This window comes from Lepidochelys kempii, chromosome 3 (genome assembly GCF_965140265.1).
Source record: "Lepidochelys kempii isolate rLepKem1 chromosome 3, rLepKem1.hap2, whole genome shotgun sequence".
NCBI lineage: Eukaryota > Metazoa > Chordata > Testudines > Cheloniidae > Lepidochelys > Lepidochelys kempii.
The window spans coordinates 104,209,851-104,498,208 of NC_133258.1; the positions used below are offsets into that span (position 1 = coordinate 104,209,851).

At 42.0% G+C, this 288,358-nt stretch overlaps 3 protein-coding genes and 1 long non-coding RNA gene across 9 annotated transcripts; 3 read left to right on the forward strand and 1 right to left on the reverse strand.

Moving 5' to 3' along the window:
* Positions 1 to 702: 702 nt before the first annotated feature.
* Positions 703 to 157,229, reverse strand: MAP3K5 (mitogen-activated protein kinase kinase kinase 5). Of its 4 annotated transcripts, XM_073337410.1 has the most exons (30): positions 156,085 to 157,229; positions 106,942 to 107,081; positions 98,330 to 98,353; positions 81,485 to 81,678; positions 80,911 to 81,079; positions 79,944 to 80,050; positions 74,487 to 74,657; positions 69,897 to 70,009; positions 61,733 to 61,892; positions 59,768 to 59,921; positions 55,081 to 55,188; positions 47,587 to 47,636; positions 36,316 to 36,411; positions 34,921 to 35,002; positions 32,998 to 33,131; positions 29,300 to 29,427; positions 25,479 to 25,615; positions 24,433 to 24,538; positions 23,338 to 23,495; positions 22,663 to 22,840; positions 21,730 to 21,750; positions 19,358 to 19,535; positions 19,098 to 19,266; positions 16,770 to 16,955; positions 13,067 to 13,172; positions 9,217 to 9,460; positions 6,385 to 6,497; positions 4,291 to 4,403; positions 2,667 to 2,743; positions 703 to 1,434 (listed from the first exon to the last, which is right to left on the reverse strand). In XM_073337410.1, exons 1-30 carry the CDS (start codon positions 156,500 to 156,502, stop codon positions 1,374 to 1,376), a joined length of 4,095 nt encoding a protein of 1,364 aa, XP_073193511.1. In that variant the 5' UTR covers positions 156,503 to 157,229; the 3' UTR covers positions 703 to 1,373. The 4 variants fall into 4 exon arrangements, with proteins under 4 accessions (XP_073193511.1, XP_073193512.1, XP_073193514.1 ...); XM_073337411.1 differs by lacking the exon at positions 98,330 to 98,353; XM_073337413.1 differs by lacking the exon at positions 74,487 to 74,657.
* LOC140909050 (uncharacterized) lies at positions 41,022 to 59,917 on the forward strand. The gene is made up of 3 exons (XR_012158060.1): positions 41,022 to 42,080; positions 43,388 to 43,577; positions 58,190 to 59,917. It is a non-coding gene; the product is annotated as an uncharacterized lncRNA (long non-coding RNA).
* A 27,001-nt stretch (positions 157,230 to 184,230) lies between the features above and the next one.
* On the forward strand, positions 184,231 to 266,493 carry PEX7 (peroxisomal biogenesis factor 7). 3 transcript variants are annotated; one of them, XM_073337425.1, is made up of 10 exons: positions 184,231 to 184,474; positions 189,826 to 189,883; positions 191,613 to 191,763; positions 199,414 to 199,491; positions 200,223 to 200,331; positions 211,717 to 211,823; positions 212,198 to 212,311; positions 214,921 to 214,976; positions 244,298 to 244,397; positions 250,151 to 251,430. In XM_073337425.1, exons 1-10 carry the CDS (start codon positions 184,339 to 184,341, stop codon positions 250,187 to 250,189), a joined length of 948 nt encoding a protein of 315 aa, XP_073193526.1. In that variant the 5' UTR covers positions 184,231 to 184,338; the 3' UTR covers positions 250,190 to 251,430. The 3 variants fall into 3 exon arrangements, with proteins under 3 accessions (XP_073193526.1, XP_073193527.1, XP_073193525.1); XM_073337424.1 differs by lacking the exon at positions 250,151 to 251,430 and adding an exon at positions 264,193 to 266,493 and having other exon boundaries at positions 184,232 to 184,474; XM_073337426.1 differs by lacking the exons at positions 199,414 to 199,491; positions 250,151 to 251,430 and adding an exon at positions 264,193 to 266,493.
* A 16,672-nt stretch (positions 266,494 to 283,165) lies between these two features.
* SLC35D3 (solute carrier family 35 member D3) lies at positions 283,166 to 286,422 on the forward strand. Its single transcript, XM_073336671.1, has 2 exons — positions 283,166 to 283,601; positions 285,596 to 286,422. Exons 1-2 carry the CDS (start codon positions 283,166 to 283,168, stop codon positions 286,420 to 286,422), a joined length of 1,263 nt encoding a protein of 420 aa, XP_073192772.1.
* The last annotated feature ends 1,936 nt before the right edge of the window (positions 286,423 to 288,358 follow it).

Genomic DNA, 288,358 nt, shown 5'->3' on the forward strand with positions numbered 1-288,358 from the left:
TTTATGTTTAGAATAAGTAGAGAAATTATTCCATTTCCTTTGAAAAAAAATCTGTGATCCATCACTAAGCCTTCAAATGTCAAGGCATAAGCCATGCATTAACTACTTAGGGTTTGGTGAAGTTCCCTTCTATTCAGCTTATTCCACAATTGTGCACTGTAAGGTTTCTAGCAACAGCCTCAAAAGCATCTAGTATTGGGAGTAGTGGGACCACTGGTCAGGTCCACTATAGCAATTCCTATGTTCCAAAACGTCAGTGGAGAAATATTGTCCATTTTCATGATTTATGGGAAAGATACATAATCAAAAGGCTTTCAGAACAGAATAAATGCCCTCAAATGATTTTACAACTAACAGTTTGTGACCAGGAAGCTGAAAGTCCACTTCTTACAGACTATAGCTAGTCAAGCTGTTTATTAAACCAGCTGGAGCACTAGGTGAAGAGTTTTTTCTGTCCTGGAAAAATGTGGATGCTGAAATTAGACTTAGTATGTGGGAAAACTGAATGAGTTTGTAATACATGGTTTACCAAGACCGAAGCACAGTAACTCTAAACTTCAAGTCACTTTAATATGAGAAGGTTTTCTTAATATTCAGCCTAAATTTTCCATGTAGTTTTCTCCCATTACTCCTCGCTATACCGCATGGATCACATTTTGAACTATTATTTTTAGAAGCTCTTAAATAAGGAAAGTATCAAAATTATATTCTTAGATTCTTTATTTTTAAGAATGTATGTTTGTATGTCACAATAGATAGCTTTAGAACAAGCTAACATTACTATGGTTCAGGCATATACAACTGGTACAGTTCAGTAGTACATAAACAAGTCGAAAACAGATGTGCTGTAGACCAGGGAACTTAAGTTACCAAAAATAAACAATATTAAAATTTATATAGGGCAGTAAGTAAAAACAATTACTTTTAGGTTCTGCACACTAAAAGAAAAAAAATGTAATCTTTACATGATAATTGAAATTATGAAGTTCTACTACCGATTATTATGGTATATAACAAAGAAGAATAAACTTGAAAGGTTGTCACATTTTGGTTTTGTTCCAGTGATGCACAATCACATGAAATCTTACATAGGTTTTGTGTAAAATTACCACCTGGTTACTTTATCTACAACAGATTTTAAGATTAAAAAAAAAGCTTCCAAGTAAAATCATTTAAAACTAAAATAATGTAAAAGGGTGTTTACAGACTCCTTAGGGATTGTTGGTGTAAATGCAGTCAAGAGCTGCAGTGTTTTTAACATTGGTAAACAAATACTGGATTAAAGTGCAACACTCTCTCTGACAGCAAACCTGCTCTATGCTGTAGAAAATCTCTAAATCTCTGCAGAGAAGTAGAAACTGATTTAGCCAGCATCAAGCATGTTTCTCTCGAAAGTCACTGATGGCCTTCCAGAGCGTACATAGCATCCCTCCTCTGTAAAAGAAAAATCATTAAGATGCTTAGCTTAAAAAAACTAGTCTCCACTTCCATAGTATCCTGATTCAGGTACACTTCAATTCAAGCCATCATGCAGTGGTCGTAATACATTGATTGCACTTATTAAACATGGTAAAAATTCAGAGAAATCAAATGTGAAATACTAAAACACAAAATTAAAACAAATGTGAGTAGCATTTTTGGTTGTAATACAAACTAAAAGAACTTCTCTAAAGCTCACAGAAGTCAATACAAAGACTCCCAGTTGACTTCAATGGACTTTAAATAAGACCATAAGCATGGTCTACAAATATGTATTTCAACTGAATTGAATGGGAGTTTTGGCTGAATTAGTAACTGGATCCAATATACTTAAAAGTTAACACCCAAAAATTATCCATAAGTGGCAGCTTTAATTTAAATCCACTTTTTCTATATGATCCAAATAGTCAAGGATTGAGTCTGATCACAGGCCAGCGCTAAACTGGTGAATCTCTGTTGATGTCAGTGGAATTACTCCTTATTGACATTGGTAGAAAGGCATGACTGTCCTCCCATTGAAATCAATGATAAAATTAATGTAGGATTAATCACTAAATGAAGAGAATCAGGCCCTCCTTGTTCAAAGTAGACTAAGCTAATTTGAACATAACTAGCAAATGTTACATACTGTCCTAATTAATATAATGAAACACTAGAGTATGAAATCTTACTATTTGTCCATATTTTAATTTCTAGCTAAGATGATTGAGGGCAAGGGAGGCCTGGTATAACTCTATGCATTGCTTCTATTCAAATCCAGTTCAGTGGCTATGGGCAAACTTGCTATGATTATGTAACAGTTTAGTGGCAGTTGCATAATTTTCAGACATATTTTGTAGTTTATTGTTCTCAAAATGTTAAATTATCTGTGTCTAAAATTGTTTATATAACGCAACACTCCAAAGGGACCTCTCTCCAAGCAAGTCTTTTGCTTTAGCTAACTTGAAGAATAAATTATTTCAAACAACAAAATCAAACTAAAACATTTTTTAAATGTTTAATCAGTACATATTCAGTGTGTCTCTGTGTGTAGAAACCCTGAAAACTAGATTTCGTAGTGTTCATTTCACATAAGTAAAATTCACACCTTAAGAATGCCATTCACAATTTTCCATTTCTATAGTTTCAGTACACAGAATACCTCTATATTTCAGCTATGTGAGATTAAATAGAAGGTGAAGTGTTACCTTAGTCTCAGGCATTTCAGATCATCTCGTGTAACGTAGCAGAGAACATCCATTAAGGTGTAGTCTTCTGCCAAAAACTTTGGGGGAGGGAAAAAAGTCCGAATTGAAAGTCCGGCTACTTTTGTCAGATATATCCATTGATTCTAAGATTTATATATAATACAGGGACATGATCCTGCATTCCTTGTGTACCCAGAACTCCTTTAAATCAAATTCTGAGTGCAGAAGGAATACAGGACTGGTCCAAAATATGGTAACTTTATTGCCAATAAAGACTTTAATGCTACTGTTTTGTTTATATGTAGATTTTGTCGAGCTTATGTTTTGTAAATACAGTGAAAATACCCCACCTTTATATGGGATGTTGTATGTTTGCATGTCAAAGAGTATATATATTTGAATAGGTCCTAATTCTGCAGTTCAGATATTTTTATTTTGTTTTGTTAATAGGCGATTCTATAGAGCTCGCTATGATAGCTGAGTACCTCAGACTTTAATTAATTAATCCTAAACACTCCTGGGGATAGGGGAGTTCGGAGGTAGGTTGGTATAATAAATACCCCATTTCACCGAGGGGGAAAGAAAGACACAGAGAAGTTAAGGCCTGTGTTTTCAGAAGTGACCTCTACACTTCAGTTGCTTCAATTTGTGTATGATGAACTTTAGAAAACCATGGGCCTGCTCCTCAAAAGATGCTAACCAGCCATGGGTCTTAACTGAAGTCAGCTGAAGTTCTAGAATGCTCAATATCTCTAAGGCTCTGTCTTCACTACAAAATAGGTGTATATGTTTTCATATCAAGATAGCTAGTTCAATGTAAAATCCTAGTGGAGACAAGGCACAGGTAATTTTTATCTTGATGTATCTAGTCAAAGTCAACCCCCATTCCTCCTGAAGTTTACCAGAAGGCTTCACTGCAATCAACAGGAGTTGCTGGAAGAGGTGCAAAGATGCTTAGGAATTAGGAAGCCAATCAAAATATTTTTAGTTAACTGGAAAATGTGTTTTATTGTATCTAGCCTGAGGTAAGCACCGCCCAGAGCCTGCACCCTGAGCCTCTCCCCGCGCCCCAACCCCCTGCCCCAGCCCTGATCCCCCTCCCTTCCTCCCTCCAAACCCCTCAATCCCAGCCCAAAGCTCCCTCCTGCACCCCAAACTCCTCATCTCCAGTCCCACCCCAGAGCCCACACCCCCAGTTGGAGCCCTCACCTCCCCCTGCACCCTATTCCCCAGCCCGGAGCTCCCTCCTGCATCCTGGACTCCTCATTTCTGGCCCCACCCTGGAGCTCGCACCAACCTCCCAATTTTCTGAGCATTCATGGCCCACCATACAATTTCAATTCCCAGATGTGGCCCTCGGGCCAAAAAGTTTGCCCACCCCTGAGCTAGCTACATGAATTAAAAGCAGTAGACGACTTTTTATAATGGTCTTTCTATTCTTCACCCCTCCTTTGCCCCTCAAGCCCAATCTCATCTCCTCCAAAAGGTATACAAATCATTCCAAGGTTTTTGCTGGTATAGAAATAATTCCAAGGTTTTTGCTGTTTTTTTTTCCCCACTAAGCCCAAGAAAAATGCACTGCTACTGTATTACAAACATACCTAAGAAAATATATCTTTCCTACCCTATTTATAGTATCTTCATCAGCTCCATTAGTTCTCAGCCAGTTTATGAGATCAGAGTCTTCAACCCCTGTGCCAGAAGGATTAAGGTAACAGACAGACAGTCCAGGGATATCTAGATCAAATATTTTGAAAAAAGTTAGGTCTTTTCAAAGTGTCCTCTTCACAATTTTAAACAGAGAAGCACTGTCTTCAGTGACCTTTCCTACTCTTTCCACAAAAATGTGACATGCAAGTGCCGCTACAGCGAAGGATATAGAGATCAGATCAAATCCTGCAGTATTTACTCAGGTAATATTCCCTAGTGCGCTTAAATGTGTACTGTTTCAAAACAGCACTACGTTAAAGCACACCAGGGAACCTCTAACGCGCACCACCAGGGTCTACACAGACCAATTAGCGAACAACGCATTAGTGCTCTTTAGAAATCACTTCCCCATAGTCCATACTATTGCTATGTGTAGTCAAGCCCTTCTTAGATACATGCAACCATTTCTGGTGTCTCTTGGAGAAACATGGATTTCCTTTTTTATTTTTTTTTAATTGGGGGTGTTTTATCAGTGATTATTAGTTAAAACTGAAAATCAGAAGCCCAAGGTATAAGACACTCTTATACCAATACATCGCATCTATACTTGGGTTGTAATAACTATCCTTGTATAATTTAAATTGGTAAAGTGGTACAATCGGTGTGTGTAGTCAAGGTCTTAGACAAGACTCATATTGCCCTCTATGTGATTTTACCTGAGCAAGGCTTCAGGACCAGGACCTGTGCTATTTTTATAATCCCTGTTTTTCCAGGGTTTTCACTCTGCTATAGAAATGTATTCATGCTAAAATATGCAAGGGTTTCCACCCCTGCTACAAATACGATTTCTATTGTTTAATTGCTTTTTAAAGCTTTTGCAGTAGTCACTCTCTCTCTCTCTCAAGTATGGCTCTTTTCCCTTGAAAGTGGGATATGAGCCTCTAAGGCCCTCACAGGGCTCTACTGAGCCCTCCTCTACTTTTTCCATTTATTGTTCTCTTCCTCAGTGCCCATGTGAGGAACATATAGTTTTTTGACAACAAATATCTGGACTCTTCACTTTTGTGTCAATGTATACTGCTTCTGAATCAACCAGTAAGGTTGCTGCACCTCTTCAAGGGAGTGAACATGATAACAATGAATCCGTATGCTGCAGTCAAGAAACAAAAGGTGAAATCCTGGCCTCATGGAAGCCAATGGCAAAATTCCCACTGATTTCAACGTGAGCAGGATTTCACTCACAATTACTAGATAAATCACGCACAGTGCTATTCTAGAACTCTGGCCCTTCAGCTCCAAAAACACCCAGGTTCTTCAGCTAAATAATTCTCTAATACCTGGTGCTGATAATAGGTTCCTTGTGTGTCTAAGGGCAAATCACTGAAAGCAATCTCTCTCTCTCTTTCTCTCACACACACACATACACACACACTTAAGCCCACACAGCAGTCTTTCTTTAAAGCAGGTTTATAAATCTTGTGGATTAATCGCTCTTGACTTTTTAAAACTCAGTAAACACACATGCACAGTACAAATAAGTTGGTCTTGTTTAGAAAAAAACACTTAAAATTAAAGAAACCAAGTGTGACAGAATAGCCCTGTCTACTCCAGTAATGTATAAACACAGATCAACAGCAAGTTTTGAGTTATACAACACTTGCTTTTACTGTGAATATAGAAACAAATGAAGTAACTTATTTCCACAGTATACTTGCTTGCTTCTACACAGTCCTGGCTAGGAGAAATATGGTTAAAGACCTTTACTGATACTAGACCAATGAAATAAAAAAGTTTGTCTGCCATAGCATTCTTTTGTAGCTGCTGTGTGGAACAGTTTCGTTTGAAATCTCTACTCACTTTAAGGTGACCAGACGTCCCGATAAAATTGGTACTGTCCCGATTTTTAGTTCTTTGTCCCACATCCCGACTGATGCACAGTCAGGACGCCATTTGTCCTGATATTATAGCTTTGGCTGCTCTGGCCTTTTTTTTTTTTTTTTTTTTTTTGCGGTTCCCCCATGTGTCCCGATATTTTGCCCGTTCCATCTGGTCACCCTTACTCACTTACCTACTTGCTGTGACCTAAGCTTCAGGTTTTTGATTTCTTGATCCTTTTCTTCTATAGCTTGTTGCAAAAGGGTGTGAAATTCTCTCTCCTTCTGCACTAACTCTTCTAGTAGCCTGCAGGGGGAAAAGAAGCATGGATTTTTAAAATTTAATTTTATGTTTTCAGGAAAGTATCTGAAGAGTTTACTAATAGCAGTGAAAACTAGGATCCACCATACTGATGCTAGTAACATTCATAACTAATTTGGGAATCTTAAATGAAAAGGTAGACTGTTCTAGCTTTCACTAGTGCATATAATTAAGACTTAATACACATGTAAAAATGTAAACATCCAGTGTTCTAGTTCCTAGAGTTGGGACCTTTCAACAAAACTAGTTTTAAGTATTCATAGCAAATGGGAGCTGCACAGAAACTTTCAATGAAGCTTCAGCAACTCAGCATTCCTACTTAACTGAGTTTGGTTCTTAAAGAAAAAAATTAAACAAAACAATTGGGTAGTGTGTTCAGCTGTGGAGGAAGGAGTGTCATTGAGGATCAAAGGTCAAAACCGTTAATGGACATAGGGCTAAGTTGCGTCTTTAGCACATTACCCTCCATAAAGCGCAGGGCAGCTATATCTATCCCAGCAGGAGCTCCTGAAAGCACTGCATTAGAGGTAGATGCAGCTGGAGGGTGGCCACAGCTATACTTCTTGAAAGGGTGTAGCACACGTTCCCTTCCAATGGGAGCAGTCCCCCCCGCCCTCTTTGAAGAGTACAACATTGCTGTAGATTTTAGCCTAAATCAGTGCTTGCACTCAAAGACCACAGACTGGCTTTGTGCCCAGCCCTCAGTAGGTATAAGGGGCTGGTGGTAACTTCCCTGTTTCCTCTCCTAAATCTTAACTGTTTAGGATACAGTCTGTTTATTTCAGAGAGGATTGACTAGGTGGTGTCATGATGAATTATGTAAAATTAATATATACAGTAGGTCAAGTAATGCTTCTATTTAACCTCTCTCATAATACAAACATAAAGGGACATCCAAAGGAAGTCAAAGGCAACAAAGTTAAAACTGATAAAAGGAAATTAACACCAGGCACAGTTAATCTGTGGAACTCATTGGGGCAATATATTGTTACAGCAAAGAGCTTAGTAACATTTTAAAAATAAGACATCTGAACACTACACAGTTACAATAGATAGGATGCAAAGGATATACATTATATTTTAGAGCATAAACCTACTCCACTAACTCCCTGAGGTTAGGAAGACACTTTCCCCAAACTTTCCCCTTGGAAATGTTAGAGTATAATTGTCTGTTATAGGGGTATTACATCTTCTTCCAAAGCATTCGGTGCAGGCCCCTGTCAGATACAGGATAGTGGATTAGATGGACCATTGTTTTGTTCCTAACAGTACATATAGTTTATTCCTCACCCAGTCATCTGGGCTGATAAATGTGTCCATGGTCATCTAAATAGTTTACAATTTTTTGCCTTGCAAATGACAGCCATATGCTGCTTATGCTAACAAAGCTTAAAGTAGTATAATTATCCTGGTTATTTAGGGAAAGTTTTCCATATAACTTATGGAAAGTAGTATTTTTGTATCTAATTATCATGACAAAGTTTTTGGTTTTGCATATAGGAGTAGCAGATTGCTCACAACTTACTTTTTAAACAAAAAACAAAGAACTTTAACAGTATATCTTTCGTCCATTCTTAGAGTGAAAGGAATGAAGCTTTATTCTGAATAGTAACATGTTGTTAGGATGCCACTCCCCATCAGAAACTTGGGCAATAAAATGTGACCAGCCTAACTAGTTTCTTTTTAATTCCTTTGCTTAATGGAGATTCCGGAGGTTTTTGTATGAGGACTTTTCACGTATATTGTCATTGTATTATATATGGCAATCAGAATATGTCTTAACTATCTATTTATGTCAAGCTGAATATATTACATTGTAATATGAGAACTCACAAACTACGTTCACCCTAACAAGAAAATGCAGTGCACTTTAATGCTAACAGGTAATTCAAGTGATGCTGAATTACTAAAAAGCTTCTCTTGTCTAAAGACCTCAAATCAAGCCAAATCACATTCAGTTTTCTAATGTGCTTGGAAATGAAGTGTCATTGCCAAACACTTGTAATTTAATCATCAGTATAAAGGATTATAAAGAATATTTCAGCACCACAAGATTTGTCCTATCAAGATACAATGTATATACACATTTTAAAATGTACAGACATATTTTTCAATTAGTTCGGAAATCTGTATTTTCAGGCCTGTTTTTTTCAGAAGGCTTTGCTATTCTCCACCTTCAACTATCGGAGAGAAAAGTTTGTTTTTTTCAAACAATTCAGCCTCCTGGTGATCGATCCTGCTGTAGTGAATTCCGCATGCAAAACAAGACAAATGACAAGACTGGGCCCTGTTTAATTGTGCAATGCCCCTGTTCAGCAGCTTGGATTTGTTCCCTGGAAATAACTATAGAAAGGAATAATGAGTTCTGCTTTTATGAAAATGAAATGTGTCATTTAACCATGAAACATGAAAGGCAAGAATAGCAGAACCTTGGCAACAAGTTTAATAGTCAGTTAAAAACAGAGCTCGCCTGAAAGCAAGCTTTACACTCATTTTTGTCAGCAGTGTACTGAAGTGAATAAGCCTGAAATAAATTATGTGGATTTTTTCCAAACTCAGAGTTACAAATTAATGTTTATCATCAATTAAATGAGAAATGCACTGTATTATGGATTATCACAGCTGTCAGATTTGGAGAAACTTTTTAAGAGTGAAAGAAAATGCAATCAATCATAAGAAATACACTTGAATCCTTTAGACTTACCTATTTGTCTCTAATTTTAGCCTCCCTAGTTGCACATTCAGTGATCTATGAGCAGCCTGGGAATCGTGGGACACTGTAGAACTGAGTGTGCTCACACCTGAGGTAGCTACAGCATCTTCTATGACAATGCAAGGCCGTTGAATATTTTGATTCTGAGGCTGTTCATCATGATCTTCTTCAACTTCTATGTCATCCTGATCTGCTGTATCACTTTCAGATGCAAGACTAAAGTGTGGCCTCAGTTCTATTAGAAATAATGTTTATTATTAATAATCCCAACAATAAAGTCATATTTAAATTAATACTCATAGCTCATCCTAGAGCTTTCATTCAACCATGCCTGAAAAATTTGCAGCAAAAGGTTGTAATTGCGTTTCCAAAGGGTTTAAAAACAGCTTAAAAATGCCACAATGGCTTAGTACATTTTGAACATTATTTGGCTTCTGATGATCATTTACAATCTCCAAGCAGTAACAATCTGTACTTACTCATAGGATTCCAGACTTCGCTAGTATTTTTGTCATAAACCATGCAGAAATCCCAGAATTCACTGTGTGTGCCACATAAAGCAAACAAGGTGCAATACCTGCTCAAAGTTTGCGACATAACATGCTTGCATTCCTCTCACACAAGGCCTCATTCAAAACATACTGAAGTCAATGGGAGTCTCTCTTTTGTTAATTTCAATAGTCTTTCGATCAGACCCTTAAAACTAAAAAACTCCTCAAAACACACTATGTAATGGATTTTAATGTGACTAAAACAAAATTCTGTAGGCAAGTAATTTGGCTAAAGTGTTGGCTTCAAAGATATGGCTCAAATCTTTTTTATTTTGCTTTTCAGATTTACAGTGGAGTATTTGTTTTAAAGCCAATGGACCTGGTTAAATACAGGACAGAATAAAAGTCAGACATTAATTCCAAAGGTTGTCACCATTTGTATGAAGCATATTTTGCCACTTTTTCCCCTTCTCTTTTATACTGTTTATGTTTTGAAACAGAGCAATAGCTGTTTGAGATTTATTTTTAATGACCACTATCGCACACAGTATTTTAGGTTAAAGCAACAGTACCTATTAATACCACTACCACCACCTTGGATTTACATTATATCCATCATATAATGGATGCAGTCTTACACCTTGTAAATGCTCACTGCAGCTGCACATGAGAATGAAGGCGTTAGTGATTCTTCTAAAATTATCCCCAAATCTCTTTCCTGGTCACTAAACTGGGGCACTTTCTATACAGCAAACGTTTCCCTTCTTTATTTTTTCTCCACAGCTTATAATTTTTCATATATCTAACCTGAATTGCATTTTTCAAACTCTTAAATTAACATAAATTCTATATCTGGGCAGGGTTCCCATTCTTCCAAATTTAGCATTATCTGTGATTAGGGTTATTTTACTTACCAAGATCATTACCCCCTAATGATAGAATACTACTAAAAAAGTGGAGTAGCACTGTTCATTTTCACTTGTCAGAAGTCAGTTGTATAAAGAGGGAATGTACTCTGCCTCCTTTTCCTTCTGTTACACTAACTACCAATTCTTATCAGTTATGTAAAACATGTACTCCATTAGGTCTGTGATATTCTTCTACAGTATATTAACAAAGTAACATCAATTTGCAAATTGCATCAACTTAGTGATACACATTCTTCCTTTCCTTCTTCAGCTGAGACTGGTTACCTCTAAGCCTATTTCCCCCGAATATTCTCCCATTTGATTCTTAATTTGTTCAGGTTTCAGAGTAGCAGCCATGTTAGTCTATTCGCAAAAAGAAAAGGAGTACTTGCAGCACCTTAGACACTCATAAATTTATTTGAGCATAAGCTTTCGTGAGCTACAGCTCACTTCATCGGCATTCCCCCTAATTGCTGGCAAACTCAGAAGCAGAGGGGAGTTTGCCCAGGATCCCCTCCATTTTCTCGCTCTTCACTTCCACACATTGCAGTATGCTCTTCCACAGCTGAGCTAGGTAGATTTCAACATTCTAAGTTTCCAAAGGCAATGAAACTATATTTGCCCCAAAGTGAGGAAAGCAGACTAAACCTCCACCAATAATCCAAACTGATTTTTTTTTCCCCTGTGAAAATGTTTGGATTCCAGTTAAACTATTATGCCACACTAAATGACAACAATTTATTCGTTTTGTAAACAAGATCCAATAACAACTCCTCCTCGAATAGCTCCCTGTATGTAGTTTTTGGTTACAAATAAAGAATAAGCAGTAATAAAAACTCCTGTGGAATTTTCAGCACTCTAGTAAAACTAAAATTAGACATACAATGTAACTTGGAAGTATCAAATAAACAATTTATTGACAAGGTATTAGAAAATAGATTTTAACTGGCAAATGTCGATAAATATCCATTTCACCAACACACAAAATGATGAGAAAATATTTCTATAGATAATAATTGAAATTGATAGGCAAAGAAAGAAAAATGCTGCTTGCGAATTTAAGTTAAGAATATTTACTTTGTATATTTTCACATGTGATAGTGATGATTTCTGTTTTAATAGCTTAACTTTTAAAATCTCAATGTCTCCTGTCATTAAATAATTATTATCTGACGTCTGATTGTCTGCCCCCCCATAATTTCCCAAAAAATCTGAAAATGTAAAAAAAAAAAAAAAAAAGCTTAAAAATAAACATTGATATATCTGTCAAAATTATTTTAAAAAAATCAAATTCTTCACTGCCTACTTATCATACACACTGAAGATAGTTATGCAAAACAGGAAGGACCTTAAATGCTTAGGACTTTAGGATGGGAGTTTTCAAAAGCAGTGAGTGGTGGCCCGACTCTTCTCCCATTGAAGTGAACTGGAATTGAATTCAGTGGGAGCAGAATTTAGGTCAACACAAAGCACTTTTTGAAAACCCCACCATTAATACCAAGAAAAATGCACCATGCATGGCAGTTAAGCTTGCAAAAAAACATTTCAAAGAAACAATCACACTTCTCTAGTCACTTTGTCATTACTACAGACCTTTGTTTCTCCCCAAAACCATATCTGTTTTGTGTGAAATTTACCTCTGTAAAAATGGCCTACACCATAGGTCTCAAGTAGAATTTAAGTAGTCCACAGGCCTTGTAGACTAGCTCTAGAGAAGGGCAATTTATACCCTATACAATTGCAAGGAAAAATTGCTAGTCTGTATTAACCACTTGAATGCTGCAAATTTAGTACGCCCAAGAAGAATGCACCTGCCGTACTGCTGAATGCGGCAGGTTCATTCTAAAGTTCCATTGTTTTCAATGGAGGAAAGCAGCATAGTGGGTGTGGCAGACTGGAAACAAATGGGTTAGCGTTTCTTTAACATGGAATCCTTCTCCTTGACAACTCACACACAACAGAAGCCTCTTAGCTGTAGCAGGGAAGAATATCTGGCTACTACCCCAGAGAGAGTTTTTGGCCCCTGGAGCCACACAAGTTACTGTTACACTTCTTGGGTGGCCAACAGTCTGTACCTCAGAGCACATATTCAAAAGAGCTAAGTATGCTGGGTGATGAGCTATTTTGAGCTCTGTTTCATATCCCATGTGTGGATGCGGAGTACCTGAAAAATCTGGCCCTCGAAATGCACCGGTAAGTCTACTACTGGTTACCCATTCGTCACTTATTATATTATGCATCCTGGAAAGGTTCACTCCAAAATACCTGTGACAACTCACCTGTGAATACTTGGCTTGTGAAACAGCTAATGCATGTCAACAAAGACAAAACGAAGTCATTGCAAGTTTTAAAAGTTTCTGTGAAGCATCATGATCACAGCACGATTAAAAACATTTTAAGCAATCAGAGATTAAATGTTTGCTGTGTAACACAGTGACTCACCTGGGATCAGAATAGTAATAGCAGTCTGCACAGCTTTTCGAATTATGCTGTCCAAGGCAAACATCCAGTGCGGCTTGATGTTGTGATTTCGTAAAACTTTATTGACCTGATGACAGAGAATGCAGTTCAGAAATCATTTTATCCCCAAAATTGCACACAGCTGATAATAGGATATTAAGCTCAGCTACACTGCATTAAAAACAGTTTTCTTTAAGTAACTTCATGGTGTCATTAGAAAAGAAAATAGAATAGCAGTGTTTCCAACGTTTGCAATATTGTCACAAGTCTTGTGACATTTGTATTTTTCATACACTCTTAGTTCCTAGAGTCAAATGGTGGCATGAGAATCTTAGCCTTCATTTTTGAAAAGGTCAGATTTTAGCCCTCAGGGTTGTGGAGAAAAGCTTAAAAATGTGAACCCTGAATGCTTCAGCACCACAGGGCAAATAAAAATAACCCTTTTTTTAAAAAAAATCTCATGACTTTTAAGCCAATCTATGATTTTTTTTGTGGGGGAGGGATGACATGATTTTTGACTGCTTTGGTTAGGAAGGCTGTAATACAGTTGTCTATTTTAAAATAAAGATGGGTGCACCCTCTTCAAAAAACAGTGTGAGGCTCTTCCCACTTGAATAAGAAAGGAGCAATTTAATACTAGTTTACTTAAATGGAATTTTGCTAATTCTTTCATTGCTTCTAGTCTGGTTTGGGAAGGAAAAAGGGATGTGGGTTTTCTCTGAAATTTAAAAATATCTGTAACAAGTTAAAGATTATTTTAGATTCCTTTCCATTGCCCCCTTCCTCCTATTTTTTGGCCCAGTATATCCCTGCTGATTTAGAGGTGGTAGCTAATGAAATTATAGCCTCTTCCATATCTACTGGCCTGGTCCTGTCCTGTCTGTGTATTCTTCCAAAACTTCACTCTCAACTACACTCTTAGTTCTCTGTAACTTATCAAAATATATTTTTCTGAGGCTGTTCCTTTCAAACTCACACAGGGCTGGAAGTGAGCCGAGAAAGGAGACAGCGAGGGTATGATGGGATGGTGGATTATTCAAAACTGTACAAGGACACCTAGCCAAAGTTGGCAGGAACAGCAGCCACTAGGTTTCACAAGCTGGCTCTCAAACTAGGCCACCAGGGCTATACAGGAAAAGCTGACAGGTGAAACCAACAGCAGTAGGACATATAAAGGAGCAGGAGGACTCAAAACTTTTCAGAAAGACAAATTAAATTACATTTAGAAGTTCATTCTAATAATGATCCATAAATGCCTCATAGAAAAATTTCCTTTGGAGAGACTAATAGGATATTTTCTATGTCTTTTTCCTCAGATTTTATTTTGAAGGCACTTCATGAAAACAGGATCAGCTTATTTCTGTCTTCTGAAGGTTGTCATAATCTTCTTGTAGGAAATGACAGTGATGTCACAAAGATGATGATGTCTTTTGGGGATGGATAGAAGTTCAAATGAAGATGTGTTCTATTATTGCCCAAAGACAACTGTAAAATCTATTCTCATTTCTTTATTACAACAGCCACTAGATGGCATTCTGTCATGTTGTAAGAGAACTGCTACCAAGCTGAAGAATGCTATACTGCTCAAAAAGACCAACCACAGGGTTCAGAGACCAGTCAGGCAAGGTATTGAGCACCTCCTGAGAGGTATACTGACATTATGAAAGTTGAGGCTGCTCAACACCTGCCTGGAAGTATTCAGCACCTTGCAGGATTGAGCCTTTAATGAGCACAAAGTTCAAGCTGTTTTCCGCACTGAAGAGGCATGATGTGACTTTGTCAAGGAACACAAACATCCACAGTAGTATGACTGAGCACTTTAGAATACAAAACAAAACTTTTTTTCCAAGTGCTTTGATCAGAATATCCTGACTATCAGCCCTTATTATTATCCATGAGTCCTGAGAATAAAGGAGATAATTTTCCCCATTTTTCGTAATATCCTGATATCAGAGAAGAGTCTGGTATCTCGATTTAAGCTGTTTTTCTGTGATAGAGGTCTGAGTCTATACAGCTCCCTTTGACTTCAATGCTTTATCTACATCCCCTACAACACTGGGAGCTGGATTCAAAGAGTTCCTGTTTTAACTATTTCCTGTTCTCAGGAAATGGAGGAGGCCTGTCCTAAAATAAGCATTGCAATTGGAAGAGGAGAAAGTGACAGATGACAGGCCTGTGTCTGGGATGCTGAAATATCGTCACTGGGAGGACTGCCTTGCAACTGAATGATATATAATGGGACAAAAAACTCCTACCAAAACAGTCTCTGTGTGGAAACAAACACTGACAATTACCGTACAAACATTAAGTGCCACCCATTCCGATATCTCTAGAATGGTCCCTGTTCTCACACACATGTCCTGTTTTCTGTAATGTCAGTTTTCAGGATACTAAAATTGCAGAACTCTTTCTGATTGGGATAGCATAGCCAGCCAGATTCTTCTCCCAAAACATCCCAATTGCTTTAAATAGTCATTCTCGGCCATTTGCCTTCACCAATAAATTGCATGGTGATACAAAGCTGCTTCTATTTGAACTTCTACCACAACCTCTGAGAGTTGCAGTGGAGAATGTGTATCTACTGCTTTGTTACTCTCCACCAGGAAAGAGAAATTCCCAATAAGCCCCTGCTTCTTCACTGGGATTCTTCTTGGTAGGATCCCAGGACTATTTTGTTTAAAGCCTTCTGTTTACTTTCTTTGTATGGCCTCTTCAGCAGGCCAGCTCATCATCTTTTACCCAATGACAGATTTTAAAGAACTTCCTCAGGTCAGTGGGCTTTCAATTCAAGATGTGGGTAATCTGGTAAATTTACTATGGGACTGAGTACAAGGTGGAACAGAGGATTGTATGAGCAAGGTGGTGTTCAAATTGGAAATAAGATAATGTACATACAAATGCTCCCAGTATCAGTTATCCCTGTACAATACAAGATAACTTTTGCCTCTTTAAAACAAGTGTTAGCAGAGAACTTGTAATAACACTTAAAGCAGGCTCTGGGAGAGCAACCTTGCTTTTTAATAAGATGGCTATTTAAAGGGATTCCATTTCTGTGTCCTATTTATCATTTTGGGGATTGCCAGTATTACATTAGTGACTGACGTGTAAAAAAATAGCCATTTCTTCATAGTTTGGGGTGAAGGTTTACAACTCAGATTTGCCAAAATTTTTGCTACTGGATCACTTGCATCAGGATAGGAATACAATGGCAACATTATAAACTAGGTATGGTTTAATTTGTTGAGATTTCTTAAATGCATTAATTTCTTAGCAGAGTCAAGTGCAAGAGATCTGTATACATGCAGCACAATTTTGTATTTATTAAAAAAAAACCCCAATATTACATTTTTGAGGCTTTCCTACTTGAGGAATATGGTGTAATATTTTCAGAAGCATGCTGGACCCTCCTGCTGTTTATCTGTGAGGACGCATAAATCTGGGGGGCAGGAAATCACTATTGCGGTCAGGACATACTTGCTGCCCAAAGGATCACATGGAAGCCAAGCCAAAAGCTGACTGTGGGTGGAAGGTTCCAATTGTTGTTATTAGAATTGGAGCCCTCAAGTGTTCTCATCTGGGTAACTCTGGACTGAGGTCAATGAATTTTCATCAGCTTTTGCCAGTCTTTAATTTGGCCCTTTAACTGAGACTTCATACAGCAAAACTTCTGGAAGTGTCTACTTACAGCATCTTGAAAACCAAATAGCACCAACTGGACTTGACTAATACCATGACTGTCAAAGTCCAACTCCAGTTTCAGTTTTGAAAGAGTGGTCGCAATGATTTTGCGATCAGTTGACCTTACAAATTCTCTGAGGCTGGCAACGAGAGTTGTGATGTGCTCCCATTTTAGTTTGGGTTCTTCAGCTCCCTGTTAGAGGAACAAAAAGGAAGAAATTCAGCCTAAAGCACATATCTTAAATTTTACATCTAATGGTTTTAACCAATATGAGTTGATGCACAATAAATTACCTTTGCCTCCTCTACATTCCAGAAAATTTACCTCTAAAACAGACATTTCTTTAATTACCAAAAAGTATATGCTGCACAGTGCCACTCATTTATTTTGTGCAAGTAAATATATTATAGAAAGATGTATGGAGAAAATGCATATTTCACTGTTATTAAAACTTTTAGGTCCAGAGAGTGAAATTCATCCTCTGCTGAGGGCCACTACAAGGTGAAGTCCTAATTTAGTCCTTAAAGGAGGGGTTAAAGTCCTTAAAGGAGGTGGTACTTCCTTGGTGCAGAGGGCTTTGTAAGGGGAGAATTTCATCCTGAGTGCTTAACTCCAAGCAGAAGATTCACCCCAATAGGGCATTTTCACACTATAGCTACATTTACATCTGGCCTGAATTTTTCACAGACTATTATCAACATACTGTGGATGCAATCAATGATCTGTCTCATTCACATATGTGCTCACATTTCTGAAATCTCTGTTTTATGTTTAGATCAGCTAAGAATATACCAAAATGCTTGAAAGGTCATTTTTGGAGAATACTACAGAAAGCAATTAGGTATAGGGTCAGAGGGTTTTTTCTTTTAGCTTTCAGTTATACCAGCTGAAATTAAATCTGAATTTCAATTGTGGGGAAAGAAATATGAAAATATCACAAGTCATTATAATAAACTCCAGGGGAAAAACTGTTATCACAGAACAATCTTACAGAGAGTTATTCTGATTAAAGTCAGATAAATATTTGCAAAGATACCCAACACAGGTTTCCAAAGCAGAAGAGCACGTTGCTTTTTGCTTCCTGCTATTTTTTCCACTCTACTGTCATGACTATGTCATGCCTCAGGAATTCCTCTGTATATAAATAATTCAGTTTCATCCTCTTCCATTATTTACATTGTTCCATTGACACATGCACTGATAGTTATATCTGTTATAGTAGCACTTAAACAAATAGAAGTTCTTGGGCACATCTGTTTTACTTCCTCCAGTTTTTAACCCTTCTCTACCACTATTTCAATGACTGATTCTACCAAGAACTAGAAAACCTCTTTCTATTGTTATGGCAACAGTTTCTATCCACAGCAATAGTGCTGGGTACCTTTAGAAAGGTTTACCAGGCAAATCAGACATTTAAATTTGAACCATAATTTCTTGAACGTATCTTTTTTTAAAACCTAAATACCATGGACCATATTTTACATACAAAGCATGATTTAGAGCAAAGATATTCAGGTTGAGAATGAAATGCAGTTACAGACTGCAAAAACAACAACAAAAAGCACATCATCTGACTACAGTGTCGCAACATTTGCAGTGTGATGAAGAATTGTTTATTATTTCACATCCTCCTGCACTGATATCAGAATGAATCACCCAGAGTAGTGTCAGGAGGTAATGCGTTATTATTTTGTGGCTTTCTACAGCTCCACCTGACACTCTCTTCTCCCTCCCTCCACCTCCACTCCTAACTGCTGTGAGGGATGGGGCTGTTTGTTCTCTCAATTGCTCCTTTTCACAGCAGCTTGAAAGGCCTGGGATGTGTCTAGTCTATTTTACTTGGCACACCTGCTGTAGTCTGAAACGAGACCAACTTGGGCAAAGGAACCATGTAACTCTAAAGCCACAGCTTGAATATCCCTGGCTTACATTTTTGGAGTTGATTAGACTGATAATTACACATATTAAACCATCATCCTTTATTAGTCCTGTTAGAAAAAAAAGTGTTGGCAAAAATGAAATTTCATTAAAATGTTCATATTTTTTCTTCCGTTGTTCAACCAGTTGATATCTGTGCGCACGCAGAGGCAGTAGTTATGAATAATGTAAAATACAAATGTACCGCAACACAAATATAATTTTGGTGCATGGTTTTATCGTCAATACAACTGCACTCTCTCAAGTCCTACATTATATCAGCCACCTATAGTTTGTCAAACCTTATTTTGTGTCTGACACCTGATTTAATATAAATATTTACCCATATGCATGCACACACTTACTGGAAACCTGCAAAATTACATGCTATTTTTGTCTGCCTGCAAGTTATTTTACCTGAGCTAAGGCTTCCATTAAGTTCCTCACCACCTTCTCTTGGTCCTCTGTTAATATTCTGTAGAGAGTGGCTCTTCGCTCACTGTCTTTTTTTAGCATGAAGAACCCAGAATCTTTCTCTTCAGGTGAAGGAGGAGCACTATGATCCTCAAAATTCTCATCTGGGATGCTGAAAGTTTACATGATGAAAGTTAACATTTAAAAAAAAACCCCTACATTCCTAATCCGTGAAGCAACACAAAGACAACATAGCTCTTTACCTCAGAAAAAGGGACTGGATTCCTTTTGCATCTTTTTCTCCACATGATTTGGCTCTTGATTTGAAAGAGAATGGATCAATTTTTAAGTCCGTGTCAGGTGAAACAGAGCCATATTCACTGCTACTGCTCGTATCTTCTACCAGAACAGGAACAGGCAAAGATATGCTCCGAAGGTATTCTACTCATGAAGGAACAATCAGAAAATTAGTGTTTCAAAACCATCCCAAATGGTCTAAGCTACAATGGCTATACCTTAATTCTGGAAAGAAAGTTATTCTTTTAAGATGAGGCAGAAAAGGTAAACTCCAACCTCCCATCTCAGTTACACATATCTTAAAATGCTCTTTTTTCCCCCCATATGTTACTTGAAAAGAGCTCTCAGCTACTGGAAGGAGTCACAACATATTTTAGATGAACAGTTCTTAGAGACCTGGGACCATCTCAACTTACTGGGCATTATGGTCTTTACAAAGTTAAGATATAATAAACTCCCAGAGCTACAGTGCTTATGTATACATTCATTCCAGAGCGCCTCTAAGCATTCTCTCAGAGTATTATATCTCAGCACAGAGGGTCTGCCCCAAACCCTTGCAACAATTTAAGCCTTACATTAGGGGCCCAATCATTCTCTCTTTGAAGTCAATGGCAAAAGTCCCATTGACTTCAATGGGAACAATTTCAAGCTTAAGTGGTACTAGGCCCTTCACACAAGCCCTCTATACCAAGCTAAATTTCACCCTAGGTGAATCTGGAAGATAACCTGGGGCTGATTCTTTTGGACAAATGTGCGATACATGCAAGTTAACTCTGAGTTAGCTTCTTCTATAAACAGCACACTTGCTGTTGCAGCAAGAAGGTTCTGAATTCTCATTCAAACTTAGGCTGACCAGACAGCAAGTGTGAAAAATCGGAACAGGGGTTGGGAGGGAATAGGTGCCTATATCAGACAAAGCCCCAAAAATCGGGACCATCCCTATAAAATCGTGGCATCAGGTCACCCTATTCAAACTCTTATAGGGCATCTCAAAATTTAGGTAATTGAAAAAATTAATAAAAATGGAGACAAAGACTACTATTCCAAGCAAATGTCCCTCTGACATCTTGCTGTTTCAGGTGCCATGCACCATTTTGAATGGAACTGTTACTATAAACAACAAGGCCCATGATAAGCAAGATTTTAGCCACCTGCCCTGTCAAACCGTAACCTAACCTGATTATATACAGCAGTTCTCAACTGGGAGTCTACAGCCCCCTGGGGGTCTGCGAGACCTTTCAAGAGGGCTGCAGGGCTGAAGCCCCAATCCCCAGCGCCCCCCTTGGGGCTGAAGCCCCGATCCTCACTGCCCTCCCCTGCTCCCTAGCATGGGACATGGGGCTGAAGCTCAGAGCCCCGAGCCCTGGTGCTCCCCGTGGGGCAGAAGCCCTGAGCCCCTGGTCAGAGTTGGGGGCATGTAGGGCATTGCCTCCTCTCCCCCACCCAAATGCAGCACAAGAGCACGGCAGTCCTGGGGGCAGCTCCACACCTCCCCCCCATCTCCTCTCCCCACCCGTTGGCCAGGGAAGTGGGAGCCAGGCAGTGCAGGGCAGCTGGTACCATGGAACAGGCAGCAGCAGCGTTCCCTCCTCTCCTGCTGGTAACGCACATTGAAACTGCTCCTCAGCTCCCAACCCCCTTCACTCACGCAGCTGGTAAGAGTCGCCTGGGTGGGGAGACCTGGCTCCATGGCTGGCAGAGCCCTTGGGGAACAGGGACTGCAGGGGAGTCCTCCCGGCATACAGCCTCTAATAGCCCTCTCCCTACACCCTGAGCTACCCCAGTCCATACACAGCCCCTAGTATCCCCCTCCCTGCACCCTAAGCTGTTTTCAAACTTTTTGAGCTAAGCCCCACGCCTTTGAGTTGTAATTTTGGTTGCGTGCCCGCCCCACCTGAACCCAGACAGGCCGGGTGGCCTGCTGAGATGAGTCAAAGGGTGGAGGTAGCGCTCCCTCCCTGGACTCTGCCATGCGGAGGTGGCTCGAGCCGCACTGGCCCCTGCCCACCCTAAACAGAAGTCAAACTATGCTTAGGCCCCAAGCCCTGGCCCCGAGACTCACACCCATTCGCCCCTGCTGGGCCCTGGAATTTTTATAGCATGTCGAGGGGGGGCCTCAGAGAGAAAAAGGTTAAGAACCCCTGATATACAGTATTTTAAACCTATGTGGTCAGGTTATGGCTTCCTAAGAATGACAGACTGTTCGGTTTGATAACTGTGTCCAATTATCTCATCTGTGCAGTTTTTAGATGTGATAATTTATCGCAGAGTAAATGATTTTTGTTCTATCAGCATAGTTACATGTTTTGAGGAAAAAAGTTAGAATATTAAAACTCACCATTTGAGCTAGCTGAAAGAGCTGTGGGAGGAAAAGCAAACAAAAATACTCATCATATGGTAAATTTAACTGAGTAAATATAGTGTAGGTAATAAATTCTTTCCTCTCAGTTGTACTGTGCATGCTAACCCTATCTAGGCTGTCATTTATCCAATCAGTCTCTGATTTCAATTGAAAAGAGAAATTGGAATTTAATCTATTTTTATTTGTTTTTTTTCTCCAAACAAGTTAACATGGTGATCTAAATATTTCTTCTTTATTTTAGGTATCTTGATAAAAAATGTTTTCTTAAATGCAACAGGCATTTTTTCCACATTTAAATAAATACATCACTTATGCTGTCAAAGAAACCACTTGTGCTCCACAATTTAAAACAAAAAACAAAACCAGTGGTATAATCTGTGTAATAACTTTGTATACAATAGCTAAAGTAAGAAGAGTCTTCTATTCAGTTTAAATTTAAAGTAAATTTCAAACATCTTAATATTTCTAGCAATGGTAAAACCCTTAGAAAAAATGAATCTCAGTTTGTTTTAATGCCTGTCATAGAAATCAAAGCTTTCAACAAATTTTGCAGTCTTTTATATTGAACTATTTTTGCTATGTAATCAACAAATGTTGCTGATTAATCGGTTGTGCAAGTATGCTTTAAATTAGAATATTTCTAAGGAGTTTCAGAAACTATAAAAGACTTTATCTGGAACAGTCCCATACAAGTGGTGATAACAGAATTATGCTCTTACAGAATCATAGGACTGGAAGGGACCTCGAGAGGCCATCTAGTCCAGTCCCCTGTTATAGACCTATTCTGCTGAATATTCATCAAGACAGAGGATACACTGCTTTAGTCTCAGAGGTTATGACCAATGGTTATAGGAAACAGTCTCTTTAATGAGGTAAAATCTAACAGATACATCTCAGTGATAAAATTACCTAAGAGTTTTGTCTGGGATTTTCTCTTCTTGCTTGAAATCTTTAAAAACTCATCTACAAGTAGTTCATTAGCAAAAGTTCGCTTGTCAGGGTCTGGTTCAAAGCAACGCAGTATGAAGGCTTTGGCCTCTGCTGACATGGATTTAGGGATCTCTGGGTGTATTTTAAACATTCCCACCTGAGAGAGATGAAAGAGTAAACAAAGAGAAACCAGAAGTCTTTTCTCATACACTTTGCTATCTGCTTTTGATAGAGACTTACTAAAAACCCTTCCTTAAAACCTACTGAAATCCATGAAACAAAAGCATCATTAATGACCTGCATTTTAGTAGAATATCTGAAAAATTCTCTCGCTCCCAAGGAAGGTCTCATAGAAAGAGGATGCACTGATCACTGGCTCACCATGTTAAAATGGAACAGACATAAAATTTTTTTTTACAGATTTGTGAACAGCATTTTATTGCTTCATTTTTGTCTTCTTCGAAACAATACAGCATTCCCCCTCAATTGAATCACATCAGATAACACATTTGTTCTAATATGCTCATTAAAGAGGCATTTCCTTTATCTTATCCTTGCTGTTCTCCCACTCTCTGTCTTTTAATAGTCATAAGATTTCCTTTGTTTACAAAAAACAATGGACCTGAACAGAACGGTCTAAGAAAGAGGTCTTACCTTAAACATAGCTGCCTGTGGCTCTCCCAGTTCATAAAATGGAGGCTTCCCTGTGGCCATTTCAATGATAGTGCACCCCAAAGACCAGATGTCAGCAGCTTTCCCATAGCCTCGTGGCCCTTTGTCTATTATTTCTGGTGCCATATACTGAAGGGTACCTGATTAAAACCACACTTTTTTAAATTTAAAACTCGGATGATGAAGTAGGCAGCTAAGAAGGACGGGGGAACAATGCGGATGGGCAGGGAGTAATGTTAATAGTTTAAAGAAATTATCCTCACAGATTTCAAAAGAATACTTTTAGTTAAGGCCACAAGTGAATGATGTTTGCTACAGATCTGATCTGAAGTCCACTGAAGTCAGTGTTGAAACTCAGTGGACTTCAGTGGGCTTTGGATCAGGTCCAGTTTTCACATAGTCACATTATACACCAACAGAAAAATTAGGAGGGCAATTCTGAATTGGATTCAGAGATGGAAAGGAACTGATTAGTGAGGTAACAGGATTCTACTTCTTGGAGTGAAAGAGCCATTTAACCATAGCATTCTGCATTCTCAAATTCAGAGGGCAAGAATTTAGCAAACACTGAAAGAGGGAATTGAAATATACACGTTCAAAAGTGATTATTAATTATATATATAATGCCCAGAGTGCAATAAGTTTGAATTAGGTTTTCAAGCAGGAGGAAGATCAAATTAAGGACAAATTCTTGAGGTGGAGTTAGGCAGACTAAGCAAACAAAGGAAAAAGTTACTTTTGGGTCAGTGAGGCAGCAAGATTAAAAACTGTGTACACAAGAAGGAGAGTCAGGAACCTGGGGAAAAGCGGCCTATCTTGCCTAGGAGGATTTGAATCTCTCAAGAAATGTCAGCAATGGCATTCCTCTCTACCAGTGCATACAATTAAACTTACTAAAATAAAGTTTATAATTTAAGATTAAGCAAGTAATATAAGCCCATTCCTCCAGCTACTATATGCATTGATTTGAAGTCCATGGAAGTTCTGCATGTGAAGCTGCTGCAGGATCTGACCCTGCATTCATAACTATTCTTCCTTTGCTTTCAAATTGGAAGACACTGTAAGCTAGAAACATACCAGTGAAAGTTTCAGTACACGGATTGATCCCCGCAAGTCTCTTTGATGTTCCAAAGTCTGAAATCTTTAGAACTCCACTGTATGTGTTGATAAGCACATTATCACCCTGAAGGACAGAACATTTAGACCACTTATTTTTCTCTAGTGACTGTTAATGTAAGACAACTTGCAGCACACATTTTCAAAGCGCATTCTTTTATACATAATAATTACTCTAAAGGGATATTTAAGGGGGTGACGGTGTGGGGGGAAATCATCATTGCTACCTTCTACAGTAACAGTTTAAAGGTGCTCCCTCTCTAAAGTGAAACATCAGCACTTGTGTATGCTTCCCCATCTACAGAAATTCCATAAAGAATACTGATAGAGGAAAGAAACACCAAAGATTCTTCCAACTTTAAAAAAAAAAAATGATTTCCCATTGTCAGGTCTGTATTAAGAATCTCATTATGGAAGCTCCTTCTTTCCTCCCAACCCCCTATAACACTTTCCCAACTTTCCAAAGTGTATTTTTGATTAAGATATTACCCTGAAACTCCAAATATATTGTCCACAAAGTTGGGCCATATTACAGAAAATATTACTTTAATCTTATCTTCACTTTTAAAACAGGTTTTTATGGACTATGATCACAAGTAACTTTATGATTACTAAAAAGAAATATAAAATGAATTCCAACAGTAGGAAAACTCCAAGTTAATACAGGTAACCTAAACCACTAGAAAACACATTTGGGGGCAGAGGGATAGCTGGGAAAAAAGGAGACACTGAATTACTGGTAGAAATAGATTTTTAAATATACTGAATGGGAGCATAGTTACACAACTTCCATCAACATATGGGAGTTCTGCAGCTAAAACTCTGCATGCCTCTTTAGATGGCAGAAGCTCATCTCAGTCTCTATGTAAAATTGTAATAATAGAATATAGAGCCCTTCTTTCCTATCTCTCATGAGTGTGTTGCGAAACCACATAATTGTCCGTTTTACAAACATGACTTTTCCCTGTTAAATAAACCCATGCCTGTGATTCATAGCACCTTCTCACCTTTATGTCTCGATGTACTATCTGATTATCATGGAGGTATTTTAATCCTTCAAGAATCTGCTTGGTGTAAAAACCAATTGTCTGTTCATTATCTTTTAGTGGTCCCCATTTTGAACGCAGAAGAGCAGAAAGGCTGCCTATAAATTTTTTTTGGGGAAAAAAACAGATTAAACTTAGCTCAGAGATTGTTCTTTCTGGCCTTAGCTTGTGTCAAGTAGTAAATGTAACCACACTAATAGGAACAGAATACACCTTTACTAAAAAGCAGACATCCTCCATAACACAGAACATTCTTAGATTTATCTATAATCAAACTTTTAAAAAAAAATGTATTTCTTTTCATTCATGATGGTCATTGGCTAAACAATACTCTGTGTTGTTGCTTTTAAGTAATGCCAAACAAACTCAAAACCAGCACTGAACTCTCAGGAAAAAAACCCGAGCAAGTCTCAACCCCTGACACAGCACAGTTGGTGAACTTTCCCCACCAAAACTCTGTCTCCACTCCCCCCGCCCCCCGCTAAACCATCATCCCATAAAACTCTACACCCTTCAGATGCCTGGGCGAAAGGAAAGGCCTTGCAGTATGCACTTCCAGGTCAACATTCCCAGACCGAGTGTGTGGAAGCTTGTTCCATAACTATAGGCCCCTCATGTAGAATGCTTTACAATCAATCTCCCACTTCTTTGTTAAATCAGGAGGAATCCAATTTGAACAGCTCCGCCAACCATAGCTGGAGCAATATGGCCTAGGGAAAGATGTGATCTTTCAAGTAACACATTGTTTAGTATACTGCTAATCAAAGTCACACTCCTTTCTCTCCCTGAAGAGAGGCAGACTGAAAAGAAGCATTAAGGAAGTGTCTCTAAGTATGTGTGGAGAGATTTTGTAGAAAAGCTAAATTCAAGGGATAGATTTTGTATTTAGTTCTGACTGTTCATTTCATGTAGGAGTGAATTCCATAGTCCAGGTTGGGCTTCCATGAAGATTCTATCTCCTCCATCCGTTTACCACCTGTCAAGGTTCCTTCCCCACTCTGAACTCTAGGGTACAGATGTGGGGACCTGCATGAAAGACCCCCTAAGCTTATTCTTACCAGCTTAGGTTAAAACTTCCCCAAGGTACAAACTTTTACCTTTTGTCCTTGGACCTTATGCTGCCACCACCAAACGTGTTAAACAAAAAACAAGGAAAAAGCCCACTTGGAGACGTCTTCCCCCAAAAATATCCCCCCAAGCCCTACACCCCCTTTCCTGGGAAGGGCTTGATAAAAATCCTCACCAATTTGCATAGGTGAACACAGACCCAAACCCTTGGATCTTAAGAACAATGAAAACAATCAGGTTCTTAAAAGAGAATTTTAATTAAAGAAAAGGTAAAAGAAAAACCTCTGTAAAATCAGGAAGGGAAATACCTTACAGAGTAGTCAGATTCAAAACATAGAGAATCCCTCTAGGCAAAACCTTAAGTTACAAAAAGACACAAAAACAGGAATATACATCCCATTCAGCACAACTTATTTTATCAGCCATTTAAACAAAACAGAATCTAACGCATATCTAACTAGATTGCTTACTAACTCTTTACAGGAGTTCTGACCTGCATTCCTACTCTGGTCCCAGCAAAAGCATCACACAGCCAGACAGACTCTTTGTGTCCCTCCCCCCCACTCCAGATTTTAAAGTATCTTGTCTCCTCATTGGTCATTTTGGTCAGGTGCCAGCAAGGTTACCTTAGCTTCTTAAGCCTTTACAGGTGAAAGGGTTTTGCCTCTGGCCAGGAGGGATTTTATAGCACTGTATACAGAAAGGTGGTTACCCTTCCTTTTATATTTATGACACCACCTTTTCCCAAAAGTTTCATATTTCCAGTGGAACGTAACTGCTAATGGAAGTCATGGTCATAGAAGGAGAGGTGCTCTCTCAGATAGCTAGGGCCAATATTATGCAGAGCTTGTATTAAAACAGAGACCTTGACCTGGACTTTGTATTCAATCAGGAGCCTGTGTAGGGAGCAGAGCACTGGGGCAGTTTGTTCACAGTGATCTGTACTGCTCAGCAGACAAGCGTCTACAATCTCTACCAGATGAAGCTTTTGAAAGATGTAAGGTATCATTCGTAGATATAAGTTGCAATTAATTGAGCCTACAGTTCATGAATATGTGGATTACTACAGCCACCTCTGTGCCTAATACGATGGAGTGCAGTCTTGTAGCTAACCACAGATAGAAATGTGTATTTTTTGCAGCCGTGACAGTTAGGATCTCCACATACATTGAGAATTAAGAGATCCTTGACTTTAAAAAATGAGCAATGCCTTCAATCAAAGATGATATTATGGAGGAGGAAAGGTCTTCAAACCACTTCCTTTTTCCTACCAGCATCACTTTTGTCTTGCCTCTATTCAGTTTCAGGCAGCTGCTCTGCATCTACATTCTTCATCTCCCCTTGGCATTTGAAAAACTCTGAGTTGGTGGTGGCTACATCTCATGCAATGGTGGCATACAACTGGGTATCGTCTGCACATTGTTGACATTTCAGACAACAAACCAGCTAACCACATCGTTTTACACAGATGACTGAGATGGTAGCATAACTGATCTGTGGGATTTCTCAAGTGATGATTCAAAGAAAGAATAATTGCCCATCACAACCTGCTGGGTGAGGCCTAACAGGAAGGACTCAAAATATACTAGGTAATTTCAGTGCATCCCTACAGCCTCTTTGGCAATCAAGTATGCTGAATGCTTCAAGAAGTCTATCAGGACTTGTTTCCCCAGTCTGTATACTGGAGGAAGTCATCTGTCACAGCAACAAGTGCTGTTTCCAAACCATACCCTACTCTGAACCCTGACCAAGTTGGATCCAGGCACCTTGGCAACAATTGCCCATCTATACTGGAAGAAGCACAGGAGACACTGGATGTGGTTTAATTAGGCCACAACTTTATTCTTAAATGTCTGGGAGTACCCAGCAGATAAAATTGTATAGTGTAGGTAATTCCATAATCATTTCAATATATACCCGGGGACTTCCATCAGCACTCCCTCTTACCCAGCCAACCCACTGCTGAGAGATCACCATCCCCCTCCTCGAACAAGGGTGGAGGGGAGCCTACAAAGGAGGAGGGAGCTGGCTCCCTAAGATACCGGTTATAGGAGCTCTGAATCTCTGTTTCCTCTCCTTTAAAAAATACCACCTTTAAATCCTTTACAATCCATTTTATCTGATCACTGTATCCCTTCCCTATGGAGTACCTGCACTGGACACGTGCCATAAGCAGGCGCCAGCAATTAGCTTGGCTGCCTCCCCACCATACCTAGCAGGGTTCCCAGACATATCCTAACACCTCCTTTAAAATCGGCCAAAAACATGTTAGCTCCCAAGTCTGAGACGTGGGCCCCATACATCCTGGCTTTTCCTGCACGGACATGGACCTATATAATCCCTCCTCTCTGCCGGTCACCTGGTGGGGATGGGTCAGAGTGCCCATCCTGACCTGGTCTGCAGCTGCCTCAAAGTCACTTCCTGACTCTCTAGCCCATAAAGGGGCAGACACCTTTTTCCAACAAGCCAGACAACAGCCCGCACTGCTTAATGTGCAGTGAGGTCATTCTAGCCTTTCCTATTAGCTATACAAATCAACTCTCTAGTCTGTTCAAACCATCAACTTTACCAGACTTAGCCTTGGTGCAATTTCCATACAGAAGTGGCTTATAGCCATGGACATTTTTTAAAATATTATTCACACACATTTACTCTACTGTTGCAGTATTCTAAAATTTTATATTTTAAAAATGTAAAAAAAAAAAAGCACTTACCCCCTGGCACCTGTTCCATGAATATCTTAATAAAACTATTCTCACTAAGGGAACCTAAGTACTGCACAATGTTCTTGTGCTTGAGGTGCTTATGCAGAGCGATTTCTTCATGTAAAGGCTGGGAATACCTGGAAGTAAAGGAAATGTTCATTTTATAAAAAGCTGGATATTGTACCACAATGTCCATCAAAATTCACGAGACCTCGTGAAACATGTACATTGAAATGTTGTACACAATGCTACAATACACGTTACTAAGAACACTTATGATTGTATATACTGAAAAATAAATTGGCACAATAAAGGCAGTCACCCAGAGTTTGTGGAGAAAGAAAGTATACTCCAAACTAAGTCAGCCAGAATGAGCAGGTGGGCAAAAAGCTCAATGCCCAGATATATCAACTAGTCCATCTGCAATAAAAATTCAAGCATATGTTCTTAGATTGATAGTTTAATTTAGATGAGAACCTTGCTAAGTAGGAGGCTTATTTGAAATGTCAGCTCTGGATATTTATCACAGCCAGGGAACAGCATATTCTCTTCATAGAGAGGTGCGCACTAGAGCTGGTCGGGACATGCTCACCAAAATGTAATTTTGTCAAAGCCAAAATGTTTCACAGAATGATATCAGTTTTAATGATATTTTCATTGGGAAGATTTCTGAGGTCCAGGATTCACTGGTCACTTCTCATCCAAGGGAAACAGAGACCTGAACTGAAAATTTGAACTTTTCCCTCCAAAAACAGCTTGTGTGACAAAATTCTGCTTCACAAAAACATTCCAACCGATTTGTTTTCATTCCAATGCAAAACAAAAACAAATTTCAAAACCTTGAAAGTTGCTGTGAAACAGAATTGTCATCCTTCAGGCAGGGCTAGTGCTCACTTTCCAATCCTATCAGATTGTCTGCCTGATTTCCTGTTTTCTCTGGTGGAGCTGAGAAAGTATGTAAGAGTGCCAACTTCCATTAGGCATTAAAATATATGTCCAGATTTTCAAAAGAGCTCAACAAGTCAGACACTGACCTCTTTTGAAATATTGAGAATTTTTGGTAATCTAGAGTTTACTCAGGTGCCTAATGGATGTTAAGGCTTTCTGAAAATCTGACCCCAAATTCTGGGTACTGAGCACTTAAAAATCTTCTCCCAAACGTGAGTTGTGGACATTGTGAATACTGAATTGGTATTTTGTCTGTTACAACACCTAGCTTTATAGAGATGGACAGATTTTCAAGATCAGAAGGATTTTTTAAAATCATTGCTATAGGTAGGATTAATTTTGTTCCTATCAACCTTGGCAATCTCCTTTAAGATAGAGTGATTTGCCATTTTCATTAAGTTTTTGAAAAATCAATTTTAGTTACAGCTTTTGGTAATTTTTTTAACATAACTATGAGGTGTGTCTGGGTGTTACTTCTTATATCGATTCCTTCTGGTCACATGGGAAAATGCTGTTTTTTAAAGAAGACAAATTTGCAATACATGGCTTATTTCTTGAGCACAACAGCACATCAGAACCCGGGGATTAATATAACTTTTAAGAGTCTAAATAATTCAACAATTTAATATAGTGGGCTCCATTAAAAATTTGACTTTTATTGCATGGCAGCATTTAGGCTTGCTCTGATCTTTACCACATTATTTGTGGAATTTCCCATACTTAGAATAGAAAATATTGCAAACACCACGATGAACGTAATTATTCTTGATAGTAAGTATCCAGTTTTTAAATGGCACCCATTGCATGTAATTTACAATTTAAATACAGAAGAAATTTCACAGCACAAACTGAATCTGAATGAAAGAGGGTATGTAATAATTGTATTTTTCAAACCGTTTATTCCAGTTTTTACGTAGGCTTCACTACAAATTATGTGTAAACAAAAACTGAAATGCATCTCAGGCTCAACATCTTAAAGAACTCTACAAGTAACTAATATCAGAGTGTTCTGTTGTGGTTAATTATAGTTGTTGGCTTCATTCAGTATGCCAGGATGTACTTAAGAAGGTGGAGCTGATCAGGAAATGTTAGGAGGAGTCCAGCACAAATGAGATGCTGAATATCAGCAACATCTTTATCAGGAATATAAGAAACATATATATGACTAGTTCCAAAAAATGAAGAGTAACAACATAATGTAGAACAGCACCCCATGAGATAGGGAAGAACTATTATCTCCATTTTACAGATGGGGAACTGAGGCACACAGAGGCTAAGTGATTTGTCAACAGTCAGACAGGAAATCTGTAGTGGAGTGGGGACTTGAACTCAGGTCACTGAAGTCCTGAGCTAGTGAGTACCCTTACCACTTGACCATCCTTCTGCTCTAACAGGGGAATTTATTGAGTTTGAGATTATGAGGGGGCTGGCAATACTGAAAAGTATAGATATAGAGGCAGGTTGCATGGCCTTGATGGAAAAGGCTTCAGAAAGTTTAAATAGATTTTAAACCCAGAAGGGACCATTAGATTATCTAGTCTGACCTCATGAATACCACAGGCCATGAATTTCCTGCAGTTACCTCTCAAGTGAGCCCAATCACTTGTGTTTTGCTAAAGCGTAGCCTCTAGAAAGGCATCCAGTCTTGCTGAGAAGGTATCAAGAGACGGAGAATCCATAACTTCCCCTATTTGGTAGTTTGTTCCAATGGTTAATCACCCTCACTGTTATTTCTGTATTTCTCATTTTAATTTGTTTGATTTAAATTTCCAGACACTGCTTCTTGCTATGCTCTTCTCTGGTACATGAAAGAGCCCTTTAATACTTGTTTTTTTCTCCCTGAAAAGAGATTGTATACCGTCATGAAGTTACCTCTCAAAGTCTGAGAGGTGCAGTTAATGTGACACTATTATTAGTCCAAACCAGGGCCCCAGAGATCAACAGGTGTCTTCCATGCTGAAGTGTAGTCAGGTCCTTCCATAGCATCCTCTTCCCCCTACCTGGTCCCTACAGAGCCCTCTAAGCACAGTCTAGAGTTCATGCGGTGGGGAGGTACTTGGGTCAGGATAAGAAGGAATACACAAGGAATACTCCCTTCAACTCCCCAGATCTTACACAGGAGAGTTAATACATCCACAGTCCTTATTCACTTTCTTTCCATTTACTCTCAGGAACTTCAATGGGCAGGTGACAGATTCCTGATCGCACAGCTCCAAAAGAGTGGTGGGGTAAGGGCAGAGCTGGTGCAGTGGTGGGGTAAGAAGTGGTGGGTAAGGGCAGTGGGGTAAGTGGTGTGGTGCGGTAAGGGCAGAGCTGGTGGTGTGGGACTGGTGGGGTAAGGGCAGAGCTGGTGCAGCAGGGTACAGGACCTCCCTAGCCTCCCAGAGATCCCAAAAATTTGCCATGGAGGAAACCTTCTGATCTTTTTGTGCAGCAGGAGACAATCTAGGCCCTTGTTAGCCTCATATTAAACTAGGCCAATAATACATAGTTCTGATTGGAGCTGCAAGCGGTGCCTTTCCTCCCCACAACTCTTATTCTGAGATGGCCACATGCCCAACTGCTATTACCACTCATTGTTTTTCACAGCTTTGGAGACTGTTTCTTACAGAGCTGGAAAATGTACAGGAAAACCAGAGAGATGGATAATTTATCAGCAGCTTTTCAGGAAAGGGCTTCATTAACCAGCAAAGTGGCCAATCGTACTTCAGGACAGAAGTATATAAACACAGCATTTGGATTAGACAAAATTACTGTACCTGCTATCTCTTTCTGGAATTTCTTTAATGGCAATCCTAACTTGATTGCTCAGATCTCGTCCTGCATAAACTATGCCGTAAGTTCCTTTCCCCAAAATGACTCTCTCACCGTTTTCATCATATTCGTAGTCATACTGCAAAACAAACAACATGAAATGAAAGGATATGAACCAGGCTTTTTACCTGCATAACATAACGATGTAAATATTTCTTCCTATAATAAATGTACTTCTGTTGTTGGGTATCATAAAAAAAAAACCTAACTACAGACAGAGGGCACTGCACACCAAAATAAAAAATGGAGCTTACCTGTAAAAGGGGGTTCTTCAAGATGTGTGGTCCCTATCTGTATTCCACACTTGGGTATGCATACGCACCATGCACCTGAGATCAGAGACTTGTTGCAAGTAGCGGCTGTTGAGGTCTGCAACTGTGGAGTTGCTTCCCTCATGCTCTGATCTGAGGGTATAAGAGGCAGCAAGGACCAATGCCTCTCCACTTCCTCTTTTTACCATGAATCAGAGAGGATCTGAAGCAGAGGGGAAGGAGAGTAGGTAGTGTAATACAGAGAGGGACCATACATCTTGAAGAACCTCCAGTTACAGGTAAATAATCTCAATTTCTTTGAGCGCTGGTCCCTCTGCATGTTCCACATGTGGGTGATTGACAAGCAGTATTTAAACAGGAGGAGGATGCGAGGATGCAGTTTGTACAGATGCCTTAATACTGCTGTCCCAACAGCTACATCTACAGAAGAAGCCTGACTAAGGCTTAATGCTTCATAAAGGTGTGGGTAGAGCTCCAGGCAGCAGCCTTACAAATGTCCAGTATACATACTTGTCAAAGAGACGCTGTTGAGGTTGCTTGTGCTCTGGTGGAATGGGCCCTCACTCCATCCAGGGGAAGTATGCTTGCCAACTTATAACAGAGAATGCTAAAAACTATGTACACACACGCGCGCTCTCTCTCTCTCTCTCATATTTTTACAGGTTTTTTTTACAAGAACATCACTTTGGATACAGAGAATATTGACTCAGACCATGCAGTGGTCAGAAGGAACTGGAGAAACATCTGTCTGCACAACCTCTTATATGCGCATGAGGGAATCAGAGCATGAGGGAATCAACTTTGCAGGCATGGACCAACAGACATTACTTGCTACAAATGTCAAGCACATATGTACCCACTTGTGGAATACACATGGGGACCAGCACTCAAAGACCAACTTTAGCTTCTGCATGGAACACAGACACTGCTGCCACAAACTCATGTTGTACCAGTTGCTCTCCTGATCTAACCACGTTTTCCAAATACAGCGGAATCTCTATTTTAGACTCTCCATATTAGCCAGAACTGTGCATTAACAGAGGTCAGGTGAGATTGTGCTGACCAAAGTTCCACTTTTTCTGAGTTTAGATTAATAGATGCATAGATTTTTAAGGCCAGGTGGGACTATTAGATCATCTAATCAGACCTCCTGCATAACAGAGGCCATATACTTTAACCCAATTACCCCTGTATTGAGCCCTATAACTTTGCTTGGATAAAGTATATTTTCCAGAAAGGCATCGAGCCTTGATCTGAAGATATCAAGAGATGAAGAATCTACCACTTCCCTTGGTAGTTTCTTACAATGATTTCCCACTTTCCCTGCTATTAAATTGTGCCTTATTTCTAATTTGAATTTGTCTGGCTTTAACGTCCAGCCACTGGGTCCTGCGGTGCTATATCTCAGATGAGAAAAAATTTGAAGAATATTTTGTTTCTAAACGTTAGGGGAAAGATTTGAAGAAGCACTCAGTGTCGGCCTAATTAATCCCACTGCAGTCAATGGTAAAACTCCTCCTAAATTAAAAATCCTACCCTAGAGGCCTAAAGTTCTCAATAAATTGAAAAATATCAAGTGAGACATGTTGTCCTTACCTCTACAGAATCTCCATCACAGTCCCCTTCCTCTGTGTTTTTCCCTATATCTTCAGTGATACTATTCACCATATCAAAAAACCTGTAAAACACATCCAGGTAAAGACTAGATAGTTACATGAGAATGAATCCTAAAGTGAAAAAAATGATCAAACAGAACCTTTAAGTGTAAAGAATATTAAACCAGAACAGCTCAGTTAGGGAGATCAGGTGGAGGGAGAGAAAAATCACTGCTCTTCTTGAAGTGGAAAGTTAATGTCTAAAGATAGGTAGGTAGGGGTGTGTGTGTGAGAAATATACATGTAAAGTGTCTAGAAGATAACATTATATCTAAAAGTCAGGGGTGAGGGTCTCAAGGCATTTATTGTTTAACAGCAATGCTACACAGCAGTTTAGAGTGTAAAATACAGAAGAAGAATACTGCATTCATTTGAAACCGCAGGGAAACTGTACCTTTTTTATGCCAGGAAAGCAACTGAAGCATCAAGCATAATGGAAAGGTTCTAAAAGCCCTGGACCCAGGAGGAGGAGAATTCTCCTGCTGAGGGAAGGGTGCAGCAGACTGTCTTTTGAGGACCCTTTGCATGCAAAGGTAGTGTACAGGGCATGTTAGGGGCAGGTTTGTGAGGTGTCTGGAGCCATAATGTGTAATCTGCAGAGATTCTGGACAGTGCTGCTGTCCATAGGCAGCCAGATACAGTAACTCAGGCAGCCCCCACACAGCTGTCTAAATTACTCCTGGTCCACTCCAGCCCCTGGAGCAGCCCAGAATCGAGAGGGTGGAAAGGTGCCTTAAAACCACCTTAGCCTCCTTGCTCCTCAGCAATGAGCACAGCGCCGTGCCTCTCAGAAGTACACACACAATCCAACTCCATGTATTCTAAACACAAGAAGGATTAGCAGTAATGTAAAGAACTCATAATGTGCTTCTCTGTAATCAGAAATGGAACTATAGCTACAGGGAAAGCAACCGTAGACCCTGATCTTGCAAAGCACATAAGCACGTGTAAGTTTAAGCACAAGTGTCTCCATTGATTTCAATAGGCTTACTTATATGCTTATGTACTTTGCTGGACTGGGGCTTGGCTAACTCATGAATTAAGCTTTAAATATTTACATCAGGAATAACAGATCCCATAGGACTGGACCATAGTATACACACGTAAAGTTTGTTTAAAACATTAACGTAAGTGTGGGCCCAACCCTTTAAAGTACTGAGCACCTCCCGGGAGATGCTCAAATGCCCATAATTTACGTTTAGGTATTGAGAGTTGAGGATGCTCAGCAGCTCACTGGCACCATCCCAAAGTAGGCAACACTAGTCTAGTACAGGTCTGCATTCAGAAATCATCATCTAAGTTAAGATTGTTTGGCAAAATAGTGACCAATACATACCTCTTGCAATGCAATTCTGTGCAGAAATAGATTTGAAAGTCATCTGAGTTATGCAGTACATAAAGAAAACAGCATCGCTCCTCAAACTTTGAAATACTGAAAGAACAGCCAAAGTAAATGCAGGTTACTGAACTGGTGGCCCCAAGCTTCAGGGCACTGTAGGAAAGTACTAGATTAAATCTTGTTATATACCATTATAGATCATTTTATTATGAAGTTATAGTCTAACATGCTCGCCCACCATCTCAAATGCGATCTCTGCTGCTTGGAGCCCTGCACTGCCCCCCACCATTGCATACGCTCCTCAGGAGGGCATCAGAAGAGTGATGGGAGTAAGGACCTAATCCAAAATCCATTTATATCAATAGAAAAAAATCCCATTGAGTTTAATGGTCTTTCAATGACTCCCTTAAGCTGATTCACCCTCTAGCCACCTCTGCCGCTGTCCAGGTGGATCACCCTTCCAGTATCAGAGAGTCGAGAAGATTTAAACTTGCCTGCCCTTGAAGCCACTGCTGCGACTCGTTACCATCCATGCATCCATCCACACTCTCCTTGGGCTACATCAGTGGCAACAGAATTTTTAAAAACCTCCCCTCCTTGAACCTTTATTTTTGGAACACAGTAGTGGCTTTTCCTTTTATAACCAGCCACAGTTCAGCCCACCATGGGCAAGATTCCTGTGGTGGTTACTGTAATTGATATTTCTGTGTTGTACAACACAGTATTCCGTAAATAGTGTCTTCCTGTGCAATAATGAGCATCCCTTTCCCACCCACCCCCATTTCTTTATCACCTAATCTAGTTTTGTTTTTATTTTCTATGTCAGCAGAACAAAGAGAGGGCAGGAATAGAGAAGGACTGGATGGATTCATACTACAGAAATTTCTAAAGTGGTAGGAGGGGGGCCTCTTGTCCAGTAATCCTTTCTCAATCCCAGTTAACTGAGCTCTTGTAAAGCTGTTCACTCATCTGAAAATATTTTCCCCTTCTCTGAGCTCCTTGAAGAGCATCCTACTTGAAGCAGTTCATTCTGTAATTTGTGCCCTTGAGTTGCACTCTGACATTCAAGTGTAAATTTGATTCAGTGGAATTTTGTAGAATTAATATATTAGAAAAGGAGGATGGATGAAGATTTTATGAGAAAAACTGGATAATAAAGATACAAGATTTGCAAGACCAAGGCACATGTAACAAGTCCCCTCATTGGTTCATTCTTAAAAGATACTGGGTGAAATCCTGCTTCCACTTAAGTCAATGTGGATTTTGCCAGTGACTTCAATGGGGCGGTCAAGATTTCACTTATAGTCTTACTCCACTGCAAACAGAAACAAAACGAGAATAGTATTTATTCTTGCAATGTGAGAATTTAGGGCCACCAAAAGATATGAGGAAAGGACTCAAATACTGTGATGATGGGGGTTATGGAAGTATCTGAGTACATACAGACTTGACTCATATTTTTCTTTAGTTTTAGGAAAAATACTGAGACAGAAGTTTGAAACATCACTAAATGTTTTGAAGTTAACAATTCTTTGTAAATCTCTGATTCATACAACTTCTCCTAATATAGTAGAAGCCGTCATTGTCACTTTTAGATCTGAGGGTACCTTGGGATCTTAAATATTCTCTTTGAATAATGTGCATTTTACAAAAGCTACTTAGTAGGAGGAAAGATGATTTTATAAATCAGAATGTTTGTCTGTGGGTATTGTTATTAGTACTGCAGTAGAGCCCAAAAAGTGCTAGGTAATGTACAAATCTAGGAAGAGACAGTCCCTGCCCCAAGTAGTTTATAATTTTGACACCAATTTAGCAGGGCATTTGAGCACATGGGTAAACTTAAGCATCTGAGAAATCCCACTGATATTAATGGAATGACTCATGAGCTTAAGGTTCCACATGTTAAGTATTTTCCTGAACTGGGACCCTAATTAGTGTGTATATTCTTTTGGATGATGTTAAGGCTGTTTTAACTGCCCCACTGGAGGGATAAAGATGATCTGCTTAGGGATATACAGATATTTTCGAAGGTTCTCTTTCAAGATTTCTTCCTGAACTGCACTTAACTTCTATGGATTTTAACTGCTTTAGACCATAAGCTACATTTCCTTAGAGCACAGTAACTAAGATAATTTAGAAATTTTGGGGGAATCTTTCCCCTGTAGAGATCAAAAATGAAACATCAATAGTTATAGACTCAGATGTTTTTCCTTTGTACTAAGAATGAAATGATAGTAACACATTTTTTAATCTGATGAACTGTTTCCATATGTTCACTTAATATAAGAGATGCTTCATAAACCACAAAATCTAACAAGTCAAATATCCGAGTCAGCCTGTTAGTGCGAAACATGAAAGAAGTGTCTGATTAAAGGGTTCAATAACCTTCTATTCATTCAGCCTTGATTTCTTGAAGATGTGTAGAGAAACTGTTACTCTGAGTAAATCTGATTATACATGAGATCTACTTAGTAAGCACAAGAGTCTTGTGGCATCTTATAGACTAACAGACATATTGGAGCATAAGCTTCATGGGTGAATACCCGCTTCGTCAGATGCATGTAGTGGAAATTTCCAGAGGCAGGTATAAATATGCAAGCAAGAATCAGGCTAGGGATAATGAGGTTAGTTCAATCAAGGAGGACGAGGCCCTCTTCTAGCAGTTGAAGTGTGAACACCAAGGGAGGAGAAACTGCATTTGTAGTTGGCTAGCCATCCACAGTCTTTGTTTAATCCTGAGCTGATGGTGTCAAATTTGCAAATGAACTGAAGCGCAGCAGTTTCTCTTTGAAGTCTGGTCCTGAAGTTTTTTTGCTGCAGGATGGGTACCTTTAAATCTGCTATTGTGTGTCCAGGGAGATTGAAGTGTTCTCCTACAGGTTTTTGTATATTGCCATTCCTAATATCTGATTTGTGTCCCTTTATCCTTCTATGTAGGGACTGTCCAGTTTGGCCAATGTACATAGCAGAGGGGCATTGCTGGCACATGATGGCGTATATTACATTGGTGGACATGCAGGTGAATGAACCGGTGATGGTATGGCTGACCTGGTTAGGTCCTGTGATGGTGTCGCTGGTTTAGATATGAGGGCAGAGTTGGCATCAAGGTTTGTTGCATGGATTGGTTCCTGAGTTAGAGTTACTATGGTGTGGTGTGTTGTTGCTAGTGAGAATATGCTTCAGGTTGGTGGGTTGTCTGTGGGCGAGGACTGGCCTGCTTCCCAAGGCCTGTGAAAGTGCGGGATCATTGTCCAGGATGGGTTGTAGATCACTGATGATGCGTTGGAGAAGTTTTAGCTGAGGACTGTATGTGATGGCCAGTGGAGTTCTGTTGGTTTCTTTCTTGGGTTTATCTCGCAGCAGGAGGCTTCTGGTACATGTCTGGCTCTGTTGATCCATTTCCTTATTTCCTCGTGCGGGTATCGTAGTTTTGAGAATGCCTGAAGATCTTGTAGGTGTTGGTCTCTGTCTGAGGGGTTGGAGCAAATGCGGTTGTACCTCAGCGCTAGGCTGTAGACAATGGATCGTGTGCTGTGTCCGGGATGGAAGCTGGACACATCCATGGTGGCTAGGATGGTGTTTTCCAGAGGCTCTCTAAATAAACATTCCACACACAGATGGAATACAAGCTGTCAGGAACAGTATCCCTGATGATGCCACAGCACAACTGGCTGCTGAGCTCTGTAACTTTATCCTCACGCACAATTATTTCAAATTTGGTGACAATATATACCTCCAGACTAGTGGTACCACTGTGGGCACCCGCATGGCCCCACAATATGCCAACATTTTTATGGCTGATCTAGACTAACACGGCTACCCCTCTGATACTTAGAAAGCACAGAAAATCCTGGACTAAGGCTTTCACAGACATTCGCTCAGGTACACATGACCAGTGCAATACTTTCCCCCCACTCCACAGTAAGCCCCCATTTGGAACTCTATAGCTGCAGAGGACAGTTGAGCAGCGGGTCCTCTGCAACGCTTGTGAATGGCAGTAGCTGTTCATAGGTTGCCACAGAGAGCTGCAGTGGGGTGGAGCAATTGGGATCCCCAACAATGCAGAGGAGCTAGAGCCTCAACTGCTCTACATGCTGAAGTAGCACCACAGGGAGAAGGCTGCACTGTAGCATCTCGTCAAACCCTTAGGTTGGTGTGTGGGTTTCATCATCCCAACACCTGTCCATTCAACTGTATAACACCATTTTACTTGGCCTTTACCCAGGTGAAATGAATTTCTTGCAGACTACAGAGAAGCCAGTGTGTAGGTCACTAGTTAACCTTCTCTTCCCATTTGTGTATGGATAGATAGGAGGGTTAGAGTGAGGTGGTGCACCTACAAGGGTGGCATACTTAGAAATATTAATGTCTTTGTAAATGAGTACAGGGTGTTTTGAAATTATTTGTGTGCTTAGTTCCAAAACTGACAAAACATTCAAGTTTGCAGTGTTGCTGTAGCCACGCTGGCCCCACGATAAGAGAGAGACTAGGTAGGGGAGGTGAGGTCCAATAAAAGATATTACCTCACAAAACATGCAAGCACATTTACTATAGCCCTGTAGCTAAATCCTGTATGCACCCAACACTCCCACTGAAGTCAATGCACAGGGGATGCACGATCAGGCACCATGACAGTTGCTTATTAATAGTTCTTTATGAGATAGCATATAGAGCAGTTAATCAGTAGATTATGCAGAAACTGTGGAGAAGAAATTTCAAGTGAATAGATTTTACTTATTTGCTAAGAGTGAAAACTTCCAATACTATAATTTTTTAAAAATTCTATTGATAGGATGCCAAGTACAAAGCAACTTAATCAGTAAAAACAAGAGCTGGGTCTGAACCAGAACAAGAAAATTTAAAAATTCTTTAAAAATAAGTAAGGGCCTTCGTTTTCAGTTTTTACCCATTTTACCTCCAAAATTCCCAAGTTTTAAAAAAGCCATTATTCTGATTTTACTGATTTCACTGGAATTTTGGAAATGCCGGAATTCCCCAGACGGAGAGGTGGTGGCTTGGTAACCTGGTCCGTCAGCTGCCGCTATCCCTAGATACAAGGGAAAGTCATTGATGAGACTTAAGATGACTGAAGTCCAGTTCATGCTCTACAGGTATTTTCACATGTGACAGGTGGTTGCCTGGAGAGAGCACAACTGCGGATGGGGATGTTCTACCTTTCCTTCCCCCTCTGCCATTTCTCAGACTCTTGAGCAAGGCAATTCTCTTCAAAATGGACTGAGGCTTGATGTATGATGGATGCCATTGCAGTCTATTGCCAGACAGCTCTTCCCAATTTGTGGGGTCAATGCCTCCCTTCTTAAGATATACTTTCAGCATTGTAGCATTTCCTCTGTCCCCTGCAGGTCCTACCATCATGACTAAGTTGAGAAAAGAGGAGTTGCTTCAGAAGAGGAGTACCAGCCATCCACACACAATGACTAGCCCAGCAAAGTTGATGTTTCATAATCTTCACCTCAACACTGGTGATGTGAGCTTCAGAGAGACCGCTGGCATTGGCATGACAGTCTTCCCATCCGATATGGAGAATATTTCTAAGGTAGCACAGTTTGAACCACTTCAGACACTTAAGATGGCTGCGGTAGGTCACCCATATCTCGCACTCATAAAGAAGAGTCGGGATGACTACTACACTGTGGACAAGAATCTTAGTTTCCATCCGCAGATCTCTGTCAATAAAGACATGATGGAGCTACTTTCCAAAGGATACTCTGGCACAATGGATCCTATATTCAATCTCCAAGGTAAAGGTACTGGCTCAACAATTTGTGGGAGAAGGGGGCCAACTTGTGCTGGGACAGACCGTTAGAGCACCCTTATTCTTCCCAATGTTGAGGGAAAGTCCCAGCTTTGATAGGCGCCTGAGAAGAGATCTAGGGTGGATTGCAAGTCAGCCTCAGTGTGCGTGAGGATATCATGGTCATCAGCATACTGAACGTTGGTAATAACAGTCCTGGTGACTTTAGTTGTAGAATGAAGACACTACAGGTTGAAGAGCTAGCCATCCATGTGATACTCAATCCCAATTCCAGAAGAAAAGCAGTCACAAATAAGAATCAAAATTAATGCAAGACAGATGGAAAGAAGGGTTAAGGCAATAACACAGCCCTACTTAACACCAGTACAGAGAGTGAATGGGTCCATCTCCAAGCCATTACAGAAGACAGTGGCGGTCATTCCATCATGAGGCAGCCCGAGAACACGCTTCATCAGGGTGCTGGAACAATTTGTATAGGGAGGGTGCTGATAACACAGGTTCTCATGCCATGCTCATCAGATACCTAACATCTGTCCTATGGGCCTGCATCTATATTAGGAGGACCCAGAATAGAAATCCAAACACCCTTACAATTTGGGAGTTTTCAGACTCAGATATATGTCCAAACTTTGAGTCAGGTTAAGGCAGCAGCAAATTATCCCCCTCTCCTACCTGGAGCCAGGGGGAAATAGGGAAGGAATTGTGCCTCAGTGCGGTCACTCAAAGGCACACTGCCTCCTGGGCCTACTCCTAGGTGCTCAGGACTGTGCCCCAGACACAATTGAGCACTCAGTGACTTGGGCTCATCTTTACTGTATAAAATAGAGGCTGTTATTCTTTTTTTTATTGTAAATGTTAACCATTTATTGTATTGCATTTGTTCTTACAGCTTATATTGACCTCAGCTATTTAAAATGCAGCTGTGTGCCACATGCAGAATAGCGCTTCTTTGGGTAACTGGTATAACTGACACAACATGCATAGAGAGACAAGCTGGGTGAGGTAATGTCTTTTATTGGACCAACCAAAGTGCATAGAGGGGCTAGCCACATTTTAAAGGATTTTGATGACTGAATGTAATTTCTGGCCCAATTCAGTAATCAATGTGTGTGTGTGTGGGGGTGGGTGGTGTAAAAAAGGATATATGATACAGGCTGAGTAATTTATTAGTGCACAACCCACTAATTGAGTTTATGCTCAAGCAAAACCAATTACCAAAAGGTACAGTGTGTGATTCAGCACCATGTTTACAAAGTTACATACATTTTTTTTTATTCCTTCTCAATTTTTAAGGGATGAACTCTATTACTCGTAAGAAGAAGAGGCTGATTATGTTGGCTGCTACGAAACACATAAAGCAAGCGTCTCCTCAGTCATTTCCCTACATGCTTACTGGAAACATCAGTCATGCTTCAGTACGAGGTACCTCCCCAGCACTCCTGCTAAAGCGCTGGTTATGTACCACCAATAAATAGTTACTGAGGTATGGACAGAAAAATGATGTGACCGTTTAAGTCTGGGATCTCTGGGCCTTTGACTACTACAGAGAGCCCTGGCCTTCCCTGCTAGAGCTGTTAATCTCCGTTTCCTAGAGAGCTGTAAGGGATTCTATTTCCAGGGTAGAATTTTCAAAGGAGACAAAAGAAGTTGGGATCAGGAGAAGAGCCCCTTTGCGCTAGCTGTACCACAAATATGGCCCCTGACTCAAAGAGCTTCTAATCTAACAAGATTAGCAACAACTGAAAGGAGAAGGTAATGATCATCATAGGTGCTGGAACAATTTGTATAGTGGGGGTGCTGAAAGCCACACAACCAAACTGTTAACCCTGTATATAATGGAAACCATTTCAAGCCAGGGGGTGCTGCCACACCGCCAACACCCGTAGTTCCAGCACCTATGCCGATTATATACAGATACTTTTATACAAGATGTGCATACAGATTTATTTAGCTTTGTAATTAAACAAACGTCGACTTTGCCCAACTGCCCCTCAGCCAAGCTACCGAAGATTGTCTGAGTTCTGCCAGGGCCGTGGCAGAAACGGACCTTAGCTCTAGTTGAGGCAGTTTAAAATTTTCCAGACTTTCTTGGACATCTGACAAAATAAACAGACTGGGCTTAAATGATAACAACATTACTGGAGGCATATAAATAACATTAGCAAACACTAATACATATTTTAGCAGTGCCAAAAAAACCTGCCACCACCATTTGGCAAGAAGTTTACAAATGTTCGAAAATGTATTGTAACAAAAACTGAAACCAGACTGCAGTTTTTTCCCTAAAATAAACTGATCCGCTGTGTCTGTTAGGGTGACCAGATGTCCCGATAAAATCAGGACAGTCCCAATATTTAGTTGTTTGTCCCGCATCCTGACCGATGTACGGTTGGGACGCCATTTGTCCTGATATTTTGCTTCGGCGGCACTCCGGCTTTTTTTTTTTTTTTGCTTGGGGTGGCAAAAAATCTAGAGCCGGCCCTGGTGGGGAGGGGGTGAGCCTGTTACTGTCCCCCCAGGTGTCCCGATATTTTGTTCTTGTCATCTGGTCACTCTAGTGTCTGTTGATAGCTGAAAGAGTTATTAGGTGCTGGAAGGGCAAAAAGGTCCATCTGTTTAAGAATTTATTAGAGACATCAGACAATTTTTGTGTCATTTTTAGAAGAGAGGACTGGTTGGATAATTTTATTTTCTTTTTTAAAAAATACACTTAAAAATATGAAAATGGGATGTGACAGATTGCCATGGTACATGTATGCACAGGAAGAAAGTAAGACAAAAATAAGGAAGTGATCTAAAGCAGTTCAGTGGTACTTTCCTAGATATTAACATGCGCAAATTAAAACCTGGATCCTTCAAATAGTTCTGCACGTGTTTAACTTCATGCACACGAGTACACTCTATGGCCAAATTCTGCAGCAGTTCAGTGATGCTGAGGGGGCAGAATCTGGACATGAATGACCACCGGAGAATCCCACATGCAGAAGGGAGCTTTTTGCTGAAGTAAAGCCAACAAAACTGGCAGAGCTGGTTTCTGTGCCAGCCATTTCCTGCTCCCTATTTAAGGAACCATGCTGAAGAAAAATGTGGGCATGCCAGGGGGAAGCAAAGATCCAAAGTTGAATAAAGAGTCCTTAGTGCACATGAGAACGAGGCTCTTTACATTTCCAGGGCAACAGAGTTTACCTGATTTCTTGTTATGAGTCAGAGTCATGGACTTTAAGGTCAGAAGGCACCATTATGATCGTCTAGTCTGACCTCCTGCACAATGCAGGCCACAGAATCTCACCCACCCACTCCTGTAATAAACCCCTAACCTATGTCTGAGCTATTGAAGTCCTCAAATCATGGTTTAAAGACTTCAAGGTGCAGAGAATCCTCCAGCAAGTGACCTGTGCCCACGCTGCCGAGGAAGGCGAAAAACCCCCAGGGCCTCTGTCAATCTGCCCTGCAGGAAAATTCCTTCCCGACCCCAAATATGGCCATCAGCTAAACCCTGAGCATGTGGGCAAGACTCACCAGCCAGACACCCAGGAAAGAATTCTCTGTAGTAACTCAGATCCCACCCCATCTAACATCCCATCACAGGCCATTGGGCATATTTACGGCTAATACTCAAAGATCAATTAATTGTCAAAATTAGGCTATCCCACCATACCATCCCCCCCATAAACTTATCAAGCTTAGTCTTGAAGCCAGATGTGTCTTTTGCCCCCACTGCTCCCCTTGGAAGGCTATTCCAGAACTTCACTCCTTTGATGGTTAGAAACCTTTGCCTAATTTCAAGTCTAAACTCCCTGATGGCCAGTTTATATCCATTTGTTCTTGTGTCCACATTAGTACTGAGCTTAAATAATTTCTCCCCCTCCCTGGTATTTATCCCTCTGATATAGGTAGAGAGAGCAATCATACCTACCCTCAGCCTTCTTTTGGTTAGGCTAAACAAGCCAAGCTCTGAAACCTTTCATAAGACAGGTTTTCCATTCCTCGGATCATATACATTTAATTTTTTTAAGTTGTAAACATCAGTAAAACAATCTTTTAAAAATAATATAGGTGAACAATTAATTTTCAAAATCACAACATAAAGAAATTATACATTTTAATGATCTAAGTTTTCAATGTAACTAGTTATTTTTGGATGCCCTGAAAGGGGCTTGATACCTATAACCTGGGCATCATCTTTGACTCAGCCCTCTCTTTAACTCCTCACATCCAGGCTGTCTAAATCTTTCTGATTCTTTCTGCCTCACATCTCTAAGATATGACCTTTCCTTTCCATCCATCCAGCTAAAACTCTCATCCAGTCTCATTATCTTACATTTTGATTACTATCCTTTCTCTGGCCTTAACATATGCAATCTTGCCCCACAGATATCACTCAAAGTGCAAAGATCACTATCCTAGCCTGTTGCTTTGACCTTGGCACCCCTCTTTTTGCATCCCTCCACTGTTTCACCTTCTCTTTTGCATGAAATATAAGCTGCTTGTCTTCACTTGCAAGGCCTTTCATAGTCTATCCCCGTACTGCCTATGATCTCTCATTCGTTACGGAGATGTTGATTCCTGCGTCCTATCAGCTAAAGATACCAGCCTCCACTGCCCATTTGTTAAATTTTCAAAGAAGCGTCTTTGTGCTTTCTCCCATGCTGCCCCTCACGCTTGGGAGGAGCTCCCCATAAACGTTCACAAAGCTACTGCATTGTCCTCCTTCAAACCTTCTTCAAAACTCTACTATGCCATGATGCCTACAAAAGAACTTAACAGACAGGCAGCTGGTGTGTGGAGACTACAGCCTATCACAGTTTCATTGTTTCCTTCTGCTCTCCCTGTCTGCATCCACCTGTTATCCCTTGTCTTATACTTTGACTATAAGGTCAGGGACCATCTTTTTTGTTACGTGTTTATAGAAAGCCTAACACAATGCGGTCCTGGTGCATGACAGGAACTCCTAGGTGTTATGGTAATGCAAATAATAAATAAATACATAAATAAATATTAATTTTATTAATTTATTTATTATTAATAATACATTAAAAGTAACCCATTATTTTAATTCTACTTATAACTGCACTTAAATGTGAATTATGGCACTATTTTAGTCAGCAAAATAATATTTTTTTAAATTAGCAATTTTAATTTTTTTTATTTTGTTTTTGTAGGATAGCCATTGCAGGTAGGGTGGCCAGACAGCAAGTGTGAAAAATCGGGACAGCGGGGGGATAACCACCTATATAAGACAAAGCCCCAAATATTGGGATTGTCCCTATAAAACTGGGACATCTGGTTACCCTAATTGTAGGTGGTCATTTTAGAATCACAAGAAGACATTTCAGGGCTTGTGTTATGTTGGAAATCCCCATGTCTCAGGCAGATGCAAAACTCTCTTAAGTTTTGTCCGCAATGCTCCATCCAAGTCATTGCACTATCCCAACAGACCACTCATCCAGTTACCTTTGTTTGTTTAAGATAATGAAATAAAGGAAGCTTACCTTACTCCCCTGATAGAAGCAGCACTGAAGTTCCATTCATAAATACCTTTCTGTAACATACAGAAAACATGTAAAGATAAAACATAATAATAAAGTTCCCCTTAATATAAAAGATCCAACATGTATTATCTTTTACCCTGTAAATGAAGAGGCTGAAAGATTTAGGAATGTTACTCAAAATATTAGCATTTTACACTGTAGCAATTATTCTTCGTGGCATCTTAGCATAATGCCAATAGCATCTTTAAACAATCTTTGCCGAATAGAAATACTGCTCTGGAGCACATTTTAGTAACTAGAACAATAAAGCCAAGAAACATTTCTTGCTGAGAGACAAGATTTAGAATGAAGCCTTGGTGCCAACCATAGTCACAACCAAATGAATTCCCAAAGACAAAAGAGACATGAAGTTGAACAGCTTATGACACCTGTCAAGAATAGCAAGAAATAAAGAAGGGAGACACATTACCAGAGTTGCTGCATTTTGTACAGTGAATTGTAAAGGAGGCTGAGCCAACAGCACTTGATAATCTATAACACCATTTCCCAGATCAATTTCCCCCTCCTCCGTATCATCTTAATCCATCTTTCTTTTCTGTTCACATTTTATTACAGGTGGCTATGTTAATATAAAATACCATAATATAATGTACCAAATACACACAACTGTATTTTCTTTAGACCTACATCAAACCTCAAATAATTTAAAAAATTCATTTAAAAGTAACCTGCAGTTGTAAAGTAGCAAATTTGAACTAGCTATGAATGATGTGAGAATGTCCTCATATTAAATGAGTTATTGGGTAAACTGTATCACAGGGACTCATTTATTCCTTAGCACATTGCCACACAATGGGACTAAAGCTGCCAGGTGTTACCTCTACATAAATGTTCATAAAAACTTTCGATAATAGATTATTTTGCCAGTTTATGAAATGCATCTAAATCGCCAAAACTTTTCTGCTCAGACCTAGTTTAATAGCTAAAAATGAATGCTCAATGTAGAAGGAGTAGAAATGTCTCAGTATCATGGAAAGGTACTGAGTGATTTGACAAACCTTGAGAAGGCAATGTTTGATTGGAATAACGGGGAAGGAGGATATTCAAATATGGTCAGCCTTGCTTGATACAATGCCAATTGTGCTACAAATTGCTCCTAAACACAGGCTCAGCTCACACTGTGGAATGGAGCATTTAAAGTACCGTATATACTTGTTCGTAATCCGAATTTTTTTAGTAAAAGAGGGAAGCATCAGAGAAGGGGGTCGGCTTATGAATGGGTATAGAGAGAGGGAGAGGTGGGACACAGCTTCCCGCACCACCCCCAACAGAGGGGTCAAGGAGAGGCAGCACAGCCAAAGCCAGAAGGGAAGAGGCGGGGCCAGAGTCTCTCTGCTTCTGGACACGCTGCTCTCCCCACAGCCTCCGAAGCAGCTGCAGCTCTGGGGCTGACAGGCTGGGGCCGTGCCACTCAGCCTGCTGGAGCAGCTCCAGCCAGGCCAGAGACATCCTCCTCTGGCGCACACCAAGTAAGGTGGGAAGGGAAGAGATGGGAAGGGGAGAGTGTGGGGGTCCCGGGCTAGAGGTGGGGAGGGGTTACACATGGAGGCGTCATGTGGGGAGGTCCTGGGTTGGGGGGGGTCATGTGGGGGGTGGTCACAGAGGTTACTCCCCTGACCCCCAGCTTCTCCCCGCCAAAAAAATTCCCCACCAGTTGCTCTCCTGGCCCGTCAGGGTAAGCCGCTGGCAGGCTAGGACATTTTGTTTACTTAGGTTTACTTCCGTGCCTGCGGACGCTTGAGGTAAACCAACCGTCCTGGCCCCACAGCGGCTTATCCTGATGGGCTAGGAGCCGAAATTTGCCAATCCCTGAATGATAGGGTCGGCTTATGAATGGGTCATAAAAATTTGCCATTTTTACTTATCCATCTTGGGGGGGTCAGCTTATAAACGAACCGGTTTATGATCTAATATATACAGTAATTTAGAGATTCTTAGCTGAATTCTAAGGCTTTAAACTTTTAAGAGATACCTGAAATACTTTGTTTTGACTGACCTTCTGCTCAAGATCTCCTGCCTTCTGGCTGGCTACCTGTTCATAGGTTCCCAGGCCAGAAGGGACCATCTGTCTGACCTCCTGTATAACACAGGTCATAAAATTTCCCCAAAATAATTCCTAGAGCATACCTTTTAGAAAAAAGATCTGATCTAGATTTAAAAATTGTCAGTGATGGGAGAGTCCACCATGACCCTTGGTAAATCCTTCCAATGGTTAGTTATTCTCACTGTTAAAAATATCACCTTATTTCCTGTCTGAATTTGTCTGTCTTCAACTTCCAGCTATTGGATCGTGTTATATGCTAGACTGAAGAACCCATTATTAAATATTTGTACTCAGACAGTGATCAAGTCACCTCTTAACCTTCTCTTTGTTAAGCTAAATATATTGAGTTTCTTGAATCTATCAGTACAAGGCATGTTTTTTTAATCCGTTAATCATTCTCCTGGCTCTTCTCTGAGCTTTCTTCAATTTATCAACATCCTTCTTGAATTGTGGACACCAAAACTAGACACACTATTCCAGCAATGGTCATACCAGTGCCAAATACAGAGGTAAAATAACATTTCTACTCCTACATGAGATTTCCCTGCTTATGCATCCACAGATTGCATTAGCCCTTTTGACCATAGTGTTACACTGGGAGGTCATATGCAACTGATTATCCACTACAAAAGCCAAATCTTTTTCAGAGGCACTGCTTCCCAGGATAAGAGTCCCCCCTCACATTAGTATAGCCTACATTCTTTGTTCCTAGATGTATACATTTACATTAGGCCTTATTAAAACACATATTGTTTGCTGGAGCTCAGCTTACCAAGTGATCCAGATCACTCTGTATCAGTGACCTCTCCTTTTCATTATTTGCCACTCCCCCAGTCTGTGTCATCTGAAAAGTTTATCAGTGATGATTTTATGTTTTCTTCCAAGTCATTAATAAAAAGGTTAAATAGCTTAGGGCCAACAACTGATTCCTGAGGGACCCTACCAGAAACACACCCATTCAATGATGAGTCCTCATTTACCATTACGTTTTGAGACCTAGCAGATGGCCAGATTTAATCTACGGAATGTGCGCCCTACTAATTTTAGATCATTCTAGTTTTCTAAACTAGCCTTTGCTGTCTAATATTGCACCTTCCCCCCCCCATGCTAGTTGACGAAGAGCCAACATGGGCATTTTCTTTACCTACAGGAGGGAACAGAGCAAAGGGATGGGGATTCTTGCCACATTAGGTCTCCTGGCCCCCCTATATGAGGAAAAAGTACCACCTGAACCTCTGCTTCCCCTATCCCCCAGCAATAGCGGGGAGTATCCCAGCAACCTCAGCTGCCCCTCTCCCCATATCCACCTCCCAATTGCCCCTGAATGCCTTCCAGCTATGGGTCCTCACCCCATTTTTTACCCATGAATACTCCAAAATAAACATTCAGGAAGGGTGAAAGGATTAAAAAAGCATGAGAAGCCCAAGTCATATGTTATAGCTTTGCAGTTTATGAAAGAGTAATCTCTCACAGATTCATACAACCTCTTTCATTTACCACATCATTTTCTCAGGCTGCTGAATTACAGAAAAGCTGTGTTGCTCATGATTCTGCCAACTTCTAAACAACCTGAGTAAACATATCAGGGTGGTATCCAACTCCAGCATCTGTTCTTTGGTTAGTAAAAAAAATCACAAATTGGATTCAGAAGCCAACATGAAATCGAGGCAGCTTGGCTACTGCCTTTCCTACTGACAAATAGGACTGTGGCACTTCTTTAAAACCTATCAGAAAACAAATTGGTACATTCAGGGGAATGGTACATGTGTTTATAGCAGAAACAAAGCATATCTACCACCTGACTTTTATAAGAACTTTCCCATTCATTTCTTTAAGTTTTGCAAGTTTCATCATTTAATTAAAACTGAGTTAAGCAGAAAATACTCACTGGAAAATGGCTGTGGAAAAGGAAGAGGGCAATTTATTTATACTGGGCCAGATTGTGAGACTCTTTCTTGCCATGTAGTTACCAGTTGCAAATTGAGAAGTTGAGTTCCATTCACATTTAAAGCAAATATTAAACCTCTTATGTCTGAAAAATAAACCATACACTCCTTAAACTTACACACTTATTCTTTGAGTACAGAATGAATTTTCTGAGAATTTACCAGTAAATCTATTAACTCGTGAGTTAAAAATTAATTAAATCCTTTAAATCCTGGGTCCTTTAAGAAATTGAGCATGTGTTAGTCTTTTGTCCCAAATAATCTCAATAATGGAATCACACAGACTCTTCAAATTTCTCATATAGAGGGAAAAAATCTTTAAAAATCAGTTTCATTTTATCTGTGGCCGAAACACTAAGCACTGTTTCTTAATCATAATCTAATGGTTATTGCATGATGTCACTACAGGGCAGAGTTAAGGTTGTTTGTGCACCCTAATTGTACATTTCCATTCCTAACATGACTAAATTTCTTTTAAGTACAGCCTTCATTCTGAATTTCCTGGGTTTGTAATGCCTAGTCATTGGACAATTACAACATACTTGCAATGTTATTTATCTTTAACTTACTGATACTCCCAGTCTTCCCTTATCCTAGATTTTTGTCTTGAAATATTTATAGGCAGCTCCACTGACTGAAGTGAATCTAATTAATTGCTCACTGATGGGAGTAAGGAGCTCATATTTTGACCTACAATTACATGAATTAATCTTCTGACAGATTTCAGAGGGGTAGCCGTGTTACTCTGTATCAGCAAAAACTATGGGGAATCCTTTTGGCACCTTAGAGACTAACAAACGTATTTGGGCATAAGCTTTCATGGGCTATAACCCACTTCATCAGATGCATGGAGTGGAAAATACAGTAGGCAGGTATAAATACACAGAACATGAAAAGATGGTAGTTGCTTTACCAAGTGGGGGGTCAGTGCTAATGAGGCCAACTCAGTTAGGGTGGATGTGGCCCACTTCCAACAGTTGACAAGAAGGGGTGAATATCAACAGAGGGAAAATTATTTTTTGTAGTGACCCAGCCACGCTCAGTCTTTATTCATGCCTAATTTGATGGTGTCACGTTTGCAAATTAATTCCAGTTCTGCAGTTTCTCATTGAAGTCTGTTTTTGAAGTTTTTTTGTTGAAAAATGGTGACTTTTAAGTCGGTTATTGAGTGTCCAGGGAGATTGAAGTGCTCTTCTACCTGTTTTTGAATGTTACAATTCTTGATGTCTGATTTGTGTCCATTTGTTCATTTGCATAGAGACTGTCCAGTTTGTCCAATGTACATGGCAGAGGGGCATTGCTGGCACATGATGGCATATAGCACATCGGTAGACGTGCAAGTGAACAAGCCCCTGATGGTGTGGCTGATGTGGTTAGGTCCTATGATGGTGTCCTTTGAACAGATATGCAGACAGAATTGGCAATGCGGTTTGTTGCAGGGATTGGTTCCTGGGTTAGTGTTTCTGTTGTGTGGTGTGTAGTTGCTGGTGAGTATTTGCTTCAGGTTGACACAAAAGCTTATGCCCAAATACATTTGTGAGTCTCTAAGGTGCCACAAGGACTCCTCATTGTTTTTATTCCGAGTACGGGAGGAAAGAGAGAGACTGAGGTTCATGAAAGTTTAAAAAGATATCTAGAGAAATTAAGAAATGTTGACCACATGGCTATGAAGAAATTTTATCCAGTAATGAATGATGCACATTCAGTTAGTATTACACTACAGAATCTTTGAGCAAGGACGAGAGGATTTGGGGAGTTCAGAGTAATAATCATGCTTCATATTTATGGTATGAGAGATAAGCCACCAAACAGAGAGAAGTGGATTGTTTGGGAGTGAATTATTAAGCATCATGCATTTATGGGTAGTGAGATAATTCCAAATATGAAATAGCCTCTAGCAATCTTCCAGAGCAAATGTTTTATGGTATCAGGGTTTCTTCTGCAGCACTAACATGACAACATTTGCGATGTGTGGCAAATATATTTTGGTTTGTGTCCAACAGCTAAGGCAATGTATGTATGTGTTTGATAGTCTGAGGCTATCATGAATGATGCTGATCAAAGCTGAACACATATAAACAGGAATTCATTGATCTGGACACAGTTTAGCCTGCATTTCAATTTGTCTTCTGAATGTCCTATTACTGCCATTACCTACACGCTTTTCCCCACAGTCCATTTTCCCCAGAAAAAGCCCAAGTGCTGTTGCTCATTGTGTTCCACGTACATTGTTCAAAGAAGGTGGAGTAGAAATAGAAAATAGCGAGAAAGGAGCATGTCAAATATTTCTATTGTAAGTGTAAAAGGCACAAGACAGACTGATTCCAGGAAACAATTCCCCTCTATCGTACCCTGCAACTGAAGAAAAGTCATTAGAAAAGAAATAATGACGACTGTGCTGGTTCTTGGGAGCTGAGAAACCATATGTAACATTTTTATGGTTCCACAACTCCCTGAACCTACTCATTCCCTATGCCTCCTTCTTCTCCTCTCCCTTTTCCACTTCTCCCAGGCTCCTGTCTTTCTTGCTGCTTCCAAAACTTCCTGGCTGCTCCAACCCCCATCACTCTACTGTTTCCTTCCTGGACGCAGTAATTCCTCCATCTATGCCACACTTCACTCCATGTCTCCAAAGCTCCCTTCAGACTCACTCTCCTTCCAAATATCTTTGCCTTAACCACACCTCCGCTTCCAAGTTTCCATCTTTAACCACGTTTTCTCAGCTTCTCAGTCTCCTAAACATCTATTTTCTTTGATCAATTTCCTCTTTAAGTTCCTGACTTCCTGCACAACTACTCAAAACAATGATCTTTATTTCCTCTGCCATCTTATTTATAGTGTCTCCACCAGGCTACAATATAAACCAGTGAGTGCTAGCTAGGGGCATTTTTTATACTCTCAGTGCATTACTGAGGGTCCAGTACTCAAAGATGACACAGGTAAGCCATTCTGGTGAAACTGTCTAATTTGAAAGAACCACATCTTTCAAAAGTTCAAATTCTTTTAAGCGCATTTCAAAACTACAACATGGATTTGGGTAACACCAGAGGAAAAAACCAGAGGAAAGTTCCATTTGTACAAATACATTTATATTACAATGTTACTGGTGTGTCATACACACATTTTAAAAGCCAAGCTTTCAGTAATGTGCTTCTGAATCTTTGTGCACTATATACTTAAATGAAGCCTTCTGAAATAAGATTATAAATTTAACATTTTTTTAAATCATAAAAGAGATCATGGAAAACTGAAACACTGTCTGCAAAATAAGCAATTCCCAACAATATATGTAAATGAAGATATTTCTTATATGCCACAAATTTTGTGTAGTCAACTGTAAGAAGTCTTTAGTTACAGGATTTATGTCACATACACGATTCAGAGACCAATAAGATATGATTCATTATTTACATTTCTCATCCTAAAACAAGTGCAGTGGTTTACCTTGTCATCAGGTAGGACATGCCAGATAGATATGGTCTTCTCCTCCGCCTCGCTATTGATGGACAGATATGAAGGCTGGTAAATTTTTGTTGGTTCTAATATTAAAACCTGGGGGGGGAGGGCGATTAAAAGTCATTAAAAGGTTTATGAAATTTTAAAAGCACTGTGATCAATTGAAAACATGCCTGAAGTCCTAGTACATTAGGAATCACAAGGGGAAAAGATAAAACTGTGTAAAATGATCACACTAGCCTAAGGTCTGAAATTCTAGTTTAAATTTAGTTTTTCTATAATTTGCCGTTCTCCACTACACACATAATCACATGGTACTCCTGATTCAACAAGGTTCTGAGTACCTTCATTTCCTACTGCCAGGTGTTGAGCAACCTCTGTAATATGTTAGGTTTTTGGACCCATTGGAGGCAATTTGAGAATGTTTACTTTCTAGAGGGAGAAGGTCAGCTTGTGCCTTTGTTTGCAGTTTGGGCTGGGAAAGGAGCAGTTGGGAAGCTCATCAGAGAGAAAGCAGAAAGTTCTTCACTCTGGAGCTAGACTGAATTGCTTTTAAGTCAGACCATTGTGAGCAGTAACTATAGAACTGAACAGAAGGGAATGGTTCCATTGGAGCTAAAAGCATCCAAGAGGCCACAAGCTAACAGCAACAGACTGTGAAACAATTCTTGGGATATGTGAGAGCAAAATTTGGAAGATTAATCCAGAAGAGACAGAATTCAGTGCAGCAAGATTTGATCTAACCTAGTATACTGTTATGCCATGCTACATCAAAAATGCTTAGCCAAAAGTAGCTGATGGTTCATCTTTAGGACCCTAGCAAATTCACAGCCATGAAAAATGCATCACAGACCATGAAATCTGGTCTCCCCCCATGAAACCTCCTTAGAGGTTTTTAAGGCCTGGCTTGACAAAGCCACGGCTGGGATAATTTAGTTGGGGTTGGTCCTGCTTTGAGCAGGAGGCTGGACTAGATTATTTTTTGCAGTGACCCAGCCACTCCCAGTCTTTATTCAGGCCCAATTTGATGGTGTCAAGTTTACAAATTAATTCCTGAGGTCTCTTCGAACCCTAATCTTCTATGATTCTATGAAATCTGGGGTTTTTTTGTGTACTTTTACCCTATAAAGATTTCATGGAGACCAGCGTTTCTCAAAATGGGGATTCCGACTCAAAAGAGGGTTGTTGGGGTGTCGCAAGGTTATTGTGGGGGAGAGGAGGTCACAGTATTGCAACCCTTACTTCTGCGCTGCCTTCAGAGCCGGGTGGCTGGAAGAGCGGCAGTTGCTGGCCAGGTGGCCAGCTCTGAAGGTAGCGCCCCACCAGCAGCAACGCAGAAGTAAGGGTGGCAATATCATACCATGCCACCCTTACTTCTGCTGCTGCTGCCTTCAGAGTTGGGTCAGGACCCCTACAGTTACAACACTGTGAAATTTCAGATTTAAATATCTGAAATCATGAAATTTACGATTTTTTAAAATCCTGTGACCATGAAATTGACCCAAATAGATTGTGAATTTGGTAGGGCCCTACCCATCTTACTTCAGGCCCTTAAAGGAAAAAGTCAGCACAGTTTAGCATTTGTAGACATTTGGTAAAGACTGGTATTATTGTCTTTTTATAGTATTCTATATTTAAATCTGATTTCCAGGAAAAAAAACTCCTCCAAAAGTCTTTAAGCCTATATTTACTGCATGTAAGGTTTTCTGTTTCAGTCTGTAAATTTAATTGGGGAAAAAGGTTACTGCATTTCCATTTATTCTGAATTGATATTATAAAATTATTCCCCCCCAGACTGTTGAAATTTATTTAAAATAGAAAGGAAATCAAGTTAGAGAACAGCATAAATTAATTCTTGTACCTAAAACACCTGCCTCCAAACCCACTTCCCACATACTTTAAGATCAGCATTTGTCAATGTTGTGTGTTTTTTTGCAAGTGATTTCTATACTTCACTTTTAAAGAAGAATTTTTAAACTACTTTTGTAAATAAATATTAAACTTACTGATTTACAGAATTTGTAAGCTGTGTCTGCAATAAAGTGATATCACAGGGCTGTGTGTGACTAGACTGGAGAAGCAAAGATAAAAGCCACAACCTTCAGCTCAGAATTCACAAACTCTGGGGCAGAGCTAGAAGAGGTCAGGGTCGGATTACCCTCTCATGTCCAGGTCTTGGAGACCATCAAGAATTCTCTTAGTTGCTTAAAAAAAATTAAAACCACCCAAATAGAAATTATTAGAAATTCCCAATGGTTCAAATTCTACACTCCATATACTTCTATAGGTGTCAATAGCAGTTGCTGGCACTCCATAGCTCTCAGCTGATTGGCAGGGTCCAGACCAGCTAGGACCAGCTCCTGGCCTGCTCCCAGACTAACTGCTACTAGGCAACCAATGAGCCCAGATGGAGCTGGCAGAGTGGCCACAACCCCTGACTGGCTGATGGTTTAGCAGCTCTTCTTATAAGCCTGGCCCCCATGGTACATCAGTGGCTGCTCAACCCCTCCACCTGCAGCTGCCCTTGTTCCAGTCCCTGTTTGCTCCCGCCCTTGTTCCCCTCCAGCTTCTGATTTCGGGCTTCGATTCCCTGGCTCTGCCTCTGGCCTATGACTCTGGTTGACCCTCCAACTCTCACATTTGGCTTCTGTCTCTCCAGTTCTGATCCTCAGTTTCGCCTCTGGCCTATGACTCATTTACCCTCCAGCTTTGGCATTCAGCTTCTGTCCCTCCAGCACTGACCCTCAGCTCATTCTTGGACTCTGCCCACCCAGTACCCAGTTATAACCAATAGGGTAAACTCTCATTTCAACCACTAGGCCTGACCGCCCACAGATCAGCTGGCTATAGTGACAAGTGTAGCTCAGGGCCAGATTTTAAAGTATGTCAACGCCTACAGATGGAAGTTAGGTGCTTTTGAAAATCCCACTAGGCACCTATCTGCGTCTTTAGGCGCCTGAATACCTATAAAAGTCTGGCCTTCAGCATCTCAGAATTGGGCCTTAAGTTTGAAAAGAAATGCATGCAGCAGAATTTTAGTATCTGTATTTTTCTACATATGTAACATCCTTGTAAAGTGTGTCATGTCTTCTTTCAGTGTCAAGTCAGAGGATAACAGATTTCTTCAGCTGCCAGTTGTGAAGTTACTTTGTATGTTCAATTGGTAGAAGCTGGTGCGTTGGTACTGAAGTCCCTAGATCCAGACCGTATTGGCAATCTGTGCTGAAGACTGTTACATAGAAGCAGCATTACAGATGCGTTTCTTCTTCTTTTCTTTTTTTTTTATAAATACCATTTATTTGTAAAGCTTTGACAAAAAATTCCATAGTGTCTTTCCATTTCTCCTCTTTTGTTGCCCTTTCTCTACTGTATGCAATGCACAATCTGTTTTGCTTGTACATGTACATTTTTCAGACTGTGAGGGAGAAGAGGCCTGTTACTGGGTGACAGTAGTATAGTCACATGAACAAGTATGGGTACAACATGTCACCTTTAAGCTGTACTGTGTTATTGACCAGATCTTCCCAATTTTAATTTTAAAGAAAATAAGAGAGTTTGGCTGAGACAGTTCTGGAAGGCAGATCCTGTTTTCAATGTTTCATTATGTCATGTGATAAGTACGAAGAAGAAAGGGATGTGGTTTCCCCTGGGTGTCTGTTACGAAGCCCAGAGTAATCTGCATATTTTCTTGCTTTAACTCCCTCCAAACCTCCCCATGTCACAACCCTTCCTTGCAGAAAAAAGACCAAATAGGATTCCCTCCAGAGCCTCGCATTGTCACTACTTACTGTCTGGAGCAGTTGCTCTTGAGCATTACACAGTGCAGTTTTCCCTGGGATTGATTGTACCACCTACACATTGTGTCCAATCCCCAGCAGCCTGCAGAGCTGTACAAAACAGCCAATTTCCACTTCTCAGGAATTTGGGTGACAACATTGGTTGCCATTTAAAAATAATAATAAAGCAGTATTTGTCAAAAGCGACCACATCAAAGTGTCTAAAATACAACTTTTCCCTGACACATAGCATACAGGAAACAGTAGTAGTGAGCATTTTTTATTGCATATATCCTGCACCCTCTAGCTGGGCATAAAGTAGCCATTCAGCATAAAGCAATTGAGCAATATATTATAGCAGGGTTCATAATTATTTTTCTAGGAAATATTTGAATGCAAGTAATGTAGCATGGTTGTGGATTACTGTCTAATACTATAAACAGTATGGTACTAGCTGTCTAGGCTCACTTATGGTCCCTAAAACAGTGCACAAGCGGACATCATTAAGTGAAATAAATTGTGAGTCAGATATGCTAAGCCTAACAATGTGTAGCTAACAACTGATAAGACAGAGAAAGAAAAACTCCTTTCCTCAATGTGTAATTTAATTGATCTGTTGCCGTTTGGCACAGACTGGAACATTATAGATAGCCTGAATTATAAAATTCTATCTTGGCTTTTCCCTTGTCATTTTCCTATAAAACAGACCAAGCACTGTCACAGAATTTAGTCAACTAAAACCACTGCACTACGCAGATCAAATATATTTCTTCTGGGAGCATGGTTTGTTGCCTGAAAAGTTCTGAACAAGTGATATTTTTATTAACCATGCTATATGACAAAAAGGAAATTAATACAATTAGAAGTTAAGTGAGAGAGTTAATAAAAAGCACACTTACTGGAAATCTAACTACAGACACATCTGTCTTTGTGGCTTCAACTAGGAAGTCCATCCAAAAGTCTACAAGTTCCTGTTTGGCAACATGTTGTTCTGGATTCAATTTCTTAAAATGCTGATATATCAAAATAGTTTCTACAATAGACTTGAGGTACCTACAAACAGCAAAGCACATACAGGCAGTAAATTTAATACAGTTTGCAATTAATCATTTTTGTATCTTTAATCTTTAAAAATTCAACATCACAATGCCAAGACAGCCAGTCAGATTCTGATGATCTAGGATTGCTTTTAATTAATAGTTTCCTTGTTTTAGAACCAGATATCTGTGGCAGTGACATAATTAATCTGAAACATTCCTGAATTCTGAGCAATGTCCTGAGTATGTCAGTTATCCTGAACTGTGATAGTTTTGTGATGTAGCTAAATCTCCTGCCCTGGGACTAAGATGAATCCACATCAAACTCATGTCAACTGTGACTAACTTCAAATTGAAACCCCGGTGCAAATTCATTGCATTAACCTTCCGTGTCATTATGTCCTCTACACTGATTGATTATTTAGTGTAGGTGTTTAAAATGCGATGCTTCTGGATTCAGGGCCTTCCCATTAACAATGACACTGCCAGGCAGCCGTTCAAGAACATTGTGGAAAAGACAACAGCCTCGCCCGAATAGAGAATGTCTCTTCTAACTGCAGACTATGGCTCTCTCTTTTGTGTTTTGCTTCCTAAGGCATACTTACAGAGCCTTACATAATACTGGTCTCTTTCACCATTAAATAGAAAACATACAAATATGATTTTATGATTACATCATTACTGATTAATGAATTGGTTCCATATCCACAAATGACCTGAATATACCATTTTGACCCTTCTCTCAAAACTCCCACTCAAAGCTGTGTTACAAGCACTAAAGCAATAGAATATGCACAGCCAAGGAAGATGGGCCCCCATCGCATAACCTTAAAGAAAAAGTCACCACCGTTGAGCTATTATAGAACTTTGGTTTTCTTTTAAGGGCAGTTTTTATGCTTGTGATGATGATACATATGGCGCAATACAAGGGCCCTTTGAGGGACAGTCCACGTTGGGGTGATAAGGAGGTGTATCAACAAGCCTACTTTATCACCTTTGAGAAGGGTGCAGCACCTGCTTCTGCCTGCACCTGGGCAGCTATGCTGGGTGGTGCGGTGGGGAATAGAAAGTGTTGCATAGCTCCACCCCTTCCCCACTCCTGGCACAGGCTTGCACTAGCAGTGTGCTAGCCCTACGTAGTCACTGTGATCTCTGAGCTAAAGGGCCATAAGGCGTCTGGGCCCTGAACAAGGACATAAAGGGAAGGATGATGAAAAGGTGAATCTTACCTCCCTCTGTCCACCTGTACAGGGGCAAGACACAGCCTAACTAAATGTGTTCGTAATCACAGAGAGGATTTCTCTGAGATAAATTTGAGTACAATCTTACTGTTCTGACACCTTGATAATTCCAGAAATTAGTCATTAAGGGAGTTGGGAGTGGGGGGGAAATCAGCTGAAGGAAGAAGTCTCTCCAGGGAATTGGAAGCATTGTTAGATCTTGCAGCTGTCTCAACTCTTGAAATTCCTTGATTTAATTTGCATTGCATATGTATTTATGCCAAGTGGTTTTAAATATGTGAAGGAAAACAAAACACAACACATTACACACTGACCTGATCTTACACTCAGAAAGGCACGTTCATCAGTTTTTAAAATGCTATATTCCCTTCTTGATGCATGCACACAGCTTTCACAAGAGGAAAAGATACCCCCAAGTACCTTTTGAGTCTTTTTTTTAATTATTAAGAGAAGTAAGTATGAAGTTTGCTTAAAGATCACAACCACTGAAATACAATGCTATGTGTGACAAGTTCAAATAGCTAAATTAACATCTTTTTTAACATACCGAGGTGTTCAAAACATCATATCTTGTACATCCCCTTACCATGCCGGTGCCTTTAGCTTAAATAGTTTTTCTGAAGCCTGGATCACTCTTAGGTGGTCATTGGCCAGGACACTGGCCCCCAAGAAAAATCCGACTTCCCAATAACTCTGCAGCTTCTCCAAATTCCCTTTTTTACCAAGCAGGCTACTGATCTTTACCCCTGTAGTGAATAAAATTTAATGGTAAGGTGGTTTTGCAGGCCAGTATAGAGGTTAACAATTATCTGATTTGTAACTTTTTCACTGCTCAAGTTACTGTATGTCAAGAAATACAAATACATAAAATGAAGCTCTAAACATTATGTAGGTTTCCATTTTGGGATAGCAAATTGATAATGAAGGGCATTAACAGAAAAACAATTAAACAAACTACTGTCTCCCCCCTCCCCCAGCCTGAACACACACACAGAGACCAAGCTCCTTCGAACACTAAAGGAAAATTACTAAACATTAAGGCTACACTCTGATTAAAAAAAATCTGTAAAACAAAGGAATCATTAAAAGGAGCTTTATTAAAAGCAATTTAGACTTTCCACTGCGAGTATTCAGATGGAAATTACATGCACCATATTGTTTTTAAACCCTTCAAAGCTTCATGAGAACTAAAGGTACCTCTTTTCCCCTTCCTATAGGCCCTTCAGGAAAGGATCAGGACAACACTGTAGGGACAAAGCTGCAGCTGGATCATCTATGTCCCTGCATGGACCTCATCTGTAAAGGTAAATTTGGGGCCTTAAAATACATAATGTAACTTTAAAAACTTAACAGATGCTAAAAACTGCACCTATTATGTTTTTTTGAGTTACAAGCCCCAAGTTTAAAGCCCCAAACTTACCTTTATAGACAAGGTCCCATGCAGTGTGAAGAGGTGATCCAGTGGGGTTCTTCCTGCAGTGAGCATCTTTTGTTTGGCAGGGAGTCCTACCCCAAGAAAAGACATCCATTAGTATTTATGTGCCCCCCTTCTGCAAACACTAGAGATTGTGGGAGAGCCTTGGGTTTACTTTGACCTGTTAATTCATGTCAAAACTACAAACTGCCTTGTTGTCACTTGGATTTTACCTCCTGTTAGTTACTAGGTATTAGGAAAACACATGGTGAGGACACACCTTTTTCCCTAGTGAAGACAAAGCTTCTAACTCCATTGTCTGTGTTAAGACCACCTTTCCCCCCTACAAGTGCTCCCTCCCTTTTCCAGCACTCGAGCCATTATATCACTCCTCCAACCCTTGCTCTCCCACCCATATCTTCTTTCTCTGTCCTTGCTCCAAAGACTCAATGTTTCTGGTGGAAATCCTGCAATGATACTGAAATTTGTCCTCTCTTCAACTCCACTACACAAGCTTTCCAAATAACTTTGTTTCTGCTTCCTGCGATACACCTGTCAAGACTTATATTATTAAACTGCAAATATTACGGTCCATCTAATTTACATTTCTTATGCTGTTTACTTTTTGCATATCGCTGATCCTAGACAATATAAATATTTTTACATTTTAAAAATATACACTCAATTTTCACTCACAGTGTCTGTCTGTCTTTAGGATTTTGTACTCTCTTACTAACAAGATGTTGCCATGTTTGAGTAGTGCACAGTGCAGGATAATGTTTAAATCGAAACCAAAAACATTTTTTTCCCTAAAATGAAAATATTTCTATTAACAATAGATTTTGTAAAGCCCTTTCTTTGTAATACAACTTGGGGCCTCCATTACTTCAGAGGAGCATGATATTTTTATGTCAGTATAGTGGTCTGGTATACTGTTTGCCACTATAATTTATTTCTATTACAGTAGCACCTCAAGGCCCTAATAAGGAATCCACGCCCCATTGTGACAGGTACTATGCACACACACACACTGCCCCATCCCAAAGAGCTTACAATACGACAAATTCTTGATTTCATCCTGTGGGCCTAATTCAGTATTCATTGTGCAAGAAAACTAATTAAAAATGGGACATTTTCTTGTATGGAGTATCTAAACAGGCCCTATATTAGTTCCACATGGGTTCCAGGCCCCAAACTATGGACTGTCTCCATAGCACTGAAAAGGGAAAAAATGATCTCCTTCAAGGTCCTCCAGTTTGTTTATCTTAAGACACGCTGAAAGCTTATGAATTTACTCACACTTTTGCCTCAGTCAAACTAGAATAATGTGCTCTCTTTTATAGAGCATGGGTTTTAGTGATGTTCTTAAATATGGCAGTGTGATATTGATATGTATTTTCTGTAAACAAAAAATTAATAATGAAGGATAATTGCATTCCTGTGAATTTCAGTCTCAGGGCCATTATCTATTTCCATCATTTCTCTTATCTGCACAGCAGGGATTATTTTGATTTCATCATCTTTACTCAAGTGCATGTTCTTTTACACTTACTAAACTTTCAAACTCAAGACAATGTTTTCTTTATGTGAAAGGGAAGCTTACCAACGTGTGTACAAAAGGCAGATTTTCCACAGTTCATTGTTAAAAAGATATTAGCTTTAAAAATTAATCAGCAAAAATGTAGAGCCTATTAATGCCATGTCAGAAATTATGTTTATAATATCAGGAATTTGTTTGCAGATTGTATGGAAAATAAGATATTTATCATACTCAGTTTTTGTCTGTGATTCTATATCCATAAGAAAAAGAATGCAGTCTTCTCATTAATAAAATGAATTGCTTTGCACGATCAAAGGTGGCTAAACAAGTTGCAACAGCTGCATCATCTGAGCATGCAAATCACATAACTTGCAGAGAATCATTATCAGCATCCTTGCAAAGCACCACGTTTGTGTTTTAGTCTCAAAAGTCTTTAAATTTCGTGATTCAAAGCAGTTAAATAACTACAAATCAAAATATAGCAAGCATGAAAGAGACTCACAAAAATTCTCCACAAGATCATTTCATCATTAACTCTTATTCTTCCACAATTATAGACTGAAAACTTCAGAAAGCAACTGTCTGATCAAATACAGATTGGGAAAAAAGCAGTTCTGCTCACTGCAGCTTTTTGAGTGACTAAAACTAACTGGCAATGTAATCAGATCCCCAAGTTGTGAATTCTGGTAATAGGTATCAGAAGACACACCATCAAAATAGCTGATATAATTTTGCTATATCCTCCACTTTCTTTCCCCAGCCTACCATCATCATCTCAGTCTCATCTGAACTGATTCTCAATCAACTTGTTCCCATGTATGCCCCAATCTCCCCCAGACACTGAAACAGACATTCTTTGGGCTATACAGCCTGCAGACAAAAATTTGGGTGTCATCAGCAGACTGAAAGCACTTCAACACATCTTGTGACTAACTCTCCCAATAGTCTCATATATGCATAAAAAGGTTGACAACAAAGACCATCCACATGAAAGAGCTCTTGGGGCAGAACAATTTCCCAGCATCATTCCTGTGGGTTCACTCCAAAAGAAAAGAATAAAACAATCTGAAGCCAATCCAGTCCTGCTAGGGTCTGAGGACAAATTAACACTTCTTTGGCACTGAAGGCAGCTGAGAGCTCTGATAATATCAGCAAGGACACCTGATCTTATTGGTCTCCAGTAGATTACTGACCAATGCAACAAGTGGACTGTGTGCTGTACCCAGCCTGGCTGACAAGTGTCAAGGAAGTCAGATGCTTCAAGTGGAAATCATATTTCTTGAACTTTGTCTTCTCTAACATACATACATAGCAACAGGTACATTTTAAAACAAAACACTATAATCCTATCAAAACAAGATACTCCACGGCCCACACCTCTCCCACTGGGGAGAGGATGAGAGAACAAAAATACATGACAGATGTTAGTCACATTGCTTAATGTGCTACTGGAAGGTGCCCAGATACTACAGTGATGAGGACAGCATCTGAACCTATATAGAACAGAATAAAAGAGAAGATGTGATCTGTGGAAGATGATGTGTCAAAACATTTTCAATCATCTGAATGACACACGGAAGAATACACACAGGTGGGCAACAGGAAATACCGTCGGAACCAAAGTTTTTGAGCAGAGGCTGAACAAGTGCTTTCTTAAGAGTGATGAACACCTTGCCCTCTTCAAAGAAGATGGTGACAAACTTCACCAGCAGATAGTGTAGTTCTTCAGCACCCATGAGCATCAAGGATCCAAAGTCAGGCTGTCCTATGAAGTTCTCCAAACACAGTCAGGGAGCAACACTGGCCAAAACTCAAGAAGATAGGGCCTAGCATTTGTGCCTTTGAGATATTGCCCTAACTCCCTGGAATGCAGGCAGTTTGATCCAAAACCAATTGGTTAGAGCGGAAATGTCTATGCATCAAGAAATGGCCTTATAATAGGAGAGACTCAAATAAAGCACTGAGTAAATGTAGCTCATATTAACCAGGCTGTCCACAACCCAAAACAGAGTTGCTGAGTGAAAATCTGCAGAGGCAAAATATTTTTTCTTTGCCTCCCACGCAGTCATGGACATAAGAACTCAGACTTCAGAGTAGGAGGCGATGGCATTGTATCCAGGCTTTGGATTAAAAAAATCCAACCCAAAATCTAAACCAGAGTATGGAAAGCCATGAGTTGAGACAACCACATGTGATAATCTAATAGTGGCTCTCACTGTCACAGGAGGGCAAAATGCCCGAAGAAACTAAACAGCTGAGGTATCCCTAAACAGTTCACCACACCAAACCAATACCTCAAACTTCCACATGCCACAAAACAATCCAACCTCCACATCATCATTCCTACAGCAACAGCCATCACCATCTATTCTCCACCCTCCAAAATGTCATTATCTTTAAAAATAAATCAGCATAATATCTCTATATTGTATGCAGTGTTATTCTAGCCATCTTAGTCCCAGGATATTAGAGAGACAAGATGGGTGAGGTAATAGCTTTTTAAAATATCTTTAAAATATAGAAGATAAAAGATATTACCTCACCCACCTTGTCTCTATAATATCCCTGTCCCCACTCTCCCCTTCTCTAACATACTACTGTTGCCGATACAGAGCTGGAGGGAGGTTGTCTCTCTTAAAAAGGGTACTCTTCTACCTGTACAAGTTAGTCTTTATGTGAGGAACAGCAGAGTATGTCTGACCAAGGCCACCTAGAGGTGGCTGAAAAATGGAATTTCCCTCTAATGGAAAGTTCCAAAATTTTTCAAAAAACAATTTCCCACTCAAATTGAGATGAAAAATCAAAATATCTTGGAATTTTTTTGTTAAATGAAATATTCTAAAATATTTATTTTCAGTAAGGACAAAACATTTCATTTTTCTTTTTTTTGACTTTTACATTATAATTTTAAACAGAAAAGTCCAATGCACTCAAAACCAAAAAGAATTTGATCTTGTTGAAATGAAATATTTCAACAATGTCCCATCAACATTTGTGCAATATATTCAAAATGTTTCAATTTGGTCAAATCAGCATTTTTTCTGACAGAAAACTATTCCACTGGCAGATTTTTGAACAGCTCTCATTAAGAGTAACCTCCACTTGAAACTAATGAAGGCTTTTTAGATAGGCAAATAGCAATTATGCAAAAAGAAAAGGAGTACTTGTGGCACCTTAGAGACTTACCAATTTATTTGAGCATGAGCTTTCGTGAGCTACAGCTCACTTCATCGGATGCATACCGTGGAAACTGCAGCAGACTTTATATATACACAGAGAATATGAAACAATACCCCCTCTCTCACAAATCTTGGGAGACAGGCCAGTCCTTGCCTACAGACAGCCCCGCAACCTGAAGCAAATACTCACCAACAACCACATACCACACAACAGAACCACTAACCCAGGAACTTATCCTTGCAACAAAGCCCGTTGCCAACTGTGTCCACATATCTATTCAGGGGACACCATCACAGGGCCTAATAACATCAGCCACACTATCAGAGGCTCGTTCACCTGCACATCCACCAATGTGATATATGCCATCATGTGCCAGCAATGCCCCTCTGCCATGTACATTGGTCAAACTGGACAGTCTCTACGTAAAAGAATAAATGGACACAAATCAGATGTCAAGAATTATAACATTCATAAACCAGTCGGAGAACACTTCAATCTCTCTGGTCACGCAATCACAGACATGAAGGTCGCTATCTTAAAACAAAAAAACTTCAAATCCAGACTCCAGCGAGAAACTGCTGAATTGGAATTCATTTGCAAATTGGATACTATTAATTTAGGCTTAAATAGAGACTGGGAGTGGCTAAGTCATTATGCAAGGTAGCCTGTTTCCTCTTGTTTTTTCTCCCCCCCCGCCAGATGTTCTGGTTTAACTTGGATTTAAACTTGGAGAGTGGTCAGTTTGGATGAGCTATTACCAGCAGGAGAGTGAGTTTGTGTGTGTATGGGGGTGGGGGGATGTGAGAAAACCTGGATTTGTGCAGGAAATAGCCCAACTTGATTATCATGCACATTGTGTAAAGAGTTGTCACTTTGGATGGGCTATCACCAGCAGGAGAGTGAATTTGTGTGGGGGGGTGGAGGGTGAGAAAACCTGGATTTGTGCTGGAAATGGCCCACCTGATGATCACTTTAGATAAGCTATTACCAGCAGGACAGTGGGGTGGGAGGGGGTATTGTTTCATATTCTCTGTGTATATATAAAGTCTGCTGCAGTTTCCACAGTATGCATCCGATGAAGTGAGCTGTAGCTCACGAAAGCTCATGCTCAAATAAATTGGTTAGTCTCTAAGGTGCCACAAGTACTCCTTTTCTTTTTGCGAATACAGACTAACACGGCTGTTACTCTGAAACCAGCAATTATGCAGGTTGGCACTTTCTTGTGACAGTGGAATTAACTCAGAAAATGTAATTACTCAGAGATGTAATGACCAAAAGTGGGTAGGTTCATGGGTTTATGTTGTATCTATAAGAAATCCCTGCCATCTGATGCCTAGCTGGAATACTGATTCACTACAGCAATATTCAGCAACATGCTGTGGAGAAAGAAATAGCTCTAGTAACAAAAATGGCATTTTTGCATGTGTTTGCATGTGTCTTGGGAAGTACAAATGGAAAAAAAAGTTTTACAATAGATTGAATAATAGATGTATAAACATCCTTTTCTCTGTGCATAAATTTCACTGGTACTTTAAATGCATGTATAAAATAGAATGCCATGTTATGTGAAACAATTTTATATGTATATATGTTTTAGAAGTAATATAGAACAATTTAACTGTCTCCCTCATATCTGTTTAATCTGTTTAATGTCACTTTCTACCAACCTTATTATCTAGAATGATGTGTCAAGGGTGTTCCATTAATATGGATTTGAAAGTGAGTCCCTGGCCACATGTCCCAATAGGATGTTTCTATTATCCAGATCCTGATAAAGTAGCTCTGATTAAACAGATTGACAGGGAAGACTGCCACCTACAGAAACTATATTGTAATAGGTTTCAGAGTAACAGCCATGTTAGTCTGTATCCACAAAAAGAACCGGAGTACTTGTGGCACCTTAGAGACTAACAAATTTATTTGAGCATAAGCGTTCCATTCTATGCATCCGATGAAGAGGGCTGTAACCCATGAAAGCTTATGCTCAAATAAATGTGTTAGTCTCTAAGGTGCCACAAGTCCTCCTGTTCCTTTTATATTGTAATATATATGCAAGTACTATTGGCTAGCCTTGACTTTGCATATCTCCTTAGATCTTACAAGATCATAGCATAAGGCAACAAAGTGATATATACAACTAAATCAAAGCACAAAAGGCAAATAGAAATTTAATTTCTTCTCTCCCATCCTACCCCACTGGAAGTCAAAGGTATATTTTCCCCATTGCTAGGATGACTTTCAGTTCATTGTCCCCCACTGTCCTGTATCACAGTGATTTACCTCCAACACTGGTAGTAACATGCCCCTTCAGGGACTAGCAAATTCTTTCCTAGGTCAACTGCAAAGTGAGCAGGTGATGAGGCCACTATACCCTCTGCTGGCCAGGCAGCAAGAGATAGGGCCCAGAGAACTGAACCAGGTCTCCACCAGAGCGCTAAACTCAGGATCACCAGGCAGGCTCGATGCCAAACCTTTTTAATAAGAAAGGCAGTTGAAGTGTTCAATTACTCAGTATCAAAGTACTCTGAACACATCCATTAGATTGTTTCCCCTATAATAGGGGGGGGGGGGAATCATGGATTTGATTTGCCTGTGAATCAGCAAACTATTAATTACCAACTTTCCGTAGCTCAAAAGAAGTGTCAAACTGGTGTCCAGCTGCCAGTAGGAGTACTGCATAATTAATTCCCGATTGCAATGTTGGCTCTGACTCAAATGCCTTCTTGAACCTAGAAAAAACAAACACACAAGTTTACTTTCTAAATAATGCAATCTAACAAGGAGTTCATTATACTTTTAGGTACTGTAAGTGCTTAGCTTCTGTTTGCACAATTAGAACCATCCATGCAAGTAAAAATATTATACTGTTCTCCACTCATGCGCCCTGCTTATTTTTAGGAGTCCAACATTTATATAATCTTCTCCCATTTCTCTCTCTCTCTCTCTCTCTCAGACACACACACACACACTCCCCCCACCCGCCAAAAAAATTTAAGACTGGTATTTAAAATGTAAAAGCTGTTGAATTTTGCCTGTTGAACTCGCTGCTTGATTTATAGAAAGCAGCCTAGAACTCTAATGAGATCAGCAAACAGACCCTGAAAGTCAAGATGAGTGATGAAGACTTAATTTGCTCTGTACTTTGACCTGTCTTTACTTTTTGCACTGTGAGGCTGAATGAAATGAGGAAGGAAATATATGCCAGCAAATTTATTTCTAGTAAAATACAAACAAAAAAATCCTCCCACCAGCCCCAAACTCATATTAACTAGAATGAATAGCTTGGCTTGCATAAAGCATTTCACACTCAGGCCTTTCTATTACTTTGCTTAGTGCTACAGCTGCTTTGAGGTTTGGAATCCTTATTTCTCCACCGATCTTTTGTGCTATCTTCATCATGCAATGGACAGGAAAAGAGAAAAAAATACTGATGAAATAATTAGGAGAAATGGGGAACAACATTTTTTGTTGTTGTTGTTGTTCCAAATATATAGAAACCTGTTTGTAACTTCAACTCTGGACTTCTAAACAGTATTTCATTTCTTCTACACAACACTGTCTAAATATGCCCAAGTTTGACCTGTATACCCTTAGTTCTTAAAAATGAAGATAGCTACTATGCATCTGTTTAAAATGTAGAGCCATCCACACAGTTAACAGGATAGAAGCACACAGACAAAGGAAATGTAAATTAATCTAAGCAGAGTATCTGTCTATACAGGTGCACCCACCATCCACAACCGAAAGATTGGAAAGGGATAAGACAAGGGAAGCAAGGGAAGATCCTTGTTCGGACCAAATCAGCATAGCCGCTCCTTTTTTTAAAAAAATGCAGTTAGTACTTATGGTAGGAGCTGGTGTAAAAGTCCTGAAAACTGAAGTCTTCTATTTATATACAGGAAAGACATACCACAGACAGCGAAAATATCACTACACTGCTTTGTTAATATGTTTTAGCCTCAGCTGAGAGATCAATTCTGAGGATGACTGAGTTCACTTCTGTAACTGTACTGTCATTCTTTGTCCTTCCTCTGTTATGTGTGCCAATTAGTGTCAGCTGTGGTGGCGGCTTTTGGAATGTGCATAAGGAAAGTGGATCAGGCAACCAGACACTAGCTCCTTTCACAAAGTCCTCACCCAGTCTCTCTTTTAGTTCTGTCAATTCTGTGGGCATCAATGGTGTCATATGCACCAACGTTTCTGCCTGTTGGACCTCCAAGCCCTGGTCTACCCCCAGAGTTGTATCAATACAACTAAAGGTAACTTTTTATACTGTTTAGTTATAATCTGTATAATATTTGTGTGGGGACACACTTACATCGGTTTAAACCTGGCTTATAGCAATGGAGCTTGCACTGGTAAATTTACAGATGCAAGCTAAACTGAAATAACTGCTTTTTTAACAGATATGGCTCAAACACAAAAGTTGCACCAGTTTAACTTAGCTGATTTAAGTTAAATGTGTACAACTGCTATGTGTATGTAAGCTTTAAATATCACTGGTTGTGCCTACACAGAATTGTGAGCACAAAGTTGCACCTCCACTTATTTTCATCTGCAAACTTTAGGTGCAAAGCAGGAGGTCAGGTTTTAAAAATCTGTATCTAAAGTTATGACACCACGTCAAGTGAGGCAATTACAAATGCCACCAAGATAATGAAAGCTAACTTTTAGGAAAATGTTACAGCACTCACATTGAATTAGGGAGGTAAAAGAGCAAAGAGTTGGATTGAAAAGACTGATTTATTGGTGGATCTGATTTACAATATCAGTAATGCAACAGTTCAACAAAAAAAAAAAAGTCAGTTAATTAACCTGCTATCTCTATTCTCATATTTATAGGAAAGATTTATGTCCTTCCATCTTTTATGTTAAGAAAGGGTACTTCCTTCCCTCTTTATTTCTCTGGAATAGGCCAAACATTTTTCACACTACTAGCTGGTTGTAAAAATGATTCTTTGGCTTTTAACTAGAGGAAATGTGATTATCAACACAAACACACACACACACAGAGCTTTTCACACAAGCATCCTGCACAGTATGATTTCATTTTTTCCTCCCACAGAGAGAACAACAAAATTCTGTTTATAAGTCATAATATACATAATGTTATAGCTACAGTAACAGTGGTATCCCTAATGAAATCACTAATGTACAAGTCTGCCTATTCTTTCCTGGACACATCATAAGCATTTCTACTACTGTGCATTAGAGAACAGACCCTCCTGGGCTACTGAACCAAAGAGTCAGACAGTGTTTAATATTCTTTTATGCACAGGCAGGTAATCCGCTTTGCCACTGACTTGCTTTGTGATCTTGGGGAAACCACTTGACTTCTGTGTCCCAGTTCCCCATCTGTAAAATGGGGATAATAATGCTTACTTCAACATAATTAAGCACTTTAAGATATCTGGAATTAAAAAGCTCCTTAAGCATTAAATATTATTATTAATTAAAAACAGTTTGAACCTATTAGGTTAGTTATGTTTGAGCCTCTCACTGCTTCTCTCTTCATAGCTATGAATGACGAGGAAAAAGCAAATAATTTAACAATGAACTCAACATTATTTATGCTACTTCACCCATCATTTTGCCCAGTTTTATATTCAAGTCTATCATTTTATCGACCTTAAAACATCAGCTCACACACAAAAAAAGGGGCATTTAAATGACAATCTTGAAAAATCTCACAATGGCCATGGCTCAGAGGAATTAGTGAATGACACTTTTTTTAAAATCAAAAGTTATGAGCTGGACAAAACGTGCTGTATTCTTACTTTCCAATGTCATTTAAAGATTCAGTAGTGGTCACATATCTGTGATGTATTACAGGCGTTTAAAAACTGAGCTTGTTTAAACATACTGCTATCATGAACTGCCCCCTGCACTAAAAGTATACAGAAAATATAGAAAAAAGAAATTTGCTGTTAAATTCTCAACTTCACTTAAATACACACACACACACACACACACACGTGCGAAGACTGGAAGCTGGTGATTTTTGGACCAGAACTAAAATCTGACATAAAGAACATGCCCAAGCTAAGCACACATTGTATACATTTACGAAGTAATTGAAAGGAAAGAAGCCCATGATGGCAATAATCTACAATTGAGGCTGATACCTCAGTGTGCTCCTCTCAGCAACTAAAAGCTCAACAGACAAAATAAGGGAGACAGAGCAATAATCTATTCTCATTTAGTGAGAGCTCTCAGTATGTTCAGTATGGTATTAAACTACAAAACCAGAGAAAAAATCAGTGCCTGTCCCCAAATTAGTCAGACAGTACAGTCCAGGCACACAACACACAGGACAATCAGTAGTATTTCTTTTTATGTAGTGTAGTGTATGCATACTACACAGATGGTGTAAAGGTTTTGTCGTCTTGAACATAGGACAGCTATGCTAGTCACAAGCAGGGAAGTCACAAATGAGTTGAGTGGTTCACCCCAGTCAAGTGCCAATACTATGTTACACCACACCAACACACATTCTATCACTTATGTATCATAAAAAACACTCTTGAATTTAGAGTTTTTAATTATTTTGAGACCATTTTTGCTCTCTTTCCACTGGAACAACTAGATTCCCTTAGTATCATGAGTCCCACTTTACAGGCCTCTGAAGAAGAAGAATATTATAACTAATACTTTCAATACACCTTTAAAAGTGACCTAAGGTAGCTTGTCTATACAAAAAATCATCACAGTCTGGTATTTTAGGACATTCCTGGGGTAGATTCAAACAGAGTTCATCCCATTGGAAAGCAAAGAAAATCCCCTTTTCCAGTGGTATAAAGCTCCCACTTTTAAACCAACACAGAGCCACTGATTATCAGCTCTCAAGCCTGTCACTGGTACAGGACTATTACCCATCCTGGGCTTCAGATTACAGCAATTTACGGGGGAAATTCCACATCATGGGGGAAGGAAGGAAGGAAAATTCCTAAGGTGAGGGCTATTTGAAGCTACTCAGGGGTAAAGAGTGTTATAAGAAGTTCCTGGAGATGGATTTATGGACAGAGGACTCACTCAGCCCCAATGAATAAACTATGCTCATGTGATAGAATAAGAGCTTTAATATGGTCATTTTAGAATTGTAAATGATTGGGGTTAGTGCTGTAATACCTTCTTTGTGAAAAATTAAGCCTTAAGTAAGATTTGTTTTTTTTAATCCCAAGAGGCACAAAGAGCAAGAATACTTACCAGGATGTCCCATTGTCTCTGCTTTCTATGTCTGTAAACCCAGAGTCCAAAAACATATCTTTGTAGATTCGTCCCACCAGGCAGTACATATCTGAAGCTACCTGAGTTTCATGTTGTACCAGGGGTATCATAATTTCTAAAGCTTTCTGTCTATCTCCAGGTAGATTTCGCCTATTAAAAAAATACATAGATGAATATTTTCACTTAAAACCACTAGAGTAGAAGGTAAGAACTTCCCAAGATTTTCTTACACTGCATTAATACGCACATACACTTTTGGCTGGTGAAACATCTCTCAGAACCAGGCCATGGACCTTTTCCCCTTTAGGGAGGGCCACTTTTTTGTACCATTTTATAAACCCTCTCCAACAACATACCACTTGAGACAGCTATTATTTTATGAGAAAAAACAAAACAAATAAAACCCCAGCAGCAGTTCTCAGGTTGCATGATAAGAAACACTAAGCACGTGCATGCTCTTTAATATATTAGGAGGGAAACAATGATTTTTAATTTGGATTGTAAGGTCTCTTCCCCTCTATCTTTTGAGCATAAAATGAATTCCCAAAACACATCAAATTCCCAGGAAAATAAAAATAAAAGGCCTAAGGGAGTAATATAACCCACAAGAAAAATATTTCCTATGAGAACACAACATACTGTGAGCATTAGATACTTCCTGATGACTCATGATTTGGATACTAATCTTCACTATCAAAGTTTTATAATTTGTTTAAATGAGACTTAATTCTGCAATGAAATAGCAAAATGGTTCATTTCTCAGCACAGAATATTCTCAGTCTTCTTTGGTTTTGCCCATTTGTTTGTTTTTTGGAGAACTGTGTAGATGACTAGGTTTACAGGGTCCAGCTTCAGTACAGGGGGCTGGACATGACGACCTCTTGAGGTCCCCTCCAGCCCTACATTTCTATGATTCTATGATGCTTCCATTAAAGTCAACTGGCAAAAATCCCATAGGCTTCAATATGAGCAGGACTGGGACCAACATAAAACAAACGTTACTTAAATGGAGATATAATAAGGGAATATTCTTGCATTTGTGAATTGTATCCTGACTTTGAATCTGCATGGTTGGGATTTGCATCAAACATAAGAGATCAATACAGGGAAGCAGATCATACTTTCAGTTACATCACAGGTTAACTTTTAACTACAAATGCAATTGAGTCTGAAGAAAAGCAGGTGCAGATCAGAACAGTTAGACTGCTTCAGCAGTCTGTTAACTAAAGAATCATGCAATTTTTTTTTTAAAGACTTTCACCACAAGGATGGGAATTTTGCTCAAGTAAGAAATTAGGCCCACAAAGAACACCAAGGAAAAAAAAAGCATTGTGGACTTTCAAGTACAACAGGTCACATTCATGCAAGCTGCATCGCTCCCAAGTTTTGCCTGGATTTCTAGATAAGAACTTATTGCAAGTGACCTTCAAAATACTGTTCTCACATCGGAGAGATATTTCTTAAAAGCCACATATATCACAGAGCTCTGTTTTCTCAATGTTAGAAGTTTAGGGGCTAAGGACTTTGGGCTTGTGAACAGAATTTAAAAATGGATTGGATTAGTTCAAAACTAACAAGTTTCTCTCTCTTTAAGCTAATTACTTGGACTATTATTTTTTAAGGCCAAAGCAGGTGTTGAATGGCTTCTCAAAACTGCATCAGCTAAAGCTGCAAAAACAAAACAAATATAAAAATACATCAATCATTTTTCACACAAGCTCCCTTTCTATAGCAGCTGTGCAAACTCCCGATAAGGTGAGCTAGCCAAAAAGCACATTGTCCCTGCAATGCAAACCACTGACTTGAAGCAACTGTCAAGCTACTTAGTATAGCACTGGACACCAAATCTGCTTCCTCCATGGTACTCAAAAGAGCTCATGAAATGTGGCTGAAAAAGAAAGCTACACAGCAGGATATGTTTAAATTAAACAGAACAAAGCGATCTCTAAGTGATCAAAGAGGAAAAAATACCTGCAAAACAATGAACTGCATTTCAGCAGATTTCTGGAGCACACAAGAACAATAGGCTATACCCCACTCTGCACTCAGCCAACCTATACAATTGTATCAGCCTGGTAAGAAAGCAAATAAAAAAACTCTGTTCTGGGCACCGGAACTACAGAGATGCTCCACCTCCTAAGCACCCCATTCCAAATTTCAGCCGACCTGTCTCCCCCTTCATTTGGGTCAGCCAGACTGGGTACACTGTCATAGCTCTATGGCTGTTGTAAACTCCATAAGCGGTTCCAGGATGGAACAGCAATTGGTTTCCCTTTTTTGTGTTGTGCAGACTCTCCCATCCCTGCTTACTGCTGATGAGCAGCTGGAGGCTCCTGTCTCTGACTGATGGTTGTAGGCCCTCTATGTCTCCATTGCTGTTTTGACCAGACAGCAGTAGGACTTGACCAATTGTTGAGAGTCTTCCTCATCCCATCTTCTCTTGATCACCACTGGTGTGAAGAGAAAAGGGGGATGTGTTTGGCTGAGCTCTGTTTTATAACTGTTTACTCTCAGAGTGGGAACTGGGCTGGATAACCCCACCCCCATGCCAGATTGGGCTACAACAGGCCAGAGCGGCTGCACAAGGCAGCAGCCAATCAGGGAGGGCCTGTTAAGAGAGCCAATCAGGGTCAGTATTACAGCCAGCCAATCAGGGCTAGGCTAGACCCTATATAAAGGCTGCCCAGGAAGCGTGCAGGCAGTCTCTTCTAGGCCTTCAGAGGGTGAAGGTCTGTTTTGTGTATGAGGAGACTAGCGCCAGGGACAGTGCAGCACATGTGGGGGGAGCAAAAGGGAACTCCTGCCTGGTACCTGCTGGCCCGGAGAAAAAGGGCCTAGCTGGTGCAAAGGGGCTGAAGGGGAAATGGCCCAGGGAGAGAGATGGACAAAGGGAGAGAAGGAGGGCAGGAAGGCTGCTGCCAAAGGGTCCCTGGGTTGGGTCCCCCTCATTTCACTTCCATCTGGTAGTTAGGAGTGGCCATCAAGGACTGCACCAGACCCCTGCCAAAAGGGGTTAGACTTTAGGGTGTGGTTGGCCATTGTGGCTGGGGTAAAGAGAAGGACTGCTGATAACATCAAACCCCTGGAAGCGGGTGAGACCGGCGCAGTGGGCACTGCTGGCGGGCAGTGTCCTGAAGAGGATGCTGGGAGCAATGTGGGTTGAGACGCCAATCTAGGGGGAGAGAAGGATTGGACACCACTGGCAGAGGGTGCTCTGCATGAACTGAGCTGATTCCCAGAGTGAACAGCAGGAGGTGCTGCAGTGGTGAATCCCAACCCTGTCACAATAACCCCTCTAAATTTCAGTGGCTGGCTATTAGTCTTACCTGGTTGACTGTCCTATAACTTGGACTTCATAGCACAATGAGCAAAACCAACCATAAGAATATTTTGTGATGAGAAATGAATCATTTTATGCTTTCATTGCTCTCCTCAGATAGAGGTCTCAGTGTGTTTTTCCTTTCGTTCTTTCTTCCGCAATCCGCGCCCTCCTAAAAACCTGGTTTGTGTCTGACTAATTCTGACAAAGAGCTGCTCTACTCCTTCTTAATAGCAACCAACACTTAACACCTCATTTCTAGACTAGACATGAAGGATGCTGTTTCTTCTACAGTCAACACCATTGCCACTTGCACAAATATTAAGTAACACATCCAGAAATCTCTCTCAATCACCACTCAGACTAGGCTTACAAGAAACACCTCATAACATGAATCTCCCAAAAGGGAGAATGTTAACACTGTGCATGAACAGAACCACCCTCACTGACTTAAGCACACACACTAAAGTGAGATATAGTCATGGCTACCGCTGATTTTGAATTTACAGTTGAATTTACAATCTGGAGAAAGAAAAGAGGTGAAATTAGATCTGAACACCTTTCTAGCTACTGTGCAAAAAGCCTATATGTCAGATACCTTCTAAGGCCCTATCCTGCAATCAGAACTGCAAAGGTAGATCCTAACATTCTGTGTGGAGTCCCATTACAGTCAATGGAGTGTGCATGGCCATAAGGGTCTGCCTGAGAGGATTGTATTCAAAATGTAGAACAAAATTTCCAAAAGCACCTAAGTGACTTAGGAGCATAAGTACCATATTCAAAAGTGTCTTAGATGCTTCTGAAAATGTTACCTGTGGGGTCAAAATTACTATTTATTTATAAAGCACCATGGGCATGACACTCCAGGCATCTGAAGAAGTGGGATTTTTACCCACGAAAGCTTATGCCCAAATAAATCTGTTAGCCTTTAAGGTGCCACCGGATTTCTGGTTGTTATTCTGTATCCACATCCAGGCTCTTTCTAGCTATCATACAAAAGCGCTATGCACACCCATTATCAGAGGGGTAGCGCATAGCGCTTTTGTATGATAGCTAGAAAGAGCCTGGATCTTTTCCTTAGGCTGAACAATGTGAGATAACAATTCATTTTGTAGGAAATGAATGTTACTAATTTTTCAGCTTGTCACCTGTAATATCTTCTCACAATAATTTTAATAGATGGACAGTTCTGAATCTCTTTACATGGTGTTCAAAGCTCCTTTATCTCTGATAATAAAGGCTGATCTTAGCCTTTATTGTTATGAGAGTTTCTATATTTCGTGTGAGATAGGCCAACTATGAATGCTTTTTGACTAACTCCGTTCTCATGGAAGTCAATGGTACAACTCCCACTGACCTGAATGACAGCAGAGCAAGGGTGCAGAGTTCCTTGCTGAGCTCTTTTGAAAATCCTATTTTAATGTCTTGTTCAGTGGCCAGTATTTTTCTGGATTGTCATGCAAAAAATCAGAGTTTCCTGCTTAACTTGTAAAAGCCATATATAGCCCAGCATATGTATGTGCTAGCAAACCATGGGAGGGAGATGAAAAGACATTTTTTAAAATGAACTAAATCTTCTGTCCTTTTGCTTTGCTTAAGGTGACAGGAGGGTTTACTTTTTGCACCACATTAGCATCACTTATCCTTCTGTCCCCTGACATCGGAATAGATAATATTGAGACACAAGGCTGTCTAAACCAGTGGGATTGCTGCCATATTGTACCTCCAGCACCCTGACAAAATTAGGCTGGTTATTAATTTGAATGCATTTTATGGAACATTTATTTGGCCTTTGTCCCACCTCATATTTTCTGTTTGCACAAAATCGGGGTGGAAAGCAAAGTTAAATACTGATTTACACACATGGTAAGATAAACTGAACTTCCACACTGAAGAAGGAAGGGTGAAATGGAATTTGAGGGCACAGAAGGGGAAGGAAACTTAGTTGGGGATGAAATTCAGAGTCCTGAAAATGCTTCAGTGCAATACATGGGACTAAAACCTGTGTGAGAAGATTCCAGAAGGGGATCTTACAATGGGATCACCATGCTCTGTGGAGAGTTTGAAGTAACACAATAAATCAGATTATTATTTCAGAGGAGAGAAATTATTCTTACCTGTTTAGTGCAAATGCATAATGAAACTTCACATGGTGATGGGAGGCCAAGTCAAAGGTAGGCAGCTTTTCTAAAGTTTCCACCAATTTCACAATGGAATCATAATCCTTCCAAGAGAAGGGGAGAATAATGAAGTTGTAAGTGCTTGCTCCCAGAAATGTCTATATAAACTCTGCTTGTAAGTTATGGATTTGGAATTTCATGCAGAGAGATCTATTATGAATTGATAATAGGCTTTATGGATTTCAATTTCTTCAATCTCATGTTATGATTGGCATCATACTCCACCTCTTATTATAAAGGAATATGAAACTAAATGTGAAAATCAGTGCAGTCATTTCTGCTGCACTACATAAATATAGATTCATATATTCTTCCCTGGAACTAGAACTTTTAGCATTTATGTCCCACTGCTGTGAAATTGGCTTTAAAGGGTGAATCTGTATTACCTTTCACATTAAGACAGACATATTATGCAGTTAATTATTTGAATTATTAAGTACCCTGGGGCTCTTAGTGCAGGTTACTGTATAATTGAATTTAATTATTATTCATCCCTCAATCTTTTAAAGTCTTAATACACCAGCTTTTACAGAGGCTCGTGAACTTAAGAGATAGTATCACTTCATCTACAGATATAAATTTTAAAACCATCCTTAACCTATGATCAAACAAATTAATTGTAAAGAAGCAACATATATAATACAACATGCAGTCTGTTATTAACCTTTGCCAAGTGAGTTGATGCACACACTAACTTCAAAATAAAGCTACAAAGCATCAGTCAAAATCAGTTTTGTTTCATTAATTTCAATAGTGTCTATAATGCATGTAACAAGCACTATAATGCATGTAACAAGCACTTATTAATGAACCAGTTGCTTACCACACTCTGTAAAAACACCATGCCTTTTACAACGCAGAAGAAAAATAATTGAAAACGTATTTCTGAACAGCAAGGTCATACCTGAATGTCTCTGTAGGACAGCAGCAAATTTATTACGATGTCCGCAGACAAGAGTTCAATATTATCCACTCGCTGTCGTATCCTTGCCAGTTCTGCAGCTAGCTCTTTGCCTGTGTACAGGTTGCGGGCCTTCCTGATATCATTAAGAATGGACTCCCGGAAATACTGGCTACAATTAAACACCTTGTTTTAGACATTTGGGGCAAGGACCGTCTTATGTTATGCGTTTGTGCAGTATCTTAGTACAGTGGGGCCCTAACTTATAATGCAATACAAATAAATAAAATATTTTAAATAGTTAAAACGATAGTTTTAAAAAATAGTTACTTTCATTCAATTCAAATTATTCCATGGAAAATGCTATAGGATTTTAAAGAGGGAGTAGGATGTCACATCTCCCTGAAAGAAAATTTGTTAGTCTCTAAGGTGCCACAAATACTCCTTTTCTTTTTGCGGATACAGACTAACACGGCTGTTTCTCTGAAACCTCTCCCTGAGGAAATCTACCACCAATATCGAAATCATCCATAAAAACGTGTATTTTTTTATTGGAGGATATAAGAGGAGATCTTACCTTGAACTGGCCTGTGCCACCTTCAAGAGTTGAATGAAGCGATCCACCAAAGGTAAACATATTGGCCCAAGGAGCAATTCAAAACTGGGCTGCATTAGCTCTGTTAATCCCTTCATAAAACTGCTATCACAGCAGTACACTTTATTATGTGGGGTTATCATATATGGAACAAATATGTAGTTACCAGTGCACATCTGTGAAAACAAGATGCAATAGTTAAGACAGTTGTTTCATTTATAGGTCTTAAGTTAGAAATTGTTAATTGCAAAGAGTGAAATTCTGGCCCTACTGAAGTCAATGGGAATTCTGCCATTGACTTCAGCAGGGTCAGGATTTCTCCTAAATGGTTTAGGATTATGCGGTTTAATTTTTAGCTGGAATATGAGGACCACCTGAATTATATTTTTTCATTTCTGAATTGTTTTCATAAAACGGGTCATTTTAAGGGCTTTGCTCTCATCCTACAATAGTCAGCATATTAGCTTAAAAGAAAGATGCTTCTAACTATTTTAGTAGCCTGACAGCCTGTCCCATGCATCCCAGACTGTCAGCTTAATTCTAAAGTGGAGAGCGAGATGGATTGTTTTCAAAAAGATGTATATTGAAAGGGTAGCAATATAATCCTCTGAGGATTTGGTACACAGTTTAAGTCAGCCCCATAGATGTTACAAGCCATGAACATTGTAAGTCATTTGCATTATCTTGAGATAATTATGTGAAGATAACCCCCCTGTGGACTGAAAAATTACTAAAATAGTTAAGCACATTAAGCTTTTAACATCAAGAATTAAAATTTCCTTCAGCATTGCAAACCCCATTTGCCAGCAGTGCCTATAAGCATATGTATGTTGTCAGAAAAAGTATCTATACCATGTTTAAGAAAGAGTTATTGCATTCTAGAAACAGCAGCTCTATATGGGCATCCACATACTGTATCTAAATATATCTATGGATGAAAGCTACTTTTCATCAGGCTTGTCTAAATTTGCCTTCCAAGTTGAGAAGGAGGCTCCTTATAGTAATACCAGTATGCAGAGTGTGTACTGTATCCCAGGGGTTCTCAACTTTTTTCTTTCTAGGTCCCCCTCAACATGCTATAAAACCTCCAGGACCCAGCAGGAGCCATTAGGGGGTGGGACTCAGGGTCCGGGCCGGGGGGGACACCCTTGGGCATAGGCATAATTTGACTTCTATTTTGGGGGGGCAAGGGCTGGCAGGGCTCTGGCCAGATTCCACATGGTGGGGCCCAGGGAGGGCATGCCATCTCCACCACCTGACTCATCTCAGCATGCCACCCAGCCTGTCTGGGTTGTGGGAAGGGGGCGCAACCAAAAATTATAACTCAAAGGTGGGGGGCTCAGTTCAAAAAGTTTGAAAACCACTCAGGGTGCAGGGGGGCTATCTAGGGGCTATGTATGAGCAGGGGGGTAGCTCAGGGCGCAAGGAGCGGTTGGTAGGGGCTGGGTACAGGCAGGAGGTAGCTCAGGGTGCAGGGAGGGGATAGCTAGAGGCTGTGTGCTGGGAGGCCTCCCTCTGTGGTGGCTGCTCCCCAAGAGCTCTGCCGGCCCAGGAGCCAGGTCCCCCCGCCCAGGCAGCTCTTAACGGCTGCATGAGCAGTCAAGGGGGGCTGTAAGCTGAGGAGTAGCCGCAACCCCAGGCACCGGCAGCAGATGGCAGGGGGTGGGGGTTAATGCCACAGCTGTCTGCTCCATGGCACCCCAGCCAGAGGAGCAGCTGCCGCGCACTACCAGGCTCTGGCTTCCCACCTATGACCTGGCCAGAGCCTAAGGGGGGCTGGAGGAGAGGAGGTGGGGAGTGGAGTGGAGCTGCCCCACTCTGGGTAAGGCACTGCAGTTTGCATGGAGCAACACACTTGTGCCCACCTCCCAAGTTTGCCATGGGCTCAGAGCTTCTGCCAGCAGGATTGCTGGGGCTCAGGGCTTCAGCCCCACACCGCTCCAGCTTCAGAGTGCGGGGGAGGGGGTACACCGGGGCTCCTGGTTTCAGACATGTGTCACTCCCAGCTTCAGACCCAGGAGAGAGGGGTGCCAGGGCTCAGGGTACCTGAGGGGTTTCAGCCATGGGGCCTATGGCCCCCCTGAAAGGGCTCATGCACAGACCCCCAGGGAGCCATGGACCCCCAGTTGAGAACTACTGCTGTATGCCACATGCACCAAAGGAACATGTGTGCATAGATAAACATGTTGAATGTCTGCATTTCTGAAAGAACACGTAGGGACTCCAATGGGACCAGGATTTCACTCCAAGTTTGTATTCCTTTAACTAGTGAATTGGAAATCAAAGCAGCAGGGCCACCTTTAGGAAGTAAACTGCATGGGTTCCTGCAATTTTGTGCCTCAAATTCTTTCCAAGGTTTAGTGGCTCACAGGCCAGCCCACTCTCCTTCAACAGTGGAAGGAAAGGAGATGTCAGCTCACATATACCCTCTCTGGCAAAACGGGCCCCATGCTGTAAAACAATGATGAAAGCTCAATTTTCATGGGTTCATAGATTCCAAACCCAGAAGAGACCATTGTGATCATCTAGTCTGACCTCCTGTAGAACACAGGCCATGGAACTTCCTCAAAATCATGCCTAGAGCAGATCTTTTAGAAAATATTCAATCTTGATTTTAAAATTGTCAGTGATAGAGAATCCACTATGACCGACCCTTGGTACGTTCTTCCAATGGTAAATTACTCTGTTAAAAATGTACTCTTTATTTCCAGTCTCAATTTGTCTAGCTTCAACTTCCAGCCACTGGATCGTGTCATGCCTTTCTTTGCTAGATTGAAGACCTTGTTATCAAATATTTGTTTCCCATGTAGGTACTTACAGACTGCAATCAAGTCACCCCTTAAGCTTCTCTTTGTTGAGCTAAAAGGATTGAGCTCCTTGAGTAACAGTATAAGGCATGTTTTCTAATACTTAAATGTTTCTAGTGGCTCTTCTCTGAACCTATCCAATTTATCAACATCCTTCTTGAACTGTGACACCAGAACTGGACACTATTCCAGCAATGATCACATGAGTGACCAATACAGAGGTGAAAACCGCTCTACTCCTACTCAAGATTTCCCTGTTTATGCATCCAAGGATTGCATTAGCACTTTTGGCCACAGTGTCGCACTGGGAGCAGATGTTCAGCAGATTATCCTGGGAAGCAGTGACTGAAAAAGATTTGGGGTCATGGTGGATCAAGCTCCCCATCCTGGCCTATATTGTTTGTTCCTAGATGTATACATTTAGTCTTACGAAAAAGCATATTATCTCGTCATAAAAGCTGGGCACAAGCAGACAACTGGCTCTGTGGATGAGGGGAAAGCAGTGGATGTGGTGTTCCTTGACTTTAGCAAAGCTTTTGACACTGTCTCCCACAGTATTCTTGCCAGCAAATTAAACAAGTATGGGCTGGATGAATGGACTATAAGGTGGATAGAAAGCTGGCTAGATTGTCGGGCTCAACGGGTAGTGATCAATGGCTCCATGTCTAGTTGGCAGCCGGTATCAAGTGGAGTGCCCCAAGGGTCAGTCCTCGGGCCTGTTTTGTTCAATATCTTCATAAATGATCTGGAGGATGGTGTGGATTGCACCCTCAGCAAGTTTGCAGATGACCCTAAACTGGGAGGAGAGGTAGATACGCTGGAGGGTAGGGATAGGATACAGAGGGTCCTAGACAAATCAGAGGATTGGGCCAAAAGAAATCTGATGTGGTTCAACAAGGACAAGTGCAGAGTCCTGCACCTAGGACGGAAGAATCCAATGCACCACTACAGACTAGGGACCGAATGGCTCGGCAGCAGTTCTGCAGAAAAGGACCCCGGGTTACAATGGACGAGAAGCTGGATATGAGTCAGTGTGCCCTTGTTGCCAAGAAGGCCAATGGCATTTTGGGATGTATATGTAGGGGCATAGCGAGCAGATCGAGGGACATGATCGTTCCCCTCTATTCGACATTGGTGAGGCCTCACCTGGAGTACTGTGTCCAGTTTTGGGCCCCACACTACAAGAAGGATGTGGAAAAATTGGAAAGAGTCCAGCAGAGGGCAACAAAAATGATTAGGGGACTGGAACACATGACTTATGAGGAGAGGCTGAGGGAACTGAGATTGTTTAGTCTGCGGAAGAGAAGAATGAGAGGGGATTTGATAGCTGCTTTCAACTACCTGAAAGGGGGTTCCAAAGAGGATGGATCTAGATTGTTCTCAGTGGTAGCTGATGACAGAACAAGGAGTGATGGTCTCAAATTGCAGTGGGGGAGGTTTAGGTTGGATATTAGGAAAAACTTTTTCACTAGGAGGGTGGTGAAACACTGAAATGCATTGCCTAGGGAGATGGTGGAATCTCCTTCCTTAGATATTTTTAAGGTCCAGCTTGACAAAGCCCTGGCTGGGATGATTTAGTTGGGGACTGGTCCTGCTTTGAGCAGGGTGTTGGACTAGATGACCTCCTGAGTTCCCTTCCAACCCTGATATTCTATGATTCTGATTCCCAAAACTTTCAAACTCAGGAGCCTAAGTTACACCCACCAACCAAATGTGCACACATGCAATATGAATTGTACACAACATGTATTTCTGCATGCAAAACTGGTTTCTGAACATTAAATTGTTGGTGTTACCTGTATAAATCTGTTTTGTGTACACAAACTCTCTGGTTTGTAAATGCAGTTTAGGAAATTATTTTTGAAAATTTAGCCCATTATATTGAGAAATAGCATGAGGCAGATGGTACGATGGTGGTGGACTCTAGAAAACCGTGAGAGAGGCTGACCGTCTAGGCTGAGCTGCTGAAAAAGTATCCAATGCCTTAGTAGACATTATTATTAGTACTAAGTATTTTCCAGTTGGGGTCATACTGTGCAAGGCACTGCACAAACACAGTCCGAGATAGGCCTTAGCCCAAGCAGTTTACAATCTAAATAGACCAGAGAGACAAAAGAGGGGAGGGGGAAACAGACATACACAGGTGAGTTCAGTGCTGAACCAGGAGTCCTCCCAGACCAATAGGCTAACAACCAGACCACACTGCTTTCTAGGATTATTATCTCTATTCAACAAAGAATGAAGGTACAGAGCGATAAAGTGATTTGCCCAAGGTCACACAAGAAGTCAGTGGCAGAAGCTCTCCTGAATTATGATCCAATATCTGAACCACATGATTATTCTTACTCTCAACATCCAGCTCTGTTCCTTCTGTAAAACAAAATTTAGCAAATAGATTTTTTTTTCCCTACTTTTTTGCCCTTTATTTACAATCTTAAACTAAGTGACCTTCTAGGCAGTCTGGAAATATTTAACTTTTAGTCTCAGACTTGCTAAGTACAAAGTTTAAATTCACTTAGTGAAAGTTGCACCCAATTCAGATGGCTTGTGCAAGGCCCCAAGCTCCACTTCTGAGCCTAACTCAGAGCCTGAGAGGGGTTATGTGATGTGTAGGGGTTTACATGAGATGAATCTACAAATCTCCATACAACTACAAACCCCCTAGCTGAACGCTTAGGTCATGATCCTGCATTTCACTGTGCATAGGCACAGCAGGTCAGTGGCACACCCGTGAACAGTGAATTGCAGGACCAGGGCCTTACAATATTTAATCAGCAGCAGTGGTGAGCAAAGTTTTGCAACCTAAGGGTGATGGGTCTTTATTGGGGTACCTGCATTCTGCTGCTGCTGCCTCCTCCTTGCCCCACCGAGAGGACACCGACCACCTGCAGCAGCACCTTCTGCCCTGGAACCACAACCCTAATCCCAGACCAGTGCAGAAGGGAGGCTCAGGGGTAGAGGGAGAAGGGGAGGAGTGTGCCAGACAGTAAGCCTGCCCTGCACTCACCCAGCAGCAATAGTTCCTGTCCCATGGGCTAGCTCCCCACTCTAGCCATTGTTACTTGGCACACAGGGTCACAGCGCCACTCAGGTTGGCCTGGCTGCCCCTCTGTCATGACGGAATGGCGGCCAGGCCAAATTTGAGCGAGTGGCATTGTGCATGGGGCTACAGTGCCATGTGATCCCTTGTGCCATGCTGAAATGCCTTGAGCAGGGAGTCACACCCAGCCCTGTGTGACAGGAGCCCCTGTTGTCAGGTGATAAGACATCACATATACACCTAAAGGTCACGGGAGGGGGGTATCACTGTCTTATTCCCCCTATTACCTCCACCACTGAGGAGCATCCAAGGAGTACAACGAGCAGAAGCCAAAATGGCTTTTATTCACCAGCGAGAAACAATGTAAGACACTGCACTGCAGTCATGGGTTGTGACTACACCTTGTGCTGACGTACCCGACCCATTGTTGATCTAGCTAGACTCAGGTACCGGGGAGCAGTGGAGCTTCACTGGAATCCTGGATAATTACTCAGGTGGCTGAAGCCTGAGCTGCCGCAGCTTCACTGCTACCAGTACAAGAGCTACAGTCGCACCCAGCGACTGCAGTGCAAACATACCCATAATGCTAATGGATGTACCCTCTTGGAAAGGTGGGGTGCTTTAGCCCAACCGCCATATGCACAAATGAAGAGAGGAAAAGAGGTTAGCCAGGTATAATGGTTAATCTTCCCTCCCTCGGCTCCAATTATGGGATAAGGAAAGGCAGCAACTGGCCTACAGCCAACACAGGAAGTGAAGGTACATCCTACTTCTAATTAACTGTCTTTTCTTAGGAGGAGTGTTAGGGAGACAGAACTAGCAGAAAGGCTTATGTGGCTGGCGATTTATTCTTAGGGTATTTTACTTCCTGATGCTTATTCAGAAAATTAAAAAAAAAACAAAACTGTGACTAGCTTGTGGGGAAGATTTTGAGAGCTCTGGGACATTGTCAAGAGGAGTTCTTAAATAAAAAACAACATTGGAAAAGGATGTTTTTCAGCTTTTGAAACCCACAAGACTCAAAAGCTCATTCTGGTATGATTCTTGGATCACCTCCAGAAACAGAATACTAACCCCTTCATAACCTTACAAACAGGAAAGCTGCTCTTTCTTTAGTGTATCTGAGTGCTTTTCATTCATTTTTGATCAACAGTTCTTGAGAACCCAATCCTGAATTTACTTTTTTGCACGAATATAATTTTGAATGGAATAATAAAGCAAGCAAACTTACAGTCTCACACATTTTTTCCTGTTAAAACACAAACAAAAAAAAAGCAACTGCTCAACTTGCACTGCCTGAAATGAAATATAAATTTACTTTCTGGCCCTCAAGAAAGAAGCAAGCAAAGAACACAGAAAATTGTTAGACCTGAAGAAGAGCTCTGTGTAAGCTTGAAAGCTTCTCTCTATCACCAACAGAAGTTGGTCCAATAAAAGATATTGCCTTGTCACCCGCCTTGTCACTACTGACATGAATACGACAAAAAGCCCAGTTCTCAATTACACAAGTGCCCCTTCTTTGCCACTCTGGCATTGTAAAGGAGCCTTTAAAGTGGGTAGAAGTGGCACCCCGACAATACAATTGGACAAAAACTCCATTTTCCAATCAGAGAGACAAGGTGGGTGAGGTAAAATCTTTTATTAGACCAGCTTCTGTTGGTGAGAGAGACAAGCTTGTGAGCATACACAGAGCTCTTCTTCTGGGAAGCTTTCCAATCAGCTCTTTTTAGAATCCCATCATTAGTGTAGTCAGTGGGACTACACACATACAAAGATATGCACATGCATAAATGCTTTGCTGGACTCGGGCCAAAATTTTCAGCACCTTGCAGAATCAGGCCTCTTATTTAGAGATTATCCATATTGCAGTAAAACAGGGTGTATTTCATCAAACCAGTCAGATTAATTAGAAAATGGAATCTCTAAGAGGAGTCAGTAATATGTGAGCAAATGTTTATTGCCTAGTGACTAAACAAGTGATTCATTTTTACAAGTGTTTTAAGTGATATATTTTTATAATATCCTTTCACTCACTGAAATAGCTCACTGCCTATTACTAAACTACCTTCAAGGCTTATTCTCTGAGCATTTTTCAGATTAAACCTAGTACCTAGAACTATGAAAACTATCAGAAGACTTTGTGTTGCTCACAGCTAGAAGTGTCTGTATCCAACACTCCTTTTTGTCTTGCTTTTTCATCCCTTTAAAAAAAATTTAAAAAAAGCCCCTACTCTGTTTCTTTTAAGATACAATAAAAGTTCTTAGTATTTACTTTAATTACATTCTGAACATTAGAAGTAGGAAAGCAAATCTACATTCCTTTAGTTATTCACATCATTTATAAAGCCCCTTTATCCTCCACACAGGTTATTCCTGAACAGAGGGAATGGAAGCTCGGTACAATCTGATTCAGAGATGATCATGTCGTCTGATGTGATTGAAAGCACCTCATGCAATGTGGGCACTACCATGCTCTAAATAAATAAATAAATAAATGGTTTATTCAGCATGCTGTGTGTCAGTGTAGGAATTGACATTCTAGGGAAGGGGTTAGAGGTTCCTCCCAACAAACCCACAAATTTAGGAGGATTCACTCCAGGCAAGAGGCAACTGTGCAGTTGCCTCAACCAGTGTCTCCCAACCTCTCTAGGTCCCTGATCCTCTTGACAGCATAACTTCTATAGGGATCCCCTAACTATCACTATCTCCAGGATCCCACCTGAGGAAAGGGGGAATCTGCACAGGAGGAGGAGTCTTCATTAAATTGCAATCCTTTGCCTTATGGGCTGAGAGAATCTGCTAGTGCACAGCCAACCAGCACAGCCAGAACCCCTCAAATCTAGCTTTTTATTTTCATTATCTGAGGGAAAAGTTGCCAACAGTCTTGATGCTAGGAAATACTCTTCCTATGGGTTCTCACATTATGATTCACGTCAGCTTTCTGCAATTCTCCTGCTGGCTCTCTTGAGGCATAGTTATGATTATTTTAGCATTTTTGATGTAAATTTGTCAAAGACGGCAGCTCTCTGACTACACATGGTGCTGTCTGTAACAGATGGCATAACCCTAAAACAAGTTATTAAACCTGTTTTCCCAGAGAATTTTCAGTAATCAAATCAACTTTCCATGTGTTGATGTTACAATGAATACAAATACACAGTATGGGCGTTTCTACTCCCACTGAAGCGAATGGGAGCTTCGCTATTGACTTGAAAGGGGACAGAATTGGACCCAAGACTTAAAGAGCAGGGCACATTAAAGATATCAGGAATGACCTATAAATCATGTCCCACTTTCATTCGGTGTCCAGATTTAAAGGTACATTCTCACCTTGCATCACATGTGAAATGATCACTGTGCATTTCATATGTGGACTAAGGGAAGAATAAGACCCTTAGTCTTTTTCAGCCTTTGTGTGCCACAAGTCCGTATAGAAGGACTCGGTCTCTGATTTTGATGGTCTCCATTACAGATTTCCTCATAAAAGTGTCCTAGATTCTTCCAAGGAGAACCCAGGTAACAGATAAATCGGTCATGAACTCAAAATATGAAAGAGTCAGCAAGGTTTACTGATCTAAATTCACTTTACGGAACAAATCAAAAATATCCTACTGTATTTACCTAAGATTACACCTTTCCCTTCCTTCCCTTACACTCCCTTACACACGCCCTGTCTCTCTTTATATATATATAATAGGTAGTGCGACCCACTCTGTTTGTTTATTTTTGAATTATATATATAAAATTAAACAAACAAACAGAGCGGGTCGCACTACCTATTATTTAGGTTACCAACCCTTCCTGTCACAATATCCTATTTTCAGGTGTTTATAACGTTGCCCATCTTTAGCCATTTGTGATGAAATTGGGCAGCCTGGGTGGGATCTAGCCCCAGCTGTTTGAGATAGAGAGAGAGAGATATATTTTGAAAACCGCAGCTAACAGTTGAGTTGTCCCCAAGGATAAGGCAAAGCTGTTGTTTTGAAGTGTTAATGTTCTGGTGCCCCCAAACCTTGGAGCAGGGGCTTGAAATTTGGTAGGGAGTGGGCCCTTTCATTGGGGATGTGTCTGTTGCTGCTCCAGTGGGGGAAAAAACACCCACATTTGGCCAAATTATAAGCCTTTGAAAAAAAATCGCAATTCACTCATGCTCAGGAGAGACTTCTTAGAAGATTCCATCCCCACTGAGCAGGGTTGAGCCTCTCACAGCTACGAGCACTGAGCAGACTGCATGCACCATCCCCACAGAGCAACTGAGCATGCTCCCTCCAAGTTCAGTTACTTGCACAGTGTGGACCTGCTCTGGGGAGAAATCAGGGTTATGTAGTGAAGGAGACTGTTGTCTTTAGGACTCCTGCCTCATTTGTTGCAGAAGACGGAAGGTGTTTAGTGAATGAGATGAGGATTGCAGGAAGAGAAAGGGCAGTCTTATGAGTAAGGCAGCTGAATGCCACCCGGGCGCAGAACTGGATTCTACCCCTGCCTCTGCCATAGAGTTCCAATGTGATGCTAAGCAAGGCACTTAAACCAACCTTTCCACAGATGGTCACTAATTGTGTGTTCCTCAGTTTCTGGATGCCTGATTTGAGACCCTGGGGTTTGATGTGCAGAGAGCTGAACACTCTCAGCTCCAACTGAAATCAACGGGAGCTGTGCTCTGAACATGTAAAGTGCTAAGTACTCTGAAGAATCAGGTCCTACATGTCTCAGACTGGGCACCCGAAATCAGCAGATACTTTTGACCTTAATCTTTGTGGCTCAGCTCCCTATCTGTAACACGGGATGACAGCACTCCCACATCTCACAGGTTTCTGAATCACTTACATGCTAAAGTTATAAGCACCACAGAAAAGCCCACGAGGAAATTCATGACTCTGTTGTAAGAGCAGAGTTAGAGTGGTGTGCAGTAAATAATTCATTGAACAATGAGGAGAAAAAATATTTAACAGTTGCTCATTAAGTGAGCACTGAGGCTATAGTATTTTATATACCACCGGACTTGCTACCACTGACCACCTGCTCGCCTCACCTAGCACAATGGGGCCTCAATATATTGATCATGGCCTATGGCACGACAGTAGCACGTCTATTATAAATAAGATAATCATAATAATACGGTGTGTTGTCATTAAAAATGCAATAAATTATCCACAGTTAGCACCGTGTGGTATCTGCACTACCACATGAACACTCCTTTACTTCAGTGGTTCTCAACTGTGATCCACTGTTTGTTCAAGGAAAGCCCCTGGCGCGCTGGGCCAGTTTGTTTACCTGCCGCGTCTGCAGGTTCAGGCCAATGGGAGCTGCTGGAAGTGGCGCAGGCCGAGGGATGTGCTGGCCGCCCTTCCCGCAGGCCCCATTCGCCTGGAGCAGCGAACCGCTGCCAGTGGGAGCCACGATCGGCCGAACCTGCGGACGCGGCAGGTAAAACAAATCAGACCGGCGCGCCAGGGGCTTTCCCTGAACAAACAGTGGACCACAGTTGAGAACCACTGCTTTACTTAGATACCTCAGCATCAAACCACCCGCCTCACAGGAAAACCTGCAGCAAGGAACTGTAATGGAGGCTGACTTTGTGAGCTAACTCTCATAGGCTTCCCTCCAAGATCATTCGGTCAGACATAAGTTGCAGAACTGGTGGGGGCTGCCCATGCCTTGGCCAACCACTTTTTGGCCTGCCACAGCCCAGACCAGCTCAGAGATGGCAATACAGTGGCATCAGTGTCAAGAAGGGGGCAGGGTAGGATGTTGCAAGGGGAGAGCCCTGCCTGCATGCTATACTGAGAGCCAACAGGCTGGAGCAGGCAGCCAGGTCAGCCCCACAGGACTGGAGCTGCTGTGAATGAGAGTGGGGCAGGCTCAACAACTTTAAATGGTGCACCGTCGCCCCTGGTTTCAGGGGATAGGTGTAGATTACAGAAGTTTTTCCTTGCCACCGTGTGGAAGACACCATGGGGGCAGCCCCCAAACCCATTCTACAGTCAGGTTCACCAACCTGAGGCCCCAAACCTCCTCAGCCACAATGGGTCTCTGGCATGCCCCACGCCAGATCCCTCACGCCAGGGCTCCATTGGAGCAGCACTGCCAGGGCTTCCTAAGAAATGCCTCAGGACAAGCCTTAAATGGAGACTCTGCCGTCAGAGAGGAGCTGTGGAAAAATATTACAGTCACAAACTATATAACACTTCCACTCATAGCTCCCAGGAGCCAGAGGGGAAAAATATACATCCCTCTAGCCGACCCTGGCCTTCCTATTCCCTAACCCTCCCCCATGTGGATACCCTGAACCTGCCTTTTACGGGGTCCAGTAGAAGGGAGTAACACTGCCGCAGAGGTGGTTACCCTCCTTTTGTGTTAGACGCTATTCTCCTCTCCATCCTGCACTGATCTTAGAGGTGATCAGTCTACCAATTATTTTCCATTTTCATATACCTATGGAAACTGCTGAGATTATTTATTGCTCCAATATAGTGTAAGGAGGAGGCTTAAAATGTATGGGATGCTCAATGATTCTTTTCTTTATCAAGGAGCTATTTCATGAGTTTTGGTAATACTGGTAATATTGGAAATACTGGTAATATTTTTAGAAATACTGTACCACTAAGTAAACATTTACATAGCTTAAGCTTTGTTTGACTCAAAACATCCACATCACATCCCCATTAACTTTTATTTCAGTTCTAATTGGAATATGTGAAAAGTCACTTGTATTGCCATTAACCTGAACTGCAGCTATTTGTCCCAATAAGTAACATGTAAGCCACAGAGGATTGAATTAAATAGAAATTGACCGGCTAGCATAAGCAAAGTGCATCCATACAACACAGCTGTTATGCCAATATTTTTTTAAAAATAACATTCCTTTTCACAAGAACTTTTAGAATGGCTCCGCTGGCTACCTTTTTGACCTCAAAAACTATGCTTAAACGCATAAACATCAAACCACCTATGTTTCTAAGGTTATTGCAATACACAGAATAAATACTTTTGTTGTTTTCAGACTTTATCCACTGGATTACTATAAAATCACATTGTAACAGGAAATGATCGTTTGCTGTTATCTTCCCCTACTCTGCCCACAAAAATTTTGCTGTAGTTTAACCTACCGGTATAATATTAGCTATTACTCTGAAGGAGAATATCATGTTGCAACAAAAACCAAAACAGCTGGCAATGAATTTTTGTAGGAAGACAAAGTTCAAAAGAAACAAACACCAATTACTTATGACACACACACATACACACACCCCTATTTTGCAACTCATTTAACCCCTTGGTGACAAGGGATCCTGATTGTTGGAAATATATGTATGTTATATAAACACCGCTCACTAGCGTTTCAGGGAATGGAAACATTTTTTCAGATAACTATTCATATGTTTCAATTCAATGCCTAATAGAAGATCTTTTATAGAACTACAACTTACAAGATCATGTGACATAATAGTGTTCCCTGAAGGACATACTACTTTTCACTATATAGCCAGCAGGTTTAAAACAAACAAAAGGAAGTACTTCATCACACAATGCACAGTCAATCTGTGGAATTCAATGCCAGGGGATGGTGTGAAGGCCAAAACTATAACTGGGTTCAAAAAAGAATTAGATAACTTCATGGAGGATAGGTGCATCAATGGCTAACAGCCAGTATGGTCAGGCATGCAAACTCATGCTCTGGGTGGCCCTAGCCTCTGAAAATGGGAGTAGCAACAGGGGATGGATCACTCAATAATTGTCTTGCTCCATTCATTACCTGTGAAGCATCTGGCATTGTATGACTGTTCTTATGTTCACTGATTTTCCTTTCTCTAATTTATTTTTTAGTTCAGTCTCAAAACACTGTACAAACACTGAATTAAACAGACCTCACAGACCCTATCAGACAAGAATTATACCCACTTTATAGCCAGGGAAACGGAGGCACAAATAAATTAAGGGAAAGATTTTCAAAGACACAAATGGGAGTTAGGTGTTTAACTCCCACTGACAGTAAACAGAAGCTGGGCACCTAATTGCCCTTTGGAAATCCCTCTCCAAGTGACTTGTCAAGGTCACATAATAAATCATTGGAGGAGTTGTGAAGAAAACCCAGATCTGCTGACACTCTCCTCTGTTCTAAGCACTAGGGTTTGCTTCCTCACAAAAAAGAGGTTTCTAAGCACACCCAGATAACATCAATAATCCTCTAAGGACACATTTTATATAGAATTTATAGAAACTGGGGTTTTTTAAAGCCAGATGATAAGTCCACCATTCTCCCTTCCAATTTAGATGTAAAATAGAAAATCTCTTAATCAGAGTAGTAATGTCAAGTTAACAACCCTCTTACTGAGTCTCAGCAACTGTTGTATAAACATATTAACAGGCAATGTTTCCACATTAATCTACTCTATGTGATACTGCCTGCTCATTTCCTGATAGCAGGGTTTCCTCCATTTGCCTTTTCATATCAAGGACAATCAGCCCTTTACCAAAATGTTTGCCTTTAAAAACATTCTTGCAAAAAGTAAGTACTGCAAGCTAATTCACAGCAGAAGTAGCATTGCTCTCAAGCCTTTCCTTATTTTTAAAGGCCTAAATGATCATTTAGTCTGTTTTTACCTCTGGAAGATGTGGGAGGATCTTTTTGTTGCAGTTATGTCATCAATTCTCAGAATGTCTGCACAAGCACTTTTACAAGAAGTTAAAAGAAAGAATTTTTACCTGTCATTCTTTTCAATTTCTTAGCAGAAAATGATCAGAAAGTCTACCACTACTTTAAGTTCAGTTTTAGGGCCAAATTCTGCACTGATTTCTCCAAGTCCTCTTAGAAACCATGCCATTTGTCTTAGATAAATTTATTTAGCTATCTAAAAAGTTATCTCAGTGTTTGCAGTTGTCAGCAACTGATATAAATAAAAGTATTTCTATGGTAAATACAGGAAAATATGAGGGAAGATTGCAACTACTGAGTTTATCCATCATCTGAGGTAAAATTGGCAAATTCCTAAGAAAGCCTGCTCAAGTAAACATGATGGAATGGGTATAAACGAAGAGAGTTTTGGACAATATTTTTATGCCAACACTGTTATAAAAATTAATGGCCTAAAACCTGGCTATCCCCTCAGGCTCCCAGGGCAGTCTGTCTATAACATAAGGAAAGGAAGATTTACAGGGCAATTTAGTTGGTGTTGGTCCTGCTTTGAACAGGGGATTGGACTAGATGACCTCCTGAGGTCTCTTCCAACCCTAATCTTCTATGAATTCCAAAAAATGAATGGATACTGAACTGCAGAAGTGTATAGAGCTTCAATGGCTGGCAGCCACAGAGCCAGAATATCAGATGAACAGCACATCTCCAGCACTCTCAATTCCCAGTCATTTCAATGGAAGTCACAGGAGATCCATACCACAGGCCCTCATTTTGTAAAACCTTCTGCAGCCTCCTCACCTTGTTTCTAGAACAATCTCACCAGATTTCCCTTCCCCATTCAGGGAACTAATACTGCACCCAAATACCCAGAGAAAAACACAGTTCATTAACCAAAATTTCCTGTCTGATTTACCCCTTTCACTGACAGTTCTCCACCGTTACTTATCATCCATTTACATTCCAGTGATGACAATGGAATGCAAGGATCCACTGGAAACATTCAGCAGCAAATCAAACTGTTAATTAATTTTAAACATATAAAGAATTTCGTATTGTAAAATTAGCATATGATCATTCTGTCTTGTTGCCCATACTAACTGTTGTCCACCTACTACACGCATTATTCACCTGCCAATGGCACCTGGCAAGTAAGTCTGCTCACTGATTTGTACTGAGTAATATTAGTTTGATCAGACCTGGTCCACCCATGCCTGTTAGGTCTGTGCTGATGTATGCACAGCAGCAGAGGACAATTTTTTACTCTGCAGCAGCAGACCCAGACAGTGTCAATGCTGTTGCAGGGAGCCAGCAGGAGCCAACAGTCAGTGCAAAGTGCTCTGTAATTGTATCCAGTGGCGTATTAACGCCTAGGCCAACAAGACCTAGGCCTAGGGCAGCAAATTTATAATAGCAGCCAGAGGCTGCTTCCCCCGGTGCCAGTTTGTGCCCTCCGCCCCTGGCCCCACCCCAACTCCACCCCTTCCCCGCCCCCTCCCTGTCCCTATTGGTCCCCTTCCCCAAATCCCCGCCCTGGCCCCACCTCCTCGCCTGAGCGCGCCGTGTTCGCCCCCTTCCCCGCTCCTTCACGAAGCTGTTTCGCGCACAAGCACTGGCAGGGAGCAGGGAGAAGCAGGACCCGGTGGCGCGCTCAGGGGAGGAGGCAGAGCAGAGGTGAGCTGGAGCAGGGAGCTGCTGGGAGGGGGCGGCAATTATTTCTGGGCCTAGGAGCGGCAAAATCATTAATCTGCCACTGATTGTATCGTATCTTTCCTGTGAAAAGAGGGAGTGGAAGTCCCAGCCTCTGCACAGGAATATGCATAGCAAGTGGATGGGAGCTGGGTGAGTTTGAGTATGCATGTATGCCAGAGAGACAGACAGACACACAATGCTTGCGGTACCATATACATACTGCATACAGTTTTTACAAGCAGGAGGACAACACTGCATGTGTTTAAAACAGTTCTGGGGAAGAAAGCTAGAAGATAGGAAGAAGAAATTAGAGGGAAGAGACAGAGAAGAGAGAACAAAACCATAGTGTCAAAGAAAAGGGGGGGAGGGGGTGTAAAAGAAAAATAGGAGAGACTGAAAGGAAAACACTATTGAAGGGTAGAGAAAAGGTAATGGGGTGAGCATGCTACCTAGCAACAGGTTTATGAAATGATGTGTACAGTTTGCTGCTAAGAGTGCAAACATTCAGAACTGTAGTTCAACAGCGATGTGAAATAACTATAATGGGAAACACAGGAGGATAATATTAAGTGATCCATGCAGGAAACAGGACAGTATAAGTAATGTTAAGTGGGACAGAAATCCAAATTTAATTTAAAATTAAAAATACTCCTACTTACATTATTCTTCTGGCAAATAATTTCCTGTAAAAATAAAAATGAATATTAAAAACAGAACTTGAACAACGTTTAGAAGATGTGTGTATTTAATACTGTTGGGCACCAATAAACATTTACAGAAGACCTGGGGGGTAGATGTGAATATTTTCATTCTGTCAAATTGCTGTAAATAATAAGCATTGGCTCTGCAGAGACATTAAGTATTTAGATATTAACAGATCACCGGAACTGTGAATTTCTCTTACATTTTCTTCATCAAAGTGCACACCAGTCGTCCTTGTCCCTGCCCTAAGGATGAATGCCATGCTAATTTGTGAGACATTTATACTCAACAGGTATCATTTCTACACCGTCTGTAAGAGAGACTGTAAAACTAGCGTAAATGGTATTTTAAATATTTTTACAATATTCCCGAACTGCACTATTAGCGTGAATAACTGAGAGCCAGTTTGGCCACTTACTGCTTGAGTGGCTTGAAATTTAATTTGTACTAATATATCTCAGGCAAGGGGTGTGTGAAAAATTCCTGGAGCAGACATGGTTTTGACACGGTAACCCACTATGGTTATATTCAGCGCTTCTTCCTGCACACCCCATTGATAGTCTGCTTGCAAAACCACTTTTGAAGCCTGATCCTGCTTCTATAGGAATTTTGGTATCCATTCCAGAGGAAGCAGAATTAGCAAATGGCCATCCAGCGTAGCAGTCTACACATGCTTCACTGGGTAGCACTGAGCTTATTCATCTCCACACTAAAAATAGAGCAGGTGTCAAACCAATGGTCTTTACATCTCAGGCCTGCACATATAAAACAACTACACAGCAGCCATGTTTAGTGTTGTAAGGATTCGTCTCAGGCAGTTATTTACAATGGGGTCTGAAGTCAGGAATGGACTACCTGCACGTATATCCCACTACTTTACAGCTGCCAACTTGTCAGTTTATCCCCACCTGCCCTACGGCAGGATTTTATTTACTGTGTTTTGTTGATACTTGTTTGAGCTGCAAGTTGCAGGAGGCTTTCCCAAAATCTGGGTAATTATTTTTAAAATGTTACTGAATTCCTACCCCCATACTCAAAATTTAAATTTAAAAAATACCAAATTTAAAAATATGGGGAAAAGGAGGGAAGGAAACCATAATTATACAAAACCAAGTGCTCATACATCACCCCTCTTTTAACAGCTGACTGATGAAAATACAAGGGGGGCGCCTCTCACTGCATAGGAATCCCTCCTGAGCCACATACGCACTTCCATAGGTGTTTACCAAACCAGGAACCAAAGTAGCTAGGGAGTGGGGCTTTGCATTGTGAACAGGATTTCTCCTGCACACTACAGGAAACCCTGCTTTTTGTTTTTAAAAATAAATAAATAAAAAGCAGTAACAAGTCCTATCTAGCCAACTTAAGAAACATAAGGGCTTGTCTACAGAATGTATTAGTCCACACCAGAGGGATGTAAATTCTAGTGCGTCGCAGGCTAACTGACCCATGTGGACGCTGCTGGCATTCACTGAAAGCTCACTAGTGCGTATTAACACAGTACTGTTTGAAACTGCGCTATATTAACACGCACTAGGTAGATTTAGTGCATTCCAGCAGGGATGACATGGGCCATTTAGTGTGCAACACACGAGTGCACAGTAGAATTTACACCCCACTGGTGTGGGCTAATACACCATGTAGAGAAGTCCTAGCAGTACAAATAAACCTAGAGTAAATCATTAATCATTAAGTATTGTTATAAAACTTCAATAGGTTACCCAGTAGTGGAGCTAGGTTTTGAGCAGTGGTGGAGCTGCGGGGAGGGCAATGGGTCATTGGTGGTGACACCTTCATTTATACCTATTGGCTTGAAATGCACCACACATACACCTAAAGACTCCCACCACCATTAGTCGAGCCACTGAGGTTATCAATTATCAGGAGGTTTTGTAACTGCGTAGAGGCCTAAACCAGAGCCTACTGAAGTCAATGCAAAGATTCTGAGAGAGGAACCAAACCAGAACCTGATCTAAAATAGCTAAGAGATTTGTTGTACTCTTGCTAATTCCTATTAACATTATTGGGCCTGATTCAAAACCCACTGAAGTTAAGGGGAATCTTTCCATTGATTACCATGGGCTTTGGATCAGGCCCATTGAGGGGAATTTGGACACCCGTGGTCTAGTCTTATAAGCCTTATGCATGCTGAGCTCCCGCTGATTTCAATAAGAGTCCTGCACACGGAAGACTTGTGGGATCAGGCCCTTAAAACTATGAAGGGTGGAGTTTTCAAAAGTGCCTACTGGAGTTAGGTGTCCAATTCCCATGGAGAGTCAACAGCTTGGCATCTGACACCTTACAGTGCTTTTGAAATTTCCATCCTTACTGATTACTTATGCAGTACAGTGGACAATGAGGCCACAGTAAAAGGAGTAATAAAATTGAATTCAAATAGGTATTTTGTCATTAGATTTTTATTTTGAGGGCACAGACCAATACAGTCTTGTGTTGAAAAGAGAAAGAAAGAAATATGGGTAAACCACAGAAACTCACATGAAAGAGGCTGCTCCTAAGCAGAGCCTTCCTCAGCAGCGTACTCTGAAACTTGCATAGACGACAAATATTTCTCACTATCTATAAACTGAGAATTATATTTTAATTTAAATAAAACTTGTAATTAAAATGAGCATTTATGAAACTTTCTGGTAGCCACAAATTTGTTAGTACGTGACAGGTTATAAACATTGACTTCTCAGTGACTAAGTCATTTTCTGGGTAGTTTTAATAGTGATTTTGACAATCAGAAGAACACTATGCTCAAACAGAAAGTATAACAATAAGGTAGCTGTTATGTTTAATAATAAAGCAGGCTAGAAATTAGCTTAAAGAAGGCTGTGTTGTCCAGTGGGTTAACACAAGCAGAAAGTTCAAAATGCTAGTTTTATTCACAAATCCAATTCACAAATTCTGTCCCGCAGTTCAAACAATGGTGGTGTAAACAGCAGTGTGCACCAGAATGCTGTGCTGTATCTCCCCCCATAAGGGCACTGTGGGGATAAACATCAAGGTTCCTAGTTTGTGTTAACACAGTCCTCTTTAATGAGAGCTAGGAACCTTTTAGTTCATGCCTGCAGTGTCCAGACAGGGAAGTTACAGCAGAGCACTTGGATGTGTACTTCTATTCACACTCCTGTAGTCAGACATGACCTGTGTGAGAGGTTTGGGTAGCCTTGTCCAAGTTTACAGTGGCGTTCTGCACTGGTTGGATATGAAATATTGGTGTAGTTCCAAAACTCTGGTGGCAGTGAAGATTCAATAGAGGCAGTATTATTCCAACTATATCTTCTATACATATGCAGAAGTCCACGGTGGGTAAGGAGCCAACATAAATATATATTTTAAAAAATTCTAATGTAAGATCATTTCTGCAGAAGTTTTAATCGCATGGGTGTTCAAGCAGTATTTGTAGTACAGAAGTAATGCAGTGTGTTGAAGGGAAGAATATGGTAGTTTAGCATCACTACTTTCACCATGAAAGGAGTCATGCAAATCATTGTATGGTTCTATTTCTAGAGAAATTACTAGCACTACCTATGGTTTCATAATGTATAATATGTAAAATGAGACCTATTGAAACTCAAGAGCAATAAGGTGTTATACATACATTCACAAGTACTACAGTGACGATCCAAAGAGCTGAAAACGTGTTTTGGAGGGTGGAGCAGCAGAGTTTTCATTCTCTTTTATGTTAACTGGAGGAGAATATTTTCAGCTAAAACTTTGTTCCCCTTGTTCCTGCACACACAAATTGCATTCATGCAAAAATCCTTTTTGTTACTATTTTTTAACCTTTCCATACTTTATTATTGTAAAAAAAAAAAATCCATTTCTTTGGCATACATATGAAGTGGCTCCAGTATAACACTATGCAAATTTTGGAAGCAGACTGTAGTATTTTGAGTGGGTAGTGCTTATGAACTTACTAACAGGGGTACAGAAATTACTACAAAACACATCTGCTCTGTAACCATGATTGGGTCAACCAATATGGATTCTAAAGAGAAGAAAAAGCTACCAGTCTTGTCCAAAAAATCTTAGCAAAAATTGGAACCAATGGTATGTTTTCTTTTTGTGTGCATGTCACGCAGAGTGCGTGTAAGAGCTTCCAGAAATCTGTTTGATGGTACAGTTCCTTAGGGAGAAAATGACAAGCAAAACCCTCTGAGCTCTCCAACTGCATTCCCTAGTCTTCCTTTATTCCATCCAACCTTTTGAGCACAAGCTGAAACTAAAATAATTGTTGTCCAGATGTCCCTTCCTCTTCTTTTTAGCACTGTCAAAGAGAGAGAGACTGCATGAGAGCAGCAGGAGCAGACAGAGGTGTACAAACTGACAAAACCCTGAGACTGCTAAACAGTCCAACGGGCTAAGGTAGTGGGAGAAGGGGGAAGAGACTGAGTCATATGAAACTTAACTCATGAAGTAGGGCCTAACTGCAAATAACTTGACAAAAATAGAACCAAATACTACTCCAGCTAAAAGCAAGGAAAACTGAGCCTGCATGGTAATCAAAAGTATACACCCGAGCAGAAGGCAGCCCCACTCCCCATGCTGCTTCCCACAGCTGCCTCACATGCTTCTCTTCAGTAATTTTACTGTACTTACTTCTTTACATTCTGCGCCAAAAAATTCAAAATTCTGTGCACAATATCTTAAAATTCTGCAAATTTTATTTGTCAAATAAATGTGGAGGCTCCAGCATGGCATTGGGGAGAACAGGTCACTGGCTGCACAGAGGTGGGAGATCACTGTGCAGCTCCCACCCAGGACATGGACTCAGCGGTGAGGCTGCACCCAACCTTGACATAGCACAAGAACTAGGCCTGCCCCAGAAACACCCCAGGGCCCTGCCCCTCCATGGCAGGTGCACCAGGTGTGGGCAGGCAGGCTCAGCAAGGCAGGATTCAAGTGTGGAGGTGCTTAGTGGGGGGGATCCAGCTGTGGGTTGAAAGGGTTCTGCGTGAGGCAATCTGGATGCACAGGAGCTTGTTGGGGGGGTTCTGGGTGCAACAGTAATGGGACTCTGCAGCAGGATCCAGGTGAAGGTGGTTGGGGCTTAGCAGGGGGGTCTGGGTATGAGGGGGATAGAGCTCGTCAGGGGGCTCTGGGTGGCTCAGTGGGGAGGTCTAGATGTTGGGGGAGTGGGACTCAGTGGGGTGGGGATCCAGGTGCAGCTGGTTTTGGCTTGGTAGGGTGGGGATCCAGGTGTGGATGGCTTGTTGGGGTGGGTCCTGGGTGGGAGGAGGGGGGAGGCTCAGGGGAGAGTCTGGGCATGAAGGGGTCTGGATGCACGGGGCTTGGGCAGATGGAGGCGCAGCTCCCTGTACAGTGCTCTCTCCTCTTGATGCTGAGGAGTGATGAGAGCAGGAAGTGCGGTGGGGGTGGGGTGGAGGTTGCAGAGCTTCTTACAGCTGAAGGTGGGTCTGACATGGCCCCATAAGCCATGCAGGGGAAGAGGAAATCCCATCCTCCCCAGCCCAGCCAGAACTAGCAGCTGAGCCCAGCGCAGGGTAGGAGCCACCAACTGGGTCTTCCCCAATCCTGGCCCCTGCCCCACAGTGATTTACCTCTCTGCTGGCTGCCCTGGGCACCCGAAACCTACTGCTGGGGAGGGTCACATGACCGCTCTTGTGGCTTCCCTTTGCTTCCCTGTCAGAAAGTCATTTTTCTGCAGGAAAGTGAAGAACTCTGCAGGGAACATAAATTCTGTGCATGCACAGTGGTGCAGAATTCCCCCAGGAGTGTAATTTCTACAACTGGACAGGAGCAACTGTTTTCCCCCCCATCAGGACTGAGCGGAAGAATGCTCTTCCAGAGCCAGTCTCACTCTCCAACCACACCACACCCCTCCTCTCTTGCTTATGTATCAGGATACAAAGCTGGAGCATAGGGCAGCCATCAGAAACATGCATATGCTGTAGAAATGTGTACAAGATTCATACATATAAGTCAGCTCTATCATGGACCGTTAAGAACTATCCACTAGCAAAACTGTCCACTAACAACAGTGTAACCCAGCGTGCCCTGTTTACATAGAATGGGAGTCTGTTAGGGCTCTCAGCTCAAACACTTGGTTTTTAGCTGAAACCATACAGACTCATGACTTCAGCTCTAGAAGTTCTTCGGGTCAATCTCCAGTGCTGGCCAACAGCACTATTCTTCAACGAAAAAACTTTGAAAACAGACTCCAATTTGCAAATTGGATACAATTAACTTAGGCTTGAATAGAGACTGGGAGTAGTTGAGTCATTATACAAAGTAAATGTATTTCCCCTTGTTTATTCCTCCCCACACTGTTCCTCAGACATTCTTGTTAACTCCTGGAAATGTGCTGGAAATGGCCCACCTTGATTATCACTTCAAAAGGTTTGCACTCCCCCCACCCCACTCTCCTGCTGTTAATAGCTCATCTTAAGTGATCACTCTCCTTACAATGTGTATGATAAACACCCATTTTTTCATGGTCTCTGTGTATATAAATCTCCTCACTGTATTTTCCACTTTATGCACCGATGAAGTGAGCTGTAGCTCACGAAAGCTTATGCTCAAATAAATTGGTTAGTCTCTAAGGTGCCACAAGTACTCCTTTTCTTTTTACAAATAAAGTGTTAGGTTTGTTTCTGATTTAACTGGATTTCCCTCAAGCTTTTACTTATTACTTATATGCCTTGCAAAGTTGCTACACAAAAACACTGTGGTTGGTTTTGTTGGTTTGTTTTTGACAAAAAGTAGGAAAACAATTCCTGTATTATATGGAGCATTTTCCTCTGACATCCTCTGTTGGCATTTTTGCCTTAGAGGGTGTGACAGAATGCTGAGAATCAGCAGCTGAACTAACACTCTCCGGTCACTGTTTAACCAATCAGGTCCCCAGCAGGACCTGATTAAGGAGAGGAGTTCCTGATTACATATCAGATTGGAGCTGAGCAGCTAATGAGCCCATTAACAAGGAGACTGGAGAAAAGAGCACAGGAAGGAAGTGAAAGTGGGGAGAAGCAGAAGAGAGAGAAAGGCTAATAGGGCCTGACAAAAGGGAAGTTCTCTGGAAGGAGACATCTTTTCTCCCCCGACCTTTGGAGACGGGGTAGTAAAACTAGAGGACATGGTAAATACTGTGACTACACTAGCAGGTAAAAGGTGATGGAGTGAAATACTGTAAATAATGCACAGTATCTACATGAGAGACGATCTCTGAGCTGTTTGTGCAAAGCATAGAGGATGGGAACAGTGGGTGTCCCATCACATAGAGGAAATGATTAGTCCCTGACATGAAAGAGTAACAAATAGCAAGCAATAATGTCCAGTGCTACAAGCTTCAGACGTTATATCCAACAAGACTTCACTATGTCAGTCCACCACACGATGGTTTTCCACTACAAGTCTCAATTCTAGTTAATATGACATGCACTAAGAGGTCTCCAATGACTGTGTGCATGGCCTGGAAGTTTCCATTCTTAACAAGGGCCATTGGAAGGAATCTTCCTTTGGTCACTGGGACCAAGTCCAGAGGTAAATCTGTACTATTGTGATTTGCTTTTTCATCTGGCTCAGCAGCAGGCAAATTGCCCCATCTTAGACTTTCATAGGCCTGCTTACCAATGTTTAATTTACACCCACTTCCTTATGATCTCTGACTTGGGTCCAAGGCTTCTGCAAGCCTGCAAAGACAGGTACTAATCTCAATTTCCATTTTTAAATTAGCCTTTGGGAAATTTTTGGAGCTTCACTCTCTGCCCAAACAGCTCTGCATCAGGCTTATCGGTGATGTCTCATGTGAAGTAATGGAAGTAATGCCTTTATTTTCTGTACATTGCATCTTTAAATTTATAAGAACTTGTGTGGAGGCAGCTGTCATGTTGTTTCCAGACTTCCTAATACAGAGTGGACATACCCACTGCACTCTCAAAGATATTTTACTTTTTTAATTGGCTGTTTTCCTTAATCTACAAGGAAAGTGCACACGGTTGCACTCTGTGTTTGGCAAGATAGAATATGGAAATCAGGATGTGCTTCATAGGTTCACAGACTTTAAGACCAGAAGGGACCACTGTGATCATCCAGTCTGACTTCCTCCAAAATGCAGGCCATAGAACCTCACCCAGTAATCCCTGCATCAAACCGATAATTTGTGATAATCTAAATTGGACATCCCAAATTGATTTAATGACTCCAAGTGATGGAGAATCTACCACATTACTAGATAAAATTGCTCCATTGGTTAATTACCCTTACTGTTAAAAATCTGCTCTTTATTTTTCGTCTAAATTCGTCTAGCTTTAGCTTCCAATCTTTGGATACTGTTATGCATTTTTCTACTACATTAAAGAGTAACTGACTATTAGAAATCTCTTCCCCATGTAGGTACTTGTTGACCATGATAAAGTCACCTCCTAATCTTTTCTTGGATAAACTAAACAGACTGAGCTTCTTCAGCCTGACACTGTTTTCCAAACTTCTAATCATTTGCGTAGCTCTTTTCAGAACTCTTAAATGGTCTCTGCATTATCATCAGTAATCTGAGTCTATGTTTAGAGATATGCAAGTGTTAAACGTTTTCTTGAGTTACCTTCAACGACTGCAGGGAGTCTGCATTTGTATCACAGTAGAGGATAATGTTGTTGGCCATACTGAAGCTCTCTCTGACTCCCAAATGGTAGAACAAGGAAGGCTGACGGAAAGCATCACTCATCTCCACCACTGCAATATCTGCAAAAAACCAGTAAAAGAATAACTGTAAGTCATGCAGTTCCGAAAGGGGAGTACCTAAGCTCTTCTCCTCCACCAGTTGTTGTTTGACAGAGTCTGCATTTTAAAGACGGAAATAAAGAACAGGAGGGTTTCCCCCTTTTTAGATATCACAGCTGAATTTTCAGTGCATAACCAGCAGGAAGTGGTTTCTCTTTACAGCATTTTTTTTTTTAAAGAAAGCAGAACTTCATTTCACTAACTAGAAAAGGATAGAATGTCACTGAACAGGAGATAACGGAAAAGCTCATTTTGAGTCTTGCACGAGCACATGATCTATTTGCCTATCCTATACATGATGATTTAGGATTGTGGAAAAAACTAATGATATTTTAACTTGTACATAAAAATACACAAAATGTATTTACTCTGGGAAAGATGTACAAAAAAATTGCACTGTATCAGTCTCGTTGCATGATAAAAGGTAAACCCACAAGCTCTACATTTGAAATTCTACAGACCAATCTACCTTTAAAATTCAGTGCAGAAGGAAGTAAAAGACAAGAGACACAAAGTGATACATATTTATTTTGATTTATGGAAGAAGAGGGAGGAATCCCAAATCCCTACGTACCCCAACACAAATTACAATGTAAACATAGACCTTGACCCAGCCAACAGGTCTGTGCATGCAGAACTCTGCTCACATGAACAAAGTAAAACACATGGGTAAGTGCTTGTAGAATGCGGGCCGCAGTCCTTCCAGGCACTTGTGACCCAAATCAAGCGCACAAAAATAAATGAAGTGCCTAAGCTGATGCATCCCCAGCTTCACTTTTCCGAACTTTTCGCAATGCCATGACCAAACAAAAATCAACCACACAAATCATTAATTGCAGCTCACATTTATGAGGATGTTTATTAAACCAAGAACTGTAGCTCTCTTTTCCTGCAATACCCTTGTGGAGTCAAAAATCCACTATGTTAAGAGAACTGACTCATCTCTGCTTCTCACGCACAAACCATCTGCCTCTTGCATCAACCTCACTTCCTCCTCGAGTCAGCCAAAATATATGTATTTTAAAGAAAAAAAAGGAGTCAGATGGGTTATGTAAACTATTGGCTGTTATCAAGAATCTGCTTTCCTTTCAACCTCAACGATTACCTGGGAGAGGTTTTCTTTTAGAAGCTTCAAATGTTTTGTTTTCTTTGAGTGAATGGGATTGAAAGCAATTCTCTATTTACATTTTCTTTCAATTATATTCTATTACAGCAAAGAAGAACAGAAATGTAATACCCAAATATTACCTCTCGCTTTCTCCCTCTCTCGCACACACAAATATATACCGTAACATTAAATGGGAAGGGCGGGAGGGGGAGAAGAGAGTAGAAGAGAGAGAGGGGAAAGTGTAACAAGAGCCAAATAAGTATTATGATAATACCACTGTACTTTATCTCTGTGTGATTATGCTTTGTTTTTTTTAAATCAAGTTACACTGCAGCAAGTTCTCCTTTTAAAGTATTTTTTTTAACTATTGTTACTCACGTGACACATATGGCAATTTCTTGCAATACCCTTGAAAAACCTTATTGCACTATGTTAAGGATCTTTGGAATCGATTTTATTCAAAGAAAAGGTTACGTATTATTGTGGGCCAGGATGATCAAAGGACTATACTGAACAATATTTTAGACAAGAATGATCTTTTGGGACAAAACATGTCAAATGGAATTCCTGGGAAATATCTAGGGGAAGGTGAATACAAAGGCCCTACACTTGTTATTCAAAAAAACAACCTTTTGAAGCTATGCCCTGAGGAGAGAACCACTGGCATTTTGGGGCTGGGATCATTGAATTGATATTCTATGATTCTATGAAAAAAGAAAAGGAGTACTAGTGGCACCTTAGAGACTAACCAATTTATTTGAGCATAAGCTTACGTGAGCTGCAGCTCACTTCATCGGATGCATTCAGGTATTTTCCACTAAATGCATCCGATGAATCATAGAATCATAGAATATCAGGGTTGGAAGGGACCCCAGAAGGTCATCTAGTCCAACCCCCTGCTCGAAGCAGGACCAATTCCCAGTTAAATCATCCCAGCCAGGGCTTTGTCAAGCCTGACCTTAAAAACCTCTAAGGAAGGAGATTCTACCACCTCCCTAGGCAACGCATTCCAGTGTTTCACCACCCTCTTAGTGAAAAAGTTTTTCCTAATATCCAATCTAAACCTCCCCCCCTGCAACTTGAGACCATTACTCCTCGTTCTGTCATCTGCTACCATTGAGAACAGTCTAGAGCCATCCTCTTTGGAACCCCCTTTCAGGTAGTTGAAAGCAGCTATCAAATCCCCCCTCATTCTTCTCTTCTGAAGGCTAAACAATCCCAGCTCCCTCAGCCTCTCCTCATAAGTCATGTGTTCCAGACCCCTAATCATTTTTGTTGCCCTTCGCTGGACTCTCTCCAATTTATCCACATCCTTCTTGAAGTGTGGGGCCCAAAACTGGACACAGTACTCCAGATGAGGCCTCACCAATGTCGAATAGAGGGGAACGATCACGTCCCTCGATCTGCTCGCTATGCCCCTACTTATACATCCCAAAATGCCATTGGCCTTCTTGGCAACAAGGGCACACTGCTGACTCATATCCAGCTTCTCGTCCACTGTCACCCCTAGGTCCTTTTCCGCAGAACTGCTGCCTAGCCATTCGGTCCCTAGTCTGTAGCTGTGCATTGGGTTCTTCCGTCCTAAGTGCAGGACCCTGCACTTATCCTTATTGAACCTCATCAGATTTCTTTTGGCCCAATCCTCCAATTTGTCTAGGTCCTTCTGTATCCTATCCCTCCCCTCCAGCGTATCTACCACTCCTCCCAGTTTAGTATCATCCGCAAATTTGCTGAGAGTGCAATCCACACCATCCTCCAGATCATTTATGAAGATATTGAACAAAACCGGCCCCAGGACCGACCCTTGGGGCACTCCACTTGATACCGGCTGCCAACTAGACATGGAGCCATTGATCACTACCTGTTGAGCCCGACAATCTAGCCAGCTTTCTACCCACCTTATAGTGCATTCATCCAGCCCATACTTCTTTAACTTGCTGGCAAGAATACTGTGGGAGACCGTGTCAAAAGCTTTGCTAAAGTCAAGAAACAATACATCCACTGCTTTCCCTTCATCCACAGAACCAGTAATCTCATCATAAAAGGCGATTAGGTTAGTCAGGCATGACCTTCCCTTGGTGAATCCATGCTGGCTGTTCCTGATCACTTTCCTCTCATGTAAGTGCTTCAGGATTGATTCTTTGAGGACCTGCTCCATGATTTTTCCAGGGACTGAGGTGAGGCTGACTGGCCTGTAGTTCCCAGGATCCTCCTTCTTCCCTTTTTTAAAGATTGGCACTACATTAGCCTTTTTCCAGTCATCCGGGACCTCCCCGGTTCGCCACGAGTTTTCAAAGATAATGGCCAATGGCTCTGCAATCACAGCCGCCAATTCCTTCAGCACTCTCGAATGCAACTCGTCCGGCCCCATGGACTTGTGCACGTCCAGCTTTTCTAAATAGTCCCTAACCACCTCTATCTCCACAGAGGGCTGGCCATCTCTTCCCCATTTTGTGATGCCCAGCGCAGCAGTCTGGGAGCTGACCTTGTTCGTGAAAACAGAGGCAAAAGAAGCATTGAGTACATTAGCTTTTTCCACATCCTCTGTCACTAGGTTGCCTCCCTCATTCAGTAAGGGGCCCACACTTTCCTTGGCTTTCTTCTTGTTGCCAACATACCTGAAGAAACCCTTCTTGTTACTCTTGACATCTCTTGCTAGCTGCAGCTCCAGGTGCGATTTGGCCCTCCTGATATCATTCCTACATGCCCGAGCAATATTTTTATACTCTTCCCTGGTCATATGTCCAACCTTCCACTTCTTGTAAGCTTCTTTTTTATGTTTAAGATCCGCTAGGATTTCACCATTAAGCCAAGCTGGTCGCCTGCCATATTTACTATTCTTTCGACTCATCGGGATGGTTTGTCCCTGTAACCTCAACAGGGATTCCTTGAAATACAGCCAGCTCTCCTGGACTCCTTTCCCCTTCAAGTTAGTCCCCCAGGGGATCCTGGCCATCCGTTCCCTGAGGGAGTCGAAGTCTGCTTTCCTGAAGTCCAGGGTCCGTATCCTGCTGCTTACCTTTCTTTCCTGCGTCAGGATCCTGAACTCAACCAACTCATGGTCACTGCCTCCCAGATTCCCATCCACTTTTGCTTCCCCTACTAATTCTACCCGGTTTGTGAGCAGCAGGTCAAGAAAAGCGCCCCACCCCTAGTTGGCTCCTCTAGCACTTGCGCCAGGAAATTGTCCCCTACGCTTTCCAAAAACTTCCTGGATTGTCTATGCACCGCTGTATTGCTCTCCCAGCAGATACCAGGAAAATTAAAGTGATGATTAAAGATGAAGTGAGCTGTAGCTCACGAAAGCTTATGCTCAAACAAATTGGTTAGTCTCTAAGGTGCCACTAGTATTCCTTTTCTTTTTGCAAATACAGACTACCACGGCTGCTACTCTGAAAACTGTCTGATGATTAGATGTTCCTGAAGGGGGGAGGAAATCAAAGGCTTATAAAAAAAATAGGCTGATCTGTGCAGTCTGTGTGCTAGTTCTGAGCTGAGGCCGTTATGAACTTGTCATCACAGAAAAGCCCCTTGATGGGTCTGCAGGACTAACTCCTATCAGAGCCCCTGCAGGAGTTGGAGGTGAAATCTGGTAAGCTTTTCAGCATGCATGTAGTTTCTTTTATTGTTTTTAATATGTTTTCTCTGTGACACTTTCACCTAAAGAATACAAGAGGTTGCTTACAAAGAGCTGTGTGTACCTTATAACTGTGGGCAATTACGCTGCTTATAGCCTCTGGAGAGAGCAAAGCGCAGCTGCTGACTGCTCTGCGCTGTCTGACTTGCAGTGGAACCATGTAGCATGGAAAAAACACCCAGTAAGGAGGGTGAGACGTACATCTCCACGCAAGAGAGGTGATGGGTTGGAGCCAGAAGCCTAAAAGGTGGGTGTCCTCGATGGACCAGGGAGCGGAAATACAGGAGCAGTTGCCCTGAACTGTGACAACATGAGTTTATCTTGAGCAATTTTAAGCTATGGTATACTTTTCTTGTCATGATGCTCAGAGGGGAATTTGAGCAACTTTCCATTATGTTTAACTCTTGAATTTTACAAGATGGTTTTGAAACTCTTATGGGAGTAACAGAAATAATATAAGATAAGAAGAAACAAATAATTTAAAAGCATGCAGGCCAAAACCAGACAAAAAATATGAAAGATATTTGAGATCATCCTTTGCGAGCACTGCTGAAATCTCATGTTCTCACCATCTTGGGAAAACACATAGTATAAGAACGCAGCCCATTAGAGATTAAACTCATCTTGCTTATCATTTTTCACAGCAGCAATTTATAAGCAAAAGAGATATCATTTTATGAGCATGCTATCTCTGCCATGTGAGAGTATCAATATTATCTTGTAACAGCAACAAACCTCCCTCCGGAGAGAATCCATTCCCTGCATCCCCTCAAGCAAGGAACACAGAAAAGCCATAACCTTTGGCATTGATTTGCTGCAGGGGATCTAAAGCTTTTTCCTTGCACTGCCCCCACTCTGCCACCTTACTCTTGGTGTCACATGGCCACCCCATCAGTGTCTTCTTCCTGACACTCTCAAATTAGTGTAATACATAAACACAGAGAAAGCTAGGCCATTAGGAGGAGGTGCAGGTATAGGTGTGGATGGGAGTGTAAATTTCACAAAATATATGGCAGCATCCTCTCTTATCTATACCTATGGACTTATATAGCTCTCATCACCACAGTATAGGAGTGGCTCCCAAGTATTTCAAAACAGAAACAACCATCTCACTCTCTTTCTTCCTGATTAACCTGTAGGAGAAATAGCTTGATTAGTTTATGGGTATAGGTTTGGATTAGGTTATAGGTTTATAGACTTGGATTATGTTTGTGTGTATGAGAGAGAGAACATGTGTGTTGTGTGTAAAAAGAAAAGGAGTACTAGTGGCACCTTAGAGACTAAACAATTTATCTGAGCATAAGCTTTCATGAGCTACAGCTCACTTCATCAGATGCATTCAGTGGAAAATACAGTGAGGAGATTTATATACACACAGTGCATGAAAAAATGGGTGTTATCATACACACTGTAAGGAGAGTGATCACTGAAGATGAGCTATTACCATCAGGAGAGCAGGGGGATGGGTGGGGGAGAAACCTTTTGTAGTGATAATCAAGGTGGGCCATTTCCAGCAGTTAACAGGAACGTCTGAGGAACCGTGGGGGGTGGGGTGGGGGAAATAAACATGGGGAAATAGTTTTACTTTGTGTAATGACCCATCCACTCCCAGTCTCTATTCAAGCCTAAGTTAATTGTATCCAGTTTGCAAATTAATTCCAATTCAGCAGTCTCTCGGAGTCTGTTTTTGAAGTCTTTTTGTTGTAATATTGCAACCTTTAGGTCTGTAATCGAGTGACCGGAGAGATTGAAGTGTTCTCTGACTGGTTTATGAATGTTATAATTCTTGACATCTGATTTGTGTCCATTTATTCTTTTACGTAGAGACTGTCCAGTTTGACCAATGTACATGGCAGAAGGGCATCGCTGGCACATGACGGCATATATCACATTGGTGGATGTGCAGGTGAACGAGCCTCTGATAGTGTGGCTGATGTTATTAGGCCCTGTGATGGTGTCCCCTGAATAGATATGTGGACACAATTGGCAACGGGCTTTGTTGCAAGGATAGGTTCCTGGGTTAGTGGATATTATATTAGTTACTATTTCCCCATGTTTATTTCCCCCCCCCTCACCCCCCATGGTTCCTCAGACGTTCCTGTTAACTGCTGGAAATGGCCCACCTTGATTATCACTACAAAAGGTTTCTCACCCCCCACCCCCCTGCTCTCCTGCTGGTAATAGCTCATCTTCAGTGATAACACCCATTTTTTCATGTACTGTGTGCATATAAATCTCCTCACTGTATTTTCCACTGAATGCATCCGATGAAGTGAGCTGTAGCTCATGAAAGCTTATGCTCAAATAAATTGGTTAGTCTCTAAGATGCCACTAGTACTCCTTTTCTTTTTGCGAATACAGACTAACACGGCTGCTACTCTGAAACCTGTGTTGTGTGTGTGTGTGTGTGTGTGTGTGTGTGTGCGCGCGCAGAAATTATTGGGAGAAAGCTAGGCCAAATAAATGACCTATGTATTTAGTTAGGAATAATGCGAGGCCTATGGTCAATCCTGTCTCTTGCAGGAGTACTGTATGTCCGTATTCTAAATCCAGCTTCCGGGAATTTCTTTCTCCCATTTTACAGGCTCCTGCAGTGTAGCTGTCACAAGAGGTCTTGGTTAAGGAGGGAATGGAGGTCTCTCTAGTAGATGGAGCTAGTCCAGTAGTTGGAACTCCTGAATATCAGGATAGAAACCTTGAACTTTCCTTTGAATTCAATAAGGAGTCAGCACATGGAGTGCAGAACAAGGGGATGCATTCACAGCAGTTTGTGTTGCTAAGCAGACAGACTGCTGTATTTCGTAGTGGATTTTTCAGGCTTCATTCCTAGATATAAACTGCAATAATCTTGCCAAGAACTCACAAATAGGTGGATCGCTGGGCCTAGATCTGCATCCAACAGGATAAGGAACATTCATCTAATAGCTGGGACATACCCTGTCCTATCTTCTTCCACAGACATCAACAGATCAAATTCCTCAAACCGGGAAGGGATTGGGCGTGAATCTAATGATCCATTTCTAAATTCGTTATAAAGACCTTCTCACTTCCGTAGTGTGCGAACAGGGATTTAAAAAAGCAAGACTAATACTTGAAGGGCCAAATCTGATTCCACTGAACTTATGACAAAAATTCAGTGGGACCAGGATTTGATCGAGCCTACAGATCATATTGATCATGAGTATATAAAATGCCAGAACCCCATTTGCCATAGCTCTGTAACCATGGTATTCTATCACTGCCATCAAAAGAAGAAATTAATCCCTTTAATGTACTGTTGCAGGAGGAAACCTGTTTATCTGTCTTCCATTGACTGGAAAGCATTACTTTACAAGTTATAAAGCAGCATTTCAGCAAAGGTTACTGTAATATTTACAGATTTGCAGTGAAGTAAAACAGCCTTTCAGTCCATTTATCAAAATATTCACATTTCCCCTTTAAGGGGAGAGAAACCATAATAGACAGGTGAAATTCACCTGTGGTATGAATGGAAGACAAAGCCTTCTCAATATCTAAGCCCTATAGAATCATAGAAGATTAGGGTTGGAAGAGACCTGAGGAGGTCATCTAGTCTAATCCCCTGCTCAAAGCAGGACCAACCACAACTAAATCATCCCAGCTAGGGCTTTGTCAAGCTGGGCCCTAAAAACTTCTAAGGATAGAGATTCCATCACCTACCTAGATAACCCATTCCAGTGCTTCACCACCCTCTCAGTGAAATAGTTTTTCCTAATATCCATTCTAGACCTCCCCCATTGCAACTTGAGACCATTGTTCCTTGTTCTGTCATCTGCCACCACTGTGAATAGCCTAGCTCCATCCTCTTTAGAACCCACCTTCAGGTAGTTGAAGGCTGCTATCAAATCCCCCCTCACTCTTCTCTTCTGCAGACTAAATAACCCCAGTTCCTTCAGTCTCTCCTCGTAAGTCATGTGCCTCAGCCCCCTAATCATTTTTGTTACCCTCTGCTGGACTCTCTCCAATTTGTCCACATCCCTTCTGTAGTGGGGGGCCCAAAACTGGACACAATACTCCAGGTATGGCCTCACCAGTTCCGAAGAGAGGGGAATAATCACTCTTGTGCTCTTTTTTATCCTCCCTGGATAAAAAAAAAATTGATCTGGCTACAGGTCATTGATAAAGGGTAGCCCTTCTTTAAAAAGTGGGAATGATACTACCTTCCTTTGTAAAGTATTTTCAGATCAACAGGTAAAAGTGCCATGCAAAAGCTAAATATTATTGTTTGCTAGTTAGCAAAGTAAAAACAGGCACCAGTCAAAAGAGATGAAGGGGGTATGGGGGCGCAAGACTATCAGTGTTACGGGGCAAAAAACTGCCCCACTATAAATAGTATCAACTGAATAAATGTCTCTTCTCAAGAGAAAGTTATTTACCTAATAGTAACTGGAGGTTCTTCAGGATGTGCGGCCTCTATCTGTATTCCATTGCAGGTGCACTTGCGCTCCATGAGCCTGGAATTGGAGAATTCTTGCAAGCAGTGTCTGCCAGTCTGTATATGTGCCCTTGCTCTCCTTGTGCTTCTAAGAGAGGGTGTAAAGGGCGGAGCAGACTGACCACCTCTCCAATTCATTCTCTACTGCAAATCCAGGTAAGATCTGAAGCAGAGGGGAAGGAGGGCAGTTAGTACAATACAGATATGGACCACGCATCTCAAAGAACCTCGAGTTACTATAAAGGTAAGTAACTTTCTCCTCTTCTTTGAGTGCTGGTCCCTATGTACATTCTACTGTGGATGACTAACACACAATACTCAAGCAGGAGGAGGGAATGAGGATACAGACGGCAAAGCTGTACCTCTGTCCCAAAGGATGCATCAGAAGAGGAGTCTCCGACCAGAGCATAATGTCTTGAATACATGTGGCTCAAACTCCACGTAGCTGCCCTGCAAAATGTCAAGCAGGGGCACTTCTTGAAGCAATGCCACTGAGACCACTTGTGCCACTGTAGAGTGCGCCCTTACCCAAAGAGGGGAAGGAAGTTGTGACAACTGGTAGCCACGTAGGATACAGCCCAAGATCCATTTAAAAATCTTCTAGGAAGATACAGATCAGCCTCAAACTTGTTCTGCTTCGGCAAGAAACAGTCTAGGTGATTTTCTGATTGGCTAAGAGAATGAAGTCTCCTCTCCTCCTCAGATGCATGGAGTTTCAGAAAAACACACATGGAAGTCAATTGCCTGGTTTATGTGAAATTCTGAAACTACCTTAGGGGTGAATTTTGGATAGAGACATAACAAGACTTTGTCCTTATGGACTATGGTGTATGGCATACCTGCTACCAGGGCTCCAAGTTCACCTACCCTTCTGGCTGAGGTGATGACTCAAAGAAATTCAACTTTCATTAACAGGTGAGACACAGAACATGTAGCTACTGGTTTGAAGGGGGCTTAGTGAGTGCCAAAAGTACAAAGTTCAAGTCCCCATGAGAAGTTGGTCTCCTTACTGGCAAAAAGGTTCTGATTAGGCCTTTCAAGAATCTGCAAGTCAGCAGGGGAATGAAAACTGAATAACCATCTGATTGCAGAGGACACACACACAGATTACTTCCAGGTGGACTCATACAGAACTGAGGGAGACACCAGTTGTTTTGAGAGAGAGAGAGAGAGAGAGAGAAAATATTCCAAAATGAAGGGGATATTTGTTGACTCTGGAAATACATGTTTCTGCTGTGCCCAAATGAAAAAACACTTAAACTTGGCAAAGTCACATTTCCTGGTAGAATCCTTTTCCAATATTAAGAATGATTTGTAAGGCTTCAAAGCAGGAACACTCTAGGCTTGACACCCTTCCAAAAACCAAGTCCTGAGATGAAGTGCTTTAGGGTTGAGAGGCTTGATCCTGCCGTTCTCCAGGGTCAAGAGATCGAGAAAAGACTGTATACTGATTGGTGAATGAGATGACATTTGTAGCAGATATGGGAACCAAAATTAATTGGGCCAATTGGGGGTGATGAGGATGACTTTTGCCTTGCCCTCTTGAATTTCCCATAAGATCCAAGGTAGGAAAGGCATAGCTAAGATAACCTGACCAAAGAAGGACAGCATTGCCTAGGGCTCCTCTGGAACAGTATATATTGCATTTCCTGTTTGTTTGGGAGGCAAACAGATCCCAGGTGATGGTTCCTCATTGAGCAAAAATACTGTTCACTACTGAATTGTGCAACTCCCACTCGTGATCGATAGCAAAGTGCCTGTTGAGGGTGTCTGCCATCACAATATGAGTTCCTGGAAGGTACGCTGCTGACAGGGCAATTAGATTCCTGATATACCAATTCCATAGGGTTTCGGCTTCTACCCACAGGGGATGGATCTCTTCCCTCCCTGTTTGTTGATGTAAAAGACAGTTGTCATGTAGTTTGACATTATGAGGACATGGTGAAACTGGATGAATGACAGAAAGGCTCTGCAAGCCTCTCGGACTGCCCAAAGTTCCAGAAGATTCATGCGCATCCTGGTCTCTCAAGGCATTCAAGTGCTCTGTGCCATATGGCTGTCCATGTGGGCCCACAGCCTAAGAAGAAGGCATCTGTAATCATCATCTTGTCTGCTGAGGATAGGAAGGGAACACCCTCACATAGTCAATGGGGATCTTTCTACCACATTAGTGATGACAATACCCTGGCGGGATTCAAGCTGTGTTTGTTTGGTGAATGCACTATTTGGAGCCACGACCGGAGGCAATGAAGGTGGCATCTGGCGAAGGGGATTACATAAGGGCATGAAGTCATGAACCCCTGGAGAAAAACACAAGTCATGACTGGTGCAGCAGAGTTGCACATAACCTGGTCTATCAGGTTGTTTTTGGAGCGAAACCTGTCCCCTGATAGATAAGCTCTTGCTGTGACTGAGGCCAAGGTCGCTCCTGTGAAGACTATAGTTTGTGTCTGACTGAGGGTAGACTTCCAAGTTCACACTGACTCCTGGAGAGGATAGGAGCTGAAGCATTAATGAGGGCAACACGTAGACTTGTTGATGTGTCCTGGCAATGAGAAGTTGAGATAAGTGAAGTCATTGAGATAAGTGAAAATGGTGAAGCTGCTTCATCTGAAATGAGCTGCTACTATCTGGATGACTTTGGTAAAGAACCTGAGGTCAGTGGTAAGGTCAAATGGGAGCACCCTGTATTGAAAGTGGTAGGGGCCCACTATGAATCTGAGAAGCCACCTGACGGCACAGTGAATGTCCAAATGAAAATACCCATTCTGGATATCAAGAGCTGTAAACCAAACGTCCTTTTCCAGGGATGGTTGAGATTGCAGAGCTTGAGAATGGGTCTCCAAACACCTTTCTTTTTGGGTATTGAGTAAAAGCCTCTGGTGTTGAAGAGGTACCAGTTCTATTGCTCCCTGCTGCAGGAGGGATTCCACTTCCTGTCAGAGAATCCCCTCATGAAAAGGTCCTGAAGAGGGACAGAGATTGTGGTTTTGGAGACGGTAGGGAAGTAAACTCAACTGCAGAGCCGAAATGGAGAATGTCAAATACCTACTTGTCCTTTGTTATTACACTCCAGTTGCCAAAAAAGACTGCTAGATGACCCTCAAAGAATATGTGGGAATCAAACAGTGGTGACATCATTGGTGGTTTTCAGCTCTTGAACTCCTGTCAAAAATATCTTTTAGCTAGGGAATGCAGTTGAGATGCTCTTGTTGACACAGGAGTTGAAGGGAAATGAGAATTTTGCATCCTTTGTTTCTTATGAGGTGGACCATAAGTCTGCTGATGATAAAACTATGAGTCACCAGACTAGGTTTGTAGGGCTGCCTGTGAGATTTCCTCTTCAGAGCAGGTATATATAGTCCCAAGGAGTGTGGGGTGGCCCTAGAGTCCTTTAGAGTATGTAAGGACTCATCTGTCTTTTCATTGAAAAGATGAGTTTCATCGAAGGGCAAGTCCTCCACGGTGTTCTGGACCTCCCTGGGAAATCCTGAAGCATGTATCCATGACTCACAGTGTATCACAATGGCTATTGCCATTGATCTTGATGATGTGTCCACCACATCAACCGCTGATTGAAGTTTGGTTCTGGCCACCAGCTTACCTTTTTCAATAAGAGCCTGGGATTGTGCTCTGTCTTGCTGTGGTAGTTTGTCTATAAAGTTTGTGAACTTGGAATAGTTCAGGTAGTCATACTTAGCTAACAGCACTTGACAGTTCTAAACTGAAGACTAGTAGTTGGGAAGAAAGGTCTTCACATCAAGTTTAGATGTCTAGCCTCCTTGGCAGAATGAGTGGATTTGGGATCTAGCCTTCTTGGCAGAATGAGTGGATTTGGGATGTTGCTGTCTAGAACGCTCTGCGTCAGCTTGAACAACTAGTAAGATCGGAACTGAGGGTGGGGTGCATGTGGCTGGGTGTATGCCAGACTGCTCTAGTAGGTTCCACAATAGTAAAAGTGCTATTCAACTGGATCTGGTAGGTTGCAGGATATTCAAGAGTTTGTGTTTTGGGTCCTGGATCCTAGATCTCCTCTAGGGAGATCCCAACAGAGGGTCAGTGGATATGGATTCCCTTGTATCAGAGTAAAACCTAATGGTGGGAGGTGCACTCCATGTCAATTCAAACCAGTGTATAGGGGGGGTCCCTTAGCGTGGATCTAACTGCGGCCTCATGACCTTCTCCATGAGGTGCTCTTTGATCCGGAGCTCCAGCAGCGTGAAAGCGGCAGATATTGCACCCAGCCACAAGATGCACTTCCGTGAGACAGTACAGGCAGCACTGATGGTCGTCACTGACTGAGGAGCATGGAGAGGAAACAGTTTTTGAAGCCCAGTTCTGGGCATAGTCCAATATCTGTCACTGAGCACTGGGGTGAGGCAGTTCCCTTGGAGCAGGGAATCTATTTAACCACAAAAACTTTACTAAAAAAAAAAAAAAAAAACTTACTAAAAGCCATTAAAACTATTTACAAGATACACTACAGGCAATCTTTGAAACATTTACATATAAAAAAATAATGAAGCAGTAGCAGCTCTCAGTAGCAGCTCCGGACATTGGAAGTTCTAACCCAGGCCATGCAGCTTTAAAAACTAGAAAGGCAGTCAGTCCACTCTGCCCTTTATGCCTTCGGTTGGAAGCACAAAGAGAGCAAGGGTGCATGTGTGAACCAATGGCCATTGCTTGTAAGAATTCTCTGACTCCGGGCACATGGAGCACATGCACACCCACAGTGGAATACACATAGGGACCAGCACTCAAAGAGCAAGTACAGAATGTTGCTATTTATGCAGTCAGTGCAGGGCACCTGGCTCCAGTTGCCCTGGGAAACTAGCATCAATGTGCTGGAATTACAGGCAATCTGCTTGGCCCTTCTTGCCTAGGAAATGCTGCAAGATCAGTGTACTGTGTCAGATCAGTGAGACAAACGGGATGCAGTGGTATACCATGAGCAGGGGCACTGGCAGCCCTGAGCTCCTGCAGAAGCCCTCTGCCCAATTCTTAGTCAGAGTCTCACCTTGCCTGCCTCAGAATGGCCTACCTTAGGATCAGGAGAAAATCATGGCATATTGGCTCAGTGGGACTCCCCTACTTCCAGGGAAGTGGAGCCTACAACCCCAGGTATTCTAGGAGATTAGCCAAGGACTGTGACATCTGGTCTTCAACTGGCTCAAATCCAAGAAGTCAGTAAAGTTTTGCAGACTGTTCTCTGCTATCTTTGAACAGAGCCTGAGGAAGGGACCCATTCACTTGGGATTAGAGGATGGAAAAAGGGCTATTGCCTCCCGTATTCTGCTGATTCCTAAATGTTATAGAAGGTCAATCAGAACAAGGAGCGCTACTTAGAGGAGACTGCAGAGTGCCTGTTACAGAGCATGAAGCAGTCAGCTTCATTCCCACTCCAGTAACTTCTTTCACTGAGGACAAGAGAAAGGCAATTATGTTTATTCCTGCTCCCTTTAACATACCCTTAAGATTTACTGGCACGGTTCAAGGGAGGCCTTTAGCTGTATTCTCTGCAAATGCACATTTCAGCAATTTCTGAAGGGTGAGGATATTTGATCCCATAATATTAAAGGGTTTAGGTACTAATCCCGCATAGCCTTTTTGGGTAAAAGTCCTATTAAAATCAGTGAAGTTCTGTCTATAAAAGTGTACAAAGGTTGGGACCCTAATGAGGTGTACAACTGAATTACATATCTAAACTTTTAGAGCTTTGCAAATTTTTTATATATGATAAAATAGTTCACTAGGAAGGGTGTGTGTAGAGCTGTTTGCTTTTGGCTATAATCAGTGCCTTTAAATGCTGAGAAAGTGATTAATGAGATGTAAAGTGACCAAAGTTCATCTCCCACTCCTTCTTTTAAATACAGTAGTACAAGGAAGAACCCGTCCAAGTTACTAAACAAATGCTGCATGGTAACATGTTATATTCTATTATACATACACACATCTTTTGGCTATGATCAGTGTACTTCAGAAGTGCAATTAAAAATAAATCTGCAATGAACACATCTGAATATATCTTGTGCTAAACATATGACTGTTGTCTTTCATTCACCACGCTCTAATTTCTCAGCTAGGACAAGATAAACGTCAGCAGTGGAAACTAATGGAAAACCAGAACAATAATTTGCTTTTATACAGAGTAAGGGTGGGTTTTTTTCTTTTTTGCTTATGTAGCCGTTTTTGTTCAGGGATTAAATAGGATGACATCAAGCTCATTAGATATAAAGAGATCTACATATAAAGAAGAGCAACATGTGACAATATTTGCTTGGGTGCCCAAATTTGCCATGGTAGCGCTTTAAAGTCAGCTGTACGGGCTGGTACTGGCAGCCATTTTTTAGCAGTACACCATACCGGCCCGTACTGCCTTACTTTCACCCCAGGCAATAATCAACCTATACAAAAATGCCCTGAAGATTATAGTTGAAGAAACTCAATGAGCTATAAATATAATGAAAATTGGCAAGCACAAAGTGGAGAGAGCAACAAATTAGTTTACAGTATCCAGAAGATATGCAACATGGAAACTTGAAAAGTTGCTTGCAAAATATTTATTATACCTACCAGTATCGTTTTACATCTGCATCCCTGCCTTTAACCCCAAAGGCTTTCCAAATGCTTTACAAAACCATGAGCAATATTTCTTTCAGACTCGTGCATGTGCACAGTAGTGGGAGAGAAGTTGCAAGGAATCTTCTACACAAATGCAGAGTGTAAGCATAATAGCTGTCCATGAGCTCAGTCAGGGACTGATTCTGAACAGCACCACTTCTCCAGGAGCTCGAGTCGTGTGACTCTGCTTGCTTCTAACTCTGGTAGTGGCTGAAGACCACATGTTGACCCAATATCAGAGGTGAAAGTAAGCTGGTACGGTCTGGTACGGCATACCGGCAAGAGCCAGTACGCCGTGCTGGACCGGACCAGCTTCCCCAGCCTGGCGCTTTAAAGGGCCCTGGGCTCCAGCCACTGCGGGGAGCCCCGGGCCCTGTAAAGCACCACCCAAGCCCCGCTGCCGGAGCCCCTGGGGTAGCAGCAGCAGGGCTCCAGTGGTGATTTAAAGGACCAGGGGATCCATCTGGTGCGGGGAGCCCCGGGCCCTTTAAAGCACCCCCGGGGCTCCCCGCAGCAGCCAGAGCCCCCGGTAGCTCCAGGGGTGATTTAAAGGCCCGGAGGCTCCCAGCCACAGCCAGAGCGCTGGGGCCTTTAAAACTTGATTTAAAGGGCCTGGGTATTTAAAGGCCCCGCCTCTTCCGGTTGAGGCCACGCCTCTCCTGGTCGAGGCCACGCCCCCGCTCAGGACTCCGGAGTACCGGTAGGTCCTTTAAGTTACTTTCGCCCCTGCCCAATATATAAATAAATCATTTCACCCAGCACAGAAATGCATTCATCTCTGGATATAAACTCTCCTCCTAACCTGCCAGTGCTTGTTCATATCCTGTGGATGTCAGATCTTAGTTTAGTGGATGAGCTCTTTAGGGCAAGGGAATAGGCCAAGATTTAAAAAAACAAAACCAAACCCCCCCTCCCCAAAATCAGGTGTCTAAAGTTAAGTGCTTAAATCCATATTTAGGTACCTAAATAAGTTACTTGATTTTGACTCCACCTGAGCTGTTCAGTGCTCAGCACATTGAAAATCAGACCACTTATGTAGGTGCCTGAATATAGACTTAAGCTTTGAATTTTAAAAATTTTGGCCATAGTCTTCTATTTGTGTGAAAAATACAAATTTATGGTGCGACAAAAGAAAAAAAAAATCAAACTTCCAATGTTTCTGATTATTTTAGCCACCATAGTGGGCATTACATTGTTAAAACATCCTAAAAAACAAACATACCCCCTACTTCCTTGATATGCACAATTACTTGAAAAAGTCCGGTTTCATGTTTCCAAGCATATTGAGATACATTGGTATTACAGACAAAAAAGTGTAGCCAGTCGTTAGACTGCACTTGCAGTTTGTTCTTTAAAACGTACAAGAGACCAAATAACTGAATGTAGCCAAATTTATTGTTCAAAGACAAAGCAGTACAATACAAAAAGGAGACACACATACCCTCCTTCTGGGAAGCAACTCTTATCAGCATATCTCTTACACAGAATGTATGCTTTGCAAATATGCATTTAAACCATCTATATTTCTAGTATGGTTTTACATGTTACAAAACTCTCTCTCTGTCACTAAAATCCAACCTGCCAGCTCACAACAGTTCCTTAGTCGTTATTTTGTTCTGTACTTTTCTTATCTCTCTTTTGGATAGAACATTCTAAAACAGTTGCCCATGAAGGCACCTGTACTGCTACTAGGACATAGAACGAATGTATCTTGCCTTTGACAAGTTCTCCATTAGCTAGTGCCAAAGCTGACTTCAGTTTTGCAGTACACATAGTATGACTGAACAGAATTGTGGGGAAAGCACAGTACATTGTTAAACTTATATGTATTAGCTAACAGTATGTTGATGATCATAGCAAGAGTTGGCACAAACATTCCATAACCTATTGTTATTTACATTCTGATATTGCACAGGGTCCCCAATTGGGATCAGGGCTTCACTGTCCTAGGCACTGTACAAACATAGAATAAGACACAGTCCCTCACCTGAAGAGTTTACAGTCATTTTAAGAAGATGCAACAAGTAAGTGTGACCAAAAATAACTCTAAATCCTCCCATACTGACTCTTCCCAAAGGAAGATGACTTGCAAGGGGCCATTCAAGATGGAAGCCCATTCTACACACTACCACGGCTATATCATAGTCAGGTGAATCTGCTGCTTAGTCTAATATGCTCCACACTATCTTTTTTTCTTTAATATGTTAAAAAAACAAACAAACAAACCTGGCAGTGGTTTATCAATTCCAGTGCTGACTACAGTTTAAACAGCCACACCTGAAGCGGAAATCAATAACAGTGATTAAACACTCAGTATATCCTGTATGGTGCCTGCAGTGCTGTCTCAACACAAGATCATATGCAAACAATTAACAGACTTGCATGCCAGTCTTTCCCAGCAGGTATCAGGATGCTCCTTAGAAACATCTGTGCAGATCAGTTCCTTGCAGGTTAGCCAGTTAAGTGGCCTGGAGCAATGTGATTCCTGCTGTGTTCAGGGAAACAGGACTTCCTACATTCTTTGTAAACAAACAGAACTGTGCTAAAGAAATACTTGACTCCATCATCAACTCCTCCTCCAGGCTGGAATAACCTGAGAAAGAGAAACATAGGTTTTCCATTCCTCGGATCATCTAGTAGCCCTTCTCTGTACCTGTTCCAGTTTGAATTCATCCTTCTTAAACATGGGAGACCAGAACTGCATACAATATTCCAGATGAGGTCTCACCAGTGCCTTGTATAATGGTACTAACACCTCCTTATCTCTACTGGAAATACCTCACCTGATGCATCCCAAGACCACATTAGCTTTTTTCACAGCCATATCACATTGGCGGCTCATAGTCATCCTGTGATCAACCAATACCCCGAGGTCCTTCTCCTCCTCTGTTACTTCCAAGTGATGCGCCCCCAGTTTATAACAAAAATTCTTGTTATTAATCCCTAAATGCATAACCTTGCACTTTTCATTATTACATTTCATCCTATTACTATTACTCCAGTTTACAAAGTCATCCAGATCTTCCTGTATGATATCCCGGTCCCTCTCTGTATTGGCAATACCTCCCAGCTTCGTGTCATCTGCAAACTTTATTAGCACACTCCCACTTTTTGTGCCAAGGTCAGTAATAAAAAGATTAAATAACACTGGTCCCAAAACCCATCCCTGAGGAACTCCACTAGTAACCTCCTTCCAGCCTGACAGTTCAGCTTTCAGTATGACCCGTTCTAGTCTCCCCTTTAACCAGTTCCTTATCTGCCTTTCAATTTTCATATCGATCCCCATCTTTTCCAATTTAGCTAATAATTCCCCATGTGGAACCATATCAAATGCCTTACTGAAACCAAGGTAAATTAGGATCCACTACATTTCCTTTGTCTAAAAAATCTGTTATTTTCTCAAAGAAGGAGATCAGATTGGTTTGGCATGATCTACCTTTTGTAAAATCATGTTCTATTTTGTCCCAATTACCATCAACCTCAATGTCCTTAACTACTTACTCCTTCAAAAATTTTCCAAGACCTTGCATACTACAGATGTCAAACTAACAGGCCTGTAGTTACCCGGATCACATTTTTTTCCTTTCTTAAAAATAGGAACTATGTTAGCAATTCTCCAGTCATACGGTACAACCCCTGAGTTTACAGATTCATTAAAAATTCTTGCTAACGGACTTGCAATTTCATGTGCCAGTTCCTTTAATATTCTTGGATGAAGATTATCTGGGCCCCCTGATTTAGTCCCATTTAGTCCCATTAAGCTGTTTGAGTTTGGCTTCTACCTCGGATGTGGTACTATCTACCTCCATATCCTCATTCCCATTTGTCATCCTACCGTTATCCCCAAGCTCCTCATTAGCCTCATTAAAGACTGAGGCAAAATATTTGTTTAGATATTGGGACATGCCTAAATTATCCTTAACCTCCACTCCCTCCATCCTCAGTGTTTAGCGGTCCCACTTCTTCTTTCTTTGTTTTCTTCTTATTTATATGGCTATAGAACCTTTTACTATTGGTTTTAATTCCCTTTGCAAGGTCCAACTCTACATGGCTTTTGGTCTTTTTCACTTTATCCCTACATGTCCTGACCTCAAAAAGGTAGCTTTCCCTGCTGATCCCTCCCATCTTCCACCCCTTGTAGGCTTTCTGCTTTTTCTTAAAACACCTCTCTGAGATGCTTGTTCATCTAGTTTGGTATACAACTCCTGCCTATGAGTTTTTTCCCCTTTCTAGGGATGCAGGCTTCTGATAGTTTCTGCAACCTTGACTTGAAGTAATTCCAGGTCTCCTCCACCTTTAGATCCACAAGTTCTTCAGTCCAATCCACTTCCCTAACTAATTTCCTTAATTTTTTAAAGTTAGCCCTTTTGAAATCAAAAACCCTAGTCACCGATCTATTTTTGTTTATCCTTCAATTTAGTTTGAACTGAATTAGCTCATGATCGCTCGAACCAAGGTTGTCCCCTACAACCATTTCTTCTATGAGGTCCTCACTACTCACCAAAACCAAATCTAACTCCTTAGTGGTAAACTTCAGTAACTTCACAATCCATACTCTAGTCCAATCTCCCAGAGCTAGCATGGGGTCAAGGGCCCAGTGTACCTGTTCTATATCAAAACAAAAATCTATTGGCATATGCAACAACTTTGTTCTCAGTTTAGGGACAAATTTAGAGGATTTACCTTTCTCTGTTCCCTCAGGGACACCCACAGTTCTGATGTTACATTGTCTTGAGTGGCTTTCTAGATCAATTAGCTTGGACTTAATAGTCTTGATATCATTACAGTTCTTCTTAACCTGTAATTTGTTCTCTTTGAAATCATCTTTCACTTCAGAAATTCTGTGTTCTGCTTCACTCCTCTGGCTGGGTAGAGCTTGTAGCGTGTTCTGAATCTCAGTCATGGTGGTCTTTAGGATGGAAACTGCAGATTTAATTTCAAAAGTATTTGCAGCAACCTGTTGTAGCAGAGCCATCTGCTGCATTCCATCAGGCTTAGGAACCATTTTGTTTCTAAAAGGTGTGGAGGCAGATCTCAGATTTTTCAGGGCTTTCAGATTCAGAGAGGAAGACACAAAGCTAGAGAGCATCTTGGGGATTTCAGTAGTCAGGTGCAATGTTTCTAGAAGTTGGATGGTGAATTTTAGGGGACAATGTTTAGGGATTCCCTGTGGGTTGCTTCAGAGCTCAAGTAACTTTCATCTGCCTCAGTCCCAGTGCCCTCTGGTATTCAAAAAAGTAACTTATTTATAAGCAGTCTATGTGCATTAAGGCCCACTGCGCCTGGACTTATCCTAGTGAAACAGGCTTCCTGTTCCCAAGAGTATCAAAAATATATATATATTAAAGTATAATGACAGGTTTCAGAGTAGCAGCCGTGTTAGTCTGTGTCCGCAAAAAGAAAGGAGGACTTGTGGCACCTTAGAGACAAACAAATTTATTTGAGCATAAGCTTTCGTGAACTACGGCTCACTTCATCAGATGCATGATGAAGTGAGCTGTAGCTCACGAAAGCTTATACTCAAATAAATTTGTTAGTCTCTAAGGTGCCACAAGTCCTCCTTTTCTTTTTATATTAACGTCATCATCCTAGAACCCAGAGTTGCTGTATGTCACAAGCCAGCAGCTTTCATCCAGGCTTTTGTGCGTGGCAGGTGACCATTTTGGATTTTGTTTCAAATGCAACTTTAAATAATCCAGATAAAATGTCTGCCCGACTACTAAGAACATACATACTATTAAGGCCAAATAGATAGACCTTAGCACATGGAGTGCAGACAGAGGCATGGAAGAAAACGTACTATCCACTCCAAAACCCATCCTGGACAATGAAATGTTGAATTACTGTACGGACCATTAGACCATCAGGCCTTCTTAAAGAAGGATGTCAGGAGAAAGTCCACCCCTAATTTTGTTTTTCCTATTGGGCAGTCGTGCCCAAACTTTTCCTGCCGCGCCCCCCACTTACTAGTAATGGAATCTGTCTGTGACTGCACTCCATTACTGCACACTTGGCTCAGCAGAGGAGCTTGGTATGGGGAAGGGGTTGGGGCTAGAGGGGGAGATGGCCTGCAGGTGGAGCGGGAATGAGGGCAGAACTGAACTGGAGGTGGTGCAGGGGGCAGAGTGGAGCTGAAACTGGGGCCAGAGCTGGGCTGGGTGGTGCTCTCTCCCTGCCCCCTATGGCCTTGTTGCATGCTCCCACCCACCCATTCCTCCAAATCCCCCTGCCCATCCTGGCTAACAGCCATCGATGGACCTATCCTGCACAAATATATCTAGTTCTTTTTTGAACTCTGTTATAGTCTTGGTATTCACAACATCCTCTGGCAAAGATTTCCACAAGTTGAATGTGTGTTGTGTGAAGAAGAGTTTCCTTTTGTTTGCTTTAAACCTGCTGCCTATTAATTTCATTTGGTGACCCCTAGTTCTTGTGTTATGAGGAGTAAATAACACTTTCCTGTTTACTTTCTCCACACCAGCCATGATTTATAGACCTCAATCATATCCCCTCTTAGTCATCTCTTTTCCAATCTGAAAAGTCCCAGTCTTATTAATCTCTCCTCATATGGAAGTTGTTCGATATCCCTAATAATTTTTGTTGCCCTTTTCTGAACCTTTTCCAATTTCAATACATCTTTTTTGAGATGGGGCGACCACATCTGCACGCAGTATTCAAGATGTGGGCATACCACGGATTTATAGAGGCAATATGATATTTTCTGTCTTATTATCTATCCCTTTCTTAATGATTCCCAACCTTCTGTTAGCGTTTTTGACTGCCGCTGCACATTGGGTGGATGTTTTCAGAGAACTATCAAGATCTCTTTCTTGAGTGGTACCGGGTAATTTAGACCCCATCATTTTATATGTATATGTATTTTATATGTATAGTTGGGATTATGTTTTGCAATGTGCATTACTTTGCATTTATCAACATTGAAATTGAATTGAGCTTTTAAGTAATATAATATCTGATATTGTCCTTTTAATATTTCTATTTTGTATGTAAAGTGTTTTGAGAGTTTGAATCAAGCTACTTCAACAAATTTAAATAAACAACATATTGTGGATTTTTGGACTTCACAGTATTAAGATGCAATCTATGCCAACATCTGATATTTTTCCCCAGGTACAAAAACTTTGAAAACAATGTTATTTTTAACCAAGAACAGCAGGAACCTATTTATGATTACAGCTGGGAACAGGATCCCTATTGCAGGATATTCACAGGCTATTAACTTACATCAGCTACACTGTATCTTGAAAATCAATGTGTTTCTATCATGCAACTGGTACACTGTCATTACTACACACATATTAAAGCTAATTTCTCCCATCACATTTTTTTATACAGAACAGGAAGAAAATCTGCCAGGAGAAAATTTCAGTTTTGTTCAAATTATTCAATTTTCTATCAGGAAAAAAATATTTTATTTCGAGTCAAGTGGAACTGCACCACCATAGTATCATGCCTTCATTCCCCTCTATGGGTTGTGCTGTGTAGAAGGACTACATCTCCTATGATGCACTATGGTCTTCCTTCTGAGCTGCTGCAGTGTATCATGGGAGAAGTAGTCCAGCCACAGAGCCCAACAAAGAGGAAAATGGTTGCATAAGGTACATCCATAGGCGACGACTCTGTGGGAGCACCCACAGGGAAAAATTAGTGGGTGCTCTGCACCCACCAGCAGCCAAGCTCCCCGCTCCACCACCTCCTCCGCCTCCTCCCAGCACACCACATCTCCACTCCTCCCTCCCAGCGCTTACCACTGCCAAACAGCTGTAGCAAGCTTTGGGAAGGAGCGGGGAGGAGAGAGAACATGGCATGCTCAGGGGAGGAGGCGGGGAAGAGGCGGGGCCGGGGCAGGGATTTGGGGAAGGCGTCGAATAGGGGCAGGGAGGGGACAGAGACTTTGGGGAAGGGGTTGGAAGGGCAGCGGGAGGGGTCGAGCACTCACCGGCACCAGAAGAAGTCAGCGCCTATGGGCACAACAGTTGGTCCGGAAGCAAAAATCGGAGAGGATGACCTAGCCCTAGCCAGAAGACAATTAATTGTTTTAAACGTTGAAAGACCCAGAAGATTTTAAATGATTTTGAAAGAAGAGTGACAGAGTCTGAACCTGCAGTTCTTCTTAATCATATAAACCTCCCACTGAAGTTCATGGAGGCTTTGTCAGAAAAAGGATTGCAATATAAGACCCAGAAGGACTAAAAGAAGATGCTAGAGGTATTCTTGTCCAGGTGTGAGACAACCACCTGCAGAACTTCCCTAACGTACATAACAAGGTATAACGGCAGACTTCAAGATACCAGTAGGACTTGCATAGTTCAAGGGTGTGATTTTCAAAAGCATTCACTATTGGCCTAACACTGCTCCCACTGAAGTCAATGATAAAACTCCCATTTTATTCAGAGAAAGACCAGTTAGGCCAATGCAGAGCACCTTTGAAAGTCCCACCCTGAACGTGTTTATAACTAGAGAGAAAAGTATACATAAGGAGTTGAAACAAAATCTTGAAAGAAACAATGGATGGGGAAGCACTCCTTCATCTTAACCATTTGTCAAGAATTAGTTTCCTTTCCACTTCTGCCCTTTGTGTAAGTAAATATCCTCTATTAGAATAGAATCAATTTCACTAGACCAAAAACTCTTATCTGTGCTGGGGATAAGAGAATGTGTATACATCAGAAGAACTTTCATGAATTAGAGTAATTCATTTCACGACACTGCTTTTAAGTAAAGCAAACAAGCTTTTCACACTCAAGACCTTTTTTATTTAAAATGCCAAGAAAACAGAGCATTTAGTTGGAAAGCTAACCTTAAAACATGTAAACAGACTTTTTTATTATTATTCGGAAACACAAATCAATATACAAAACCTGCTTGGAGCATGTTCCAGTGAAACATTATCTCCAGGGCAGGAGGCAAATCACTCAAAACAAATCGTCTCATAAAGAGATTTATTTTGCTCTGTGTTGGAAAAATCTAGGCTTCAATCAGTCCACTTATTTGAGGTGTTCTCACACAGAATCATGCACGTTTTTCCTAGCCTTAGCTGTCAAATTATAATTTTCTAGTGAGAAATGCCACAATATTTAGAAAGGTGTCAAAGGGAACTGAGTTACACATGTCACCTGCCATATAAAAAATGAATTCAGGACAATGCCTTCTATAAATAGGCAGAATATATTTTTTTGTTACTTGGAAGATTAAGAGGAGCTAGAAGGCTATGAGTAGAGGTAATATATTATTAGGTTAGCTATACTGCTAGATATAAAATTTCTTAGGGAGTTATAACCACTCAGTGTATGTTCTTTGACGGCAATAGCTGCATCAACAGGATTTGTACCATCTTCAACCCACGCACAGACAGCTCTACTCAACAAGCATGCTGCAGTTGACGGAAACCTAAGTGAAACTTCCAGGAGCTTGGGGAACAGCATTCCTAGTGGGGTATTTAGGATTATGGAACTAAATAACCCCTAGAGGTCAGGATGAGCTTGTTTTCACTGGACTTCAGGTTGCCATGTCATCTCAGCAAGTTCTTTCCTAAAGCTCTTGGCTCTGGTTGGTTATTTAGGATTTATGGACTGCGGAGTCTTCAGTCTTCCTTCTCCTCTACAGATCACGAGCTCCCAAACAGCAGGACTTAAACGCAACTCTAGCTACTTCAAAATCTTCAGATGAGCTCAAATACAACATTCCTCGGTTGAGTCTTAAAGATGACCTGCAAATGAAAATAAACGGGGCTTCTGCCAATGGATGACCACCTTGACAGCATGGTTCCTGAAGCTTTACTGTCAAAGAAATGAAGGGGCAGACCAGGTGGCAGGGCAGAGGCACAGAGAAAACTTCTATCAAGGACAACTTGGCCTTATATTTATTATCTGATTGTAAGATATGGACAGCATTTCCGCCCTCTAGGCAGCGTGCCAGATCTTCAGCCCATGTGTAGCTCTACTGAAATAAATTTATACCAGCTGAGGATCTGCTGCCTGCATCTACAACAATTGGCATTGCATAGAAATCCTTTGTTGAAAGTCTGGCCTGAGACCCATGCACATTTGTATAAAATTCTTCACTATAAGACTTTTCATCTTGCTTCTCTGGCAAATTGATGAGACGAATTGATATGCTTTCTCACTGATCTTCCTCAGTTTCTTCCTGCAGCATTTGTTCCCACTGTATTTTAAGTTTGGCCAGAGTAGCTTTTGGATAGATATTTACTAAATCAGCCCGTAAGGAAAAAACAAAGTCTTTTGATTCTCTCAGGTTTCCAAGTAATAATGCATGAATTTTCCCTATCACTACAGCAATAAATCCACCGTCTCTAGAATGTGGATTCCTTATTATAAATGAGTATCTATATGTAATGCCAGAGGTGCACATTGCTCTTTACTCACTTTACCTTTTACTCAGGCTACATTGCATGAAGTATAAATGGAGTACCAGAGATATATAGTACTAATCTAAATAAAGGTACATATGTACTAACATATACCAGGAGAATACACAAATATTTTTACAATATTAAAAATTCAGAATTGTGATCAAGGTGATTTCACAGTTTATTTGCTGAAAAGGTCTTACTTTATATTCAAAATCTCATTTCCCATTGTTAGTCCCAGATGTACTTTGTTCCTTTAGAAAAGAAAAAGCCAAACTATGATTAATTGCCTGCAAACCCTGAAACAGAAAACAATCCACAGCAGTAATCTCCTCTCACTTATTCATTTCCTTATTTCAAAGGGAAAAAACAGCAATAATAAAGAGAAGACAGAAGAATACAGCAAGTTGTTCCTATCACTTAGCACCAGTATTAAGCCAAACACATGATGTGAGGGAGAGAGTGGGGAAAGAATCCTTGGGTCTATTTGTGTCTTAATATTTATTTCTGTTGTGGTAATGCCCAAAGGATCTAGTCAGCCTCAGGACCCCATGCTACAAGACACCAGACTGTACAGACAAGAGTAACATTGCCTAATGACATACAAGTTAAAAGACAAAAGCTCTTTCAAATTCAAATGGCCAAAACTAAATTACTGTAAAAAGAAGGAACTTAACAAAAAGAGGTAAACCCTCACTGTGGTCAGAGTGGTGCATGAAGTTTTACACAAAACTCAGATTTCAGTGTTGCCAGCTCTCGTGATGTTTGGTATTTTTCTTAAATCCCCAATTCCTGGATATTACATGAGAATCTCAGCTTCTATTTAAAAGAAGTATATCTTTAACCTCATTTGTAGAAAAGCTTGAAAACATGAACTCATGGCAATGTAATGCCTAAAGGCTCAAAGAAAAGGGAAGGGGAAAAAAAACCCAGAAGGCAAATAAGAACGCAAAATTTATAATTTTGTTTAAATCTCATCATTGTTGCAGTCTGACTAATGGTTTTTGAAAGCTGGCAACACTGCAGCTTTAATGGAAGTAGCACAGCTAAATCTTTCCCGGCTCCTATCATCTTAAAAAATGGCTAGTGCATCTTTGTTGCTTTTTTGTTTTTCCTTTACACAGCAAATGCAATTTTCATCAAATTTCTCTACATCAATGATTATGGGCTATCTACAAGTCTTGACACACACACAGATTTCAGAAAAAAGAAAAGGAGTACAAGTGGCACCTTAGAGACTAACAAATTTATATGAGCATAAGCTTTCGTGAGCTACAGCTCACTTCATAAATTTGTTAGTCTCTAAGTTGCCACAAGTACTCCTTTTCTTTTTGCGAATACAGACTAACATGGCTGCTACTCTGAAACCATAGATTTCAGAGGCCATTAACCTGACACATATCTCCTCACTTTGCTTAAGTGGAGCACAGCTGACAAGACAGCACCTTTTACTGACAGCTTTGTCTGTCATACAAAGGGCCTACGGAACAGCCAGAAAAGGGGGGGGGGGGATTTTTGCCTCTTTCTTATTAATATGAACAATTTGGTAACAGGTTTCAGAGTAGCAGCCGTGTTAGTCTGTATTTGCAAAAAGAAAAGGAGGACTTGTGGCACCATAGAGACTAACACATTTATTTGAGCATAAGCATCTGATGAAATGAGCTGTAGCTCACGAAAACTTATGCTCAAATAAATTTCAGAGTAACAGCCGTGTTAGTCTGTATTCGCAAAAAGAAAAGGAGTACTTGTGGCACCTTAGAGACTAACCAATTTATTTGCGCATGAGCTTTCGTGAGCTACAGCTCATTTAATCAGATGCTTATGCTCAAATAAATGTGTTAGTCTCTAAGGTGCCACAAGTCCTCCTTTTCTTTTTGCTCAAATAAATTTGTTAGTCAATTTGGTAACAGTTTGCTTGCTCTAGGTTTTCTACAAAATAGATCTGGATATTCAGTTGCCACATCAGCTTTCTGGATTTTGTTTATTATTTTTTTAAACATTAGCTTTCTGAGAAATGTTTGTCAATTAGTGAAGCAAGGTTAAATCTCACACCAGATCAACACATGCTTGAAATTGCTACTGCTGTCAGTATCCTGCAATGTGTCACTAAGCTAACATTGACTGCCGAGCCTTAGAGGTAATTGCACTAGTGCATCCCAAAACAGAAAGCGGATATGACTCATTTGAACTAAATTGTTAACACTTGGCGTAAAGGCTGTTAATCTCGGCAAGACTAGCTTAAGCAGGCCTGATAAACAGGTATGTATTTGCTTTTCCCGTGGTATTGCCAAGTAGTCATTGACAGCGAAGGTTTAGTTTTCATTAATGTCAGTTGTATGGCCAAAAGCTATAGGAAAAAAAAATAGGAAAGTATTTACTCGTTATTTACATAGCAATCAACACAAACATTCATATCAAATCTTCAGAGACGAGTGGCAGTATAGTATGCAGAAATGACAACCAAAATCTATCATATTAATTAATTTAGAATAATTTTAGTAGTGTTTACAATAGTCTAATGCCTAACCATTCTATAGGATATTATTGCTTTTGTGCATTGTTTCTGTACCTGTTTAACAGTAAGGACCATGTCCATTCACATTTACCTTAATAGTGCAGATGATAAACCATATCCTACCCACATCCATGATCAAGTGTGACCCAGTGGACAGATCACTGGACTGAGATTCAGGAGACATGGGTTCTATTCCCAGCTATACTATTAGCTAACATGAGAGAATCACTTTAAACCTTTGTGCCTCAGTTTCCCTATCTAGGGATCCTGATACTTGCCTAATTTACAAATGGCTCTGAAATCTATTGATGAAAAGTGTCAGAGCTAGTTTATCCCCAGAATTTGACAGTACTGCAGTCAGCCATTTTGTGTGTCCAGCCACTGCTAGCTGAAAACCAAATACCATATAGCTTGGAATAATCTTAGGCTCTGAGAGACAAGGCCAAATAGCTGCAGGACTGCAGTTTTGCTAATCAGAATGGGAGGATGGGACAGAGAGTTAATGTACCATGAGAATGGAAGGAAAGTTTGGACAGCCGACCTTGGTTCAGTGCCCGACATATAAGTTTTATTGTTGTTATGACAAGAAATACTAGAAATGCTTTGATGATAAGAAATAATGAGTAATTTGCTGAAATTAGGAGAATGGTGACCCATTGGGGTTACTATGGTGACCCACCAGGAGTCACTATGAGTTATGTGCGTTGTTTTAGGGCTTGTCTACATTACCCACTGGATTGACGGGCAGCGATCAATTCAGCGGGGGTCGATTTATCATGTCTAGTCTAGACCCCATAAATCGACCGCCGAGCGCTCTCCCGTCGACTCCGGTACACCACCAGGGCAAGAGGCGCAGGCAGAATCGACAGGAGAGTGTCGGCCGTCGACTTACCACAGTGAAGACACCATAGTAAGTAGATCTAAGTACGTCGACTTCAGGTATGTTATTCACGTAGCTGAAGTTGCATAACTTAGATCGATTCCCCCCTCCCCGCCAAGTGTAGACCAGGCCTAAGTTAGCTATAAAAAATTAAGCAAAAGTATACACTTTGGAGCAGTCTGAGGAAGGAGCTGACAAGGAGCTGTCCTTTGGGCAAGGAGATGACAGCTGCACTCCCCAGCAGCTGGATGGAAGGAGGGCCCCCAGAAGCCTGGTTGTTGATTACTTGAAACCATCTCAGACTTTGGGTAACTATAATGTTTGGGGTGCTCTGAATCTACTGCTACAGTATGTGTGCGTGTGCACACTTGAGACCTAATAAAAGAGAGTAATTTTAGGTAAAAGAACTGTTGTTTGTACCAATCATTTATTTAGCTGTGTCCCCATTGATTTATTCCTGACACCCCCTGGAAAGAAAGAGTTAAGTTAGCACTGCTTTGGGTTCTGAAAAACCTGGGTGACACTAGGCATTATTATAGGTTATTTCACCTCTACATTTGGAACTGATGCAACCACTGCTGGAATACCATGTTCAGTTCTGGGGCTTGCAGTTCAAGAAAGATATTGATAAATTGGAGAGGGTTTAGAGAAGAGCCAAGGAAATGATTAAAGGATTAGAAAACATACCTTATGGGAACAGACTCAAAGAGCACAATCTATTTCATTTAACAAAGAGAAGGTTATGGGTGACTTGATTACAGTCTGTAAGTATCTATATGGGGAACAAAATATATAACAATGGGCTCTTCTATCTAACAGGGAAAAGTATAATGTGATCCAATGGTTGGAAGTTGAAGCTAGACAAATTGAGACTGCAAATAAGGTGTAAAATTTTTAACAGTGAGAGTACTTAACAATTGGAACAATGTACCAAAGAGTTGTGGCGGTGTCTCCATCACTGACCATTTTTAATCAAGACTGGATGTTTTTCTAAAAGGTATTCTCAAGGAATTACTTCGGGGAAGTTCTATGGTCTGTGTTCTACAAAAGATCAGACTAGATGATCACAGTGGTCCCTTCTGGCCTTGGAATCTATGAATTATCCCTCATTTGTGCATCTTCCTCTTAAGTAAAATAGAGCCAAATTCAGTGTCAGTGGAATCAAGGGCAACTCCTTTGTCTTGAAGGAGAGTTGCAACCAATTGTATCAATGCTGAATATTGCTCTGTAGCTTTAATCCACAGACAATTTATTCCCCAATCTGGCAAACTAAGCTTTCAGAATAATTTAACTGTCCAGGTAAAAATCTCTGCTACAGGGGTAACAGTCAGAGTAACATTGCCTATGAATTAGGTTGTGCTATTTTATCCTCCTTGTATGACTTCGTATTTGTTCAATAAGACTCAAGCCCAAATGGGTAGTTTAGGTAAGCACTTCATTAGAGCTAGAACAACGGTAGATTTTACATTATTATAGTCTGTTAGGGTCTAGACTGCAAGCTGATTCTTTAGCTGTAGTGCAGTGGTTTAACAGTCTCACATTTTCATTCCTCCCTATTATATGTGCACATTAAAAACATTTTTACATTCAAAACAGTTTCAGTGAGCTAGTTCATATGGTACATTGGCTGCAATTTATTAACTAGAATTTGTGTGAGAGAAGGATCTGGCTCTAAGACCTTCTAGGCTTTAGGGTTGATCAAAGCAAGAGAGATAAACGAACATGACTGTCCTAAGAAAAAGACATTCTCTACATGTTATTTTACTAGAACAATTAATACCTGGTTTCTGGTGTTAATAGCAAAGAACAGACATAAGTCTGTATCTTTTTCAGTAATTACATTATGAAATATAACCTTGGCTTGACACAAGTCAGACAACTGAGCATAATATATATTCATTTTGATGTGCAAAACAATTCATGCATAAACCACTGTGCTTCAAGATTATGCGCCAGTCTCCATTCAGAACTGTAAATGTGAAAGTGTAGGAAAGAGGGGGGGAACAGTTTAGGGTTATGAGATATCACACAAAGACTATGCAGAGACACTTCACCACCACCTGCCCACAGTGTCTCCCATTCTGGGCAGCTTTTCATTTTTATAAGCAATGAGATTTGTCCAAAATAAACATATATAAACCCACACTTGAAACCACAGAACCCAGGTTCTTTTTCTGCTATTTAACGTTTTATTGACAATAACTTGAGCCCAAATTAAGCCTCTAAAATGTTGTTCAGTTCTTTTAGAACACACCCACTTCCTTCCTTCATATTCCACATTATGGTCTAAGACTGAAATTAAATAGCTGCTAAAAAATACTAAATCCTTTCTGACTATTGGAATGGACAGATGTATACTTAAGTTGTGTCTAGTGGAGTGCAAGTCAAGGATGATTTGTTTTTAAGATCATTTTTGCAAGATACTGAAAACTTAAACTAATAATAATTCTACATTTAGGGAGTCAGCATTTCCCCACGCAAAGTGAAGACTCAAGGAGAATGTACAGTCTATAACAGACATTACAAATTAATGGACAAATCCTGTACATTGCCATGCAGTCCAACTAACTGAACTCTGCAATGGGGAGATTATGGGGGAAAGATTCCTCCTGCAAAGCAGCAGCAGATCGTTTTGTGGCGACCACCAAGGCCTTAGATCTGCAGTTGCCTCTACTAACACTGTGTTCACTATGCTCAGACATAACAGTGATGGGTGCCAAAATAACCACCTAGACAGACATACACGACCATCTGAGCCATGTATTCACAGATTCACTATCTGTAACCCCAAGTTCCACATCCATGGCAGCCAACAAGTAACCCCTATTGAACTGTGCTATGTGGCCCTCCTTCATCCCTGCATCCAAGCTCCCTGAATTCTACCTCCAATACTAATGCAACACACACTAGTTTCAATGCATTATAATTAGGGCCCTATCAAATTCAGAGTCCATTTTGGTCAATTTCACGGTCATAGAATTTTAAAAATCGCAAATTTCACGATTTCAGGTATTAAAATGGGGGGGGGGTCACAATTATTGTAGGGGAGGTGGCAGTACTGCTACCCTTACTTCTGCACTGCTGCTGGTGGTGAAGGTGCCTTCAAAGCTGGACGGCCGGAAAGCGGCAACTGCTGACTGGGAGCCCAGCTCTGAAGGCAGAGCCACTGCCAGCAGCAGCACAGAAGTAAGGATGGCATGGTATGGTGTTGCCACTCCTACTTCTGCGCTGCTGCACTGCTGCCCTCAGTCAGCAGCTGCCACTCTGCGGCCGCCCAGCTCTGAAGGCAGCACAGAAGGGTGGCAATACCATAACCCCCCCTAAAATAACCTCCTCTGCAACTCCCTTTTGGGTCGGGACCCGCAATTTGAGAAACCTGTATAGTATATGTAAGCGGGGGAATAGTCCCGCTATTGTGGGGAACTTCCCTGGCTTCTGCACTACCCCGGTGAAGTGGGCTAGCGAAAGGATCCGAGTCCTCGCTCCCACTTCCTTTACCCAGTGGCCCCCCTGCCCTTGAGGACTCCCCTTCCACACTCCTGTCTGGCAGAGTCCTCGTAACCCCAACAAGGCTGGGCCCAGGATTCCTGGGGGGCTCGACCCCCAACCCTGCTGTGGTCACCTAGGACAGGGGCTAGGGTGTCCCCACTCCGGGGTACTCTCTGTGCACTGGGCACTCCTCTGACCCACTGACCCATTACATACAAGTTAAAGCAAATACAAGTTATTTAATCAACAATTAATTTTAAAAAGAATAAGGAAAAATGGAAAAGGTTAAAGGAAACACATCAACCCGCTATGTGGCAGGGAACATCACAAACAGTGTCTCTGGAATGTCAGGGCAATTCACAGTCTGTTCCTTGTAAGTCCCAGGCCTTCTTCTCAGGCCCTGGCTGTGCTGTAGGGATGCTGTGGGCTGGACACTTGCTCTGGTGGTGGCCCCACACTCTCAGACTCTAAGTGGTAGGACCCTTCTTCCCAGTGTCACCCCCACCCTGTCGGGGTTACGATCCAAGCCTGGCCTGCAGAGCCTCTTGGCTGAGGCGTCTCCCTGTGCTGGGCCTGCTGCCCAGGGTCCCCCTCGCTCTCCCCAGCTGCTCACCACACCCAGCTCCGGACTGCTCCAGCCCCAGCTGTACCACTCTGTGTCTGCACTGCTGCTGCTGCTCTGCCTCCAGCTCCCTGGGCTGCTTCTTTGGCCCCTCTGGCTCTGGTTGCTGCAGCTCTGCTCCCAGGACAGGTCTGCTCTCTCTGTGCTGTGCCCCTGGCTTTGGGGCTGCAGCTCTGCTCCCAGGACAGGGGCTGCTCTCTCTGGATCTGGCACAGCTCTGCTCCCCAGCTCAGCTTAGGCCCCTGCTTTCTCCTTAGCTCGGCCCCACTCTGTCTGACCCAGGCAATTCCAACTCGGCCTCCTGACTCCCTGATTAGCCTGCCCGCCCTGTCATTCAGGCTGACCTGGAGCATTGGCCTCTCCCCATTGTTCCCGGGGGCTGTCAGTCTCAGGGTCCTGATTCCCCATTGACCCTTCCCCCTTTTCGGTACTGGGAGCTAGCAACTAAAACACCCCCACTGAACGTTAGTAAGGGGGCAACAGTCCCTTACATTTAGGCACATAAAAGACCAGATTTCATGGAGGGAGACCAGATTTCACAGCTCGTGACACGTTTTTCATGGACATGAATTTTGTAGGTCCCTAATTATAATCATCTACCATTTGTTTGTGATGGTTCCCAGATGCATAAGAAGGAGCAGTCCCTGTGCCAGAAAGCCCACACTCTAAGGATCCAGGGCTCTCAACTCTTGGAAGGGGAAAGAAGAACAAAATTTACCTCTAAGGAGCAGACCTAGCCTTTGCGCTGCGTAAGGGTCTGGTGCAACCTCACCACCAAGTCCATGTCCCAGGGGAGGGCTGCAGGGTGATCTCCCACCTCCATGCAGCCAGTGGCCTGTGTTCTCCCTGCCATTCTGGAACCTCCACATTTATTTATTGACAAATAAAATATGCAGAACTTTAAATATTGTGTGCATAGAATTTTATACTTTTTGGCACAGAATTCCCTCAGGAGTAATATTTATAGTGTATATATGTCCATCTCCCCTCTCTGATTTGTGATCAGAAATTCTTCAACTTTAATGCTGCCTTTTTCAAAGTGAAAACAAGTTCAGACAGCAATGATGAAATGGAAGCAACCAAACCACTCACCTTTCAGGCTACCTCGTCTTAAAAAAAAACAAAAAACACCACCACCACTTTCTGTTCCTGCATTCCTGAAAGTATTCTTGTGACAGGCAGCTGTTGAAGTGAAAGCCTTTTACAATCATGTCAACCCCTTACAGAGATGTTGTCCTCCCATTGCAAAACATTAATGCAGCCTTGTAATAGTCTACTCATCACACAAGTACTTTAAAAAAAAAACCAAAAAAACACACAGGTCTGGTTTGCCTTTAGTACTTTCTTCATCATCATCCCAGGCTAGAAAAGTAGGTTTTGTTCTGGGAGTAGTAATTTTCATTATGATTTTTGCAAGGCTACTGTAAAGGCTTTAAATAAGATGGATGTTACAGGATTAGCTATCCAAATACCAAATTAAATAGTAGTAGTACTGAAGCACCAAAGCGTTTGATTCTGAAGCAAAAAATACAATGGATCTCATGAACACAGATATGTAAACTTTAAAGAAGTTACATTTATCTGGATTATTTACAATGATAGCCATTTATTTTTACCCAGTGTGATCAATAAAACCTCATTAATTCTTTTGACTGCACTTCACAAAGGGATTCAAAGGTCTTTCTTATGATGCTTGAACCTGACCAAAGGCTATTCCTAGGGAGGCCTGGAAAGTTTCCCAGCCCTTCGTTCCAGGTATCTGGCAAACACTTACTAGTTCCAACTGTGGATTGGCTAGCAAAGAAGTGTCCATGCAACAAGCAGCTTCTGGTCTTCTCCCTGGATGCCAAGCATGTCAAGCACGCCACCTCCACAAACTGCATGAGCTCCAAGGAGCAAGAGACCAAAGGCTGCTGTTGGTAATGGAGATCCAGGTTTCAACACATAAAATGCCAAGTCATTGGGCCCACTCCTGAATGCCGTTTACTATCAGTCTACATGTGTCTTGGTTAAAACTAATCCAACATTAAATACATTTGCACAGTTCCTGCAGGAAGTTTGGAGAACTCAGATACCACTCTAGTGAGCATTATAGAAAACCCAAGAGATGCACAAAATAGCGCAGCACAAAAATCCAGAAGATTGTTTGCTCTCTGCTCTTCCAAAGGAAGAGCATGACTGTGGGTAGGATTTTTTACTTGTTCATAAAAATCAATTCAAGGAGGTGAGAATTTGGGAGAGAAAGAGAGTTGTAAGCAAAAGGTCTGTCTTCACTGCAGACTAAATGTCAGTGATCAGCGCCTGGGTTAGCCTCACTCAAGTATGAGAAGCCATACTTTAAAGCCACACTCGAGTTACTGGGTCTTCACTGGTGCTGCCCTCACCTCTATGTGTTGCTAGGACTTTTGGGGGCATAGCCCATAGCTCTGCATGCTGAAGTAAGCTGAGCTGCTGCATGATTCCATTCCAGTGAATTGTGGGGGATTTGTCTGTCCTTCTGGGCACACAAGGGGAATTATCAATGCTCATATAATTTATCCTGAGCCTTCACTGCAAAATGGGCAGATTACCAGCCCAAGTGAACATCTCACTCAGGCTTTAGCCTAAGCCCGAGACAAGCCAGAAAGCCAATGATGAAAGCACCGCTAAACTTGTGTGAATGAGCTTTGTGTGTGTGGCTAGGATCCAGGTTATGGGCAATGCCCCAATAAGCATCCTGGTTAACTCTGCGGTGAAGAAATATCCAACTGCTCACTCAGCCAGAACACATCATCTTCAAGAGCCATCAGCTAATTCAGTCCTAATAAGGTTCCAGGGTGACTCCCAGAATGGGTTTGGGACCAGATTTTTTTAAAAAGATATTTAGGCACCAAAAGATACTTATAAAATCTCACTAAGTGCCTAGCCATATATTTTGGTGCCTAAATATCTTTTAAAAATTTGGCCATTGCTTTTTAAAGGGATGATTTGAAGGGTGGGGAGGGCAGGAATACAACCCTGGCATATAGCTCTGCATCTGCTAATAATAATCAGCTCTTACTGACTTAAACAAGAGCTACACTTGCTTGTATCAAGGGATAAACTTGTTTTTAGAAGTACCTGTTCTTTATGCCCTTAATGTCTACAGAAGAACGAATGAAGATACTGTGATGTAAAATGACCAATGTTTATCTCTAGTCAAACTTGGTCTGCAGTTCAACACAAATTATTTTGGACTTGTGACAGGTGCTTACTGATCTGTTGGCTCACGGAAGCATTCCCAGCCATGTAACTGAACTCCTTTATTGTCATCTGAAAAAACACCTGGATGGTCCTCTGATTCTTTACAGTAAGAGGACACTTCACACTGTTGTTTCAATGGTGTAGATAAAAAGAACAAGAAGAAAAGGAGTACTTGTGGCACCTTAGAGACTAACCAATTTATTTGAGCATGAGCTTTCACGAAAGCAGATGCTCAAATAAATTGGTTAGTCTCTAAGGTGCCACAAGTACTCCTTTTCTTTTTGTGAATACAGACTAACACGGCTGTTACTCTGAAACCTGTCAAAAAGAACAAGTACTTCTAAAAACAAAGGAATTGTTCAGAGTGGTTGAAGAAGGTAGCACCAAGAGAAATTAAACGAAACTAAGCACATAAAATGTTAACAATGCCAAGACATGTTCTCTTAACAGTGAGCTCACACTGTAGGATAATATTCCATGAAAGTATGCCATAGCTTTACTCTTTGAAACAGAACAGTGCACTGGAGAACTCATTGCAGAGAACAGTCATGCATTGGCTGTGATAAGGATTCTAAAAGATCTATTAGGTCTTTTCAGTCTCTTATTTGCTCCTTTTAGATCTATATAGGAATACACTGCCCTCCTCTTATAATAGAATTTTTTTTATTCTGTTGTCTTATTATCATTTGTTACAGTTATTCAGGCTCCTTTTGTATTGTGCTTTTATATTTCATAAGCATATTTAAACTTAAAATTAAAAAATGAAGTAAACGTCTCAGTATGACTGTAGTAAGGTCAGGAGTCATTTCCCTCTGCCACACACCCTTGCCAGTCACATCTAGAGAAGTGGCAACAGTAGAATGTCAAAATCGTTGGGGGCGGGGTGGGTGAAGGGAGTGTGTTCATTTTATGTTACTCTTGAAAATAAAAATTACTGTTGCATCTAGCTTTGCCCAGTTTTCTGGGAAGTACACTTTAGAGACTCATGCTGATAATTTTATGGCTATACTGTACTTTAAGAGGCAGCAATAGTTCCATGGAGCAGCACTTCTCCTGGCATTTTAGTATGTAACAATGTATTAATAAAGGGGAGGGAAATATTTCATACACCATGCTCAAATGTCAACTCTATTATGCTATTGCACTTTACACACTCGCCGAGATTTGGCCTTTTCTATCTCCAACTTCTATGGTCCAATTAGAGTCTGAATCTATACACTTTACTCAAGGATCTCAGTTGTATCCACAGGAGATTTGATTGACTAAGGATTGCATGAACAGGCTTTTACTGACTCATCTTTATGATTATTAGAGCAGTGCTTGGAGACCCCAACCAAGATCAAGGTCCCTTTGTGCTAAAAGTTTACAATCTAAACAAAGGGATGGGGTGAGGGAAACAGAGGCATAAAGGAGGCAAGCGACTTGCCCAAGATCACACAACAGGCTAGTGGCAAAGTAGGAATAGAACCTAGGTCTCCACTGCACATTATACTGTCCTCATACTTCCATCATCTTCCCAGCTCATGCAGAGAGCAGTGGCAGAAGTAGATGGGTATATTCTCTTCAGAACACATACCGGCAAGTCCCAGTAGCCTTAATGTAAGTTATGCATATATAGCAAAAGGACACTTGGAACCTGGGGGACATTCTTCATCTGATTATAACAATTAGAGCTGGTCAAACAATGGCAGATTTATCTGTGAATAACTAGTTAATTTCTGAAAATCCCACATTTTGTAATATTCTTCACAAGTTACCTGACCAGCTCTCTCAGTGAGCAGGCAAATTAAACTGTGGGCCTACAGTATTTTTAGATCCATCTTTGAAACACACTGAGCTAAACCCAGACAAGTACCCCTTTTTCAGAAGTATGGGGCATTCTGTTCTGAAGCACTTGGACAATATCTATATTTTATGCTTTAGGATGTATCCTAAACTGTCCACAGATTGCAAATCCCAGCCTAAATCTTAAAACTAAAGGGGCCTAATGGAGTCTGGAGTTGGGCACCCAATTGCCTTAACCCTCTCTGGAAATCCCAGTCTAAAACGTTGTCCGTCTTCATCTCTCAGACTCACATTTCAACACATAGAGGTTCAGAGGCTTTTACAACTGGGAGCTGATCTCTCCCAGAAGTGATTCTTCAGACCTCCATTTCTCTTCTCTGGGCTCCATCCCACCTTCACCAGCCCACTTAGTTAGGCAAGTAATTGGCCTGTACCCATGACACCTAGCAGCAGCAACAGTAATGTTTTGTGGGGATATGACCCAAGTCATCAGCTCTACTCTCCAGAGCAACAGTGTTATTAGTTCTTTCAGTCACTCAGCATCTCTTGGTCCTAACCCCCTATAGAAGCACAGGTTTCAGAGTAGCAGCCGTGTTAGTCTGTATCTGCAAAAAGAACAGGAGTACTTGTGGCACCTTAGAGACTAACAAATTTATTTGAGCATAACCTGTCTCAACATGAGTCCCATTGATACTGAGGAGTGGGAAAGGGTTGGGGGCAGGGTTGCCAACCCTCCAGGATTGGCCTGAAGTCTCCAGGAATTAAAGATTATGTGATCAAATCTCCAGGAATACATCCAACCAAAATTAGCAACCCTAGATGGGGGTGGTTTATGGTAGCCCTTCTCAGTCCTGAAAATGAGCAAAAATAATAATACTTCAGGATAGCTCTTTCTACCACAGACCCTGTAACTAGATCTGTTATTTTATCATAGCCTGTCTTGGCATGACTCCACAGAGCATTGGTAGTGATTCAGCCCCTGCCCCCTTTTTCCATCTGCTGCAGAAAAGACCATGTTCAAATACTAAAATATAGCAATGTCAACAAATGCTACATAATCACAGGTGGAGAGTGCGGCATTTCAAATGTCTGAAACTTTGCATCAGTAAAATAAAATCATGAAGTAGAGAGAATTAAACGGTGAGCAGGGTATTGTTCACTTCCATGCCATGCTGCCTCACTTTGAGAACTGGTAGTAATTACAACTCAGCTGTTTTACTGCTACTATAAATAGCCAATATTGTGGGAAGCATGTATTTTTATTCTGAGAAAAACATTAAGTCAACTGCTAGGAATTAAGAATATTAGATTTAGCTCTTAAGAACATCAGTTCTTTGGATTTCAAGGACAGAAAGCAAGAGCTCATGTGTCATTAAGTGTCAGAATTCCAGGAAAGCTTAAACTCAGATATAAATCACTTTATTGGCCAACTTTCTGGATAAGCTCTAGTGTCGGTAGTATGCCAAAGAAGGAATCACTGGAATTCAGCGTCTCCTAAGGTAAACAAAATACTACCAGAAAAGCGGCCCAGGAATTTAGATCAGCGCTGATTTTCTTCACTCTGATGTCCTTGTAAAGACTTGCACTGTGCAATCATAGAAAGCTATGCAAGGTATAGAGGAAATGTTGCACAGATGTTATATATCTTCTAAGCAAATTCAGCTTTACCACATGACTATACTGAGTTTCTGAAGATTTGCTCCTTTATGCCAAATTTCCCCAAGTAAAGTATATTCCAGTACTGCTTTTAAGCCACAGAGTTGACACCAAGTTTCCAGCCAAAATCTGTAAAAGCTACAAGACCACTGCTACTAGACCAACTCAGTTTTACTTTTCTAGCTGCTAGTGAACTCAAATTGCTTTATTCATTAGTTGCCATTATGGGAAATTCCTTCCCTGACCCTCACTCAGCATTGGTATGTCTGATTAGATTAGCTTGCACTGGAAGTATCATTATTTAATTAACATGTTAAACTCACTATTGCAGAATATTATTGAGCCATACAATCTACTCGGGTTAAAAGGAGGACTAGAGACCCAAGAACAAGAATAGTATTTGCAATTACATTAAAAGTTTCAAAAATAAGCAGCTGAAGCCAGGAAAAAATTCCAGAGCAATACACTCACAAGGTTACAATGAGATACTTGCATGGTGCAAAATACACATCAGTCACATTGTTTAGTCTGGGGACTTTTTTTAAAGTAAATGACGGTGTACAGATTGAATCCCCGCGCTAGTCACTGTATAATTTATCTCCACATTTTCCATCAATTTTTCTGCAACATTGGGTATAAAGAAGATGTCTAGATATTACATTTCCTATGTAAATAACATTACCATCCACCAAAAAAAGTTAATATAAGTTAAACGTAGTCAGAAAACCTTGCAAGGCAGAGAAGAAATAGGAACACAGGCATTTGCCTTACTGCATTAGGCCAGTGGTCCAGGTAGCCTGACTCTGAAAGCAGCCAGTACCAATTCTTTCAGAGGAAGGTACAAGAAACCCCATCTCTAAGTGTATGTGCAGTGTGCCCAGCCATATGATAGCATCATCATCAGCCAGGTGAAGAGCCAGTAGCCCACTGTTGAAGTAAGTCAGCGGGCACTTGTCAAGAATATGTAACATAGTCTAAAGTGGACCACATCTACATTGCAGGTCATTAGAGAAACCCCATTTGAAGAAACCCCCATCATGGACCATAATGGGAAAACCTGTCCCTCAGGGAAGTTGCTTCCTAACCCCCTTCAGTTTGTTTTTGGCTTGTGCCCTGAAGCGTAAGGGCCTCTAAGATTTCTCATCATCTCAGTCCAAGGACAGTACATAGTACTTTTCTTTAGAGTATAAAGTATTTTTATAAAAGCATTTTTGAAAGACCTTCCTCTGCCCCAGTAATAACAAAACAGAATTGCTTTTAGCACATCTACCCAACTTATTTTGCTAATCAAGTAAACATTTAGCCCTACTCTGCAGTGATTTTAAAACACAAATATAGGGAATTGTCCCATCAATGTAAAGGAAACTGCATTAGGCAACGCACATTTCCTCACCTGGGCTACTAATAATGGGCCTGATTGTGCAAGCACTCTGCACTCAGAACTCACCTCAACTTTGAGGAACTTTCATGAATGGAGGGCATACAGGAGCAGGCCTGATACCTTAGATTATTGAATTTTATCTGTTTTTCTTTGTATGCTCTTTGTTTACATTTTGCTCTTCATTCGGCTAGACTGTGAGGCATTTGTTCTTATGCAGTGTGTGTAATAATAAGCGACTGTATGAAGAAAACACACAAACAATCCACAGCAAACAATCTATCCTAACTTTTAGTCTTCTAAAATAAATAGGAAAGCAAAACTAAATGAGTCATTTACATGAGCTTCTGCTAGATATACGCCGAGGCTAGTCTACTTGCTTATGGCCTGATTTTCAGACATGTGCTGAGCACTCATATATCCCATTAAAGTCAACAGGATCTCCAGGTGCTGAGATCTAGCCATTATAATATAATGCACAAATTATTTCATTTTCTACAAATTTCCTTTTTAGTTTAAAAAGGAACATTTGGAATACCTTATGCTGGTATACTGCATTTTTGGTTTATATATTGATATTTCTCCATCTTATTGTTTGTTGATTTTACTCCTATTTGTATATGCCTTCATCTTTTAATTCATGAAGTACTTCTGCACTGCTTGGCAATTAAGCTGCATGAAGAGAACTTGCTGTAACTCAACTACAGTAATGCAACACCGCTTTAATCTAGTTTGACTGTGGTTTTTCTTGACAAACTGAATCCATAATTTCAACTACTCACTCCCAGGTATTAGTTCAAATACACATCACAGTATGTCTGTGTTTTGCAGGAGGTCAGACTAGATTATAATAATGTCCCTTCTGACTTTAAAATCTGATGGGGGGGGGGGAATATGAGGAAAATGGTAACCTCAATACTACTTACTGTTCCCAAATACTCATTTTACAGGCTGATTTGGCACTCATTACTCAGCTTCTGTTAAAATAAAAAGGAACTTAGCCTGAGTAGGGAGGAATGCTGAAGCAGACCAGTTAACTACTGCTTGAGTGCTCCAGGTATATGCAATTAAAACTCACTTGTTGGGTGTAGACAATGCTAGCGTCCCAGCACTTACCAACTTCAGCGGAATGCTAGGCAAAGATGGCAGAACAAGACTGAGTAAAAGGGCTATTGTACATGTAGTGCTGATGACTGGTGTTTACTTCTGACACTGGATGCTACTTAACATTCCTCCAGGTTCTCAAAGGGGGGGGTGATAAGCGAAAGTGCAGAAGTGAAACTACATCAGAGATCACTTAAAATTCAAACTATTCTAAAAGGCCGAGATAAAGCATTAAGAAAAAGAAACAGTGTTACCCTAAATAAAATCTCCTGCTTGAAATTACAGTTGATTTTTATGTAGCACATTATCTGTGAGGAGTATTACTCCCCAAAACGAATAGAGGCCTTATCTTCCAAATCTCTACTCAGACAATCAGGCAAAAATCCTCAAAGGTATTCAGTTATTAACTTTCATTGGGAGTTAGGAACCTAAATACCTTTGAGGATCTGGCTCTTAGTCCTTACTGACACAGGTGACTTCTTCCTTATTCACATAACTGGCCCGTTGACTCCAATAGGTTGTTTTCTGTGCAGTCCTCTCTGTCAGATTGCACCATTTTCATACGTTATATATTTTAAAGGGACTCTCTCAAAATTAAAAACCATGATGTAAGCAAGTTTCTTTACATATATTACATACAAGTTTCTTAACCTACATTATATAACCAAACTAAGGAAACACAACCTAGATGGAGCTACTATAAGGTGGGTGCATAAATGGTTGGAAAACACTTCCCTGGGAGCACTTATATCAGTGGTTCACAGTCAAGCTGGATGGGCATATCAAATGGGGTTCTGCAGGGATCAGTAGCGAGCCTGGTTCTGTTCAATATCTTCATCAATGATTTAGATAATGGCATAGAGAGTACACTCAAAGTTTGCAGACGATACCAAAGTGGGAGGGGATGCAAGTGCTTTGGATGATAGGATTAAAATTCAAAACTATCTGCACAAACTGGAGAAATGGTCTGAAGTAAACAGAGTGAAATTCAATAAGGACAAATGCAAAGTACTCCACTTAGGAAGGAACAATCAGTTGCACACATACAAAATGGAAAATGACTGCCTAGGAAGGAGTACTACGGAAAGGGATCTGGGGTCATAGTGGATCCCAAGCTAAATCTGAGTCACCAGTGTAACACCGTTGCAAGAAAAGCAAACATCATTCTGGGATGTATCAGCAGAAGTATATAAGCAAGAAGTGAGAAGTAATTCTTCCCTCTACTCCACACTGATTAGGCTTCAACAGGAGTATTGTGTCCAGTTCTGGGAACCACATTTCAGGAAAGATGTGGACAAATTGGAGGAAGTCCAGAGAAGAGCAACAAAAATGATTAAAGGTCCAGAAAAAATGACCTCTGAGGGAAGATTGAAAATATTGGGTTTGTTTAGTCTGGAGAAGAGAAGACTGAGAGGGGACATGATAACAGTTTTCAAGTATATATAAAATTGTTACAAGGAGGAGGGAGAAAAATTGTTCTCCTTAACCTCTAAGGATAGGACAAGAAGCAATGGCCTTAAATTGCAGCAAGGGTGGTTTAGGTTGGACATTAGGAAAAATTTTCTAACTATCAGGGTGGTTAAGCACTGGAATAAATTGCCTAGGAAGGTTGTGGAATCTCCATCATTGGAGATTTTTAAGAGCAGGTTAGACAAACCCCTATCAGGGATGGTCTAGATAATACTTAGTCCTGCCATGAGTACAGGGGATTGGACTAGACGACCTCTCGAGGTCCCTTCCAGTCTTACAATTCTATGATTACAATAGCACCTTAGATTATGAAAAAGTGTGGGAGGGGGTGAATTGAAAACATCTTACTTGTCACTATGTGGGTATGCTCTTTGCCCCTTTCTCAGCTTGAACAATGAAAAAAATCAATTAAAACGGTTTCATTTTCAAATTCATAGTGGTGCAAGGTGTAGGTTTCAAGCACTACTATATTTTAGGCCAAATTGAAGTTGATAGTATCCCTTTAAATACAAAGAACACAGTCCCATACGAACATCACATAATTTTAAGTCTAATTCATTTTTGTCCTGAGTCCTCCTGCCTTTCATTCCCCTTATTTACATTGCTTCCTTCCATGTTTATTCCCTTCTTTCAGACAATGAAGATAGTCTGATTATGTTCTCATGCACACCAGCTCAATGCTGCTGTCACTAGGTTTAACACAGTGAAATGTTTAATTCTCCAAAATATATAATTTAAATTGGAAGCTGGAGAAAAATGAAGAAAACATTTGTATTTGTATAGGGCCAAATCCTAGCCCCACTGAAGTCAATAACAAAACTCCTGTTGACTTCAGTGAAATCAGGATTTGACCAACTAGAATTAATAAAAAATCTTTTACACTAAACCTAAATTTCATGCCTGAATTATTCAACAGCTTCCTTTTGTTACTTTTTCATTTTAATTCTGACAGAATTTTAGGCCTATTCAGTAATTGCAATGAATTAAGCTTCATTAATTGTTGACTAGTTAGATAATGTCAACGGTGTACAAGGCAAACACATTGCTACCCGTTATCGTTGCAAAGGTAATCTTTCAAGTCAAATAGTTGACATCTTCTCTTCCTGTCCCCAGACAGAATGCTCCTGTGCCCTTGCTGGTTTTGCCAAAGGGTAGCAGAGTGAAATTAATAAAGCCAGTCAGTTTCCTGGCTGCTATTCTATACCATGCAAAAGTCAATGAAATTGTCAATAATCATGTCAATTTCATGCTAATTGGAAAAGCTATAAGAGCAGCAAGCTGCAGCTGGAATTCTTCAGGAAGAAAGGAAGTCTCATAGTAATAGGGCTAGATAAGGTCAAGAAAGGTAAAGACACCTCCCTTGGCAGTAACCCAGAGGCCCTGAAGGAGGCATACAATGACAGAAATATTTCCTTCCCTTGGCAGAAGCTAGGAGATTTTCAGTGAGAAAAGTAAAAGCCCCAAGAGCCTTCCCAAAAGCTAGTGATTGTTGCAGCTTCAAATTATCAGACACCTTGCATCCCGAGGCTGATACATAAGATGGTGTACTCCAGAAAAGTTCAGACACATCATTCCATGGGGTTGGGAGGATGGGCATCTGAGCAGAGCATTACCTAGGGCCTCACTTATGGGGTTTCCCATTCCTATCTTTCATAACTATGTCTAGATAGCAGACATCTACTAACTGAATTAGTTAGCAAACCTAAGATTTTTTTTAAGCTATATTCTAAAAATAAATTAGGTGAGAGATGCATGCACTATGGACAATACAGTATTTGGCTTTTGCTGCCATACAGAGGCAGAATGACATGGTACATTTCACAGTACTTTGATTAATATAAAGTATGGCAATGAAAGAAAAGCAAGGTTTTTACATTTACACAGCTTTGTTCAAAAGCCATTGAAATAAGTAAGCAAAAAATGCATTACCTAAGTGTGCAATTATGCTATTATATGCCAGAGTTCCAACTGCCAGAACTAAAGGAGCTCACTTTCAAGTCTGATCTCCCATCACAAGAGTTTCTATCCTGAAATTCTGATGCCAAACCTAATACAATCTGAATTTGAAAACCTGATGCAGGCACATGAGGCTGAAGGGAAAGTGAATTTATCATTCTATAATCATAAATATGGGAATCTATTGATAGTCCTACAAGGGAATATGCTGAGAAACTGAGTGGCAGCTCCAAGGTTTTACCCACTCCAGTGTAGCAGGGTGTTTTGGTCTCCACATAGACTATGGCACTACAGGTTTTGGGACCTTTTTGCCTCCCAGCTGCCATTTGACACCACAACTCCTCTGGCAGCCAACTGCCACGGTCTCGGAGCTCCCATCAAGACCAGGTTCCACAGGATGGAGTGGAGGCCACACGAGTTACTGCAGGCCCTGCCTCAACCCACCAAAACCTGTGTGGCGGGGCTTGCAAAGAACCGATGTATGTGCATGTGCATATATGTGTAAGGAGCATGCAGTGGAAGTGGCACACCATCCAGCCAGGATATGCAGGTATCATCTTACCTCTACTTGCAGAAGCAGAGGGGATTACTGATACCTGCTGTTACTGCATTGGTTAAAAAAAAAAAAAAAAAAACAGAAGAAGAAAAAAAAAGTTATTGTAAACGTTTTAGCTAATGTGTTCCAAACACATACAGACGTTGTCATAACTTAGTTCCAAATTCTCTCGCAGTCAGACTGCTCCCTCCTTTTGTAAAATAAGAGGAAAAGAATATTTAATATGATCATTCTGGTTCTATAAAGTCTTTAGGACTCTGATAGCCATTGCTATTCCCCCCTTATTTACCTTACCTATTTGACCACAAGAAGCTCTTGATGGCCTTGTATATGCAAATCTTTTTTGCCAGTGGAGCCGGACTGACTGTAGCAGATAGTTTACTGTACACATTGCCAGCAAGTCAAATAGTTTCAAATTTGCTACTGTGACTATATGTAAATCATGGTAGAGCACAGAGTTCACAGACTTTCTTGGCAACTGTTTTACTCTACATACGTAGTTCTGTTTAATCCCATCTGTCATGAATATTTTATGCAATTGATAAATAATGTATACACTTCCAAGCATACAAATATAAAGACTATCCCAAATTTTGGGTCAACACAAAGGAATTGTTGAAATATTCACACTGGACCTAATTTTCAAAAGTTCTGAGCTCCAGCTTTAGAAAATGGGAACTGCAAGAGCTCACATCTTTGAAAATCAGGCCCAGTATGACCTGGTACAGTAGCGGGGAAAACAGTCAGAACACACTATATGGACATTTTAAATTGGTGGTTCCCAAAATGTGCTCTGTAAACAACCAGTGCTGCAAAGAGCACTACTTGGTGGTTTGTGGAGAGTTTAATATTATTAGTTCCTCCTTCTTTTCCCCCAAATCACATTAAAGGAAACTATTGTATTTTAGCTAATTTTTTTTCCATGTAAACAATGTAGTTGCCTGTGGGATATTATTTAAGCACCAATGGAAGAGATGGTGGTCCAAGAGATAATCTCTCTGTCAAGACATGGAACAAACCACAAACGTGTCCAGGAATCTGTTTTAAACTACACTGCCACATGATAGCTCAAAAAAAGAATAAAAACACCAAGAAAGAAAAGCTTTGTAAAATTTAAAAAACTACTTAAGGCCCTGATCATATAGTTACATCAAGTGGACCCTTATTCCCATCCAGAGCCCTATTGACTTCACCCCAGCGGAGTATGCAAAACTCAGGCAGGCTCTCACCTAATACAGAATCAATTACTAAAGGAGAAAATTGGGGGTCACTGACTGAAAGGAGAGGAGCCACTAACCAGCTAATGTGGCAGAGAGTGAGACAGTGACACACTTTCCACTCCAGTGTCCCAACGACCAGGAAGTGTGAGAAAGGTATTTCCTCAAACTGTCAAGAATCACAGAAAACATCTGATAGGAAAAACTGGGCCTGATCCTGTGAGGAAGGGGAAGAGATGGCATTGTGCTACATAGCAACCTGCCACCAGATCAGCAGTGGCCAGGGATGAGGGATGGTCCAGGAAATAGAACCTCAAACACAGTGTGTAACCCCAATCTGAAGGGGCTGCATCTACCCCTATCAATCACATGTGGGGAGTCTGTCTTTTGCCTACTCTGTGGTAAGGTTTGTATAGCAGGTCATCCCAATCAAATGCCATTGAAGTGAGTTGACTCCACTGAAGAAAACGTGAAATGAGTGCTAGAGGTAGTAAGTGACACATTACACCAGTTGGATCAAACTATGGACCGCACGTGGTGTGTTAGCTAATAACTCCGGTCAGACCCAGCGCAGGGGTGACACAGCCCCTCGCTGGTCTGGATTGCACCCCACAACGTCACACCCAGGAACACAGGGAATCAGGTAGGTGACAAAAACACCCCACCACTGCCTAGCTCTTTGAAAGAGCGGTGGCTCCCCTGAGGAGCTGTACGCTGTGGCTGGGCTCCCACAGGAGGCAGAGAACTAGGGCCACGCTCTGGCTGAGGGGCGAGAGCTGCGGCTCCCCGAGCGGGCTGCTGCCCAGGGGAACAACAGAGAGAGAAGGGGGAAGCGAGCGAGCGAGGCAGGGGCAGGAAGAAGAGCGAGAGGCGATGGGGCAGAGGCCGGCGCTGCCGCCGCTCACCTGCGTTGTAGAAGCGGTCCAGCACCGTGGTCTCCCCGAAGTCCAGCTTGGCGAAGTGCAAGGTCTCCAGGGAGGCCCCGACCGCCTCGCACGCCTCCCGCAGGCTCTGCAGGGCCCCGCTCTCCGCCGCCACCAGGAGCCCCTGGCTCTCCTCGTTGATCACGTAGGTCACCGTGGTCCTCCTGGTGCCGCCGCCCTTAGCCCGGGCTCCAGTCCCCGCCGCGGGGCAGGCAGCGCTGCTGTCCTCGTTCCAGTAGGTGCCGGCTGGCGGCGAGGCCGGGGCGGGGAGGAGGCTCCGGGCGCCCCCGTCGGCCCCCGGCGCTCTCCGGCTGACCCCGCCGAGCCCTTCCTGGTGCAGGCAGCCGCCGCTCGGCGGGCTGGGCACCGAGAAGCTGATCCCCTCGCTGCTGTCGCTCATCCCTGCGGAGCCCCGCGCCGCGTCCCCGGCTCTGCTGGTGCCGCTCGCCGGAGCTAAGCAGATGCCATGCTTCGCCGCCCGCCGGGCTCGCCCTGCCCCTCGCCGCCAGAGGCTCCTGCAGCCCGCCGCTGGGCGGGGAAAGCAGAGACGGTCCCCGCTTAGCAGCTGCCGAGGTCTCGCTGAGCGGGGAGGGCAGCGCAGTCCCGCCCGGTGCCTGCCAAGGGCACCATTGCGCGCCCCTTCCCCCGCGCGCTGGGCTGGGCTGGCTTCACCTGCAGGGAAGCGACCACCTGGCGAGCGGCTCTGCTGGCAGCCGGGCACGGGGCACAGCCTCTCCCCGCAGTCACTGCACTTCTTCGCCCACTCCTCCCCGGGCAGACGCTCCTCCTTCGCCTTGCACCGCCGGCGCGGCTCCCTCCGGCGGACTGGCTGCCCTGCCGCTGGGCCGGGCGCTCCGATCAGCTCGTCCTGCAGCGGCAGCGCACAAGCCACTTCTGGTATCGCTGCTTGACCCAGCTATGGCTGGAACCGTAAAGCCAGCAGCAACCGCACCGGAGCCAGCCCAGAGCTGCCCGGCTCCTCCCTTATTCCCTCCCCTTGCCCAGGACTATAAAGAGCCGCATTCCTGCGCTGAGCGCTCAGAGCCGCGCCAAACTTTAGGCAGGGTTCGCTGCGTAACGTCGCAGGCTCCTTCTTGGGCTCGTACCAGCGCTCGATTCGCTTTCTTCTCTGCACAGCGCCCTCTGCTGCTCCATGCTGTGCTTGGTCGTTTGGCGGTGTCGGTGGGCAGTGCTCCTCAACAGATCTTGGCTGGGCTGCCTTTGAGGTTTTTTTTTTTTTTAATACTTTCAGTGGATACTAGCTATGTGTATTTTATATGTATCAATGTAAGTTGTAGGTGTCAGCCAATAATTATTCAACAATAGTATATGGTGAAATTCAAAAAGTAAAAGGTTGTAACTCGGGACCTACCAACTTCACAGCCAAGAAAAACGCATCACAGACTGTGAAAGCTGGTCTGCCTCTGTGAAATTTGATCTTTTGTGTGCTTTTACCCTATACTGTACAGATTTCATGGTGGAGACCAGCATTTCTCAAACTGGGGGTCCTGACTCAAAAGGGAGTTGCAGGTGGATCGCAAGGTTATTTGAGAGGGGGTTGTGGTATTGCCACCCTTACTTCTGTGCTACCGTCAGAGCTGGGCTGCTGGAGAGTGGCAACTATTGACCAGACACCAAGCTCCAAAGGCAGTGCCCTGCCACCAGCAGCACAGATGTAACAGTGGTTATACCATACCATGCCGCCCTTACTGCTGCCGTCAGAGCTGGGCGGCCGTAAAATGGCAGCTGCTGACTGAGCTCTACAGCAGCACAGAAGTAGAGGTGGCAATACCGTACCACGCCATCCTTACGTCTGCGCTGCTGCTGGCTCTGCCTTCAGAACTGGTCTCCCTGCCAGCAGCCGCCGTTCTCCAGCTGCCCAACTCTAAAGGTAGCGCCCCTGCCAGCAGCAGCGCAGAAGTAAGGATAGCAGTACCGCGACCACCACCACCACCTTCCCCTGCCACACACACAATAACCTTGCGACTACCCCCCCCCCCCAGAACTCCTTTTTGGGTCAGGATCCCTATAATTACAAACACCTTGAAATTTCAGATTTAAAGAGCTGAAATCATGACATTTACAATTTTTAAAATCCTATGACCATGAAATTGACCAAAGTAGATGTGAATTTGGTAGGACTGTTGCCGGCACCCAGTCCCAGAGGCGAGCAAGAGCTGCGGGGGGGGAGGGTTGGCTACCCGGTGTGCTTCACCCAATGATCACAACGGGGTGGAGAAGCAGAAAAGTTTATTTGAAGCTTCAAAGAAGGTACAGGGAGATTAGAATCTCAAATCCTGCACACAGAGCAGGAAGTTACACAGGCTTTTATACATCCTTTCTTCAACATACTTATCCAATAGCAAGCTGCCCTAAGTATCCATCTAGCCAGCCAATCCAGTTACCAGATAGTTCCCTTGTTCTCTGTACCAGCTGTTAAATCATACATAAAGCTGCTTTATTCAGCATTGTTCAACCATATCTGCCCTGTTTGGCCTTGTTTAGTTTCAGGCAGTCTGACTCTGCAACATATTGTTGCAGATCCTCAGCATAACTGCTGTGAGTGCCTCCAGGCTGGGGGGGCCAAGGACACTTGGGCCTAGTGCGATGGGGCTTCATCGATACTCGTGGTCTTCCATCCCCTCGAGTTACCTAGTGGCCGTGCCCCAGTGTCCCCAACAACTCTCTCCTTTGAGAACACTCAACAGCCTTGGCTCCGAGTTTTCTCACTTGGGCTACTTATTTCTTTACAATAGGACTTTGCATAAGCACTTTGTGATAGCCCTGAAGAGAATGACTTATTAACTTTTGCAAAAGAGCCCTGACACATGACACTGCACAGCATAATACCATTAATACAAGCAATACAGGAAAGAGAAGTTTCAATAATAGCCTAAATAAACCACCAAGCCAAAACGACAAACCCCAGCCTGAAAACAAGGTTTGCAACCAGTCGCTGTCTGGGGCAGTATAGGCAACCTGTGCTCCGGATCGGGCATGGGCCTCAGCCTGTACCACCTTTTCATAGATCTCATAATTGCTATCATTTACATATACACAACATCGGGGCCCGATGAGGGCACAAACCCCTCCCTGGGATGCCAAGAGATAGTCCAAAGCCAGCCTGTTTTGGAGGGAAAAGGTCCTGAGCTTCTGTACCTCTTTATTTAATGTTTTTACTGCTGACCCTAAATCACTAACCGAGTCCTCTAACTCTAAGGCCACTTTCTCAAGTACCATTTGCAGCCTTACAGTATAGCGGCCTATGCATGCCATGGCTGGCCCGGTAAACAGTGGCGCTATTCCCAGTACAGAGCACCCTAAAAGCTTCTAGGTTGTGAGGGAATTCTTTATATTGCCCTCCAATGCCATAGTCAGTCGCCGCAGGGACTTTTCTCATGACTCAACAGAGGTATCTCAGGCATTTCTAATCTTCCCGTTGGGCAGTGTGGCAGTTATCGACAAATGAGGAACTCCATGAGATATAAAACAGCTACCTGTCCAGTTGGCTAGCAGCACCTTGTAAGCCTTTCGGCCACATACAAAATAGTGACCCTGTAGGGCCCAGTAAGGACTGTTTCTTAAGGGGATTCCTGGGATATTTAAAGCTGCTTTGGCTGCTTTTTCAAACAATTCATATGCTCCTAAGGGGGCATCCCATCCTCCTGATTGGGTACAAGTGGGAGCGTTTCTAATTGTGCCATTTAAATTACACTCGCCATAGGGACCACTACAAACCCACCATTGGCTTGCTACATTGGAGATATTAACTGGACGCCAAGTTATATTTCCAAACCTTTCTTTTGTAGTAAGATTATTTGTAAGAGTTTTCCTAAAAGGGGAGGAACCATTACACCCACACTGCTGGCCTCCCCTTTTGGTCTTTATCCAATACCCATCAGCCCACTGTCTAATAACACAGGAGCTTTTTCCCACAGGACGCCCATAGTGATCAGATTGGTTTTGGGTAAAACATAATACTCCCTTAGTGAGTACTGCAACTGAATACTCCTGGTCCTGATAGGTGGCTTGCTGTAAAGAGGTCTTGTTCCAGAACGGTGAGTCCGTTCTTTCCTGCTCTTTGGTGGCGGCTAATTCTGCTAGGGTCAGGGGCAGCATGTCAAGGGGCATTCCCGTTTTGGGGGACAGTGGAGTTGGGGCACATGCCCAGCAATCAGTCTGGTTTGTTAAAGTAGCAACGTGGTGCGCAAGCGAAACAAAGGAGTTATGCTCCCGATATGCACAGTTTGGAAATACCAATACAGAGAACAACGTTACCCAATTATTTATCACCGGAGTCTTCCCAACCCAGGGTTTTTAGTACCTGGGTGGGCCCATTTTAGCATTAAGGTGCCCGCTATTTGTGTCTTTTAAACAGTAGCTTTAGCCCGAGATCATCACTAGATGAGGAGTCAGCAGGTTGGACGGTCCACTGTTCTGCTGACGAGGGAGCGGGTACTGCCTTCAGATGAGAGTGATGGATCCAGTTCTTGTGTCCCTCGATCTTTGCCGCTGTATGGGAGATCAGCAGGACGGTATAGGGTCCTTTCCACTTTTCCTGGAGAGGCTCCTCTTTCCAGGTACGAACAAGCACGGAGTCACCGGGCTGTAAGGAGTGGACGGGAGAGTCCAAGGGGAGAGGCTGGGAATCCTTGGTATACCTGTGAAGAGACAAGAGAACAGCAGACAGGGAATACATATACTGTGACAAAAAAACATTACCCAACTCCCATTCCCCTGACAGAACTGGGGTGCCATTCATAGGCCATGCCCTTCCAAACATAATTTCAAAGGGACTAAGCCCTAATCTACCCTTTGGGAGAACGCGGATACGGAGTAGGACGAGGGGCAAAGCATCAGGCCATCGCAGTGAGGCTTCTTGGCACACTTTTGAGAGATGCCGTTTAAGGGTCTGATTGGTACGCTCCACTACCCCACTGGCTTGCGGTCTCCAGGGCGTATGGAGTTTCCGGGGGATCTGTAAGGCATGTGAGATGCTTTGGATGATTTTTGACGTGAAGTGTGTCCCGTTGTCAGATTCCATTCACAGGGGGAGTCCAAAGCGAGGAACGATCTCCTTAACAAACTTAAGGGCCACTGTTCTGGCAGTGCAGTTACGGCATGGGAAGGCTTTTGGCCATCCGCTGAACCGATCCACTAAGACGAGGAGATATTTGAACCCTTGGGTCCGGGGAAACTCAGTAAAGTCTATTTGCCACACTCGTCCGGGGCCCGGAGTGGGTTCTAGGGCAACTGATGGCACAGGATGTCCCGGTCGGGGGTTATTCTTTTGGCAGACTAAGCAGTCCGCTTGTACCTGGGCAGCCAGGGGTCAGAGTCCGGAAGTGATAAAGTATTTTCCCATTAGCTGGATAAGTGCTTCCCTGCCAGCATGAGTGGTTTGATGTAGATTCTGCAGCACCGGCCGGATCAGGCCCTTTGGTAAGAGGACCTTCCCTTCCGGGGAATGGAGCCATCCCTCCTTTTCCCGGAGACCGAGTTTGTCAGTTAGCTGTCTCTCCTCCCCAGAGTACTGAGCGTTGGAAGCTCCCCTACTGATGGGATAAGGACATGCATATGGGCATTCTCAGTCGGAGGGGATGGCAGGGTGGCAGCATGCTTAGCCTCTCTATCTGCCTGGGCGTTACCTCTGGCCACATCTTGATCTTCCCTTTGATGGGCTTTACAGTGTATCACCGCCACTTCCAAGGGAAGTTGTACGGCATCTAGGAGCCGGAGGATTTGGGGCCCGTACTTGACTGGGGAGCCTTGGGCTATCAGCATTCCCCTTTGCTTCCATAGGCCAGCATGAGCATGCAGCACACCAAAAGCATACTTTGAATCAGTAAAAATGTTGACCCGCTTTCCTTTTGACAGTTCAAGTGCACGGGTCAGGGCTATTAGTTCGGCAAGCTGGGCAGAGGTCCCAGCAGGAAACCTTTAGCTTCCACAGTGTCATGGAGGGTCACAACAGCATAACCCGCCCTCCTTTGCCCATCTATTACAGTACTGCTACCATCAGTGTACCACTCATAATCTGCATTTGGGAGAGGTACATCCTTTAAATCCAGACGGCTGGAGTACTGGGTATCTATGATCTCTAAACAGTCATGTTCCTGTTCCTCTGTTTCTGGCAAGAGGGTGGCTGGGTTAAGGGAGGGGCAAGGCTGTAAGGTGACTTCAGAGTTCTCTAACAGCTTAGCCTGGTACCGAGCAATCCAAGCCTGGGTGAGCCAAAGCCCTCCCTTTGCATCCAATAAGGCTCAGATCATATGGGGAGTATAGATTTGCATAACCCCTCCCAATGTTAGCTTCTCAGCTTCCTCAAGCACTAGGGCAGTAGCTGCGACCGCCCGTAAACATGCCGGCCAACACTTTGCAACCTGATCCAGTTGCTTAGAAAAATAAGCCACGGGACATCTCCATGCTCCTAACAGCTGTGTGAGCACTCCTAGGGCCACCCCCCTTCGTTCATGTACATACAACTGAAACGGCTTAGAGAGATCCAACAGGCCCAGAGCTGGGGCTTCCATCAACTTCCTTTTCAATATTTTAAATGCCCTGTCAGCCTCTGGGGTCCAACAGAAGGGGTCATGATCTGTTCCTTTTACACAGTCATACAGGGGTTTAGCCCATAGTCCAAACTCTGGGATCCATATCCTGCAAAAGCCTGCCATACCCAGAAATGCCCTGAGCCGCTTACGATTACTTGGGGTAGGAACTTGACAGATAGCTTCCTTTCTTTTGCTTGAAAGCTGATGCTCCTCTTGCTGTACGTGAAACCCGAGATACCGTACCTCTGGGAGCGCGATTTGAGCCTTACTCCGTGCTACCCGATATCCCCGGAGTCCAATAAAATTCAGGAGGCTCACGCTGGCTTTAAGGCAGGGGGTTTGGCCCACAGCGGCAATTAACAAATCATCTACACACTGCAGAAGGAGGGCCTCCTCATTATCCCACTCCTCTAGGTCCCTGGCCAGAGCCTGGCCAAAGAGGGTGGGGGAGTTTTTAAATCCCTGGGCCAACACTGTCCACTAAAGTTGCTTTTTAACCCTATTTCGGTCCTCCCACTCGAAGAAGAAGATCTCCTGTGATGGGGTGGCAACTGGGATGGTAAAGAAAGCATCTTTCAGATTGAGAACTGAAAAATGGGTATACTGTCCCCCTATAGAAACCAATAAGGTATAGGGGTTAGGGACAAGAGGGTGCAGAGTCTTAACCCGTTCATTGACTGCCCTTAGGTCCTGTACCAGCCGATACGTGCCATGAGGCTTCTGTACGGGTAGAACGGGAGTGTTCCAGGCTGACTGACATTCCTGGAGAATACCATACATTAGGAATCGATCTATAGTTTCCTGTAAACCTTCTCTGGCTTCCCTCTTGATTGGATACTGTTTTACTTGCACTGGGCCTTTCCCTGATATGAGCTGAATAGTAATGGGGGTCTGGTGGGTGGCCTTTCTTGGGATCCCTGATGCCCACACGAGGGGGTACACCTGGTCTTCCCACGGGCTTCATTCTGGGGCTTGCATAGCTGAGGGCTCAACTGCAAGGGTCATGATCCATGCATTCTCAGGGGGTAAGGTAAGGGTTATTTCATCCTCAGTAAAATGCAGGGTGGCACTGAGGCAACAAAGCAGATCCCATCCCAGCAGAGGTGTTGGACACTCAGGGAGGTATACCAGCTTGTGGGATATAGTCCTGTTTCCCAAAGCGCATTCCGCTGGGGCATACACTGGGCACTTGGTGTCTCTGCCTGTGGCTCCCACCACAGTAAGGGAATCTGCTACTGGCAACTGAAGGGGTCGATTTACGGCAGTTCGTGCCGCTCCAGAGTCCACTAAAAAATCTATTTCTGAGCTTCCCACCTGCATCTTTACTCGGGGTTCTGGGGGTAGGGTGGTCCATCTCCCCTGACACCCCTATTCCTGCTCCACCATCACCATCATAGAGGCACCCCCCTTTTCTTTCCTCTTTGGGCACTCATTCTTCCAGTGTCCCTCTTGTCGACACAAGGCACACTGGTTGCGACCCAGTCATCTCTCCTGCGGGCCCGGACGTTCGTGTCCATGGCCCCTTCCTCCCCGGCCACTTTTCTTAGTGCCGGCCTGTACCGCTGTTACCATCAGTCTCACTTGCTTTCTCTCCTTCTCTGTCTCTTTCAGACTATAAGCTCGGTTTGCAGTCTCTAAGATTTGTGCCATGGTCATGCCCATTAAATCCTCCTTTTTTTTGTAACCTTTTAATATCAGGGGCTGCTCTGCTCATAAAAATTCCCTTAATAATTGACTCAGTTGCCTGATCATCGAGGTCTGCATTAGTGTTCTGTCGAATTGTGTCCCGAATACGCTGTAGAAAGGCCCCTGGGCTTTCTTTTAAATCCTGCATTACTTCATATGGCTTTGCCCAATTATTATGTCGGACAGCCGAGTGATGGAGTCCATGCAAAAGCAACTCCTTATAGGAGGTACGGCGGGTCATTTCCCCAGGATTATTTGGATCCCACCTGGGGTCTGCTCGGGGGACTTGTGCATCCGGGTCAGGGACATTAATACGATCCCGGTCATACCGTTTCTGCGCCTTCTCCCTTGCTTTGGACACAACCTGTTGTCTTTCAACCTCAGCAATAGGGTTCGCAGGAGGATGTTACAGTCATCCCAGTCCGGCTTGTGACTACTGAGGAACCCCTCAAAGACTGAAATAAACCTGCTTGGGTTGGTGGAAAACTCTCCTGTCTGTGCTTTGAAAGCAGCCAAATCCACAGGGTTAAAGGGCACATGAGTATAAACCTGCATAGTCGTGGCCGGACACCTGTCTGATCCAGACCGGGCGACTTTAGTTTCGGTGATTAAGGGGTATAGGCCAACCATTAGGGACTTACAAGGTGTGGGTGTAGGGGCCGAAGGGGACACCGGCTCTGCCATTACAGTGGGGGTGGGGGTCTGGGGACTAACATTAGCTGCTACCGAACCAGTCGGAGTCAGATTACAGTGCTGTAAAATATCTGGACGAGTACATAAAGCCAGAAACAAATGCACATACATATGTTCATTCCATTTCCTTGCTCTCTGACAGAACAGGAGTAACTGGAGGATCGTGTTGTAATTAATTGACCCTTCTGATGGCCACCACTCCTGGTCCTCTAGTTGATATTGAGGCCAGTCAACTGTACAGAATCGTTTTAATTGGCTCTCAGTCATCAGATCCGCACCAAATACCTTCCAGTTTGCTAGAATGCATTCTAGGGGCGTACACTGTGCCCTAACCCCCGAGCTCTGTCCCTGTCCCATACCTACAGGGCAACTCTGGGCGTCCCCAGGTTTCAACAGAGCATACAATCCGGATTTCAAAAGGTTCCTACCTTATCCAAGGGACCAGTTCCTCACCGTCGCCCGCAGCTGCTTCTCCACTCTATGAGTGCGCTGCACCGTTGTGCCCTTCAGGGTCGATCAAATTGCGTCTCCTCCGAGGCCCCCAATGAACTCACCAGTGCGCGCTGGGCGTCGGTTCTCGCCGCAATCCTCGACCTCCAGGAGGGGTCCAGGAAAGGCTAAATAGCAGCCTCGTTGCCCACCCAGGGACGCCAAAAGCTGTTGCCGGCACCCAGTCTGTTTTTGAAGTCTCCAACGAGAGACTGCTGAATTGGAATTAATTTGCAGACTGGATACAATTAACTTAGGCTTGAATAGAAACTGGGAGTGGATGTGTCATTACACAAAGTAAAACTATTTCCCCATGTTTATTTCCCCACCCCCCCCCCACTGCTCCTCAGACATTCCTGTTAACTGCTGACAATGGCCCACCTTGATTATCACTACAAAAGGTTTTCTTCACCCCCACCCCCCGCTCTCCTGCTGGTAATAGCTCATCTTAAGTGATCACTCTCCTTACAATGTGTATGATAACATGCATTTTTCATGTTCTGTGTGTATATAAATCTCCTCACTGTATTTTCCACTGAATGCATCCGATGAAGTGAGCTGTAGCTCATGAAAGCTTATGCTCAAATAAATTGGTTAGTCTCTAAGGTGCCACTAGTACTCCTTTAATTATGAAAACAAGCTTTAAAATATATTAATCTTTTAAAAGACTTGCTTAAAGAGGCAGATAGATATAGGCCTCACAGGTTTGGTGGTTAAAAAACATTCTACAAGAAGGTAATAGAAATACAGCTTCAATAAAAGAAAAACTCTTTGAGAAATGCATGTTTATTTGGAGATATGCATTTCCCTGCTGTGTTTACAACCTCTAAACATTGAAGCATAGAGAGTCTAGTGCAAGAGAACCAGGCACTGAACCTGACTATAACAAAAAGTGAAACTAACTAATCTGCTTTCATTGCTCTCACTGAATGCACAACATAGAATATAAGGGTTGGAAGAGACCTCAGGAGGTCATCTAGTCCAATCCCCTGCTCAAAGCAGGACCAACACCAACTAAATCATCCCAGCCAAGGCTTTGTCAAGCCGGGCCTTAAAAACCTCTAAGGATGGAGATGCAACCACCTCCCTAGGTAACCCATTCCAGTGCTTCACCACCCTCCTTGTGAAATAGTGTTTCCTGATATCCAACCTAGACCTCCCCCACTGCAACTTGAGACCATTGCTTCTTGTTCTGTCATCTGCCACCATTGAGAACAGCTGAGCTCCATCCTCTTTGGAACCCCCCTTCAGGTAGTTGAAGGCTGCTATCAAATCCCCCCTCACTCTTCTCTTCTGCAGAATAAATAACCCCAGTTCCCTCAGCCTCTCCTAGTAAGTCATGTGTCCCAGCCCCCTAATCATTTTCATTACCTTCCGCTAGACTCTCTCCAATTTGTCCACATCCCTTCTGTAGTGGGGGGATCAAAACTGGACACAATACTCCAGGTGTGGCCTCATTAGTGCCGAAGAGAGGGGAATAATCACTTCCCTCAATCTGCTGGCAATGCTCCTACTAATACAGCCCAATATGCGGTTGGCCTTCTTGGCAACAAGGGCACACTGCTGACTCATAGCCAGCTTCTCATCCACTGTAATCCCCGGTCCTTTTCTACAGAACTGCTGCTTAGTCAGTCGGTCCCCAGCCTGTAGCGGTGCATGGGATTCGAAATGTAAACATGAACAGTACCAGTAATTATACTTTTCACTTATAGCAGTTTTTCATTGTTGATACAAAACAAGTGTATGCAAGTAAAAATAAATTTTCCATTTAGATATCTTGGGTTATTGGCCAAACATGCAAAAGCCTTGCACTCAGTTTGATGGCATTTCAGTGTGTGTAATGCAATAACTTCCAAACACCGCATCTGATCAATTCCAGGGATGAACCCTATTGATTCTGCGGGAGACCTTGCCAGCTGTTAAGCACAGCCATACAGCCTCCAGCACCACCTCTGAAATTGTCTACAGATCAAAGCAGAGCTAGACAGACAAAGAAATGCCACAGAGTTGAGAGTAAGGCCTTCACAAGTTCAGCCAGTTATAGCCCCGGTCCTGCAAACACTTAAGAATGAGCTTACCTGTACCCATTTGGGACCTAATACTGTACACTAAAGTCAATTGGTGCCTTACTATTGACTTCTGTGGGCACAGGATCAGGCCTCTGACTATTTGTGTGAGTAAAGTTAACATTTGCAGCATAGGGTCTATCTATGCTATTTGTGCACATACTGACTAGATAATTTATACTGGTTTATAGTGGGTTTAAAAATAATATTGATTAGAAACCTTATTTTTTACAGTCTGACATTTCTGAGCACTCGGCGTTGGCAAACTAGTCTTGAAATGACTGCTAGCAGCAGATTCTTAGTACAATAGGCACGGTTTTGATGGTTTGGAAATAGAATTAGTTTTCATATTGCAGTGTGTGCAGAAAAATAATGGTTAACTTCTAAAACATAACACTGAGACATAGAAACAGCCCAGAAAGTTAAGATACTTTGGTAACCCTGTTTGCTCTTTGTGGGTCAACCCCTTTTTGGCAAAGATTTACGTGGCAGATACTTCAGTCATTAGAACAAGGGTAAAAGAAATGGGAAGAAAACAAAGTGGAGAGCAAATAAAGCAAAAAAGTTAATATCAGTTAATCTACAGTATAAAATTTTAATGATTTGGGTGATAGTCAAAAATAAGTTCTGTAAAAAGAACAATGCAATTTTTCTACAAAATACTGAGTTGTCATGCAAAATCACAAGTGAAAACATATTTGTCAAATATAAAGGGAAATCATTTACTGAAAGGAGGAAAATACATGTTTATTTCATTGGTCTATTTTATAGACCTGTGCCCACTATTTTAGTATTAATACCAAGATCCCAATCCAGATCCCACTGAATCAATGGGAAAATTTCTATTCACTTTGATTGGAGTGGGATCAGATCCTAAATTGACTGAAACAGTAATTAAAACACTTAGATTAATATCATTTAATAAGGACAAATCAGCTATATTTTCATGATTTTCAATCTGTTAGAATTTCTTGAGGTGACTTCACTGGTCCTAATCATGTGTTTAAAGTTAACCATATGTTTATGTGCTTTTCTGATCAGGGCCTAGATTAGGGAATGGTATTTGTCAAAATTATTCTTCTTTACTTTAAAAAAATGATACTCTATTTACTTTTTTCTAGTCTTTCACCTATTTGATTTTTCAAAAATAATTGTCAGTAGGACAATAAGCTTGTTAGTTAGCTCCCTAAATACCTTAACAATAATATAATCTGGACCAGACAATTTGCATATGTTCACACTGGCCAAGTATGGGAATCCTCCGACTCTGATTGAAGTCAATAGCAAAAATCTTGACTCTAATGGGAGCAGGATTGAGTGGTTAGATAAAGATGTTCAGGGCAGGGATTCCATGCCTTTGTTCTGTTGTTTGTACAATGCCTGGCACAGTGGGGCCCTTAATCTTGATTGTGGCCTTTGGGAGCAACTGTAATGCAAATAAATAACATTTCCAAATTATTCTCTGTATTTTTCTTGTGAATGATATTTTCAAAATAAGCACAGTATCTCGACCAGCCCTTTAAGAGCACACATTAATATAAATTTTCTTTACTTATAAAACCCAACACTACAATTATAAAATAGCAAGTTATTTCTTTAAAAAAATAACCCTGAAAGAACTAGAATCTAAAATATTGGTATAATAGAATTGTTAAAAAATGTTTTTTCAGTAAAAATTCTATAATGAGTCCTAAACTTCCTGCATTTCAACTGAGAATTGATCCAATGAAGAATGATAATTATGTCTAAACCTCTATAACGTTAAAATCTAAAAAGTCATATGTCAAGGCAGATTTTATCAGTTCAGTAAAGAAATGTAATTTGATGTATGACAAACAAAGCTTATGACAGAAACCACAGAGATGACTTATCCATCAAAGCCAGTGGTAATCAGCTAGGAGTCAAATAAACAGTGTTTCACACCCCTAACCAACATAGCTATGCCAGCAAAAGCATTAGTATAGATACATTTATATCAGCCAAAAAAAAAAAAAAAGTCATTTTGCCAGTCAGCATAGTTTATTTTGTTCAGGGAACTGCTATAGAACATACCAGCAAAAACACTCTTGCCAGTATGAACTGCATCTCCACTAGAAGGGTTTGCTGGTGTAGCTATACTAGCAAACCCTTTCTAGTGTAAATAAGGTCTTAGAACATGAGATGACATAAGATTTTGTATAAATTTGGGATTAGAGATTTTATTACGAAGTCTTCTCTCATAAAGCAGCAAAAAGGAGCATGCAAAAGTGGAGTCCAGTCTGGTCCAACTAAACAAAAAACCAGGAATTTACAAATATGGAAATCAGGAAGACTGGGTGGTTTTGAAAGATATACCCAGGGACTTATCTAGTCTTACCTCAAGGAATTTTGGATCAGGTCTCAAACAAGCAAAGGCAATTAACTAAACAAGAATAGTCACTTAGGTCATAAAAATAAAATATAGTCATATTGTTCTAGACTAAAATCTACAATCAGTAGCTCCCAGTGGAAAACTTGGAATACCCTTTGTAATTGGGCTTGGCAGAATTTGATTTTTATTGATTTATAATTTTGACAGATAATCAGATCAATAATATAACTTTATTTTTGATCAGTTTAAATTTTCAGTTTCAGGACACTATCAGGGATCAAACAATAATTGTTTAATGATAGTAGATATTGAGATTCAAAGAGATAAAGCTTTATGACTGAAAAAAACAAAAGTTGTCATCACATGTCAAAATATACAAAGTAAATATCTTTAAATCAAATAAATTCTCAAGCATCATTTTTCTTACTTTGCTTATCTGTAAATTTCTATTATTGATGGCAATATTTTTTCATGGGTTAATGAGAGTGTGGTGAAATTAATGTTTACCATCATTCATTGAATAATCTAATCCTTCCAACCCTACTTATAATCAATAAAGGAGAAGGAATTATTTTATGAGAATGTGCCAATAGAATTGATCCAATGTGCCAACAGAATTGTGTGTTAAGTGGGACTACCCCAATGCAGGGTTGGTACACCACACAATCATCAGGACTCCCTGCTGGATCAGGCAATTTCAATGAGGGGGACTCAGAACCCCTGGCAAGGCACAGCAAATACTCAGTTTATGCCTCCTAAGCCTCTTGGCTGGGGCAAACAATAGCAGTTGGGGCTCTAACCCTCTGGGCAGGGCAAAGCAAACAACCCATCTGTGGCTGTAGCCCCCAGTAGCCACACAGAGGTGGGAGCAGGAAGAAATAGGGAAACCAAGGCCTACTCTTCTCCACTGGGTTCCAACCCATGGCCCTATGAAGCCAGGAAATTCCCAGTTAAAGGTTCAGGTATTGGCTTCCCATACATTCCCTGGGTCACTTCCTAACACAACGCTCATCTCAGGCATCTCCCCAACTAGAAGCAGCACAGCACAGCATGTCAGTCAGTCAGAGTCAGAGTCTGTCTCTCTCTCTCTCTCTCACACACACACCTGCAAGAGCCTGCAGCCCATGCCCATATCCCTTCCACCTGGAGCATGCACAGCAGGGGAGAGGGGAGCGTGGCTTCCCAGGCCCACAGTGATTTGTCAGGCCTGTTGGCCCAGGGTGGGGTTAGTACACCCCATCACATCAACTCCCAAGCCTTGACACCAAACAAAGGGTTAGGCCAAATACTCAAAACAGTATTTAAGTACAGAACAAAGGTCAAAGAAAGACTGCCAGTCATTTTGTGTTCTATAGGGATGCAGCTAAACCATTTCAGATTATGTAGCCAATCAGCAACATGACAACTATGGGTACTGTGATGTTATGGCATTTGGAAAACTAGCTCATCAGACTTCAGTAGGGAGTTTAAATCTCTTCAGAGAGATTTAAACAAGATCACTTTTCTACCCAAATAATTTATAAACACATGATGGAGCCTTTGAAATCTTTAAATAATAATATCCATATGAAAACATCAGCAATTCGTGCAACAGATCAGGAAATAATACCATTTAAATTAAATATACATGACCAAAAAAGAAAGTGATCTAAAATTCCTTGTCATTTATCCATAACTGGCCTGGCACCAATGGCTCTACTGTTAATGTTGTATTAATCATTAACCAGCACACTACATTAGACAGCGGAAATTGAATTAAGGAGTATGCACTAAATTGTATATACTTGCCCTCCACTATTCATCTGTTCCTCTTTTATACAGTAAGTCTCACACCCCTTCCCAGATTCCTCCCTCTTTTTTTCCTACTCACAAGGAACCGTGTCATCTTCTCACATCTTTATGCACCTTTAATCCCCCAGAAAAGTCTCTATCCTAATCCCTCACACTTTTAATCTGGTAGTTATCTTGCTTTCTCCCAGGACTTTTTGCTGCTGCCTTCCTAGTTCCAGCTAGCTGTTTATCCACTCCCACTCTCTACTGGTTACTTCCAGACCCAGTGTTGCAAATTCTTGTGATTTTATCGTAAGCTGTAAAATATGTGGTGCTTTGTTCAGAGTCTTACGATTACATGAGAACCTCATCTTTAATTACAAAACGGAAGTTTCTAAGTTTCTACTAGTAAAGGAAACAGAGAAAAGCTGGACAATGTGAATCCTAAAGGCTTAAAAACTAGAAGGCAAATAAAAGATCATCATAGTAGCTGAGCGCCTCACAATCTTTAACATACTTAGCCTCACAATGCGTCTGAGAGGTAGGGAAGTACTATTATCCCCATTTAACAGATGGAGAACCTAAATCCAGAGAGATTAAGTGACTTGTCCAGGCTCACACAGGAAGTCTGTGGTGGAACAGGGAACTGAACCCAGCAGCCTAACCCCACCTTCCTCTCTGATCTCGCTTGACATATGCTGCCAGCCAACCCACATCAGTTCTGAGCCAACTGTTGGATTAAAAAATGCTAGCAGGTCACAGCAGGGGCTCTAGTTCAAAGAAGATGAATCCAAAGTGCCCCACATCCCCTGCTGGTGCAAATTCACTCCTTGGACTAGAGATCCCTACTTGCCATTCTTGCACTCAACCTGGCAGCTATTCAGTTTTCTAAGGATTAAATGCTTTATAGTTGGGCAATAAACCTATAGAAGTGGGGTTGTGTTAAGTAGCATGGGGCATCATCAAGCTATTTACACATTTTAGTGTTTGTGAGCATGAGGAAATCTTTCAATGTTGCTTAGGAGTTTTTCCTGGAAAAGTAGAATCTTAATTTTTAGATAGAACTTGTCTGCCACCTACTGATCATTTCTGAGAACATTTTTTTTGGTTGGTTGGTTGTTTTGCTTGTTTTTACTGTTGAAACACTGCTGAATCTGTCTTAGATATTTCTACATAAAATGCAATTGTCAATGGTTATGCTTCATGTTGAAAATGATCAATTAAGCACACATTGTTGTTGACTTTTACATAGCTAAAGAACCAGTTCTTGATTTACATATCTTTTCAGAGATTGGGGAGGGAAAAGCAGTAGTGTTTGTTTACTAGTTTTGTTTGTATCTCCTCTTTCTGTTTAAGAATACCTTTTGCTTTAGTTGTTGATGTTGAGTAATATGTGTCTCTTTAAAACTTTCTGCATCAGCTGCTTTGGCTTGCCAAGTTATTTTGCTTGTTGCTGTACTACAGCCATTGGATCATGCTGCCTAGATCTGCACACTGGTCTTTTCCATTTCACAGGAAAATGGGACTCGGGTACTCCTGTGACACCAAGCAGACTTTGTGGAAACCATTTTGCATGATCTGGGGCTTAAACTATGGTCAGGATGGAGACAGGGAGAGACATGGGCAGGCGAGGGGAGTCTGAACAGTGGCCTGATCCAAAACCTATTGAAGTCAATGAATCTTTCCATAGACTTCAATTAGCTTTACATCAAGCCTATTGTTTTCCCTCCAGACCCAGAAAAATTAAGAACAAATGATAATATCGTCCCAGACTTCGTTATCTTTTCACAGGGCCTTTTTCCTCTGTGTTCAGTGGTTACTGTGACCAAAGGAACACCCTGCTAGCCATACTACTAGGGAACCAGGGTCATTGAGAGTCAGAGCCAATATGAAGGCACAGGGGCTTTGCACGAGATAACTTTGGCCTCCTACATGATCCTGGGATCTGTCCGGTTTGGAGGCAAGTCTCTTAACCTTTTGTGTATGCATGGGCGGAACCCATGGGATGATGTGGGTGATCTCAGCAAGGATCTTCAGAATCTCCTCTCATAGGTTTTTCTGTGGGAGAAAAACATTTGAGCCTATGTTACAGTAAGTGAGGTTCTTTTTCAGGATTTTCTTGTACCCCTCTATCTACCTCTTGATCTCGTGCCTATTAAATGTTCTCTTTGCAAGATTTTCCTTGAAATTTTGGCCGTTCTCTAGGTGTGATGTTTTGGGGATCACTCAGACCAATAAACAGTTCTGTTGCTGTCTGCCTGTAACCTGGGGTGCCTTAATGCTGAGCTGCTATGGCTCAGAGCCCTGACACCAGTAGCCTGCCCACAAGCACAAGCTCTCATCCTAGCTTCCACCAGCCTAGTTACACTTTGAAGGGTGACACCAACATCTCTTCTGGTCTCAAGTCTCCCCAAATCCATCCACCCCGAGTTCTTAACTACTAGATACTCGGATTTTCCTCCTCTGGTTTGTCACCCTCAAAGGCATAAAACTAGTCCTGCAAACATCAACCTGCTTTGCTACTCATGCTCCACACAGTGTGCACTACAGAGACCTACTTGGGGTAAAAATAAACTAAAAGTTTATTTAATAGACAAACACTGATTCAAAGATGAAATAGTAAGGGAATGCAAACACATACAAGTTACACAGAAACTAAACATAAGACACAATCTCAGGCTTTAAACTTTCAAATTAGATAAAAATCCCTTTTCTAACACAAGTTACCTATTGCCTTTGAACAGTTTCCCAGACTACCCCTTAACTGTAGCAGGGAATCGAGCATTTCATAGAGAGCTTCCTGCCTAGATACTGTCCCTCAGTTTCTGAATAGATTTCACTTCAAACACCATCTCTTTTTAAAAAATTTGTCATTTTTTTTCTTTCTCTCAGACTATGATGTTTCATAGTTATTCAGAACAGGGGAAATTCCCTCTTGACTAGATAGCCAGTATATCTCAATGTCTTGTCTTCTCATTCTGTAATGGTCCATCATTTGTCTTTTCCTAGGTTGTACAATGCTAGGTTCTTGGAGCTAATCTTGTTTGGTTGAGGAAGAAGCCCCTCCCTGCCTGACTGTCCACCACCCTGCTGAGAGATGGAGCTAAATCAGTGGTTCTCAAAGTTTTGTACTGGTGACCCCTTTCACATAGCAAGCCTCTGAGTGCGACCCCTCTTTATAAATTAAAAACACGGCGAAACAACGTGCACACAAAAATTTGCACAGAAGCACAAAACTTTGCATAGAAGAAATTTTTTGCACACACGGCCGGTCAAAAATTAGAGGGAACATTGCTCACGACCCCCTGAGGGGTTCTGACCCCCAGTTTGAGAACCCCTGAGCTAAATGATAGATTCATAGAAAGTAGGACTAGAAGGGTCCTTGATAGGTCATCTAGTCCAATCCCCTGCATTGAGGGAGGACTAAGTATTATCTATACTACCCCCTTAAAAACCTCCAGTGATGGAGATTCTGCAACCTCCCTAGGTAATTTGTTCCAGTGCTTAACTACCCTGACAGTTAGTGTTGGGAACACTGGGGCATGGCCACTAGGTAACTCGAGGGGATGGAAGACCATAAGTGTCGATGAAGCCCCCTCGCACTAGGCCCCGGTGTCCTTGGCCCCCCCCCCTCCTGCCTGGAGGCACTCGCAGCAGCTCTGTGTGCTAGGCCCAAGTGTCCTTGGCCCCCCCGCCTGGAGGCACACACAGCAGTTATGCTGAGAATCTGCAACAGTATGTTGCAGAGTCAGACTGCCTGAAACTAAGCAAGGCCAAACAGGGGAGATATGGAAGAACAATGCTGAATAAAGCAGCTTTATGTATAGTTTAACAAATGATACAGAGAATCAGGGAACTAGCTGGGAACTGGATTGGCTGGCTATATGGATACTTGGGGCAGCTTGCTATTGGATAAGTATGCTGGGAAAAAGGATGTATAAAAGCCTGTGTAACTTCCTGCTCTGTTGTGCAGGATTTGAGATTTTATTCTCCCTGTACCTTTTTGCAGCTGCAAATAAACTTTTCTGCTTCTCCACCCCGTTGTGATTATTGGGTGTAGCACACCGGGTAACGAACCACTCCAGCTGTTGTTCAGCCTCTCGGCACTGGGTGCCGGCAACAGCTTTTGGCGTCCCTGGGTGGGCTCGAGGCTGCAATTTAGCCTTGCCCGGACCCCTCCTGGAGGTCGAGGATTGCGGCGAGAACCGACGCCCAGCGCGCACCGGTGAGTTCATCGGGGGCCTCGGAGGAGACGCGATTTGATCGACCCCAGAGGGCACAACGGTGCAACGCACTCATATAGTGGAGAAGCTGTTGTGGACGGCGGTGAAGAACCGGTCCCTTAGACGTGGGGGAGGAGCAGCTGCAGGACGGCGGTGAAGAACCGGTCCCTTGGATAAGGTAGGATCCTTTTAAAATCCGGATTATATGCTCTGTTGGAACCTGGGGACGCCCAGAGTTACCCTGTAGGTATGGGACAGGGACAGAGCTCAGAGGTTAGGGCACGGTGTACGCCCATAGAGTGCATTCTAGCAAACTGGAAGGTATTTGGTGCGGATCCGATGACTAAGAGCCAATTAAAACGATTCTGTACAGTTGACTGGCCTCAATATCAACTAGAGGACCAGGAGTGGTGGCCACCAGGAGGGTCAATTAATTACAACACGATCCTCCAATTAGTTTTGTTTTGTCAGTGAATGGGTAAATGGAATGAACATATGTATGCGCATTTGTTTCTGACTTTATGTACTTGACCAGATATTTTAGAGCACTGTAATCTGACTCCGACTGGTTCGGTAGCAGCTAATGTTAGTCCCCAGACCCCAACCCCCACTGTAATGGCAGAGCCGGTGTCCCCTTTGGCCCCCACACTCCCACCTTATAAGGGTAGGATGCCTCGGGTTACAGAGATTGCCCCCTCGGTGGGACTCTATCCTTTGCTTTCCGAGACGGTTGTGGCCTGCCCAGGGGCAGATGGACGTCAGGCTACCACTATGCACGTTTAAACCCATGTGCCATTCAATCCAATAGACTTAGCAGCTTTTAAAACAGAGGCTAGGGAATTCTCAACAAACCCAAGCAGGTTTATTTCAGTCTTTAAGGGGTGCCTCAGTAGTCACAAGCCGATTGAGACGACTGTAATATCCTCCTGAGAACCCTGTGGTCTGAGGTGGAGAGGGATCAGGTTACAGCTAAGGCAAGGGGAGCGTCAGCGTTCAAGCGAAAAAAAAGAAAGGAATCTATCTGTCAAGTTCCTCTCCAAATAATTGTGAGCGGCTCAGGGCATTTCTGGGTATGGCAGGCTTTTGCCGGATATGGATCCCAGAGTTTGGACTGTGGGCTAAACCCTGTACGACTGTGTAAAAGGAGCAGATCATGACCCCATCTATTGGACCCCAGAGGCTGACAGGGCATTTAAAATCCTGAAAAGAAAATTAATGGAAGCCCCGGCTCTGGGCCTGCCGGATCTCTCTAAGCCGTTTCAGTTGTATGTACATGAACGAAGGGGGGTGGCCCTAGGAGTGCTCACACAGCTGTTAGGAGCATGGAAGCGTCCTGTGGCTTATTTTTCTAAGCAATTGGATCAGGTTGCAAAGGGTTGGCCGGCATGTTTATGGGCGGTCGCAGCTACTGCCCTATTGCTTGAGGAAGCCGAGAAGCTAACATTGGGAGGGGTTATGCAAATCTATACTCCCCATATGGTCCGAGCCTTATTGGATGCAAAGGGAAGGCTTTGGTCACCCAGGCTCGGATTGCTCGGTACCAGGCTAAGCTGTTAGAGAACTCTGAAGTCACCCTACAGCCTTGCCCCTCCCTTAACCCAGCCACTCTCTTGCCAGAAACAGAGGAACAGAAACATGACTGTTCAGAGATCATAGATGTCCAGGACTCCAGCCGTCCGGATTTAAAGGACGTACCCCTCCCAAATGCAGATTATAAGTGGTACACGGATGGTAGCAGTACTGTAATAGATGGGCAAAGGAGGGCGGGTTATGCTGTTGTGACCCTCCATGACACTGTGGAAGCTGAAGGTTTGCCTGCGGGGACCTCTGCCCAGCTTGCCGAACTAATAGCCCTGACCCGTGCACTTGAACGGTCAAAAGGAAAGCGGGTCAACATTTTTACTGATTCAAAGTATGCTTTTGGTGTGCTGCATGCTCATGCTGGCCTATGAAAGCAAAGGGGAATGCTAACAGCCCAAGGCTCCCCAGTCAAGCACGGGCCCCAAATCCTCCGGCTCCTAGAAGCCGTACAACTCCCCTCGGAAGTGGCGGTGGTACACTGTAAAGCCCATCAAAGGGAGGATCAAGATGTGGCCAGAGGTAACGCCCGGGCAGATAGAGAGGCTAAGCATGCTGCCACCCTGCCATCCCCTCAGGCTGCGAACGCCCATATGCATGCCCTTATCCCATCAGTAGGGGAGCTTCCAACCCCTCAGTACTCTGGGGAGGAGAGACAGCTAACTGACAAACTCAGTCTTCGGGAAAAGGAGGGATGGCTCCCTCCCCAAAAGGGAAGGTCCTCTTACCAAAGGGCCTAATCCGGCCAGTGCTTCAAAAACTACATCAAACCACTCATGCTGGCAGGAAAGCACTTATCCAACTAATGGGAAAATACTTTATCACTTCCAGACTCCAACCCCTGGCTGCCCAGGTACAAGCGGACTGCTTAGTCTGCCAAAAGAATAACCCCCGACCGGGACATCCTGTGCCACCAGCTGCCCTAGAACCCACTCCGGGCCCCGGACAAGTGTGGCAAATAGACTTTACTGAGTTTCCCCAGACCCAAGGGTTCAAATATCTCCTTGTTATAGTGGATCGGTTCAGCGGATGGCCAAAAGCCTTCCCATGCCGTAACTGCACTGCCAGGACAGTGGCCCTCAAGTTTGTTAGGGAAATCGTTCCTCGCTTTGAACTCCCCCTGTGGATGGAATCTAACAACGGGACACACTTCACATCAAAAATCATTCAAAGCATCTCACATGCCTTACAGATCCCCCGGAAACTCCATACGCCCTAAAGACCGCAAGCCAGTGGGGCAGTGGAGCGTACCAATCAGACCCTTAAACAGCATCTCTTAAAAGTGTGCCAAGAAGCCTCACTGCGATGGCCTGATGCTTTGCCCCTCGTCCTACTCCATATCCGCGTTCTCCCAAAGGGTAGATTAGGGCTCAGTCCCTTTGAAATTATGTTTGAAAGGGCATGGCCCGTGAATGGCACCCCGGTTCTGTCAGGGGAATGGGAGTTGGGTAATGTTTTTTTGTCACAGTATATGTGTTCCTTGTCTGCTGTTCTCTTTGTCTCTTCACAGGTATACCAAGGATTCCCAGCCTGTCCCCTTGGACTCTCCCGTTCACTCCTTACAGCCCGGTGACTCCGTGCTTGTTCGCACCTGGAAAGACGAGCCTCTCCAGAAAAAGTGGAAAGGACCCTATACCGTCCTGCTGATCTCCCATACAGCGGCAAAGATCAAGGGACACAAGAACTGGATCCATCACTCTCGTCTGAAGACAGTACCTGCCCCCTCGTCAGCAGAACAGTGGACCGTCCAACCTGCTGACTCCTCATCTAGTGATGATCTCGGGCTAAAGCTACTGTTTAAAAGACACAAATAGCGGGCACCTTAATGCTAAAATGGGCCCACCCAGGCACTGGAGACCCTGGGTTGGGAAGACTCTGCTAATAATTAATTGGGTAACATTGTTATTCTTTGTATTGGTATTTCCAAATTGTGCATATCGGGAGCATAACTCCTTTGTTTTGCCTGCGCACCATGTTGCTACTTTAACAAACCAGACTGATTGCTGGGTATGGGCTCCAACTCCACTGTCCCCCAAAACGGGAATGCCCCTTGACATGCTGCCCTTGACCCTAGCAGAATTAGCCACCACCAAAGAGCAGAAAAGAACGGACTCACCGTTCTGGAACAAAACCTCTTTACAGCAAGCCACCTATCAGGACCAGAAGTATTCAGTTGCAGTACTCACTAAGGGAGTGTTATGTTTTACCCGAAACCAATCTGATCCCTATGGGCATCCTGTGGGAAAGAGCTCCTGTGTTATTACACAGTGGGCTGATGGGTACTGAATAAAGACCAACAGGGGAGGCCAACAGTGTGGGTGTAATGGTTCCTCCCCTTTTAGGGAAACACAAATAATCTTACCACAAAAAAGGGGTTTGAAAATGTAACTTGCCGTCCAGTTAATATCTCCAATGTAGCAAGCCAATGGTGGGTTTGTAGTAGTCCCTATGGCAAGTGTAATTTAAATGGCACAATTAAAAATGCCCCCACTTGTACCCAGTCAGAAGAATGGGATGCCCCCCTAGGGGCATATGAATTGTTTAAAAAAGCAGCCAAAGCAGCCTTAAATATCCCAGAAATCCCCTTAAGAAACAGTCCTTACTGGGCCCTACAGAGTCACTATTTTGTATGTGGCCAAAAGGCTTACAAGGTGCTGCCAGCCAACTGGACAGGTAGCTGTTATATAGCTCATGGAGTTCCTCATCTTTCCATAACTGCCACACTGCCCAAAGGAAAGATTAGAAATGCCCGAGACACCTCTGTTGAGTCACGAGAAAAGACCCTGCGGCGACTGACTAAGGCATTGAAGGGCAATATAAAGAATCCCCTCACAACCGAGAAGCTGGTAGGGTGCTCTGTACTGAAAATAGCACCACTGTTTACCGGGCCAGCCATGGCATGCATAGGCCGCTATACTGTAAGGCTGCAGATGGTACTTAAGAAGGTGGCCTTAAAGTTAAAAAACTCGGTTAGTAATTTAGGGTCAGCAGTAAAAACATTAAATAAAAAGGTACAGCAGCTCAGGACGTTTTCCCTCCAAAACAGGCTGGCTTTGAACTATCTCTTGGCATCCCAAGGAGGGGTTTGTGCCCTCGTCGTGCCCCGATGTTGTGTATATGTAAATGATAGCAGTTATAAAATCTATAAAAAGGTGGTACAGGCTGAGGCCCATGCCCGAGCCGGAGCACAGGTTGCCTATACTGCCCCAAAGAACGATTGGTTGCAAACCTTGTTTTCAGGCTGGGGTTTGTCGTCTTGGCTTGGTGGTTTATTTAGCCTGCTATTGAAATTTCTCTTTCCTGTACTGCTTGTATTACTGGTATTATGCTGTGCGGTATCATGTGTCAGGGCCCTTTTGCAAAAGTTAATAAGTCATTCTCTTCAGGGCTATCACAAAGTGCTTATGCAAAGTCATATTGTAAAGAAATAAGTAGCCCAAGTGAGAAAACTCAGAGCCAAGGCTGTTGAGTGTTCTCAAAGGGGGGAGTTGTTGGGAACACTGGGGCATGGCCACTAGGTAACTCGAGGGGATGGAAGACCACAAGTGTCGATGAAGCCCCCTCGCACTAGGCCCCGGTGTCCTTGGCCCCCCCCCCTCCTGCCTGGAGGCACTCGCAGCAGCTCTGTGTGCTAGGCCCAAGTGTCCTTGGCCCCCCCGCCTGGAGGCACACACAGCAGTTATGCTGAGAATCTGCAACAGTATGTTGCAGAGTCAGACTGCCTGAAACTAAGCAAGGCCAAACAGGGGAGATATGGAAGAACAATGCTGAATAAAGCAGCTTTATGTATAGTTTAACAAATGATACAGAGAATCAGGGAACTAGCTGGGAACTGGATTGGCTGGCTATATGGATACTTGGGGCAGCTTGCTATTGGATAAGTATGCTGGGAAAAAGGATGTATAAAAGCCTGTGTAACTTCCTGCTCTGTTGTGCAGGATTTGAGATTTTATTCTCCCTGTACCTTTTTGCAGCTGCAAATAAACTTTTCTTCTTCTCCACCCCGTTGTGATTATTGGGTGTAGCACACCGGGTAACAAACCACTCCAGCTGTTGTTCAGCCTCTGGGCACTGGGTGCCGGCAACATTAGGAAGATTTTTCTAATGTCTAACCTAAATCTCCCTTACTGCAATTTAAGCCCATTACTTCTTGTCATCAGTGGATAAGAACAACAATTTATCACTTTCCTCTTTATACCAACTTTGTATATATTTGAAGACTGTTATCATGTCCCCCCTCAATCTTCTCTTCTCCAGACTAAACAAACCCAGTTTTTTCAATCTTTCCTCACAGGTCATGTTTTCTAGACCTTTAATCATTTTTGTTACTCTCCTCTGGACTTTCTCTGGTTTGTCTGTTTCCTTCTCAATGTGTGGGTGCCCAGAACTGAACACAATACTCCAAATGAGATCATATCAGTTCTGAGCAGGGTGGAAGAATCACTTCTCATGTCTTGCTTACAATACTCCTTTTAATACATCCCAGAATTATGTTTGCTTTTCTTGCAATAGTATTATATTGGTGACTCATATTTAGTTTGGGATCCCCAAGATCTTTTTCTGCAGTACTCCTTCCTAGACAATCATTTCCCATTTTGTATTTGTGCAGCTCCTTCCTAAGTGTAGTGTTTTGCATTTGTGCTTATTGAATTTCATCCTATGTATTTCAGACCGTTTTCCCCATTTGTTAAGATGATTTTGAATTTGAATCCTGTTCTCCAATGCACTTGCGACTCTCCCAGTTTGATATCATCAACAAACTTTATAAGTGTATTCTCTATGCCATTATCCAAATCATTTATGAAAATATTGAATAGAACCAGTCCCAGGACAGACCCCAATTCTTAATTCTCACTATTTTAGCCTCAAAACCTACCCCATTTACTCTGTTTGCTATGTTAGTCATGCAATGGCTGCTAAACTTTTTGGTGAAAAGTGAAACAAAAAAGGCATTTAACACTTTGGCCATTGCAGCGTTTTCTGTTATTGCTTTCCCTCCATATTGAGAAAATATTGCAGCATAAATTATGACCAGTTTTATATATACACAAATACATAAATTCATAACCACAGTATGTATACATTTGTCATTATCATAAACTTCAGAACATGAAAAGCTTTCATAAAAGACCTTACTTTGTATACATTTATACTACAATAGCATTGTATATAATTATTTGATTCAACTGTGTATTCTTTAGGGTTCAAACCCCCTGTTCTCCCTTTGGAGTCTGAATCCTGATTGTCATACCAGGTAGAGGACATGTCTAGTGCAGCAAAGATATGCCTTTTATGATTGCTTCCTGGTTGTGCAAGCTCTTTGCAGATCTTTATTATATTTATCTTTCTACCGGATATGCAGAATCAGTTGATGAAGCTTCTCCAACTCTTTGATGTACTAGTGGTAACCTGTCCATAGAGTAATGTGAAAATTGCTATAGCATAATAAATGAATGTTGACTTGGGCCTTTGTATGGTTTTGTTCTGGTTCCAAGCTCAATGTCGCAACCTGCACATGCTTTTTTAATTTCAGTAAGTATTTCTCAGTCATTGGAGGTGCTACCTGACAAAACACCCACCAAGTTCTGTTTTGATTTACACGTTAGATAAACCTATTGACTTACTATGGTTAAGTGGCATGTCCCCTTTTAATAGGGTTTCAGGACAGGAGCAACTACAATAAAGAGTTCATAAAGTCCTCACCTCAGGAGCCTGGTTCAGAGCTCCCAAACTTCAGAGGTTACAAAACAGTCTCTGAGGGTGTATCTGCTCTGCACCTGAAAGGTGTGATTCCCCGCGTGGGCAGACAGGTTCACGCAATAGCGCCACTCAAACTAGCATGCTAAATATAGCAGCATGGACCTTGTGGCACTGGCAGCAGCTTGGGCTGAAAATGTTACAGTGTACAGCCACAGGGGACATAAAGAACCTGACTCTGAAAACATTTACTACTACCCTGCATACTCTCAACGATGTCTATCAGGCTCAGAGCCTGTATACAAGATAGCTCCTCAGCTGGTATATGCTGGCACAGCCCTAGGGAAGTTAACAAAGCAAGGCTGATTTCACCAGCTGACATAACTTTATGGAGAAGTAGATTCATATTAGATTCCAAGGCCAAATCATCTAGTGTGACCGCCTGGGTAACACAGGTCACAGAGCTTCCCCTAAATAGGTTGGGGCGCTCACTGAAGTCAGTGGGACTGTTCACATGAATAAGTTAAGCGTGGTGCTGCATTAAGTATTTGCAGGACTGGCCCTAAAACCAGAGCAACCCCGTGAGCGCCCTGTGAGCCTGTGCTTCACACTCCTCCGCCTGGCTGTGACCGCAGGTGGTGAGGGAGCCGGTTGTACATCAGGCAGGAGGCCAACGTGGGTGAAGGTGGTGGATGATGGCAGGATTGCCAACTTTGGTTGGAAGTATTCCCGGAGGTTTCATCGTATGACATAATCTTTAATTAAAGATTAATCTTTGATTCCTGGAGACCCCAGGACAATCCTGGAGATTTGGCAACCCTACCAAATGTTGTTGCGAGAGCAGAAAAGGCGCGGGAGGGGATGGCAAGCCAAGCCCAGGCCGCGGGCCCAGAGAGGGCCGAGGGCGGGGCTTAGCCCTGCCTGTTGCCCCTGACAACAGTCCCTCCACTGCCCCTGGAGGAGCTGCGCAGCGTCTTGCCCAAACCCAAGATGGCGGCGCCGCGCGCGGAGCCCCGCCCCTTTGCCGGGCGCTTCCGGAGCGGCCCCACGTGTGTGTGCCCGCGCGCGCGCTGTGGGGCTAGAGCGAGGGGGGCCCGTTTCTCCCAGCCGGGCCACCCGGCGCCGCGGCCATGAGCGGGGCCGGTGCGGGCGCTCGGCGCGCCCAGGCCTTCCGGCTGCCGGGGCGACACGGCTACGCGGTGGAGTTCTCGCCCTACCTGCCCGGGCGCCTGGCCTGCGCCGCCGCGCAGTACTACGGGATCGCCGGTGAGGGAGGGGCCGCGTCCCCCCCCCCCCCGCCACGTGTTACCCTCCTTGGAGGGGAGCTGCTGGGGGCCTTGTCCTCCACCCCCGCCCCCCGGGCTCACTGCCTCTCCCGCCCCCACGCTTATTGCGGGGCGGGGCTGCAGCCCCGGCGCGCTCCCCGGCCAGGAAGCTGCGACACCCTTGCGCCCCCTCCCCCTGAGCCTGCGTTGGCACCCGCTGTAGCCCCGTGGGGCCCCGGTGCCTGAGCTCGGTCTGGGGAAATGTCAGTCCCTGCCGAGCTCTGTAGCGTGAGAATGCCTCTTCCTCCCCCCTGCTCTGCCTCCCCTTTACGATCTGCTCCGCGTTATGCCTTGCGTGCGCTGGCGCTGGGCTTTGCAACCATACCTCCTACACCTGGATAACTTCCATGCGCATAAGTGTGTTTGGACTTGGGGCCTGTGTTACTGTACAGTGTTGTTTGTCTCCGCCCCTTGCTTTGCGACTTTTGGCAACTTTGACTCCCAAGGAATTTTAAGTTTCTTTCCCCTTCCTCGGTGCTGCTGCTGCCTGTGGAGTGCAGCTACTGATTAGACCAGTCAATTATTGTGCTTTGTGTGTGTGTGTGGGGGGGGGGGGGTTCTCTCTTGCCCCAGTGGGGAGCGGGAGGGGGGAATGAGAGAGACTAGGTAGCGTATGAAATATGCACTAGGACCTTTTGACCTGTAAGGTGCTGAGCTGAAGAGTTACCACCCATTCTCACTCGGTGTTCTATCTGACTTTTCAGTTTTGCTGTGTTTGGAGGAACGAAAATCCTGTGGTTATATAGACTACAAATATTTTATAAATGCATATAAAATGTAGACTGCTACTGATTTGGGGGTTTTCTAATTCTAGTTAAAGGGATACTGTCATCTTTAAACTTGTGTATTGCAAACAAATATTTATTCAGCTAATAAGACATTAGGTTATTGAAAGTGAGTGAGTGTTTAAAAACCAATTTATTACTTACGATTTTTGAAAGGATGTTAAGAAAAATTATAGTTTCACTTTCGTCCTAATCCTGCTTATACTTGCTTATATGAATACACCTATTAAGGTCAGTGGGCTACTTGTACAAGTCCTGTCACACACATGCAAAAGTATCTGCTGGCATTACCTTTTTGAGCTTTTCAGTCCTTTTTAGCGGTTAAATTACTTTAACTGTTCATCTACCTTAAAAATGTTATGGTGTTTATGGGAAGAAGGTCCTACAAATGATAACTTGCAATGTCTAATAAAATTGGGTACTTTGTAAATAGTTTTAAAACAACATTTAGTGTTTTCCTGTACAGCAAATATAGTACAGAAAAATGTCACTGTTAAAATACAAGAAAAATAAAACTGTCTGTTTTCATTAACCTAACCTATAACCTCCATTAGATACAGAAGGAAAGTACTGTAGTACTGTATCTACAGTAAGCCAGCCTGCAGTCCTAGCCTGTAAATACTTAAGGATACACATAACTTTAGTCACATAACTGGGCCAACTTATGCATGGGGTAGTTATGCAGGTATTCTTTCACGGGATAGGGACTGATGGGCACAGTCCTACTATCCTGAAGTCATTTGATGTTTTGCCATTTCACTTAAATGGAATTAGCATAACTGGGAATATTTTGCTTGCAGAAAGAAAGACTATTAGCTGAAGCTACAGAGATGTAACTACTGCATAGCAATGAAGGGAAGACTATATAATAGCTTAGTCTCGCATGGTCTGTAATAGTTTGGTCTAATTTTAGTTGCTGTGTTTAGTGTTTGGGTGCTAGATGGTCAGGAGGTCAGACCTCGTGATCTGGTCTTAAACTCTAACTCTTTAATTCTAAACTTCCTTGCTGGAATTAAATTTCTCTTCTGGGAGAGAAATAGTGTGCTTAAGAGAAAAGAAAAGCAGATCTTTTCGATTTAACCAAGCATAACACCATGGACTACTGGAAAAAAGTATACACACTGCATTGCTGGGTGGAGATAGGTGGCCCGTTAACGCTTCCAATAAACATGCACAAAACTCAGAAAAATACATATTTAAAATAAAGTATGTTGTGGCAACTAATGTTTAGCAAATCAGAGGAACTGCTTTTGAATAGAAAATAACTTATTAAAGTAGTAAAGGGGAGGCCTTGATGTCAGCGTTGTGTAAAATTTATTTTTAGTTGATTTGGTGTGAAAAAAGGTGACAGAAGCCTTCTTGCACATTCACATATCTCCAGTTAAGGCATTTGTACATCCAAATTGGACATTATGTTGCTAACTAGGCGTTTAGATGTTTAAGTACTTTGAAAACTTGGCCTTAGCTGGCTGATTGAAGAACAGTTCTTAGGCAATCATTTTGTGTGTATGGATCCATGGTGGGCATTAGGCATTGTAACACTTAGCATATGGCACCTAACTTCTAGGCACTTAGAAAATCATAGGAACAACACTGTGATCGGTAAAGCAGAATTATTCTATAGGGAGCCTAGGTGTATGAATGGGGAGAGATACACTCCTAAGAATGATCCACAATGCCAGCATGCTAGGCAGGGAAGTGCCTAAAATAGCTAATGGAAAATGCCAAGGAGAGGTGTGTGTACTATGTCCCACTCCTTTCATGGTGATAGGTGCCTACTTCTGCATATCATCCATCAACAGGCACCTGCCACATGGAGTCAGACAGCTTAGGGACACCTTGTTTTTTTTTAAAAAAAAAAGGTGGATACAAATCAGACATCAAGAATTATAACATTCAAAAACCAGTCGGAGAACACTTCAACCTCCCTGGTCACTCAATGTCAGACCTAAAAGTTGCAGTTCTCCAACAAAAAAACTTCAAAAGCAGACTCCAGTGAGAAACTGCAGAATTGGAATTAATTTGCAAACTGGACACCATTAAATTAGGCTTGAATAAAGACTGGGAGTGGGTGGGACATTACACAAAGTATAAACTATTTCCCCACGCTAATTTTATTCCCCTACTGTTACTCACACCTTCTTGTCAACTGTTTGAAATGGGCCATCCTGATTATCACTAGAAAAGTTTTTTTTCTCCTTATGATAATAGCCCACCTTAACTGATTAGTTGCATTACAGTTGGTATGGCAACACCCATTTTTTCATGTTGTCTGTCTATATATATATCTTCCTACTGTATTTTCCACTGCATGCATCCGATGAAGTGGGTTTTAGCACAAGAAAGCTTATGCCCCCAAAACATTTAGTCTCTAAGGTGCCACAGGTTCTCTTACCATGCCACCCTTACTTCTGCGCTGCTGCCTTCAGAGCTGGGCAGCTGGAGAGTGGTGGCTGCTGGCTGAGGGCCTAGCTCTGCAGGCAGCAGAGCAGAAGTAAAGGTGGCCATACCATACCATGCCATCCTTATTTCTGTGCTGCTGCAGGCAGTGGCTCTGCCTTCAGAGCTGGGCTTCCAGACAGCAGCCACCGCTCTCCAGCTGCCCAGCACTGAAGGCAGCGCCGCCATTAGCAGCAGCGTAGAAGTAAGGGTAGCAGTACCGCAACCCCCCCTACAATAACCTTGTGGACTTCCCCAACTCCTTTTGGGTCAGGACCCCTACAATTACAACACTGAAATTTCAGATTTAAATAGCTGAAATCATGACATTTGTGATTTTTTAAATCCTATGACTGAAATTGACAAAAATGGACCTTGAATTTGGTAGGGTCCTAGTTATAAGGTGAGCACCAGCACCATCTCCTTCTAGCCATATTTTGAATGGGCTCCAATCTTGTAGGCATGCTCAGAGGCCACTTGTCAGATCAGGCCCCATACATGATACAGGAGGCCAAATGCATGTCTTCCGTCGGTTTGTGATTCACTGTGAAGCTTAGGCAGGTGATAAGTGTCCAGATGCCTGGAGAGAGGCAGCAATGCACGTGCTCAGAGGCAGAAACTTAGGCACATGGGAACTTTTTTACCTTGAAAACATAGGAGACAACTTAGTTTAGGAGCCTACAGGGCTCAGTGGGAGTTTTGTGCATTGCAGTGGAACCACAACTGGGACTTAGGCATCTTAACCTGAGACTTAAGTGTTTAAGTACCTTTGTGGATCCCACCCATAATGTCTAATCTTCACAGTATGTAATGCATGGTATTCAGAATACTTTTTTGGCCTGTAAGTGCAATACCTCCAGACTTTGTATTCAATTTTTTTTTTCTTAATGTAAGCCACTAATTTTTTTCCAATTTATGGATATAGCACAGTTGTATTAGATTTTAGCTTATCTTTGTTTTATTGTTTATAACACATATAATAAAGGGAAAAATGATATGCAAAGTGAGTGTTAGGTGGTCTTATTGTAAACCTTATTAAAGCAAATTAGCTCATATATTTTTATATCTTCAAAGGCTGTACTGTTAAGTTTTTGTTCAATCCAAATATATTGTTGGATTCATAAGTTGCTTACATATTGTCAACATATCCCAAAACATTTACTGATTTCCTCTATTTTTTGCTCCTGTTTCCCATAAAGGCCATCTATATTGCTACTTGCTACTTTTTAATGAGATAGTGAATTGCAGATTCTACATCTACCCCAGACTCCCTGCCAATTTTTCCCGAGTCTCCTTCCCAATCTGATTGTCCTATATTTACATAATATTTTCTCTCTCGCTGTGGGAAAGATCCTCTCAAACAGAGGAAAACTGACTGTACAGAGGCAAGAGTGAGTCTGACTAGAATTAAATAGTAGTACAATATACAAAATAAACTGGATGAAAACATTATAGTACTCTTAGCAGCTGCCTTCATAGGTACATTCTAGCACCCACGGTTGAGCTCTGTTGGATCCCTGTGCTGCGCTTATTACAGGATTGTAGCCTTACATCTTTCTTGTAAGAACAGCATGTTTAATAATATTCAGATAGAAACATGATACTTTTTTTTCACTTTGATATAGGAGGGTTTTATCTGAATTCCATTTCCTTAGAATCAAATTTCCTACATTTCTCATTTCACCCATAATAAGCTTCATTCTTATCACATTTTTCTGTAGTATTATCCCTTGTATATTATAAAAGGATCTATATAATCCCATACTGATGTGTGTTTGCAACATAAGGTTATTCAAAAGAAAATATAAAAATGCTTTATTTGCACTGAGTTGTCCCTTTTTTCCATTTTGCTGTCAGAAGCATCAAAAACTGACACAGATGAAGTAGCAAAAGGGCATAAATATAGCCAAAGAAGCTATTTATAAGCACAGCTAATTGCGCAGGTCCCTCTATCAGATTCAGGTGCCTTCCATATTTGCACTGTAGTATAAACTATCACAGTGCATCATAGTTTCCAGTGGATTAAAAAAATTGGCTCTGTTGCATTGTGCTGTTCTTGTTTTTTCAGGTTGTGGAACTCTGGCAGTGCTGGAACAAAATGAAGCTGGGATTTGTCTTTTCAGAAGGTAACAACTTTATAACTTTTTAATAAGAAGTATTTGTTATAGAAACTTTAGTGAAAGAGACCGATTTGGATATTTTGGTATTTCTGTTAGTGATAAATATTGGCTGTATGATATATTGAATATACACTTCCATTACTTAGGTACAAAGATCTGGTTATATTATCTGGCTTAAAATATTAAATGGTATTTTTAAAGTTAAAGTTGACACCATCCTTAAAGTAAGCCATTTAGGGGCAGCAGAGTGGTGCAAGTTAAAAGCAGTGTCTCTGCCCTAGCTTATTGTTGCATGTTGAGTCTTGCTGCCCTTGCATTGCTCCTTGGACCCAAAACTTTTCACTGAATGGGTTTGTTCGAATGAATGAATGAAGCGGGACCTGTGGAAACTAAACTTTGTAGGTATTTCCCTATTGATCTTTTCTGGGGAATGGTGAATCCTCTCGTAGTTCTTTTTGGGCTGTCTCCTTTCACAGCTCAACAATGCCCCGCCTAAAAACATGTGGTGTTCTGATTGTAAGAGAAGTGTTGACACAACTTGAAACATAAAGCTTATCTGAGATGAGAGTTTAAATAGAAATATAATAAATTACCTTACTCTTAGATACCAGCAGATATTTTTTCAGTTGGTTAATTAGATGGCAGGCTACTTATAGCAGTTAAATATTGTACTGCTACTGCTGGGTATAGTATTATAGTAATAAATGAATATTAGTGGTTCAGTAATGAAAGTACTTTTTATCCCCTCATTGTTTGTAGTGGGAGGCCCTATGTTTCTTTGCTAGAACCTTGGAGGTCTGCTCCATGTTTACCACTCCCACCCTGGAGGCTCTGAATTACGATCAGCATCCTTATGGATAAGAAGGACTGGATGGGACACTTCTAATCACTTAATGATGTTTTGCTGTCAACCAGAGTGGTCACTGTAGATCAATGAGTGGCATGCCCTTCCTTCAGTGCAATAGAAGTAGAGATTGACTTGGATATTTTGGTATCTCAGTTAGTGATAAATAATAGCTCTATGATATATCCAAGCTGGCACTACCTCTATAGTGCTCCCATTTGCTCAGGAAGGTTGAGATGGAAATCAGACCTCAGTCCCTATATCAGGGTGGGCAAACTTTTTGGCCCTCGGGCCACATCGGGGTTGTGAAATGGTATGGAGGGCCCGGTAGGGAAGTCTGTGCCTCCCAAAACAGCCCGGCCCCCACCCCCTATCCACTCCCTCCCACTTCCCGCCCCCTGACTGCCCCACTCCGTATCCAACTCCCCCTGCTCCTTGTCCCCTAACCGCCCTCTCCGGGACCCCACCCTCTATCCAACCCCCTCTGCTCCCTGTCTCCTGACCGCCCCTCGCCCCCCCCCCCAACCTCTGCCCCCGTCCCCTGACTGCCCCCGAGGACCTCCTGCCCCTTATCCAACCCCCCCTTCCACCCGCCCCCTTACCATGCTGCTTATCTGGCCCGTAGGCTGTAGTTTGCCCACCGCTGCTCTATAGGAAAGGTGATGGTCTTTGGCTGTCTTGTGCTGACCTGTTCGAACATAAATTTTTTTAAAGCTTTCAAGGTATCATCAGAATTTCTTCTAAGAAGATTCTTTGGAAAGTCAAACATACAAAAAATTAGTATGTTCAGAATGTGGTAAATTAAAAATCTTATTGATCAATCTTTGAATATAACCCAACCAGCTATACAGTCATTTCTCATGGATGAATATCTTGATTGCCCTGGTTTAGTTTTGACTGGAATGATGGCCTGTTTGATGTGACATGGAGTGAGAACAATGAACACGTGCTGGTCACTTCTAGTGGGGATGGATCTCTGCAGATCTGGGACACTGCTAAACCCACAGGTCCACTGCAAGTCTATAAAGAGCACACTCAGGAGGTAAAAGAGGCAAAATTAAAAATGTTAATGGCCTACTTTTTTTACTGCTTGGATTATTAAAGGGCTCACTTGCAGAATCACAATTGGAAAATGTTTTTTCTTTGCTTGGGGCTATAGCATGAACTTACATCTTTAAGACTGTTGAACATGAGGTAAATTACATATTGTGTTTATAGTAGATGACATTTGGGCACCTAAAATTAATATATTTTTAGAAATACTTCAAAGACTTTATTCTTGATTGCTCCAAGATTAGGTTGGGGTACTCATTCAGTAGAATGTGGTATTGAACAGGACAAGTCTCAACTAGAAGGATGGTGTCTGCAGCAATGATACCCATGAAGGGTGTAAAGTGAGACAATATGCAGATTCTCAGGACTCTTCATATTCAAGGTGGGAAAAGGCAAGAGCCTTCAAATATCTGTGGGGCCCTAGTCTCAGAATAGTTATTTGTGCCCTTTAAGCATAAAAAGAAATCCTAAACCTATTCATATAATATGCCTAACCTGAATTTGTTTGTGTGTGTACACATCTCAAGGTTATAAAGAAGGAGGAAGTAGCATCTATTTAAAGTTGGACGCTTTCTCCCTCTCTACTTACCACAGAGAGTGAATATAAATTATTCCTGTTGTTTTTACAAACTATTAAAATGGAAATATCTCCTTCAACAATATTTTACCTCACTGCGTTTTTAGACTGACTGTTACTCTTTTAATTATTTGGTTCTCAAAATGGGGAATAGGTGGAATAACTGTAACCTGTATATCTTCGGCATGTCAGAACCCTGAAGCAGAGGCATGTCAGAAGGAAAAGTCATGTAACATTGTGAACTCAGCCTGCAGAAAGGAGTGCTAGACTTCTAAAGGGAACCTGTTCAAAGTGATATAACATACTTGGGTGGGAAAGGCAGATAATTGAAAATCTTTCTAAAGGACCTTCTTCAAAAGAGGTGATCCACAATTAGTCCTGTTGTGTTAACTGGGCCTACAAATGTACCCTAATTGCAAGCTCATATTTGAAAAGTGACTGAAAATTCATAAGACCTATAACAAATGTTGATGGGGAAAAGCGCAAAAGCGGGACACAGTGCACTAATTCAGTCTAACAAAAGGCCTGCTGATATAACTCAAGGATTGTATTAAGATCATGCTTGGTAAACAAGAAAAGTGTGGAACTGGAAATCAGTGAACCAAAATTGCTGTATTGGAAATTAGGCCTGATTGATGGACAAAATAATGAAGGGATGGGCTATTCCACCATCACTCCCTTTCAGGTTTGTGAAAAAGGGACTTTGGGGGTAGGGGGAGCTAATGGACTGCAGTGCTGCCTGACTGAAAGATGGGGATGGGGCAAACTTCACCATCATGGCAGCCACCCCACTGTTTCCTGGGACCCCAAACCTTTATTCTCATCCTGAAAGAAGTCCTAATAGGACTGGGCCAAGAGCGGGGCCCAGATGACACTGCCACCTCTACTGGCTCCAGCTGAATCCCAAACACCACTTAGGATGTGCGACTTCGTGTCCTTTTCCTTCCCTACCTTATTTCTTCTCTTTCCTATCTCTCTGCTTTTTTACTTCTCTCTAATAACAGTCTTGCTTAGCCAGCCAGGACAGCATATTTTGCAACACTGCTGTAAGCCTGTGACCAGAAAGAGGCAATTTAAAGCAATCACCTAAACAGCCCAACACTTGTTCAAGTTTGCCAGGTCTTGAAGTAGCTGTAACACACTGTACCTGTGTTTTTTCCAGTAATGAGGTTGTAAGTGAAAACATCAGAGACAGAAGCTGCATTTTCTGTCTTTGTCTTTCCCCTTTGTGTATGTGTGTTTTGTTATCTTATGAAATGGGATCAGACTTTAACAGCTCCAGCCATCTCAAGTAACTTCTTCTCTTTTCCCCAAAAACAGTTACCATCTTTGATACCATCTAAAATTCTGTCAATCAAGGGGTGTATTCCTTTGAAAAACTCTCTCCAGATAGAGTAAAGGGAACAGTGGATGTTGTTAAAATGAAAGCCTTATTTAATACTTTCCATTTCAAATGCTTTAACTTTTTCCTTCTTTTCTGTATCTCTGATAAAAGGTTAAAAGGATTTTTAATGATGTGTTTGCCAGGGGATTAAGCAGGCTGAGGTCTCTGCATGTGAAACTCCAAACCTTGTTTAAAACAGTTTAATGTTGGGCAGTGACTGGGTTATGTTACACCTTTATCTCTTTGGGTCCATATATTCCAGCTGAATTAATACAACAGGCCCAAATTGCACAAGATTTCAGGCCCACTGTTTAAATGGAAAAAATTGTGACTAACATGGATCTTTTTATTGGTCTGACTAGCCTTACATTACATCTATTGACAAAATTAAGACTGGATTGAATTTTTTAAAGATAAAATACTACAATATCAGAATTTATTTCATATTTAGTAACATAAATTGATATATATTTATAAATATTTATACCTGATATATCTAAACTGGGAGTAATCTTTCTGAGGTGCAGAAATCATTAGCTTGTATGGTTCACCTCTTTTTGCAAGGCTGAAACTCCTACGAATGAATGATTGCCTGTTAGCTCTCATAAAGTTGAGGAATTATTTTCTTACAGACCTGAAGAAATATGATGTTCAAAGAAAGGCATTGACTTGAAGTGATTTTGCTGACCAGTGACTTCTTAAAAACTATCTGTCAAGAATTATAGCCAATTGCATTGCAGCTGTCTTCTGCAAAGAATAGTATTGATCATTGTAATTTTCCTATACAGTGTAAAAAGCATAAACTAGTCATTAGTGGCCAGAATTAGGAAGAAATTTTCCACTATAGGCAGATTATTTCATAATTGTACCATCTGCCACTTCAGATGAAAATGAAAGAAACATTTGGCACTGACTGCTCTTGATCAGCTTGCAGATCAGGTTTAAGATGTGACTGACATGAATGATGGGCAGTATTGAGCAGCCAGTAGCAGTGTTGCATTTCACTTCATGGCAAGGAGAGCTAACATGTTTTTACATCCAGGAAATACCAATGTACATTTCCTGTTGATGTATGTTTTAAGCTTGACAGAGTATGTCCAGTACAAACTGAAGTAGAAAAGAGAGGGTTAGAGCAGGAGACAAGACAGTGTTTCGAACTGTCAGCCTGGAATGACTCCCTAGGTAACATAGCAATATTAGTTGCAATGGCAGGGTCAGGCTGAAAAAGCTACAAGAGGGAGCAATGTGTCAAGTCTCTTAAATAACACAGTTTTAAATAATGATTTGAATGGCACTACTATGAATTAAGCGTGGAACTCTGTTGTCTCGCTTCTGGGAAATCCAGAATGTTGACGTATGTCCATCTCTGTATTAAAAAAAGTAATTGACTAAGTGTGTTACCTTTCAGCACCATTTCTAAAAATTGAGGAAATCTTCAGTTAAGCAACATTAACATCCACACCAGCCACTATGCACATGCCTTACCATTCAAATGCACTCCGATTCTTAGCTTGACAATGAACTCACTTTCACTTCGAGCATACAGCCCCCTACAATATGCATATTCAGTTACTCAACATAAAATGAACAACTTTAACACCAAGATTAAATATATATTACCCATATGTTTTCTGCTTTAACTCATCTGAGGATGGAGTTATGATTGTACATGTGAGCAGAGGTGCCGACTTTCTAACGTCCATCATTGGGGATTTTTAAGAGCAGTAGACAAACACCTGTCAGGAATGGTCTAGATAATTAGTCCTGCCACAAGTGCAGGGGACTGGACTAGATGACCTTTCAAAGTCACGTCCAGTTCCATGATTCTGTGTGCCAGGGAGTGTTCCCCACCCAGCCCAGGCACCGCCCCCACCCCACCTCTTCCTGCCCCATACTGGCCCCCTCCCCTTCAATGCCTCCCGCACCCTGTGGAACAGCTGATTGCGGTAGGTGGGAGGCACTGGGAGGGAGGGGGAGGCGCTGATCAGCGGGGCCTGCCGGCAGGTGAGAAGCACTGTGGGGAGGGGGAGGAGCTGATCGGGGGTGGGGGGGCTGCAGGTGGGTATTGGAGCACCCATAGGGTTAGCGCACATGCATGCATGTGTGATTGAGGAACTGGATGTGTATATTGTGGGTGGATGTATAATGAGCGTGAAAGGGAATTAGTTGTGGTACTAATGACCAAAGAAATGTCAACTGTTTGCTGACTAGGGATGTAGTTTTACGTATGAACAGCCATACTGGGTCAGACTAATGATCCATCTATCCCAATATCTTGTCGTCTGATGGTGCCGGATGCTTCAGAGGGAATGAACAAAATGGGGCAATTATTAAGTGATCTATCCCTTGTTGTTCAGTCCCAGCTTCTGGCAGTTAGAGGTTTAGGGACACCCAGAGTGTGGGGTTGCATCGCTGACCATCCTAGGTAATAGCCATTGATGGACCTATCCTCTAAGAACCTGGATATGAACTTTAGATAAGTTTGTCTCTTTCTGGTATGAAACTTGGCTAGTATCACATACTAATACTTCAGTATAGGTTAAAGTGGGATATTATGAGATTCAGCTATCAGATGTGGAAACAAGTATCCTTATTTAGCCAAGGAAGAGGCGACTTGGGCTTTGAATGGTGTCCTTGTAGTGGGCTATCTGCAGATCTCATCACTGGAGGCAATATTCTGTATAAAATATGATGATGAGAAATGTGGAGATAGGAAGCTATCTATATATGACTTTAGTGTACGGTATTTGTTCACAAAATGGAGAATTAAAGTATCAGTGCTGTCCCCATAGGTCTGTTTTATTTTCCCATCCCTGCCTCCTTCTCTTTTCCATCAGTACTCTGGCAAATTGGGGTGAGTTGTGGTGGAAGGGCACAGGGATCTGTAGTATCATCACAGTCTATAACCTTAACAGTCTCAGCAACATTAGTAAGTGCTCCTGGTTGATGAGCACATTTAAGTGTTTGTGAGTTCATAACTAAGGTTTTGTGTAGTAATGTGAGGGGAATTAATGTGTTGTGTGTACTGTATTCCCATATCTGTTGGAGGCAGAAAGGAGTTCCATGTGATGAGGAGTCCATTGTCTGTGGAAACATGCTGTGTGGGCATTAGAGTACAGTTGAGAAGTGGGCTATAATTTGGGATTTTCTTGCTTTTAGTTGTGTCTGCAGTACTATGGCTTAGCTGTGCTGAGTACAAACCCACTGATTTCAGGTGGGTTGTACTTGGCACAGGAAAGCCATGCGGGATGCATGGGGCTGAGCAGGACTTTCTTGAACAGAGGGATGGGAAAGACTGGGACTGCCTAGGCAAGGAGACTGTTAATTTGCCTGCCTTGTGCACATGCCTTATAAGATTGTGTGTTCAACCTTAATTGCAGCATTTCCTAGGTTTTAGGGTGCTCGACTTTGCAACTTGAACTTTCATCTAATGTAGGTTTGTTTTATATAACATGAGAGAGAAGAGTTTCAAAGGTATAAAATTCTATGTAATGAGTTCAGCTTTTAAATTTCTCTATTAAACATACCAATAAGTGTCCAAACAGGCCAACTATAAAGTTCTGTTTCACTTTGTGTAAATAAAAAATGAGATTTTGAATTCTTTCAGGGTACGTCTACACTGCAATTAAAAACTCATTGCTGGCCTGTGCCAGCTGACTGGGCTCAGGCTAAGGGGCTTTTAATTGTGCGGTACACGTTCTAGTTTGGGCTCCAGCTCGGGCACTGGGACCCTGTGAGGTGGGAGGTGTGACGGGTTGGATCACGGAACCACCCTGGGAGGTGCCACCTGATATGCCATGACTACTTCTGCCCCTGCTTTCCTTCCCAGACATCTTAGGACTTCAGTGCCCTGCCTGGTTTGAGCCAGACCCGCTAGCCTGCTGGAAACCCAGACCCAAGTCCGAACCATGTCCCCTAACAGCTGTAGGCTTAACTGAAAGCAGCTTACAGAAGTGTTCCTGTCTTTAACGCTCAGATGCCCAACTCCCAATGGGGTCTAAACCCTAAACAAATCTGTTTTACCCTGTATAAAGCTTATACAGGGTAAGCTCATAAATTGTTCGCCCTCTATAACACTGATAGAGAGATATGCACAACTGTTTGCCCCCCCCCAACTATTAATACATACTCTGGGTTAATTAATAAGTAAAAAATGATTTTATTAAATACCGAAAGTAGGATTTAAGTGGTTCCAAGTAGTAACGGACAGAACAAAGTGAATTACCAAGCAAAATAAAATAAAACACGCCAGTCTAAGTCTAGTACAGTAAAAAAACTGAATACAGATAAAATCTCACCTTTAGAGATGTTTCAATAAGTTTCTTTCACAGACTTGAGCTGGACACCTTCCTAGTCTGGGCACCATCCTTTCCCCTGGTACAGCCCTTGTTCCAGCTCAGGTGGTAGCTAGAGGATTCCTCATGATGGCTGCTTCCCTTGTTCTGTTCCACCCACTTATATATCTTTGGCATAAGGCGGGAATCCTTTGTCCCTCTGGGTTCCCATCCCTCCTTCTCAGTGGAAAAGCACCAGGTTAAAGATGGATTCCAGTTCAGGTGACATGGTCACATGTCCTGTGAGACCCCAAGCCTTCATTCCTCCCAGCCTGACTCACAGGAAGACCTGCCTGCAAACAGAGCCATCCACAGTCAATTGTCCTGGTTGATGGGAGCCATCAAGATTCCAAACCACCATTAATGGCCCACACGTTGCATAACTACAATAGGCCCTCAGAGTTATATTTCATATTTCTAGTTTCAGATACAAGAGTGATACATTTATACAAATAGGATGACCACACTCAGTAGATTATAAGCTCTGTAATGATACTTTACAAGAGACCTTTTGCATGAAGCATATTTTAGTTACATTATATTCACACTCTATATATAGAGTTCAGAGTAGCAGCCATGTTAGTCTGTATCCGTGAAAAGAAAAGGAGTACTTGTGGCACCTTAGAGACTAATTTCAGAGTAACAGCCGTGTTAGTCTGTATTCGCAAAAAGAAAAGGAATACTTGTTGGTTAGTCTCTAAGGTGCCACAAGTACTCCTTTTCTTAGAGACTAACAAATTTATTTGAGCATAAGCTTTCATGAGCTACAGCTCACTTCATCGGATGCAGCTGTAGCTCAGGAAAGCTTATGCTCAGATAGATTTGTTAGTCTTTAAGGTGCCACAAGTACTCCTTTTCTTTTTATATATAGAGTGCGTCACAGGAGGGTCCCAGAGACCAGGCTGGAGTCCAAGCTGGAACATCTCTCCTGCAATTAAATAGCCCCTTAGCCCGAGCCTGAGTCAGCTGGCATGGGCTAGGTGTGGGTTTTTAATTGCAGTGTAGAGATATGCTAAGAAGTGACTAATGAATCTTTCCACAACAAATAAATAACACATCTCAAACTTGTTTCCTCATTAGTCCTAGTTTTAAAAGGAATAGTTGTTTGGTATCTATATACGACAAAAAGCAGAACTCCTAAAGAAAAACTGTTTGAAATGTTAAATTTAATTTTCTGCACAGTTAAGTGGCTTCATGACTGCTCTTTAGTGCCAGATGTGCACATTTCCAGCTGATTGTGTTACAAACTAAAAATCCAGGTACACTTTATGAAACTCTGGCTCGGCAGAGTATCAAAATTGGAGATTTATGCTGTTCTAAACTAAGTTGTTGTAATATTTATAGGTTTACAGTGTTGACTGGAGCCAAACTAGAGGAGAACAGCTAGTGGTGTCTGGTTCATGGGATCAAACTGCCAAATTGGTACGTCTGTTTTTTACAGAAGGTCAGCACTGTGATTTGTTTTGGAACTTGCAGTTCTTAATTTGTGTTGAGAAACAGTGTCCTCTCTTATGCAGTTTTCTGTTCCTTCTGCTTTCCTCTTTATTTAAACTGATGCTATCATTTTTTATTTATTTATTTTTAATTTGGATTGCTGCATTGCCCTTCATAGCTGCATACTTTCAAAACACACGAGTTCTTTCAATGATGTATGTTAAAGGGAAGATCCTGCAGTCCACCATGACATATAATTCCCAAAGAAATCCCTGGGAGATTTTGGGCTAAACTAATTGTAAGATGGGGTTTTAGATACTTTTGTTTCTAATTAATGTAGAAGTGTGCATGCCCGTTAGTCCCAAAATATCTAAATGGCAGAAAGACCAGACACATTTCAAAGGGTAATTGAAATATTTTCAGTTTTGTTGTGTGCCCAGTTACTGTTTGATGGACACAATAAAAAATATTATATTTATGTCGACAGCTATATAATATAAAAATATTGAGATATTCTGGTCTCTTTGCATAATTTTTTTTAGTTTCTCTGTGAATGCGTATATGAAAACCTCTTCTTTTTATTGTACATAAATCACAGTAGAATAAAAGTGTACATTTTAATTAGCCTTCTTGGAAAGTTGTGTTTAGGCCAAAATAAATAATTGGATTTAAGTATTGCTATGTTCCACCTGCAGACTTTTGTTTTTCATTTTATTTAGTGGGACCCAACTGTGGGGCGGTCATTATGCACTTTTAAAGGCCATGAAGGCATCATTTACAGCACTATATGGTCTCCACACATCCCAGGCTGTTTTGCATCTGCTTCAGGTAAATATTATAGTAAAATGGCATTCAAATCAAAAGAGCCTGCATTGTATTGAATTATTTCTCACTTTGTCCATCCAGCGGATGGTGGTGTGTATCATATTTTTTAAAATGGAAGAAGAAGAGAGAAATTCATAGCCATGGAATGGATTTGCAGGTTCTGTTGTGATCCTTAAATTGCTTCTCTTGGTTTCTCAACTGGAATCAGCATTTATCTAGCACTTACTTCACTTCAGTGATCCTGAGGCAGTTTTTCACACTATTGCATTTATACAACTCCCCTTCCCATTCATAATTTTTTGTTTTTGGCTGCTAAAATGTGCTTCATGTTTTCTTGTGTATTCTAACATATCTTTAAAAGACTGCCTCCAAAACCATGGTAGCAGTAGACCATTTGTCCTAAAGTATAATATACTGATATGTATAGCTGTGCCCTGTCCTCAGGAAAGAAGATCAGCAACTTTACCTTTGCTGCCTCCTGCCAGTTTTGTAGATCCTGCTAACGTTAAAAAAAAAAAAAAAAAGAGTTGAGTCTCTTTGGGATCAAATGAAGGACTGCAAAGTGATTTGAATAGGGATTTGGGACTACAGTGTATATGTTCACTGCAACTAAATACTTGGAAAACATAGTGGGACCATTGATAGAACCATTCAAAAGGCACGGTCTTGCCCCGTTGAAGTCTGAGGGCATGGCTACGCTTGCAAATGTAGAGCACTTTGAGTTAAACCAGCCTTCGGAGAGCGCAGTATGGAAAGCGCTGCAGTGTGTCCACACTGGCAGCTTCAAGTGCACTGGTGTGGCCACATTTGCGGCACTTGCAGCAGCAATGGGAGTGGTGCATTGTGGGCACCTATCCCAGCATGCAAGTGACTGCAATGTGGTTTTCAAATGGGGGTGTGTGTGTGACAGGGAGTGTGTTGTGTGCACATGGGGGGAGAGAGAGTGGGTTTTGGGGGGGCTGAGAGCATGTCAGCATGTTGTCTTGTAAATTCAGACAGCAGCAGACCCCCTCCCTCCCTCCCCCCCACCCACCTCTCTCTCACACATAGCATTCCACACTAATGGCTTGCTTTGTCTTGGAGCAGATAAGCAGCCAGCTGTCAGAAATGGAGTTTTCAAAGGGCATATCCGCATTCCTGCAGCGATTCAAAAACAATGACAAGAGTGGCCACTTGACTTCAGGGGATTATGGGACGTTTTCGGAGGCTGATCAGAGCGCAGTAATGCAACACCTCGTTCACACTGGCGCCGCGGTGCTCCAGCGGGGGCGCAGCAAACGTTATTCCACTTGCTGAGGTGAAGTACCAGCAGGGCTGTAGCCGTGGAGTCAGAGCGCTCTACGTGCCTTACCAGTGTGGACGGGTAGTGAGCTAGTGCACCCGGGACTCCTTTATTGTGCTGTAACTCACAAGTGTAGCCAAGCCCTGAGTGTGTTTTGGTTTTGACCGAAACATGAGTCACTTCAGTTCTATTATTTAAATTCAAGAGATGCAGTCAAAACACACATGCATGCACAATCTTTCTTATAACAGTTCAGACTATAAAAATTTTAATGTTTTCTAAAAATCTGATTTACTTTTCATCATTCATGCTGGCCATTTCCATTTGACTCAGCTTGGACAGTGGAAGTAGAATTGTCTGTTGATAGTGAGTTTCTTATTTGTTCTAATGCACATAATAATGAGGGCTGTCAAGTGATTAAAAAAATTAATAGTGATTAATCGCACAATTAAAATATAATAGAATACTGTTTATTTAAATATCTTTGGATGTTTTCCACATTTTCAAATATATTGATTTCAGTTACAACACAGAATACAAAGTGTACAGTGCTCACTTTATATTTATTTTTTTATTACAAATATTTGCACTGTAAAAATAAAAGAAATAGTAGTTTTCAATTCACTTAATACAAGTACTGTAGTGCAATCTCTTTATCATGAAAGTTGAACTTACAAATGTAGAAAAAATAACTGCATTCTAAAATAAACCATGTAAAACTTTACAGCCTATAAGTCCACTTAATCCTACTTCTTGTTCAGCCAATCACTCAGACAAACAAGTTTGTTTACATTTGCAGGAGATAATGCTGCCCGCTTCTTGTTTACAGTGATCCCTGAAAGTGAGAACAGACATTCGCATGGCACTGTTGTAGCCGGTGTTGCAAGATATTTGTGCCAGACGTGCTAAAGATTAATATGCCCCTTCATGCTTCAACCACCATTCTAGAGGACATGCGTCCATGTGATGATGGGTTCTGCTCGATAATGGTCCAAAGCAATGCAGACCAACGTGTGTTCATTTTCATCATCTGAGTCAGATGCCACCAGCAGAAGGTTGACTTTCTTTTTTGGCAATTCAGATTCTGTAGTTTCCGCATCGGGGTGTTGCTCTCTTAAGACTTCTGAAAGCATGCTCCACACCCTGTCCTGTTCAGATTTTGGAAGGCACTTCAGATTCTTAAATCTTGGTTCGAGTGCTGTATCTATCATTGGGAAATCTCACATTGGTACCTTCTTTGCATTTTGTCAAATCTATAGTGAAAGTATTCTTAAAGTGGGGGGCAGGGATAGCTTAGTGGTTTGAGCATAGGCCTGCTAAATCCAGGGTTGTGAGTTCAATCCTTGAGGGGGCCATTGAGGGATCTGGGGCAAAAATTGGGGATTGGTCCTGCTTTGAGCCGGGGGTTGGACTAGATGACCTCCTGAGGTCCCTTCCAACTCTGATATTCTGTGATTCTGTGACAACAAACAACATGCTGGGTCATCATCTGAGACTGCTATAACATGAAATATATGGCAGAATGTGGGTAAAGCTTAAAGCAGGAGACATACAATTCTCCCCTGACAAGTTCAGTCACAAATTTAATTTACGCATTTTTTTAACGAGCATCATCAGCATGGAAGCATGTCCTCTGTAATGGTGGCCAAAGCATGAAGGGCCATGCAAATGTTTAGCATATCCGGCACATAAATACCTTGCAGCACTGGCTACAAAAGTGCCATGCAAACATCTGTTCTCACTTTCAGCTGACATTGTAAATAAGAAGCAGGCAGCATTATCTCCTGTAAATGTAAACAATCTTATTTCTCTTAGCGATTGTCCAAACAAAAAGTAGGACTCAGTGGACTTGTAGGCTCTAAAGTTTTGCATTGTTTTATTTTTGAGTGCAGTTATGTAAAAAAAAAATCTACATTTGTAAATTACTCTTTCACAATAAAGAGATTGCACTGTGGTACTTGTATGAGGTGAACTGAAAAATACTGTTTCTTTTGTTTATCATTTTTACAATGCATATATTTGTAATAAAAATAATGTGAGTACTGTACAGTTTGTATTCTGTGCTATAACTGAAATCATTATATTTGAAAATGTAGAAAAACACCCAAAATATTTAATACATTTAAATTGGTATTCTGTTGTTTAACAGTGAAATTAAAACTGTGATTAATTGCGATTAATTTTTTCAGTTAATCGTGTGAGTTAACTGCGATTAATTGACAGCCCTGAATAATTAAGCAATGACCTGCAGAGTGGTTCCAGGTGGTTTGCAGAGCCACTTCTGTCGTATCTTGGAAGCACCTGTCTGTGTCTCTTCCAACAGTGCATCTCTTTACAGGATTGGGCTCTCTGTACGCTGTGCACACCACCACTGAAATGCAGCCGTTTGGCACAAAACACTCTCAACGGTAGCGTAGGGATTGGTGAAATTTTGGCCAAAGCCGGCTGGGAAAACTCCTAATCTTAAAAAGTGTGGGGTGCTTTTTGTAATTTCCATAAAAGCTGTCAGGACGAGAGCTGGGTGAATAACTGATTTTTTGTATTGGCAGTTCTGAAAAATTGAGGAAAAAATAACCTGGTTTAGGTCCAACTGAGTCTGAAATGTGACTGAAAATTCTGACAATCAAAAAAGTCCATTTCTTGTCTGTTTCAGGCCAACTGTGGGTTTTTAACTGCAGTGTAGACATACCCAGAGTCGTCATATGAAAGAAACTGATGCACTCAGAATACTGTTATATCTCCCTCTTTATAGCCAAATAAAGTATATGTTCTACTGAATAAATTAACGTAATCAAGGAACTTGAATAAAAAGCAGAGGGTTTTATATGGAGAAGTATCCTTCAGTTTTTTTATTATTTTAAATCTTTACAAAATGGCTTTACAATGGTAGATATATAATGGAGCTTTTCATGCCGTTAGCAATGACACATCTATCGCTATTCTGTCCAGCAAATGAACAACTCTGATGGTTTCTTGTTCTTAGGTCCAAATGGCATTTCCTAAAGCATCTCAGACAGTGCATTTTCATAGAATCATAGAATATCAGGGTTGGAAGGGACCTCAGGAGGTCATCTGGTCCAACCCCCTGCTCAAAGCAGGACCAATCCCCGATTTTTGCCCCATATCCCTAAATGGCCCCCTCAAGGATTGAACTCACAACTCTGGGTTTAGCAGGCCAAAGCTCAAACCACTGAGAGGTGATCACTTCACTTTTTGGGTGGTTAAAGGCATTTTGCCCTTACACTCAGGATAGAGGATGTTGTTGGAGCCAACTGACACCTACTGTGGCATGAGGTTTTCTCCAGTTGTGGTGGTGGAGGAGAATAGGAGACGGGGATCCTCATTTTAGATTTTCAGGATCCTTACACTTAATAACAGAAAATAAAAGGTCAATAAACTTTTTCACTAGGAACTAGTGCTGGCCTGAAAACTTGTCGCACAGAAATTTTGACTAGAATTGGGATGGAAGGGAATACTTGAACTTCTTCCTCTGCCCATTTTCTGGACCCCTCCTACCTCCCTCTTCAGCTTCAACCAGAAGAGTGCTGAAATGCTTTAGATGAATCGTTTGAGTGATGCGCAGTCACACACACCATGAAGTCTCAGAGTTTAAAGCCAGAAATTAGTTGTTTCATGTCCCAACACCTGTTGATTTTTATCTGTTAGGAAAATGGTGATCTCTGTGGTTAACAATTTACTTACTCCACAATTTAGACAAAAGTTTAGTCCTGATACAAACTTAATTAACTTTGAAGTGTTTTGTTAAGCATTTGGCACTCCTATTGAAATAGATGAAGAACAACTATTGTACACTTCTTTTCCTCTTGGTTTCAGTCCTCTTGGGGGGAAAAGTGAAAATAAGTTTGTTCTTATCTAGTTTCTTTTTGTGACTGCTGTTGGGGTGGGGAGGAAGGTTCACTCCTCAAAAAAGGCCCTAGGCTGGACCAGTGAGTTTTGTTCCAGGTCTATATTGAGAGGCACTGCCAGCTACCTGAGAAAGCTTGAATTATTCTATATTTGGCTCAAGCTGATATTGTTAGTTCCTTGGTTCTAGGGATGATAAATTCATTTTCAATGTATTATTTTTCTTTTAAGAAAATGGGGGAGCAGAAGGAAAGAAGGGGGGGTCCCTTGCCATGCTGAAATGTAAGCCAAATGAAAAAAGGAATGAATGCTACCTGAGAAATATTTAGTTTGATTAAAAGTCCTCAAATTAAATAAGTCATATCCGTGTGCAGCAAGATTCAACTGGTGTGGAGTGGACAGGAGAATGGAGTATGTCTGACTGGTATTTCAATTACATTAACTTTTATTTAGTAGCTAATACACTTGCATTTCACATTTTGAAAGATGTGTGAGGCATTTCACAGTGTTGCTATTATCGTGTGCAATGGTTTCTACTCTAGCTAGTTATTTGATTGCCCCTTACCTGTTGTTGTTTGAAAATATTAACAAAAAGGAGCTGTTAATTCTGTGTATGTAAATAAATTCTATTCTGATGTCAATAGCAGTTTGAGCTGATAAAATAAGCTGGGAGATCAGGTGGACATGCTGCATCAGCTCAGGGGCCCAATAAATGTCTGGCTGACATCGAAAGACCAATCATGTGGAAAATGTGATTAAAGACATGACATAAATAACAGCCTGATGGCTAAAAGGGTTTAATGACTCATTATATCGTTTGTCCAGAAGGTCTCTCTCTCTCTCTCTACCTGGAGAACAAAGTGATGACTAGCACATAAAGAAGGTGCCAAATGCACGCATCATTAGCGTATAGCCAAATGTAAATCAGTTCAGCTCAATGACCCTCAACCACTGCAGAGCAATAGATTGTGCCTGGTTCTTTTAATTCACTATAGAATCATCGTTTATAGAGTCAACAAATTCTTATTGTCCTTTAAATTTGCCAGCAAGAGGAACTAACAAGTATCTTTTTTTTCTAATTACATAACAGTGATGGTGTCCAATACCGCACAGCATTGGTAACTTGGAAATGAAGAGTCTGTGCTGTACTGGACAAAGCCCAGTGGGGCTTAGCATAATAGCTAGCCTTTATCTTCGACCACTTCAATTTTAATGCTGCATTCATGTATATATAATTAATGCAGTCATTACATTTAATGAGTAGGGTAAGTACAGACTGTTTTCATTACAGCTTTAACAGGTCATGAGTGTAAGGAAAATAAAAGATTGTCTCATGTAGTATGTATGCTCTGCAAGATTCTCCCTCATTCATCAGGGTTTTAGCTCCATTCATTGTAGTCTTTCCTCAAGGAGTCATTTTGCAAACGCAGGATGGAAAGTGGTCTGGTGCTATGGGAAGGGTGTGGTCTTTACTGTGAAATTTGCATACATTGAGAGAGAAGGTTTGGAACTGCAGCTTTTCTGGTTTACAAGTGAACAAACAAATTCAGTCTGTATACTTTGTAAACTCCTGTATTCAGCACACTTATGTATGAGAGATTGACAGCACTATTACCCTTGTATGCCATCTCTGACTGCGTTGTTCTTGTCACCAAGGAGTAAGGGGTGGGGTGTCTGTGTTTGAGATTTACTTTTCTGAAAATGTTAATATCTCTTCCTAGAGTCTTTGAATATATTTTTTTACTAACCAGATTGTGTAACCCAGAGGTTCCCAAACTTTTACATGGTGTGGGCTCTTCTTCTTTTCAGAATCTAAGCCAGGGTGGGGAAACGTTTTGGCCCGAGAGCCACATCAGGGTATAGAAATTGTATGACGGGCCATGAATGCTCATGAAATTGGAGTTGGGGTGTGGCAGGGGGTGAGGGCTCTGGCTGGGAGTGCGGGCTCCAGGGTGGGGCCAGATATGAGGAGTTCAGGGTGCAGGAGGGGATTCCGGGGGATGAGAGCTCCAGCTGGGGGTGTGGGCTTTAGGGTGGGGCTGGGGTTGAGGGGTTTGGGGTACAGGAGGGTGCTCCAGGCTGGGACTGAGAGGTTCAGGGGTGCAGGCTTTGGGCAGCGCTTACATCAAGCGGCTCCCGGAAGCAGCAGCATGTACCCCCTCTGGCTACTATGCGGAGGTGCAGCCAGGCGGCTATGCTGCGTGCTGCCCTGTACGCAGGCACTGCCCCTGCAGCTCCCATTAACCACTGTTCCCAGCCAATGGGAGGTGCGGGGACAGCATGCGGAGCCCCACAGCTGCCCCTATGTGTAGGAGCCAGAGGGGGGACAAGCTGCTGGTTCTGGGAGCCGCATGGCCCATGGGAGCTTGAGGGCCAGATGTGGCCCACGGGCCATAGTTTGCCCACCACGATCTAAGCTAACAATAAAAGTTAAAATATGTAAAGACACTTCCATGCAAATAATTGTTGTATCTTATGGTTGCAAAAAGGGGAGGATAAAGTCCCAAGTGGTCATAAATGAGAGGGGAGTGATCTGCAAGATAATTTCTCTGTTAACGTGGTTTACACTGTGAATGTTTCTGGACCCAATTTTGGCTTGCTAAGCCATCACATTCTCCAGTCTTCAGATGTTTCTGTCAAGAAAGGAGATGTAATAACAATCAGATTTTGCTTTATTTCCACCCCAGAAGTGGCTCCCCAAGGCAAAACAACCCTTGGACAATCAAATTTAAATTCCAGGCTATTTGGGTTTACCCAGTTTCCAACAAAACCAAAGTGTGACTCAAGTTTTCATGGTGATGGGAGGTGAGGCAGACATAAGTTCCTGAAAAGATATATTTTGATACGCTTATATTGCAAAGGCTGCCTTCTACTCATAAAATTAGTGCTCTTTTTCTTTACTTGTGCTTATTTATAGGCATTTTATGTGCTAAATATAAACACACATGCTGCCAGAAAGCACCTTGAATGTTTGTATGTTTTTACAAATGGCAGTTACTAGCCAGAAAGAATGGTAAGTATTTAGAGATTGAAAACTTTTAAGAGGGGGAAAAATAAGGTGCATTAATTAGCATGTGTATTTTCTGTACATAGCATGCCTTTAAAAAGAAAAATATATAATTTGGCATATGCTCAGTGCAATACTCATTGCCACTTGCACTACAAGCTATTAAAAATACATACTTTGCTTGCTTGTTTGTGTCAAATCAAATACATGTTAAAGCGAGGTGGGCATCTTCATATGAAATATTATCTAACTACATGTCAATTCCTGTGTCTTGTGCTAAGTACGGTTGATTAAATGAACTTCTAATTTTGCAAACTGCAGGGAAATACCATACCAAAAACATGTGGCCCGTTATTTATAGTGTGTGCCAACCAGGATAAAGAATTATCTACAGTACTTAGTGGCTATAAAGTATTCTCAAGTAAAGTATTCTGTGGTAGAGATTGTCAACAGCTAAAAGGGTGTTTAAAAGTAGAGCAGAAAAATACATTAACTTTTTTTCACAGAGGAACAGTGTACAGTAAGAGATTTGAGAAAGATCAAAACTACTCTGATATGCCAAATTACATATTTTTCTTTTTAAAGGCATGCTATGTACAGAAAATACACATGCTAATTAATGCACATTATTTTTCCCCCCTCTTAAAAGTTTTCAATCTCCAAATACTTACCATTCTTTCTGGCTAGTAACTGCCATTTGTAAAAACATACAAACAGTCAACGTGTTTTGTGGCAGTATTTGTGTTTATATTTGTGCTTAACTTAGATTCTTGGCATACCTGAAAAGCATTTTATCTCAGACTGAAAAATTTAAATTGGAGACTATGGATTTCTTGCAGTCAGTTTTGTTTAATTACATTGTAGCCTTTGCTAGAATGTAATTAAACAAATAGAAAATGGGCTTCATGCATATATTATAGCCCTATTGAGTAACCTTAATGAAAGCTATATATATCCTAATATTTTTCATTAATACTTTGCTGGATCATCTGTTTAAATTTATTTATTATGACTGAATAAAACTGATTGAATGATCATTTTAAAAATCCCTAGGAGGATTGTTTTGAAAGTCAGAACACTTGGGTTCTGCTCTTTGCTCTACCTTAGGCTTCCTGTGTGATTTTGAGCAAGTATCTTAACCTCTCTCTGCCTCAGTTTCCTCATTTGTAAAGAGAAGAATAATACTTACCTCCCTTAAGCAGTTTTGTGAGACTGAATTCATGTTAAGTAGTGTTCTTTGGATGGACAACACCATCGTAAATGCTAAATTCTATTTGGGTTTTGCTGAGATACTGTACATGGATATTTGTGTTTATGGCTTTTTACTGGTAACTTCTTCCTTCAGTGGATTAAAACCACTTTTATCCAGTTTGTTCCTATGTAGCGACCAGTTATAGTAAGGTCAGATTCCTGACAGTAGTATTTACCAAGCCAGTTTCATTATTTAAGTAAAAACCTTTCAGCTAGAAGTATTTGGTTCTTTGAAAACTAATTTGAAGCTGTATTGCCTTCAGGACAGTTATTTTCTTTAATCTCTTAAGTATCTAGCCTTGCTGAATTGTGACCATTCTGTCTCGGCACAGTCTGGCATTGAGTGCACTAACTGGTTCTTGTCTTGCTGAACTTTATGTACTGTGGGTTATAGGTTTGGGTGGAAACCAGCCTTTGACAAAAAGCCAGCATAAAGCCAGCGCATCATTTATGTCTAACGTAAACTTTAGTCCCTTAGTGGGACTTATGTGATATATAGGCATTGGCCAGCTCTATGAACGGGGATGAATTTTACACTTGTGTTTAGGATCTCTTTTTAGGAAACTTTGGGTGAGTGCATGGATGTTTAATTATCTTCATTTTTTATTTTAACACGTTTATAAAGTTTAAGGTGAATCAAGTAGAATACACAGACAAGTCTGTGTTCAATAACCACCCAATAGACCAGCAAAAATCTGTTGTCTAATAGCGGTGACTTGTTACTAAAAGTAGAATGAATGAATGAATGCATGCATTTTTATTGGAAACTTTTGGGGATCTTTGGGTTTGCTTAATATTGGAATGCTAGTTAGTGATGACTTTTAATGAATATGATTGTACTTGGTATGCTTCAAACAGTCTTTAACCTTGTTCTGTTCTGTCCATCTTACAAATGTTTATCAGCCCAAGTTGGTTTTTTTTGGTTTTTTTTTTAAAGGGTAATGTTTTATTTGTGAGTCCTTCTCCCTGCAACTGAGCTGGGGAAACGGGGAGCCAGTTTTGGCTTTAGTGCTGACTCTTCCATTGGGCAAAGGGCTCAGTAGTAAGGTCACTTTATAATGTATGATTTTTCCTCTCTGAAGTAGTGCCATCCATTGATAATACTGTTTCTGGCTGGCACCAAAGCTGTATATGCTGCACTGTGTTATCTCCAGATTACTAGGTCAAAAATAATGGCTATTTCATATGGTCAGGCATAATTTTTTTTACCACCAGGAACATTGCTTATATTCTGTCAAAATTATTGTTGGCTCAATGGGCTGGTTTTCCAAATGTCTTTGGTCCTAAAAATGCTTCTTTGATTAACTACAAAAGTAATGGACCAAACAAAACGTGTATTTGTGGATTGATTCTCTTACAAAAATGGGAAGTGTCCTGTTAAGTAGTGTGGGTTGCAAAATGTAAGCTACCTCTTAAAATCTGTATTATCTGATGGAAAACATCTTTCAAAGATAAAATAGCTTTTTCTGGGGCGGAAAGCCCATTATTGTATCACTGAGATATTTAAAACCCAAATGAAATGTGTCCCACTACAGCAAGTAAAATTAGTAGGGCGAGAGCTATTTGATCACATAATCTTCAGTGAATCCTGCCTTATGTAGTGAGAACCCCGTGTGTTACATGATCTCTGTAGACATACTCTTAGGCCCTTTTGAAAATTTTACCCCATACCCTTTTTACAAAATCTACTCAAATTGAGAAAGCAACGGAGGGTGCTAGTGATAAAAACAAAGCTAGGTGTTAGGTTTGATTATCTTGTTAATTAAATGATAAAACCCTAATAATTTCTTGTGTGTGTCTCAATGAATCTTGTGTATAATTAGTCATTCTTGTTTAGACTGTAACTGATTCATGCCAGGATTTTTTGTAGAAGGCCGAGCAAATTATGTCACTTTTTGTACTGGTAATTTTGAAGTATTTCAGAGTTATAATGGGAAAACTCCCTGCAATTACCTTTGGCTCATCAATGATGCCTTTGTTTCAGGCGATCAGACTTTAAGAATTTGGGATGTGAAGACACCAGGAGTCAAAGTAGTGATTCCAGGCCACCAGGCTGAGATCTTGAGCTGTGACTGGTGCAAATATGATGAGGTATAATGTGTTGTGCTAAACTACAGTAAACATGCCTAAGTGAACTACTTTTCTTAAAGAGTAAAGGTCTTTTACTGCCACATCAATGTCTTTTCAGCTGTACTGATGTGCGAGTAACAATCATCCGATGAAGTGAGCTGTAGCTCACGAAAGCTTATGCTCAAATAAATTGGTTAGTCTCTAAGGTGCCACAAGTCCTCCTTTTCTTTTTGCGAATACAGACTAACACGGCTGCTACTCTGAAACCTACCATTGTCTTTTTAGACTGTACACTGGGAACCTCATAGGCTGTATATTTATCATTGCAGTTTAATAGTAACCCTGTTCTAATATGTCTGCATGTGTTTTTTTTTTTGTTTTTGTTTTTTAATCAGAATGTGCTGGTAACTGGTGCAGTTGACTGTAGTTTGAAAGGTTGGGATTTGAGGAATGTACGGCAGCCGGTATTCAACCTCGTTGGCCATACCTATGCTGTAAGGAGAGTAAAAGTAAGTTTAGTTCTTTCTTACCCTGTCAGTGGTCTCCAATTTCTATTAAAGTGTCAGTGAGGCACACAGTATATATGTAACTAAGAACTAGAAATAAAGAAGCAAGTAAGCAGGTACCCAAGATTTTTGCTTGTTTAATAGTTCACAGACTAGTTATTCTCAGAGTCCTTCCTAATGGTCCACACATTCAACACTCTGACATTTAGAACAAGTTTTTGGGGTGTTGTGAATGAGTGTAGCTTCAAGAGATGATCTTTCATTGTAAAGGGCTCCACAGAATGAAAAACTTAAAGAAAGCCTGGTCAACTTATTCTTCATGTAGTTTCAGCTGAAAACAATAGACTCCCTCATTCCTTTCTTAAATTGTGTTATATTATTGCTGTTTGCTGTTTAACAGCGGCTTCTTTCCACTCTAGAGGTAGCAGCATTTATGCAGAATAAGGCTTAGAGCTTGCTAAGTGTGCATTTGCATGTATATGAAAGGGCTGGAGGAGCCATAGGGATGAAAGGCACTAATAAGGGGCAACAAAGCCACCACAAAATTAAGCTTGCAAACGAGCTTCCATTATAAGCCCAGTTTTTCCTCTCTTTCTTGGCATTGGCCTCAAAATTGGTGGGTTAGAACTGTAGCAGAGGTAGAACCTTCCCCTATCTCCCAGTTTGAAGTGAATTAGCTCTGAACTGTGGCACCCTAAAAGTAGAGGGGTTCAGAATTTTCAAGTCTGTTTTCCTTCCCGCTTTGTGATATCTAGGGCACAGCTCTCAAGATTTTTGACAGGTTCTTAAGATATTAAATAGTAATAGCCCTATGGCTCATCAGCTTTGAGTTATTCTTGATTCTTCAAGAGCTTCCAGCACCATGACTACACCTCCACACATGGAACAATGTGTGAGATCATGGGGACAATGAGCCCCCTCTTTTGTTGCCTTCAAGTCTCCTGCTCTTACTATTCCCTGAGGCCCATGGGAAAGGAACACTCCGGCAGACTATAGGAAATCTGTAGGGTGGTGTGGGGGTGGAGTGCAGGAGGTGTCCTTGCGTTTTCTGTGACCCAACTGAGATCTCCATGAGGGAAGACTCCCCAGTGAGCCTTAAGAGTTTGTTAACCCACCTCACAGGTCATAGGAGGTTCCTCGGGAGCCACCTCTAGGTCTCCGTGAACTTCAGTATGTGTTTGTCCTTGATGAGCCCTGTTTGGGCTTGTCAGGAGGCTGGTTAGCTTATTTTGGCTTGTAGGAATTGGGGTTTGAAGTGTCCCTCTGCCTCCCCCTGATTTGACTCTAAGTCTCACAGTGGAGGAGATGGGGGGAGAGACGCTCATGGGGAGGGAGTCTTCATTAGCTGGACACCCCTGTCTGGGGCTGCGGTACAGCAGAAAGCAGAGAGAGACCAACCTCTTTGCTGACCTTAAGTCTCCTGCCAGCTGCACATTCCAGCCCTTCTTGTGGCTGGTAAGAGGAGAGCTCCAGTCCTGTGGACATGAAGAGGTTGATGGGGAGTCCCACCCGCATTCATCTCCTAGCCACTGCAGGAAGGGAGCCTTGAGCTTGGATTCCCTCTCTAGGTTTTCCTTTGAGAATTAAGGGAGATCTACGGCATCAGGATTACCCCTCCATGGTGGATGAGAAGGAAATGTGGTTAGCAGATCAAGGGAATGCTTTTGTCTCCTCTTCCAACACCATGACTACACCTCCACTCATTTTCCCCTCTTCCATCCCCACACCCCTCAGTAGTGCATCTGAGGCCTGCGGGACCAGGTCTCCTCTTTGGCAGATCTTGGGACCATTTAGAAAAGGAAATTCCGCACATACAAATCTTTAAAGGTAAAGTAAATTACCAGGCACATCAGTGATTAGTATGTGTACTACCTTTCAAGGATTTGAGATTTTTGTTAGAAACCTAGGAAATTCCCTGTTAAGATGCCAGAGCTGCGATGGGCAATTTTTATCCTGTTTCTCTTACCTCTTTGTTGCAGTTTTTTGGACGTGCTCATCTCCATAGTCCGTGCCAGAATTTAATCTATAATATGCCCTGCATTGTGGGGAAATTTATTAGGCTATTTTGTGTAACTGCCAGTTTTCAAACTTCACTCCAATCTTCTTAATAAAGGAATTTCAGGACAAAGTATGGCTTTGGTGCCAGCAAAATCTATCTTGTATGTCCTCTGAAGTATGATACAAATTTGGGGATGTCTCGCTGTAACTGAGCTGGAAAAACCAAAATGGTCACACAGCTTTACTAAAACATTCTTTATAGCATGAGAGCACATTCAAAGTGTCAGCCCAAAGTAAAGTTTAACAGCCTGCTATATGACTATCTCAAAGGAAATACCTAATGGAAACCTTGTCAGGTCCTTAATTCATAGTAGTGCAGCTGGGAACCACTATAATGAAATGGATTCCTACCAGTAGAGTGTAGCTGATTACATATTGTTTAAAGCATAATTGCTAAAGCTCAGTGGTTAAAGTAAGCACACTGCTTTGTTACAGTGCGTTGTGGTACTTTCCTAAGCAGTCTTAATAGTTAAGTTATCTTCATTATTTCTGGAAAGTTGGTAAATGTGTACCTAAGGTTTTTGCTTTAAGTACTTTTTTTCCCTTTCTTGCAGTTTTCACCATTTCATGCAACTTTGTTGGCCTCCTGCTCCTATGATTTTACTGTGAGGTACAGTGTCTTTTATTACACACGAGTAGGAAGAGAATCTGTTTTTGGTTGTCTCATGTATGGGGTGTGTTTGTTATGCCAATAGAAAAATGTTCTAAACTGGGCACACTTAAGTGTTCGCTGTTGGGATTATTATTCATGCTTTCTGTTTTCATGAACTGGCTACAAATGCATGGATTCTTCTCTATTTAAAGATTATTTCAGTGGCCCTTTATGAATATCTGCCCTAACAGATGCTGCTTGTGAATGTTTTCCTACCATTATTCTGAACAGGATTTTGTCTAGTTGTAATGTGTTCTTTTTTATTAAGAAGGTAGCAGCAATCGCTTCATTGAATATATTTGGGTAACTTATCTTATCTTTTTGTGACTTTTTTGTATTTAAACCTGTTGTGAAGAAAAACTCCACCTCCTTTTTTTTTTTATTTGAGGAAGCTCACTCTTGCATGCTCTTTTTTGGTACATGCCTGAAGAACTTTGATACATCACAGGCCCTTGGACTTTCATGATATTTTTAGGTTTCAACCTATTGAATTGTACAGTACAGTAGAACTTCAGTAACTATAACTTGGCTAAATCAATAAAACTGATTTTATAAGAGGACTGTAGAGGTGTCCTATTAAGATTTCACTCTTTACAACATATATTAATTTATGATACTACAGTATGGAATACCCCACTAAATACTTAAATTTACCTCTCAAGGGTGTGTTTTGAGGTGTAATTAATTTTTATGATGTGAAGCGGATTGAAGATGTTATGTTTAATTACTAGAGCTAAATCTCTTCCCCTCCTCCTGCACAACCCCCTTCTCCCCAAAATGACATGGTAGAAAACTTCTAATTTTCCAAATTCCTAATTTTCCAAAATCATTAAAAAATTAAGTGATGCTTTAATTTAGGTTGCAGGCTCTTTGGGTTATCTATTTTCATTGTAGTCTAGAACGAGGGCTCCCAGTTACTGATATGAGACCTCCCAAAAACAACCAGAATAAAATAAAAAATTATATGTGCTATACATTCTGGTGGTGTTTTCCTAAATAATAGGATTAGCCATAGTCAGCTCACTCAACTCTGTTTCGCAACAACCATTCTTAGCTATAATGGTATTGATACAGCATTGACACATATCGTGAAAAGTTGCATCATGAGGCTGAAGCTTTCCAGGTACCATAAGAATCCATTAAATATCAAAACAACTTCATGGCAAGACCATTCTGCTGTACTGGAAATGCTGCAGTTTCATGTAGACTTCTTATATTTTTAATACTCTTTAGGTCTTTAAGCTGTTATCTTATTTCTTTATAATATTTTTTATTAAAAATATGTGGTTTGTGAAATCAAAATATATAATCATTTACTAAATCATTTTGACAGGACAGAAGAAGTTAAGGAGGATGGGAGAAGGGAGGAAAATATATATGGTCCAGAATAGTAGGGCAGTGTAATACAGTAAGCCTCTTAGCTACAGTGTACACCTATATCAAAATAGTCACAAGGTATGGAGAGGAGAGAGAAGAGAGGATAAAGAAAAGTGTAGGGTGAAGTTGTCTTAAAATACTCAAAGTAAAAACCAACATCACTTAATATATAGATTCATTTAATCATCCCTCACAGAAGAGAAAACCAAGATTCAATACAGAAAGAGTGGGATATATGAGCTTGAAAAAGAAACAGACTTGAAGATATGATGCCAAATTGGATGAAAACTGCATGCTTTGACCTAGAAAATTAATAAGGTGTTCTATGAGTTAAGTTCTTTTTAACTAGGCTAACAGCAGACTTCACTGGAGGAACAGGCTTTCAGACCAAATTAATAAAACACTTCTACTTGCCTGGCAAGCATTTCTGAACTAGGAGAAAAGACTGAGGCACAGGGTTCTTTACTTCTTAGGTGGCTGGTTTGAATCCAGTCATGTTGGCATTCATGAAAGGTATATTTACTGTCTGACAGCTGAAGCAATTGACAGTTTCTATCCAGTTCTTAATGGACAGATGCTCATTGGAACTAATAGGCTTGCTTGTTGGAAATATCAGCAGAAGGGAAAGGTGGCCCCTTAAAAAGTTGAGGGATACTAGCAATTAGTGTAAGGAAGCTTAAACTTCTGGTGCCAGTGCTGTATCTGTTCTCTAGTTAGGATTCTACACACTTGTATTGTCAATAAGAATTTTTTCACCAGTTCCAAATTTCAATTTGAGCAAAAAACTTCACCATCACAATGGCAGAGTAAAAGAGTATCTGTGAACTTGTATGGAAAATCATTTCCACATTTTTCTTTATGTATGAAAATGGTCATCTAAAAGCTTCAGTGTTTTATTCTGTATTTGTTTTGCACTAACAGCAATCTAAATGCACCTGGGACAGAAGGCTGAAAATTTGATAACCCTTGAAATTATGTAATAATTGGGGAGGGGAGAACTCTTCTAACTAGACTCTAGCACTCACAGTAGCAAATGCTATAATTTTGAAATAAAAATCTGAAAGTGTGCTTGCCTTCAGGAGACAGATTTAGACTGAACTCACTCATATAATCAAAAAGTACTAGAACTATAGACACCAAAACCACAACATTGTTCAGAAACTAAAAACATTTCTATAGAAAAATGTGTTAGTGCAAAACGCTGATATCAGTTCATATTAAAAAGAACCATTGTTACAAAGAACAGTAAGCAATACAGTGTAGCCAAACTTAGACCTTTTGTTAAGGATGTGCTAGTTGTCTCCATTGTTAAAGTTGAAATGAGTTTTGTACTTAAAGCAGGGATTTGATTTCTATGTTATGTAAGAAAAATACAGTACATCCTTTCCAAACTTACAGCATTTACTCTGAGTATAGAATTAGGTGAAGTTTGTTTTTGGTGAATGGCTTATTGACCAAAGTAAGTAGTTTTGGTCGATCAGTTTGCAGAACAGTTTTGACAGAACTGAAAAATGGAAATGTTTTGGTAATGTCAATATGAAATGGTTGGTTTTGACATTACTGAAACACTTCAATGTTTTAGGGTGAAGTCACAAAATGGGAGGAGCGGGAGGTGGTGGTGCTTTCCTTATAACTTCTAGCCCAATTATTAGGGCACTCATTGCGACGTGGGTATCCTGGGTTTATTGCTCCCCTATGCCTGATGAGGAGAAAGGATTTGAATTTGGGGTCTACCTGCATTGCAGGAACGTGCCCTAATCACTGAGCTATGGATTAGTCTGGGAAATCTAGACAGTTATTCACGCTCTTTCCTTGGCCCAATGACTATCCATTGTCATTATGAATTACTATGGATAGTCTTTGGCCCAGAGAAAGAGTGAAAATGATTCTCTGGACTGGTGTTTAAGGCAATCACGTAGGATGTGGGAGACCCAAATCTGAGTCCCTGGTCCAATGACTATAAAAAGCAGAACAGCTTCAAATGGAGAGAGTGAGAGAGAGACTTGCCCTAGAATATTGCATAGCCCAGTGCAAGCTCTTGCAATGTGGGAGATAAGTTCAAATCCCTTCTCCCTGTCAGGCAGAGGGAAGAATTGAACCTGTGTCTCCCACATCCCAGGTGAGAATCCTAACCACTGGGTTAAAGCTTATAAGAAGGAGAGTGGCGGCACCACCAGTTTCTCCTCTAGCAATTTTATGAATCTAGTCCTCCTTTTTTTTGTTTAAATGCCCCAGGTGCAAAATGTAGAGTAGAGTAAAACTAAGCATTTCATTTGACCTGATTTGCAATGCTTTTCAATTTATTTTTTCCGAAAAATTTGAAAAAAAATCATTTTCAGTTTGCCTCCAAACATATATTTTTCAGTTTTTTTTAAAATTGCCAGCAAATCAAAAACCCCACTGTTTGTCCAGTTCAGTATAGAATAAACTTTGAGACATTACAAGTAAATCTGATGGAGTTAAGACCATTTTAAAATTAAGAAATCCAGCACCCTATGACCTCTTTTGCCTCTAAATGATTTTGAAGAGAATCATGCAGACTCTCCCAACTTCCCCTTGAGCTAAAATCACAAATCTTATGAATAGGTTATGGTTGAAGAAATTATTTTTAGGATTAACAGTAAGTTTTTCATGTTACCCTCATAATTCAGCTTCTATTGATGAAGAAACATATCTTCAGAGAATTACATGAATTACCCTCTTTCAAAAACTTTGCTATGTCTTATTGCTCAAGATGGAACTGAGGCCATGGGCTTCCCTTAGTAATATCAGCCATTGCCTCTATTCACCTGCTTCTCCCAGTGCACTCTGGGCCTCCTGACAGCACAGAGGGCTATCATTTTCCCTCAGGGCATCTGGCTGCACTCCCATTGGGAACTGATAGGAGGCAGTGGTCATCTTAACTGTGAGGACAGCCTATGGCCTCAGGCCTGTTGAGAACAAGGGGAGACGGTGGCCCTTGTCAAAGGCAGTTGTTCTTTGAGTTTCTTTTGAAGGAAAAGATTTTATGCACTGGCTTCTACTGACAGATAAACCTTCAGTTACAAAAAACAACAACCAAAAGTGGAAATTAAACCTAAATATTTACTTAAAAACAACAACCCCAGAGCTTCTCAATGGGGAGGGAGGGGGAAATGGGGTGTGTATTCCTTCGTATTTCTGTGGTATGCAAAGCAACTGGAAACACATGTCTTATGTTCTGGCTGCCCTGCACTACTTCATTGGTGGAATAAAATAACCAGAGCATACTTGTGAAGCTGTTCCTAAAAATTAAAATAAGTGATTATGGCCAAAGCTACATATTTAAATAATTAGAAATATCACATGATAACAGTCCCTTTGTTTAGTGTTTATGTATGACATTTTTAATTAAAAGACAGAAATCCCAAGACAAAAATTTTAAGATAGATTGATGGATGAGAGAGTACATATCAGGAATTTAGAATATTACAGCAATATTATAATTATCCCCAAAGTAAGAATTACAAACCAGGAAATTCAGAGTTAAGGTTAAACTTGAGAAGCCTAACACATTAAGATATGAAAATACACTTTTAGGGCACCCAAACAATTTTGACTTACTCTAGTGACACCACGAGGGGACAAAATTGGTCTTAAAAATCAGTTTAATCTGATTTGATGTAATCAGAACTTTGAGGGAATGTATTGATTTAGTCAAAAGCTTCACAGGAAATTATCAAAACGTCTTGTTTGGATAAGATCAAAGTATTTCCTTTTGACTTTATCATTTTTACTACATTGTATTTCAAACCACTTAGACTTTTATATTATATAATAGTCTAAATGAGATGTTTTGATATGATTGAAACAAAGTATTTTCAGAATATTTCCTTTGGTGGAAAAATTCTGAGACTAAATTTTCATCACAATGCAGGACATAACCAAATTTTAAAAACATAGGATTTCCAAAGGGACAGAAATTCTGTCTTTTGGCCAGCACTAATAATTAAGGGTGAAACATTGCTGATGTTTTGGTTTTACATATGTGAAATTTATTGTTTACGTGATTGCAGTTTAGAGATTATACTTGATGCCTGAATTAACTGTTGTTGCTTCTAAAGACCCAACTTTACCAAACTACTTTTTTTTATCTCTGCAACAGCGTGGGACCCACCTCTCATGAACACCCCTTCTGGTCAGGTGTGCCTGCGATCTTTAAATAGTCCTGGCCCTGGTATCAGGCCATACCCCCAGGGTTTTCTCCCTGTAGGCAATGGTTTCACCCTCTTGGTCTGTTCTGGCCCCAGCTGGGCCACTAAGTAGTTCAGTTCCCCTTCTAGGGGTTTATGACTGTCCTTTTGTAGGCCAGTTCCCCAGTGGCCTCTGTGGGGACCTGGGCCAACCCACTACTCTAGGTACCAGCCATCCTAAGAATAGTAGCCATATGCCACCATGTCCCTTTAACTACACTGCTTTCAGTGCCCTGGGCCACTTCCCTGCAGCCCCAGTCTTGGCCAGAGCTTCACCCTTACCTCAGGGCTCATCTGAGTCCCCAGTCCCTGGCAGCACTGAATTGTCATTGGTGATGCAGTTCCCTTTGGCCAGCCAGGAGCACCAGCTGCACTCCTCTAGTTCCAGCAAGAACTGACTGTCTGGCTCTGCAGCTCCTTTTATATGGCCCTCCTGGCCCCTGATTGGCTGCTCCCTGCAGCCACTCTAGGCTGCTTGGAGGACTATTACTGCTCCTTTCCTGAGATGGGTGTGGTAGGATGCTGCAGCCTCGAGGAAGGGGGCCTCTGGGCCTAGTCCACCCCATCACAATCCCAAAGACTTTAATCTTTGCAGCCTCTAGACTTTTGCCCCTCTTTCTACTTTACACTTTGTACTTATCCCTGATTAACTAAGCTCCCCAAACTTGGAGTCATTTTATTTGCCAGAACGTGCAGATATTATCCTTCATCAAAGTATTCCTCTCTCTTATGTTAGTCCGTAAATGTAAGGGAGAGTGGTTTTGGTGTAGACAAGGGAAAATGGATTTATGATTTGCCAAACTGTTGTTGGCGACCAGCAGCTACCACCGATTTGGTTGACTTAATGTATGCTCTCTACTTAATGTACATTGTATATCATTTGAAAGTTTATTATTTCTACTTTAAAATGAGGTATGATGTGGTGCCATTACCATAGAAACAGAGCTAAACAATGACACCGCCAAAATGTAAAAATGCTCACTTGAAAATATTTGCATTTGTTTCTGTTAGTTTAATGACTGTGTATTATTTCAGGACATAAAGTTGGATTTCTTTGTGACCTCAAAGAATCACAACAACAATTTAAAGGGTAAAACAAAATCTCATAAATTTGTACAGTATCATTGAAATGTAATAGCATTGGTGACATTTTTAGTCAGCATTATCATCCTCATCATCATCCTCTTGTTCATCATTATGATCTCTGTCAAGAGAATGTGAGTTACCACAGACTTTATTGCCTTGGCATGTACATAGTTCTGTGCAGGGAAGACTGTTCTGACAACAGACACAGTTTATTATACAGCATTTCCTACTGGCACAGGTACAAATAAGATCTTATAGAAGCTCAGATGCCATTGATGGCTAGATTGAGGTGTAAGCAATTCAGGTCTCTGTGGGTCTCCTTTTTCTTTCTCACTCTGATCATACACCATCTGCTACCAACTTCCTTGTGGCAGAAATTGCAGCTTGCCCATCATTCTCTCCCAATTTGGCAAGATCTCTGAAGTGGCAAGCCCCATTAGTTTTGACAATATTAAATATATTGTTTTGTCCACTACCAAGTAGAGGTGACAGACACACATCCTATTGATTCATGTTCAGCAGGAAGTATGTTGCAGAAGTCAGGAGTGTGTGTGTAACAAATTACATGCTCAGGTCTAAAGCGACGCTTGTCAGTTGTGCTGGTTATGGTGTTTGTTTCAATCCACATGAGTTATCTACATGTTTCATTTGTGGAAAATAGTGCACAGGAAGCACCAAAACATCTGTATCGGGTGACTTAATTACTATGGTTCCATTGACACCAAGAGACCTGAAAGGCATATTGGCACATACAGCATGGAGAATAGTCCTTGTGTCTCCTTCCTCTTGAGCACTGTACGAGTTTTGGGCTTCTTCAACACCTCTGCTGGTGTTGAACTTTGCTACTTCACCATTGGGAAAGCCTCCAGCAAGGCATGTTTGCATTAGGTGTACTCCTACTCTTTTGGGTGCATTTTTGAACTGTATATTCAGAGGAATTTTATAAGTGACTGTTTGTTAGATGCCTCATTTACAAACTCTTTCCGTAGAGGCACATGGGATCCATCAATCACCTGGTATTTCTCATATCCAACCTTAGATCCTATTGGGCACTGTCTTTCTGCAGTTTTAGAAAGACAAGGTGGATAAGGTGCTATCTTTTATTGACAGGTTTCAGAGGAACAGCCGTGTTAGTCTGTATTCGCAAAAAGAAAAGGAGTACTTGTGGCACCTTAGAGACTAACCAATTTATTTGAGCATGAGCTTTCGTGAGCTACAGCTCACTTCATCAGATGTTTACCGTGGAAACTGCAGCAGACTTTATATACACACAGAAATCATGAAACAATACCTCCTCCCACCCCACTGTCCTGCTGGTAATAGCTTATCTAAAGTGATCAACAGGTGGGCCATTTCCAGCACAAATCCAGGTTTTCTCACCCTCAGCTCTCGTCCCCTAAAGCCCCTACTCTACTTGCGCTATATTGATGACATCTTCATCATCTGGACCCATGGAAAAGAAGCCCTTGAGGAATTCCACCATGATTTCAACAATTTCCATCCCACCACCAACCTCAGCCTGGTCCAGTCCACACAAGAGATCCACTTCCTGGACACTACAGTGCTAATAAACAATGGCCACATAAACACCACCCTATACCGTAAACCTACTGACCGCTATTCCTACCTGCATGCCTCCAGCTTTCACCCTGACCACACCACACGATCCATCGTCTACAGCCAAGCTCTGCGATACAACCGCATTTGCTCCAACCCCTCAGACAGAGACAAACACCTACAAGATCTCTGTCAAGCTTTCTTACAACTACAATACCCACCTGCAGAAGTAAAGAAACAGATTGATAGAGCCAGAAGAGTTCCCAGAAGTTACCTACTACAGGACAGGCCTAACAAAGAAAATAACAGAACGCCACTAGCCGTCACCTTCAGCCCCCAACTAAAACCCCTCCAACGCATTATTAAGGATCTACAACCTATCCTAAAGGATGACCCAACACTCTCACAAGTCTTGGGAGACAGGCCAGTCCTTGCCTACAGACAGCCCCGCAACCTGAAGCAAATACTCACCAACAACCACATACCACACAACAGAACCACTAACCCAGGAACTTATCCTTGCAACAAAGCCCGTTGCCAATTGTGCCCACATATCTATTCAGGGGACACCATCACAGGGCCTAATAACATCAGCCACACTATCAGAGGCTCGTTCACCTGCACATCCACCAATGTGATCTATGCCATCATGTGCCAGCAATGCCCCTCTGCCATGTACATTGGTCAAACTGGACAGTCTCTACGTAAAAGAATAAATGGACACAAATCAGATGTCAAGAATTATAACATTCATAAACCAGTCGGAGAACACTTCAATCTCTCTGGTCACGCAATCACAGACATGAAGGTCGCTATCTTAAAACAAAAAAACTTCAAATCCAGACTCCAGCGAGAAACTGCTGAATTGGAATTCATTTGCAAATTGGATACTATTAATTTAGGCTTAAATAGAGACTGGGAGTGGCTAAGTCATTATGCAAGGTAGCCTGTTTCCTCTTGTTTTTTCCTACCCCCCCCCCCCCAGATGTTCTGGTTTAACTTGGATTTAAACCTGGAGAATGGTCAGTTTAGATGAGCTATTACCAGCAGGAGAGTGAGTTTGTGTGTGTATGGGGGTGGGGGGGATGTGAGAAAACCTTGATCTATGCAGGAAATAGCCCGACTTGATTATGTAAAGAGTTGTCACTTTGGATGGGCTAGCACCAGCAGGAGAGTGAATTTGTGTGGGGGGGTGGAGGGTGAGAAAACCTGGATTTGTGCTGGAAATGGCCCACCTGTTGATCACTTTAGATAAGCTATTACCAGCAGGACAGTGGGGTGGGAGGAGGTATTGTTTCATGATTTCTGTGTGTATATAAAGTCTGCTGCAGTTTCCACGGTAAACATCTGATGAAGTGAGCTGTAGCTCACGAAAGCTCATGCTCAAATAAATTGGTTAGTCTCTAAGGTGCCACAAGTACTCCTTATCTTTTATTGGACTACTGTTGGTAAGAGAGAGACAAGCTTTAGAGCCTCACAGAGCTCCTCTTCAGGTCTGGTAAAGGAACTACCAGTATCCTGGCAAAATGCAAGGTGGAACAGATTGTTTAGAGTTAGTAGTTAGCACGTATTGTAAGGGACCATTCAAAATAGAGTGGCTTGTTAACACATCTGCAGTCATAGAACAAAAGGAGAGAGTTAGTGGATTACAGATTGTTGTAATAAGCCATAAATCCAGTTTCTCTATTCACTCCGTGATTTTTTGGTGTCTAGTAGAGTAATAAATTTAAGCTCCCAGGCACATCTTTTGAAAGTGTTGTGCAGGTTTCCTTTGATGATGAGGGCTGATAGGTCAGATATAGAGTGATCGCTCTGTGAAAAGTGCTCACCCACAGGAGATAGGGTGTTTTTGTTTTTTATCATTTTCCTGAGTGAGTTCATTCGGGAGTTTAGTGACTGCCTCGTTTCACCCACATAGTTGTTCTTGGAGCATTTAGTGCACTGGATGAAGTACACCACATATTGTGATAGGCATGTGCAGAACCGTGGATCTTGAAAGGTGTATTATAAAGGGTGTTAATCGTAACAGTGGAGATATGTCTGCAGGTTTTACATCTGTTGTTCTGGCAGGGTCTGATGCTGCTTTGAGTTGGTGTGTTCTGGTCTGTGGGGAGCTTGATTCTGATAATGAGGTTGGGGGGGTGTTTGAATGCCAGAAATGGGGGTTCAGGAAAGATTTCTTTCAACTTTCTTTGGGGGGAGGGATAGCTCAGTGGTTTGAGCATTGCCTTGCTAAACCCAGGGTTGTGAGTTCAATCCTTGAGGGGACCATTTAGGGATCTGGGGCAAAAATTGGGGATTGGTCCTGCTTTGAGCAGGGGGTTGGACTAGATGACCTCCTGAGGTCCCTTCCAACCCTGATATTCTATGATTCTATGAATATCAGGTCCCCGTTGAATGTGAATTATAGTTGTTTGAGGATACCCCATATGAGTTCTGTACTGAAGCAGGTTCTCTTGGGGTGTTTGGGTAGCCCATAGATGCAATCTACTTCTCTGGTATAGTGTCCTTATTTGGCAAAGGTGGCTTTTAAATGAGTTAAGCTGTATACCCCAGACTTTCTCGTTGGAGCATATTCTATGATATCTGAGTGCCTGGCTGTAGATAACAGATTTCATAGAATCATAGAAGATTAGGGCTGGAAGAGACCTCACGAGGTCATCTGATCCAACCCCCTGTTCCAATCAGGACCAGCCCCAACTAAATCATCCCAGTCAGGGCTTTGTCAAGCCAGGCCTTAAAAACCTCTAAGGATAGAGATTCCATCACCTACCTAGATAACCCATTCCAGTGCTTCACCACCCTCCTAGTGAAATAGTGTTTCCTAATATCCATCCTAGACCTCCCCCATTGCAGCTTGAGACCATTGTTCCTTGTTCTGTCATCTGCCACCACTGAGCATAGCCTACATCCATCCTCTTTAGAGCCTATCTTCAGGTAGTTGAAGGCTGCTATCAAATCCCCCCTCACTCTTCTCTTCTGCAGACTAAATAACCCCTGTTCCCTCAGCCTCTCCTCGTAAGTCATGTGTCCCAGCCCCCTAATCATTTTCATTGCCCTCCGCTGAACTCTCTCCAATTTGTCCACATGCTTTCTGTAGTGGGAGGCCCAAAACTGGATGCAGTACTCCAGATGTGGCCTCACCAGTGCCAAATAGAGGGGAATAATCATTTCCCTTGATCTGCTGGCAATGCTCCTACTAATGCAGCCCAATATGCCGTTAGCCTTCTTGGCAACAAGGGCACACTGTTGACTTATATCCAGCTTCTCATCCACTGTAATCCCCAGATCCTTTTCTGCAGAACTGCTGCTTCGCCAGTCGGTCCTCATCCTGTAGTAGTACATGGGATTCTTCCATCCTAAGTGTAGGACTCTGCACTTGTCCTTGTTGAACCTCATCAGATTTCTTTTGGACCAATCCTCCAATTTGTCTCGGTCACTCTGGACCCTATCCCTCCCCTCCAGCATATCTACCTTTCCCCCTAACTTAGTGTCATCTATGAACTTGTTGAGGGTGCTGTCCATCCCATCATCCAGATCATTAATGAAGATGTTGAACAAAACCAGGCCCAGGACTGACCCCTGGAGTACTCCGCTTGATACCAGCTGCCAACTAGACATTGAGCTGTTGATCACTACCCGTGGAGCCCGACAATCTAGCCAGCTTTCTTTCCATCTTATAGTCCATTCATCCAATCCATACTTTTTTAACTTGCTGGCAAGAATACTGTGGGAGACCGTATCAAAAGCTTTGCTAAAGTGAAGATACATTACGTCCACCACTTCCCCATATCCACAGAGCCAGTTATCTCATCATAGAGGGCAATCAGGTTGGTCAGGCATGACTTGCCCTTGATGAATCCATGTTGATTGTTCCTGATCACCTTCCTCTCCTCCAAGTGCTTCAAAATGGATTCTTTGAGGACCTGCTCAGTGATTTTTCCAGGGACAGAGGTGAGGCTGACCTGTGTGTAGTTCCCCGGATTCTCTTTCTTCCCTTTTTTAAAGATAGGCACTATATTTGCCTTTTTCCAGTCGTCCGGGTCCTCCCCTGATCGCAACGAGTTTTCAAAGATAATGGCCAGTGGCTCTGCAATCACATCAGCCAACTCCCTCAGCACCCTTGGATGCATTAGATCCGGCCCCATGGACTTGTGCATGTCCAGCTTTTCTAAGTAGTCCTTAACCTGTTCTTTCACCACTGAGGGCTGCTCACCTCCTCCCTATACTGTGCCGCCCAGTGCAGCAGTCTGGGAGCTGACCTTGTCTGTGACAATTGAGGCAAAAAAAGCATTGAGTATTTCAGCTTTTTCCACATCATCTGTCACTAGGTTGCCTCCCCCATTCAGTAAGGGTCCACGCTTTCCCTGACTACCTTCTTGTTGCTAACATATCTGTAGAAACCCTTCTTGTTACCTTTCACATCCCTTGCTAGCTGCAACTCCAATTGTGTTTTGGTCTTCATGATAATACCCCTGCATGCTCTAGCAATATTTTTATAGTCCTCCCTAGTCATCTGTCCAAGTCTCCACTTCTTGTAAGCTTCCTTTTTGTGTTTAAGCTCACTGAAGATTTCTCTGTTAAGCCAAGCTGGTTGCCTGCCATATTTGCTATTCTTTCTGCACATCTGGATGGTTTGTTCCTGTGCCCTCAATAAGGCTTCTTTGAAATACAGCCAGCTCTTCTGGACTACTTTTCCCCTCATATTAGCCTCCCAGGGGATCCTGCCCATAAGTTCCCTGAAGGAGTCAAAGTCTGCTTTTCTGAAGTCCAAGGTCCATATTCTGCTGCTCTCCTTTCTTCCTTGTGTCAGGATCCTGAACTCAACCATCTCCTGGTCATTGCTGCCCAGGTTGCCACCCATTTCTACTTCCCGTACCAATTCTTCCCTCTTTGTGAGTAGCAAGTCAAGAGGAGCACAGCCCCTAGTTGGTTCCTCCAACACTTGCACCAGGAAGTTGTCCCCAACACTCTCCAAAAACTTCCTGGATTGTGTGTTTGGAGTGATTATTGGATCTATGAAGGTAGGTGTGGTGATTCTTGCGTTTCTTGTATTTGGTTGTCTGTAGGGTTTCATTGTTGAAGTTGATTGTGGTGTTCAGGAAGCTGATGATGATGTGCGAGTGTTCCAGAGAGAAAGTTTAATGGGGCAGGTGGTGGTTGTTGAAGTTAGATGAAAATCTGTGAGGGAGTTTAAGCCGTCTGTCCAGAGGATGAAAATATTATTGAGGCACATAATTGGTTTCATGGTGCATTTGTCCAAAAAATTTTCTTCAAGAAGCGGTTGGCATATTGTAGAGCCATGCTAGCGTCCCTGGCTGTTCCCATGTTTTAGACCAAGTGTTTGTCGTTGAGTGTAAAATTCTTATGAGTGAGTATGAAATGGATGAGTTGGTGGTCACAATTTCTGAAGTTTTTACATTACTCTTGCCATATCTGTTAAAGACTTCAATTACAGAACTAGCTTTCACAAATCTCTTTAGGACCTACCTCAAGAACTCAGCAGCCAATTCACTGAATGTGTGGAATTTGCCTTCAGGCATTGGGTGTATGACAGCCATGATATCTCTGATGTACAGTGTCATTTCTTTGTTGCATGCTCTTAGCTCATGGATTCTTTCATCTTGAGCTTCCAGCTGATGCCCTAATTCAGTTTTGACTGTTCTTCTTATTATTCCATCAGCATGGAAGAGGGACATAAGCACAGATCCTACTGGGTGACTAAGAACAGTTGCCACTGAAACATCTTTACATCTTGATAAGGATAAGGCTCTGTAGAAAACAATTTCTGGACTGATAGGTGCTGTGATTGTGGATCTCTTAGCAAAATGAGTTTTGATCTTCGTGGCCATGTCAGCAAGTGTTCTGATGCCAGATTTCTTAACTGGGCTGAAGAAGCTGTGTGTCCTATCAGCAAGCAAATCTCTCACAAATCTCTCCATTTGGTCTTCACCAATATCTGCTGTTTTCAGTAGAGACTCTTGTACAACTGATGTTACACACAGTCTGGTAGATATGTTGATAAAACCTCTGGATGTGATTCAGGGTCAAACTGGTTTGTCATATAATTGATTGGTTGGTAAGAACTGTAACGTGGTGTTCATCCATCTTCAGTGCAGAGGCAAGGACTAGTTTGTGGACTTTATCTTCACTACATATTGTTAAGCCACTTCTTTCTCTCGTGGCTTTTGCATATTGACCATATGAAGCTGCATACTGTCATCTCTAACACTAATACTGACCTATGCGAAAGTGTCACTGAATTAAAAAGCGAGTTTCTAGAATATTTCAAAGGCTAGTACTACATGCACAGGCAATTACAAATTAAAACCTTCTGTCAGGCAGACTAGATGCTACACTGTATGTACAAAAGCTTACAAATTGAGAAGAATTACATTACAAATTCATATATATTTATATCTATCCACCCTGCAGTACAAACTATAGACATGCAATCTACTGCTATGGGTGCATAACCTTAAGTGTAAGACTGATCTGGTCAGCAAATTTCAGTTGAAAATATATAAAACGATTATCGTTTGTCAGATACTTTTGACAATTAAGATATACAATGTCGAAACATTTCATGTTAGTATATTGCCAAATATTGATAGTCATCATTTTTGCCACATACTAAATAACTTCATTTCTGGGGAGGGAGAAACTTGCCCATGCAAAACCAATAAAAATCTTTTAATACATTGCTGTTTAGTAGCTTTGACCAATAAACACTGCATTAAGGCGTTGAAATTAACTTAAACTATAACAACTGTAGTCGTAGTCATGTTGCAGTGTTTCTGGAACTGTGCAAAAAGTGACACTTTCTCATTTTGGGTGCCATTGTTTCATGTTGCCTATAAGCTTATGGCACCACTTAACAACTCCACATCATACCTCATCTAAACATACGTAAATAAGCTTTCAAATAATATAGGATGTGGGTGTATGTAGGTTGGGTACATTAAACTCCAAAAATATGGCATTTTTTGGAGAATTGCCGCATGTCTGTTATATATTAATAAATACATTGCATGTATTTTTTAAAATATAAAAACTGGAGGCCACATTGACACCTGGTATGGGGGGATTCAAGTCCATTTAAATGGAATGGAATTGTGTTTCTGTACATCAGATAAAAATTTGTCCTTGAGAGTTGCCAAGGCTTCGGATACGGAGATAGCGCCCTTAGCAAAATTAATTGTTTGAGTTTGTCTGAATATTATATTGGAAATATGGATCCAAACAGAGCTTTACTATAGTGATTAATTCCACTGCTCATCAGGTAGTGATGATACATGTACCTAACTCGCTGGTCTGGTGTGAGGTTTTTATTTAATATTTTTTGAGGGAAGGGGAATGTATCTACCTGCCTACCTTATATTTCTGAATTTATAATCGTGTCAAGCAAGAGTTTTTCATCATTAAATGTTTCTGTCCCAACACAATTCTCAATCTTTGTATGTGAAGAATTGTCAACTTCAGCAAAACTAACATTTTGTATTGAGAAGTTAGTCATTATAAAGAGTGTAGTAAAACTAAATCTGTCATGACTTGGAGTTTTCATATGTCTTTCAAAATATCTTCTGTAGAAGGGGGAGAGAGTACAAATTAAGGATGAATAATCCTCTAACGAGTTGGGGTAAAGCTGTCTTGTGCTGTTCTAATTTAAGGTTAATGGTTCAGATATCGTTTAGTACTAATTTTCATAATAACTTTGTACTTACCTTAAAATATATACAGTATTTTTATATACATAAATGGACAAGAGAGGTTGTGATTTCAGAGCAGTAATTTTTCCTAATTACATTCTTGAGTTTGGCTGAGTCCAGTCACCACTCAGAATTTATAAGCCTCCTCATTTAACAGACAATATCTCTTATAACAATTGGGAAAATGCTCATTGTGAAAAAAGATACTCCTGGCGAACTCTGTTGTACTAATAGGGTGATCATATTTCTGTAAACTGAAAAGGAGACACTTCCCTGAGCAGCCAGTGAGCTCGGCTCTACGATGCTGGGGGTGGGGGGATAGAGCTGCACCACACTCAGTGTCTGTTCCAACCAATGCCCAAGAAGAGGCAGATCCATACCTTACCTGCCCGGCTGCCTCACTGCACATATGGGCTGCTGCTTCTGCTGGCGGCTTCTCCAAATGACACCCCTCGCCAGGAGCGTGGCAGAGCAGTGCAGCATCTCTGGCAAGGCTCCTTGCTGCCTGCCCGCACCTCGCCACAGCCACACCCGCTCAACTCCCAGTCACGCCAGACTCGCATTCCAGATCATGAGCTGCAGAGGGAGCTAATCCCAACACAGCTGCCGGGCCCTTTGGGGCTGGAGGACCCGCTCACTCCATGGGAACGGGGCTGGATGCCGTCTGCACGGGGCAGAGAGAGGACGCTCCGTGCACCCTCCCCTCTAGCCCTGTACTGGCACTGCCCTATAGCCTCCTGCTACCCCTCCACCCACTGATTTACCCACTGGCACTGCACAAATGTCTAGTTTTGCCAAAAAAGTCAGGATTCTGGGACAGAGCTTAAAAAGGGGACTGCTCCGGCCAAAATGGGATGTGTGGTCACCCTAACAAATAAGTGCCTAGTTATGGTGGTGGCTTTATTCATTATTAAGCACTATAACACAGAGCACAGAATTGTCTTCAGGTGTTAGTGTGCTAGATATAAAGTTAACACAACACTGTTCATTGTTTGTTTTAAAAGTGACCTGTCAAATAGCATAACTTGAGTATTATATTCTGACTGCCCAAAAGAACAGAGTGAGAGTGATATTTAACAACATCATTAATAACTTGCGATAATTTACTCACTCCCAACATGTTATGAGAGCCCATCAGCCAGTCTGCTAGTCATGTCACCCTCATCATTAAAGGAAGCATACATGGGAAAGCAAGTCTGTATTTTCTCTAATATTCCACATCTTTCTACGTTCTAAATCTTTTACACCCTAAGGGATATTAAATAAGTTTGATAAAACTTTCGGGAGCTGTGCCCCATAGGAGAACCTAGGGATTTACCATCCCCCATATAGGCTGTCTGCTGTTTCCTTAAGGCACCCTGCACCTATTAACACAGTTTTCCTTAAATATGCTTCATAGAGGACAATTCTTACCAAAAAAAAATTCTGATCTGCTTGGAGCCAAAAGAGGTGGGGAGCACAAATGGAAATCTGAGCAGGATGACTGCAGTAGACTGGGAATAATTGCTTATAATTAGGACTTATTTCTTTGTGTGCCTGTCACTGTGTGCTGCAAGTTCTAAAAATAGTTTAAACGTTAATCACTTTATTTTTACATTTGAACACATCTTTCAGTTTAGCTCTTTGAGCCATTTTAAAATCTTTTCAAACTAATTTTGATCTGAAGGTTTGAAACAATCCGAATATTTCAAATCAGGAAGGTTCACACATCATTTTTATGTTTTACTATATGTGGGCAAACCCCTAAAATCTACTACATACACTGTTGCTAACGTTTCTTTCAACTGAATTTGTACTCTATTGATGACCCAAAGTTTGTGAGGTAGAGAAGGCTTTCTAATCCACATTGGCTTCCTTTATATTTCTAGGTGCAGATGAAACTGTTGATTGTAATTTTTAGATCCTCTAGTTATCCTAAAATAGCCAGGTCGTAATTATGTCTACACTGCAATTAGAAACCTGTGGCAGGCCCCTGCGAGCTGACTCAGGCTCGTGGCGCTTGGGGTAAGGGATTGTATAATTGCAACATAGATGTTTGAGCTCAGATACCCGAGCCTGAACATCTACACTGCAATTATACAGCCTATTAGCCTGAGCCCCACCAGCTCGAGTCAGCTGGCTTGGGCCAGCTGTGGGTTTTTAATTGCAGCGTAGACATATGGTAGGCAATTGATTCTCCCTTGTGATACTGCAATAGTTGTGGTCAACCGAGACATCAAGACTGCATTCTTCAGGGGCTTCCTTTTCACTTTGGCTTCCGAAGGGGATGATACATGGGTCAATGGAGAAACTTTTTAGTGGATTAGGAGTTTCTCTTGGGGGAAAAAAAAGCGGGGGAGGGAGGAATTAATTTTAGACTCATATATTCATAGACTTTAAGGCCAGAAGGGACCATCATGATCATCTGGTCTGACTTCTTGCACATTGCAGGCCACAGAACCTCGCCTACCCACTCCTGTAATAGATCCATAGGTCACCTCTGGCTGAGTTACTGAGATCCTCAAATCACGAATGAAAGATTTCAAGTTACAGAGAATCCACCATTTACACTAGTTTAAACCTACAAGTGACTTGTGCCCTGCGCTGCAGAGAAAGGCAACCCCACCCCCTCCCAGGATCTCTGCCAATCTGACCTGGGGGAAATTCCTTCCCAACCCTAAATATGACAGTCAGTTGAACCCTGAGCATTTCAGCAAGACCCAGTAGCCAGACACCAGTAAAGAATTCTCTGTTGTAACTCAGAGCCCTCCCTATCTAGTGTCTTGTTACTGGACTTCGGGGATATTAGCTACTAGCAGTCGCAGATCAGCTATATACCATTATAGGCAATCTCATCAGACCATCGCTTCCATAAATTTATCAAGCTCAATCTTGAAGCCAGTTAGTTTTTTTGCCCCCACTGCTTCCCTTTGAAGACTGTTCCAGAATGTAAAGCACTTCAAGATAGTCATGCAATACATTTAAATATATGAAATGAAACCTGTTAATGATCTTCTCTTAAAGTCAATCAGTGCAGAAGTTCTCAGTACTTCTTGAGTTAAAATTTCTAATGTGCTCAAAGCCACTGAATTTGTAGTAGTATTGGCTTACCTTGGAACACTTTGCAGAGATGATGTTCACAATAAAAGGGCTTTCAGTAGGATATATTTAATCCTTTGCAGCAGAGGCATACATCCATAAATACACTCTTAAAGCTGGCCTGATACCATCTTAATACCTTTTTTTTTTTTAATTTATCAAGCCTCCGGTTAGGTGCTGGTGTGCAGTGTCTGTGCCTAATGTGTTGGGGAGCTGGAGCAGCTATTGTAAAATAATGCCAAAAAAACATAAAATACTGATTCCGGTTAATGCTACAACTGACATTTTAAAGATAATTTTGATGAAACAACAGTTTATAAATGGGTTCATCTCAATGAGTCCTGGAAAATTTCATATAGGGCAGTGTGTGGTTTCTGGCAGTTTAAAGACTCAAAATGTGATGAAACTCCTCTTTAATTAATGCCGAATTTTTCTGACATCTATCAGAAAGAAGCTATGGGACCAGAAAAGAAAGTTGAATTTTGATGTAGAATGTGTTAGAGATGGGCAAGAATCACACCCTTACAGCCAAATACTAAGAACACTGATGAAGCTCAGATCTCAATCTGAACTTTGCAGCTGACCTTTGTTTATCTAACAGCTTAATCTGAAGCCTTGATCCAAATCTGAATTTTGTGGCTTAAATTTAGTGTTGTGTATGATTTACACACAAAAATAGGAGGTGGTAAGTACAGTAACAGTAGTAGTTATAGTTTATATTTTGATGTCTTGTGTCACCTACATGTATTTAGCAGAATATTGTGTGCACACACAAATACATACGGACACACTGTGCTGCCAAGTACATGCAGGTGTCATGAGAAATCTTAAATTACTAGTACACTTACCACCTCCTATTGTTGTCTGTCTAGATGAGCAATGGGGTGGTGGATGGCTGTCTCTCTGTTGATTCATAATACGCGTGTTCACTGTTCTTTTCTAATCGTTTATCTATGTTATGCGTATGCACAGTCATTTTGGTGATATTTGCAAGTGATGATGCTGCAAACACTAGACTTACTAAAAAGTTAGCGCACATCTGTGCACAATATTTTAGTTCTTTCATTTGTGTCTACATGGACTTGAAACAAATATTTTAGTATGGAAGTAAACATTTGAAAACACAAACTCGCATGTAACATTTACTTAATTGATGTAAATTCCATGGACAGCTTCCTGCCTACACATGATGCTATTCTTTGAGATAAAGTTTGTTACAGTGACTGAGGTGGAATCTCTTTAAAACTTGGAAAATGTTGGCTGTAGACAGTCCTCATAATATAGTTCAGTAATTCAACCTCATAAGTAGATAGGGGGTCATCAGCCATCTGTGAAAATGAAATTTCAGTGAATGGCCACTATAATATTATCGAAAAATACAATCCAGATTGCTTGTATTTTCTATATTCTTCTGTTTCCTTAAATATTTTAATTATTAATAGCCAGCTAAAAACTGACAAGTGGAGAAGATTTTATAAGTGAGGTTATTTTTGAACTATACCAACATCTGAAATAACACTTTCTGGTGGAAAGTGTATCAAACTTGCTTGTACAAACAAAAAATTAGGGGTTTTTGTCTTTGTAGCTGTTACATCTATTTGTGATACGGATAAATTTAAACCTTTCACTTAGGCCCTGTCTGCATTTGGAAAATGATTTTGTTTCAATTAAGGGTAGAGCAGGCTTTCCGTAATGTGTATATAAAGAAATTAGGAGTGTTAACAGGCATAGGCTACAGTTTTTTCTGTAGGCCAGAGAGACCTTGCTCTGTATTTCTGTTTTACCTGACTTAATTCAGCTGAACACATTGCTCATTTTTTTGAGTAAAGCCTGGGGCATAAACCACCCACCCCTGCTGAGCCTCAATCATCTTCACCTGGACCCCATTTCCCCTGCACCCGGAACCCTCCAACAAGCCCCTGTGCGTCTAGCTCCCCTACTGAATCACCTGTACCCAGATTGCCCCACAGAGAACACACTCACCCCACATCTGGATCCCTCCACGCTTGGATCCTGCCGGGCTGAGCCTGTTTGTCCCACACCTGGTACACCTGGCGCAGAGTGACAGGCCCAGCCCTTGTGCTGTGTCAGGGTCAGGTGCAGCCTCACCACTAAGTCCCTGTCCGGGAATGGGGAGAGTGGCCTTCAGGCTGATCTCCCACCTCATGCAACCACTGGCATGTGCTCCCCACTGCCATGCTGGAGCCTCCATGTATATTTAATGACAAATAAAATTTTCAGGTTTTTAAAATACTGTGCACAGAATTTTTTTTTTTGGGACACAGAATTCCCTCAGTAGTAATAGCAGGAAGCCCTCTACAGGAAAGTGTTGTTCTGCCAAATGAAAGCATTTCTCACTGTGTTGCCGAAAGCATTTCTCACTGTGTTGCCAGAAGCATTGTTTGCTTCTGCAGGAGGCTGGGATTCTTTGTATCACAGACTGTCCATCAGTTGGCAGAGTACATTTAGCAACAATTAATGCCTTCCCTCGTCTGGTGGAGAACTGCTCGGTTTTCACCAGTACCACAATAGGCATAGTTTTAAAAGGCATCATCAGAATGTTTCTGCCAGTATCAAAATCTACAAGAGCTTGGGACCTAAACCTGGTGCCGTTCACACTCATGGACCCACTATTTGAGCCCTTGACCTCCTACTCCATCTGCAGTTATCGATGAAGGTAGCCTTCCTCATGGCTATCACCTCTGCCAGGAGAGTATGTGAGCTTGGGTCTCTTATGGTGGACCTGCCTTATTCAATCTTTTACAGGAACAAAGTATCCCTGCTTGTCTTTTACCTTAAACCTCACAAGAGTAGGGAAATCAAGAAACCCCACTGCTGGATGTATGCAGAGCGTTAGATTTTTCCCTAGGCAGGGCAAGGCCCTTTAGAAGGTCTCCAAGGTTATTTGTCTCCATAGCAGAGAGGATGAAAGGAAAAGCTAGGTCTTCCCAAGGACTCTCAAAATGGCTTTCCAGTTGCATGCTCCTCTGCTATGTGATAGCAGAAGCCTCCTCCTCAGTCCATCAGGGTTCACTCTACCAGGGCTCAGGCTGCCTCAGTGCCTTGCAAGGAATCCGACTTCTGTAGATTTGTAGAACTGCAGTTTAGGGCTCCGCTCACATGTTTACCAGGCAATATTCCCTTATTCAAGTCTCAGAGAAGGATACTTCCTTTAGCTCAGAGATCCTGCAAACTGTGGTACAGAGATCTTCCTCACACCCACCTCCTTGATGACCGTTTCTTGGGAATTACCCACAGAGGGACAGGCCCTCCAAGAAGAAAGGCAGGCTACTTGCTTTAGAGTAACTGTAATTCTTTGGCATGTGTGGTCCCTGTAGGTATTCATGACCTGCCATCCTTCCCCACTGTTTTGGATATTTATTTGATTCATGGTAGAGTAGGAACTGGAGAGGCAGGTGGTCAACGCTGCCCCTTATGCCCTCAGTTTGGAGCATGAGGAGGTGAAGGGTATAGGCATGGACCAGCAGACACTGCTATTGAAGAATTTCCCGTGCCATGCACACAGAGCACATGCACACCCATGGTGAATACCCATGGTGACCATGCATCTCAAGGAACTCCTGTCACTATATGTATGGTAAATGACTTTTCTTTTTCTGGGACAGTGAGGGATGTACTGTAACCCTTCCCCCACCTCTGCCCTAGCTGTGGTGCCTGCATGCTGCTCCAGCAGCTGCAAGTTTGTGCTGGTGATGGTGCTTGAAAAATGAATGTGTGTTTGTGGAATGTTTCATGTGTTGAGATGTCTGCAGCACCCCTGAAATTGTGGTGTGTTAAGAGACAAGTTTAACAAACGGTAAGAGCAGGAGAAAACTTTTCATTACTAATTGTGTATGAATACTCATAAAAACCCTTTAAAAATAGTCTGCTTGCAGTGTTTGCAACCTATATACTGAAGCATTGTGCTAATGCATGAGACGCAGATGTAACTGATAAGAAACTATTAGAAAAAGTAACAGTGACTGGAATATATGTATTGTCTAAGAATAGGGAGGTGCAGAAAGTAATCCAACTGCACAAATACTGAAAAGTAAACAAGGTCTTAAAATTCTTTCAATTTTAATCATTGTAGGTGCTGTCACTACTGTGTAAGAAAATGTAACAACTTTAACTTTATTTAGCTTTTAAATATTGTTGAGGCTTCGTCTTTTCTCAGATATTCAAGGTCAGAATGTGACTTAGTTAAATGTTATCTCAATAAAAATAGATAGCACAACATGCTTTAAACCTTCAAAGCATTAATTAATTCTGTGAGGTAGGTATTATTAGTATTATGATTATTATCACCACCATTTTTACAATTGAGGGAAGCTGAGCTGCAGAGTTCATCATCATCATGTTCCTATTATGCCTCTGGCATTTAGGGCAGTGATGAACTTCTCCACTCCTGTCTGTTTCTGGCAAGTCTTTCAGTGGTTCCCCAGCTATGCCCCAGGTTTTTCAGCTCGGTTTCCACAGCTCTTTGGTTGTTTTCAGGCGGCTTCATTTTCACTTGTCTTCAGGTGTCCATCTTATTGCTACTCTGGTGATGGAATCAGTTTCCATCCAAAGCACATGACAGATCCATCTCCAGCGCCTCCTGGCAATTATGGTGCTCATATCCTCTTGGCTGCACTGTGTCAGCAGATCTTGGTTTGAGATTGTTCTGGTCTAAAAGATATGGAGGATTTTTCTGAGGCAGGTTGTATGGAATGAAAACAGTTTGGACATGTCATACTTTCTCATTCCCCATCATTCTGCACTATAAAGTAGTGTTGAAAGTGCGCAGCTTTGATAAATCTTGTTTGGTTTTGGTGTTGTATTTTGACAATTTCCAGACTGTATTTACGCTCCTGAAGGTGTTCCTGGCTTTACTGATTTTGTTCTGGATGTCCTGGCTTGTTGCACCGTCCTGGCTGATGGTGCTGCCCAAGAATGTGAATGTTTCTACATTGGTGAGAACATAATCCTCTATCCGTACTGGTGATGGTGAGGCAATATTAAAGGTCATGATATCTGTCTTCTTGCGATTGATTTTCAGTCCGATTTGCTGGCTGAATGCGTTGAGTCGAGTTGTTTTTTCTTGTATATGGTGTTGGATATGTGATAGGAGAGTGACATCATTTGCGAAGTTCAGATCTTCAAGGGATGAGAAAAGTGTCCATTTAATGCCTCTTGACATGTCTTCTGTTGTACACCACATTACCCAGTTGATGGCAATGTTGAAGAGGATTGCAGACATGACACACCCTGACGTACTCTGATTTTGACTTCGAAACTGAGTTCGCTGTGATCAACACTGCATGTAAAGTTGAAATAGAATCTTTTGATGACGTTGATTATATGGAAAGGAATTCCATATGCCCGCAGAATGCTCCATGGGCTGGTCCTGTGAATGCTATCAAAAGCCTTCTCAAAGTCTATGAAATTTATGTAAAGTTGCCATTGCCATTCTAAGCACTGTTCTATTATGTTTCGTAGAGTGAAGATCTGGTCTGTGCATTCATGCCATTTCCAAAAACCAGCTTGTTCTTTTCTGAGAACAGTATCAACTGTCTGTGATATATGCTGGACCATGATCTTACACAACACTTTGCTTGGCACAGATAAGAGTGTGATACCACACCAGTTATTACAATCACTGAGAGTTCCTTTCTTTGGTATCTTCACTATAACCCCACTGGTCCACTCATCTGGCACTTTTTCCCTTTCCCAAACTGATGGAAATAGAGGGGCCAGGATAGATGCTGCTAATTTATGATTTACCTTAAACAATTCTGCATTCAAGTTATCCTTGCCAGGAGCTTTCCCATTTTTTAAGGATTTGATGGCTTGAATGATCTCTTCCTTAGTTGGGGTGTCTGTGTTGATATTAAAATCATCTTCTGCCTCTTGGATGTTTACTTCCTTTTTAGGTGACTCCTTGTTCAGCAATTCTTTGAAATGCTCTGTCCGGTGCATTTTTTGTTCTTTTTCGGTTGTTAGTAGGTGTCCTTGTTTGTTCCTGATGAGAGAGTTTGTTGGTGTCTGTCGTTTACCACTGATAAGCTGTGTCATTTTGTAGACGGTTCCTTGTTCACCACGAGCAGCTGCAGCCTCTGCTTGTGTTGCCAGATTATCAGTATAATGCTGTTTGTCCACTCTCACAAGGTGTTTGACCTCCCGGTATGCCTTGCTATACTGCTTATGGTATTCATCCTTTAGCTTCTGGGATTTTGTGTCTAGAACTTTTTTCTTCAGGGCTCGTCTGGTTTCTATGGCGTTCCATGTTCTGGGTGTGATCCACTCCTTCCTTCTCTTCTGCCCGTAGCCTAGACAGGCTTCACTGCTGTCATAAATATAAAGGGAAGAGTAACAATCTTCCTGTATACAGTACTATAAAATCCCTCCTGGCCAGAGGCACAATATCCTTTTACCTGTAAAGGGTTAAGAAGCTCAGGTAACCTGGCTGGCATCTGACCCAAAGGACTAATAAGGGAACAAGATACTTTCAGATCTGGGGTGGGGAAAGGCTTTTGTCTGTCTGTTCTGTGTGCTTGCTGGAGAGAGATCAAGAAACCCAGTTCCATTAGAATTAGTAAGTACTTGCAAGGAAATGTGTTAGTTTACTTTTGTTTTGGCTTGTGATTTTCTCTGTGCTGAGAGGAAGGTGTATTCCTTGTTTTCTTTTTGTAACTTTAAAGGTTTTGTCCAGAGGGAAATCCTCTGTGTTTTAAATCTGATGCCCTGTGAGATTAGCTTCCCTTCTAATTTTACAGAGGTGCTTCTTTTACCTTTTTTCTTTCTAATAAAGTTCTGTTTCTTTTAAGAGCTTGACGGATTTCTCTATTGTCCTAAGACCCGGGGGTTTGGATCTGTGATCACTTTGTAACCAATTGGTTAGGATATTATTCTCAAGCCTCCCCAGGAAAGAGGGTGTAAGGGCTTGGGGGGATATTTTGGGGGAATAGGAACTCCAAGTGGTCCTTTCCCTGATTCTTTGTTAAAATCATTTGGTGGTGGCAGCGTACCCTCCAAGGGCAAAGCATTTGTACCTTCAGGAAGTTTTACCCTAAGCTGGTAGAAATAAGCTTAGGGGGTCTTTCATGCGGGTTCCCACATCTGTACCCTAGAGTTCAGAGTGGGGAGGGAACCCTGACAACTGCTCTGTTTATAAATTGCTGTTCCTTTGTCCCACTTCTTGTTGATCTCCTCATCTGCATTTCCCTCCTCTTCATCAAGGTCTGCAAGTGCTTGAAACCTGTTCTTTAACTGCAGAATGAAGGCTTTCTGTATTTCAAGGGACTTTAGCTTATCAATATCATAGCGTCTATGTCCCTTGTTTGGTGGTCCCACACTTCTCAGTTTTAGCTTGATGGAGTCTGTCACAAGGTGGTGGTAACTGCCAACATCTGCACCCCTCCTCACTTTCACATCTGTCAGTGAGCGTCACCATTTGCCATTGATCATGATATGGTCATCTGGTTCTTCTCTGTGCCATTTGGAGAACACCATGTCAGCTTGTGAATTTCACGATGTTCAAATAGGGTTCCACCATTGACTAGGTCATTCATATTGCAGAAGTCAACAAGCCTTTCTCTGTTTTCATTCATGGTCCCACACCCGTGTCTTCCCATTGGTCTGTTGTTGTTTGTGTTGTCCTTACTGACCTTGGCATTCAAGTCTCCCATGACAATAGTTAAGTCGTGGTGTGGTACTCTCTCTAACTCCACCTGGAGTGTAGGGTAGAATTTATCCTTTACTACTTCATCACTGTCATTTATCGGAGCGTAGCACTGAATCAGGGTGATATTATTATGTTTCCCTTTCAGTCTGGCTCTCATAAGTCTGATGATGATGAATTTCCATTCAAGCAGGGAATGCTCCACTCCCTTCTTCAAAAGGATGGCAACACTCTCATGGTGTTGTCCATCATCCCGTCCAGAAAATAGCAAAATTTCTCCCGAGGCTGCTGTTAATCTTCCTGATCCCGTCCATCTGCTCTTATTGACACCCAGGATGTATAAGCTGTAGCATTTCATCTCTGCTGCGACCTGAGCTAGCTTCCCTGTTTTGAACATTGTCCGTACTTTCCAAAAACCAAGTTTGGTTTTTGTCTTGGTGTTGAGCACTTCAGTCTTCATGCCAGTGGCTTCCTTTCAGCTTTCACCACTGGCAGTCATACGGGTCATTGGCTCCTGAAGGCCGTCACACACAGTAACGGTTGATTTCTCCATCGCGGTTTCCGTAAAATATATTTTGTTTTTTACAGGACAGGGTTGTTAGCTCTGTGCCTAACCCCCAACCTGAAGGACCAGGATGTCTGTTTTGTCTGGCCCTTCCTGCACAGACCAATCCTGCATGGTTGAACCTCCTAGGAGCAAAAAGCCCCCGTCGACACAGATTCTGGGGATCGTTAGAGCATGCAAGCTGTCCTGCCACAACAAGGCACGGACAGCAGAGGACAGGAGCTGAAGAGTTATTTGCCATTTATCCTCCAGTAAATTGCTATCAGCCAAGGTTAACTCAGGAGTTCATGGCTCTCAGTCCAGTACTCAGGCACCTAAAGTTCATATCCTCTCTGTAATCTTGTGTTTAGGATACATTTATATTCAAGTAGGTCTGTTCAGAATATCTTCCTTAAAAATTTCTATGAAACTTTCACTGGACTATAAGGCTCTGAAATTGTATGTCATATGTGAACTTTTGCTGACATAATTTTGTGTAATAGTAACGAGACTGTCCTATTATACTTTAAACGGCTTTCAGGTCAGTTTTTCTTGTAGTTTCTTTCCACACAAAATCTACAGCTCCCTCTGAATCTTAAATTTGAACTAAATTTAAAGAGAATGCAAAATGAACACAATAAGGAAGGCCCCCACTAATTCTTAGAAGCTACAAGACTTGCTTCCTTATCTGTTTGAACAGACAAATTTAACAGTGAAATTGTTCATTCTGTGCTTATATGTTCTTCTGCTTCCATTTCCCTGTAAAATGAGCTGTTTATATTACCTCTGTTGTACTAGGAAGATGTAAAGAGGGTTGTTGCTATGGCTTAGCCATTGTGTCGATACCACTCTGCTCATTTATTAAGAAAATAACACCGGCAGGTTAAACAAACTAATTCTGTTAGCTCCACTGTTTGCTGTTTACCAGAACTGATCTGCTGAACCTACAGTCCTTTCTGTGTAACTAGCATTGATGATTATTTCTCTCATTCATTATTATCAGGTCCACCTGGAAAAAAGAACAGGGGTGTGGCATGCATATTATAGAAAAACAAAAGAATATCTCAAACTGCTATGGGAAACTGTAATGTGTACAGAGACTGGCACTAGCTGCCAACCACAATAGCCCAGTAAACCCTGCAGCCCTTGGGTTTTGGTGCACATTTTTCTCCTGTGGACAATACCGCAGAATCAAAGAAGTTTGACGCTTTATTATTTCTCTGTCCTCATTATAATTTAGAGTTCCTCTCAATTTAGTCATCTGAAAATTTCATTAACATGCTGAATGCATTTTTCCAGATCTCAGGTAGCAATCTTTATGGTAACCCATTAGACACTACTTCCCCTCCTACCCCCGCTTCCTGTATTTTGCCTATTATTACTAATTTTTAATGCTTATATTATATCCATTATGGTTCATACCATGTTTTGGGGAGTGACTGGGGGTTAAAACTGTAGAAATAGAAGAGTTTAGAATTACATTTTTTCCCAAAAGTCTTAGATGAGTGAATTATCAGTGAAATTAAAATTAAGTCAAATCATTCCCTTTAGTGTATAAATCAATTAGAAAAATGCAACGGCATATTGTGTTTTATAGAAGTCTGCTCCCAAATAAATCTGAGGTCAGGAGCAATCAATATTTATAAGCCATTTGTAATTTTCAGTAAACAGCCCCACATCAGACAATGCAGAAAAAAAAATTTTTGAGTTGCCCTGAAATGTGTGTCATAGATATAACTTGGCAGATATTAAGAGGAATTGGATCTTAATAAAGAAGGCCAGCCTACCACTTTTTTTACAGATTATCTGTAGTGCAGATCATTGGTGCCAGCTCTGTTATCTCAGTTTCCGTAATGGGATAAAGGAGATGGTTTTCCTTAATGAAGTCCTTAGATCAGCAAAGGGTTTTGCAGAAATGGGATTAATTGTATTCCTTAAGTGGGTGGGTTTGGTTTTTAAAAGGTTCTGGCAGCATCAGGCATATCAGTATCCTGCATTATATTTTTTAAATGCCCTTTCAGTTACCATCATTGTTTGTTTTTTTGTTTCTGTAGATTCTGGGACTTTTCCAAGCCTAACCCCTTACTGGAGACTGTGGAGCATCATACAGAGTTTACATGTGGACTAGATTTAAGCCTTCACAACCATGGTCAGGTAACAGATAAGATGATTTTATGTTTCACTTGTCTATTACAGCCAATATAATCACAGCTGAATTGCAGACTCCATCATGAGCAGCAGCCATCGGTTTGTAGAATGCCTCAGGCAAAGGGTCTGGCTGAATGCAGGTTAAAATAAAACACATGTAGTGCCATTTTTATTTGAGAAATGATTACTTGTCTGTAGATGGTGGCCTGGGAAGAAGCTGCAAAAGCAGGCAGAGTTGAAATCCATATTGATTGCAGGTGGAAGCAAAAATTACTTTGATTTGGGAGCGAGAGTACTAGAGAAGGTGCCAAGTTCAGATCTAGTGTTCAGACCTGCAAAAAGAAAAGGAGGACTTGTGGCACCTTAGAGACTAACAAATTTATTTGAGCATAAGCTTTCGTGAGCGACAGCTCACTTCATTGGATGCATTCAGTGGAAAATACAGTAGGGAGATTTATATACAAGGAGAACATGAAACAATGGGTGTTACCATACACACTGTAAGGAGAGTGATTAGGTAAGGTGAGCTATTACCAGCAGGAGAGTGGGGGGGAGGGGGCAGGGGCAGGGGAACCTTTTGTAGTGGTAATCAAGGTGGGCCATTTCCAGCAGTTGACAAGAATATCTGAGGAACAGCGGTGGGAGAGGGGATAAACATGGGGAAATAGTTTTACTTTGTGTAATGACCCATCCACACCCAGTCTCTATTCAAGCCTAAGTTAATTGTATCCAGTTTGCAAATTAATTCCAATTCAGCAGTCTCTCGTTGGAGTCTGTTTTTGAAGTTTTTTTGTTGAAGAATTGCCACTTTTAGGTCTGTAATCAAGTGACCAAAGAGATTGAAGTGTTCTCCGACTGGTTTTTGAATGTTATAATTCTTGACGTCTGATTTGTGTCCATTTATTCTTTTACGTAGAGACTGTCCAGTTTGGCCAGTGTACACGGCAGAGGGGCACTGCTGGCACATGATGGCATATATCACATTGGTAGATGCGCAGGTGAACGAGCCTCTGATTGTGTGGCTGATGTTATTAGGCCCTATGATGGTGTCCCCAAAATAGATATGTGGACACAGTTGGCAACAGGCTTTGTTGCAAGGATAGGTTCCTGGGTTAGTGGTTCTGTTGTGTGGTGTGTGGTTGCTAGTGAATATTTGCTTCAGGTTGGGGAGCTGTCTGTAAGCAAGGACTGGCCTGTCTCCCAAGGTCTGTGAGAGTGATGGGTCGTCCTTCAGGATAGGTTGTAGATCCTTGATGATGCATTGGAGAGGTTTTAGTTGGGGGCTGAAGGTGATGGCTAGTGGCGTTCTGTTATTTTCTTTGTTGGGCCTGTCCTGTAGTAGGTAACTTCTGGGTACTCTTCTGGCTCTGTCAATCTGTTTCTTCACTTCAGCAGGTGGGTGTTCAGACCTGGTTAGAGATGGGCCAGTCATTAAATATGGATCCAGTACTAGGAATGAACTTCTCCAAAGTTCAAGAATGCTTGGATGTTGCCTTTTGCTTTAAGCCCACCTCTAGAGGAGACGAAATACATTATTTTAATTGTAGAAATCCGAAACATTAATGTCCTGGGGGATGAGATTTGGTAAATCAAGGCTAATCATTTGAGTATTGATTGTCCTGGGGTTACGTGATAGTCTACATCTGTGTAATAGTTTAGGAACTGGAGTAAAGCCGAGTAAACTCACCCTTTGGCAGTGGATAATATATACATACAGATGGTATTACATTTAACTGCTCCTGAGTTTGTGCAACAGAAAAAGGGAAGTGATGGCTTATAGGTGACTCATACGCTTTGTATGTATTTGGTTTTAATCTGTTGTGTGACATCCAGCTATCATAGCAATGAGTGCTGTAAAAATGCTGAAATAAAGAAATATGTATAATGAAGTCAAAATATAATTAAGAAGTAATTGAAATAAATCTTTGAAATGAACACATATAGCATTTCAGTGGCTTCCAGTTTGAATATCTGTTGCCTCTCTCTAACTTCCACTTTGAACCTTTTCTTGATAGTTTAAAGATTTGGAATGTGTATCTAAGAGCAATACTATTAGTACAGTTGTAGTTGTTTAAGCCAAGAGGGTGGGTGAGCTGTAGTGCAAATTGTATGAATCAGTTTGCTTTGTCAGAAAATTAAGGATACAGGGTTTATTTAACCAGACATGACTGGATTTTTTGCCCCCAGGTTGTATTTAGATATCTCTCAATACTGAAATAATTGAAACTTGATTCTGTTTACTGTACAGCTGAGGCAGGTACAGCATGTTGCCTACCGTGCACAAATCAAATGGAAATGGTATTCTGGTATATAATAAACATCATTTCTCCCAATATCCGAAATATCCTAGACCAAACAGTGGGCTGTTATTACCCTGTACAGATGCCTACATCATCTAACTTCAAAAAAACTTTTTTAGATCATAGTAGGGGGAGGCTCCTGGGTAATTGAGAGAACTATGCAAGATGAACAAACAGAATTCCAAATTAGGCTCAGACTACACTCGGTTTTTATTTTTTGTTTACAAACTGTGTTCAAACATTTGTCCAACTAGAACAGCTTGTGACATGGCGTGGGCAGCTAGTGTCAGGGCAGGTCTGTAATTAAGAAGCTGTGCCGCTGTAGCGTTTTCTGGCAGCATGGTTAATCCACCTCTGCGAGAGGCGGAAGCTGTATTGATGGGTGAAGCCCTTCCATGGACAGTGATGTATCTATGTGCGTTTGTAGTGTAGACCTGGCCTCACTGAGGCCAAATGGTTTTAAATGTTTAAAAACCCACGAAAAGATTGGGTAGAGACTTTTATCATAGGGCCTTTTCCCTATACAATACTGCCCTTCCCTAGTTTTTCTGCTCATAGGCCTAGGGCTCTTTTGAGGCTCACCTGGGTATGTATTTAGACACCACTTAAAGGAAAGCGTGCTTTAGACTTGAATTCAGACTACACCATGGAATCACCTACGGCTGTTCCAAAGCTCAGAGAAAACATAGTTGCAAATTGAGTGGCTGTGTAGTTTGTCTATACAGTGTTCAATGGGTCTGGCTTCAGAGGAGGCCTTCTGGCACATTCTCTTCTAGAGTGGAACTTCATTCACGGGGTTAATTTCACCTATAATGAACAGTAGTACTATACATAATGGAAATAAGGCACATCCTACAACCATATCATGTTCCAACTCATATCATACGGTCCCTCTCTTCTTCTTTGGTTGGTTTTTGTATTGTAATAGCTCTTAGGAGCTCTTGTGATGAACCATGATCCCATTGTGCAAGGTGCTATACAAAAACAGAAGAAAAAGACAGTGGTGAGCCCATCTGAACTAGCTAAGGGATGTGCCAAATGTCATTTTGTTGGGGCAGATTGTGCCAAGGCAGTTGAACAGTTGAGCTTGGGGTAGGTTATATCAACTAACAGAGGAGGTTCACACTATGTAAGCCTTTCAAAGAAGTAGTTGTTGCTAGCAGGGAAGTAATCTTAAAACTTGTTAGGGGGCAACTTGATTGAAAATCAACAGAAGTTCGTGTTTTGCAATTTGAGCAGGACGTTGCAATCATGAATTAGTGTTTAATCAGCTCTTATTTGTGTGACTTAGACAATAGCCATGTCATAAATATAAAGAGAAGGGTAAACACCTTTAAAACCCCTCCTGGCCAGAGGAAAAACCCTTTCACCTGTAAAGGGTTAAGAAGCTAGGATAACCTTGCTGGCACCTGACCAAAATGACCAATGAGGAGACAAGATACTTTCAAAGCTGGAGGGGGGGAGAAACAAAGGCTCTCTCTGTCTGTGTGATGCTTTTGCTGGGAACAGAAAAGGAATGGAGTCTTAGAACTTAGTAAGTAATCTAGCTAGATATGCATTAGTTTCTGTTTTGTTTAAATGGCTGATAAAATAAGCTGTGCTGAATGGAATGTATATTCCTGTTTTTGTGTCTTTTTGTAACTTAAGGTTTTGCCTAGAGGGATTCTCTATGTTTTGAATCTGATTACCCTGTAAGGTATTTACCATCCTGATTTTACAGAGGTGATTCTTTTTACTTTCTCGTCAATTAAAATTCTTCTTTTAAGAACCTGATTGCTTTTTCATTGTTCTTAAGATCCAAGGGTTTGGGTCTGTGTTCACCTATGCAAATTGGTGAGGATTTTTATCAAGCCTTCCGCAGGAAAGGGGGTGTAGGGTTTGGGGAGGATATTGAGGGGGGAAGATGTTTCCAAGCGGGCTCTTTCACTGTTATATATTTGTTAGATGCTTGGTGGTGGCAGCAATAAAGTTCAAGGGCAAAAGGTAAAATAGTTTGTACCTTGGGGAAGTTTTAACCTAAGCTGGTAAAAATAAGCTTAGGGCGTTTTCATGCGGGTCCCCACATCTGTACCCTAGAGTTCAGAGTGTGGAAGGAACCTTGACAAGCCACAAATAGCAAAGTTTAAAAGTACAGCTACATTGAACATCCAATTCATCTTGTCATGACACTGAACTTATTTCTACAAGAGTATGAAGAAATAAGGAATATTACTTTGCATATCATAAATTGCATGAAATTGTGGACTTTTGTTGTTCTAAAGCTGCCTAATGTTCCCTAATGCTCAAGGCAAACATGAGAAAAATGAGAGCCCTGGATTTTGTTTGAAAGCCTTTCTTCATTTCTGTGCCTACTTATCAGGTCTGCTCTGTACACCTCAGAGAGCACCCAGTGCAGTGTGTAAATGAATGCTTTCTATAAAGCAGGTTCTTTCTTTGGCGGCTGTCTGAGAACAGGATGAGGATTTCAAAAGGGTGGGGAATCCCTTCAGCTTCTCTTTACCGGATCTGTGAACTGTAAGCGGCAATTGAGTTTTCAAAATTGCAGTCCTGTGTGATTTTTAAAAGAACAATGGTGGTAACCATTTTCAAGCACTGATTAAAGGAAGAATGTATTAAACATAAGTGACAGCAACATATCAAATCAGAACAGGACGTTTACAATGTACAGTGCTGAAAAGTACAAGCTGGGGATTAAAAATGAATACAAAGAGGAATATGAAGAAGAATAAAAACACAATACTCCAGTTCGATTTGTTATTTAAATGCATGATCAGGCTTGGAATTTAAAATAGCTTGCATGCAACAGGGCACAAAGTGTGCATACTTGATTTGCATGCTTGTTTATTATGGTTGCTTGCATAATTATTGTAATTCTATATACAAAAGGATAAATGTCAAGTGGCCATTTGTACTGACAATTATGCATTTGTGCAATTCTAAGAGGTGTGGGAGTTAGATTCTCTTATTTTCTCTAGACCTTTTGTGCTGCTGCTGCATTTCCAGAGTTGTGGATTTCCCCGACACATGTCAGGTGGCATAGATCTGGTTTCCCTTCCACCCACTCAGTACCTGACATTCACTATTTTTTTCCCAATGAATGCATCCGATGAAGTGAGCTGTAGCTCACGAAAGCTTATGCTCAAATAAATTTGTTAGCCTCTAAGGTGCCACAAGTCTTCCTTTTCTTTTTGCGAATACAGACTAATACAGCTGCTACTCTGAAACCTGACACAGGGAGTGTATCAAGATTGAGAGATACATGGTCAGAGTGCTGCTGTGCTCCAGGTAGAATGTGGCTTCTTAAAAGCCATAGCTAGCCTATGTAGATTATGCCCAGAGGTCTGGCGAAGAATCTGGGCTTGGGTCTGAAGACCTTTCAGATGAATGCGGACACTGTTGATCACGTGACACAGAGTAGCGATTTTTCTTGGTGTTAATTTTCTTTCCTTCATCCCTCAGGCTGTTGTGCACTATACTACACACCAGCTGGTTGCATAGGTGCCGCCCTCCTCTCCAGAGAAGGGATTGCATTTCAGTGGGATTGTTTTCATATAAATTGTGAAGTGCTCTGGGCTCTTGCATAAAGGGTGCTATACAAATAATATTTTGCATTGTTCTGTAAATGTCTTCTAATTTGTGGGACTTTTGGTACAATATTTAATTTAAAAAAAAATCAAGAGAACAAATTAGAACATTCGTGGAAGTGATATTGTCAGGTTAAAACAAGCAGGCCCAAGTCATGAAGGGGAAAAGACATGTGACAGCAGGGTGCAAAGGGAGCAGCACGGTAAGAGGAATGGGCACTGACCCTCTGCAATAGGAGCACATAATAGTTTCCCTCCAACATTGTCTCATATCTGTATAGTTATCAGGATTTCAAGGTCCCTGTAAACAGTTTCTGTAGAGGGTTGGGTCCATTTAGCTTGTTAGGATTGCCACTCTGTTTTGTTTTTAAACTCCTGCAACTTTTTGTGGATGCACATGCAGCTTGATGGTCAACTCTTCACAATGAAATGAGACCTGCTTATTTTGGTCTGTCTTTCAGTGGCAACGATATTTGAATGATGCTTACTCTCGGGGGTGTAATGCAGTTTGTGATGGTGATACAGTTCTTTGCTCTCGTAGATGGCACTGACAGTCTGCAATTAGAGCATATAATAGTTTCCCTCCAACATTGCCTCATATCTGTATAGTTATCAGGATTTCAATGTCCCTGTAAATTCCACCATTAATGCAGTTTTATTGATACCTTCACTGAGGAACAACCCCAAAATCTAGGTCAGTATCCACCATTGGCAACAAATAAAGGCCATTGGACGCTGTAAGCCTAACCTTTTTGCTCACTGTGTCATAGATGACATAGAGTAGAGGTTTCCCCTGGTGTGCATTTCCGTTCCTCCATCCCCCAGACCGTGTGTAGGTACAAGTTGTCTGAATGGGTTACTCCCTCCATCCAAAGGATATTTCAGTGGGATTGTTTGCAAGTGGCCTCCCTACCAGCCACTCAGAATGGTTGCTAACAGCCACATTCACGTGTTTCAGTACTTGTGGAATGGGTGAATAATGGCTCTTTGCAGAAAGAAGTTCAGTTTTTTAGGACCAAATATGAATTCAAACGGTGTCTTCAGTGGAGATGGTGTACTAGGTGTTCTGTTTGTATTTACACCCCAGTCTGTTGTAACTAACTGTTGTAAAGCTGGAATTGTATTTTGTGGAAACTTTACTGGAAGATGCATAAACTTCCTTTGCTCCTTTTTTTGTTGTTTGGGGTATTTTTGTGTCTTGTTTGTTCTTTCTTTGCACACATACAAGTTGTGGAATTTAGAAGTTCCACATGACTGTTGAAGCTTTCGTGCCCCTAGAACAGGGGTGGGTGAACTTTTTGGCCCGAGGGCCACATCTGGGTATGAAAGTTGTATGGCAGGCCATGAATGCTCACAAAATTGGGAGTTGGGGTGCGGGAGGAGGTGAGGGCTCTGGCTGGGGGTGTGGGCTTGGGGGTGGGGCCAGAAATGAGTTCAGGGTACGGGAGGGGGCTCCGGGCTGGGGCAGGAGGTTGGGCTGCAGGTGGGGGGGGAGGGGGGAGGGCTGCAGCTGGCAGGGCGGGCTCTGGGGTGCAGGAGGATGGGACTGAGCGGTTCGGAGTGTGGGAGGGGGATCAGGGCTGGGGCAAGGGGTGGGGCACTGGAGGGGGGAAGGGGCACAGGCTCCGGACGGTGCTTACCTCAGGTAGCTCACGGAAGCAGCGGCATTTCCCCCCTCCGGCTCCTACGCAGTGGTGCGGCCAGGCGCCTCTATGCAGTGCCCCATCCGCAGGCGCCATCCTGCAGCTCTCATCAGCCTTTGTTCTTGGCCAATCGGAGCTGTGGAGGCAGCGCTTGGGGCAGCGTGCGGAGCCCCCTGGCTGCCACTACACGTAGGAGCTGGAGGCGGACATACTGCTGCTTCTGAGAGCCATGCGGGGTGGGGAAACCCCTAGACCCTGCTCCCCGGCAGAAGCTCGAGGGCCGGATTAAAACATCTGAAGGGCCGGATGTAGCCCCCGGGTTGTAGTGTGCCCACCCCTGCCCTAGAAACATTTCACTAATTATATCTTCCCCCCCTCTTATGGCCTTTCTCAGCCACTTCTTTAAACCTCTCAAGGCATTCCAGGTAAAGTTTTACTGTTTGAAACTCCTTGAGAGAAAAGTTTCAGAGTAGCAGCCGTGTTAGTCTGTATTCGAAAAAAGAAAAGGAGGACTTGTGGCACCTTAGAGACTAACAAATTTATTTGAGCATAAGCTTTCATGAGCTACAGCTCACTTCATCAGATGAATTCAGTGGAAAATACAGTGGGGAGATTTATATACATAGAGAACATGAAACAATGGGTGTTACCATACACACTGTAGGAGAGTGATCACTTAAGGTGAGCTATTAACAGCAGGAGAGCTGGGGGGGAACCTTTTGTAGTGATAATCAAGGTGGGCCATTTCCAGCAGTTGACAAGAATGTCTGAGGAACGGAGTGCGGGGGGGAATAAGATGAACAAGAGACTGATGTCTCTCTGTATCTATACGAGTTTTTTCATGAAGTTGATCAAGCATTCTTACAACTACAATACCCACCTGCTGAAGTGAAGAAACAGATTGACAGAGCCAGAAGAGTACCCAGAAGTCACCTACTACAGGACAGGCCCAACAAAGAAAATAACAGAACGCCACTAGCCATCACCTTCAGCCACCAACTAAAACCTCTCCAACGCATCATCAAGGATCTACAACCTATCCTGAAGAACAACCCATCACTCTCACAGATCTCGGGAGACAGGCCAGTCCTTGCTTACAGACAGCCCCCCAACCTGAAGCAAATACCAGCAACCACACAACAGAACCACTAACCCAGGAACCTATCCTTGCAACAAAGCCCATTGCCAACTGTGTCCACATATCTATTCAGGGGACACCATCATAGGGCCTAATCACATCAGCCACGCTGTCAGAGGCTCATTCACCTGCACATCCACCAATGTGTAATATGCCATCATGTGCCAGCAGTGCCCCTCTGCCATGTACATTGGCCAAACTGGGCAGTCTCTATGTAAAAGAATAAATGGACAAAAATCAGACGTCAAGAATTATAACATTCAAAAACCAGTTGGAGAACATTCAATCTCTCTGGTCACTCAATTAGAGACCTAAAAGTGGCAATTCTTCAACAAAAAAACTTCAAAAACAGACTCCAACGAGAGACTGCTGAATTGGAATTAATTTGCAAACTGGATACAATTAACTTAGGCTTGAATAGAGACTGGGAGTGGATGGGTCATTACACAAAGTAAAACTCCTCTCCGCCCCCCCCCCCCATTCCTCAGACATTCTTGTCAACTGCTGGAAATGGCCCGCCTTGATTATCACTACAAAAGGCCCCCCACACACATTCTCCTGCTGGTAATAGCTCACCTTAAGTGATCACACTCTCCTTACAGTGTGTATGGTAACACCCATTGTTTCATGTTCTCTATGTATATAAATCTCCCCACTGTATTTTCCAGTGAATGCATCCAATGAAGTGAGCTGTAGCTCACGAAAGCTTATGCTCAAATATATTTGTTAGTCTCTAAGGTGCCACAAGTACTCCTTTTCTTTTTGAGAGAAAAAGATCCCATTTTTTGTTCAATTTGTGTATGGATTTCTTGGCTGGCTTTCTTAGTCATTATGAATGTTATTGGGGAATCCCTTTGTAGGCCTTTACAAACATCCCTTTTGTTTGGGTAAAATTCATCCTTGTGCATAAGGAACCACTGCAAGACAAGACCTTATGTGCAACTTGCCCCCACACACAAACACCAGGCTGCTAAAATGAGACTTAAGTGGTACATAGGCCTAGAGCTGGCCTAAATTTCACCCTTTGTCATTTGGTATTTTTAAACTGTCCCAGTATAGGTAGTCTTTCACCTGTGAAGTGGAAGGGTTAATATCAGCACATTAGACCTCAGTTTTGTGAAAGCTATAGTTGCTACAGCCATCATAAAGTTCCGTGGAAGCTATAATGTCACTATACTGGAAGGGGTTGTCATATCAGCAGTCAAATATTTCCATCTCTTTGATTTTAAAGTGTTATGAAAAGTGCACGGATCACCATCTTATTCAACAGATTTTTCACCTTGATTGTGTGTTCAAACTCATCGGATCTAGTGACTATAAAGCTTTGACTGCTTTTTAATTTGGTTTACCATGCTGAGCCAACACAGCAGAGTGTGAGCTGGATTCTGATTCTTTAATAAAACTGTTTGCTTAGTGCCAATGAGTTATATCAGTGCAACTTGATGGAAGACAAACAGGGTTTCATGAAGAGAACATTTGACCTGTACAACTGTTAATTACTGGTGATTATTTAAAAAAAAATGAAACCTTACTTGACTCTTAGATACAAAGATGGAGATTGCAAGGCTGGGGGTTAGGAAGCATGTTGTTTTGCTTGTAAACTGAATATATTTGATATGGAGTCACTGAGAAACAATAAACACGGACCCCTCACAATGCCACTTTTAGAGTGTCATATGTCAGCATAGAATGGCAAATTAAAGTTTGGATTAAACCTTTCTACAACACTGCATTGATTTTATCCGTAACTAAAGGATGGACCTGGGTTCTTTAAAATAGCTCTTTAAAGATTCTTTTCTTTAAACTATCTAACTGTGCAAGAGTGCATCCATTGTTGCAAATAGTTTTGAAAGCCCTCTGCACTTCACTGCCAGACTTGTCTTTCAGACCTGCAACTCAGACAAATTTAGACAGCACATCCTTCCTTCACCGTTAAGGTGTATTAACTGTTGTGTTTAGAAGATTGTTTCAAGTCTACAGAATCAGCTCCCCTTTACATATTCCATATCAGATCAAGAAAACAACTGTCTTCTATCTTTTGAAATAGATCCTAGCCAGTTTGTATAACATTCTAGAGGCTTGATCATGAAGCTAGTCAGTTCCTGTTTTCAGCTCCATGCTTTGTGACACTTTTTAATTGTCTGAAAAACAGGAGCAATGCCCCCTCCAAATCTCTTCCCTTCTTGGGAGAGTAATACATTTCTTTAGCAATGTTTGGGACATTACTATTTCTGGGCAGTGTATATAATTTGAATCCAGGTCTATGTAAGAACTTCTGGCCAGTTTTTTTTTCTGTATTCATCACAAATGATTATACAAATTAGAAACAATGTGTAATTTGAAAAATACGACACACAAACTAAAATGCTTGCAAATGAATTTTTTTCTTTTACGAAATTACAATATGCACCTCTCAATTTATGCATGAGGGTAGGGTTCAGTTACAGTTCATCTCTGATGCCTCTTGACCAAACATAGAGTCACAGTAATACTTGGGCTTTTCTAATCCAAGATGGAACCCCTTATTATTTTAAACCAATAGATGCATACCTCAAACCCAGCAGGTTAAGTGCATGGGGGAGGGGGTTAGTGCCACATGGCAAGGGACTTCGCTTACAACCATTTGCCTTTATCCCTTGTTCTTAAATTCACTTAAACCCCCTTTTTGTTAATAAATTGTTTTACTTTTAATCTAAACCTGCCTAGTGCTGTTGAAGTGACTGCTAGCTCCAGTTAAAGTAATAAGCTGTGCTTTTGTCTCTTTAAAGAAGCAATGAACCTTATTACTACTTTGAGTGTTCCAGGAGAGGGCTGAACACTTCAGGGCAGACAGTTGGGGGAAATTTGGGACTTAAGAGTGTGTTGGGAGTCACCCTGTAAGTAGTAACCAAGGCTGGTGGAGACCAGCGTGGGGCTGTTGTGTTGTAGGCAGGCTGCTAGGGGCAGAGTGTTGAACCAGGACTGCACCACACACAGATTCAGGAACCTCCATTCCTGTCTGCTGGCTGTTGGTGTCCAGGCTCTGAGCCAGGGCACCAGAGCATTTAAGGCACCCAAGCTTACAGGGCAGGTTGTGAGATGACCTTTCACTGGTCTGGGTTGCACCCCAAAATGTTAGTGGATCTTCCTGCCATGACTTACCAAAGGTCAAGAGGAATGGGAGTGAAGGCAGAAGTGTTACCTACCCCTTGATTCACATTGTTGAAGAAATGGAATGGGGGAGGGAGGAATTGAGGGCAAAATTTCCTTTCCATTCTTGTCCGATTATGGGCTAGAAGAAATGGCCACCTGTCAAAATAAGTAGCAGGCCTAATAGCCATGTTTGTTAGCTTCACCAAACTTCCATCCCCTGTGTACGCAAGAGTGCTCAGGACCCTTTACAGATGTTTCATCATAATATAAGTAGCCCATAGAATTAAGCACAAAAAGAAGAAATGTTTCCTTGAGAAGAGGAGGAAGGGAAAGAATTGCAAATAGGAGTGAAAATGTAGCTACAATAACTTTTTTTAAAACCTATTGTAAAAGAAGAACTGTTATATGTCTTATTGAAACTCAGCATGGCAGAGACAAATGTGTAGAGTGTCAGGGTTCCTTCCCAACTCGGAACTCTAGGGTTGAAGTGACTGCTGTGGGGACCCGCATGAAAGACCTCCTAAGCTTATTCTTACCAACTTAGGTTAAAAACTTCCCCAGGGTACAAACTTTGCCTTGTCCTTGAACAGTATGCTGCCACCACCAAGTGTTTTAAACAAAGAACAGTGAAAGAGCCCCTTGGAGACTACTTCTCCCAAAATATCCCCCCAAGCCCTACACCCCCTTTCCTGGGGAAGGCTTGATAATAATCCTCACCAATTTGTACAGGTGAACACAGACCCAAACCCTTGGATCTGAAGAACAATGAAAAATCAATCAGGTTCTTAAAAGAAGAATTTTAATTAAAGAAAAGGTAAAAGAATCACCTCTGTAAAATCAGGATGGAAAATACTTTACAGGGTATTCAGATTCAAAACACAGAGGATCCCCCTCTGGGCAAAACCTTAAAGTTACAGAAAACAGGAATAAACCTCCCTCTTAAGACAGGGAAAATTCACATAAAACAAAAGATAAACTAATCCGCCTTGCCTGGCTTACGTATACTGGTTGCAGTATTGGAGACTTGGATTAGGATGGGTTGGAGAAAATGGATTTCTGTCTGGCCTCTCTCAGTCCCAAGAGAGAACAACCACTTAAACAAAGAGCACAAACAAAAGCCTTCTCTCCCGCCGCGCGCGCCCCCCCCCATTTTGAAAGTATCTTGTCCCCTTATTGGTCCTTTGGGTCAGGTGCCAGCCAGGTTAGCTGCGCTTCTTAACCTTTTACAGGTAACAGGATGTTGCCTCTGGCCAGGAGGGATTTCATCGCACGGTATACAGAAAGGTGGTTACCCTTCCCTTTATATTTATGACAAGCTACAATAACTTTTTTTAAAACCTGTTGTAAAAGAAGAATTGTGTTATGTCTTATTGAAACTCAGCAGGGCAGAGACAAATGTGGAGCTATTTCCACCCGTGAGTGGTCACCACATAAGAGACAATTGCCTGTCAACCTAAGATTTGACTGGAAACCCTGGAAGGATATCTAGTGAAATCACTTCTGCCGTCCTGACTGTTGTTCAGAAACTTATTCAACTGTGGCATTGACATTTCTTTGCCAGGGTAAAGAAAGTAATTTCTGGAGCCTAATGAAAATACAGTGTCATTATTTAGATACATGCATATCTTGCTGAGTTTCAGTAAGAGCTTTATGTTTTTGCAATTTTTAGTTATTTTCTGAAAAATAGTACTTGGTTATTGGGTTTGGGGGTTTAGTGCCACCTTAGAGTACCGCAAAAATCAACCACTATCTTGAAGGATTTTTCCTCTTTTCTTGATCCTAAACAGTAAAGAGACAGTATGTCATCTAGGTAATTACACTAGGCTGAATGGATTGCCCTAGGGTTCTGGAAAAGGTCTCCGTCTATTGCAAAGCAAGGCTGTAGTGATGAATAGAAGACAGAGGTCCTGAAATAAATCAGCTAGTGGGATAACTGAAATGGCTGTGATAAATAAAAGAATATTGGAATTAAATGAGTTGGTGGAAAACAGCATTACTATCAGACACTAGGATAAACACTTTAAAGTGAAACAGTCATCCCATGTTTTATGAGTCAAACTATGAATTTCCAGTGAAGAATTAGTTTTCTGAGACTGTATCTGTACAATTCATATTTTTGGCTTTACATGAAGGGGAATAAAGCAATGTCCAGTTTGATTTATCTGCTGCAAATATATTTGCCTATTCCAGAAAATTACCTGGCATGATATTTATACTGCAGCAATAATAAAAGTACACTCACTTATGCACTGACTGTCTGACCCTCCTTTGTTGCAGAGGCTGGCTGTGGGCATCTCCCAATCTCACAGCATATTTCAGTAGCACATATAGCAATACTTCATAACTTCACGTACACTGATAGCACATGCAATCCAACAGGGTATTCATGTTCACCGGATCAAGACTTTTAAAATGACACCTCACAAGTTATATTTTGTACAAAACATGTCATAATTATATGACAGTGGTGAATATGGGGGTTCCAGGATGCTCCTCTGAGGTACAGAGTGCCACAGACATTAACAAATGCATCCATTTTGTTAGATTGTGTTTGCGTCATGTAGTTGTAACAGTAAGCTAACAGATGGGAGCATTGGCACTTTTGGGGGGGGGGGAAGGGGCGTCTTTTTCAGCTGCATCCTTCCCTGAGCAATCAGTATTCATGGAATATCGTTATTTTACAATTAACCTTTAATTATTCCATTTCTCTCAACAATTTGTGATGGCAAAAAAATTGATACAATAGAACTGTATATTCCAGCACATAAGCAACATTGGTGTATTTGTCAGGTGTTCTGCAGCATATCTGTACAACGTTAATGAAAGTGTAGTGAAAATAGCTACCCAAAGCTAATTATTTGGTTTTTTTAAACGGTCGGAAGTATAAAAAACCCTGCCTTTTATATAGTAGCTTTCACCCAAAGATCAGAGTATTCTGCAGACTCTACCTACTGATATGCAGACTTGATCCAGGTCTGTTGAATTGAAGGCAAAGCTGTTTCAGCAACATTGTACAGTAGCTTTGGAATGAAAATGAATAATACTTTATATTTAAACTTCTTGTGAAGGGTTTTCAGTTATGAACAGTGGCTCAAATAATCTCTTCGTATACAATAAGATTATGTTCTATGGAATACCCTATTGAATACTGTTCTAAGTAAGAATTAGATAAACTTGTATAAAAAATATCAGGAAGTCGGTGGTTCGGGGTTTTTTTTTTTTTTAATTAAATACTGAAAGAAAAACTTGGAGCACTTCCAAAATTGTTGGGATATCTCTAGCTGGTGTACTAGGTACTTACACAGTCACCAAATCTGATAGAGCTCATATTCCAAATTATTCCTGTTCAGTTAGCACAAACACATAAGCTGTGGTTAATGTTGCATTAAAAGCTTGATCAAAATTATTGTTAAATCAATTGTGACAAAATATTTTACATTGTGTTGGCTTTCCCTCCCACTTAAGTTATAAAGCCATTGGCTTTATACAAATAAATTCATTGTATATTCACATCCTCACTAGATATTCTAGTACCATTAATAAAGAAAAACACTTCACACAGTTACTCACTAGGGCCTTCAGTGAGACTGTTCATGTGCTTAAAGTATTCAGATGCTTAAGTACCTTGCTGAATTGGGATTACAAGAGCCACCACATACTCTCTCAAACTGTAGTAGTTTTTATGGCATACATTTTAAGGGTGTAGTTTGTGTACCAAAATCCTAATGAAAGTCACCCAGCTGTTTTGGAACATAGGTAATCCCATCGAACATAGAATTCCTTGGATGATTGGGATGCCATCTATACATTGTTGTTCATTGTAAACCTACCGAAATATTAAATAAGAATGTCTTAGTTTAACTGTCTCTTGATTTTTCTGACTGGAATTTACCAAAGCAAAGGATAATTACAACTTCGACTTCATAAGGTTCTTCCTCTCTTCATTCATTAAAAGGTGGAGCCTTGGAAAACTTTACATAAAATGCGGGTTGTTACAAAAACACAGAAACCCATTTAGTTGGCATATTTGTATTGAATAATCCAGTAAAACCACACCACTCTTGAAATTAATCTCCATAGTCATCTCCACCTACACAATATAGAAATCATTTGTTTCTGTGCCGAGGTCTTACTTTCCATCATCTACTTTCGACTGTAGCACTTTATCATATTTAATTTGAGAGGACAGAATGGCATTTTCTCAAGCATATGTTCTGGGTTGTTAACTCAAAACTTACCATTTTGAATCTTGCTCAGAAGGTTCGCCCGTATGTTACTGATGGCAGATAAACACTCTTGGACTGAATTGAGACTTTTATTAAACTAGTTATATTTTAGGAGTTAGCAGATTGAAATTCTACGTAAGAACATCCAAACTGGGTCAGACCAAAGGTCCATCTAGCCCAGTATCCTGTGTTCTGACAGTGGCCACTGCCAGGTGCCCCAGAGGGAATGAACGAACAGGTAATCATCAAGTGATCCATCCCCTGTCGCCCATTCCCAGTTTCTGGCAAACAGAAATTAGGAACACCCTTTCTGCCCATCCTAGCTAATATCCGTTGAGGGACCTGTCCTCCATGAACTTACCTAGTTCTTTTTTGAACCCTAAGTTCTTTTTTGAACCCTAAGATGATGATTCAAAAGTAAGATTCAAAAATTTCTGCAGGACAGTGACCTCTCTTGAATTAGCTTTAGACCTCTGAGACGTGTAACTTTAATAAACCTTTCCTTTGTTGAAAATTTGTTCTTTTTGCATTTCTATGTACATATTCATACTGTACTCATCATACTATGACACACATTGTGAGTAAAAATTTTAATAATCATCTAGTAAATAAGAAATGCATTAGTCCACATTTTCTAACATAATTAAAATGTAAAAATTGACTCTGAATAAATGGGTGAAGCTAAAATTGCTTGACTGTATAAATTTAGTGTGTCCTCATAGTTAGCAAAAAGAAGCGCCAAAGTTAGTGTAAAGGCTATATTTAATTCTTAATCAGCATTTCAATCCTTACCAATGAGTGAGAATCAACCTTTTTTGAGGAAAATAACTGAAAAGTACAAATGCACACCAAAATTCAAATTAGGGATTTTAATCAAGGGTTTCTGCTAGCTGATTTAAATCAGTGATTTTAAGTCTCTTTGATTTAAATCAGTCACCCCTGCTCTTTGCATAGAATTTATTCATCACCATTTCCAACATGAGTTTTAAGTATGGACGTCACACTGCACAGGAAGATATGACCCAGAGTGATTTGCTAAAGGTTTATTTTCCTTCTCCGAACTAGCGACATGTACATATGATCAGAGAAAATTAGCGGTCGGGCGGAATTAACCCAAGTGGCCCTTGTCAAACTGCCTTTTGTATAGGCTCTGTTTATTCTTATTCTCACTAGAGTCAATGATTCTGTAACTCTGTTTATTCAGAGCTTGCTGTGAGATATTAATTCGGTTGATCATAGGTGGGGATTTCCCAGGGATTTTTCAGGTGCTATTCCATGTCTTGTTTCCTCTTGAAAGAAAGGATTGTCGATGTAGTAGTATCAACCCATACCTATGGGAAAGATAAAAAATACTTACTGTGTGTTTTATACAGTTGCCATACTGTGCGTTTTATACAATTGTGAACAGACATAATGTCATGAGATTTTGTTCCATTCTGTTTTAGGGTGTAAAGTACCTCAAATAACTAAGCAGTTACAACCAATTAAGGAAATACCACAAATGAGCAGTAACCATAAAATGGGACCACTACAGTGTATATCATACAAAATGAAGTTTGATTTCTAAATTTCTAGTATGCACCTGTTCATTCTAGTTTAATATTAAAGAATGTGAATTAGATTTATAGCAAAATGGTACCTGTTCTATAGGTCCTGATGTGTCTCCCATTGACATCCCTGAGAGAACACGACCCTTTGAAGATACTTTTCAAAAGTTGCTTTCACCCTCGTTTAGTGGCTTGTATTCATAGGCCAGCCGTGTCAATTTTATTCCTCTTCGGATCTCATTTTATCTCTTACTTTTGCCTTAATTTCTTTGTCCCTCCACTGCTCTGTAACAATCTACCTATTATATATCATTCTGTTACATAGTAGTTGATCTATTATCTGGTATTGTTACATTGTTAGAGAAGCTTTAACTGCATTATCAGATCTAAAGCATTTTGTAATCTGGTTTTATGAAAGGTTTTTTTTCCTGTCTGTTAATACTGATTTTATCCAGTGCTGTAGAATCATACCAGCCTTCATATTGTGATACTGAAATCTGCACCAAAAAGGGATTTTAGGGATTTGTTGTTTAGAAAAATTCAGACCAGCTTAGATTCTGCTGCTCTATTGTTTAGGTGCGGTCAGTGTCGATGACATCTTAGTCCCATCAGGTTAACGTGGAGCTCTCCTTGGAAAGGATGGATGATTGAATGGTCAGGGCTCTAGCCCTGGTCCGTGGGAGACTAGAGACCTTCTGTTTGCCATTCTGCCACAGACTTGTGCGTGAACTCATGCAAATTGCTTTAGTCTTTCTGCCTCTGTTCCCCATCTGTAAAATGGAGTAATAGCACTTCCCTATCTTACAGTGGTGTGAGGATAAATACATTTAAGATTTTGAGGTATTGAGATAGCACAGTAATATAGGCCATACCTGAGAGAGAGAGAGAGAGAGACAGAGACAGAGAGACACCAGCTCCTTGTGGGGAGGGGAAGTGGCCCTGAATCCAAGCCTTCATGGATCTCCTGGGTCATCCCCTACCACCCCTCAGAACCAGGCTATTTATGCTAAAGTATCTCTGCCCACTCCATGGACTGTAAGTGGTATATAGGAAAAATATGACCTTGCAAGCTCCTGCCCATATCCATGCATTTCATCCAACAGCAATGAAACCAGAATTAGTATGACACTTTCCGGGGTACCCAGGGTTGTGAAGCACCTCGCTATCACCTGCCCTTAGCATGGGGAAGCCTTGTCTGAGCCTGTTATATGTCAGCTCCCTGACTTTCCAGAACATGGGCAACACAAATAGATTTCTTTAGGCCTACGCAGACTCTTCTGTCCCTCTGTAGGTTAGCAATAGGTATTCTCCAGTCCCCAGTTCCTCCAAGCATCTCCCTGGAGTGTCCAGGCCATGGTCCTTTACACACGTGCATTATTTGCAGGATCACTACTCTCAAAGGAACAGTGCACCCTGCTGACCAGTTATACCCCAATCACCACTTCTCTTTTTGCGCATCACTCATATTGGCTTATAGTGCAAACAAGCAAAAGTTGATTTTGACAAAGAGTACAAATTCTAGTGAAAGCAAGTGGAAGTATTGGAAACATATATAAAATATTAGATTACATTACACACAAAATAAAAACCTAGCATGCATTCTAGAATCTAGATGTACTTAGCTAGTTATTATCATGTCTTTTAGAGCAAAAACTCACACACAGTCCTGCCAGCATAGAACAGCCAGGCTTGGCTGTTATCTTCCATTCATGAGCCATGCTGTCCTTTTTCCTGTTCAGTGGAAAGATGTAGGAGGATACCTCTGCCCGCCACCCCACATGTATGCCAATAATCTATTGTCTTTACTTGTAAATGGTACTCCCCTCCTGGTCTTTTTTTATTTCCTGTAAATTTCCTCTCCAAGATTTCAGTCTCTTGATTAGCATTTTGGTTCAGTATGCAAATAGACCTATATTGTGAAGGGGACAACACACAATGCCTAGCCAGGGAGACAAGTGCCTATTACCCCCTTGCCTGGAAGGAACCAGTCTGAAGCACGTTGCCTCCTGTTTTACCTGCCTTAACTTCATGGCCTTGAGAACGTAATATCCTGGGGCTGACATGACGACAGCCACACTGCATTTTACAACTCATATCCGAAATGAAGGCATTATCTGAACCCAAACCCCAAGCATAGTTTTCTTTTTGTTCACAGCGCTGCGATCCTTTTGATTGTTGTGATCAAAACGACTTTCCCAGTAACCCTAACATGGCCTGTGTTTGCTTTGTAGGTGGCAGACTGCGCTTGGGATGAATTAGTGAAGAGCTATACGCCATCATGTCTGGCAGCTCCTGTGTAGAGATAACTGCTTTGTCCAGTGAAGAAAGAGAGCTGACTTGGCGGGAAGCTTTCTCTGCTCCCAGGAAACTCAACTCATACTAGATGTGTCAATAATGTGGCTTTAATCCTCATGTCTCTTTTTTAAATACAATTTGTAGTTTTAACTGAAGATGTTATGCATTTGAGGATACATTTTCAGTGAAGTATATGGGGAGCCCTATTAAGGATGGTTCAACTGTACACCCAGTGCTTAAGGCAGCAAAATAATGCCTGGGTTATCAAAGGCTGGCAGGGGCAGACATTTTGCTGGGGGCAGAGCCAGGCAGATTTGTCTTTGGGGAGTTACATGGGTAAACGTCTTAACAGTGGGAGATGTGAATCAAATTTCCTAATCCTGATAAAGAATAAAGACAAATCGCAATTTATTTTGAGATACTGGCGCGATTTAAAAAAAAAGAGGGGAGGCATGTTTACTGTAAAATAATGCAGCATCAACTTGAGGCTTGTGTCACTCAGTTGATTTGATACTGATACGTTTTGCTCCAAATTCGTGTCACATTATTTTCTTGTGTAATATGATGAATGCTGTTGATAGACCGTTAATGTCATACATTATAACAAGCTGCTTCCTTTGACCTTTTTGTTCACTGTTTCATGATGGCAGAAAAGATTATTTCCATTAAGTCTTTTTTTTCCCCATGTGTTTTCAGATAAAATGTTTGATGGAGGGTCATATCAAAAGAAATTCTGTTTTAGATTATGCTCAGAAATCACAAAATAGAGACAGATTGTGATGGGAAATCCTCAAAAGAATTAAGCATTCTTTTTTTTAATGCTTATCCAAACTTCTTTGAGGCTCTCGCACAGACATTGTAATAATCCTTGCCTCTGTCACATCCCTTTACCTTCAGAGACTCCTTCACAGGGCCCCACACTTTCGGCAGCATCTTTGCAGGGCCTTAACTACTATTGAACTCAAATGTTGTATGCTCCTGGGTAGTGTATCCCAGAGTTGGTGAGATTTGCATTAAGCCATGGCCAAATGTCAGAGGGTGCTGAATCTGCTGGAGCATTGGAAGATACGGGGTGGGGAGAGAGCATTCAGAGATTAGGAACTGGATCTTATTTAAGAGTTCCAGGTAAAGGAGGAATGTGTCCTATTTTAGAGATAGGAACCAGGGGCTACTGGACAGCCATGCACAGAGAGCTGTGCCTAGATTAGGAGGCAAAGTGAAATATTAAATTCTTTTCCACTTCTGAGATGTTTGGATTCTGCATGGTTCTTTTCTTTTTTTTAATCAGGTGATCTGTTCCTGCATACCAAGCCCTGTAGCTGAATTAGAAACAAAAGTTTTGATTGTGTGGTATTATAAAATATGACACAGATTTTAAAATCATTATGATGCTTTTTCATTTTAGGTGCTAAGAAATGACACAACCATAAAGCTATGCTGCTTATAGCATTTACTAGTACCATGGGCCATAAAACCCACGCCTATGCATTAAAATTGATTATTTTTAACCTTAACAGTCCTTTCCTTTCATCTCCCTTTTCTGCTTAATATGCAAGTAACGTGTCCAAGTGGGTGGAGGTCATGGAATATCTGTATATATTATGTGTAAGTATGGAGGATATTTTTAATTAGATAAGATATACTGTTATAGTACATGCATTTGAAAGCTAAACATGGAAAAGCCAAGTATGAGGCTACAAACAATCTCAGCCTTTCATCTGAGTTGTCATTAGCAGGATGAAAAGATGCTTTCAGTGTGTCACCTGTACATCCCACAAATGAATTAAACTTTCTCCTTAGCTACCTCCCTATCCCCCCTTCCGCCCCCCCGGTGCACTGTCTAACTTTCATTTAAGAGCTGCTGAGTCAAGATTTTACTCTTGAAAAATGAGTGAACTCAAAAGCTCAGTGTGGCTTTTAGCCTTACCGTATAATCTCTAAATGGGAAGAATGTGCTGTTATAAACATTTTTGCAGTGCTAACTAATTTGTAATTCTCAGGGTATCCTTGCTAGACGTGTTCACTTTAGGAAAATAAATTGCTGTTAAGGATGACAGCTCTATCTTCTAATTTTTCACTAGTCATATTCAAAATAGACCTTTAAGTACAAATGTCTTGAACATTTAATCCATTCTTTCTATTTTTAAGGACAGTTTTTAGTTGTTGGTGCACAGGCTTTTTCTTGAGTCAACATCAATATTGTCAATTTAAAAATAAAAGTGTATTTATTGTTCTAATATCAATGGCACACTGTGGTAAATAGTAAGTTTATTGTTGGAAAGACTGTTGTACTTATTTTACCAATAACGTTCTAGCAGCAGTGATCAGAAAGGCAAATACAGTAAAAGTGTGCTTACGAAGACCTTGTCATACTCATAATGAGTAGTGTCTTTTTGGTGAATGGTAGAGATCATATTTTCCTCAATATTGTTGCAAACCCTGTTACCTTTTATGTAACTTTTTCTATTTGTTTGTGTGATGGGTTCCCCCCAGGGTGCCACCTGGAACTGGGGTACCACTGAGCCCCCCGACCCACCAGCCTGGGCTCCCTCTCACACTGTGCTGTTGTGACAAGCTGCAGCGCCTTCCAGGCTGCACTTTCACCAGCATTCACACAGGTAGGGATGCACCAGCCACAGATACACACAGGCTCTCTTAACCACCAGCTTCAGAGGCTGGGACCCCAGAGCAGAATCTTCCTGCCCTGGTGAAATCTGTCCAGTATATGGGTTTAATACCCAGTCTGCCTCTCCCTCAATGTGAAGAAAACAATGCACACTTCTGGTAACCAAGCAGAGATTTTTCCCCAGCACTCCAGTCAAAGCTCACTGGTTTAAATTAAAATAAAAACAAGTTTATTAACTACAAGAGAGAGAGATTTTAAGTGATAAGTAATAGCAAACAGATCAAAGCAGATTACTTAGCAAATAAACAAAAAACACACACTAAGATTAATATACTAAATAGATTGGATATGAATTAGCAGATTCTCACTCTGATAAATGATACGAGCAGTCTGCAGATCCTTAAGGGGATCTTGCTTTACAGCTTGGAATGCCCAGGTGTTTCATACATAGATGGGAATCCTTTGTTTCAAAACTTGACCAGACTGGTTTGTGGAAAAATACTGACATCCCAAAATGGAGTCCAGAATCATGTGGCCGGGTCGCACATCCTTGCAGTGTTATAGCAGCCATTATTTACAGGCTGGCCAAAACGCCTACAGGAAGGTTAAGCTATTGCACAATCCATTGTCTTTGCTAATGGGCTCATTTGAAATATAGCTCCCTAGTCAATATTCATAACTTGAGATACAAAAATAATACATGCATACCAATAGGACAATCAGGTTCAGCAGATCATAACTTTTCCAATCCTACGAGTCATCTTGTATAATATGTATCATAATTATGCCCTAATCATATAATATCACTCTGAAGAATATGAGGTGCAGTGTCACAGTATGTAACTTAGTTTTGATAAAATAGTGCTCTTTCAATCTGTTCTGCTTGTGCGATCGTGTGCCAAGAGTGCAAGTGTCCTCACTGTTCACTACTATAGGCTGGCCTTCAGTTCTGGTGTTCCCCTACACGTTCCCTTCACAGTGAGGGATAAAATGAGGTTTCCTTCTGTGGTAGTAAGGAGGTTCTTGAACTCTACCACTCTCAAGGCTAATTTCCAGTTTTACATTTTTTTCTTTTTGGGAAAGGTTTCTACCATTTTCATTGCAGAAATAACACTCAGATTGCTGTGTCCACACACACGCTGCACTTATTTGTGTGTGGTACTAAAACTTTTGGGGGCACATCCCATGATACTTAATACTGCAGCAACCTGAGCCACACTGATTTTTTTCCAGTGAGTTATTTGTGTTCCCCTGGGCATATGGGTGGAATTACTGGGAAGCACTGGAGGACTAGCAGCACTGTAATGGCACTAGCCCTGTGTCCACATTGCAGAGTGGCCATGTTAGCTGACAAGTTGTGCTCTCTTGAGCTGTAGCTGGCCAGCCAACCTGTGTTAAAAACACTGCACTCAGGGTATTTTATGTGTGGATGTGGATAGAGTTGGGGACAACACCTGAGTTATAACTTAAAGTTAACTTTACAGTGAAGACAAGCCCTGAGAGGCAGCACATGCTATTGTGGACTAAGCATGGGACTGAGAGTTTCTTTGTTCTGAGGCCTTGAGCAAGCCACTCTACCCACCGACTTGCAGTTTGTTTGTCTGAGGCACCAAGCATCCTCATCTGATATTGACGCCCCTGGCTAAGCCATTTTTGACACACCCCAGCAATTTAAATCCTGGGTTACTCCCGTATGCCCTAGAAGTGGCTGTGACAAAAGTGCTTTTTTCATCTGCACCTGGTGAGAAGAGTGGGACCAATGCAGACTTTGTCACAATTATCCACACGTTTGCCACCTCAGGATTAGATTGTTGCAAAGTGCTCTACGTGGGTCTACATCATAAGACCATTGGAAACTGAAGGTGGTGCAATATTCCATGGCCTACTTATTTAATGGGGTTTTCATTCCAAGAACACATAAACCAGGGCTCTGAGATCTGCAGTGGCTTCTAGTAAGTTTCTGAATGAAATCCAGCATGTTAACCCATATAGAGATCCTTTCCCATCTTGGCCTGTTTAACTGTGAGTTTGTGCCACTCTTTATACTGGGCTGCTGACATTGAGCAGTGAAGACATTTGAGCTGGAGCACCTTTGCTATAAAAGGGAAGGAGCTGCTGACGACAGAACATTTTGTCTGAAAGCTCTTCGGTTTTGACACTCACTCTTCCCTAGTCTTGGTCCATGAGAGCCTGAATCTTCTAAGTACACTACAAAACCATCTTTTCCCAGAGGCTTTTTGGACAGGAAAAGGGTGATTCAGAGTAATATTATCCCCACTTTGCCAAGTGGATCTCTCTGTCTCTCAAGGTGGATGAGCAGTCCTTTATTGTGTTGTGTATTTTAATATTCAGAATCTGCATCTAGTAAACAGGATGAATGCCCGTGGGGCCTCTTATAAATACAAATATTGATATTAAAGGGGTAAGAATGGCAGACAATCATTTGGAGTACAGGACAAACCAAAGTTGAAAATGTACAGAGCACCAGCATTCAGAGAGGAGGAAAGAGGCCAAGGTGGAAGATAAAAGATGGGAGAAAGAAGTGGGGGAAGGGAGATGAGGTAAAATTGGAAGGGAAGGGAAGGAGAGAATTTGAAAAACAGTAGACATGAGAAAATGGTGTTGGAGGGGACTGGATGGGTGAGACAGGGAAAGAGAAATATAAGGAGATGGAGGAAGGCAATAATCTAGAAAAGACACAATGCTGAGTTCAACTGGTGAAAACCTGGTCCTGTTGAAGTCCGTGGGAGTTTTGTCCTGGATGGGGCCAGGATTTCACCCACTGAACTGGCAGAGTCAAGTAAGGGGTAAGGGCAAAAATGAAAATAGATAAAAATGGGACAGAAGGGGAGGCAAGTTACAAGAGACAGATCAACATGGGTGGGGGCAACGAGAGAATAGAAAACACTAACATATATCAGGAACTGAGCCAATATCAGAATTGCTTGGTTGATGGAGCTAGTGGAAGCAAAGCTTCCAGGAATGAAGACCACTTGACATGCATTCAACTTGAAGCTTCCAGAAATGTATGTTGTAAAAAATAAACCACTTGAAAGCTGTTGTAATTCATTTTTTGCTCCTTATGTTCACATACACCTGTTGGAAAAGAAACATCTTTACCCTTTATTTCAAAGGCAAGAGTAACCTGTTTTCCCCCTCCTGCAATTTCTCTCCATCATTGGGTTTTGATGATTATGCTTGTTTTCTCTTTTCTTTATTCTAACTAGTTACCTATTTTAATTCTGAAATATTAATCAGGGAATGGGGGTAAGGAAATTGGAATCATGTTTGGCTAAGGGCAGGAATGGTGTTAGGATATAGCTATTCAGGCCTGTCTGTAAAGGCCTATACTCTAAGAATTAGGTGTATTCTTATCACTTGGCTAGTGATAGAGGTATAAAAGAAAGAATCAAAATCACTGTCTGCTGGTGTAAGGGCCTTCTCTTACTGTGACAGTCTGAGGCCCTGTTCTTAGGCTAAGGCCTTTGGCTAAGCAGCAGAGGCAGCCATAAGCTGGGAAGCGAACGGTCACATCCTCACATTCCAAACTAGTCACATTGAAATAAGGTGCTATTGGGCTGTTAGGCACTATCAGGACAGGATTGTATTCCTATCACCTCCAGAGAAAGGGAAGTGCCTAGAAAATGTAAAAGGAAACTTAGTTTGATAGCATCCTGTCTGGCAAGAACTCACTTATCAATAGCTGGGATGTGAAATCCTCACTTCTGTATTGTTTTGTCATTATAGTTCCCACTTTGCTGTTGTTTGTCTGTATAATCTCTGTCTGGTTCTGTGATTGTTCCTGTCTGCTGTATAATTAATTTTGCTAGGTGTAAACTAATTGAGGTGGTGGGATATAATTGGTTACATAATCATGTTACAATATGTTAGGATTGGTTAGTTAAATTTCAGGAAAATGATTGGTTAAGGTATAGCTAAGCAGAACTCAAGTTTTACTATATAATCTGTAGTCAATGGGGGGTGGGGGTGGGCATGTGGGTGTGTGAGATGGGAACAGGGTATGGGGGTAAGAAAATTGGAATCATGTTTTGCTAAGGGCAGGAATGGGAACAGGGACACAGGTGTAAGGCTTTGTGGTGTCAGAGCTGGGAAGGAGGATACTAAGGAAGGAAACTGGAATCATGCTTGCTGGAAGTTCACCCCAATAAACATCGAATTGTTTGCACCTTTGGACTTCGGGTATTGTTGCTCTCTGTTCATGCGAGAAGGACCAGGGAAGTAAGTGGGTGAAGGAATAAGCCCCCTAACATCTTGGTGCCGGTGACTCGGATGCATCGCATTGGATAGGTGAGTGGCAGCCTGTAAGTCCCCCTCCCCAACAGTCCGCGCAGCTGCTTGGAGGGGGTATCGCGAACTCTCGTGATGGTAGTTGTGGGTTCTGGCAAGCCAGGGTAAAGGATTTTTTGGATAAATGGATAAGGGAGGACCAGGGCCCATACCAGGTACAGGGGTCAACCTGGGATAAGATTAAAAAGGAAATGGAGGAAGTGTTAGGGGACCCAGAGGTATGGGGGGTGGCTGAGGAGCCCACCCTCCTTGGTATATGGGTAGGGGAAGAAGGTCCCTGCCCATGGGGACTGAATGTCTCCCAGGGAAAAGAGGCACTTCAGTCTGCTTGAGAGGTTTGAAGTAAGGGCAGCATTATGGGAAGCTGCCAGTAATCTTTCAAGTTTGGTGCTGCTTCAGCAAGGGCTGCTGAAGGGTTGTAAATTAGTTAGGGATAGTGAAAGATTATTTGGCACAAAAGGGTTTAAGGTCAAAAGCAGAGTTAACAGACCACCTTTAGAGACTGGATCTGAGACTTGGTCCTAGGGGAGTGGAGGAAAAAAAAAATAAAAGTTTCAAAGTGCAACCTGCCTTTCCACACTCTTTTGTTTTTCTGAAGTTTTAATGGAGGGTACTTTGGATACTTATGTGAGATGTCAAGAAGGAAGTTTTTGTTTAATGATAAAACCCAGTTATATACATGTAACTGTATGTGCAACTCTGTGCAGTTACATTGGATGGAAGCTTGGTAATTAAATTATCCAAGGGGGTCAGGTAGAGTGGCTACTACCACCACTACGCTTCTGTCCCCAGAAGCCTTTATAGCTATTCTGAGGGAAAATGGGCCCTTTTCCCACAGAAATGGTCTATAAGGGACTGCTGCAGGCAGCAGGTAGAGAGAGAATCTGAGCAAAATTATTTGACTATTGGGTAATGTAATCAAAATCACTAAAGGATGGAAGAGGTTTCTTTTGGAACTTAACTTGGCTGCCCCTGGTTGTGTCTAGTTGTACAAGATGGAAGTGTAATCGGGGTACAGTTATGTAAAAAGAGTAATTACAGTGCAAGGGATGTTAGGCAAAACAGAATTTTGTGTGTATGTGTGCACAGGTAAAAGAAAAGGAAAAGGGGAGGAATGATGGGAACACTGAACCTTGGGATGGCTCTGGGGGATCAGATTGTTGCTTTGGTGGGTTCTGCATGAAAACTCTGTAGGCATGGGGGAGGCAGTTATACCTTGTGTAAAATTAATTTGGCTAATATGATGTTATGGAGGTTAAACTATATGGAAGGAATTTGCATTTTCCCAGGACGTGTGCAGTGTATATTGGAAAAGGAGTAAAAGAAATGCAAATAAAACATGGTACTTCATTAAAATCCTAATAGGGCTCCAAAAGGAGCCACAATAGGTTGTGCTTTCTTTTTCAGATCGCTGTGTTTTGGAGCAGGAGATGAAAGTGGAAAGTAATCAGAACTCTGGTGGAAGTAAAATGCTTCCCTTTTAAGACAGTGTCTGAGCTGCTAACAGCTTTGGATCCAAAAGCAAGCTAGTAAGCCTCTGTGTGTAAATGCAAATTACCTAGCTGATGGGCACAAAGGAGCTGCAAATAATGAATACATCCAGTCAGCAAACAAGCTACTAGAAGACTCAGATTATGGCCCTTCAGGAAAGGGAGGTGAAAAAAACAAGTCAAGCCTGAAAATAAGGGGGACAGGTTAACCTTAAGGGGTGTGTGTGTGTGTGTGTGTGTGTGTGTGTGTGTACAGTGCTAAAATCTGAAGCTGTGTCTCAGCTATTACCTGAGAATAAACTTAAAGCTTGGTACAGCAGAGAAACTATTGCAAACTTGGTCTGTTTGAGGGGAAACTGAGGGGAAACTGAGGGGAAACTGAGGTACACCATCTCATAAATTTCATAAATGACCAGTGAGTGAGGTAATTCACTAGCCTGACTATAGAACAAAATAAGGACAGTCTGGAGGTAATTCTTCTGTTTTTCCTGCAAGTAGCAAGGACATTTGTAAAAGAAAGTGGTATTATTATTAAGCAATAATCTGTCCCCACCATGGGGAAGGAAATTGTTTCTTTTGTTTTTCAGACACTCTACAAGCAAGCTGGCGCCAGCGGGAAAAATAACCCAGAATACCATGGATCTATGTTTTGTGTTGTTTGTCTGTGGTGTTTGTCTTGTTGCTAGCATTGTTGTGTTTTAATGAACAGAAAACCTCATGATGTGGGTGGGGGATGGCTTCCAAAGGCTGGCCTTGGGGGGGAAGATGTGTATGGGAATGCAAATTCTCAACTAGGAGGCCAGCACCTGTGTAATAGCTACCGTGATACCTGGAAATGGAATGGCAACTAAGGTGGCCCCCACAAGCCCTATGGAAATAATGAGAAGGGGAGGAGCTCACTGGAAATCAATGGGGGTGTGTGTAAAATAGTGTAAATTAATAGATGATGTTTGGATGTGCCCCTCTCCTACGACTATAGAGGAGCGGGATCAATGGCCTATGCAAGGGGTGGACAATTGGGTGTACTGTGTATAAGGTGTTTTGCTGGGAATGTACATATTACTGGGGGCACAATTACACCAGCCCATAACCAAACTATACCCATCTACATGCTGCTATATGGACTTTGGTGCACAAATGGATCTGTGAATCTTATTGCTGTGAATAAGCCAGGGCTTACTGCCTGATTCCATACCAAGTGGTCAAGCTGGTTTGGACAATATCCCATTTCTCTGTGAACATTCAATGGACTTGTGATATGGACAAAAGCATACAAAACTTGAAGGAGCAGCTTGTTGCAACTGCCAGCAACTGGACACAAGATCGTGACCCTGTCGAAGGAGGAGAGGCAGTATTTTGGGGGTGTCTCGGATGTTGGACCATACTGCAGTGGTCAGGACTTGGTGTTGCTGTGGATTTTGTATTGTTAACTGTACTTGTGTTACGTTGCATAGGGAGATAACCTATTAGGAATGTAATAAGCCCTCCAAACCCTGCAGTGTACTAGACAACCCGGACCCAACCTTCTCAGGCCCACTCTAATGGGAAGTCTGGAACACTAATTGGAATAGGTGTGGTATGCCCGTATGAGAGAAGGTGCAGGGCACAATACTACACAAGGGGCAGTGGGACAAATGGAATATCGACACCTTCCACCTTGATGCCTGGCCCTATCAGGAAATGTGTCGCCATATGTCCTATGCTTTTCCAGGGATACCTGGGCAGGAGGATCCCAAAAGAAAAAAAAAGGGGTGGAGTGTTAGGATATAGATATTCAGGCCTGTCTGTAAAGGCCTATACTCTAAGAATTAGGTGTATTCTTATCACTTGGCTAGTGATAGAGGTATAAAAGAAAGAATCAAAATCACTGTCTGCTGGTGTAAGGGCCTTCTCTTACTGTGACAGTCTGAGGCCCTGTTCTCAGGCTAAGGCCTTTGGCTAAGCAGCAGAGGCAGCCATAAGCTGGGAAGTGAATGGTCACATCCTCACATTCCAAACTAGTCACATTGAAATAAGGTGCTATTGGGCTGTTAGGCACTATCAGGACAGGATTGTATTCCTATCACCTCCAGAGAAAGGGAAGTGCCTAGAAAATGTAAAAGGAAACTTAGTTTGATAGCATCCTGTCTGGCAAGAACTCACTTATCAATAGCTGGGATGTGAAATCCTCACTTCTGTATTGTTTTGTCATTATAGTTCCCACTTTGCTGTTGTTTGTCTGTATAATCTCTGTCTGGTTCTGTGATTGTTCCTGTCTGCTGTATAATTAATTTTGCTAGGTGTAAACTAATTGAGGTGGTGGGATATAATTGGTTACATAATCATGTTACAATATGTTAGGATTGGTTAGTTAAATTTCAGGAAAATGATTGGTTAAGGTATAGCTAAGCAGAACTCAAGTTTTACTATATAATCTGTAGTCAATGGGGGGTGGGGGTGGGCATGTGGGTGTGTGAGATGGGAACAGGGAATGGGGGTAAGAAAATTGGAATCATGTTTTGCTAAAGGGGGAGATGGGAACAGGGAATGGGGGTAAGAAAATTGGAATCATGTTTTGCTAAAGGAGGAAATAGGAACAGGGAATGGGAGTAAGGAAGTTGGAATCATGTTTGGCTAAGGGCAGGAATGGGAACAGGGACACAGGTGTAAGGCTTTGTGGTGTCAGAGCTGGGAAGGAGGATACTAAGGAAGGAAACTGGAATCATGCTTGCTGGAAGTTCACCCCAATAAACATCGAATTGTTTGCACCTTTGGACTTCGGGTATTGTTGCTCTCTGTTCATGCGAGAAGGACCAGGGAAGTAAGTGGGTGAAGGAATAAGCCCCCTAACATATTGGTGCCAGTGACTGACTCGGATGCATCGTATTGGATAGGTGAGTGGCAGCCTGTAAGTCCCCCTCCCCAACAGTCCACGCAGCTGCGTGGAGGGGGTATCGCGAACTCTCGTGATGGTAGTTGTGGGTTCTGGCAAGCCAGGGTAAAGGATTTTTTGGATAAATGGATAAGGAAGAACCAAGGCCCATACAGGTGCAAGGGTCAACCTGGGATGAGATTAAAAAGGAAATGGAGAAAGTGTTAGGGGACCCAGAGGGATGGGGGGTGGCTGAGGAGCCCACCCTCCTTGGTATGTGGGTAATGGAAGAAGGTCCCTGCCCATGGGGACTGAATGTCTTCCAGGGAAAGGAGGCACTTCAGTCTGCTTGTGAGAGGTTTGAAGTAAGGGCAGCATTATGGGAAGCTGCCAGTAATCTTTCAAGTTTGGTGCTGCTTCAGCAAGGGCTGCTGAAGGGATGTAACTTAGGAGTAGTTAAAGATGATTTGGCACAACAGGGTTTAAAGTCAAAAGCAGAGTTAACAGACTAGAGACTGGAGCTGGGACTTGGTCCTGGGGGAGTGGAGAGAAAGAAGGGGAAGGAAAAAAAAAGTTTCAAAGTGCAACCTGCCTTTCCACACTCTTTTTTTTCTGAAGTTTTAATGGAGGGTACTTTGGATACTTATGTGAGATGTCAAGAAAGAAGTTTTTGTTTAATGATAAAACCCAGTTATATACATGTAACTGTATGTGCAACTCTGTGCAGTCACATTAGATGGAAGCTTGGTAATTAAATTATCCGAGGGGGTCAGGTGGAGTGGCTACTACCACCACTAGGCTTCTATCCCCAGAAGCCTTTACAGTTTTCTGAGGGGAAATGGGCCCTTTTCCCACAGAAATGGTCTATAAGGGACTGCTGCAGGCAGCAGGCAGAGAGAGAATCCGATCAAAATTATTTGACTTTTGGGTAATGTAATCAAAATCAATAAAGGATGTAAGAGGTTTCTATTGGAACTTAACTTGGCTGCCCCTGGTTGTGTCTAGTTGTACAAGATGGAAGTGTAATTGGGGTACAGTTGTGTAAAAAAGAGTAATCACAGTGCAAGAAATGTTAGACAAAAGAGAATTTTGTGTGGTAAAAGAAAAGGAAAAGGGGAGGAATGATGGGAACACTGAGCCTTGGGCTGGCTCTGGGGGATCAGATTGTTGCTTTGGTGGGTGTGCATGAAAACTCTGTGGGCATGGGGGAGGCAGTTACACCTTGTGTAAAATTAATATGGCTAATATAATGTTATGGAGGTTAAACTATATGGAAGGAATGTGCATTTTCCCAGGACGTGTGCAGTGTATATTGGAGAAGGGGTAAAAGAAATGCAAATAAAACATGGTACTTAATTAAAATCATATTAGGGCTCCAAAAGGGGCCACAATAGGTTGTGCTTTCTTTTTCAGATCTGTGTGTGTTTTGGAGCAGGAGATGAAAGTGGAAAGTAATCAGAACTCTGGTGGAAGTAAAATGTTTCCCTTTTAAGACAGTGTCTGAGCTGCTAACAGCTTTGGATCCAGAAGCAAGCTAGTAAGCCTCTGTGTAAATGCAAATTACCTAGCTGATGGGCACAAAGGAGCTGCAAATAATGAATACATCTGATCAGCAAACAAGCCAGTAGAAGACTCAGATTATGGCCCTCCAGGAAAGGGAGGTGAAAAAACAAGTCAAGCCTGAAAATAAGGGGGACAGGTTAACCTTAAGGGGTGTGTGTGTGTGTACAGTGCTAAAATCTGAAGCTGTGTCTCCGCTATTACCTGAGAATAAACTTAGAGCTCGGTACAGCAGAGAAACTATTGCAAACATGGTCTGTTGCACAAGAGGGGAAACTGAGGTACACCACCTCATGAATTTCATAACTGACCAGTAAGTGGGATAATTCACTAGCCTGACTATAGAACAAAATAAGGGCAGCTTGTTGCAAGGCTAGTGGTAATTCTTCTGTTTTTCCTGCAATTAGCAAGGAAATTTGTAAAAGAAAGTGGTATTATTATTAAGCAATAATCTGTCCCCACCAGGGGGGTGGAAATTGTTTCTTTTGTTTTTCAGACACTCTACAAGCAAGCTGGCACCAGCGGAAGAATAACTGGATCTGTGTTTTGTGTTGTTTGTCTTGTTGCTAGCATTGTTGTGTTTTAATGAACAGAAAATCTCATGACATGCGTGGGGGATGGCTTCAAAAGGCTGACCCTGGGGAGGAAGATGTGTATGGGAATGCAAAATGCTCAACTAAGAGGCCAGCACCTGTGTAATAGCTACCGTGGTACCTGGAAATGGAATGGCAACTAAGGTGGTCCCCACAAGCCCTTTGGAAATAATGAGAAGGGGAGGAGCTCACTGGGAATCAATGGAGGGGTGTGTAAAATATGTAAATCTATAGAAGATGTTTGGATGTGCCCCTCTCCTGTGACTATGGAGGAGCAGGATCAATGGCCTATGCAGCGGGTAGACAATTGGGTGTACTGTGTATAAGGTGTTTTGCTGGGAATGTACATATTACTGGGGGCACAATTACACCAGCCCATAACAAAACTACACACATCTACATGCTGCTATCTGGACTTTGGTGCACAAATGGATCTGTGAATCTTATTGCTGTGAATAAGCCAGGGCATGCTTCCTGATTCCATACCAAGTGGTCAAGCTGGCTTGGACAATATCCCATTTCTCTGTGAACATTCAATGGACTTATGATATGGACAAAAGCAAGCAAAACTTGCAGGGGCAGCTTGTTGCAACTGCCAGCAACTGGACACATAAGATCGTGACCCTGTCGAAGGAGGAGAGGCAGTGTTTTGGGGGTGTCTCGGATGTTGGACCATAGTGCAGTGGTCAGGACTAGGTGTTGCTGTGGATTTTGTATTATTAACTGTACTTGTATTACGTTGCATAGGGAGATAACCTATAAGTAATGTAGTAAGCCCTCCAAACCCTACAGTGTACTAGACAACCCGGACTCAACCTTCTCGGGTCCGCTATAATGGAAAGTCTGGAACACTAATTGGAATAGGTGTGGTATGCCCATACAAGAGAAGGTGCAGGGCACTATACTACACAAGGGGCAGTGGGACAAATGGAATATCGACACCTTCCACCTTGATGCCTGGCCCTATCAGGAAATGTGTCGCCATATGTCCTATGCTTTTCCAGGGATACCTGGGCAGGAGGATCCCAAAAGAAAAAATAGGGGTGGAGTGTTAGGATATAGATATTCAGGCCTGTCTGTAGGTTTATTCTTATCACTTGGCTAGTTCTAGAGGTATAAAAGAAAGAATCAAAATCACTGCCTGCCAGTGTAAGGTCCTTCTCTTACTGTGACAGTCTGAGGCCCTGTTCTTAGGCTAAGGCCTTTGGCTAAGCAGCAGAGGCAGCCATAAGCTGGAAAGCGAACGGTCACATCCTCACATTCCAAACTAGTCACATTGAAAGAAAGTGCTATTGGGCTGTAAGGAATACAATCCTGTCCTGATAATGCCTATTGCCTCCAGAGAAAGGGAAGTGCCTAGGAGATGTAAAAGGAAACTTAGTTTGATAGCATCCTGTCTGGCAAGAACTCACTTATCAATAGCTGGGATGTGAAATCCTCACTTCTGTATTGTTTTGTCATTATAATTCCCACTTTGCAACTGTTTGTCTGTATAATCTCTGTCTGGTTCTGTGATTTTTCCTGTTGGCTGTATAATTAATTTTGCTGGGTGTAAACTAATTAAGGTAGTGGGATATAATTGGTTACATAATCATGTTACAATATGTTAGGATTGATTAGTTAAATTTCAGGAAAATGATTGGTTAAGGTACAGCTAAGCAGAATTCAAGTTTTACTATATAGTCTGCAGTCAATCAGGAAGTGGGTGGGGTGTGGGTAGGGGAAATAGGAACCATGTTTTGCTAAAGGGGGAAATGGGAACAGGGAATGGGGATAAGGAAATTGGAATCATGTTTGGCTAAGGGCAGGAATGGGAACAAGGACTCAGGTATAAGGCTGTGTGGTGTCAGAGCTGGGAAGGGAGATACTAAGGAAGGAAACTAGAATCATGCTTGCTGGAAGCTCACCCCAATAAACATCGAATTGTTTGCACCTTTGGACTTCAGGTATTGTTGCTCTCTGTTCATGTGAGAAGGACCAGGAAAGTAAGTGGGTGAAGGAATAAGCCCCCTGACAAGTACTTGTGGCACCTTAGAGACTAACACATTTATCTGAGCATAAGCTTTCCTGAGCTACAGCCCACTTCATTGAATGCATCCGATGAAGTGAGCTGTAGCTCACGAAAGCTCATGCTCAAATAAATGTGTTAGTCTCTAAGGTGCCACAAGTCCTCCTGTTCTTTTTGCGAATACAGACTAACACGGCTGCTACTCTGAAACGAGTTTAAGGGTGGCTACAATATTTCCCAGCTTCTGTTAAGTGCTATGGTAAGTCTTTAGGAGGTGTTTCTTATGCACACACAACCTCTATCGAAAGCAATAAGAATTCAGGAACAGGCCCACGCTATATAACAAATAAGTGAGCCATTACAATGAAATTGAAGACAAACTTAGAGCCCTGAGTTCACCATTCCCTATTTGTCCAAATTCTGTCCTTTCTCATACTTTTTTTGTAAACAAAAAGGAAATATAAACTCATTACTGTGTTTAAAATACAAAATAAAAGTTTATTTACCATACACCGCTAGCGAGAGTGTATTCTTACTGTTAGTGAATGAGACCTGGGCATGTATAGTTTTCAAATGCTGAAGATTGAAAGTTATAAAGTTCCATCACTTTTCCTGAGGCCACTGACTATTGAAAAAGTGGGTGCTGGGAAGGGCAAAAGGTTAGACCTTTCCACATATTCAAGGTGATCTATTTCTACTTCAATTAACATTTAAAACCTTGTGGAAAATCTTCTTGACTCCCTCCAATCATTCAAGAGAAAGGATGGGCTAATTTACTCCTACCAGAATTTTCATCAAATTGTAAAACTTGGCTTTGGATAATTTGTGTAACCATCAATGTTCCCAATAAATACCTCTGAGAGTACCCTCTTTTTGAAGCGAGACTATCCATCACTTGTCTCGTGAAAATGATTTATTGTAATATTCTGTATCCATCCCAGAGAACCGATGGTGGCCAAAGGATTAAATCCCTGTACAATAGATGTCACTTACTAGATTATCTTCATGATTTCCAGGAGATAGAGTTTCGCAGCACGTATACTAGCTATACTAGAGGGGACTCCATATGGCAACCCTTTATTGCCCATTTTTGAACCATAAATCTTTCCAATAGAAATGTAATTAACAGAGAACAGGAAGCAGGAAATCGGGGGAGGAATTGTAGCTTGAGGGGTATGATTATCTGATGTGCTGACTCTTCCTAGGGAATGTAAAACTGCTAGTCAAGAGAAGAGGGGGATTATCAACAGAGTGAGCGTAATGCGTTTGATCCCAAGTCCATTGAAGTTAATGGGGGGGTCCTTTGTTTTCAGCGGGCTCTGGAGCAGAATCATTAAGCGTGAACTTTTTCTTTGGGCTCCATTGGACAGTCGAAGGGCAGGCGTTTAATTCCCACCGATGTAGTCTGTTTTCATTCTAGCAGGTGAACCTGTGTTGATGCCCTGAATTCTAAAAACCAGCTTCCAGCCCGTACCTGCAGCACGGCGAGCCTGCTTTTGCGGGGCTTGAGTTAATGGTTTGGCTGATGGTGACATAAAAAAAAATCTGATTTAGTACTGAAGTGTATGGAGGCCGTGGGCAGTCCGAACTAGATTGTCAGTGTGATATTGCAATAGCGGATTAGATTTAACATCATCTGAGAAAACGCCTGCTCTGTTTCAAGAGTAGCAGCGGTGTTAGTCTGTATTCGCAAAAAGAAAAGGAGGACTTGTGGCACCTTAGAGACTAACCAATTTATTTGAGCATGAGCTTTCGTGAGCTACAGCTCACTTCATCGGATGCTCTGTTGTAACCAGCTGCTGATTTTCAACCGTCCGCGGGTTAAAATGCACTGTTGGAAATGCCCTTGTATTAAATCTTTAATATGTGAAAGTTACAGAAACTAAACTTAAGTTACTGCCGGGTCTGTGCCTTCCTGTTGATGTGGTGCACATATTCTGCGCGTCTTTTATTGACCTTTTGTTTGATTTAAAAGGTCCGACTGTCAGGTTAGCCTGTGGCGTGTTCCTTCAGAGAATACCCGCTCCCGCGATTTTTAAAAGCACTCAACGACCTTTACAAGACAAATTAATAAAGTTTGCTTGGGATCTGGCTAATTTTAGAATACCTCTGTGCCTTTAAAAGGAAAAAAAACAAACAAACCAAGCCTTCATTCCGCTTGCTTGGCTTTTACAGAGGGCAGGTCGCCCGTTTCTCCTGCGCGTCCCTAACACTTGGGTCGGGATGGTTTGACTATAAAGTTAACGAGGCGACCAAGCGGCCACGCGGGGCTGGGGCGGGGTGTTATCTCTGCACAGGGTGTAGCGGTTCCCGGACAGCTCGGGGGGATGATCCCCACCCTGTGCAGTCTGCAGTTGCTCTTTCCAGTTTCCAGTGTCTGCTCGGGCACTGTGCCCGAAAACCTCCCGCCAGGACTTTCCCCTCAGGTCTGGTAGAGAAGCAGGATCTCTCCGATCCGTGTCGGACCGCCGCGGGGTAAAAAAAGAAAAGAAAAAACAAACAAATAAACCCGAGGTGGCGTTTCACGGTGTTTTATTGGGTACGTGAAACTTTGTGTCAACAACCATCACTGCTTCGGGAAGCGCTTTGATTGCCGACGGGTCCCCCCCGGCTGGCTGCGTGCCGATTACGCGGGAATATAAATTGGAGGCGCTTGAGTCGAGGCAGGAGCGAGACTGGCATTTCCTTCGGAGCCGCCCCGCGCCCCCCGGCGCCCCCCCCCCACACCCTTTCCCGTGCCCCTTGCTGAAGAGGGAGGGGAGACGCGGTTGGGTCTGCATTCATTCCAGGCGGCCCCTCCTGCGGGTCGGGCTTGGGGGGGGGGGCAAAGAATGTTTGCGGGTGAGGAAATTGGGCGATTTCGTTGTTCCCCTAGATCCCACGCCCCCGTTGAAAGGGAGGAGGTGTCAGAGCCGCACTCGCTTGCCCCCCTCTGGGTGGGAGAGTGTAAGGAGGAGGGGGCAAGCGCTGGTGCATGCCCCTGGCCGAGTGCTAGCCCCTTACCTTCCGAGGCGCTGGCTCTTTTCTTTAAACCACCCGGCCAGCCCTGACTCATCCCCGGGGCCAAGGAAGCGGCCGGGAAGGAAAACCAGCAAAGACAAGGACAGGACCCCGCTGTAATTAGAGTCATGGGGAGTGCAGCGCGGCCACGCCGCCCCGCCCGCGGCAGCAGGGACTCGGGCTCCTCCGCACCAGGGGGTTTCCAAGGGCCGCGGAGAGATTCTCCACGGGATCCCCCCCTCCCGCCCCCGCCGCCCCCCCGGGTCAGCCCCTCCCCCGCCCTCCTGCCCCTTTGCGGCGAGCGAGCGGCGCTGGGATCAGTGTCACTTGCCCAGGCGGGGGACCCACGCAGCGGAGCGGCGGCGGCGGCGGCGGGGAACCCGGCGGCGCCCAGGCGTAACGGGGATCGCAGCCTCCTCCCCGCGGGCGGCTGCTGCCGGAGCCCCGGCGCCGCGGGGGCAGAGCGGGCCGCCATGCGGCTGTGCCAGGGCCGCGCGCTGGGCATCGGGGTGGCGGTGGCCCACGGGCTGATCTCGGGCTCGCTGAACATCCTGCTCAAGTTCCTCCTCAGCCGCCACCACTTCGCCTTCCTCACGCTGCTGCAGTGCCTGAGCAGCGCGCTGGCCGCCCTCAGCCTGGCGCTGCTGCGGCGCCTGGGGCTGGTGGCCCTGCCCGCCTTCGGGCTCAGCCTGGCGCGCCCCTTCGCGGCCGTGGCCGCGCTCTCCACGCTGCAGTCCAGCCTCACCCTGTGGGCGCTGCGCGGGCTCAGCCTGCCCATGTACGTGGTCTTCAAGCGCTGCCTGCCCCTGGCCACCCTGCTGCTGGGCGTCCTGGTGCTCAAGAACGGCGGCCCCTCGGCCGGGGTGCTGGGCGCCGTGCTCATCACCACCTGCGGGGCGGCGCTGGCAGGTGAGCCCGGCCCCGTCCCGCTCCCTCGGACCGTCCCTCTCCTGCGCCCCCCACCCTCAGCCCATCGCCCTGCGCGGCTGTCCCCGTGCCCCCGTCCCCCATCCCCATCCCACACCCCACCCGCAGCCCATCGCCCTGTACAGCTGTCCCCGTGCCCCCGTCCCCCATCCCCATCCCACACCCCACCCGCAGCCCATCGCCCTGTACAGCTGTCCCCAACACCCCATCCACACCCACCCCGTCCCCCACCCCCTGCCCTCCCGCCCCCCACCCTCAGCCCATCGCCCTGCACTGCTGTCCCCATCCCTCCCCTCGCATCCTCACCCCATCACCTTCTCTCACCTCTCACCCCATCCACCCCCACCGCATCCCCCCACCACCTTCCCTCCGCCCCCCACCCTCAGCCCATCGCCCCGTCACCAGCGCTGCTGTCCCCTCATACCTCATCCCCATGCCCTCCTCACCTCTCCTCCCGTCCCCACCAAACCTTCACCCCATTCCCGTCTGCCATTGCGGCCACCCCGCACCCCATCCCTTAACCCCCATCATCTTCTCTCCCATCCCTGTTCCAACCTCTCCAATCCCCCATCCTCATCTTCCTCTTGCAGACCCTCCTCCCCAACACACTCCCACCCTACCACTCCTCTCACCCCCTCCCTGCCTGCCTGCCGCTCCTTAGCCCCTCTCAGACTTGTCACCCCTCAGTTCCCACCCCTCCTTCCTACCCCCTTATCTCACTGGCTCCGCGCTGATCTCTCATCCCTGCTTCCCCAGCACATCGGCCCCTCTTATCCCTCCCTTTCCCTTCGCAGCCTCTTTCCTCCCGGTCCCTTTGAGCTTCCTTCCCTCGGCTTGGAATAGGTCAGTACGCGGGACTGTTATTCTGGGGGGCAAGAAGGTTATTTAAATTGTTCCCAACTCTCTGTGGCTTGGGAGCAGCGATCCCTTTGTGCAGGGCAGGTCTTGTGAACAGGGGGTGGTTTCCAGCTCTTCCCTTTTCCTGGGGCTACAGGGATCAGCGAGGAGTGCCACGGTTATTCTGGTGGGCTAGAAATAGGAGTTGAGAAGGCGATCACCCTTGTCCCTTCTCCCACCCACTGAGTTCCGCGCCCTTGGGAGCTGCCTGGCTTCCCCTTGAGAGGCCGGGGTAGCTCGGAGGCTCCAGCTGGGAAGCCGGGGATCTGGAAAGGAGGCGGCAGGTGGAAGCTGTAACCGGGCATCAAGAGGAAAAGCCAAACTCTGCCCTCGGATCCTCACGCTTTACTCCCATTGACTGCAACGGTGACATCCATGTGTGGGTTCTGAAGGCAGAATCTGGCTCTGCTAGGGACAAGGCACCACACGGATTTATGAATTGTTCATGGAACCGGAATGAAAAACATACTGTTCATTTTGCACTGAAACCAAACCTTGGGCTCTTTTCTCCAGCGCCAGAAGCTGCCTGCTTTATTGGGGGGAGGTGGGAAGGGCAGGATCAGGAGACTGAACACTGAAAGCTAAATGGCACGTCCCGGCTGGTACTGAGCTCTGGGGATAGTTTGAGGCAGAGACAGCAATACAAAAATATTTTCCTGCTATGATTATATATCAACTGTGTGTTTCCTTTCTCTTCCTTCTTTCCTTTCCTTCTCCCTCCTCTTCCCCCCCCCCCCCCCAGAAAAAAAGAGAGGATGCAAACTAATTCGGGCTCTGAGGTAAAACTCTCTGGCTGGGTAGGATCTGGAGAATGAGAAGTTAAAGGGATGACTTTGAAGTAAGGGGGAGAGAAAGAGATTTTGTATGTGATGGTGTCTTTTTATCTACCTATTTGTCAGAAGATAGTGTAATTTAGGATAGTAATCAGAAATCATAGGACTCAGTAACATTTGTTTAAACAGATGTTGTCTCTCTGTTTGGTCTTAAATAATGTCACAAATAAGAACATGGTCCCCCCTCCTTCTCTTCTCTTTCTCTCTCTCTTGTAAATGCATTTTTCTTTCTGTCTCTTCTGGCAGGAGCTGGTGACCTGACTGGTGACCCCGTAGGGTATGTGACAGGAGCACTGGCTGTGTTGGTACATGCTACATATTTAGTGCTCATTCAAAAGACAAGTGCAGATAGTGACTATGGACCCCTGACAGCCCAATATGTCATTGCTGTTTCGGCTACTCCTTTTCTCATTATCTGCTCCTTTGCCAGCATGGATTCCATCAATGTCTGGTCTTTCCCAGGCTGGAAGGACCCTGTCATGACATGCACCTTTATTGCTTGCGTCTTCTTTGGCTGTGCCATGAACTTTACTACCCTTCACTGCACCTACATTAACTCAGCTGTGACCACGAGCTTCATTGGGGTGGTGAAGAGCATAGCAACCATCACAGTGGGGATGGTGGCATTCAATGATGTGGCACCCACAAAGCTATTTATAGCAGGTGTAGTGGTCAACACCTTGGGCTCTGTCATTTACTGTGTGGTCAAGTACATTGAGACCAGACGGCAGAGCAACTATGAAGACCTGGAGAAAGAAGCTAGAGAGGAAGAGGAGAAGGGACATGCTGGAGGCCAACCACCATTTGTAATGGAGGAGACGTCCAAGGAGAAAGGGACCGAAGAGACAGCTGTAAAGGAGTCAGCAACTGGGAACAGTCAGTGTATAGAGGAACAGAAGGACAGCACTGTGGAGACAGCAGAGGTGCCCGTTGTCCACAAAGAAGCTAGGACTGAAGAAGTTAACAAGAGCTCATTAAAAGAAGCCTACCTTGGAGTATGGAGGTTGGTTAGGGGGACTAATTATATAAAAAAAGATTATTTAATAGAAAACGAGGAGTTACCAAATCCCTGAAAAGCAGAATTTTTAAAATATATTACTGGTTGAGGACAGATCTACTTGGTTCCTTGTGTAAGGAGGGAGATGGGATGTATATTTTAAGCATCTTTATGTGGTTATACTTTATTCTGTTGTTACAGTGTAACAGCATCCATGCTAAGAGCTGTACCACACTAATTATACTAGTATAAAATCAGAACCCTAACCAAAACAGTTAATTTGGTACACCATCTATGTGTAGAGCGGGCCTTAAAGTTGGTTTACACTAAATGTAATTCCACTGTCTTCAGTGGAGTTACTCCTGATTTACAACAGTGTGAGATCAGACCTGAACTGCTGAGAAGCTCTGATCAGCAAAATAAGGATATCATCCTACAAATGTTTACTACTTTGTAATCACCCCTCATTGAAGTTTGATTTTGGATTAGACCCATGGAGCATCCTTCAGTGACGTCATTGGAACTACTTAAGACCAGTAGTAAATATTTTTAGAATCAGTTTCTAGAGCAGTTCATTTGTTTTAGATTATGTCCATATATATGTGTGTGTGTGTTTATAAATACAGATCAGTATGCAATAACATTTTTAATGTAGCATCCGGAAACATAACATTTAAAATATATTTTTGGAAAAGATGGTGTTCGGGGCTAAAGATGTGTATGACAGAGCCTAAAATTGCTGAGCTGTTGAAGAAGTGGCACACAGAGCTGTATGCTGCACTTAGTGTACAACTGCACTGAAGTAATGAGAGTCATTTACTGTGATCTGAAATATTATGTTTACCTTCTGTTCAACCTTCTTAATGTATTTTTAAATAAACGCTCTATTTATTGGTTATAAAGTAAATTAAATTTAAAAAATGCATTCTAGAATAATGTAATCCGCTTTTCTTACTGGTCGCTGGTCTAATATTAAAATCATGAGAATAGTAAATTTCTTTGTAATCCATGCAGGCCACTGAACACCACATTTATTGCCAATTTGTTCTCTCTGTGTTCAGTATTTTGTGTCTACCGGTGAGGTCAAATACTGACTGCATCACAGCCAAGATTTCCTGGCATATAACGCTGTTACCTGTTTGGCACATTTGAAAACATGCTGTAGAAAGCTATGCAGTCATATAATACCACCTTTTCTACATGCCTGGTGGAAATGTAATGGTTTGCTGCTTATTGTTAAAGTACGATAGTAGAAACATATGGGAATTCTAACCGTATTTAACTGTTAAAAGCTGCTGTTACAATTTTGTACATTTGCCTGTACGGTAAAATGTGGTTATACTGTAGCTTGTACATAACTAATCTTGAAAGTTTAAGAATTTCCTGCATTAAAAATGGGGATTTGGTAAATAAAACTGAGTTTTCCAATGAAGGAGACTGTTGCAAAATAAAATAAAAATATTGCCTCATGCTGAGGCATGTTAAATTGCATTAACGGAAGACTTCAATTAATCTGGAGAATGACACGTGGAAATAAAATGCACTGCTCTACAGAAGCCTCCTGGTTTTCTTATTGCAGCTGTTCCAGGGTGCTCGTTTTTAGTTCACGTTCATAATTCCTGCACCTGTATCACTTCTAAATTTCCTTCAACATGTTACACCACCACTGTAAGCACTGTCAGACATCACTGGTACAAGAATTAGCAGTATGCAGAGGAATACAAGAATTCCCAAGTGGCTGCTAAACTGGAGTTTTAAGCATCTGGTGCACTAGCCAGTGATTTTCCTGACCAAATCTCTAGGTCGATTTGGTAGCACAACTGTTAATCTGCTATCAATTTAGAATTAAAAATTGATGAGACTAGATCCTATTTATTATTAATTTAATAGTTAGTTACATGATAATAGCCCTGAATATTTTCATTTTAAAATGTTTAATAAATATTATTTCTTTCTCATGACATCCCTGTGAGAAGAATTAACTATTATTTCCACCCTTTAACATTAGGCCA

Excerpts from the sequence above, each read along its gene's own strand:
- SLC35D3 (XM_073336671.1), top strand. The coding sequence starts at position 283,166 with ATGCGGCTGTGCCAGGGCCGCGCGCTGGGCATCGGGGTGGCGGTGGCC. Across the intron at positions 283,602-285,595 it reads CTGCGGGGCGGCGCTGGCAG|GAGCTGGTGACCTGACTGGT; the intron begins GTGAGCCCGGCC and ends CTCTTCTGGCAG.
- MAP3K5 (XM_073337410.1), bottom strand. The coding sequence starts at position 156,502 with ATGAGCGACAGCAGCGAGGGGATCAGCTTCTCGGTGCCCAGCCCGCCG. Across the intron at positions 81,080-81,484 it reads GTGGCACAGGCCAGTTCAAG|CCAGTATTTCCGGGAGTCCA; the intron begins GTAAGATCTCCT and ends GTTTAATTGTAG. Across the intron at positions 36,412-47,586 it reads GCTTCTATCAGGGGAGTAAG|TATTTCAAAGTTTGAGGAGC; the intron begins GTAAGCTTCCTT and ends CTGTTCTTTCAG.
- PEX7 (XM_073337424.1), top strand. The coding sequence starts at position 184,339 with ATGAGCGGGGCCGGTGCGGGCGCTCGGCGCGCCCAGGCCTTCCGGCTG. Across the intron at positions 189,884-191,612 it reads GGGATTTGTCTTTTCAGAAG|TTTTGACTGGAATGATGGCC; the intron begins GTAACAACTTTA and ends GCCCTGGTTTAG. Across the intron at positions 212,312-214,920 it reads ATGCTGTAAGGAGAGTAAAA|TTTTCACCATTTCATGCAAC; the intron begins GTAAGTTTAGTT and ends CCTTTCTTGCAG.